Raw genomic sequence first — 255,125 nt, 5'->3', positions numbered from 1 at the left:
GTTTCGGTGTGAGTTTGGAGTGTGTTTGCCCGAGAGGCTTTTGTATTAGGATTAGTTTGGAGTGTGTTTGTCCGAGAGATTTTAAGTTTGTGTTAATATTCCTCTGAAGGTGTATGTTTGCTCCTAGTTGAGCGGTTATTTTGCATCACCTATGAATGAAATGATTTGAAGGATTTCGTTTTTGCCTTGTTCATTTAAATTCCGCTTGCAATTTGAACTTTGCGATGATGAGTTTTGCTATCTCCTCCTCACCTCTCTTCTAGTTTCGGGAATTCCTTTTCTCTTCCTCTTCTAGTTTCGGGAATTCCTTCTCGCTTCTTTTCTAGATCCGGCTTCTCTAATAGCCGCGGTTCTAATAAGGATTTTGAGAAATCCAGCTTGATGAGTATTTTCGGGGGCAAGATTTGAATTGCTATATTCACCCCCCCTCCTCTATAGCTGTTCTTGGTCTTTCACATACATATTGACCAATGCATTGGATAGCGTCACGTCAAGGCGTCCTGTCGATGACATTGCAGCACGCACCTATACAACTGCTCCATAAAACGAATATCCCCTACAGAACAGCACGCTGATTGCGACCCTGACCATGGTCAGATCATCTGGCAGCACGAGTATGCCATACCTTCGCAGATCGAGAAACAAGGCCAACGCCTCCCTTGACTCCCCAACTTGAGAGAGACCATGGCGTTCCACGAACCCAGGCCCCGGTGGGGGTTTTCATCGAACACCCTGCATGCGGGATCCAGGTCGAGAGCCTTCGCTTAGTAGCTGATGAGCGCGCTCTCAGTGAGGGGGTGGCGCGCAGCGCGCTAGCCCACCCTTGACGGCGGCGGCGTGTAGTTGTCGGCAAAGGTTGGCGTCTCGGCCTGAGCCGCGGCCTTGAGCGCCAGCGGGAGCCGGGAAGGTGTAGGCGTGTAGCGGTCGGGGGAAGGCGCCATGGTGGGGCATGAGCGTGGAAACGCGGAGGGACTCAGCTTCGGTTACTTAGCATAGGCAAGTCACAACGTGACATACCATGCATCTCGGGCGTCCAGAATGAATCCAACGGAGATGGCGTTTGAGCCGGCACGCAGGCAAAAAGAATCTCCGTTTCAACCTAACAGGAGGCCCGCACGCGCACAGGACGCACTTAGCCTCGTCCTCGTCCATGTACGCCGGATCAGCCTGAGACAGACTCAACTTCGCCTCGCCCTCAGGTCCGCGTACGCCGGCGCTTCACCTCGCCCTTGTCGGCCGCTCCCGCGAAGCCAGCCGGGAGGCGCGCCACCGCGACTGGAGAGGCGCTAGGCCGCCCTGCCCTACCGCCGTGACCGGGGGTGCATGGAGGCGGCCGGCCGCCGGGCCTGACGGCACGGTGGTGCCGGCGGGCGGCCGCGCAGCCTGATAATTGCTCATTCTCATTTCATGCATAAAATTGCTCTCCTTGGATTTTGTCAACCAAAACACAATCCATCCATGTCGTATCAAGAAATGAAGGAGACATACGGGCTTGTTTGCAACGCATGAATTCGTACTAGGAATTTTGCAGGAATATCGCATAAAAACAGCTCCAGAGATGTCCTACCACCATTGATCAGGGCGACCATGCACATGAACTACTGACCATGAAATTTCACGATAGCACTACAGCAACGACGGCACTCCATTCAGCATCATCAGAGAGAGATTCAGAGCAACATTGCTGCATAGGACAACTGATCATAACAAGACATGAAACCTCCCACCTAGAATGAACTAAGGCTGCGTTCGTTTGTGTGAGATAGGGTGAGAAAACATCTCGTTTTTCACGCGCACGCTTCCCAAACTACTAAACGGTGTGTTTTTTGCAAAAATTTTCTATAGGAAAGTTGCTTTAAAAAATCATATTAATCCATTTTTGAAATTTAAAATAGTTTATACTCAATAAATCATGCGCTAATGGCTCACCTCGTTTTGCGTATCTTCCCAATCTTCTCAATCCCCTATTTCTCAGACTCACCCTAAAAATTTACAGCAGAGATAACGAAAAGGAGGAAATGGCAGCACAACTCATGTCCAGTATAAACCAGACAATACCATAAGTCCATTCCAGACTTCAAACCTGAACAAATCATGGACCTGGGCAACATCTCAAAAAAAATTAGAAAATATCATCAGAAGTTACTGATTCATTCATTCAAATTACAGCATATATGAGTCATACAACCAAATTACTCTCAAGATTACAGAATCAATTTTCCCAATCTCACAAAGCCAAACAATAACAATTCACTTCCAATTAGGACTCTGCATCATCCCAGGTGGCAGGGCATTTCCACAAACACCTCGCGGGCATGGGAAAAGGTGTGGTGTTCTCCACAAACTCAACCGCCAATAACTCCTACCCTGGACGAAGCCGGGCGGCGGTGTCACCTCTCGCCGGCGACGAAGTGGGCAGCCGACCTGTACGGGCTCTGGATGCGGGCTCGGACGCCGAAATCCATCGTGGAGTCGAGGCTGCCGAAATCGGGACGTGTGGCGTGGCAGGAGCAGCGCGGTCTCCTCCACACGCCGGGCTCGGGCTGCGCAGCCACCCACCTGCACCACCGCGTCGTTAGGCCCGGCGGCCGGCCGCCTCCACGCGAACCCGGTCGCGGCGGTAGGGCAGGACGGCCTAGCACCTCTCCGGTTGCGGCGGCGCGCCTCCCAGCTGACTCGCGGCGGCGGCCGGACGAGGGCGAGGTGAAGCGCCGGCGTACGCGGACCTGAGGGCGAGGAGAAGTTGAGTCTATCTCAGGCTGCGCCGGCATACGCAGATGAGGGCGAGGCTAAGCGCGTCTTGTGCGCGTGCGGGCCTTCTGTTAGGCTGAAACGGAGATTTTTTTTGCCTGTGTGCGGGCCCAAGCGCCATCTCCATTGGATTCATTCTGGACGCCCGAGATGCATGGAATGTTATGTTGTGACTTGCCTACACTAAGGGTGAGTTTGAGAGGAGGGGAAAATAGAATATTAAGAAGATACGGAAAACGAGGTGAGCCATTAGTACATGATTAATTAAGTATAAACTATTTTAAATTTTAAAAATGGATTGATATGATTTTTTAAAGCAACTTTCATATAGAAAATTTTTACAAAAAATACACCGTTTAGTAGTTCGGGAAGCGTGCGCGCGGAAAACGAAACAAACTAACTCACAAACTCCTCCTGCCGAACGCTCCCTAAGTCACCGAAGCTGAGTCCGGTATGGAGGCAGGAGGAGATCGGGTATTTGGGCCAGGCGGGATCGCGACGCGAGGACAGAGGCAGCTTGATCCGATCCTCCCCCCTCGGCCTTGACGCCATCACACCATTCTCCAGCCCGCCTAGAACCACAATGTAACCATGGCGACTACAATAAAGTGTAGATATGTAGAGAGATGATGGTGGTATGGCTATAGACTCGTAGCGGCTAGGAGCTATATTGGTTTTTTTAGAAAATGGAATGAAACATCCCGGCCTTTGCTCAAAAGAGCTGCAGCCAATTATTACAATCTATCACTCTAAAATAGTGTAGTCCAAAATAAAGTGAAACACACCAAACCAAAATAAAAGAAAACCAAACATGACAAGGAGAATATTATTCTAGTCTATTGGTGAATCTCCATCCATAATTAGCAAAAAGTTGCATAACATCGTTTCAAGCTTACGACATGCAACAATTAGGAATTCTCCATCTTCATCACATTTTCGTAATTGTGCCCACTACCGGAGCCAATATGTTGCCCTGAAAATTACCTGCATATAGGAAACATATGGTGATTTATCAAGAACCCTATCATTACTGCTCAATCATAGAGCCTAACATAAGGCAGAGGCTCCAACAAGTATAAGTTTACTCTTTTTCTTGTCAACCCCCAGAAGCCAACCATCAAAAATATCATATATGCTACTAGAAAGGTATAGTCGAAAAGAGAACTGAACTGTTCTCCAAATAAACTTTGCATAATGATATTCCATAAAATAAATGTTGAATAGTATCATTTTTCATACAGAAAAACATTTTAGACTACCATTCTAATTTCGTCTTGCCAAATTGTCCTTGGTTAACACCACCCCTTTAAGTAAATACCACATAAATATCTTGATCTTAAGCAGCAACTTAAGCTTCTAATAATCTTATTTCTGTCAATGTAACCATTATTAATTAGAGATAAGTACATTGACCTAACAGAAAAACCAACCACTCTGATGATAACTCCATCTAAAATAATCAGAAGAGTTATTCAACTGGATATGAACAATAGAAACACACAATTCATATCAATATGTTAGATTCTGACCAACTAAAGCTATGTTAAAAGAAACATTAAGCGGAACAGAACCCATAACACTAGCAATAGAAGAACTTCTCCTTCTAACAATAGCATATAAAGATGGATATTTATTTCTAAAGACCAAGTTTCCTAACCATTTATCTTCCCAAAATCTTATTTGTTCTCTATTATTCACAATCCAAGAACGCATACTTAAGAAAGTATTTTTACTTTCATAAGTCCTGACCAAAAATGAGAATCACATTGTTTCCTATCAACTTGAGTTATAAACTTATTATAAAGATATTTTCTCTTCAATAAGTCTTGCCAAACACCATTCTCGTTTATTAACTTATACAACCACTTACTCAAAAGGCATTTATTTTGAATCTCTAGATTAAGTACCCCAAACCATCCTGGTCTTCGGGTTGGCAAATAATATCCCATCTAGTAAGTCCAGGAGCTATATTGGTTGGGGAGGAGCGCCCATAATCAGAGCCCCGGGGATGTAGGTTTCGGCTGAAACTCGTTAACAAATATCATGTGTTCCTATGTCGTCATCTGGCATGTCTTGAGTGATCAATGACTGAAGCGATCGGAAAGGGTAGTCGTCGTTCTCCTATATCGACTATCTTTTATAACATAAAATAATACTTCGGGTGTCCATTAGTTAATACGTTTTATTTTGCTGCCCTTCAGCAAAAGAAGCGTTTCCTGTACACTAGTATAAGTTGTTTTGTAGTGATCAGAATGCCTTAAATGCTTAGCTGCAGATGGGAACGCAGGGGACGATGAAAAATCTGTTGAGGACAGCATACACGTTGGAAATTTGAACGGAGAGGTACCCTCTCTCTTTCTCCCTTCAAAAGTCAAAACTTGCTATTTCAAAAAAAAAAAAACAATAGCCTGTCATACTCTGGTTACCGAACTTATTGATCTATTGGATGAGTGGTGCTATCTGGGCAGAAGTTTGTTGAACCTCAAGAGAAAAGAGGTCAACAAACTGGAACTCCTAACGATTATATAGAGCTTGATCTTCCTGTTATGCCTTCCACATAACCTGTTGGCTTAACTGCTTTGAATGAAGTACAGAACATGATCAAATTTCTGATGCTATTATTCACATTTCTGAGTATGTTCAGTACTGTGTTGAAGAAGGTAAAGAAACTGAATACGAGACATGTTCCACGACCTCTACTACGGAAATAGGTATTTTCTGTACCCTTTATTATAACAGATAAGTTGTGTAGTTATCCGAATACTTAATTTTTTATCTGCGGATGTGAAATATAGTCAAATTAGTTTATAATATTTATAGACAAATAATTGAATATATTTATAAATACCAAATTAGTTTCATTAAATCAATAATTGAATACATTTTCATAATAAATTTGTCTTGGGTTGAAAATGTTATTATTTTTTCTATAAACTTAGTCAAACTTAAAACAGTTTGATTTTGACCAAAGTTAAAACGTCTTATAACCTGAAACGGAGGGAGTACTAGTTTGAAAGCTTGTGGATAAGATTTTTTTTATTTTGAAAGGAGGGCAAAAGCTTTGGCTTATATATTAATAGAGTGGGTAAAAATTATACAAAGTATATACAGGGCCAATCTAAGAAAACCAGCCCGCAAGAAGGAAAGCTCGTTAGGTGATATCTCCTAAAATTCCAAACTCCTATAGCCTAGTCGCTCCCGCTTTGACCCAAGCTCTACCTTCTTCTTTGATCTTTGCAAGAATTGAGGCCGGGGTTGAGGCTGTGCTTCGAAAGATCCTTGCATTCCGATCCCCCAGATCTCTCAAGTGACTAGCATCAGTAGTGTTTGCAGAGGGACTCTTAGGGTGTTAGTGGACTCGACAACGAGATTCCACCGATGTTCGATCGAGGGGCAATCATTTCATTTGCCCATTTGGAGGTCCATGTGCGTCCATATCTGGATTTCCGCCCAAATCCTCTTAGTGAACCTACATTTGGCCAGGAGGTGAAGTGTTAGATTCGTCGTTTGTGCAGCACAGGGGGCATACCTTTTGATTGAACTTGTGGATAAGATTGAACTTCAAGTTGAAGGTCATTTCAGTGGTTATGAATTGCAGCTAGCACTGTACTACTGCCACTGCTGCTCGTGGTCAGATAGTTCGATCATCAAGAATGCATTCTGACTTGAAGAAAATTTCAATGTTCAAGTGTGATTTTCTGTGAGCAACAAAAACTTTTTTTTGCCCGAATGACTGAACGAGATCATCCAAAATGTCACTAAGATTTATCGGTCGAGGCAACTGAGGGATCTTTTTGCGGCGGCAGCGTGTAAGGGGAGGATAGGCCGAGGCGCAGATCGCAGGAGGCTCTCGTCGGAGCAGGACTCGAGCCATGCCGCGGCGAGGTTGGCGTCGCGTACTTGGGCTATGGCTGCTCCCAAGGGCTAAAGCCTCAAGCTTATCCATGGCTGATTCAATACAGCCTGATTGGCAACTCAAACAAGAACGGAGGTCAGAGGCTCACAGGGCACAGGCACAGCAATACAGCATTGCCAAGAAAGACGCGCGCCAAGAAGAAAGCCCCCGACGAACAGCGGCAAGGGATATGCTGCTGCAGTCGTGTTCCGGTCGGCAACTTGGGGCCCCACTGTCCAGCGGCCAGACGGACCGCATCACGTTGGTTTTCAACGGAATCGGATACGTGATTACGTTGCTTGCCGATTCGAACTTTATCACGCTCGCCTCGCTACAAAAGATCTTCATGCACCGCGCGCCTGTACGTAGGCCGTAAATACAAATCATCAGTCAAATCGAAGTACAGCTCAAACCCTGCAGTACGTGTTGTTAATTACGTCGTCTTCACACACTGGTGGACAAACCCTTTTTAATACCAGTTCACAACCCCCTATAGTCCCGGTTATACAACCGGGACTACGAATCCGAGACTAAAGATGCATATTTTTAGTCCCAGTTAAATAACCGGGACTAAAGATGGATTTTTAGTCCCGGTTAGTGTTAAAAACCGGGACTAAAGATTTAGTCCCGGTTAGAATTAACAACTGGGACTAATGTTTTTTTTTCTTTTTTTTCCTGCTTTCATGATTTCGAGCACCACCATTCATATTATCCACGAATCATTTTAACACCACAGATCATTCGAAAAATCCCCAAATACATCAAGCTACATTTTTATCCCCAAATACATCACAGATCAATCACAAAATCCCCAAATACATCAAGCTGCATTTTTATCCCCAAATACATCACAAATCATTCACAAAATCACAAAAACATCTCTACAAATTCATTCACACATCACACATCACACAGATCAGAAAAAAAATCGACATCGCACAAATCGGCTGCACATATCACACAGATCAGGAAAAAAAACCACATCACAGAGATCGGGCGCCGACCGTCCGCCGCCTCACCGGCCTCCCGCCGGCCGCCTCGGGCTCCGCCGCCGCCTGGGGAGCGCCGCCGCATTGGGAGCACCGCCACCCGCCGCCTCACCGCCCGCCCGAGGAGCGCCGCCTCGCGGGCCTCGCCGCCCGCCTGCCCGGCCGCCTACCGCCTCGCGGGCCTCGCCGGACTCGCCCGCCCGGCCGCGCGCCGCCTCGCGGGCCTCGCCCGCCCGGCTGCCCGCCGCCTCGCGGGCCTCGCTAGACTCGCCTCGTCGGCCGCCCGCCGCCTCGCCGGCCTCGCCTGCCGCCTGCTCGGCTGCCCGCCTCCCTGCCGCTGCCGCTCGGCCTCACGTGGTAGGAGGAGGAGGAGGAAGAGAAGGGGGAGGAAGGTGAGAGGAGAATGGATGGAGGAGGTTGAGGCTGAGAGGGATAAGCTAGCTAGCGAAGGGATGGAGAGGACGGTGGGATCGAAGGGATAAGGGATAATTAATGAGAGGGGAGAGGATGGTGGACTGGTGCGCGCGGCTCAGTTGATTTTTGGTCCCGGTTGGTATAAACAACCGGGACTAAAGATCTATTTTTACCAGGACTAAAAATAGATCTTTAGTCCCGGTTGTTTATACCAACCGGGACTAAAAATGAGCTGGGACCTAACTCGACCCGACAACTTTTTTGAACCGGGACTAAAAATGATCTTTAGTCCCGGTTAATGTTACCAACCGGGACTAAAGGTCAAAAAGTTTTTAACTGGGACTAAAAACATCTTTAGTTCCGGTTTCTATTCGAACCGGGACTATTATAAATTTTAGGTGACCGAGTAAAGATGGTTTCTCCACCAGTTACCATGGCGACAACGGCGCCGCCGCCGCTGCTGACAGTCGGGGAGGCGTGGCCGGACGTGTCCTCCGACATGCTGTGGTTGCGCTTCGGTGTTGTGCCATGCATGATAATAATCTGCTGCTTGGGCCTTGTGCTCCCCGACCCTCGTTTCTTCCTCGCCGTCCCGTGGCGGCTGCCGCTGCTGATCTCGTGGGCCGTCTACATGTCGCTGGTCTCCTCCGTCCAGACGTACACGACCCTGTTCCTGCCGCTCACGCCGGCGCCCCTGCATGAGGCCATCGACAACGTCGGATACGCTGGGATCGGCGGCGCTCTCGGGGCCATCTACAGCATCGTCTTGCCCTGGGGGCAACCTGCACTTGTGGAGAAACCATTTTTGATTGATCGACCAAAATCTATAATAGTGCCGGTTTCATTAAAAACCGGGACTAAAAATAATTTTTAGTCACGGTTTATAAGAAAAATAGGACTAGATAATCTTTATTTCCGGTTTGTATTAAAAATCATCTTTAGTATTTTTAGTCCCGGTTGGTTCCATGTCAGACTGTGTCAGGCGCATAGGATCTTTAGTCCCGGTTTGTAACACCAACCGGGACTAAACATCTATTTTAGTCCCGGTTGGTGTTACAAACCGGGAATAAAAATCAACACGTACTATATAATCCCTATTACTTATGCTCTTCTCTCGTCCACGCAACAAACTCTATCTCTTTCTTTCTTTCTTCCTCTCTAACTCCTGCCTTATCTCTTTCTTTCTTCCTCTCTTTTTTCTTTTGGATCGAGCGAGATCGAGGGCCGGCCGGGCGGCGGGCGGCACGGCCGACGTGGCGGCGGCCGGCGCGGTGGCGGCCTGCGCGGCGGTGGCCGGCTGGCGCAGAGAGGAGGCGACAGCGGCCGGCCGAGCGGCGCCTCTGTGGTTTTTTTCTCTTTTTTTTAGAATTTGTGATTTATTGCATGATTCTGTGATGTATTTGATTTGTGTGCGATGTGAATTTGTGATGTATTTGCGATGAATTTTGTAGAACTTGTGATGTAATTTGATTTGTGTAATTTTTTTTTTAGGATTTGCGATGTATTTGATTTATGTGTATAAGTAACTTAAAGATTTGTGATGTGGATTTGAGATGTTAATTTGATTTGGGATTTGGGGATATGCATACCACTTGATTGGGGAGAAAATAAAAAAGAAAAAAAAGAAAAGAGGACTATTTGTACTGCTATTATTCCCTCTTTAGTCCCGGTTGGTAACTCCAACCGGGATCTTTAGTCCCGGTTGGTGTTACCGGGACTAAAGATCGATCTTTAGTCCTGGTAACACCAATCGGGACTAAAGATAGCGATTTTTAGTCCCGGATTCGTAGTCCAGGTTGAACAACCGGAACTAAAGGGGGTTACGAACTGGGACTTAAAAAAGCACTTCTCCAGCACTGCTGGTAGCGATGGCCTTCACTTGCGTCAATGCCGTGTTCATCGTCGTCACACTCGTGCTCTGGGCATTCCTCGTCGGAAGGTACAGCCGGCCGGCGCCGGAACATCGATCACACTCCACGTCCACATCCAGATCCGCCGAAGAAATCACATGGCGTGACATACATTGTGTTATATATATATATATATATATATATATATATATATATATATATATATATATATATATATATATATATATATATATATATATATATATATATATATATATATATATATATATATATATATATATATATATATATATATATATATATATATATATATATATATATATATATATATATATATATATATATATATATATATTATCATTCGATCGAGGAGATATCTCCCGTTTCTTATAAGTCAGTTATCAACTTTTTTTTTAAAAAAATAACAAGATAGATTAATACAAGATATATATGTATACATAAGTACTATTCTCAGATATTTACACACTGCTGGAGAACTGATCTTTGCTGGGTCGACCCAAAACCACAATAGTCCCAGTTTCAAAAACGAACCGGGACTAAAAATGATCTTTAGCCCCGGTTGAAAACCCCACAGCCATTCTATGATCTTTAGTCCCGGTTCATTCCCTGTCACAGGCATGTCAGCGGGCCGAGGATCAACTGGGACTAAACATCACCACTTTAGATCATCTAGATCTTTGCTCTTGGTTGGTATTTACCAACCGGAACTAAAATTCAACACGTAGTATATAATCCCTAGCACTTATCCTCTCCTCCACAATCGCAACCACTTCCTCACACAGATCGATCCTCCCCTTTCCTCCCGGCGGGGCCGCAGGCGGCGGCAGCCGGCAGCCGGCGTTGTTTTCTCTTTTTTTTTGATATTTTGTGATTCACTGAGATGTATAATTTTGTGATTCATTGTATGGATCTGAGATGTATAATCTGTGATGTATTTGATTTGTGTGTAATTTTTTAGGATTTGTGATGTATTTGAGTTGTGTTTATAAGTAACTTTAAGATTTGTGATATGGATTTGGGATGTTACTTTGATTTGGGGATTTGGGGTTTGATTTGGGATATGCATGCCACTCGATTCGGGAGAAAATAAAAAAAGAAAAGAAAAAAAAAGAAAATGGACCATTAGGACTGCTGGGAGAAAATAAAAAAGAAAAAAAAGAGAAAATGAGACCATCTGGACTACCGCTACCCTCTCTTTAGTTCCGGTTAGTAACACCTTATTACCAACCGGGATCTTTAGTCCGGTTATTTCAACCGGGACTAAAGATGGGTATCTTAAGTTCTGGATTCCTACTTCCGGTTGAAAACCCGGGACTAAAGGAGATTACCAACCAGGAGTAAAAAATATTTCTCCACCAATGACATCAGACAGTTTTTTTTTCCATGATGATTCTCGATTCTAAGCCATCTGAAGATAACCTAGAATGTATAGGTTTTGGCCGCGCTCTTCTCGGCTTTTCAACAGATATGAGCAGCATATGAGATGTTATAAGTGACACAAGCCTTTTTACCATTGGGCCAACAGGTACACTATCTTGCATAATTATGTCCATTATATATAAACAGATAAACATGACTATATGAGTCCATTGGCATGTATTCTGATCAACGTATGGCCAATTATCGTTGGCCTGAAATAGGATTCTGATTGGCGTGCGGCCCATTGCAGTTAGGGGTGTAGATTGGTAAAACTTTTAAACAAAAAATTATTTTTGTAAATATTTTAATAAATAAAATTAAAAATTAAAAAAATTCAACTAACTTCTGTGTGTATCCCATTATGGTTTGCCCAGAATAGCAGAAATGCACTAGCGAGCTCGTATCTTTCTTTGTGAGGCTGCGAGTAGTTAAAAGTGGAGGATGCTGGGCTAACATAGTAATTCGGGCCCAATGCGAAACATAAAATGATACTCTATATTTAGAAAATATTAAAAACAAGAGAGCAAATTTTGCAGCTAAATAATAAATTACGTCAATGGTTGTGGCGTCGGTAGGAAAAAATAAGTGCTTTCTGATCTGGTTATTTAATTTTCTTTACCAAGTAAAAAAATAAAATATTTAGTATGTGAGTATGTTTTTTTTAAGTATGTGAGTACGTGTTGTATCGTTGTTATAAACTATATTTATTTATGGTTACCATAATTATTATCTAACATTTATCGAACCCAAAGAAAACAAATATCCAGTAGGTTAAGAAAAGTGGAACTTTTGAAAAATACAATAACTACAATCGAAAATATATTAAAACACGGTGGTTTGTATTGAAATGTGGGAATTTCGGGACCCTTAATTTTGAGGAGCCTATACGGTTGATCAATTGGCACATGGCCATGAACGGCCCTGGGTGGATGTTATGGACGAAACGGAGTTGACTTGCTGTGGACAAAGTTGTTCCGTGGCGAGAGGAAGGCAACACTTTGGAAGGGGAAATGGGAAATGGACGATTCCGTTTTCACGGAGATCAAACCCATCGCACGAGTTTTTTCTTGCTATTTCATGGTGATGGATGTGCGACGTGCATAGAACACAGCGAAAGCAGCAAAGGAGAGCTCGCAATCTTTCAAAGCAAGAGCGTCATCCTGGCATCCGGCTAATTCCGCGACATGATCTCCTCCTCGAGCCTCCTGGCGACGCCGCGCGCGAGCTCGTCGAGGAACCCCACGAACCCTTCCAGCGACCAGCCCCGCACCGGGTCGGCCTCGAACGACCACGCGACGGCGCACCCGGCCGGGTCGGGCTCCACCCGGAGCGTGGCCGCGTACCGGCCGAACCCCTTGTTGGTCTCCACCACCTCGTAGCTGTACCGCCGCGCGACTGGGTCGAACTCGACCAGCCTCTCCTTGGACCACCCGGCCACAGCCTCCGCCGCCTTGTTCACCGGGCCGGCACAGTAGCGGACGCACCCGGGCTGGCCCTCGGCGCCCTCCACCCTTCGGCACGTCTGCACCGAGGGTACCCACCGGTGGAGGGAGCAGAAGTCCCCGAGCAGCGCCCACGCCTGGTCCGGCGTCGGCCCCTCCACCGCGGCGCGAACCGACCCGTGCCACGCCGCCGAGACTGCTTCCTCCTTCCCGTCGTCAGCCATGGACGCCGCCGGGTGACCGGAGCCGTGTGCTTCGGCTGCTGCTGCTGCTTGTTGCATCATGCCGGTGGAAAATGGAGATTGGACATTGGAGACCTCTGACTGTTCTTGCTTTATGCTTGACCTTGACCGAGTGTTTAGCGTGAAGCCATATGTGACACGTGTATCCGTGTGCATTTCGTCGTCGAATGCACTGTTTTGCTTGGCGTGACACTGTGACAGCGCTGGATCGAGAGAGTCGAGACGAGATCTTGGGGAGAAGCTTTGTACTTTTGTGGTGTAGCCGTCACCCAGTCCAAAGAGATGTGATCGTTTTGTATCATTGTGTGTGTGTGTGGAGTGTACAAGGCTAAGGTCATCACCAATGCGGTGCTTCAGCCCGTGCCCCTAGCGATGGCCGTCTCCTTTTCCGTCAGCGTCGTCCCCCTGCGAGAGAGCGTGTCCCTCAGCTAGGAGACCTCCCACTCCCCCAGCTCCTTTTCGCACAGGCGCTGGTGGAAGGAACCCGTTGCGTTGGTACAGGTACTTGAGGCGACGCCCCCTCCCCCCCCCCCCCCGCCCCCCGCGAGGATTTCCTCTTCCACCCCTCTCCCCTCTCCTCCTTGGCGATACCGATGGAGCTCCTCGTCGCGCTCAGTCACGGTCGCCAGCGACGGGAGAGAGGTGTGGCTCCGGCGGTGGCGGCGAGAAGGAGAGGGAGGCGTGGCGGGAGAAGGAGAGGGAGAGGCGAGAGGCGGCGACGACCTGGGACGGTGCTGGGATGCCAAATCCGCGGCGAGGGCGACGGATCTGCAGCAAAGTAGGCGGCTCTCGTCTCCCTTGCCGACGGAGCTTCGTCCGTTCGCCTCGAGCTCGTCGAGTCCGCCGCCTCAAGCTCACCATCCGCCGCCTCGAGCGCGAGGGCTTGCCGTCCGCCGCCTCAAGCTCGCCGCGCGCTCACCGTCCGCCACCTCAATGCGGCACGGCTGACGCCGCTCCATCCGCCGGGGGGCCAGATCCGGCCACAGCGGCGCCGGATCTACCGTCTCCGGGGGTCGCCGCTGCCACCTTCCACGGGGGAGAGAGAGAGAGAGGGAGAGAGTGGTGGGAGAGAGAGCGGCGACGGCGACTCGGTGCGCTCTCGCGTGCGTGCGTGTGAGAAAGACAGTGAGAGGGGGGAGGGGGAAGAGAAGGGTAGAATAGGAAAGAGATGAAGAGGAGAGAAATGGGTTTTTTTGTTGGGACACTCATTAGGCTACCCTGCAATGTAAAGGTGAGTTCTCTTAGAGTACCCTTAGTTAGTGAGGGTATTCTATAAGTGTCTCACATTGTGGATACCCTAACGGCGATTGGGGCACTCAGGCAGGCACATGTAATGTGATGTTATGCTTTCCAGCAGGGAAGAGGAATCAATGGACGCCACGTTGAACTTTCCTGCTCTGATTTTGGCTGCTTCCGGGCGTAGGAAAAAACAAAAAGGCATATTGCCATGTGCATGCCAGAATGCGTAACTTGTTTGGTTCACGTAATTTTTGTCTATCCTAGTTAACAAAAAATAAACTAAAAATCACTTTAAACCTAAAAATAAAAGCTATTTCATCTAATTGAACTAAAATAGACCAATCATTACGCATAAACAAATCATGCCCGTTCTAGTTTGACCAAGTAAGAATAATGTTTATTCCATGGTATTACTGTGATTTGTTCTAGTTTTTATGTCAACGGGTCAACTAATTATGGACAAATTTCTTTTCCACTAACTAGCATGGCGCAGATTGTGCGGCTACTATCTTTATTTTCTCTCTTACATAATATCATATTATTTTTCTATATTTCATTATTAAAATATATTGAAATGGTAACATGATTCTAAATTTTGTGCTTACCTAACCAAACTAACCAAATTGAATTGTATATACGTGATAGTCATTAATTATATTTTAATTCAAGTTATTTTTAAATTATATTTCTATGTGAACCATAGACACCTCTTCCAATATTATGTGTTTCTTAATTCCGAATTTTTGTTATTTATAAATTTTATTCATACTTAGACTCTAAATTCTTCATTCAATATTTATTATTTTAAATTATGAATTCCAGTTAATTATATATTGTACTCGTATATGGACTTTGGACTCTTATTTCAATATTCCTTATCTTCTAATTTCAAATTTCCATTATTTTTAAATTTATTTCTATGAACTTTAGACTCTTCTTTTAATATTCATTATTTTTCAATTCTAATTTTTCATTATTTCTAAGTTGAATTCTTATATGGACTCTAGAATCTTCCTCCAATATTCTTTTTTTTTAAAAAAAAATTAATTTTAGTAATTTCAAAATTGTATTTACTCCTGACTCTACTTTTAAATCCCTTAATTTTATTGTTTTCTATTTTCGAATTTTAGTTAGTTCTAAATTTCCACATTTCCACATGGACTCTAGACTCTTATTCCAGATATCTTTTTTTTTTATTTTAATTTGTCGTTATTTTTTCCTAAATAGCTATGGTGATTGGTAAACAATCAGATGTAAAATTTGTCAGACTAATTTCAGATAAAAAAGAGTGATGCTCTTATTCCAATTATCTTATTTTTTTTAAATTTTTCGTTAATTTTTTTCCTAAATAGCTATGGTGATTGGTAAACAATCTGATGTAAAAATTTGTCAGATTAATTTCAGATAAAAAAAAGAGTGATAAAAAAACAGAATTCGCCCACCGTGGGGCTCGAACCCACGACCACAAGGTTAAGAGCCTTGCGCTCTACCGACTGAGCTAGACGGGCTTGCACATCTCGTAAATTAAGGAATACTATATATACGGCACGAAAACAAAAGACAGTACCCTTGAATTTTTGTTATAAATTTGTCTCCTTATCTTGTCTTTGCACGTTCACTTACATAAACTGATGTAGGAGAGATTAAGCAGGGGACTGGTTGCATTAGCTTCAGCCACGCATTCGTGCAATCAATAAGATAGAATATATACCTGGGTGAAAACTAGCGTTACATCTTACATGTGAACTGCAACACACAGCAATACATGGCAGGATTTTCTATCTCTGCTGGAAATTTAAGGTTCTGATGGAGTAAGCATATGTAAAAGCGAAGAAGACAGTAAAGCCAGCCAGCACTGCAGCCACGACGCCCATGAAGTCCGGGTCATAGCCAAAATAGTCCTTGATGAAAGGTCTGACTTGCTGATCAGATTGTCCAGGGACCGTGATAAAATCCTCCACATCTCCGTACTGTGACACAATAAGGCCGTATACTGTCCATGCCACTGGACAAAGCCAATAGTACCAAACCCACCATTTTGGGATTTTCTGCAGAAACATACAAAACCAGATCAACCTACAGAAATTGTACAGAAAAAGGTTTAGAGCTTAAATATAGACAATTAAGGGACTTACCGGTCTTGGGATGAAGAATCCTGAAAAGAGATTGAAAAGGGTGTAAAAGGCAGCACCCAATATGGAAGCAACCTGAAGGTTTGGTGATACGGAGACGTTCATCATGCCATAGTAAGTGAAATAGAGGAAGGTGAAGAATGAAACATAGAAGAACCAGAAGAATTTTGCTGGTGTCCATTGGAACGACATCATTGGGTAGACAATAAGTGTGTAAATGACAGTCTCAACGAACACATACGGTATCTCCACAACAACCTGACAAAAATTCAACAGATTGATTATAAAAAGTTACTTATATATTGAAATGAATTTATATCTCATTTCTACTACATGATTGTGACCTTCTGTTGCAAAGTTTCCATAATATTCCATTGGTCTGACATTTTTAAGGTGTTCTGGGTTCAGTTGAGATACAAAGTAATATCACTGACCTGAGCTAGAGCATATGGTATAGCCGAGTACATTCCAGCTGCCCGCTCTCTGTAAAATACAGTCCTTTCCACAGCAACAACGGGTTGAACAGTTACAGAATTCTCAAAACCAACAAACAAGACGGCAGCATACATTGATCCAATGATGACCAAGAGATCTTTTGAACTCTCCCTGCATCAAATAAGAAACATTTAAGGAACCAGTGATAGGTATTCATGAAAATATTCAATGACTCTGCGGATAATAACTTAGCCTGATAAAAGTACATACATCTTGTGACCAACCCTCCAAAATATAGTCCCCAACATTAAAGCAGTAAATAATGCAAAGAAAATCCTGACAAGGTTATAATCAGGGCTTCTCCAGTAAGTCCACCATTGTTTCCAGAGGCAGAGCTTGAACTGATTAAAGGTGCTCTGCGAGTATTGACTAGGGAAGTAGAGGTCATCGGAACCAGGAGGTGGATTGCTCAGTTCTTTTACCAATGCTTTGGTTCGCCTGAAAATAATTAGCCATAGAAAAAAGGTCGCAGTTATCTAAATGCCTTAAGAGTTAAAGATGCAAGAGAGTAAGCCCATTTTTTGCTTCAATTGCATGATCTAAACTTCAAGGTTGACAGTGCATGCTAACAATATAATGCTGCCTCCACTCCTGGAAGAAATTGAATTGTGGAAAGAACACTGCACTTACTGGTGCATAGTCGATGACCTGTAATATTCAGCAAAATCAATTTCCAATCGAACTTCTGATGCAGCTGAGCTTACATCCAGCATCCATGTAGCTGGGTTGCGATTCTCTTCGATCTTTGGGACTCCAGGAATTGCCTAGTTTGATAAAGCGGGCAAAAAAATGAACATTTCGAGATGCAGGCTTCACAAAGAAGGAACTTGAAATCATATCATATACATGTAATTGCAGAGTCTCTTACAAGGTACCACCACAAGATTATAGGGGAATTTAAGCTATGGGGATAAGTGAAATAGTTTGGGTGTCAGACCACAAACCTCAAAGTACTCAACAACTTTATGAGAATTTGTACCCAATGGTCCAGAATATATAACCTGGCCTCCTCTTTTTAGTAGCAACAACTGCATGGTGAAAAATCAAGATCTTCAATTAACAAAGAGCAGTAAAGCAGTAATTTTGAAAATAATGTATACAGTAGACTATACCTCATCAAAAGCTTCAAAAATGTCAATGCTTGGTTGATGAATAGTGCATACAACGGTTCTTCCAGTATTGACAGTGTTACGTACAGTTCTCATAACAATAGCAGCCGCTCTTGCATCAAGACCAGAAGTTGGTTCATCCATAAAGATAATTGAGGGGTTTGCCACAAGCTCTACAGCGATTGTCAGCCTCTTTCTTTGTTCTGTTGACAGCCCATTCACACCAGGGAGGCCCACAATAGCATCTTTCAGACCAGTAAGCTCAACCAGTTCCATAACTTCATCCACAAAGATCTACATACAAAGGTCCACCTTAATCAACTTATCCATCCCTCATTAAAAAAAGGAAATGTTCATTCAAGATTTTATCGCAGTAAAGTTAGTAGCATAAAACTCACTGCATATTGACACAAGTTGATAGTTGATATTGTAAGAAGGGCATAACACAAGAACAAACCTTCTTTTCTTGATCATTGACCTCCTTAGGCAGGCGCAGGAAAGCAGAGAAAAGTAGGGACTCCCTTACAGTAATCTGTGGGGAGTGGATGTCATTTTGCTCACAGTAGCCTGATATTCTAGCAAATGTTGCTTGGTTCTTTGGGTAACCCGATATATAGATTTCCCCTTCAATATATCCACCTGTCTTTCTCCCAGATAAGACATCCATGAGGGTAGTCTTTCCAGCCCCACTAACACCCATAAGAGCAGTCAGAACACCAGGTCGAAAAGCTCCAGATATCCCTGACAGCAGTTGAAGCTTATCGGCAGTTACTCCCTGACTCTTCATTTCCTGACATATTCACAGTTTGGAAAATAAGATTACAGGTTATGAAAATTAACGTCACTACACCACATGAAAAGTTTGAGTTCAGGAATATATGTATCCTGCACACTCAAAAAACAGTAGCATAAAAATATGTTAACTCGCAACACCAAACCTCTACAAACTACTACTCCCCCTATTCCATATTGTAAGGTGTTTGAGTTTCGTCATAAGTCAAAATTCCCTAACTTTGACCAAGTTTATAGAAAAATATATTAACATCTACAATACCAAATAAATATGTTATAAATACATATTTCACTGTGGATTTAATGAATTAATTTGATGTTGAAGATGTTAGTACATTTTTCTACAAACTTAGTCAAAGCTAAAGAAGTTTGACTTACGACAACTAAAACGCCTTACAATATGAAACAGAGGTAGTAACTACACTCAAGCATTAGCTGATAAGCTCAAGGATACAATGCGAGGAGGTGTTTCTCCAAGAAGCCAGTATTAAAGAATAAGAAATCCAAATGTAAACAAAGGTTTTAGTTATTGCATGATATGGAATGTCCGTGGTCACAATAACTATATGAAACGGAAATGCAGGTCAGAAAAGGAAGAACAATGAATAGGGATAAACATACACACCAAAGGCATATCAACATAGTAATTTATCTCATTAAAGGACATGTAGAGCGGTTCAAATGGAAGAACCATCCCTCTTCCTGGAGCAGTTCTGCCAGCAGCATTAATGTATGAGTGCGACCTATCAGAAGTGTTTGCGGAATATCCACGCAATTGTTGAATCACCTTATCCACTAGAAACAGTTGAAAACATCATTTCAGAGAGAGTGCTAATGACAAAAAGGTATATTTATGAGAACATGAGGAAGAGAGAATATGATGACAAATCAGAAATATGCTTACGGGTGATAATTGAGTTCGGGGATACAGGTTCTGGTGTTTCAACTGTAATTATCTGTTTTATATGTGCCTTGTTTTTTCCTTCCTGAATGTTCTCCTGACTATCGGTTTCTTCAGGGAGGATGGATTGTGGTTTTCCAACAGCTAATTCAAGGAATAGAATAAATGGCCGTTACAAAATGTCAAAAATATGTCATTGAAATTGAAGGACAATACCTATTTATCACAGACATTGGATATATTATACGTATCAAATGTATTTATTTACAGCTGATAAGAAAGGACAAAATGACCAAAACATTCTTTTTAGGTATATAGCTGGAGAGAAGTATCTAAAAAAAGAAGTGTGCTAATGAAAGAAATACTTCCCAAGAACTGTAAAAGAAATAAAAAATGGAATCAAGAATCCAGAATTTAATTGGGCTTGCAGAATACAATCTTATAATTTGGGCATCTATGATTTTAAATTTATGAAGTTAAAAGTTTTAGATTTTCAATATCTACATGAATCAATATTTGGAATTGCAGAGAACATTCATACAAAGGCACTATATATGTAATACTATACTAATTGCACTACCTGCTCACTTGAAAAGGCCAATCGGCGAAGTTAAGGAAATAATCTGTTGTCAGATGCAACTCATAACAGGTTATTACTAAGTACAGTGTAGCTACTTACGGTTCAGGTACATAAGTGATAGCGAGAATAACACGTTGAACAGAATGGTGAACCCTAGAAGGGCGCCAGTTGCAATCCAGTACCATTCCTTATTGGTGAAGACACCTGAATTTTCTAGAACTGCCACTCCCAATCTCTTTCCATCAGGTACCTTGATACACAATCAGAAAGTCAAGAAGACAAGAACCACTATTACCTGCAGGAACAGAATAATAAGATGATCAAGAGTCAACTTACAAATTTGTCCATCCACCTTGGAGAATGCATTTCATTGGAAGAAAAGGCAATGTATGCATAAGTAAGGGGTGAACACCAGTAAGCCCACACCCACCATTTAGGGATTGCATCTGTAACAATCATAATTTGAATGGTTCAAATTCAAGTAACACGTGAAATGACTAATATTCTAATTTACAGTGATCATTTCAACAGCCACCTCAATATTAAACATTGACAAGTGTCCACTATAAAAAAGTTACTAAAATGTTCTTTGCAGCAAGAGTACTAATATTTGTGTTTCATTTCAAAAGGTATCTCCCTTTTCTGATTTTTAAGAATCACCACATCTCCTTATACCCATGGTACCATTGCAAGGACAACCATATGTGTCTGAAAATATGAGCGGCTACCTTTTGGTAGGATGAATCCTCCAAGCACAAACATGATCAGAACTGCAAGAGACCCTGCAGTGTTCGTTACCACAACAGTCCTGCATAACCCAGCGGTGACTCTGAACAGTCCTGCAGCCATCTGCTGAAGCATGAAGACTACAAGCAGGTGTTTGAAGAACCTAAGGCAAGATGAACATCGGGATGTTAAGGGCAGAGAGAAATCATATAAATTCGAAATGGTATAGAACTTTAGTAGATTTGAATCACTCAGAAGGAGCACCTGCTAGCTTCAGGGGCAAACCCCATGGTGTAGTAGGTTATTGCAACCCAAATTATCGACTCAAACAGGGAGCTAGGGATTCTCACGAGAACATTTGGAAGTGCAAAAGTCCATGGCCTATAAAACAGGAAGTCCCTATGTTTGTAGAATACCGGGAGCCTTGCCAGAGTTAAAGATAAATCAGCAAAACCACTGAACATATTAGTTATCATAACAAAAATAAGGGCTCCTATATAGATTTGGCCATCGTCCTCATCTCTTGTGTTGAGCTGGGTCCGCAAGAAAACTGTTGATGCTATCAATGCAACTAGGATTCCCTTCAAAAGAAAGGAGACAAAATTAGATATGAACTCAAACGCCTTAGTCCTCTACTGTGGACAGTAAAGATTTTTTTTTATTTCACTAAATGATGGCACAACTATATGATTAAATAGTTTAGATCATTCCACTACTATATACAGTAGAAAAGACACAATTCCTTCATTTAAAGCTATCAAGGATGTTGAGTCTAGATACCTGAACTGTTTTGAAAATGTAGACAAATGAATTCCGCTTCATGAGAAGCCATTCCTTGGAGCACGAGGTCTTGAGAAGCTCCAAAGTAGAAACAGACTGCTTGGAGAATACCAGAGCAGACTTGTGGATTTTCCCCTTGTTGAAAGGAACAGAAAGCTGCTTTTTTAGGCTCTTCCCCATGTGAAATTTCTTAAACTTTGCAACAAATTCAGGTACTGATACGTAGCGATAAGGTTTCTCGCTCTGTATCCAGTACTGCTCCTGATCTTTCTTTGATGTAACCTGCATAAATTACCATTTTTTATCAGAATAACTGCATTAGTGCCTAATAGCATCTCTATTGGTCATATCTTGGACATTTCAGTTTGTTAAAAAAAATCATGAACATTTACTTATAAAGGACCATTGCTTTGCAACAGGCTTAATATAGTAGGAGTTGGGAGTTTGTACTGACTTCACAACAAATAATTTTTTGGGAAAAAAAAACGAACCTCCTGCAAGAAGTCAGCAACACCTTTCCTCTCGGGGCAGCGGAACCCACACCTCTCGAAGAACTCAAGCACATGCTCCCGGGGGCCCTGGTACACGATCTGCCCCTCGGAGAGTAGCATGACGTCGTCGAAGAGCTCGAAGATCTCCGGCGCGGGCTGCAGCAGCGACACCAGGACGGTGGCCTCGCCCATGTGGACGATCTGCTGGATGCACCTGATGATCTGGAAGGTGGTGGAGCTGTCCAGGCCGGTGGATATCTCGTCCATGAACAAGACCTTGGTCGGGCCGACCAGCATCTCCGCTGCCATCATCCACAGCCGATTTCAGCCAAAGGATCGGAGGGGCGAACGACATCAAAAGCTGAGGCGGGGTGGAAGGAGGCACCCCGCGCGCGCGAGGGCCTACGTACCTGTGGTGAGGCGCTTCTTCTGGCCGCCGGAGATGCCGCGCCGCAGCTCGTCGCCGACGATGACGTCGGCGCACATGTCCAGCCCGAGGATCTGCACACACCGGCGCCATCAGATTCATCCGATCCAGCTGCGTCGCGATCCGCAAGGGAAGCGAGACGAGACGAGCAGCGAGCTCTCCCCTTCCTCTCTGCGGCAAACAATCGAACGCCTCGCCTGCAACTTCCTCACTCCCTCCTGTAGAATTCGCGCTCTGCTCTAGCTGAAGCGTGGAACGGTGGAATAAACCAAACGCCAACGCTCTAGTTCTTCTGTGTGGCTATCAGCTATGTAAGATGGGCTTTATTAGGCCGTAAGTGGGCTGCTAGCTATCCATTAGGGCCAAATATATGGGCTACGTAGGTGAATGTGGCCTTGTTTCCGTTCACTCTCTTATCTCTTCTGAGTTTATAGGCCAACCAGTTCATCGATTAAGCATATTTAGTATGGAGTAAGAAAAAATTTCACAGAAAAAAAAGAGAGGTTAATTCCTGTAGGAAAAGAGGATGGGAACCTGATACGTACCCTGAGAATGTAATCTGTCTGGAGAGTGCTCCCCTCAACTGAAGTAGCCTACACATCGAGCAAAAGAATTCCAGACCTCGTCACTTCGTCGGTATGAACGAAATACACAATATAATCAGGTAGTCCAGGGTTGAAATATGAAAATGGTGAATTGGTCTGTGAAAAGGATGAAACAAAGAACTGCACACCTTCATGAACAGGTCGACTTCTGGATCTGGGTATATGCCCAGCTGCCTCTCCTTCTTCGCGAGCTCCTTGAGCAACTCTGCACGCGCACTCGTATGTACGGGAGACGGGTTACGTACGTACGAATATTTCCAGTATTTTGCCACGTCGAAAGGGCGATCGCGACTCACCGTATCTCTGGCCAACCCCCTGACACTTGGCGGAGAAGTCGAGCGTCTCCTTGACGGTCATCTCGCCAGCGTGGACGTCGTGCTGGCTGATGTACGCCGCCGTCTTCTGCGGCACGAACTCGTCCAGCCCGTAGCCGTTGTACGTCACCTCACCGCTCGTCTGCATACGCCGACGTCACCAGGTTAGTATTGGAAAGTCGGCTGTGTTCTTCTCTCAACTTTCCCAACATCTACACTTTCATTTTTCACACGCATTTTTTCTAAACTACTAGATGATGTTTTTTTAAAAATATTCTATAGAAAAGTTGGTTTAAAAAATATATTAATCTATTTATAAAAAAATTAGCTAATACTACTCCGTCAAAAAAAAATCCAATTCAAGCAATGAATCTGGTCACACATGTTCAGATTTATTACTAGGATTGGTCTTTTTTTTTTTAAACGGATGGAGTATTTAATTAATTATGTACTAATCTTTTGCTTTATTTTTTATGCCGGGAGGCAAGGTTATCAAGTCAATCGACATAATGGTTGCATGGGTCAAAAGATCGATGACGAGATCATGTATATATTCACCTCAAGAGTTGGGTCGAGCTTGCCGGCCAGGGCCAGCAAGAGCGTCGTCTTGCCGGAAGAAGGTGGGCCCAGCAGAAGCGTCATCCTGTGTGCGAGTATACGATTACAATTTGTAGCTCAGCTCGTCGAACATGTGGCTGTGTCGAGGCTTGTAGTTCAGCTCGTCGATCGTAATTCGTATGCGTGTAGGTATACGTACCTGGACGGCCTGACGATGCCCGAGACGTCCTTGAGGATGTGGAGGGCCTTCCTCTTGGCGAAGTTGAGGCCGACGAGGCCCAGCAGAGACTCGCCCACGTCCCGCGACACGTTCGCCAGCGTCGGCAGCGCGCGCGTCCCGACGTGGCACTCCGCCTGCACGTTCACGTTCCTGAACCTCACCTCCACCGTCGGCATCTGGATCCCCGCCCTGCCAACAACGATCGAGCAGAATCAATCAATCACAAGGCTCGAGCCGTGGCGTCCATGGCCATTTTCACTCGATCGGGTGGTTGTTGGTTCGTTTTTTTTTTCTTTTACCGGTCGATGCGGGCGCGGAGCTTCTTGAGGAAGCGCTCGTTGTCCTCCTCGGCGACGTGGAACACGCGCTCCACGAAGGCCTGACGCTGCGCGAGCTCCAGCGTGCGCACGTCCACCTCCCGGTGCGCGTACCACCTGCGGCCGCGGCCCACGGCGCCGACGCCGACGCCGCTGCTGTCCGCGTCCGCCCGCATGAGGCCCGTGCGGAGGCGGTCGAACGACGGGAGCCGCTCCAGCGCGGCCCACCGCAGCGCCTCCTCGTCGTCGACCTCGTCGGCCGCGCTGGGGCGCCGCGACGACGCGCCGGAGAAGTAGGCGCTCACGTCCGGGCTCGCCGGCATGCTCTGCAGGCTCCGGCTCAGGATCTCCATGACGACGGCGCCGTCGTGTCGGGCTGCGTGTGCGTGCACCGCCTCGGCTCCGGCTGCCTCCTCTTGTACGTGCTGCGGGTCAGCCATGCTTGCACGGACGTGCATGGATTTTGGTCAGTGGCCGCCAGTGTGGTGTCAAACATGCGCGACAAAACCCGCGTTTGGTTACAACATGCCGGCAGGTTAAATAGCCTGGAGCTAGCCATTTGTCTCCTTTGATGTGGATGGATCACAAGGAATTTTGCAAGGGTTAGTTTAGTGTCTGGCTCTCCTAACTGAAATGCAGTGCCGAAACTGAGTGATATGTTCAAGAACATGAAGTTGGCACATAGTTATTTTTGGCATTTTTGCTTGACAGCTCTGATACACCAGTGCACGCACGGACGCACCCAGTGAACTCTGAAGCTTAGAATACTTGTGCTGCGTTCAGTGAGATTCTTCGAAGGGAACAAACGAGTGCAAGAAAGCCAAATGGTAAGGCCTAAGCATCTTGGCATAATCGCGGAGAAATATTCCAGAGTCTCATCTCGGTGTCATCACTGAATTCCTGGCTGATTGGAGCATTCCCTCTGAAGCTTTCAACGCATTGGATGAAACATTTAGCATGTATAAGCGGCCGGCATGCGTATGTAAGCCTGATCGGCGACAAAAGAGAATCAGATGGAGCAGCCTGAAACAATATTCCCTATATCTGTTGGAGAGTGCGGACTACTAGGTAAGAAGTGTGGCACCGTGCTTCCCTCCTCCCTCCTCGTCAATGCTCCGGCGCCGGCTGTGAACGCCGTGCCCGTGACGCCTTTCTCCATGATGCCGGCGACCCGCGCTTCGCGCTGCACCTCCGATCCGCGCCACCCCGGCCGGATCTGGACGGCTGGCGTCATGGTGGCGGCTGGACGGTGGTGGCTGGACGGGGGTGTCCGTGGCGGTGGCGGTGGCGGTGGCGATGGTGGCTGACGGTGGCGGCTGGCGACGGTGGTGGCTGTGATAGTGGCGGTGGTGGCTGTCGACGATGGTACCTATGGCGGCGATGGTTGAAGGCCATCATCCGGCTGACGGTGCGTCGTCGTCAGCGGCGGTATGTGGAGGCTGGGAAGGGGTCTGGCGGCGGGGAAGGAGGAGTCCAGGTGCGGGCACGCCGTCGACGGTGGGAACAACTGTGGGCGGTGGCCTTGGCCGAATCGCTGAAGGGACAATGTTGTTGACCGACGACGATCCTTCTTGTGCGGATTGGTGGTGTAGGTTTGGACAGGGAATTGCGGGCGAAAGCCTTGCCGAGCCATTTGGCTGGCTGACAACGGCGACGCCGTTTGGCGTCGTTCCCCTCCTTGGAGGAGTTGTTTTAGCATACCCCTTTCCTTTCCCTACCATATTCTCCAGGTGAAAACCTTGCTTCGGTTGTGAACGAGCGGTGGCGGCGATCCACGTCGCATCCTCCTTGGGGGCACTGCTTTGGAGAAACCTCTTCGTGCAAGGATATTGTCATTGGTCTATGCATTGGCTTCGAACTTCAGTCCTAGGCCTTGACGAGGCCTTCTAGCTCCACATTTTGTTTTACTTTTCTCAGTTTGGGTCCTCTCTTCTCTTGTTTGGTGTGTTCAACTTGTCTTGAACTACACTCTCTTCTAGAGTGGATTTTTGTAATAATTGGCTGTAGTTCTTTTTGAGCAAAGGCCAGGATATTATATTCCATTATCTTAAAAGAGAAGTGTGGCACAGCTGTGGCATGATAATGATTTTGATCGTGCATTGAACTACCCCACAACAGCACCCCTACCCCACAAACAGCACACACAGTTACAATAATGGATAATTTCGTTTCTACCCCTGTTTTAATGTCAAATATTGATTTTGCTCCTACTTTTTAGGGTTTTCGTTTTTTCCTCACTTTTTTGAACCGAAAGAGGCGTTTACCCCTAGTTTAGATAGAAGTGAGTGAGACCGGGCTTATGGAATTAAATAAATAGAGAAAAAAAGGAAATAAACATTTTTCATATTGTTGATTGACTCTTTTACCCCTAGGAAATATCCAATAGGGGAAACTATTCCAGCCTCTCATGAAAACCCCATCCGACGACATTCGGTAGCGCGGTAGGCAACGGCGAGTAGGCGTCGACGGGTGGCGGTGAGCGGGCATCGGCAGGTGGTGCTTCGGCGCAGACCCCTCCCGCCGGCGAGCAGGAGTGGCCCTACGCGGGATAGGTGACTGGGAGAGGGCGCGACAACGGGGTGAGGAGGCTTGGAGGCGGCGGTGGGGAGGGGGTTAGGTGGTGACCGAGAGGGAGCTTGAAGGCGGCGGCGGGCAGAGAGATTAGAGGCGGCGGCAACGGCTCTGCGTGAGTGAGGAGGCGACGACAGCAGTCAGGCGACAGCGGCTCAGCGCGGAGAGGAGGCGATGGTGGCGACAACGGCGGCGGCAACGGCTCGACGTTGGGAGGAGGCGGTGGTGGCGACGCGGCGTGGGGAGGAGGCGACGGCGACGGCCCAGCTAGGGGGCTACGACGGCGGCTCAACACGGGGAGGAGGTGGCGGTGGCGACTTGGCATGGAGAGCAGGTGACAGCGGCAGCCCGACCAGGGGTGACGGCAGCGGTGGCCAAGATGCAGAGAGGAGGAGGCGGTGGCAGCGACCAAGAGGCGGCGACTTGTAGCAATATGACATTTTGTTTTGCCAAATTTTGTTTTTTTTTCAACATTTGTCCAGATTTATCACATTTGAATGTCAAATTTTGAAACAATATTTTTACATTTGTCCAGATTTATCAAATTTTGGAACAATATTTTTTTTGATATTATGTCAAAATTGTCATATTTGTAAAAAAAAATTGATTTACGAAAATCGCCAGATACGCTATAGGGTAAATACAGAACTAATGAACTAAAATAGGGAAAAATGTGTAACAACACAGTGAGGCTATGGATGTCTTTTTGTCAAAGATTTAATATGTCCATCCAAAGTAGGGGGCAAAACTTAGTTTCGTTTTTTTTTTTAAAAAGGCAAAAACGAAAATATTAAAAAGTAGTGGCAAAACCAATATTAGACATGAAAGTAGGGGTAAGAATGAAATTGCCCTTACAATAAAGTGTTGAGTTCGAGTTCTCAGCTTCGCAATAATGTCCGTACCTGAGAAACAATGAATGAAAACGAAAAATACACCTGAGAATGAAAAATGTAAAATTCATCGATCAATTGCAAACCTGAGAAACAATGAATGAAAACGAAATATACACCTCCTGAGAATGGAAAACGTAAATTTCAGAGATTAATTGCAAACCTGAGAATCTTGTATAAATTCAAATTCAGAGATCAATTGCAAACCTGAGATGGAAAACGTAAATTTCAGAGATTAATAACCTGATAGTCTTATGTAAATTCAAATTCAGAGATCAATTGCAAACCTGACAGTGAAAATTATATAAATTCAGACAGAGATCAATTGCAAACCTGAGATGGAAAACGTAAATTTCAGAGATTAATTGCAAACCTGAGTCTTATGTAAATTCAAATTCAGAGATCAATTGCAAACCTGAGAGTGAAAATTATATAAATTCAGACATCAAATCGCAAAAAGGAAATAAAGTGCGGTGAGCGTGGATCGAACACGCGACCTTCAGATCTTCAGTCTGACGCTCTCCCAACTGAGCTATCCCCGCATTTGTTCAAAAGGTTCAAACACATTTAATCAAAATGGCGTGCAAGCCTACTATTTGGCAAAGTTTTGACATTTTTTTCTTGCTCTTCGAATACCCGTTAAACTAATCTAACAAAAAAATCCATTTTATTCCTTCAAAATATTTATTTGGATCACTTAGGCCCCTTTGGACTCAGAATTTGGACCGAGCTTATCTTCGGCACGCAAAAAAAGACATGTCATTAGCAAGTGATTAATTAAAGCATTAACAACAATAAACTTAAAAACATAATTTATTTGATTTTTAAAGAAAATTATTTTTTTTCATAAAACGTACCATTAGCAATTCAGGAAACACGCTAACGGAAAATGAGGAAGTTGTTGGTTTGAGTTGGTGAAAAGAACTCAGTCTTAACCTGTATTTTTTTTGAGTCATTTTACTCTTTAAACTATTGAAATTGTCCACTTTTTACTCCTTCATACTATCTCCGTCCCAAAATAAGTGTAGCCGTAGATATCCGTGCCCAATGTTTGACCATCCATCTTATTTAAAACATTTGTGAAAAATTTAAAAATATTTAGTCACGCATAAATTACTATTCATGTTTTATCATCTAATAGCAATAAAAATACTAATCATAAAAAATTTTCAAATAAGACGAACGGTCAAATGTTGAACGTGAATAGTGCAAAACTGCACTTATTTTGGGACGGAGGGAGTAGTATTTCATTCCTTTTATTTATACAAGTCACATTTTAAGATGATATTTTTTTAAGCCGTGGATGTTACCATTATCAAAGTTCAAAACGGTTTCTTCCTTTTTCATGAAGGTTTGCTTAAACTTTAAAATCTCGATGTTTAAGTCAATCTTAGATGCTTTCCCAAACCTACAATCAGTGATAAAAAAATTCAAAAAATGTTGAGACATAAGCTATAATTCATCTACCAGCTATAATCCTAGCAAATTCCAATGCAAACTATGACTAATATAGAGGAAAAAAAGAACTGAAATACCATTAGGGAGTTAAGTAAACCTTTTAGGTCTAAAATGAGTAAAAAATAGTTTAGAGGTTAAGGGCTCCAACAAAATAGTTTGATGGAGTAACAAGTGATTTATTTTCTAATCTAAAACAATTAAAATAAGAAATAGAATTTCGCTTGAATTCAATATCCTGCAACGGAAATTTTAGGGGGAAGCGTGAAAAGCGTCATTTCTAAGGGGTCGTCTAGATTAATATCATTTCAAACCATATCATTTTTGATAAAGTTAACAAAGATATACATTTATTTAGTTTTTTATCAAACTTTAATAAATATATAAAAAAATCATGCTAAAACTTGGTAATTTTGATATTGTCAAAATTTGGTAAAGCTTATTTTGGCTAGCAGCCTTTTAAGTCAGCAGGATGCTGAAGGCCTCTGTGCAATTCGACCGCAGAAGCACGGCCTACAAAAAGCCCAAAAGACCGAGAGACCAGAAGACTTCTTCGGTTAATCCACTACATCCGGCCCAACAATTGCCACGGACTCACACTCACCCGTCCGCCGAAAGCCTAATCCTCGCTCCCGCCGTCGCGCGGCGTCCGCTTGACGGCGGTTTTAATTTGCGCACGTACCACGGCAGCCGCCGCGCGGCCGCGGCAGATATCCGGGGACCGTGGCCGTGTCCTTGGCCACCGGGATCACGCGCGGTCTCGCGGAGATCGTCGCGGACTCGCGGTGCGCGGTGACGCCGGGATCGCGACGACACCGGGCCGCCCGTAGTACGCGGCGGCGGCTGAGGCATGCAGCGAGGGGGACGGCGCCGTGGCGTATGATTCATCCTCCCGCAAACCTGCCACGCACTACGCAAAAGGTAAGGAGCTCTAAACCAATCGCTATTAACGCACTGATGGTTCTCGTGCCTTCGTGCGTGCGAACGTGCCAGTTTTATACATTAGTTAAATTTAATGTTTACGCACGAGTTTAATCTGCGCCGATGGGGAGATATCTGGTGTCTTAAGGCTCATGTACCTGTAGTCAACTAGTCACTCTACTGCTTTTCTTTTTAATCTACTTCGAGAAAGGTGGTCTGACCCCAGATAGTAGCTAGGTAGTATATTTGTAAGCAGTTTTACCTTTATTTTGTTTGAATGGGTAGGGATTAGGGAGCATCAGGGGCACTACTCATTCATCCACTTTAGTTCTATGAAAAGTGGGGAAATGATATGATAGTATCAAGGTGGAGTAGGAGTGTTGTCAATTAGCTCCTACCTAGGAATCACATTTTCAGATACTCTACTATACTGCTAGCTAATAACCAGCAAAAATATATAATGAGTGCAAAATGTGCCAACTTTGAGCGTGTTTCACAAAGTATATTAGAAAGGATTAGTGTGCGACTTGCTACCACATACTAGCCTTTTCTGCCTCTTTAGGAATAGGGACATACTGTAGTAGCCACCATATGAAAGATTCAGTCTTACTACTATCTTCTATGGGCCCTTGGTCTTTAAGAAAAACTTCTGCTAGGAAAAGGAAGAAGACATGCCCATACATTTAGTGCGTGTATTGGTATCTAAACTAACTAGCTAGATTTTGCATCTACCTCAGCATTGCATAGAACTGCTATATGGATTACTACGTTTTGGTAGGTGCGCTATCTTAATCTCTTTTTTAAGAGATAATATGAATCTCTGTTTGAGCAGGTACTATCTTTAGTCTTTCTATTAATTCTGAACTATTTGAAAAACGTGATCAGCTGAATCAAGAAAATAAGCACAGAGTAGCTTATGGCCTACTGAAACCGTTATATATCCTATAAATTTGAACTCTCTTTATTCTTTCATGTCTACTTTGTGACTACGTCCTATTCTACTTTTAGTTAGTACGGTTTATCGATATTTTAGGTTTGTTGGTTCAACAACTGAATTGGAAGGAATCACCGGATACGTACGTACACGAGGTCCCAATAACTAAACTCTAGCTTAATTGTGTATTCAGTTTTTCTATATAGTTCAGTTGTAATCCTCATGATAGGATCGAGTTGGAGTGGTCCTGTTTATTCCCATTCTAAATTCAAGTTGCCCGGCCGGAGTGGCATGGCCATGCTACCACACAAAGTGGGCAAATCTAATTGAATCTCTTTAAACGATTAGGCTTTTAAGCTTTTCTATACGTTTCTAAAGCACTGCAATTTGCAACTCATGCATGCATGAAAGGAAAAAAAAAAGCAGTACATGTACAGATTCAGAGCAACTGGATATCAAATAGTATATGTTCTGCCCTTTTAAAGCTGTTATGTCTACGTACAGCTCGTTTTCGTTCCGTCCTGAATTCCGTGCTTTTACACCAGATACGTACTCTTATTCAGAGCATGTTTGCCATGTTGCTTAATTTATGCTCTGTTGCATCATAAAGCACAAATCACTTTGATTATCTTTGTCTATGTTGGCTATCGAAGAAATTTCGTAGTTGTTCGTATACTGGTATCATAAACATATACATAAATATCGTACAGCTACTGACCTCAACAATGACTTGTGATCGCTTTAGTCTAGCTTTTGCTGGCTATTTTCTGCACTGTGGCATGCTGCTCTTTGCCTTGGTTGGAAGGAATGCGCATGGTTCATGCATACAACGTTGTTCAAGAGTCCATCTCACTTTATTTTTTCTTTGGAACGACCGAGACTATTCAGATCAGTTCATTGCTGAATGGGTTTGAGAATTTAATAATTTGTTTGCAACGGAAGAATTTGAAGGAATTATGAAGGATTTGCGTTGTTTTTTTTTTTTGCTACTACAAAAAGTATCAGTATTGCAAATTGGCAACGCCATTCAAATGGTTGAGATGTGTTCAAGAAAGGGTATCTGACATGATGGACACGCATTTGTGTGTGCAAGACTGATGAACATATGAAGTAATTTGGTTTGTTAGGATGACTTCCAAGTCAGGGAAAAAGGAGGCGGCATCTTTTGGCTTTTGGACCATACTTATCACAGTCCTGTGACGATATATACAAAGGAACAAACATACCATACAAGAAAATAATGTTTGTTTCGAAAAAAGACCAATCGTTTTCTGGAAATGGAGAAGAAAAGAAAAAGGAATCATAAAAGCGAAGGACGGGTTATCTCTAAAGCACATATGTACGTGCCACAGCGTCCACCCACGCACAAAGGAAGAAGGCGAGATTCTTCGTCTCAACGAGAAAGCTGATGTCTACACAAGAACTAAGCCAGATCTTTTGATTACTAATCATATTTTGAATAACATTTCGTATTCTTTTTAGAATTTTGATTTTGACAGCTGGAGGCAGCTATACATAGAAAATCAAAGTACTAAACTATAATCCCAGAAAAAAAGAAGTAATAAATTATAATACGACAACAAGCTAAAACACATTTACGCAGCGTTCGAGATGGTGAGAGTGAGTTTGTTTGTTTCGTTTTCCGCGCGCACGTTTCCCAAACTACTAAACGGTGCGTTTTTTTAAAAAAATTTCTATAGGAAAGTTGCTTTAAAAATCATATTAATCCATTTTTGAAATTTAAAATAGTTAATACTCAATTAATCATGAGCTAATAGCTCACCTCGTTTTGCGTATCTTCCCAATCTCCTCAATCCCCTTCTCCTCAAACACACCCTTATTCAACAAAAGCACGTATTTCCGCCTCTAGATAAAAATTATATTAATTTACACCCACCATATAAGTTTATGCATCGTGGATGCAAATTACTCTTTCTTTAATCCAAAGAGCCCCTATGGTTAATCACATAGGGTAAGGATAGAGGTAAAATAAATGATTACTCTCTATTAATTGTTCTGTTTGGTAAGAGGTGGACGGAGGGTTTTGAAGATGGGGAGTATTTTGGAAATTTCCTTGCTATAAACACCCTGTGGGTACTCTAGAAGCAACTATATTTTTTTAACAAAATTTAAATGCTAGAAGTAATTATATTTTGGGACGGAGGGAATAATAAACTATTGCTCCTATTTGTCATCCGTCCATAGTTTAGAACGGCTTTGTAAAGCGTTTTCTCGTGCTGACAGAGTGATTATGTGCAAGCAAAGATGCTTATATTCATATTACCATAATATTATTTATTTTAGATTTACCATTAGTAATGGCCGGCTCTCCCACTGATTCGGTTCAAGTCAAATATCCCTCATTTGCGATTTATTCGCACAAAAATGAAAGGAGTAAATAAGAGCACCTAATTCCAGAGCGTAAGCAAAAGGGGAAAAAAGGAGAGAAAATCTCACCACGCGCATTTCTCTAATTCCCATAATATTTATTTTAAGATAACGGAAGTGACGAACAATTCCCTAACATTGGAGATGAGCTAGATACTCCACATAACACTTCCAAGAACGTAAAAACACGAGGCATCAATCTCAAATACAATAATCGGGGTAATTAAAGATAGGGTGGATCTGCTCTCACCAGAGCGTTTCACGTGACTTCGGCATGGCGTGTTTGCTCCCGCTATTATCCACGTCGTCCGGTTTCTCCTTCGGGTCACTGGGGTGTGGATCAACACAAAACTTTTTACGACGGCAATCGACTGCTCTGTGCCGCTTGACCCCGTGGCTGACGAGTGGGCCTAATTCTTCTCAATCGACCTTTCTTTGATGGGTATAGGCGCGGGCCTGTAAAGAACGGCTGCTATGCCGGCCCCTCGTGCCTATAAAAAGCTGCTTTGGTGCCTTCTTATTTGGTTCGATGGGCCTGGTCCAGGGTGCATAGAGAATAAGTGGGCAAGAAAATAATATGCTCTCTATGGACCGGGAGCACACATAGCGATGTGCCTGTTTACCCGCATACTCCTTGCCCCACCGTCCGAGCTGTTGGAGCCACTGTGTATTTGATAAAGAGAGTTACCACTGACATTTGGGCTCCCCTATTGGTATGGTCCCACCGATCAGCCAGTAATTGTCGTTGCCCATTGGGTGGATTTACCCTATGTGTTTTGCGCGCCCAATGGGAAATCGACATTGGGTATAGGCGCGGGCCTGAAAAGAACGGCTGCTATGCCGGCCACTCGTGCCTGTAAAAAGCTGCTTTGGTGCCTTCTTATTTGGTTCGATGGGCCTGGTCTAGGGTGCATAGAGAATAAGTGGGCAAGAAAATAATATGTTCTCTATGGACCGGGAGCACACATAGCGATGTGCCTGTTTACCCGCATACTCCTTGCCCCACCGTCCGAGCTGTTGGAGCCACTGTGTATTTGATAAAGAGCGTTACCACTGATATTTGGGCTCTCCTATTGGTATGGTCCCACCGATCAGCCAGTAATTGCCGTTGCCCATTGGGTGGATTTACCCTATGTGTTTTGCGCGCCCAATGGGAAATCGACAATAGTTTCTCCGTTTCCCCATAGTGCTCTGGAACCCATCAATGCCACCGAATGCCCTTCTCTCCTTTTCCCCTTTCTTCAGTTCTTTTCTCCTTTTCAGTGTGTGAAGTGTTCAGAGTGCTACAAGCATTATCCATTTCACTCTTTGGTTCCTATGAAGATGGCTAGGTAAATTTCTCCATGCGCGTGATGTTCTCAGCATTCTTGTGCAATGTGTGAGTGTCCTCAGCTTATGCGTGTTTTTCTATCGACGTGTCTTCTGCATTCGTCGTCACCTTCATATAGGAATCAGGCTTGACGTCACCTACAGATCGCCCGTAAAGCAAAAGGTAGGGCCTGGTTGGTTCCTTGCATTCATCCGTGAGCTTTGATGGTAGGCTTACTCCTCTTCATGGCGCCCCGGCGCAGTGATCGAGGCAGCGAAGCCGTGCCTCGATCCCCAAGACATCGTCCGAAGCCGTGCCTCCGACAACAACACCTCAAGCGCTTGAGGTCAATGCCGGTTATCAGCGCTCGGCGCTTTTAGTTATTTTCTCATGTGAGTAACAACCTCTCCTCTATTGTCAGTTACTTGCCATGCATGGTATCCCTGGTTCTGACTGCTTGCCAACCATCTCAGCCACTATCTCAAATTACTACCTCTAACGATAGGATTTTTCATCCATATTACCCCTGGCTCTAATTGCTTGCCACTTTCTCAAGCATAATCTCAAATTGCTAGCTCTAATGATACGATTTTGCATCCAAGTAGTTATTTTATGGCCTACCCAAATATCTACCAGGATTCACCAGTGTTATGAGGGATTCTGCATTTTGGTACAGTAGTCGGATGAGATCAGCAGAAAGTGAATCAACTATATGCTTCCTTGAAAAGAAAATCTCCCAGTTTTTGTACGCTGAAGCTTCATCTGTTATGTGTTAATTACATAAAAGGAAGTGACTGCTAGGAGCCACACAAGCTGTGGCGGGCAAACTAATACTCTTTTGAGCTGTGAGCCAGTGAGGCTAGATTGATTGAATATATGTGGAGAAAACTGCCCACAATATGTATTTTAGAACTAGCTGACATTACCAACTAATTTCTATCATGGTAGCACCGTGGTCAGGACAGAGCTTTGGAGTTTTTAGGTGCCCTCTATGTAGCAACAAGTGCAATGCAAAATTTGAAGGTTCACGTCCACTTTAGATTTCAGGTCGGTTTGAGGTTGTGTCATTTGTGTGCCATGAGGTTGAGCACCCACCACCTTGCCTAGGAGATGCAACTTACTTTTTTCCTGAGTCATGTCTTTGTATCAAGCTAACTCTGTTAGAATTATCATCCTCATTGACTAATGCAAAAGCAGATTACCAGATTTGGATCTACATTACAATTGTGTTTCTGTGTTAAAAGGATAAAAATTGCTAATATTTATCTTTCTTTCTAGTTTGCCTTCTACTCTAATTGGTATGTGAAATGGTTGTTAATAGACAGTGGAATCTTTTTTTTTAGAGAAATAGGTGTAATCTGATTATAAATGTGAATATCAAATCTGATGACTCCTTTTGTTTTGTCCACGTAAAAAGGATTGGCTACTACCATAGAAGGTGCTCAAGTTTGTCAAAATTCCAGGAGTTTCTTGAAGTTGATTTTTGGTTATCTATCAACCTTGTGGCTCTGCTTTCTCATGTTATATTGTGCTAAGCAGCTACATTGCAGTTCAAGATGTATTATTTTATACACAATCTTTGGAAATGTTTGAATTGCCACTTAGATTCAGTTTTCCTTGAATGCCATGACTAAATGCATGTCTTTAAATATAGCGGGGTATCACTGCTTAGTTGCCAGACAAGAACAAATAACTGATAATAGAACTTGCTGCACTGATTATTATCTCATCTTCCTATTTTGTTTGATATTAGTTTTTTCCTTTCTAAATTAATGGACAAGAGGAACAAAACCAAAGTCAGGAGTTCTTTTTTTGTTTACTCTGTTTTTCTATATCAAATTTAAGTGACAATGCTGTGACACTTCTTACCGACAATATGTACTATAAAATGATTAGAAAACCTATCAATTGACCTCCATGACTATCTTTGTACTTAATATTACTCTAAATGGGATATTAAAAGGCAATGATGATTTGCTCTATTTTTTTTTCTCAAGATTTGAATGAAAGTGAAGTTATATACAATTACAGATATGGTAACATACCCTATAATATCTCAATAGAGCTTTGTGAAGCCTATGCCTAATGTTTGTTGAAATAATCTACCATATTCATGTTTTGCCTACTTGCCCGTTGGCTATGTGACTCTTATTATCTAGACTACTACCCTTCACACTGGTTAAATTGGTCAAAATTTTGCTTTGCTTTAGATGCTCTTAGCAACTATTGCATAGTCATGTTATTTGCTTTTCTTTGAATACTATTCAATGCTCTTCTATAATTGTATGTAAGCTACATAGCTTTTGATGAACGGTAGGGCGCTGCGAAGCGCGTCTAAAGTCCTAGTGTGACCCTTAAGACCGAGATAGATCTTTCGATCGATCTGTGGCGCCTCTGCTTTTGTTCTTTGGGATAGTGCTGACTTTGCCGTTGCCAACCGCGCGCTGAACAGTGAAAAGCAGGCAAACACAGACTAATGGAGGACCCGGCCTACAAAGATGAGAAACTCAGAAACAAAAGCATTGATTCTCCCATGAAGACTGGCTGAAAATTGTGATCAAATCGTAGCTCCATCTCCGCCTGAAGAAACACGTACGTCGCCATAGTGGCAAGCAGATTTCACCGAGGCAAATCTCGCTGCTCCTGCTGGATTGGTTGTCGTAATGTAGTTGCTTTGACTGTCAGGAAAAGTGTGTGCCAGGTTGCTGCCCCTACTGTTATTAGGATTGTTCGGTTCTTACTTTCCTGTCTTTAATTTACTACAGTCGTAATGTCTCATCTGCTCCTTTTATCCATTGGAAAAACAAAATAAAGGAAGAGTTGAAGATCGGCCACCTTTTGTTTGTTTTAAGGGTTTAATACTCCGACATAATGTGGTGGTGTTGGTAATGATTTTTTTAAGCTAACGTCTATGCACAGAAAATTTTCGTGCACACCAACTAGCAAATGTCATAGAAAATTTTAGAAAAAATTAAACACATACTTTCAATGGTATTACATCTACGTGTAAAATTTTATCTTCAAATTCATTACATTTTAGTTGTAACAAAAAAGACAAAATTCTTATAGATTTTTACTCTTATAACTGTCAGCTTTTTCATTTTTTTACGGCTAAAATATAATGAATTTTAATATGAGATTTTGCATATATGTGTAATACTATTATAAGTAAATACCTATTCTTTTATAGAACTTTTCGTGACATCTGTTAATTGGTGTGTATGGAGTGTGTATAGGATATATTCTTTAGATTATCATGTCTTTATTTTAATAGAAGTTACAACCACTCATTAAAATGTTCAACTAAGTGCAAATGGGGTTACTAATAAAAGATGACAAGAAAACAATCTTAAACCACACTAACATAAAAAAAAGGAGATATGTTATTTAAGAAGCAATCCTATTCGTAAAAATCGTCATTCGAAATTAGCAAAGATCTGTATGACGTTGTCTCCGATGTTGTATATGATAACTTGAACTTATCCGATGAAGGAATTTGGCACAACCATTGGACACGCCCCGCTTGTGTTGGTAATATTCGGAAAAAAGAAGAAGAAGAAATGAACAGCAGTACAGCACAATCCGCTGTGACGCCAAATCAAGGATAAGAAGGCAATATCTTCTGCTGGATTTCTACCAAAAAACAAATTAAAGGCTTTACCAAAACCCAGTGGCGTATGGCCCTCCATGCAACCAAAAGCTGCCATGTTTTAGCTTTAGTGCACTGTTGCACATCCCCTTTTTTTTATTTTTCCCTTTGAGAGATATTTCATGATCTTACAAATCATTTTCCTTTTCCAATCTCTGTACGAACTCAGAAGTGCTTCTTCTTTGCTTTACAGAACCATGAATTGTCAGTCACACATTATTATTACCAAGCATATTTATTTAGGATTTGCAGACTGTTGTCTTATATTAAGCATATAGTGCGTGCTGTTCATTTCAATCCTCCGCTTTTTTTATATACTAAGCCGTTACTTTTGAACATATATTTCATTCTACTTCTGTCTTATTAAAACAATTGTGTAATTATCATTTATTTTGTTGTGGCTTATTTTAATTAGGGCATCAATAATGTAAGCTACCGAGTTGACCATTAGTGTGGGACTAGATTACACGCAGTAGTAGAAGACACGCTTCATATTGCTTATATACGCGAGGATGGGAATAAGGTGAGATCCACATGTTAAAAAACCGGTCGGCAAGAGCGACGGTTGGGTGGATCAATGGCCACATCCTTTTCTCCTATTTTTTTTATTTCACTATGTCAAGAAATATTGTGTTTGCTCTCGATAGTAATGCTACGACCTGGTATTACTTACATACCACTCTTACAAGGTACGATGACATCCAATGCTTAATTACTACCTAATTTCTTATAGGGCTTGTTCAGATTAGTGTCATTTATAACATATCGGTTTTTTATAAAATTGATAAATATATGGATGGATTTAGTTTGTTACCAAACATTGATAATGCATAGTGAATTTTGGCAGCAATACATTAGTCAAAATTTGGTAATGTTGTCAACTTACCAAAATTTTAGCATTGCCAAAATATGTAAAGGTTCATTTTCGCAGTAATCTGAACATGCCCATAATATTGTGGGTGCCCTTAAATGTAACTTTAAGCATGATATATTTTTTTTCATATTTGAAAAAAATAATAAGACAAATTGTCAAATGCATAACTAAAAGTTTCATATATTAAAGGGAAAATTGCCTATATAGCCCCCCTAAATTTTGACTGAAAGTTTATCTAGCACGCTAACTTTAAAAGCCGATATTTAATTCTCTAAACTTTACAATACTGTATTACGTCCTCAGGTGATTTTGGACGGTGGTTTTACATATTTGGAAACTTAAATGGGCGATTTTGAATTACTCTTATAGCATGTTTATATATCGTCAATCATCAGTCATCAATTTATACTCTATATTAATTTGTCATGCTAGTATTATATCCTCAATTTTTAAAAAGGTAAAAAAATGGAAGGTTTAGGTAGACATTTCAATAAATATATGTCCAAATCATACGCCACCTAGTCAAACTCATCCAATATATATTCAAATTTAATAAAAACCACTTTTCAAAACCATCTTACGGTGTTGGAGGAATGATATTGTATGGTTTGAGGGGTTGAATGTCCGGTTTAAAAGTTTAGGGTGCTAGATCGATGGACTTTCGATTATAGTGTAAGGGCAGCATTTAGACTTTTTCGTAAATTAAAAATGGCGGGAGCAAATCTCGGAGCATGCGTGTAATTGATTAGTAAATCCTTATCAAAAGAATGCGATTAGTAAATAGATGATATGATAAAAACCTAAGCATGTGAACCACGACCTCGTAGCTTCTTTAATTCGAAGGATGCACTGGCAAAATTAATGAAATTTTTAACTGCATCAGATCGATGATCTGGTCATGATTGAGTAATTGATATGACAGCCTTCTTTCCTTCATCCCTTTTGAAGTGCCTTCCAAAGCAGCTAATTGCATATACTAGAAGAGCTTTGCAGTCCTTTTCAAGAATATAGAATATGGAAAAGAAACAATAAAGCTAAAGCAAGTCTTTCTCTTAACATAGCATGTCACTGCACGCTTGCTCTGTCAAATGTTAGTTGCTTTTGAATTTTGAGGCTCGAGAGAAGTCACAGTTGCTAGTGTACAGCCTATCTCGAAATACATTAGATTGCCGCAAAATTCAGACACGCTCACACACACACACCACCAACAACAACATATAACAGCAACGGCAACAACAAAATAATTAGCTCATGGTGGCCAACATACCTAATTAGTTGATCACTAACCTATTTCCAATAGCCAAGAGGTGATATATGGTGCTTATTCTTGCTTTCTTGTACGTGGTTAATTAGGTTATCATGCCAATTGACAGAATGCATGTGTCAAACGGACTTACCACCATGTACTATTACAGTCCATCATTATATAGAATTATAGACTTGCACAGTTGCACTCTGCAGAAATATATAGCTATATATTGACGAGTCGAAATATATAGCTATATATTGACGAGTCTATGATGAACAATTTGATTAAATTTGACGTTTTTAAAAGATTAAGTACATGGTATCTAGTTGTTGACTAGAGTATGCATGTGCATAAATTACAAAGTAAACTACGGTCAGTTTAATTATGGCACATGCTCAATTGAACCCAGGGAAGCAGGGAGCATGGTTCTTTGTGTAGTCTGCATGTGCACGTCGTAATAGGTTTAGCATTAGATTGTACTCATGCTCTTAAATGGGCATTATTTTAGTACCATCCTCAAAAAATCTTTACTACAAAAGTAGCCTCATTTATTTCATTTCGATCTACAGTGAGATAAAAGAAGATTGTACGGCTTGAAAACTTTGTAGCATATATCATCTAGTAGTATATTATTTGTCAGGTTACCCACTCGTACAAAACAATATTCATAACAAAGATGAATAGATAGATGATTGGTAACACGACAAAACAATGTTCTAAAAAAACACGACAAAACAAAGAACAACATGAGAATAATGAAATGGTTAGCTTTTGTGCAATTGGAGGCTCAACAATTCTTTTGATGAAGATATATGCCCTTCGTTTGCGTGCTTCTACATGTTGTCATGAATTATGATGAGCACCTGTCGAATCCAGATGCAATTTGTTTATAAACAATTTGGACCTTGGTCGGACAAAAAAGCCATGAACAGAGGCTCTTCTCAGTGGAAGCAAGTTCAGCAATGCTAGCTACCAGTCTACCACTTGATTAGTTGATTTACATGGAGACCCAGCTGATCCTATCATGGAATAAACAAATCAGCACGTGCAAATCATCGAAGAGTATAGTTTACTTGTTATTATTACTCCTACAGCCTAAGTGATTAGAACATACTAGTAGTTGATAATTTGACCAGTGACATCTGGAGACCATAGTGTTGTACAGTGTACACGGTTTTAATTTCTTAATGCAGCTACATACCCTTCCTTGAAGCTGCATCCTCTAGCAGTATTAGCTAGTGAATGTAGCCAATAATTAATGCATAACTATGTCCTGATTCCTTAAGCAATCCAGAAGACAAACTAACATACTAACACGTTGCTATTTTAATCATGCATGGCTGCGAAAGTTTACTGTACCAGAAATATAAAACTGGACAGATCATCTTCACTAAGATTCCTGGCGATCTAGCAACGTGGTAGCATGGTATTGTTTTTGTGTGTCTGGAGTGAGAAGAAATTGATTCAGATTGACTGACCAGTCTAGTGTGTATTCAGAAATTCAGACATCAGGGACGTATAATATGAATAGACATGTGTAGTACTGACTTAGACCACCGTCATTTCTAATGCCCTAGCAAACAAAGAAGCTATATACCAGTTGCTTTCGATGTACATCATGTACATGTTGAAACTTGCAGCTACAAGCTATCGGAGAATTCATCAGTGGGTTGGGTAAAGAAGCAAATATTGTTTAAAGCTAAGTAAAATTATTTTTGTAAACATAAAGTGCTTTCAATAAGATTTTGTGCTAGCTTTTACGTCCCACCCTTTTGTGATTAGTCTACTCGATGACCGGCATGATTACATTGCTATTTCCAAATGACAAGCTAGCTAGCGCTATCTTTTCTTGATTAGTCTACTCGATTAGCGGCAGCATCACTTGCAAATGATAAGCTATCTGCACGCAACACTTCATTCATGGTAAGTGTGCATGATGCATGTATATGCTTTGAAGGTTAGTATAAGTTGTGCAGATTAAAATTATGTGCAATCAAACACTAATCTCCAAAAATTCCGTGTTAGTGGTCAAACATTTTTAGGTTTTTCCATAAATCTCCTAACATATATATACAAAATTTAATCTGGTATTTAGCATACTTCCCATGAGATATAAACAGCAATATAAAATTTAAGAAGTCAAATGTTTTTACTTTTTAGTAGGCAGAAACAGAATGTAGAAAATGATGTATTAGAATGATTATTTGATCTCAAGTTGTACATCAGTGATAATGAATAGAAAATGAATTTAACATTTAGGAGTAGCAGAAGAAAAATATCCTAACTGGTCAATAATTGAAGTATATATGTTACACTAATTATAAATCACCGAGGAATTAAATAATAGATAGGGTTGAAAACACAGCTCCTTTGTCTTGTCAACTTTACCTCCCAAAAAGCAACGTCACTAATTAACTGATCAGTTACCAACCCTGTACTTTTATCATAGACAAAAACCAGCCAAAAACACTACCACACCACCGGCCGCTAGCTCCAATTGGCATCAAAAGTCTAACATGATTAAAGATAAGGTACACATATATCTACTAACAAAGCATTACGGAGCACATAATGGAAAATTAAAAGTTAAAAAAACCGCTGTTAATATTATACGCATAAACAAAGTCATCAGCCGCCTCACTGGCCAAGCCAATGGCATCTCTAGTTGCCTCTCAACTTTGGTCACATGCTTTGAATTCCAACTCATCATCGACCCTTATGTTGCAATGTGATGCAGTGTGCACCCTCATCATGCATGCAAAGCCAACAAGACAAGGAGAAGAAAAAAAAAAGCATGCGTGTGTTAGTGATATGTTACTACTATATAAACCCCTAGCATAGAGTGCCAAAGGCCATTGCCGCAGCAGCAGCAGCACAAATCAAGTGATCCGTAGTTGCTGCTTCTTCGAATTCTCCTCTCAATTCAACCTGCCTCGATCTCGCTCTCGCTCTCGCTCTCTACCCGAGTGCACCATTAAGGAGGATGAGTGCCGCGGCGACCACCGGCGGCGGCGGCGAGCGGCGGAGCCTCCGTGGCATGTTCAAGTTCGCGGACCGGGTGGACGTGCTGCTCATGGCGCTGGGCACGCTGGGTGCCATCGGCGACGGGTGCTCGACCAACCTGCTCCTCATCTTCGCCAGCGACGTGATGAACTCGCTCGGGTACGCGCGCGCCGGCGCCCACGGCGGCGCCGCCGCCGCCACCGGCGTGGACTTCATGCGCGAGGTCGAGAAGGTTCGTTGTCACACAGTCACACTCGCGGTCTAGTGAATTCGTCGATCACCTTGTCTGCACAGAACACACACGCATGCATGTATATTTGTACACTCGCCCGATCGAGCAACATTTCTGTCTAACTTTTTGCTGCTCTTTCTTTTTTTGACGTCCTGTGCGTGCAGTCTTGCCTGAATTTCGTGTACCTGGCGTTCGCGGTGCTGGCAGTGGCGTTTATGGGTAAAAAAAAAGAAAAGAACATCACTTACTGCCTGCTAATTAATCACACGTACGGATGCATTTACCTAAATCATGTGGCTTAATTTGTTTTTGCAGAGGGGTATTGCTGGAGCAGGACGAGCGAGAGGCAGGTGCTGAGGATCAGGTACCTGTACCTGCAGGCCATACTGCGGCAGGAGGTGGGCTTCTTCGACTCGCAGGAGGCCACCACCTCGGAGATCATCAACAGCATCTCCAAGGACGCCTCGCTCATTCAGGAAGTTCTCAGTGAGAAGGTTAGTTAATCTCTGATCCGGCCTTTCACTTTACTCTATCTGTTCCTTAGTATAAGGATTTTTACGTTGTTTTGCAAATTTTAAGATGTAAGGGGAATTTTTTTTTCTTTCAGTAAGCTCAGTGGTCAAATTTTAAATTTCAAATTGCTTGGATTCCTCGCCTAAATACCTGATTGGTTGAAAATGCTGTGATTTCCATGCATTGAAATTAGTGTCACAGAAATGTTTATATCGTGTAAAAATTTTAATTCTAAATGTGTCTATATTTAAGAACGGAGGAAGTAATTAATCTCCATCACAGTAGTAACTTAAGCCCCATTTGACCCGGACTTACGTTTTGTCTGTCTGACCCCATGCCTTAATTTGTATATGTTTTGTTTGTCAACGACCCTATGCTTCAGTCTATAAGTAAACACAAGTACAGTACTTACTTGGAAGTTTATTCCTTCTGTAGTATAGAACTTCTACCACTATTTTTTTAAGACGAAGGGGATGGCACGTGCAGAGCGATGCAGGTCTCCCTGTGCCGGTGTGAGAGATATGCTAGTCCTAGATTTATAGGTCGTCACTGAATCAGCAGTGAATCAAATAGTTTGACTAATGATACCTGGTCATGAAAACAATTAAACTGTAAGAAGTCTTAATTTGTTGATCTACACCTCACTTGATTTGGAATCCAGCATCATGAGGGATACTATTTTATTTGCAACAACTGTCATGACAATAATGCAATTATAGACTACACAAATTGTAGGATCACATGCATTTGTTTTTTTCTCTCACAAACGTAACGTAAAAGAATATGGACACCTTGAGCCCATGATGAGTTTCTTATATATTTATGCAAAGACAAAATGATTGCATAATAATATACGAATAGTATCCTAGTAATTCTGACGGGAGCAGATAACAAGGCAAAATATTCAGGTTGTGGCGTTATTCACAAGTTCAGTAATCGATATGGGATTGGTAATTAATGAAACACCGAAGCAGCAAAAAACAGTTGAGGAAATTAAGACAATTATAATTAGACATTGCAAAGTTAACGGAAAACACATTGGAAAAGAAAAGGTTAATTACCTACAGCATGATTCAGCGTTGAGGATTTGTTATTCAAGAATAAATAACAGCAGAGAACTGAACTGATTTTTTCTCTTTGCTTCCATTTTTTTCATCTGGAACAGGTTCCACTCTTTCTGATGCACTCTACAGTTTTCATCTCTGGGCTGGCATTCTCCACATATTTCTCCTGGAGGCTGGCTCTGGTTTCTTTTCCTCTGGTCCTGCTCCTGATAATTCCAGGGCTCATCTACGGCAAGTATCTCCTGTACCTCTCCCGACAATCGCGCCACGAGTACACAAACGCAAACTCGTTGGTTGAGCAAGCTCTTGGCTCTATCAAGACTGTCTACTCTTTCACTGCTGAGAAAAGGATAATCCAGAGATACACAGCAGTTCTTGACAAGACGATCAAGCTGGGGATTAGACAAGGTATTGCGAAAGGTTTGGCTGTCGGATTCACGGGCCTTTCCTTCGCCATCTGGGCTTTCCTCGCTTGGTACGGCAGTAGACTGGTGATGTACCATCATGAAAGCGGAGGAAGGATATATGCTGCAGGGATTTCCTTCGTTTTAGGCGGCCTGTATGTTCTTCTGTTCTCTCTTCCCTTTTGAACTCATGAATCCATTTGGTAGACAGAAGATTAAACATGACCATACTACTAAAATTTTGCAGATCCCTTGGAATGGCACTCCCTGAACTGAAGCATTTCACAGAAGCGTCGGTTGCTGCCACAAGAATTCTCGATCGGATAAACCGTGTGCCAGAGATAAATGCTGATGACCCCAAGGGACTTATTTTGGATCAAGTCCGGGGAGAGCTTCAGTTTGAGTCTGTCCGCTTTGTTTACCCATCGAGGCCTAACATGACGGTCCTCAAAGACTTCAACCTCCAGATTCCTGCTGGGCAAACTGTTGCCTTGGTTGGATCCAGTGGCAGCGGCAAGTCAACCGCAATAGCATTGGTTCAACGGTTCTATGATGCCACTGAAGGAACTGTCAAGGTTGACGGTGTCAACATTAAAGAACTCCAGCTCAAGTGGATCAGGAGCAAGATGGGGCTTGTCAGCCAAGATCATGCACTCTTCGGTACATCCATAAAAGAGAACATCTTGTTTGGCAAACCAGATGCAACAATGGATGAACTGTATGCAGCAGCCATGACAGCAAATGCTCACAACTTCATAAGGGGGCTTCCTGAGGAATATGAGACTAAGGTATGTGCATCACAAGGAAACAAGTATTATGGCACCTATCCCTGTGTCTGATGCTCTATGGTTGCATGCCCTGCCCTTGCAGATTGGCGAGCGTGGAGCACTGCTATCTGGTGGCCAGAAGCAACGTATTGCCATTGCACGGGCAGTCATCAAGAACCCGGCTATACTTTTGCTCGATGAAGCCACAAGTGCACTTGATTCAGAATCAGAAAAGCTGGTGCAGCATGCACTTGACCAAGCATCTATGGGAAGAACAACACTGGTAAACATCGTCACCACCTCCACTGCCCTACTTTACAATGCTAAGATTAATTGTACAATTGTTTGGCACCGTGGCGCTGATTATACATTTAAATTGATCAGGTAGTAGCTCATAAGCTTTCCACAGTGAAGAATGCCGATCAGATTGCAGTGGTTGATGGGGGCACTATAGCTGAAATTGGCACACACGATGAACTGATTAATAAGGGTGGCCCATATTCACGACTTGTGAAACTGCAGAAGATGGTGAGCTACATCGATCAAGAAGGTGGTGACCAATTTAGGGCCTCTTCAGTGGCAAGGACCAGTACCAGCCGTCTCAGTATGTCCAGAGCAAGTCCAATGCCACTTACACCAGGTATTTCAAAGGAAACCGATTCCTCTGTTTCTCCCCCGGCACCATCTTTCTCCAGGCTTCTTGCGATGAATGCACCAGAGTGGAGACAAGCAGTCATAGGAAGTCTCTCTGCTTTGGTATATGGTTCCTTGCAGCCCATCTATGCTATAACCATCGGAGGAATGATTGCTGCATTTTTTGTTCAAGATCTCAAAGAGATGAATGCAATTATCAGCCGCTATGCCTTGATTTTCTGCTCATTGTCGGTGATATCCATTGTTGTTAATCTACTTCAACATTACAATTTTGCTTACATGGGAGAGCATCTAGTAAGGCGTATCAGAGTCCAAGTACTTGAAAAGATCTTAACCTTTGAGGCAGCATGGTTTGATGAAGAAACTAATTCAAGTGGTTCACTGTGCTCTCGGCTTAGCAATGAGGCTTCTCTTGTCAAAACCCTTGTTGCAGATAGAATTTCCCTACTGCTTCAGACAGCTTCTGGAATTATAATTGCAGTGACAATGGGCCTTATAGTAGCTTGGAAACTTGCTCTTGTCATGATCGCTGTACAGCCAACTACGATGATATGCTACTATGCCAAAAAGATAGTTCTCTCAAATGTGTCAAGGGACTTAGCAAAGGCTCAGCACCAAAGTACTCAGATTGCTATAGAAGCTGTTTACAACCACAGGATGGTGACCTCTTTTGGATGCTCATCAAAGGTTCTTCAGCTCTTTGAGCATACACAAGAGGAACCACTGAAGAGAGCAAGGAAGAAATCATGGGTGGCCGGGATCACCACTGGACTGTCACCTTGCCTTTCATTCTTGTCATGGGCTCTTGACTTCTGGTATGGTGGGAAATTGGCACAATCTGGGGAGATCTCCGCAGGTGATGTCTTCAAAACATTTTTTGTCTTGGTGAGTACAGGAAAGTTGATTGCTGATGCTGGCAGCATGACATCCGACCTGGCTAAGGGAGCAAATGCAGTTGCTTCAGTGTTTGAGGTGCTAGACAGGAAATCTATCTCTCCACAAAATTCACAGGTATCATATATTCATGACCACTTTCATGAGCATTGTATAAAATATTAGAAAAGAGATCGGCAGCCTAGCTAAATAATGACCTTGTTGTGCTAGATTGTATAAGAATAAAATAACACAGCTAAATTGCAGGTGGAAAAGGACAATCAGAAGAACAAAATACAAGGAAGGATAGAGTTCAAAAGGGTAGATTTTGCATATCCGACAAGACCACAATGCCTTATCCTGCAGGATTTTAGCTTGGATGTGAAAGCAGGAACAAGTATTGGTCTTGTTGGGAGAAGCGGCTGTGGAAAATCTACCATCATTGGTTTGATCCAGAGGTTCTATGATGTTGACAGAGGGGCTGTAAAGGTTGATGGTATGGATGTGAGGGAGATGGATATCCTTTGGTATCGAGGATTTACAGCCCTTGTTAGCCAGGAGCCTGCAATATTTTCTGGTAGTGTCAGGGACAACATTGCTTTTGGTAAACCAGAAGCTGATGAAGACGAGATCGTGGAAGCTGCTAAAGCTGCAAATGCACATGAATTCATATCGTAAGTTCTTCAAGTTTTCCTTTCCAAATATACAGTGCAGCAATGTTCCTGTTAAATGAATTCCAGTTATGAATGTACTAAAGTATATTCTTTTTCAGATCTCTAAAGGACGGATATCATACTGACTGTGGTGAGCATGGATTACAACTATCAGGAGGGCAAAAGCAACGAATTGCAATTGCGAGGGCAATAATCCGGAATCCAGCAATACTTCTACTTGACGAAGCAACAAGTGCTCTCGATGCACAGTCAGAGCAAGTTGTGCAGGAAGCCCTTGATAGAATCATGTCAGGAAGGACTACAATTGTGGTGGCACATCGACTGAACACAATCAAGAATGTAGATTCGATTGCCTTCTTAGGAGAGGGTAAGGTAGTGGAACGTGGTACTTATCCACACCTCATGAGTAAGAAAGGAGCATTCTACAACCTAGCGGCTCTTCAGAAATAAACTGCTTGTATAATGTAAAGTACTGCCATAAGTGACATGACAACTTAATATAGCATAATATCAGTGCCACTTAACAAGTTTTGGGGTAATTTCTTCTTCTTCTGTCATCAGAAGATGTATCTTACCTAGAACTTGTCTTTCAAGAGGTCTAAGATATGAATAAATGCAAACTAGTACATAACTGGACTCACCTATCAGATAGCATAGTTTCTGCAAAACAAACCAATATGTCCATTAATGGCCCTATTGTATTTCTGCTTCTGCTATGTTACTTTACATATTATGGGTTAAAACTTTCAAGATAACAAAAAGGATTACCATAATGTAGAATGCCGTCAATAGAAGAACTACTTGCAACCGAACATGATCATGACATCACCATTCCGGTCATTAATGGAAAGTGATGTTTAGGAGGCTTTCCTTAGACAGTTCAATTTCCTTGGTCATGTTATCCATCTCTACCTTCACCAATGCCTCTATATCAATTGATCCAACTTCAGTGGAAGTTAGCTGAACTTTAACTTCAGCAAGAGTTTGCTCATAACCCTTCATAACTTCCTTAATCCTTAATCTTTCCATTAAAGACTTCTGAAATACACTCTCATGCTCAGCAACTTGATGAGCCAATTTCTGCATTTCATCCTTCTTCATCTCCAACGACTGCTGCAAGCCAGTTATCTCATCCTGAAGATTGTGCAATTTCTTCTTCTTATCATGCAGCATTGAGAAAGCAATATTATCATCACTCGTTGCTTTCTTGTAATCTAACTCCAATGAGGTATATATAGTTTCTACTTCTTTGAGCTGCCACTTCAAATGAACCTTCAGCTTTGCAGAAAACTCTTCCTTCCGCATCTCCGAGTTAAAATTGTGCATCTCCTTGATTTTTCTAGCATGTTCCAGTAACGCATTCACTATCCTTTGAGCATCCCTATCCTTAAGACAACAATTCCATTTAAAAATTTCTTTCTGCACAACAACTGTAATTACATCAGCAGTCAGTAGGTCTGAAGGATGATTTCGGATGATTCCCTGAACATGTGAGATGGTCTTCATGAAATTGTCTCGTTGGATATCAAGTAAAACTTTCTCAAGAGGGTTGACATGTTCAGCGGGCTTCCATGTCAAAGATAACTCGTTTATTCTCAAACATGCTGGCACCTCACAACTGGCTGGCGATGACTTGATGCAACCTCTCCTTGTGAATGACTCAGAGGTCTCCACCGCATTTCTTTCTATTTGCTCTTCATCAGTTTCTTTATTATTGACTTGATCTAAATTCCCTTCATTTTCTCCTTGATTATGTTGAGGCTCTTCACATAAATCCACCTCACCATGTGCTGGTTTAACTTTCTTAGAGTCTTGAAATAATGAACCTGAAATGAAACAAACAGATTTAACTACAAACTACAATATCAATCATTACACCATACTTCTAACAAGAGGAGCCTAAGAATACCACTGTCTGTTTTATCGTGGCATAAACATGCTTGCTCTGATCTGCTCTCTGCCTGATCTATCATGCTGTCTGGTGATGGTTGTCGCTCTTCGGATCTTTCTTTCAATGTATTCTCTGCACTGTCATGAGAATTATTCTGGCGTGCCAGTCTTGGTGATCTTCGTGGAGTTTCAGGACTACAAAATGAACCTCGCTTCCTTCTCTTTTTCTGAGAAAAATTACATAAATCATGCTCATCAACTAGCCTACACTTCTCTGTTGTCAAGTCACATTGCAGTGGTTGGTTAGACAACTTAGGTTCCTCAAGGCTGCACTTCCTACTCTCAAGTATTGGAGAAGAATAATAATCATCTGGAGGGAAGAACTTTCGTAGTTTCCTCTTTACAATATCAACTGAAATACAGAAGGATGTGTTGTCAATGCTAGCAGTGCAAGAATGACAGAAGACGAGGCGATAAAAACTTACATTGAAAATGAAGTTTGTGCTTCAGAAACAGGTTCTGAATTTGCGGTTTGCCCCTACATATGTCAAAGTCTTCTGCCACCGCATCCACATTCCATTTATAGAAAACAAGCATTGCACAGAATAATTCAACTGTCACTTTGTCAACATCCAATATGCTCATTACTTCAGCTATCGCATTAGCTTTATCATCCTCCATTGGCCCGTTCAGTGATAAGTGTTCATCTAACCCATCTTTCGAGCCGCATACTTCATGTTGATCAGGGAAACTTTGTGGTGAAATAAGCTCATGGCCTTGAGTTGTCCTTTGCAATACCTAAAAGTTGTATAAAATTTTCAGTTCAAGGAGACAACATCACTACTAAGGTACAAACCAACAATTTTATAATTCATATCCTGCCTGTTCCCAAGGTGGAACTTATTAAACGGAAAAAATCAAGTTAGGAATAGTTATTTCAAAACGTCAAACCTCCTAAAGTTACTTGAAATAATTGTTCTGCACCTTAAGATTCCCAAGTGAACAGTAGTTTTATTGTGTTTTTAGAGATAGTCAGGTATTCTGGTATTCCATATTGATTCTAACAGACTTGAAAAATCAAATGTAAAGCTATTTTCAAACAAAGTGATTCCATATGAACTGTGTATAGGCAAAAAAAATAGTTTAAAAAAAATACAGGCAAAAAAAACGACCTGTATGAAACTGATTTAATTATTTGAGATTACACTATAATATTACCTCATAACGGATCCATTTGTTATCTCAACCTACCTGTGAATGACTAGGCGTGAGACTGTTGGCTGCCTCTGTTAGTCTATCACCATCCCGACCCCTCTTAGTACAGCAGAATATATCACATGGAAGTTTTCCTTGTGGACTTCCTGAAGACCGAATTACTTTCTCACAAGCATTCAGACCAAATGGCAAAACCATGAAATGCATGTTATCATCATATCTGAAGAGAAGGAACTCATATTCCCTCAAAGAATTGTCCTCCACAAACTTCGCCCATCCAGTGGTCAGAAATACATGGCCATCAAGTTTCTCTAGCTCAACAGGCCAAGTCTTCCCTTCTGAATTCTGAAGCGTGCCTTTGGCAGATGATGGTAATGAAGCATCAAAAGTACTGTGGTCCACCTCTGGAATGTGAATAAGGAAGCCTTGAGGTATCTCCTACATATAGAGGCTTTAGGAGTTAGGGCATATTTTGAGCCGTTTCTGCATGATTCGAGATAGCACCTTGGCCGTCAAAGCCATTGCTGAGAGGAGATGAAATGCAAATGCAAGATGCAACTCTGTGTGCTTTCAGTAAATTGTTCACATATAGTAGGGGTACTTGTATAATACGCACAGTCGCACAAGCATAATATCAATGCTCGTAATCTGAAACTCGAATTGCATTATCAGACCACATGCATCATGCATGCACAAGGAAATGAATGTTAGTATGCCACCAACAATTTATTTTTCTTGCCTAATACTCATCCGTTTCAAGGTATAAGATGTTTTGACTTTGGTCAAAGTCAAACTACTTAAGTTTGACTAATTTGGTAGAAAAAAGTTGTAATTTTTTTAACCCAAGACAAATATATTATGAAAATTTATTCAATTATAAATTTAATGAAACTATGTTGGTGTTGTAAATATTACTATTTTTTTCTACAGAGTTAGTCAAACTTAGAGTAGTTTGACTTTGATCAAAATCAAAACGTCTTATAACCTGAAACGGAACGGAGGGAGTACAACAGTTAGTATACAAATATAATCATGTTATCAGACACTACAAAACTATTTCCCCCTTTATATATTTACCAATATCCATCTCGTCTATTAGAACAAAGACCACAAATATATGACACCAAATGCATCATCCATTATCAATGAGCATAGCATATGGTTGGCTAAAAATAGATGCATGTATATGTTAATTAATGCATCATCCATTATCAATCTCCGCCAGATAAGATGCCACAATTTTTGCAACCATACTAGTACTCCATATGTCAATGTTTGGGGGGCCCCTACGGGTAGGCAGGAGAGAGGGAGAGAGAGCACTCACGAGGCGGCGGGCGAACTCGCCGACCATGACCTTGATGAAGTGATGATGCCTCCTCACCTCCTCCATTGAGACCGCGGGCGAATACAGATCTCTTCCCTCGGTTCGGTTCCTGAGAAGAGGAAAGTAGAGGAGACGAGAGGGGGGGAGGCGGCGACGGCCAGTGGTGGTTGGATGGGGGGTGCGTTGATGGCGGAGTGAATGAGGGGGGAGGCGGAGCGAGCGGCTCTCTCCTCGGCCTCCTCGGCTTGTCGTCGTGTGCGGCCGCCTAAATGCAAGGCGCGCGGAATCGGCGCCCGCCCCGCAGCCGTTTCTCCCTCCGCTTGTCGAGCGAGAGAGCGAGGGAGAGGGGGCGGTCCTTCTTTATCGGCACGTGGCGGCGCGCGGCGCGGCGCCTGCGCCTACTTGGGGGGAAGTGGGGAGCGCTCGATGCTGGGCGTCTGTTGCGTCCAGGGCGGATGCGACTTGTCACGGTTAAAAAGTAGTCCACGGAGGAGGACAACACGCTTCCCTTCACACGTCCGCTTTCCGCTGGCGTTGCGCTCGATCGTTTCGATGGTACAGCGCAAGAGTTGTAGGGGTTTTTGGTTGATGGTGATAAAGAGGATCACCAAAAGTGCACCTCTCTATTCCTAAAACTGATTTAGAGGTATTATATGACCTTATTTTTTTCGTTTATGTTTATCGGTTAAAATTTAATTTTTTCAGCTTTAAATTTGAAGCTGATTTGAGGTTTTTCTTAAAGCTTATTTTTCAGCCTTTGCTTTTAGATTGCTAAAAACGAGTATGTAAAAATTTTATTTACAAATTATTTTTTATTTGAAAATATGTCGTTTCGCTTATTCCGTGAATAGCAACGAAGCAAAGAAGCCCTTACATTGCCGATTGTCCAATCGCATTGGGCATCAAGGGAAAGAGGGTGAGTGAATGACAGCATTTCAACTATCAATGTGTGGTCGACCTGACAGACCACAAGAAACAGTACGTTCAACTAGCCAAGGCACACCGCACATTACCAGCGGTTCAAAAAAACAAGGCGGCACATCACTTGGCGACAGTAGCAGGCACAACTACACAACTACAGTGATAAAATATGGCACAGGCTGAGAAAAAAAATGCAAGAGAAAACTCAGCAGAAAGTTTATTGGACAGTTTTATTTATAGAACATAGCTCGACTCGTTGACTTCTTTTCAGTCAGATTATTAAGCAAACTATCCTATGAATATCCTTGCCGTTTAACCAATTCATGGAATTTTCACCTGAGGTTTCAATAAACATTAAGAACATATCCTTTCTAGAAAGAGAAAAAAATCCAAGAGCCTGAAAATGTGGGGGAAGAATGAACTAAACAATATCCCGGTTGGCCAAGCAAACATAGTGAATTTGCTAAATCTGAAGAGCAGAAGCAATAGGTCCTGCCAGACTGAGAATTTCAAACGGCTGCCTGTCCTTGACCGCATTGACAGTGAGAGGGCATGAATCAGTAATCCAGAAGTGGCTTAGCCCATGACCCGGACCCTCTGAAATTTTACAATACACAATGTAGTTAGTAACTATATCAGTCGAATAAACAACAGATTTTTCAACAACTATAGGTGCTACAATAGCCAAAAACAAACAAAAAAAAAACAGAAATTCATTGGTCTCAAAAAGAAAAGAAGAACAACATTCGACCAGAGCATGATTATGTTCTTGTTTATGTTGTGTTAGAAGTTGAAGCCTCCTACGCAACTAGCAAAGTATCAACAAATACCAAATACTCCATCCTTCCCAGAATATAAGAAGTACTAAAGTTGGACACGGTTATTAAGAAAGTAGGTAAAAGTGAGTGGTGGAGGGTTGTGATTGGATGAGTAGTAGAGGTAGGTGGGAAAAGTGAATGGTGGAGGGTTGTGATTGGTTGGGAAGAGAATGTTGATGGAGAAGTTGTTATATTTTGAGACAAATCCTGAGGACTAAAAGTTGTTATATTTTGGGACGGAGGGAGTAGGATTTTTGCATGATGTTCCCATACAAAACTGTATGATGATTAATGAGGGTTATGACTCAGTGACTGCATTATTAAGGTATTTGATGAAAATCTATTTGGTTTTCACTTAAGAAGTCCTTATGCATCTCTCACTGCAGTATTATTACAATGGTCTATATTTGATGTCCCAAAGTTTTATTCCGTACAAACAGCTAAAAGTTTGGCAAATTTGCAGGTAGAAACTAGAAGCTATCTTAATAAAAACATAAATATGACCTAGGTTTCCAAGATGAAGGGTAGTCTCTCTTGATTGGAAAACGTTACTTGATCAATAAAAAGTACAGTAGCAGGCAGGTGAATTGGTAAAAGAACAAATGGTTAATTATTAAACAAAGAAAAACAATTCAACCTACCAACTCTACCAGGGATCTATGCCATTCATTGGAAAACATATAAGTTCCAATGAATTTACGGAAAGGTGTCAAATGAGAAACAAACAACTTTGTTTGCATTAACGCCTCTAGATTCAAAAAATTCTTAACAAGGAATCATATAAAATATATAAGAAACTTGCTACAATGCTAATATTAAAACTTTGTGTACATACCTCCATTATCAGGCTGAAATTTCTCCCACGACTTGTTGGGGAAAATGCCATGTGTCACGTATGCACTAACCTTTGCTGCTCCATGCTCTGCCAATACTTTCTGGAAAGAAAATTGAATAAGTTAGCAATCGAAGGAAGACAGGAGAACTACATAGTTACAAACAGTTATGAAGTACACTAAAAGGTTAACTGCTGTGAAATAAACTTCCTCAATGACAAGACCAGATGAGCTGATGATTTATCAACAAATTTAATTACCTGGCATTCAATCAATGTACCACCTGACTGTACCAAGTCATCAACTATAACAACATGGCGGCCTCTAGGATCCCCCTCTTTTATCCGTACTATTCTCTGTTCCCCTTCTCTAACTTTGTTGCATACAACCTACCGAGACACGTTTAATGAAATCAGAGGGTCAATATTCAGTACATAGGAACACCATTTCTTGTTGGGATTTGAAAGTGGTCAGACAAAAATAACTACCATTGGGAAATGTTGAAGTTGCTTATAGAACCGTTTCCATGCACCGTCATCAGGAAAAGCTATGGTTATCTGATAAAAGTATAAAGGAGTATATCAGTCTACGTTTCATCAACGCTGTCAAGAAAAATGAAAGCTTTAATTATGTAGTCAGAGAACTCACATTGTCAGAATCAGGTAGTTCCTGAAGCCTACTTTTGAGTAGGGGAATGCCACTCTCAAAACATGGCAAGACTGAGTCTCCAAAGTAGAATCTCTCCTGATATGTTGTTAAGTACAAGTTATTTTCATGTTGCCGTCTAAAAAGGACAAGTGCATTTGATATGGAAGAATTTTACTTACTTGCAAAGCATGAATATCAAAGATCACTAGACTTGAAGGACCGCCTCTTGATATTGGTATATTTGACAAAATTCTAGCAAGTGTGAAGGCTGTGGCAACATCTCCTTCATCTTCCATCCGCTCAGACGTCCCAGTAGGGAAAAATGGGAGTATAAGAGTGAATGACGAAATAAACAGCTTTGGCAGAGCATATATAATTGATAGTTGCTCAAATATGACACTTGGCGAACTAAATGATGCTAAGAAAGCAACATGTTGTCCGCGGATTGTGTGGGCATTCGAGATGAATAAATTTGGAAACCCATCGGCAAATGTCCTGAAAAATGGTACCAAAGTAAATGTAAGAGATAAGTTTGGACTAATTTTGATAAAGTATAATAAGTTTCTCTGAGATAGATTTTAGGAAATAAAAAGATTGTTCCTACCTGCAAAATTACCAGTCAGAACATCCTAATGAGTTATCATTCCAATTCTAGGTCCCTTGATAGAGGTACGACAGAATTAAAGTATTGACCTTTAAGTCAATTTCGATAATGTATACTCGTTTTGCTTATATGCTGATCAATCAGGAATGGAGGTAGTACAATGGAACTAAATTTTGAATGCAAAAATGTAAATATCAGTGCGCTGACTGCAGCAAATTTGTGTTTTCCCACAGGTCCCAAGCCCCCAATAAAACACAACAGGCGGCTACCAGATCATATTAGAGCTGCAGATATATATAGCTTCACTTTTCATATTGACCTTTCCCTGTTCCATTAAGGGCCAAGGTTAAAGGTAGAGCTTTGTAATCCCGACGAACTAATTGTGAAACAAAGCAAAAATTGTTCAGCGCCGATGTATCGATTCGGGAAACATTCAAGAAAACTCCTTCCAGTTCAGATATCCTTTCCCACTGAGCGCTCTTTCATCCATGTAGCGGGAAAGATTCCCATTATGTACCAAACGAATTAAGGAGCGGTTGAGATACTTGGTTGGCCAGATGCAAAATTCGGGCAACAATTAATGGTAAACAATCGCAACATTAAGGACTCCAGGGGAAAAAAAAAACAACGAGATGGTAGTAACAAAGGGCGGGTAAGAATCGGACCTCCATGAGATGGAGCGCAGCTCGATGTCGTCGTTCCGGGCGACCACCTGCTCGGCGAGCTCCCGCATCTCCTCGCAGTGGAAGAGCAGGACGTTCTTGTGCGCCCCGACGGCGCCGGTCATCTTCGGCACGGCCAACGGCGCGAGCACGGGGGCCGCCAGGTGGATGCCGCTGGCGTTGCTGACGATGCTGCTGCCCGTGGCGCTCGCGCCGCCGAGGTGGAGGCTTGCGTGGAGCCTGCCGGCGGCCGAGGCGCGGGGGGAAGGCCTCGCGAATGCGGATGCGGGGCTCGGGCTGGGGCTGGGGCTGGGGCCCGGGCGTCGGGTTTTGGCGCCGAACGCCGCGGCGGGGGAGGCGGAGGCGGAGGCGGAGGCGGCCGTTGCCATCCCTGCCCGCGCCGCTGCCGAGGCCCGGGGGGGGGGGGGGGTCGTTGGGACTGATGTGGTCGAGCCGCGCGAGTCCCCGCGGTGCGTTGCGTTACATACGCGTGTGGCGCGTGCCGGGGAGATGATGCGTTTTTTTTTTTGCGAGATTTCGCGTGATTTATAGCCTGCTTCACGGAGCGGCGTACGCGCACCGGCGGTGTGCGGGTGCCGGGCGGGTGGGCGCGGTGGATGACAAGGCGGGGTGGCGTATGCCCGAACTGGTCAGCCGATAAGGATGCGAATCGCCCGAGTTTTGTTGGGACGCATGACGCTCGCCGGCTCGCCGCTCGCGTCACACGTGTTTAGGTGCGCGTCGCTTTTTAGGGTGTTTGCTTTGTGAATTTTGTCCGAAACTCGGACTAAATTAAAATGGTCTCCACAGGTGTTGGGACTAGATATAGTAAGTATTGCATTATTGCTAGTACTACTACTAAACTTTTAATTTAGGTGGCACAAGGAGCTAAAGTGAGAACCCATAAACGCAGAATGATGTAAGCATTTAGAAAATGAGTATTGCTATATGTTTAACTCAATTTTATAGTCGTAGATCAATTAAATAAGAGAATGTTCATATGCATTGCAGTATTTATAGTCGTTGATTAAATTCGTACATGAGTCGGATGACTGAGTTATATGCATAGCAATTGTCTTAGAAATTTTAGTGGGCTGATGTTGCAGTATTTGACGGATAGGACCCTAATTAAACAACACAAATGATCACAAACCGGCATCTGTCGTCATCCAAGAGAAAAGGAAAAAAGCTTTGGTTTTGTTAAATTGCCCAATGGTTAAGAATCAATTTGGACAAAATAATGCCCTCTAAACAGTAAACAGTCAACATCAACGTGGGGAAATGGCCTCTGAGATGTTCTAAAGCCATCTAATACCACTCTCTAGCTTCCACCAATGCCGTAGTAATATGCCGTCAAGACTGATGGGTGAGAGTGAGACTGCCAGCGTTGGCGCCCGTTCTATACAAGAATGTCTACTACCTGACGAGTTTTCTAAGTTAGAAACGAGAGAAATGAGGTAGAGAAATCAGAAATTACTTTGGCCGCGGACACCCGATCAAACTTTCCGGGAAGCGAAGTTGGCCTCCGGCGGGGGCACGGTGTTTGGGGGTTTGGTGGGATGGACTAAACGGTACTCGAATTGTCCACATGATGACGTACACATCGCTTCCATCAGGCATCATCGTCTAGTAGCAGCAAATTTCCAGTCAGGCTGCGGTCAGTCTGCTGCACGATTTTGCGACGAACGGCGTCGATTTCCACGTGCCGGCAAAGCACCTGTCGCCGTTATCCACGCGAAGATTAAGCTAATTAACTACTACTAGTAAGCTGCACGCTGGTAGTAGCAAATCTGTCGATACGCGAAGTCGCGAGAGCTCCGTTGTTCCAAATCTCCAGTACGGTTGGGGTCTGCGGCCAGGGGTACGTGTTGGACCAACCATCTGCAGTCCTGCACGCTGACAAACACGACCACACGCCCACACCAACCCGAACAAACAGAGCAATACCGAAGACAGCGATCCAGCTTATTTTGCCCTGTTCTGAATCCTGAATTATTAAGTTTCATTCATAGGGCTTGCCAATCCAAATTGCTCTGTTTTTCTTCCCCAACTACGTGGGGCCGCGGCCACAGGTGACGGTGACTCTCCGGAGCCTGACCGCTGGCACGGCCGGCTCGACCACCCGGAAGATGTGGACCCGGAACTCGGCCGCGGCGACGAGCTCGAACACGCAGTAGTCGCCTTCCTCGAGGCAGTTCCCGCGCGCGAACGCGCACCACCCGCGCGACAGCCGGTCCCGCGTGTTCGGGATGTACAGCACCGACCACACCTTCCCCCCCGGGTCTCGCAGCACCACGTCCGTCCTCTCCCGCGGCAGGTGCTGCCTCGAGAACCCCGTCGGAAACCTCTGCATATTAACACACACACACACACACACACACACACACACACACAAAATCTGCTCATCAGGCTGTCACACGATTCAGGTGTTGTGTGTGTACATACGATCGATCGAGTAGAGTTGTTCGCGCACCATCATGAAGGAGTAGTAGACGTGCATGGTGCTCATGCGGATGACGCAGTAGGGGAGCGGGGACCGGAACGCGTGGGCGATCTCCGTGGCGCGCTGCCGCTCGGCGGTGGCGACGGCGCGGCGGCGGGACACGTACCCCTTGTAGCGCCGGATGGACGGCGGGATGCTGGCGAGGGCCAGGTCGTCCTGGAGGCTCCGCGTCTTCGCCGCGCCACGCCTCGCCGCGCCGCCGTCGGCGTCCAGAGCCCCCTCGGGCACGTGCCTCGGCGGAGACGCCGACGATGCGGGGAGCTCGCACACTGGGAGCTCGTCGGCGTCTTCCTCGTTCTTGACCGCCGTTGATCCTGCAGAAGAGTACTTAGGAGCTTTTGAGTAACGTATAGTTGTGTAATACTAACAACAAATTAAAACAGTTGGCAACGAAATCGCACAAGCTATATATATATATATATATATATATATATATATATATATATATATGGGCTGTGTTTAGATCCAAAGTTTCGATCCAAATTTCAGTCCTTTTTCATCATATCAATCTGTCATACACACAAATTTTCAGTCACATCATTTTCAATTTCAAACAAACTTTGCGCTGAACTAAACACAGTCATGGTTCAATATAATTTTGTCATGTCACTGTCAGCGCAAACCCGGGCCTTTCTGCAGCATTAGGCTGCGTGCCTAACATATACTCCCTTCGTCCCAAAAAAAACCCAGGATTGAGTTTTTTTTTTTTGGGACGGAGGGAGTAGTGACGTGATGTGCGACATCGGTAAATTTGTCCAGGGATTTGATGATTTGATATCGTCGAAAGTGGAGTACGTACCAATCACGGGCCGGTGGGAGTGGGAGTGGGCCTGGGATGTTTCTCTTTGTGGGGTTTAGTAGTTGGACCCTCATATAGGCTGTTCCCTTCACCTTCGTTCTTCAAGCCCATCTTTCAAATGGAGTCTTGGCAGGAAATTCAGTGATGTTGCGACTTTGGAAGTGGAACCGTATGAAAAACTTGTCTTGTACATGATGGTCAAGTTACCCACTTGCCCTAAACGTTAAGGGCTTGTTTAGTTCGCGAAAAGAAAATTTTTAGGTGTTACATCGGACGTTTGACCGGATGTCGGAAGGGGTTTTCGGACACAAATGAAAAAACTAATTTCATAACTCGCCTAGAAACTGCGAGACGAATCTTTTGAGCCAAATTAATCCGTCATTAGCACATGTGGGTTACTGTAGCACTTATGGCTAATCATGGACTAATTAGGCTCAAAAGATTCGTCTCGCGATTTCCTCCTAGCTGTGCAATTAGTTTTTTAATTTATCTATATTTAATATTTCATGCATGTATCCAAAGATTTGATGTGATGTTTCTGGAAAAAAGTTTTTGGAACTAAACAGGGCCTAAATATTTATAACTGAAGGGAATATATGAATTCATTGTACCAAATTATCTAATGGTACGATTTATTTAACACAAATTCTTGATACAATTCGTGGTTATGATAATATGGTATTCTTAATCATCTTTGTAGCGCAAGAACTTTCTTAAGTGCCCAATTAGCTCAACTCGCGCCTTGTAATCCCTCCGTCCTAGAATATAAGAAGTTTTAAAGTTTGACACAGTTATTAAGAAAGTAATTAGAAGTGAATGGTGGAAAGTTGTGATTGGATGAGTAGTGGAGGTGAGTGATAAAAGTGAATAGTGAATGGTTGTGATTGGTTGGGAAGAGAATGTTGATAGAGAAGTTGTTATATTTTGGAACAAATCCTGGGGGCTAAAAGTAGTTATATTTTGAAACGGAGAGAGTACATATTATTAATGTTTATTTTTTGTTGTAACCAGAGTATGCACTCCATGACTATGCACATACACTACACGCATGTCCATAAGGGCGCCCTCCTATTAGCAAACTCTTAGACAGACGGGTCTAAGTGGCAAATCACTGGCCTCGTTGAATTTCTATTACTAGCGTATTATCCACGTGTTGCAAAGGGGTTCTAATTAATAAAAAAAATATCATTAACTAGTTATTACCATTATTTTTATATACATTATCTTTTAATTTCTATATAAATTGTTACCGACATGTGAATTTTTGACCTCACACTATCATTTTTCCATTCCCATAAGTAGAGAATTGGTGGTTGTCATGTGGGTCCTCTAGCCCCACATGTCATTTCTTTATTCTAAAATAATAGGGAGGTGGTGGTTGGGGTGGTGGCAGATTCATCACTCACCACCACATACAACTACTACTACTTTTTGAAGAAGTATAGATTTTGAAAGCCAACTCATATGGTTTAAATCGTCTCTTCTTCCTTCTCTCGTAAAACCATACAATCTTAATGATTTTTAGGTCAAAATTCATTAGTATCAATTAAACATAAAATATATTCACCTCGCACTATATATGCAACCATATGCAAACTATATAAAACACAGGAAGCCTTTTTTGTTCTATTAAACATATTACATCTTATTTATACATAGTGTAACTTAATTTTCCGCATTAACACGATAGAGTCTTCATGCAGTTTACAATATTTGTCATCATCAACATCTGATGATGATCAATGACCATATCTTTTTTGTGGTTAACGGGAGAGTTTCTTTTGGAGGCTAGCTAGCTATAGATAGATTAATGGATGTACACTATTATCTATATCTATATATCTTATATAGTTCATCCCCACTAACAACATTAATTACTATTTCTCTGCACTATGAGTTAGCCACGTCATTACATTTAGCTACAGTCGTTGGATTACAATTAAACGCCATTCATTTGCACGAGCAAAGTTGCTATCTATCCCCCACTGTTCATGTATGTAGCTGGCGCCATTACTACGTTGTTCTAAAACGGCAGAATATGTCCATAAATCCAAGAAGCTAAGAGGCCATATGCATGAAACTTAATTATCAGACAATTAGAAGGCTTAATTATCAGACAATTGCTATCATTTTTTTTCTCCCCACTAAAGCCACTATATAGCACTCTGCCATTTAGGCACTCTTTTCTTTGTGTTGTGTATGTCGTCCAAAACTTCCCTAGCAACAAGATAGAATATTTGATCCTTCCTGCCACGCCTGGATTATTGACACCACTGCAGCAATTTGGGATCTCCGAGAAAAGGAAAAAGAAAGTTTCCCTTCACCGATTTGAATTGTTAATATTGGTCATTCTCAAATCTTCTACAAGGTATGATTGTCGTTCTAAAGCCCTTTATGTTTGAAGCTTAGCTATATAGCAGCACTGCCAGCACAAGTACTGAACATTTCTTCTTTGGATAGTAATTATTTGTTAGTTCTGAAATATAAGTTCCTATCCTGAATCCTGCGTTTCTTTTCCTTTAATTAGAGATGGTCTTTACGATCCACATTTCCTCCAAGTTAAACCTTCTTATTTTGATTTGATGTTGTATTCTGCTTGTGGTGCAAAATACATATATTATTTTTGTTCTACGATATGTGATAAATATCATACTTATCTTACTGCTAAAATTTCCGCTACAACGCGCGGGGAATCTTATAGTATAATAAATAGATCACTACTCCTCCCATTTCATATCTTGTCATTTTGGATCTAAATCAAACTTCTTTAAATTTAGTTAACTTTATAAAGTTTACAGGAGGATTCAGCAACACTTTTAAGACGAAACGAATATTTACTAGTAGAATTTATAAATTATTAATTCAGTGTTGCATATATTACTATACTTTTATATTTGTCAACCGAGTTACACAAACCAAAACATTCTGTACCGCGAGACGGATGGAGTAAATTAATACTACCTCCGTCCCATATTACTCGTCGCTTTAACCTTTTGCTTGTAACATTTAACCATTCATTTTATTTAAAAAATTAGTGCAAATATAAAAATAGATAAATCATACTTAAAGTATTTTTGATAATAAAACAAGTCACGAACAAAATAAATAATAATTCCAATTTTTTTGAATAAGACGAATGATCAAACATTATAAAAAAAACTCAAAGCGACAAGTAATATGTGACGGAGACAGTATATACTCCCTCCGTACCCCGTAAAGGAAATCGTTTTGGACAGCGACACGGTCTCCAAAACAGAACTTTAACTTCTTGTTTCTATGAAAATATTTATTAAAAAATGATATATGTATATTTTGATGAAAGTATTTTTCAAGACAAATCTATTCATGTAATTTTTACATTTTCAAACTCAACAACTTGAGAGTTATTTATGATTTATATTTTTAAGGTTTGATTTAAACATTGTTCCAAATGATTTTTTTTACTAGCATGGAGGGAGTATACTGTATAATAGTGGTTCTTTTCTTACCTGGTTCCGGTGTCCAACTGGAGTCCACGATTTGCAACGGCTGGCCACCACTAGGCGACGCGCGGTACGTCACCATCTCCTTCCCAACCGAATCCTTCTTGGGCCGCGCGGCATCACGCGAGGCGGCGGCCGTCCTAGGGCGACCCCGTTTCTTGCGCGGCCGGTCGCCGCCGCCGCCTCCCATCAGGTCCTCCCGCTCGCACGCCGTCCTGTCGAACACCATCGCGGTGAAGCGCGTGTTGCCGTCGTAGCGGAACACGACGAACTCGAGTTCGCGCAGCGCCTGGTCCTGCACGAACTTGGGCCAGCCGGAGGTGAAGAAGGTGCCCTCGGCCGTCCGGCGGATGACGACCAGCCACGTCCGGCCGCTGGGCCCCTCCAGGGTGGCCGCCATGGACGCCTCCTTCAGGCCCTTGGCCTTCCTCGACTCCTCCCAGGGGATGTGCTTGCAGAAGTTTGGCGGGATTTTCTGCATTATTCACACATGCATGCATGATGCATATATATATACACAAATGACATTATTTCGAGACTTGCATGGTGCATATAACAGATTGTTTCGAGACTACGCAACGCATGCAAAGCTCGCTTTGCAGAAAATGCATGCATGCATGCTAGCGTGACGAATTCTCTCTGCGCAAAGTATTGGCTAGCCATCGTCCCGATCCAAAATTGTGATCGCCATATTTCGCACGATGGCAACAAGTGTAAGCTAAGTGCACATATGCCAGACAAAAGCTGGCTAACCGGCACTCGTGCACTCACCAGGCGCTGCTTGAAGTCGCCGACGAGCACCTTGAAGAAGTGCGGCCGCCTCTCCCCCGACGCCCACGGCGACTTCTTCTTCCCTCCCGCCCCCGGCATCGATCCCTCCTAATAAAGCTTCTCCAACTCTCACTGCTCGTGCGCCGATCGATCATGCACGGATGCTCACGCAGCAGCAGCAGCGGTGCGCGCGCCGCCTACGCGCTCACTCTCACGGCGAGGAGAGCGAGAAGCTTGGCGCGCGCCGCGGGGCGCGGGGGGCCGGGAGAAGAGAAAGGAAAAGAGACGCGAGAGCTCGGCTTTTGAGGCGGGGGCCTGCCAGTTTTTTGGCTGTCGCGATCGATCACACATTCGCACACTCATCACTCACTCAGCAGCGTCGCGTCCGCCCGCCGCGGCGCCGCGCCGAGTGGAGGGATGTATCAAGCGTCGGTCTCCTACTCTCCCCTCCCCCTCTCGTGGCTAAATATCGCCTAAACCCCCGGATATCGCGGGGGGCGGTGGACGCTCGGTGCGCCCGTGGAACGGAGGGACAGAGGGGGCAGGTCGCTGCCATGTGGGGCCATCAGCGCGTTAGCGTTAAGCTGGGCCCACATGTCTGTGACAGGTAGCTGGTACCGCCCGTTCCGTGGGGCCGGTGGATATTGCTGCATACACACGCTGTGTTTCTAATCTAATTTGATAGTATCACACGGAGGCGCGGCTGCTCATGAAAACCATGCTACATGGTTGATGCATGGGTTGATAAATGATAAACATGTGCGATGGCTATTTATACGTGCTAATTATATAGTAATAATGTGTGATATTCTTTATGTACAAAATATGCTCTGATATCTAGTGAAATATTGGATACTGTTATCGCGAGAGGACATGTACATGACACCAAAATAATGGATACGATGCGTCCACAATATATAAGCCATAACATATACTGTTGTCACATGAAAGCGTGCCTGAGGCATCATGATATCACTGTGTAAGAGCTCACCTTTTTTTGGATGGAAGTGTATATTTCAATTTGTTGTCACATCAAAAGCATACCACCTATCATTGGTGGTAAAAAAAATTGATCAGAGCAAAAGTGCCCAATAATGGAGGTTATGCGGTGGTTTTCCCAGAGTTGAATAAAGGTTAGGTTAAACAGGTTGTCCACTTATTGTTCATAGTAGATCGTTGATGCTTAATTCTTCATAGACCATTTTTTCTCAACTAAGATTTTCATTTTCAGTGCCCTCTAAGTCTAAATAAAACTTTTACACTATTTTCTACCAAGTAACTTGATCACAACATGACAAAAGACCATCTATTTGAAGAATGACCACATATGTCGTCGTACCAATATGCATGTAGTACTAGTACCTTTCTTTTTCCAATGTTAGAAATAGTGTAGTACATTCGTACGGGTGGCCGAAATTGCAACAGTTCCATTTCTGTCTCCTTTATCTCACTTTATCTAATCTAATTTGATGTAGCTGTAGCTAGGTCCCTGTTCAATCAAAATGGAATTTGCTCTTCAGATCTTCTCGGTGATTGTTCTCAACTTTAGAAGCTACAGTAAAGTGAAGAATCGGGGCCAGCAGCCCAGCACCAGCACAGTGTCAATCGGATGGACGTAATTTTAACACCCTCCAAAGAGAACCTGGTCATGTACTATAAAATCACATTGGATCTTTGCTTTTGGAAACATATGCTGTGGCCAAAGCCATTTCAAGCAATGCCCCCCTACTATGAATGCCAGCTTTTCCCAATGGTTCCTGTCTGGGCATCGCACTCACGACCCCCGGGAGAATCTTTTCTGGTGTCTGCACCAAAGAACCAAACATGCATACGGCCAAGTACGTACAGAAAACAATAGCAAATGTAGCAAGAGCATCGAGGTGAACATAGAAACAGTACCGAGAAAGGAACTGTAGAAACTTTATTCCAGATTTATCATTTATTACCCATCCCTAGGACGGTAACATTCTTGTGATGAAAATACATATGCCCATGCTTAAGGTAACTGGATACAAGGAACTTCACATCACGTCGAAAAGGAAATATTACAATACAGGCATGAACGACACGGGGAAAAAAAGGCTTGAAGTAACTCCGGTAGACTCATCAGAATTACAGCGTGCAGTACTGAACAAGTAGTAAGATTTTGCAGGAAACAGTTCATAGATATACATGACTGGAATAGATCCGGATACCGGATGACCAGATTCACCGGTAGTTGCGGTAAAGTGGGCTGTACATGCAGCTCTCTGCATACTTAACCAGGTCCTTTGGCCGAGGGCGCCTGCTTGCCAAACCTACAGTCAGGAAGAACAAGTGATAAGCAAGCTGTAAAAAGGAACCATGGACTTATCTTTGAGGAAGTGAAGATAAATTAGGATGCTGACCAAGTTCATATGCCTTTGCTGCAACGTTGGCTGCAATGTGGGCAGAGATCTTTCTGATGTTTGAGAAGGGAGGATAAGTAAGGCCCTTGTCGAAATTCTCTTGTGTGACCTGCTGAGCCAGTGCTTCCGCTGTACCAGGATCAGAATGTATCATCAGTGTTAACTTGCCAGTTCAACATATATGCCAAAGAAGATCTAAGGATGAATCAATCCGCGGAATTACGCTAGAAGGAATTCATTCAAATAATTCATTACAGCTTGCTTATCACTTGTTCTTCCTGACTGTAGGATCAGAATGAATTATTTGAATGAATTCCTTCTCTACTCTTACCACCTCATTTTGTGACTGATTTGGACTAATGCAAATAGTACTGCATCGAGAACAATGTAATCTCGGTAAAAAGAAAAGGTACTTGTGGCTTTAGTTATATAGTATGGACTATGGAGCACTTACAAGCTGCAAGAAGCATGTCATCATGAACACGGATTGCACCAGACATCACCACACCAAGGCCAAACCCTGGGAAGATGTAGGCGTTGTTTGCCTGTATGACAGACCATGATCGTATTTTTAGTCCAGAACAGTTGCAACTGATAAAATCTTTGCAATAAAGTCAATGGTGTTTATTGTTAAGACCTGGCCAGGCACGTATATTTTGCCATCATACTCCACCGGATCAAATGGACTTCCACTTGCAAACACCGCGCGGCCCTGTTATTTCAGATTGTTATAACAAAACTATTGCCCATGACAACATTGTAGTAAGCACTAGGGATAACAAATTCCGAGAAAAGAAAAAAAGCAAGGTCATTACTGATAGCGATCATACCTTGCTCCATGTGTACGCTTGTTCAGCGGTGCACTCAGACTGAGATGTTGGGTTGGACAAGGCAAAAATGACAGGCCTCTAGGAATTTGTGCAAAAAAAAAAAAACATCAGCTGCTAACTTCAGTGGTTCAACAGACTCAAAAATATTAAATTGACATGGTGAAATTTACCTCATTAAATGAGGAAATGGCTTCAACAACCTCCTGAGTGAAAGTTTGCCCCTTTCCAGATGTGCCAATCAATACTGTTGGTTTGATAGTCTGGAAGATGCATTTGAGTTAGAATAGAGCCTTTCATAGTTATTCATAGTAAATGCAATGAATTTTTACATGGGTGTATTCATACTTTGACTGCATCTAAGAGATTTCCAACAGGTTCATGCTCATGGGCCCATGGTTTCTTGAAGTGTTGAAGGGTCTCCTTTCGTGAACTGACAATCAAGCCCTGTCAATTTATTAATATCCACAGTTAGCAAGTAGGAACAAATAAAGTTCTGAACCCAAACAGTGAAATTAAGCAAGGAGATCTGGTTCTTTTCAACCTTTGAATCAACAAGCCATATTTTCTTGCGGCACTCCTCAATTGGTGCTTTGGTCTGCATGTGCAAATAATTATTAGGTCATATAGATATGTGTACAAGCCAGCAAATGACCCCCCCCCCCCCCCAAAAAAAAAAAAAAAAGATGCATCACCTGTCTTGATATCTCGAGAGCTATAAGTTCTGCAATGCCTGTCCCAGCCTGCAAGCACAAGAATGAAGATATTGTTTGGGAGAAAATGTAAGTCAAATCTATATCGATGAATACACAGTCAATTAAATGCCATTGAGAAGTACATGCCACAAATATATTGTGTAATATCTATATAGCTCATAATGAGAAAATATATATAGTTAGAAAAATGGAAGAACTTATCCTGATAGAATAAGCATAATACAGTATTTTAAATACAAAATTGCAAATAACTGTCGCACGAAGGATGCACCAGCACCAACTTATAAAATAGATGAAAATGGTCAGTAAAGAAGCAGATAACTACACTAAGATAGACTCTGAATTGTACAATTGATGGCATTTGGAGTTCTTTTCAGTTAATCTAGCAAGTCCACTTCAGATATTGCAGCTCCACAAATAACTTGCAATCTAGCATTACCCAATCAGATGCCTTTTTTTTTTTCTAAAACAAGATGGACAAGGTATTTGAAATTCACTTAAGAAGGAGGTGGCGAAGGGGAAAATGCCACCTCTTTGGTGCCCAAACAGAGAAATAGTAATGCGCTAAGCCTAACATAGTAACACAAACAAATGATGTGTGTGTGTGTGTGTGTGAGAGAGAGAGAGAGAGAGAGGGAGGGAGAGAGAGAGAGAAAGAGACCTCTCCAGCTCCCAGGAACAGGTAACTGTGCTCCGACAATGAACCACCAACTAATTTTAGTGCTGCAACAAGCCCAGAAAGGACCACGGAAGCTGTTCCCTGTAAAATATATAGCAGTAAAAAATAATATTGGTATGTCTGCATACTGGCTAAAAAAGGTTAATGGAAGTTCGTTGCTACAAGCAATTAACTATATTCTCCGGATATTGACGTCAATGTAAAATGAATGCCATCCCCAGCAGGGTAACAGGCATCCAGTAAAGTAGAACAATACCTGAATATCATCATTGAATACAAGGTGAGTTGTTCCATATTTTGCAAGGAGTTCAAATGCATTATGGTTTGCAAAATCCTCAAACTGCATGACAAACAGTCTTTAGATCAACTTCAGTACTATATGGCGATTTTCAAACAGAGGCAAATCAGATGAAAGTCATTTCACATTTGCAAGTTTTTCTGTTTCCATACTTTCTTCTGGTTTCTAAATGAAGCCATTTTAGTAGGCATGTTACCTGAATGAGTACTTTCTCCCCATAGTTTTGTTTCACGGCAGTCATGAATTCATGAAGAAAATCAGCATACTCCTGATGGCACAAAAATGACAATTTAATTCAGGCCATAACTAGAGCGAGTTAGGAAAATAGTCAGAATCAAATATAAATGTCCAACCTGAGCAGTGGCCCTCTTTTGTCTTAAGCCAATGTAGAACTCATCATTCAGCAGCGCCTCGTTATTTGTACCAACATCCAATGTGATTGGCAAACACTTTAGGAATGTTAGTTGATGCTAAAGCCTAAAGGTAGTCTGACAAAAAAAGGGTTGATACTGGATATGGCAACTTACAGCAGATGGACGCACTCCTCCTAGAGCAGTGTAAAGGGCAAGCTTACCAACAGGGATCCCCATTCCCTATATAGAATTCGTTGTAATCAACACAAGATCCTAAGAGGTGGTATCATAATTTGTTATAATAGTTCAAGGCACATATGCTGAGTTACCTGGCAGCCAAGATCTCCAAGCCCCAAAATTCGCTCACCATCAGTAACAACGATAACCTGAATGCTCCTCTCTGGCCAGTTTTTTAGCACCTCAAGGATCTTTCCCCTGCAGCAAAATTACAGATGCACATGAACACGGGAATCTCAAAACAATACAACAACCCAGGTAGAGAAACTTACTTCTCCTTCAAGCTGATATAAAGACCCTGAGGACGGCTAAATATGGATCCATACTTTTGGCAGGCCTCACCAACTGTTGGAGTGTAAACGACAGGAAGTAGCTCCTCAACATTGTCAATGAGGAGCTTGTAGAAAAGCCTCTCATTCCCCTCCTGCAATATGCATTGAAAGAACAGTGTAACCAAACTGCGTAACTCAAATGAGCTGTAATGCTATACTATGAACAATAAGGAAAGTCACCTGGAGGTCCATCATAGCCATGTATTTCTGCAGAGGCAGCTGGTATTGTCGGATGTTATGCATGATTTTCCTTTCCTAATAAGATTAGAGCATAGTGGATCAGATAGCTGAACAAATATGAAAAGGCTCATTAAAGAAAAAAAAATAGGATCACTGAACCTGGAGCTCCTGGGATACGATTGCTGGTGGCAGAAGCCCACGGAGGTAGTGCGTTTCGCGCTCCCTTTCGTTGAAGGCAAGCCCCTTGTTGTAGCGAGGATCCCTCAGCAAATTGTAACCACTGCCCCGCGCACACACACACACACAAAAAAAAAGTCAAAATTTTCGGACACCAAATCAAGCTAAAAAAAATAGCTTTGTTCAAGCATGTATCCAAATTCTCCTTTTCTAAGCGTGATCTCGCACTTCTGTAGATGATCCAAATTCTGCCCTATCCTCTGATGGCAACGACTAGCCAAAATAGCGCACTGTTTTCATCTCAGCTCCCCATAGACCAAATTAATTTGGCAACATTCCGCGATTGAAACGTGAAACATAGCGATGTGTTTGATCTGATCGAAACCTGAAGCATCTTATCGAAACTCTACTTTTTGTGCTGCAATATGCTCAACATGCACAAGCTTTACTTTTGCGCTGCAATATGCTCGACATACACCAGATGCGGAAAACAAAAAAGAAAAAAAAAGAAAGCTAAAATTACGTTCAACACTACACCAGAAGTGACAAAACCCCCCACCGAGAAACAAAAACCCCAGGGCCAGGTGGCCCCAGCGCATGGGCGGATCAAAAAGCTTATCCTCTCCTACCGACACCGAGCCCCTTCTCCCCACACCGGCGCTCACCTGGCGACGGAGACGGTCCACGGCGTGACGAGCTGCTCCTCGGTGGCGCAGTCCTCGCCGTAGGTGTCCCCGACGCCGCCCCCCACCGTCGCCGCGTCGTCCAGGTCCAGCACGCACGGCGCGTTGTCCCCGCGGATCCCCTTCATGGTGCTCTCCATCTTCCCCTCCTCCTCCTCCTCCTCCCGCGCCTCCCCGCACAATCCGCACCGCGCTGCTCTACGTCCCTGGAACTCCCACTGCCACTGCCACTGCCACTGCCACCGCCGTGCTAGTAGCTACCGGAAGCGGGAGTAGTATTTATCGATCGGAAAGCTGGCGTGGTTAGTGCAGCGCGCGAGATATTTTAGTTTACAAGTGGCGGCGATGATTATTGTAAAGCTAATGACGCCCGCCCCCCCCCCCCCCCCAGCCCGGCTCTGTGGCTGTGGCTGATTGGGGAAGGTTGACCGGAGAGAGTGACGACGACGCAGCACAGTGTGGTGTGTGAGGAGAGAGAGAGAGATTTAGCGAAAATACCGGAAGGAAGCGGGAGCGAAGGGCGCGCATGGCGGGCGGGGGGGCGGCGGGCCCCGCCGATGCGGGAAAGCTAACGGGGAGAAGCCGCCCCTGGTCGCCCCGGCGGCGCGAGGGGGAGAGGGTGAGGGTGAGGGTGAGGGGGGCAAGTGGAGACCAAGGGGAGGCCGCGAACGTGGGTGGGGTTGGTGGCCTCGCCGCTCCGTCCACGGCGCGGCTGACGGTTGTCCAGTTGTCTCCCGCCTGATTGGTTCTTAATTTTGTTTTCTTTCTTTCTTTTTCTTTTCCCTTGAGCTGTTATCGTCGTTTGCCGTTTGGTGGTGAGACAAGTCAAACCCTCTTGACTAGACTCACACACCGACACACGTGTACAGCGTACTGATGGGGGGTGGGAGGGGGGGGGGCGGGTTTAAGTGTAAGAGTGCGTTTGGATAATGGAAAGTGTAGGGTGGGATTGAAAGTAGAAAATAAATAAAGGGTTAAGGTTAAATGGAAGAGGGAGAATAAATTGTTAGGATTTAGGACATGTTCACTTTGATGCTAAAAAAAACCTTACCAAAATTTGGCATTGCCAACTTACTAAAATTTTGGCAGAATTTCTTATATAGTTACCAAAATTTGACAGCAAACTAAATGTAGCTACTTTTTTTGCAACTTTACCAAAATTTGGTAAAATTGAAAATGGCATTAAAGTGAACAGTCCCTTCAAGATGTCTTTTGGTGGGTGGGAAATTATTTTTCTATCCCATTTCAGGAAACTTTCTTTCTGAAACGTGTGTAGTAACTTAAAAAATGTTAGTATAAAATAAAGGTAGTACTACTACATACTCATTTAAAATAAATCTTACCCACATATATGGCCCAGTTCGTTTCAACTGCAAACTGGATGAAGTTCTGGATTTTCGTGACACGCTTTTTAAACTGCTAAACGTTGCGTTTTGTGCGAAAACTTTCTATATAAAAGTTGTTCTAAAATATCAGATTAATCCATTTTTCAAGTTTAATTCATTTTTCAAGTTTGTAATAATTAAAACTCAATTGAGCACACGTTATTACCACCTCGTTTTGCGTAAAACACTTAATCTTCATCTTCATCTTCATCGAAGATTCAAACACCACCTATACTATCCCTTACTCCCTCTATTCCAAAATAAATTAATTTAGTACGGGATGTGATATATTTTAGCACTACGAATTTAGACAGGCACGTAACAAAAATAATAAAAGGACATTTGTTAGTTACTATGCAAATTGGGAGTGCCTTTAAAACTTACATATTACTTTCTTTATATCCTCAGGTTTTCTTCTGATCATAGCCTGAATTTCCCTTTGCATACCCATCGTATTAGTTAACCATGAGATTTTCTAAAAAAAATATTCATATTACCCTAGCTTGTAATGTAATGATTTGTAAGAAACAATCTACTAATAGTTAATCATGATAAACCGACAGTATGGATATATAAGGATCAAAATAAAAATTTAAAGGTATGGAACTGATTAAGGGAAAAATTAAGATTATAAAGATTTTCTCGATTAGTTCATCTCTGGCATCGAAGTGACTGTGCGAAAAATCAAGAGTATGACTATTTTCTCTATAAGTTCATCTGTATCCGATATAAAACACTTTTCTATATCCGATATAACGACACCATATATGTTTCTTTCACGCTCGAAAACGAAAGCAAGGCTGTTTCCTAGGGGAAACAATTGCCCCCGGACTGTTTGGATTTGAAATTTGAATCCACTACGGTGCTTGTGAATTATTTTTCAGGATTCCATGACATGATTTGTGAGCTCCAAGTCTTAAGGCAACTGTACTGTATATAGAAGTCCTTTAGAATTGTACTGTATATAACTATTTACAATGGAACCTGTGGACGAGAAATAAATTTGTGCAACCTACCATCTTGTCGTAACCATAAAAAAACAGAGGAATCTGAATGTTAGTAACAGAAATAGGCAACGTGACATCAATCGATGAGTAATGTTCACGGATGAAGAGAAGAGGAAAAGAAAATAAAAGACCAGATCAGATCAGGTAAACGTGGTCTTCAGGCTTTCTTTCTTTCTTTCTTTTTTAATTTTTGAGAACCACGTGGCCTTTAGGCTTGATGCGCCAGCAACTCACCTCTACCATTTAAAATTTTAAACGAACAGTAATTTCACGCTGATTTGCTCAGTTGCTCTATAGTGTGGGCTGCTCAGTTGTTAACGTATTACCAACCTCAGAAGTATATATCCAAATCGATAGACAGTGATCTTTTGCTTTTGTGCGTGTAGTTTCACTGTGATTTTAGGGATCTCTCAACACCCGACTTGACAGTGCTTCTTCTTCTTTTTTTCTCCTGGACTCCCAACACATGATTTGTGATTTATAACCAGTGAGTGAGTCTTAAGGTATTAACAACCAGAGCTGTACGTCTTAAACAAGATTTTATACCGGGTTTTGTGAAGCGAGAATTTGACACTTCAGTCCAATAATTATCTATCTCAGGTTGTAGCAGCACGAAAAACATTAAGGGGTTTTCCGGCTAACTTTATAGGGAGATGTACTAGTTGGTATGGGCTCGATGTATCACATCTTCTATTTATTTGATATTTAGTACTTTCGTAATATTCGCGTTTTTGGTTGCAGCAGCAAACCGTAAAAAAACAAAGAACGACGCGTTAACGTCGAGAGAAACGTTCGAGATCATAATCGAAGGTTGAAGATATTCACGTGGTGTCGTGGTCCTTAGCAAATAGCGATCGAGCTCGATGCCAGCCCCGACATCCCATCTCTCGCCTTCGCTAAAATCAAATCGAACGAGCAGTTTCAGAATCCAGAATGCGCAAGCTCAACCACTACACATGGCACATGGTACAGCTGTGTACGTTAACTTGAAAGTTGATACGGAGTACATTCCTTCCGCGAGGAATAGTTCCAGGGTGCAGAGGAATAATTCCACATCACCTTTTCATTCATGATGCTATGTTATGTTAGAGGAGCTCCAGATTACTACTCCCTCCGTTCTATAATATGGATTTTGAGTTTTTGTTTGAACTGTTTGAAATTATTATTTATTTATTTTGACTTGCTTTATTATCTAAAGTATTTTAAGCATAACTTTTCGTTTTTTATATTTGCACAAATTTTTTAATAAGACGAGTGGTCAAACAGTTCAACCAAAAACTCAAAATCCCTTATATTATGAGACGGAGGGAGTAATAAACAGCTGATTATTAGTTACTTTTGGATAATCTGAAAAGGCTGCAAAACATAGCTAGTTTCTGGCTTTTAGTTTATTTTTTTGACTTTATATAATTATTGTTTCTTTATAAGCTGGATGAAAAAGTTTGTACTGCTTAAGGGAGTTTTTTTTATTCTGAGAGAAACCGTAGCTATCATAACCAGCGTTTGTAGCATGTGTAGAGTATCATTGTTGCAGCAACAACGTCCATTTCTTCCCCACGAGGCCACGACGGAGGACCTAATCCGTTCCAATCCACCACCAAATTTACGGTTTTATGTTCTAATCAGTTGCACAAAAATACTCGGCTCCTTTCAAAACTTACGTGTACCTCTTGCACTGTAGTACTGCATGTTCCCGCACGTACGTACCTTTCAGTATAAATATAGTGTATCAACTGACAAGACTTAAAAAAACGATAATCTTAATTTAATAGTCTTTGGCCCTGTTTAGTTCACACTAAACTTCCTCTAAACTTCTAACTTTCCATCACATCACGTCACATTCAAAACTTTTCTACTTACATAAACTCATAATTTTTTTTTCAAATTACTAACTTTTCCCAAACTACTCTCTAGTTTCAGAAAATAAACACAGCCTTTTCGGATAAATCGGTTAACGGATTGACGCAGCAGCCGTTCCGCGGGAGAGAGAGTCAAGCTAAATTAATCATCTCCTTTGCAGCACGCAACAGCCAACAGGGACGTCTTTGTGTTTGGCCTGTGTTGCTCTCCTCAAACAGGGACGTCTTGCTTGACCGCTTATGCAGCTAATGAATCCTGATCATTAGGGACTCCTGTTCCTCAATCATTAACGCCATCTCCGGTCCTTCGCTGGCTAGATATTTGTTTATTGAGAATATTTAAAAATACCATAAACAAACGTCTAATTTCAAAAATTAATATCGTTAATACGAGTTTTATAAAATATCATCATACAAGCGATTTTGTTCTAGAAATACCATAGACAAATACTAGATACATAAAATGTCATCGTGCAAATGATTTTGTCCTAAAAATACCATCACCGTTACTCCGTTAGGGTTTCGTTAGTAGACTTTCGTTGCATTTAACGGGGTGAGATGGATGGAAATCTAACGACTAAGACATTTTTAGGATAAAGTTGGCTATACAATAATGAAGCTCGCAGTTGTTAATGGTATTTCTTAAAATTGGATGCTCGTTGATGATATTTCTTGGATTTTCTCTCATTTATTTATGTGAAAGGTGATCATAGATTATTGCTACCTATAGCTCAATCCAAAATTACAAGATGTGCATTATGCATGTATTTTTATTAAAAAGTCAATATTGACAACTTCTATTAATAATCAAGTTGAAAAGTATAACACAACAAAGAATCGTATCAGGTCATATATGATAACTTTTATCGTGAGTTCTGCTCTGGGTCCCTCTGCGTTTTAGCTACGATCTATCACAACAAAGAATCGTATCAGGTCATATATGATCAAAAGCTGATTATTTTATTTTGCGATTACAGGATTACACGACAAGGCATGCATGCACCAATACGCATGCAACATTGCACTTACATCTTCATGAATGCATCCGCCAATGTCACTAAAATCTTATTAAAAATCCATCTCTATATGTGTAATATTTTGTTCGTGAACATGTGTGTAGTATTTATGGACACCAGAATTTAAACACTAGTGACCACGATTTTACCACCACACCAAAATTATAAGGCTAAATAAAGTATGCGGACATTTGTGGTGTGCTAAGCTTACCTTTTAAGCTGACGTAAAAATGGCTATGTTCAAATCCTATGCAAAATCCTCTGTTCAAATGACGTTAGGTAAAAACATTTTTTAAATTAGATAAGTACTATCTCCGTCCTAAAATATAATAACTTTTAGCTATGAATCTGAACACATCTAGATTCATAGCTAAAAATGCTTATATTTTGGGACGGATGGAGTAGTTTTTTTCACATTAGGTTTCATACATTACAAATTTAGAACACAAACAATCTATTTATTAGCAATTCAATTAAATAAATTAACTAGTCAAATATTATATCAACCCTCCTTAAAAAAAATTATATGACAACCCAGGTTAGATTTTTCATATTAAAATATTAAAAAGTTGTCCTAATCCCCTGCAATCACAAACAAAGCATACATCAATACGAAACTGCTAACGAGCGATCAGTCGCGCGCCCCCTCCCCCGCGCGGCGAGGCACGTGGCGCGCGCGGAGAGGAGGGTGCGCGCGTCGCGGGATTTCCTTCTTTTTTCTGTTTTTTTTCTTGCGCACGATTTTTTCGCATGTTTCTTTTCTTTTTTTTTCTTTTCTTTTCCGTATCATTTTTGTGCGGTTTCCTTTTTTTTGGCGCAATATTTTTTTCTGTTTTTTTCTTTCCGTATCTTTTTCAGTTTTTCGGTTGTTTAATATGCACGTAAACAAAGATTGTATACACGTATATAAAGTATGTATACGCATATATAAAGTATGCGTATATAAACTTTGTATATGTATCTTTTTATATTACACATACAAACTTCGTATATATATGTATATAAAGTTGGTATATTTACATATACAAACTTTGTATACGTCGTATATAAACTTTATATACGTCATATACAAACTTTGTATATGTGTATATATTTTTTATAATAAAAAAATACATATTAAAAACATGCGTATACAATATGTATACGTACATATATACTTTATATACATACATATAAACTTTGTATACACATATATAAATTTTGTATATAAACTTTGTATACACATATATAAATTTTGTATATGTATATACAAAATTTATACGTATGTATATAAAATATATATATACGTATATAAAATATATACTATACCTGTAGTAGAGGAGAGAGACCAGAGGGCATAAACTGACCGCGCGTCCAGCGTGAGGCGCGACTGATCGCCCATTAGGGGCACCCACATCAATACCTACAGCCTTATAGCAGTCAAGAAAAGAAAAAGAAAAGGTACTCCAGGCATCATTTGGGCCGAGAGAAATAATGTCTCGTAACGTAAACCTCATAGTGGGCCCGAAGCCCATCAAGGCAAAGAATCAAAGTATGGGCCTCCGGATACAAATCTCAAATCTCAAAGCTCCTCCGCCTCCAGCTACAAGCCCACCGTATATAAGCGATCGCAGCACCCTCGCCTAGGGTTTTCGTGCCGCCAGCCAAACCTCTGCCGCGCTCCTCCTCCTCTCCTCTCCTCTCCTCTCCTCTCCCGGTGGCGGCGCGGCCAACTCCAGCCATGTCGGACTCCAAGGCCGCGGCGGCGGTCACCCTCCGCACCCGCAAGTTCATGACCAACCGCCTCCTCTCCCGCAAGCAATTCGTGAGCGCCCTGTCCATTCTCAAAGCTCTTCCTCCTCCTTGCCGCCATGGCTCTGTGATTGATCTCTCTCTCTCGCTGGATGAATCCTTACCTTGCAGGTGCTCGAGGTGATCCACCCCGGCCGGCCCAACGTCTCCAAGGTGAGACCTCGGTGTAAATCTTACATGTGGTGGTGGTGATGATTTGCGGGGGGTTTGGATCTCAGCGGCTGGGGTTTTGCTGTGCAGGCTGAGCTGAAGGAGAAGCTGGCCAAGCTGTACGAGGTGAAGGACGCGAACTGCATCTTCGTGTTCAAGTTCCGCACCCACTTCGGTGGAGGCAAGTCCACCGGATTCGGCCTCATCTACGATAACCTCGACGCCGCGAAGAAGTACGAGCCCAAGTACCGCCTCATCAGGGTATGTATCATTCTAGCCCTTGCTCGCCATTTCCCTGCTTTGCCAGTGCCCTGTGTAATTTGTAGTAGTTGTCAAACCATTTCTAGCAACGCACGCTAATATTGATGGTCTGAGTGTGGGACTAGTATCATGAAGAAATGTTCAAGGGCAATGCATAACCACTGACATTTCGTGATCTCTGCTGCTCTTGCATTGGTCATTCAGTTGCATTTGCAACATATTGTGGGTATTAAGCTTTAAAAAACATGTTGTGGCCTTGTGGCTATGGACTATGGTGGATTTGATTTGAGGACCTAATAGTACAAATTTGAGTATCCAGGCTACATCTCTAACATTTTTGTATTGTGCTTCTTTTGCTTCAATTGCATCAGCGTGATATTTGAAGCTCATCAAAATATACTTTTAATATAGGCAAAATAAGCTCGTATCACAAATCTTCATTCAGATAGTGCTCCAATGAAATGCCATGCATCTCTTTTGATGAGATGCAACAACACCAACCAATCGTCGCCTTCTCCATTGTTGATCTCTTATGTTAGGAGTAATACATGATTAGAAAGGAACGGTGAGATTTGATTTTGTGACTTTTGATTAAGCCACTAAAGGTGGACTTGTCATGTCTAGTTAGTTGTCTATGAGTTGCACATTTCTTCGTTGTGGAGAGCAATTAACTAGTTGTATCTGTGTCCAGCGCCATATTCTCCTGTATGTTGTTCCTGTAAATTTACTTCATTTTGTTCCTTTTTGTCAGAATGGTCTTGCTACCAAGGTTGAGAAATCTCGCAAGCAAATGAAAGAACGCAAGAACAGAGCTAAGAAGATCCGTGGTGTCAAGAAGGTGAGCTATTGGTTACTGGAGTCCTGCCATTTCTTGATGCAGGTTATATTGGTTGCTTTGTAATACTAATGGGCATGTTGGGTTTTATTGCAGACCAAGGCTGGTGATGCCGGGAAAAAGAAGTGAAAACTCATTTACATTTGTACTACTGGCTCTGGGAACACTGTTGGGTCTAGTGGCAATGGCGTAATCATGTTTCTGTTAGTTTTTTGTTGTTTTCCCTCGTCACTGAAGTCAAGTTTTGTGATTGTGGATGGAACTTAGCTAGTTTGGCTATAGCATGTTATGATGTTAAATTTATGCTAGCGTTAGAGGTACTCATTGGAAGGCTGTAACTTGTAAGCCGACCTGTTTTATCTTGCAAATTATTATGTGGTTTGATTATCCCTTTTTCTCCTCAGCAAGTTTCGATGTTCATTGGCCCATGCTAAAGGTGGATTCCTTTTTTATGTTAGGATGACACTTCCTGCCTTTGATTTGGTAACCCAATCTAGTGCGCAAGTTACTGGGCTTAAACTAGGCTTTCATAGTGAATTTATTTACATATAAAAACTTAGTGGTTCTGATCATTTACATATCAAAACTTAGTAGCCTTTCTTCAGTATTATGCATTAAATCTTATCATGTCAGCATTTCAGCATGCTTGTCCAATGACTCCAGTCTATCCTAGCAAGTTTCTCTGGCCGTTCTCTGTTAAGTCCAGACTGCAGATCGTGGAGTGGTAGCAAGCACTCACAAATGGGAATATCTTTAGCAGCTCAACACAGGTTACTGAGACATTTTGTATAGTACTTAAGGTGTAATGTTGGTATGCCCTGATTACTTCATCAGGTAGTGAACAACTGAACATGCAAGAGGCAGGAGAGTTTAACTTGGCAGTACATGATCAGCCTACGCGACACACTCGAGGTGGCTTGTAGCACACGCCGCTGTTCTCTGCAGTTGCAAGACGGGCGGGCCGTCATTTTCTGTTCCTGACGGCGCTCTTCACCATGTTCCCTGGGAGGGAGGACGACGGCGTGACGGCCTTCCGTATCTTGAAGAGGTTCCAGGCCGTCCCCACGGCGTGGCCGGCCGTCGCGAACGCATCCTCCGTCGCCTCCCCTGCGCTCTCTCCATACCTGCGAAACACAGCACAAGCTACTAATTGACAACCGATGTTCCCAATGCTGAATTGATGCTAAATTTGCTGATGCAGAATCTGCTATATATACACGGAAGAATATAGCCAAGAAATTTGAAGCGTGCGGATCAACCTCTGCACCTGATTTTCAGTCTTTCAGATATGGATTTCCTTACCTTCTTGACACTGCACCAGAGACAACATTGGATGTGGCAGCGAGTGACCTCCTCTCAGCAGCCTCCACCGCGTCCATAACTTTATCTGCCAGATAAAAGCAAGCAATTCAAATGGTCGAGCATCAGCTTCGTTATTCCGAGCATCAACGAGAATTCGTTTATTCTGATTAACGTTGGAAAGCCTCGATCTGTTGAGCACTTGCTGGTGAAGCATTGACAGCAGGATACTCACTGATAGCATCAAGCGAGGCCAGGATGACCTCCCCTGGGACGGTGGCGAGGAAGGCCTTCCCTTGCTTCGAACGAAGCAGCGGCGCGGCCATGGACCCCGTCACCGCGATGACCGTGTCGAGCAACGACTGGCTCATCTTCTCCGTCATCTCCGACAGCTTCCTGACCCTGAAGAACAAACCAACACGAGTAGCATCATGCAGTACAAGTAGTAAAAATTCACGCAAAATTAAGCTAGCTTAACTGATCACTTGCCTCTTGAGGCTCTTGTTGACTCCTCCGCGCTTCGCGTCCGGTTGGCCGGTAGTACGGCTTGCTCCGCCACCACCTGCGCCGCCGGATCGTTTGGTCACGCTGCCGGTAGCTTGAGGACGAATCAGGTCGGCTCCGCGTTGAACCTGCACGCGAGGCTGAATCAAAATCTACGGATTGAACAGAGAAGAGGTTAAAGGTTAGTGATCGATCAGAAGCACGTACCTGGGTGGCGTACGCCTCGCTGCACATGAAGATGCCCCGCACGAGCTGGCCGGTGCCGGCGGCGATCGCCTTGGCGAGCACGTTGTTGTAGCTGTCCATCCTCGGCGCGAAGTCGTTCCAGTACCCGTCCGCCGTCGCCGTCGTCGTCGGCGCCGGCCTGGTGGTGGTGGTGGCGGAGCTCCTCGACGGCGCGGGCGAAGAAGGCGTGGAGAAGCAGGCGTTGGCCTTGAGGAACGCGTCGAGCGAAGCCAGCAGCGCGTCGTCGGGCGCGGCGAAGGAGACGCCGTAGTTGAGGAACAACGCGCCGCCGCCGCCGCCGCCGCCGCCGCCCGTGCTGTCCGGGAGCGTGAACAGGTAGTGCAGCCGGTCGAGCCTCACCACGGGCTCGTCCCTCGTGATCGGCCACCCGAGGCCGCGGCCGACGCGCGCCACGGTGGCCACGGCCACCCCGTCCTTGGCGATCCGCACGACGGCGAGGTCCCCCCGGGCGAGCTCGACGGGGCCCTCGGCGCCGTCGAGCAGGTGCACCGACGCGCCCGGGACGCGGAGCAGCGTCTCCTCCCGGATCCCCCTCGGCGCCCTCGACGTCGACGACATGCCGCCGCAGCAGCCCATGCCGAAGCTGCTAGGTGACTAGTGACAAGTGACAAACAAAACGCGAGTCGGCGAGCGATTCAGAGGCGAGGCTGCGATGAAATGAACTATTAATAGAGTATAAAGGCATTGTTGAGGACGTAGCTTTCTCCCAAAAACATTTTTAAGACAGACGAGAACTCGAACAAATTAAACAGGGCGAACGGAATAATTCCATTGCAGCAGGACCGTGCTTTCTCATCCCTTTCCGGCTAGAGACGGGTCTTTATTCCATTCTTCGTGGCTAATACATTCTCTCGCGCTCGAGTGGATGACATTGGAATAACCAGGTTCCAAACATTCGTTTTGTTGTAAATATTTACAAATGTTGTACTAATATATACTACTAGAAGCCAATAGTGGTTATATTCAGACTACTAGACTTAGGATTCTAATCTTAGTCCCGAAGTCCTAATCTGTTAGGCATATGGTTTAGCTTTTGGTTCATGGATTGCTCATTGGGCCGAGTCGGCCGACCAGAATAATGCTGTTGCTCGGCAGTCGGCACCGTGCTGGGTAATTAACCTTCTCTTGAAAGGCGCCGCCCTGTATGGGTAAACAATTCGATGGTTCACAAAGTTATTTTGGGAGACGGCTTTGATACCTCGAGGGAATCTCGTTTGCTTAATAACCATACACATATACACATAGTTATACAAAAACCTTTAAAAACTTGAAAACATTCATACAAAGTATATACCACTTCTGTGAATATAACAGAAGATCTTAGGTTCAAAATCAACTAACACATTGAGATATATATAAAAAAAGATAAAGAGTAAATCTATTATATTATTAAAACAACTTTGAAAGGAGACACCACGTTCGTTGTGAGGGCTAGAAATTCCCACATTAATCGGAGAAAAAGAAAAAAAAGAAAAGAAGAGTCCAAGTATAAATACAATCTAAAAATAGCTGAAATTCGGAATTAAAAATAAGCAATATTGAAAGAAGTTTCCATATAACAACCCAATACGAGATTAATACCAATTCGAAATAAAAATAAAATAAAATCCGAAATTATAAAATAAAAGGAGAGTCCAAGTAGGAATACAATTTAAAAATAGCTGAAATTCGGAATTAAAAATAAAAAATATTGAGAGAAGAGTCCATATAATAACCCAATACGAGATTAGTTAATATTCGGAATAAAAATAAAAAAAATTCGAAATTAGCAAAAAGAAAAAAAAGTTAAATTAGGAATACAACTTAAAATCAACTGAAATACGAAATTAAAAATAAGTAATAGTGAAAGAAGAATCCATATAAGAAACCAATATGAGATTAATTAAAATTCAGAATAAAAAATATCCAAAATTAGTAAAAAAATAAAAGAGAGTTCAACTGAAATTCAAAAAATAAAAAAAATAAAAGTATTAAAAAACACTATACGGTATTAATTAAAAAAATAAATTAGAAAAAGAAAAAAAAGATTTCAATTAGGAATAGTGGTGGCAGTTGATACGTTATATAAAAATTATTAGTAAAACACCAAATAGAATCCTAATGATGATTAAAAGGAGGGACGAGCAAGACGGTTGCCGGGGCTTCTAGAAAGTAAAAAAAAAACCAATTGATAAACATATTCGATTTTTAAAATCTCAATGAGAATAAAAAGGAGAAGCAGCGTGCGGGGTGTATAGGAGTATAGTTGCAGAGCCGCCGACGGTTAGCGGACTTTTAGAAAATAAAAAATAAATTTCAACGATAGTTATGTTCGATTTTAGAATCCCAATGAAAATAAAGAATAGGCGGCGGATGGGCCGTAGAGGTGTATAGTGGCATCGTTTGACGGGACTTCTGAAACAATAAAAAATGAAACCCAACAGGACAATAAACTCTAAAAACTACAAGGTCCAATTTTTAAAGGTTCGGAACTTCTTAAAAAGTAAAAATAAAACAATGATAATCATGATGCATTTTAAAATCTCAAGGGAGGCAGCGGGCGAGCCATAAAGGAGTACAATGGCAAAGCCGCTGACGGTTTGGCGGGACTTATAGAAAGTAAAAAAAATGAACCCGAACGATAATTATGTTCGATTTGTAAAATCCCAATGACAATAAAGAGAAAAGAGAGTGGACGGGCCTTAGAGGAGTATAATGGCAGCGTTTGATGGGACTTCTAGAAATTATAAAAACGAAACCCAATGATATAATAAACTCAAAAAGCTATAAGATCCAATTTTAAGAGGTTTCAAGGAGAATGAATAGAAATAGTGGTAGACCGAGGAAACAAAAGAAGGATATGACAGAAGTAAGGGGTAGCAGCTGGTGTGACTTTTCAAAACTATATAATTAGACATATGAGGATAGCTATTTAATAAATCTTAAGTAAAATCATACTGAAAAATATATGATTTCGTTTGGGTGCTAGCCGCGCAATTGCGCGGGCCAAAAGGAGGCACCACGTTCATTGTGGGGGTTAGAAATTCCCACATTAGAGCATAATACAATTTAAAAATAGCTGAAATTCAGAATTAAAAATAAGCAATATTGAAAGAAGTTTCCATATAAGAACCCAATACGAGATTAATCAAAAATCGAAATAAAAATAAAATAAAATCCAATATTAGAAAAGGAAAGGAGAGTCCAAGTAAGAATACAATTTAAAAATAGCTTTAATTCGGAATTAAAAATAAGGAATATTAAAAGAAGAGTCCATATAAGAACCCAATACGAGATTAATTAAAATTCAGAATAAAAATAAAAATAAATCCGAAATTAGCAAAAGAAAATAAAAGAAGAGCTCAAGTAGGAATACAATTTAAAATTGCCTGAAATTCGGAATTAAAAATAAGCAATATTGAAAGAAGAATCCATATAAGAACCCAATACGAGATAAAAATATAAAATAATATAAAAAATTAGAAAAATCAAAAAAATAAAATAATATCGAAAATTAGAAAAATAAAAAGAGAGTTCAAAGTAGAAATACAATTTTGAAACAATTGAAATTGAAAATAAAAAATTAAAACATTAAAAGAACACAATACGGTATTAACTATTTTTTTTAAAAAATAAATTCTGAAATTAGAAAAAGAAAAATAAGATTTCAATTAGGAATACAATTTATAAATAACTAAAATTTGTAATAAAAATAAAGACTATTGAAAGAAAAGACCATCTAAAACGCATAACGAGTTAAATTAAGTAACATGCCTATAAAGGAGTAGAGTGGTGGCGGTTGATACGACATATAAAAGTTGTTAATAAAACACCAAATAGAATCCTAATGACGATTAAAAGGGGGGACTTCAGGCAGACCGTGAAGCAAACAAGTAAGGCGGTTGCTGGGACTTCTACAAAGTAAAAAAAACCCATTGATAATCATATTCGATTTTTAAAATCTCAATGACAATACAAAGGAGAAGCAGCGGGCGGGGTGTATAAGAGTATAGTTGTAGAGCCGTCGGCGGTTGACGGGACTTCTAGAAAATAAAAAATGAATTCCAATGATAGTTATGTTTGATTTTTAGAATCACAATGGCAATAAAGAGTAGGTGACGGATGGGCTGTAGAGGGGCATAGTGGCATCGTTTGATGGCACTTCTAAAAATTATAAAAAATGAAACTATAAGTCCAATTTTTAAAGGTTCAGAACTTCTAAAAAGTAAAAAAAACAATGATAATCATGTTTGATTTTAAAAATCTCAATGACAATAAAGAAGGGAGGCAGCGGGCGAGCCGTAGAGGAGTACAATGGCAAAGCTGCTGATGGTTTGGCAGGACTTCTAGAAAGTAAAAATGAACCAAAACGACAATTATGTTCGATTTTTTAAATCTCAATGATAATAAAGAGAAGAGACAGTGGACGGGTCGTAGAGGAGTATAATGGCAACGTTTGATGGGGGGCATCTAGAAATTATAAAAAGAAACCCAACATGACAATAAACTCTAAAAACTATAAAATCCAATTTTTAAAGGTTCCAAGAAGAATAAATAAAAATAGTGATAGATCGAGCAAGCAAATAAAGAACGAGATGACATAAGGGGTAGCAACTGGTGTGATTTTAAAACTATATAATTAGAAACAAGAGGATGATAAGGCTTGATTTTTTAAAATCTTAAGACAATGAGATAGCTATTTAATAAATTTTAAGTAAAATCGTACTAAAAGATATGATTTTGTTTGGGTGCTAGCCGCGCAATTGCGCGGGCCACCCAACTAGTTTCATAAAACTACAGATACTTTGCACAATCTATCACAAAACTACAGATTTTAGAACTAGTTTCACAAAACTACAGATTCAATATCTTCGTGTATCACAAAACTACAGGTACTTTGAACAATATATCACAAAACTACAGATTTAAGAACTTGTTTTATAAAACTTCAGGTTTAATATCTTCATTTATCACAAAACTACAGATTTAGTGTCTCCATTCTCATAAAACTACACGTTTTAACAATGCTAAAACATGTAGTTTTCTGAGAATGGAGACACTAAATCTGTAGTTTTGTGATAAATGAAGACACTAAATGTGTAGCACTGTGATAAACGAATACACTAAATCTATATTTTTGTGAAACAATTTCTTAAATCTGTAGTTTTGTGATAGATTGTACAAAGTACCTCTAGTTTTGTGATAACTGAACACACTAAATCTTTAGTTTTGTGAAACAAGCTCTTAAATCTGTAGTTTTGTGATAAATTGTGCAAAATACATATAGTTTTGTGAAATTTACTCAAAGATAAATTTAACGTTTGAATAGTAATGGTACTATTTATACTTGAATTTGTCTTTTTTTAATGTATAGGTCAAATTTAAACTTGATTTTTGATGGAGCGATAGATGCCTCTATACTCTTACATTGTTAATTTCTTTCGCACCTATTTGCATTGAATTTGAAATAAAAGATACACGGCGGGACATCCTCAAGGGATTAGAATCCATTTCCAGTTATTTAGGCTAATCTATGTGGACTATCTATTATTATTCTCTCCGTTCCTAGATAATTTATAAGTTGTTAAACTATGATGAACGAAAGATTAATGTTTATGTTTAGAATGTACTTTGACGGAGCGTGGGGCTCCTCACCGGGAGACCGCGCAGGCCCCCCTTTGCCGGTTCGGCCGGGGGCCCTGGGTGAGATTCTAAGCTTCTAGTCTGTGTGTGGAAGGTTCGCGAGAGTGGAAACACACAAGACACGGGCGATGTATACAGGTTCGGGCCGCTGAGAAGCGTAATACCCTACTCCTGTGTTTTTGTGGATCTATGTATGAAGAAGCTACAAAAGAGCTGGAGAACCAGAGAGCTCTTACTCTCTCCCTCTCTGATCGTTCTGGATCCGGAAAAATCCCAAAAATCTCCTTTCTAAGTGGGCAAGGTCCTCATTTTATACCTCAAGGGGATACCACATGCACCATCTCTCTCTTTTTTGTGGGGACTTATCCTATCTTTTCATAAACAGACGGAGACTTGTATGGTTGCCGTTCGAATGACCTTCTGATGGGACAGCCCATACCTACCTCCACTTCCGCCGGAAGCAGGCGCGACGTGGGAACATGGCTGTCTGCTGACGACATGACCAGTGTCAGACCGGTCACAAATCGGTCATTCTTGTCCACCACGCGTCAGTTTATCAATCTGCATGTTCGCCCCTCTTCATACAATGTCTTGTTTGTAATGGTTAGGATGAAGCCTGGTATATATCTGACCGGGACCAACGTGCCATCTCCAGGAGCTAACACGCCGGCTCCGGCTAGGGACGAGTGCTTGGAGGCTCTCATCCTGACGGGATGGGGCGAGGCGTGCGTCAGACCGCCTGTCGCCACCTAACCCACGATCTGATCGGTCTGTGACTGGTCACTGACCGGATAAACGAGCGCGCTGCACTGCGTTACATGCGGCGTGACGCGCTTGTCCAAACCGCAATAAATGCGGTTAGGTGAGCGCCGCTGCGCTCACCTAACCCATACACGCGGCGCAAAATCCACAAGGGGTCGGGGCGCCCCAGCCCTCGGGGCCGAAACGGGAGCGGTCCGACCCCCTCGGGGAGACAAAGAGGAGGGCGAACACATCACCCTCGGGCCCGACGCCCCCCGAGGGTGCCAGGCCACGTGGGCGATTGTGTCTGCCTCAAGCCTCTAGTCATGATACTCCCGGTCCCATGTCACCGACATACTTCATCCGTTATTTATTATAGTCGTTTAAGTTTGTATCAAGCCATTTTTTGTAAAGTTTAACACCGTTTTTTAGAAAAATAAATTTAGTGTTATAGATTTTTTTTACGTCTTTCTACATAAGTTTTGTCAAACTTAGAAAAAACTAACTTAAAACAAATCGAAAACGACATATAATATGAAATAGAGAGATATATACTTTGATAACATTATATCCTTTTAATGATCTAATAATATTTTGTAAGAAATATGAGTGGCCAAAGTTGAAATGTGCATACTAACTAGGGACAAGTATATTTGGAAATAGAGAAAGTAAAAAAAAACTCGATATCACATATCTATTTCTTCTATCTGGGCCTCATTCCTTCTCTGGCCCACCCGATCCCTTCCTTCCCATTCTAGGAATAAGTTCACTTCGTGGCCCTCAAAAGTGATCGAAATCTAATCCGTGACCCTAAACCATAAAATCAGATATCTTGACTCCCTAACTTTTAAAACCGGTGCAATTTGACTCCCTCGGCTGTTTTGAAGGGCGGTTTCGCTGACGTGACGTCTACGTGGCATCCCAATCATCGAATAAATTAAAACAATAAAGTGGGGGCGCACCTGTCAGCGACTCCCTCCTATACTGTATCCTCCTTCGTTGGCAGCGGCGGTCGGCGGCATGGGGGCGCAGCGGAACCGGGGGCGGTGGCTCGGCTGCGGAGGCTCGCGATAATGGGAGGACGAAGGGAACGACGGCGGCAACTCACGGCAGTGGGACGACGAGTGGAACGGCGGCGACGGCAACGGCGGCGGCGGCTCACAGCAGTGGGAGGACAAGTGGAGCGGCGACGACGGCTGGTGGCGAGCTCCCATCCGGCAGCCCCGCCTCGTCCACCGCATCAAACGCCGCGGCGTAGTACCGTAGCGCGCGCGAACCGCGCCTTCCACCGCCCGGAGTTGAGGCCGCCGCCCTCGTGCTCGTCGAGGAGGAGGATGGCGGCGCCTGCGCTGCGCGCTAGCTGTGCTTGCCAAGGAGGAGGATGGACGTGATGGCATTGAGTATCCGCAGCGCCATGGCGTCGTCGTCGCCGCTGAAGGCGTCGTCGGTGAGCGGGACTATCTAAGCAGAGTCGTGGCTGAGCGGGGACGAGGAGCCTTGCCCTCCTCGCCTCGGCCTCCTCGCTGCCCTTCTCGTCGGTGCTGAACAGCGCGAGTGGACGGAGCGGCCACTGGAGGTCCGCCGCCGTTCCTCTCATCCTCCCACCACCGCGAGCCTCCGCGGCCGAGCCGCCGCCGTCCTAGCCGCCGACCGCCGCCCCAGTTCCGCTGCGCTTCGATGCCGCTAGCTGCCGCCGCTCCCCTCGTCCTCCCGCTGCACGCTGCTCTACTTCGAGCAGAAGAACGTCACCCACGGCGCCGCTGGCGACACCCTTAGCGTCGGCGCGGCGGGCTCGACTTCTTCCTCACATCGCGCTCCCACGCCACCCGCCTCGTCGACCTCGCTGACGCTAGCATCGGGAGGAGATGAGCTGAGCTGGCTTGCTTGCCTTAGCTTAGCTATGGCGCCTTCTTGCCCAGGGTGTGCTTGTTGTTGTGCTCCTAGATGATGTCGGCGTGGATGGTGCCGTTGCCCTTGCGCAGCCCGTCGGGGAAGGAGAAGAGCCAGGGCCGCGCCGCTGCACGTACCCGGCGCTGCCACGCGGCAAAAGCGGCGGCGGTCTCCGGGTGGAAGTAGGTCGTGTAAGGGACGGCGAGGTTGTTCCGATTCCATGGGCTCGCCTCGACGAGGATCGCCGTTATGTTCTCAACGGCGGGGTAGGTGAGCAGCTTGCTGAGTTGCTGCCCCACTCCCAGCCTTCGTCGCGGTGTCGCCGGAAGTCCCAGGTGGTGCGATCGGCGACGAAGAAATGGTCGCGGCCTCCCATGGCGTGCCATTCCAGCGGTCCGGCCGCCGCGTCAGCCACCCACTGAGGTCATCGAAGAGCGCGTCCTTCACCGATGCGTTCCGGTGGAAGAGGTACCTCCCGAGGCCCACATTATATTTGTGTGTATGATAAATGGGTCCCGCTTGTATTTTTTTTATTTTTATACACGAAAGCGCCACGTCAGCTCTACATGGAACGAAGACCAAGTCAATGCCGTCACGTATGCGCCACGTCAGCAAAACCACCCTACAAAACCGCCAAGGGAGTGATATTGCACCAGTTTTAATAGTTTGGGGTCGAAATATCCAGTATTGTAGTTTAGGGATATGATTTAGATTCGACCACTAATTAAGGGAGTCAATGTGAACTTATTCGTCCATTCTACTATCAGGCTTAAGCCCAAACCACCTACAACCTGGCTGCCGTTTGTGCTGTGGGCTGTGTCTATGCATTCAACCCACCTCGGTCTATCTCCTGCATCGGCCCACCAGACCAGACCGCTGCACCACTTGACCCACTCCCACATTCCCCCAAACGGCTTGAATTTAGAAGTAAAATCTTTGGATAGTTTCTTGTTCAAAATTTTGTTTGGAAGTTGTTCAAATCTCTAGGACGATTCTAACTTTTCCTTGTTTTCCACGTCTTTGGGAAGGGAGATTCAGCATTCTTGTGGGCCCGAGGTGGGACCGGACGAGATCACTGGGATTTTGAAAAGCGCAAATTCTCTTATCTGAGACCGGTCATGGACGGCAAGGATTTCTCCACGTATCCCCAGTTGCCGACGTGGACGGTCAGATCGAATTTTCGTAGCCGTCAAGAAGCCTCGAGCTATAAATTGGCAGCACGCCTGACGCATTCCTGCCCCTCCCTGACATCTCCTTCCTCTCCCCCTTCGCCTGCGCCTCTGCTCCTCGTCAGGTTTTACTTTTTCCCCTTTCCCCATCTCGATTTCTGATTTGCGTTTGATTCAACTCAAGTTTCATCGCTGAAACGCCCGTGTGTTTGCTTGCGAATCCCCTCCAGGTTGCCAAGATGGTGAGGTTTACGGCGGAGGAGCTCCGCGCGAGCATGGATAAGAAGGACAACATCCGGAACATGTCTGTGATCGCGCACGTTGATCATGGTGAGTGTTTTTCATCAAGCAAAATTTGGATTCGATCGATCTGTCGCTTTGGATCTCTGTGTGTGTGAGTGGGGGATGGATAGTAATGTGGATCGATGTGCGTTTTGGGGTGGGGGTTGGAATTCTGCAGGGAAGTCGACGCTCACTGACTCGCTGGTGGCGGCGGCCGGCATCATCGCGCAGGACGTGGCCGGCGACGTGCGGATGACGGACACGCGCGCGGACGAGGCCGAGCGCGGCATCACCATCAAGTCGACGGGGATATCCCTCTACTACGAGATGACGGACGCGGCGCTCAGGAGCTTCGAGGGCAAGCGCGACGGCAACTCGTACCTCATCAACCTCATCGACTCGCCCGGGCACATCGACTTCTCGTCCGAGGTGACGGCCGCGCTCCGCATCACCGACGGCGCCCTCGTCGTCGTCGACTGCATCGAGGGCGTCTGCGTCCAGACCGAGACCGTGCTCCGCCAGTCGCTCGCCGAGCGGATCAAGCCCGTCCTCACCGTCAACAAGATGGACCGCTGCTTCCTTGAGCTGCAGGTACGCACGCACTCCTCCTCTCCTGCCATGATGGTTCGCCTGTTCTGTTGTGTTCAACAACCTCGTGCGCGTGCGTGTGCAGCAATCCGGTGAGGAGGCGTACCAGGCGTTCTCCCGCGTGATCGAGAGCGTGAACGTCACCATGGCGCCCTACGAGGACAAGAATCTCGGCGACTGCATGGTGGCTCCGGAGAAGGGCACGGTGGCGTTTTCGGCCGGCCTGCACGGCTGGGCCTTCACCCTGTCCAACTTCGCCAAGATGTACAAGGCCAAGTTCAAGGTGGACGAGGCCAAGATGATGGAGCGGCTTTGGGGCGAGAACTACTTCGACCATACCACCAAGAAGTGGACGACGACCGCACCATCGACGTCGTCCAAGACGTGCCAGCGCGGGTTCGTGCAGTTCTGCTACGAGCCGATCCGCCGGATCATCTCGGCGTGCATGAACGACGACAAGGAGAATCTGTGGGACATGCTGACGAAGCTCAAGATCACGCTCAAGGCTGAGGAGAAGGAGCTGACCGGCAAAAAGCTGATGAAGCGCGTCATGCAGGCGTGGCTCCCGGCCAGCGACGCGCTCCTCGAGATGATCGTCTTCCACCTGCCTTCCCCAGCCAAGGCGCAGCAGTACCGCGTCGACACCCTCTACGACGGGCCCCTCGACGACCCCTACGCCACCGCCATTCGCAACTGCGACCCCAAGGGACCCCTCATGGTGTACGTGTCCAAGATGATCCCGGCGAGCGACAAGGGGAGGTTCTTCGCCTTCGGCCGCGTCTTCTCCGGCACAGTGGCCACCGGCAACAAGGTGCGGATCATGGGCCCCAACTTCGTGCCCGGCGAGAAGAAGGACCTGTACGTCAAGACGGTGCAGCGCACGGTGATCTGGATGGGCAAGAAGCAGGAGTCCGTGGACGACGTGCCTTGCGGCAACACCGTCGCCATGGTCGGCCTCGACCAGTTCATCACCAAGAACGCCACGCTCACCGACGAGAAGGCGGTGGACGCGCACCCCATCAAGGCCATGAAGTTCTCCGTGTCGCCGGTCGTGCGCAAGTCGGTGGCCTGCAAGAACGCCTCCGAGCTGCCCAAGCTGGTGGAAGGGTTGAAGCGCCTCGCCAAGTCGGACCCCCTGGTGGTGTGCACCATTGAGGAGTCCGGCGAGCACGTCATCGCCGGCGTGGGGCAGCTCCACCTGGAGATTTGCATCAAGGATCTCCAAGAGGACTTCATGGGCGGCGCCGAGATCATCGTTGGCCCGCCGATCATCACCTACCGTGAGACCGTCACCAAAAACTCGTGTCGCACCGTCATGAGCAAATCGCCGAACAAGCACAACAGGCTGTACATGGAGGCCCGGCCGCTGGACAAGGAGGACCTGCAGCAGGATGAACCGTCGCTGTGCAAGGCGATTGACGACGAGCGCATCGGCCCCAAGGACGACATCAAGGAGCGCGGCAAGATCCTCTCGGAGGAGTTCGGGTGGGACAAGGATCTGGCCAAGAAGATCTGGGCCTTCGGCCCGGAGACCAAGGGCCCCAACCTGCTCGTCGACATGTGCAAGGGCGTCCAGTACCTGAGCGAGATCAAGGACTCGGTGGTCGCCGGCTTCCAGTGGGCGTCCAAGGAAGGCGCGCTCGCGGAGGAGAACATGCGCGGCGTCTGCTTCGAGCTCTGCGACGTCACGCTGCACTCGGACTCCATCCACCGCGGCGGCGGCCAGCTCATCCCTACCGCGCGCCGCGCCATGTACGCCGCGCAGCTCACGGCTTCGCCGCGCCTGATGGAGCCCATGTACCAGGTGGACATCCAGGTTCCCAAGACGGCGGTGGGCAACGTCTACGGCGTGCTCAACAGCAGGAACGGCGAGCTGGTGGAAGAGAGCGAGAGGACTGGCACGCCCTTGTCCAACCTCAGGTTCTACCTCCCCGTCGCCAAGTCGTTCGACTTCACCGAGAAGCTGCGCGCCGAGACGTCCGGCCAGGCCTTCCCGCAGTGCATCTTCCACCACTGGCAGACCATGCGGTCTGATCCGTTCCAGGAGGGCTCCGAAGCTGCCAAGGTGATCACCGACATCAGGAAGAGGAAGGGTCTCAAGGACATCATCACCCCGCTCTCAGACTACGAGGACAAGCTTTGAGCTGCCTCTCTACATACGTATCCTAGTTTTGAGTTTTTGAGTTTTGAGTTTGGTCTAATTTTGAGTTTTTGAGTATGGTCTTGGTCTTTCAAATTAAGTGTGTCTCCTGTCTCTTCCTCTGCTAACTGTTTCGAGTCTGATATTGGTTAGCCAGCCTTTGTGCCAGTCAGTTTAGGATGAAATGGTGAGTTAAGTAGTTGCAAGTTATGTTTACCTTTCAGCAAATTTTGTTCTGAACTTGGTGTCATTGCGGTTCTGCTAATGCATCAATGGAAGTGTTAATCCTTTAACAAATGTTGGCTGCTTATGCTTATGTCTCAGTTACTATGATTGTTCATGATAAGAAATCAAAGAAGCTCGCAATCGATATAGTAGTACTGTATAACCACGCTGCTGCTGAGCGGCTGAAACACTGAGCAGATATTGCACATAGAGTTATCAATTTAGCCCTTAGGCAATTGTATCTGCAAATCGCTTCACAGCTTACTTTCAGAATAGAATCCATACACAGCTTATTTTCAGAATAAGTGCACCACGTGTATTTCGATGCGAAAACCAAATAAGATCATTCAGTTGTGGGAATTGAACAAATGACAGTATTAGTGAAGGCCCAAAGATGAACATACCCCCAAGATCTCTTTCAGCTTGTTGGCAACTGTTCTGAGATAAGGTGATGTATCATGATGCATCATCGGTAGGATTGCAAGTGGGATGGGTTGTGGGCCGTCCCGCCCCGCCCCACACCAGCCGCAAACTGCATGTGCGGGCAAACAGCAGCCCGCCCCGCACGGCTTGGCGGGATTGCTCAGCCCGACGGGCACCGCTGGACAGCCCACAATGTGCACATCTCTGTTTAATTAGGTTCATCAATCACACAAGCACATAACTACTCCATATCCCAAATTTAGCACATGAAAACTGTATTATTTTCATGTGAAAGTATTCTTTTTCAATGACATAACAAGTATAGTACTGAATAAGAACACCATTCTTTTCCTTCAACATCATGACTAAAGTTACATTGGTGCTTCATCCCTAATTATGAGAGATTTCTTTTTTATTAACTCGGCCAGCAAGAAAACGGATGTGCGTGCTAACGCTGTACCCGGGCCCTGTACACACTGCCCGTCACACCCTGGGAATTGGTCACACCCTGGGAATTGGTTTCGCCCGAAGCATCGGACCAAAGAGTGATGATGATGCATTTTCTCTTCATGATAAACCAACTGTCCCAATTGACAAAGTGACAAACAACTGCTTCCAACTCCATGAGCTCTTCCGGTCTTTTTCTATATTACCTTCAACACATTAAATTTAATAAAGTTAGAGCGGAGAAACTACTAATCAAAAATTAGAAATGAATTCATCAACCGACTGATCACAACGTTATTCCATATTGTAGAATGGAGTAAATATGTACTAAGTTTCATCAATTAAGAATGCATCCAAAATATGAATTAAAGGACATAATCAATTAAGAATGCATCCAAAATATGAATTAAAGGACATAATTGACAATAACAAGCAATTATCGAGGATAGTGAGATATATAACCTGCTGCTGGTTGTTGTGCTGGTACTACATGTTACTAGAGGTGTATAGGCATTTTCACCTGTATAGGAAAAAACAATGGAGTTAATAAAAAAGAGTACATGCTGGACTGTTGGATGTTAATAAAAAAGAAACAATGATGTTAGTGGTGTAGTATACAACTATACAAAAATATAGAATAGCCAAGTTAATTCAAACGAATCTCAATTTAAATACCTGAATGTTGCACATTTTGGTCATCACTCTCAGCAAGATCACGTGCAAAGAAATCACCCAAACCTTCTGCCCTCATCCAATCTTGAAGGCAAATCAATGCCTCTACAGTACTGCTCGAAAGTCTACTTCTATAGTCACTAATGATCCTTTCTCCAGTTGAAAATGCTGCCTCTGATGCCACTGATGTTGCTGGAATAGCCAAAACATCATGTGCCATTCGTGAAATCACAGGGTACTTTGTTTTGTTTACCATCCACCAGTTCAAGATATCAAAATCATGCCCATCTTGGAAATCACCTTCCTGAGGCACATCAGCAAGATATCGACTAAGCTCACTCTTTACTTTGCTCCTGCTTTTGTCATGTAGAAACTGTCTCCAATCAACGAATTGATTACTTGCATCAACATTCTGCTCAACACTTGTTTCGGGCTGAGAATTGATGTTGTTTGAGCCCCCATACTTGGCAGAATATTCATCAAACAATTTCTGCATATTACTCTTGATTTCCTTAAGGTAATGAGTTGCAGCAGCTCCAAATGCAGACTTCAAACGAAACTCAATGAATTTGTACTTATACCTTGGATCAAAAATAACTGGGAAACATATTTGCAAGTATTGAGCGTCCCAGTACTTCTTAAATTTTTCTTTCATTTCCTTGACAATAGATGCAATGGTGACATCTTCATTTGTAGCCTCCTTGTCCAAAACCATCTTTATCTTCCAAAGTTCATGAAAATAGCATGTTGAAGTTGGGTACAACGTACCAGATACTGCAACAGTAGCTTCATAGAAAACTTTCAACAAAGCACAAAGCTTCTCAGCCATTGTCCATTGATAATCGAAGGGTTGATGCAAATAATTTATGTCATGCCGATCCAAGGCTTCAAAGGCCATTCTGACCAATAAAGATGACTCGAGCATTAAGTATGTCGAATTCCATCTCGTTGATACATCAAGCGATGGTCGTCTGTTAGTTTTTATTCCCACTTGAGCAATCATCTCTTCAAACCTTTGACCACGTGATTGCGAACTCCGAACATATTTAACACTTTCTCTTATACTGTTAATGGCGTTGCTCATGGTTTTTAGCCCATCTTGGACAATTAGATTGAATATATGGGCAGCACAGCGGAAATGCAACAACACTCCATCACAAGGCAACATTGTCTTACCAACAAGATTGGTTTTCAGATGAGTCATCATTGTATCATTCACACTTGCATTGTCTAAGGTAACACTGAATAACTTATTTTCGATATGCCACTCCTGAATGGCCTTTAGCATTTCACTAAACATAGTGATGCCATCATGTGGGGTCGGCACTAGAGCAAACTTTATAATTCTCTTTTGCAACTTCCATTCATTATCAATGTAATGACAGGTAACACACAAATAGCCTAAGTTCTGGATGGAAGTCCACATGTCGGCAGTAAGAGATACTCGAGAATTTGAGCTCTTCAAGACATCAAATAAAGCTAACTTACGATCCTCATAAGCAGCCATACAATCATTTCTCAGTGTGGTTCTTGATATCACCTTAAAATATGGATTTAAACTTGCAACAAATCTCCTAAATCCAACATGCTCAACAATGCTAAAGGGTAACTCTTGGAACACAATCATCCTAAGAAGTTCTTTCCGTAACACTTCTTGGTCAAATTTCCAATTCTTCATAACATCAGCGGTAGGGGACAAGTTGGCATGCATATGCTCAATCAAATGGTGCATTCTAAGCCTGACCTTACAAACTTTCAAATGTCTAAGGCACTAACTAGTCCCAGAAGATCGGCTAGCCACGAAAACCTTATTGCAGTGGATACATTTAGCATGTGATAGTTTATCATTAGTACGTATTGGATCAAATTCTTTCCACATTGTAGATTTCAGTTTTCTTGCTCTCCCTGTGGCTAAGCACAAAAATATTGCTATAAATACACTAGTGACAAGTAAAGTAAAAATACTGCACTGACAAGTATTATACGAATATTATAAGTATACCAGCGACATTTCGACAAGTACTCTATGTTCAGTTTATACATATTGTGCAATTGCAGTACATGCACACAATCAATTAATATAAATTAATTCATAGACATGAATAGATTACTGTAACAATCAATTAATGGCTATTGCATACATATTATATAACTGCAGTACATGCATGCAATCAATTAATGTAAAAATAATAATTCATAGACATGGATAGATAACGACAAAAATCAGAACAAATAATTTCAAAGAAAAGTCAGCAATTTCTTACCGTGACTCCCACAAGGAGTCGCTCTTGTCTGATTTGTCATATCGATATCATTAGAAGTTGGGGCTGGTGATGGAGTTCTTTGCCTTGAAGAATTGATAATTGCCATTGGAGATCTAACAGATGGAGAGCTCACTTGGGACATCATGTGTCTCACCCTTGGGGACCTTACTAATGGCAAAATAGGTGACCGTGGTCGCTTGGCTGAAGGAGGATCTAAAGAAGACTTCCGCTTTGCCCCTAAAAGGGTTGCCTCTTCAGTAGCTTCAAACGATGATGGGGTCGACATGGAAGAAAATTTGTGCTGAAAAGAGCAAAATTGTGAGCATAGTTAAATTGTGAGCACTTATGAAAAGAGTAAAATTGCGAGCACTTGTGAACTATATAGCACTTCAAAAATCAAAACAAATAGACTATATATCATGAAGGGCAAATAATAAAAAGAATGCGTAGCACTCTACTATCAGCACATGTGCCTGATTGGTCCTCTATTAGAACAGTACTCTGATAGTCTGATTGGGCCAACAGTTGTGTAAGTGTTCTGTTTATTTCACCAAGATGAAATTCTGAATAACTAATGCAGATGCAGGGAAAACATGAAAAAATAATTATCCAGTGTAACATCTGGGGTGAATATTACTACTACATGTAACTGTACTTTATATACTATAGAACAAGAAAAAAAAAATCTGAAGCTAATAATTAAGAAATTAGTCTGAAGGAAACTTCTCTGAATGAGCACCTATCAATCTTGTTATGTCAAACCAGTGGTAGCTGATCATGCACCACATTAATTAGATTAAAAAAAAGATGCAATAGATCATTTGCAGACGCTGATGTCCAGTATAACAATGGCTAGATCACCAATCACACTCAAAGTTTAACATATACAAAAACAAATAGAGTGAGTGAGACAACCTGCTGCCATTCTTGGAGAAGCAATTCGTTGATTCACATAAATACAAAAGAAACACATGAAAGGTTAGTTTGATCTTGTACCTTAATTAGTGTGTAGAGATCTGGAGGCGGCAGCGCAGCGTCGCAAGCTGCAGGATTTGGATTGGATGGATCTATCAAGAACTATCAAGAACTGAAGTATGAAATGCACTGGATTCGCTATTTCGCTGGATCAGGAGACTGGAGGGCGTCTCCCAGTCTGTGCCCTAATGCCGTGGCGCCCAACGGGCTGTGCGGGATGGGCCAAACAATTTTGCAAGGTCCACGCAGGATGGCCAGCCCACAAATTTGCGGGCTTTTTTGTGGGGCGGGACTGCGGGCCGAAAAAAAAGCCCGCCCCACTTGCATCCCTAATCATCGGCATGTCAAGTGTTCTTGAGTGCAACAAAAAAAAACTGACTATTGTCGGAAAGGTAAATGGTTCGGTTTAATTTGAAGAGCTGCCAAGCCATGCAAAAAATTTAAAACTTTATTTATATCTATCAACTTGCACAATCTTTTTTTTATTTCTTTACGCAGCAAAGTTTCTGCTGTAAGCTGTGTAAAATCTGAAATTTCAACAGATAAAATTGCTTCTGTTAATTGGTAGTTTAGCCATATCACTACAGGAAATATCAACCTGCAAGATGTTAAGACATTCCTCTATGATAGAATTCAAATATTCAATAGCTAACTTGAAGTTTGTAATAGGGCCTAGGAACTAGGAACGCAACTACAGATTCCTTAGCAATTCTGCTGGATATTTTTTTCATGCTGGATTAGTGAATGATAACTATAAGTGTCTACGTCCTTTTCATGAGCTTCTGGACAAATATCAATCCAAAAGGAGAAGGAATAGAAAATAAACAAAAAAGACTGAACAACATACCTTCGGGGTATTCGGATATGGTCTCTCAAGTTTTGGAGGTATATTATCACCAAATATGGCAGCTTCTCGAGCCATCTCTAGCAAGATTCTTCAGACAGTTTCTTCCATATACATACCAGAAATCAACTTCTCGTAAATTTGGGAGGGCAATATCCTTATCCTGAGTCATTACCCACAAAAGGGCGAGAAACTACAGAGAAGTATTGTCAACCAGGAAGGATTTACAGTTAGATATAAATTCATAATGGTATACCCACAGAGAAGTATTGTCAACCAGGATCCCCACTCTAACAACAAAATAGAGGCATCAATTATTCCAGGTGTTCATTTAATTTAATAGTACATTATTACAGTTGTAGATATTACACACAAGAGAGCGAAAGCAGAACTCCTTTTTATGCTCTGAATTGTCATACACAGACACACAGAGAGGTTTACACAGTCAATTCAGTCCTCGAGATGAGAATGCCATCGGTATCTGCATAGAGCCACTCACCGTCGCAAATCCTGGTCCCTGCGATGGTCACAGGCACATGCTTCTCACCTATTCCCTTCTTGTTTGCCTTCATAGGATGTGAGTTCAGAGCCCGGACACCAATGTCACAGCCATTGATTTCATCCACGTCCCTGATGCAACCATTGACGACGATGCCAGCCCACCCATTGTTCTGTGCCTGCTGCACAGGGTTGCCACCCAAAATGGCACAGCGCAAGCTCCCACCACCATCAACCACGAGAACCCTTCCATGACCCTTCTCCTCAAGGAACTCACGGATAAGAACATTGTCCTCATAGACCTTCAGTGTCACAATAGGGCCAGCAAAAACCTGCCGCCTTCCATAGATTTGGAAGATGGGCTGGAGAGCACGAAGCTCACCATTCATGATTAAATCTGCATTTGCATCACATACTTCAGCGGTGGCTAATGGCAAGGCAGCCATATTGGCTTCGGTTCTGTTGTCATTAGAGGAAGAAAAACATTATTGAGCAAGAAGTGGCTTAGAAGTAAAGCTATTCAATAAAAATTTAACAATACAAGCTATTTTCATGATTAACTAAAATTTTTTAAGAAAATGCGCATTGAACTTGTATACAGCAAATGAGGAAGGCGAATATGATATGCTATAACACTATTTCTCATGCCTGATCTCAATGATGTACTTAGAACAATAGGAAAAGTGTTAGAGATTCCATTCAACAAGAAATGGGAGATTTTCCATGACTAAACTTATAAGCAGCATAACTAGAGAACTTTTTTATTATTATCACAGCAAGGAACAAAATAAAAATAAATATGGTGTTCCATCTTCCACATAACAACTAAACCGCCAAATCTATCTTGTTGAGAAGCGTTAACATGCTTTAACTAGAGGAGAAGTAACTAAAAAGGGAAAAGCACGTTTAAGAATGTGATCTAACATGATATTTCGTTATCCATCATCATATATCAGTTTTCATACATACATACAAATACAGTATAATACGTGATACAATGAGCAACCAAGGTGTGTCAAGTTACAAATGCTCTAAGCAGTAAGCACAAAAAAGACAGCAGCTAATCCAGCAACTAGATATGGAACTAAAGATTACTCAGTATCGTAGTTGCCATTTCAAGGAGAAATAAAGGTTTTGCTGTCGACAGGTCCAAGTCCAACCATACCAACACGAGACAATACCGTATGGCTTTAAAGGTACATCAGACGATCGATATTAGATACGATTTGGTCAATAGTATAACAACAGATCAAGAACTATCCTACGATTTCCTTTCATCCAGGACGTACAAAATGCAACGCAACAATTAGAACAACATGCCTAAACAAGGAGCAAACGGCTGAGAGTTTGTCAGTACAACACGCGGACTCCTAGAACTCCACCCGATCAGGCAGAGAGATTAAGCGCGCGGGCGCCGCTAGAAACCGCATGAACAGGAAACAAAAAAAAAAAAGGGCGAGGAAGAGGAAGATGAGGGGCGCCTCCCTACCTCGCTCGCGGGGTCGGATCGGCCGCGGCGGCGGCGATGTGGTCGGGGCAATCGGGTGAGGGATTCGATTAGTGGGGGTGGTTGGTTTGATCTGTCGCGTGGATGCGAGAGAGGAGGGAAGGAAGAGGGGAGGTAGCCGCGGCAGCCGGCGGCGGAGGGTACCCACCCAGTCCCAGCGTCTCCTCCTGCCTGCGGAAAGGGAGAATCCTGTGTGACAGTGTGAGACTGTGAGCTTTTTACGCACAACACCCTGTCTTTCACTAGTATTTCGCGGCTTCCACCTCCACTGTCCACGCCCACGGGAATGGTAATTATGGTTACGGGTTTGATTTGTCTCTAAACTGGAGTACAGTAGTTAGTTTGTGTCTTGGTCTCAATTTTGTGATATTTTTTTTTGACAATAAGTCACTAAATACGCGCGCATTTGCAAAGTTTGCAAAGCCGCGCGTATTTAGTGGCTTGTGCAGCTTGCTGTTAAGTCACTGATATTTAAGTCCCACTTTACTACGATCCACGTATAAGTATATCAGTGACATAATTTTAGCCTTTGGGTCTATCAGTTATACTTACCATTCAGCAGATTTCGCTCTGAACTTTGTGTCATAGCAGTTGTGCAGCAGCATCAATGGAAGTGTTAGTCCTCTCTATTTGTTTGCTGCGTGTGTCTGATCAGTTTATTTTATGATTGTTAAAACAGGTAGTATAGAACAAGAACTCCCTGAAAATGAACAGATTTCCAGTGCAGAGTTGAACTAACATTGCAGTACTTCATCAAGTACCATAAAAAAAACTCGTAATTGATATATAACCACAGTGTCTATGACCCACTGAAACACTGAACAGATATTGCAGATAGAGTTCATGTACAATTGACATTTGCAAAATACAAGATATTTAGCCCTTAGGCAAACTGTATAGCTGCTATTGCTCTAGAATCTCGTTTGGATGTAGAGGCCGGTTTAATCCATTATCTTAAAAAAAAAATTGCTCCAAAACCTATTGTTTATCACCTTAATACACAGTTTTTTTTCAGAATATTATTTTTTGACAGTTTTTTCAGAATATTAAGAGCTATCTGCAGATTCAGCTTCTTTTTTTTAGAATATTATGAACTATCTGCAGATTCAGCCTGGTGGTATTGAGAATAAGAGGCTGCCAGGAGAGCTGCCCCAACGCCTGAGCCATCATTGACATGCTTGATCATAACAGAGGGGGCCAGCTCCTGCCCAAGCATGTCACTCAGAGTGCTCTCCATGCACTGGCTGAAGAAAGTGTAGTATTTATAGACCCCTCCATCCACAGCAATCACGGACCTTCTCGTACTGGGGCTGTCAGAATGCTGACCAAGCTTTTGGATAATGCCATATATCCCAGCAGCAGCAAGCCGTGCACCGCGTGTCGCAATGGCCTCACAAACATCCAAAACCAGTTTCCTCGTCGTGAAAGAGGTATATTCGATCTGAAAACCAACTATGATCATTGTAGGGATTGAACAAATGACAGTATTAGTGAAGATAGAAAGATGAAAAATACCCCCAAGACTTCTTTCAACTTGTTGGCAACTGTTCTGAGATCAGATGATGTATCATGATGCATGATCAGCATGTCAAGTGTCCTGTAATGCAATGTAAAACAACAATTGTCGGAAAAAGTAAATGGTTCAGTTTAATTTGAAGAGCTACCAGAACATGCTTTAATTAAGGACAAATGACAAATTAGTCACATAAAGCCTAGAAAAAAAATTCAAAACTCTATTTATATCTATATCTACTACCAACTTGCAGAATCTTTTTTCTTGCTTTACTCAGATAAACTGCTTCTGTTTATTGGTAGTCTAGCCATATCTACTACAGGAAATATCAACCTGCAGGATGTTCTCACTTAGGAAGACATTCGTCTATTTCTATTATTGTTGGTACCATTTAGTTCTGTACCCAAATAGCGACAGACTTTATAGAATTCTAATGACTTGAAGTTTGTAATAGAGCCTAGGAAGGCAACTACAGATTCATTAGCAATTCATCCTTTTCATGAGCTTCTGGACAAATATCGAAAATGATTAATAAAAGAAAATAAAACAGAAATACTGAACAGCATACCTTAAGATGTATGGTCTCTCAAGTTTTGGAGGTATATTATCACCAAAAATGCGAGTTTCTTGAGCCATCTTTAGTAAGATTCTTCGAACAAGTTCCCCCATATACATACCAGAAATCGATTTCTCGTAAACCTGGTAGGGCAATATCCTTATCATGAGTCATTACCCACAAAAGGGAGCAACAACATAAGGGTAATACCTGTTTGCCAGGGTTCAAACTTTCTGCATCCAACTCTTGATCAAATTCAGTAAGTGGAAGATGTGAGGACTTAAAGTTACCCCATTCCATGTTTATTACCTTTTACCAAAGCAAAGAAACTAACAAATAAACACGTCAAAATTATCAACAATGCAAAAGTCCCTCTTATATTTTATTGTTGCCTTTTCTTATTCGCGCAAGACTACAAACAATATAAACTGCTAAGCATGATCTTTTGCATGCCTTGTACCTTGGGATAATGGGAGACGGACTAACTAGCAAACAGAACTACAGAAGTATGGACTGAAAAAACACACCATATTTCCAGACTTGGGCAGGGATCCATGCCATTTTGGAATTGCATCTGCATGATCTATGTACGCTGCATTACTACCTGTTCCCAGTATAACAGCAGCAATAGTATCATGATTCACATATCTCCCAGCAGCTAATGTCCCTACTGTATCATTAACCTGAAAGGGTAGTGTTTTACACTTCAATTTGTATGGCCAGTGCAATAAAACATGACAATAGCCACAACATTATCTTCTAGCAGTGTTTCTCCTATTGAGCATAAGATGGATATCAAAAGAAGCTAACCAATGCTGTGACTTTCATATCAAGTCCTTGACTTCTGATAGCCATGTTTAATTCAGCCACAACATCCTTGCCGACCTGCCTTCAAAGCAACAAGTAAGTATGTTATACACAACTAATTGGATATATAAGATATAACAGAACTAAAAGAGAATTCACAATTGGTGAATTTCCATCCAGGACGACATGTTTTTTTTTTAAATTCACAATGAAGCTGGATATCCTTCCTTAGGATTTTCATTTGGTTTACATATGTGAGGTAACAAAACTGACCATTTCATCAATTGCAAAACTCTTCGTCCACTTGATAAGAGTGCCAGATGCCAATGATTTTTGTTTCACTGGAAAGGAGAATGTAAAACCTAGTTCTCTTTGGGTACCCTCAGGAAGATGGCAGTCTTCACCTTCAGAGGCAACAAATTTTGCTAAAGCCACAGCAACAAAATCAAACAACTCCTAGAGCAAAATCACACCAAATGTGCCAGACTTAGTATAGAATCATAAAAATGATTGGAACGAACAAATTGCAGAAAGTGAGACATGATTTACATGTGAACTGCTGGACATTAAATGTTGTGGAATGGATATCCCTTCTGAGTCTTGCTTGATAATTCGACGTTCTTTGCCTCCTAATTGAACTCGTAAAACACGGAAATTTGTTCCTCCAAGGTCAAGTGCATAAAACATCCCTTTCTCACCCCTTCAATAATTTTCTAACAGATATCAGATTACTGTGTGCTGAAAATGCAAAATCCATGCAACGATTGAAATGTAAGATAGCCATGGATACACAGTTCAATAAGTCATGTCCATTTTGTGAAATTCAGACACAGACAGATGTAACCTCTACTGTTAGACAAGAGCAATAATACAGCCGTGCGCTTGCAATTGTACAAAATCTTTGTGTTTTTTCGCGTACACGCAAAAGGATTGCACGACAATATATTAGATACAATATCTTTGTGTAATAGCTCTGCCACACGATTGTGTCAGCATGCTTCATATAGCTTATGTTAGTTTTAAAGTCAGGACTCCCAAGTCAATTCGATCAGCACATCATATGCGCGTTTCCAGGATACCTCAAATCACATTAACCTCCTAGTAATGCAGGACAAACCATTCACTCCCTTCAATTTCATACGAAAGACAAGGAAGCCAGCCATAATATACCTCTGATTGACTTAATTATAAACATCAACTTCTAGACCAAATTAGCATGTGAAACATCCTTAACAAAATAATCCATTCACGCAAACCAGAAATTTTCGCCTACTGTCCACAACACTATCATCAACGCCATCCGACGTAGAAAGCGACATAGCACAAGCATTAAGTACAGAAAGAAGTCCCTCTCTTCGATCAGGAGGACCAATCGCTCTCCAATTGAATCGAAGAGGTGGGGTTTAGCACTGGGGGTGGGAAGGGGACTGGGACTTTTACCCGGAGGGGAGGGAGTCAACGTAGGTGACGAGCATCTGGAGGTCGCTCCCGCCCTCGGCGGCGAGCCCCGCGCGCATCTCCGCGGCCATCGCGTCCGCCACCTGCCGCAGCAGCTCCACCGGCGCGGCGCACCGCTCCTGCAGGTCCCGCAGCAGCACGGCCTCCGCGCGCTCTGACCGCTTCGCCGCCCGACGTTGCCTCTGGTGCAACACCGTGGAGACTACCGCTACTGCTGCTGCGGCCATCGCCGCGGACGCCAGCGCCGCCGCCTTCCTCATCGCCGACGACGTCGGGTTCGCTCGGCGAGACGGCGACACGAGTCAATAGGTCAACGCGAGTTCGGACTCATCACGGCGTTTGTACTGACGAGGTGGTGGGGTCAAAGCAGCAGTAATTGAGAATAAAAATTAATTTATTGGTAAAATTTTTATATATTTGTTTGCAACTTAAAAGCTAATATAAAAAATACGTTAAAAATATTTTAAAATTTAATTTAAAATTAAATTTAAAAATTTAAATTTTAACTTTTGTTTTGGTTTATTAGTCCAGAGGATGGGGCTCTTGGTATTGTGCATCATCCAGCCGTTGAGTACGCACAACGGACGAGAAAAAAAAAAAGAAGGTGATTTCGTTGGGCTGGTTGCTCCTGAACATACTTTTCTGAAACGCTGCTAAAGATGAACTCAATGCCATATAAACAAACTCAAGCCAATTAAATTATTAATTACATTGTCCTTATACAAATTACTACGGTAGCTAGGCGATTTTGGAACACTGACACGATGTGAACTAGACAATTACTACACAAAAGGGATCTTCGTGTCAATTCTAAACCACCACCACAAGCTTCGATGCCGGATCGACCGGCTTATTATCACCGTACTTGCGAACGAGCCACGCCCAGTACGCGAGCAGCCCGGCGACGAGGACGGCGAGGACGCCGGCACACGCCATCACCACACGCTCGTCTTCGACGGGAATCCCCAGGACGAAAGACGTCGTCACGATAGCAGCGCCACCGACAGCGCAGAGACCGAACATGAAGAGGTACTCGTCGGCGACCAGCGGCGCGCGGGGCAGGTACATGAGCGTGTAGAAGCGGATCACCATGGTCAGCGACAGGTAGGTGTCGCACAGGACGCGCACCGGCAGCCGCCACGGGACGCGGGCGAGGTAGAGAGGGTCCTTGGCTATGAGGGGCGTCAGGGTGTAGAGGCCACCGGCGAACATGCACGACACGAGGAGCAGCGCCGCTATCCACTTCGGCGTCTCCAGGTGCCGTGCGTCCGGGAACGCTTCCCCGATTGTCAGTGGTGGCGGCGGCGGCGGCGAGGACGGCAGCCACAACATGGATGGTACGGTGGCCTAGCGTTTCCACACCCCTCTCTTTCCTTTTTTGTAAATTGATGGTGGCTAACCTGAAGAATTTAGAGTATTTATCATTAAATTCGTGTGTCTTAACTTTTTTTAAGTCTAATTTCTCGCTAACCTGAGACGAGCTACTACTGTACACACAAATCCGTATCTATAAATACTACTAGTAGTATTTTCCTATCTGGTTTAGGAGACGTGAGAACACCAAAGTCCAATCGTATTCATATTCAAGTTGTATTCGTGGGAGATGTGTGTCCAAGAGCAAAAGAATCACTTAGTATTAGGAGGAGGAGCCGGATCTGTAGCTTGAGGCCTCCAATAATGCAGCCGATGAGGACCTGCGCGGCCTGGGGTCCTCGCCAATGTGCCGCCGCTGCTCCCGTCGACGCTGACGAGGGCTTCATGTACAGCTCCGACCATGATGTGTACAACAGTACAAGGTGTTCGTTGGGTAAAATTGGTGCATCATGATGCTGCTAAGTATTTATGTGAAGAAAATGGCAGGCAGGCAGGCAGGCCATCGATCCTCCATGCTTGATTGTCTGTACAAAGGGATCGATGCTAGCAATTTCACCACAGCAGGGCAAGTGGAGGATGGACGGCAACAATGGGGGGTATATTCCCTTGTCATGACACGCAATTCTTCACCAAGCTCGACCTCCGATTCGGCTATCATCGGGTCCGCATGCAGCTAGAGAACATCGCAAAAATGACATATTCTGCACACCCGACGGCCTCTACGAGTTCCTTGTGATGCCCTTGGGCCTCACGAACACGCCGACAACATTCCAAGCTCTGATGAACGAGGTGCTCGGTGAATAACGGGGCAGCATCGAAAAGCTGCATCCGCGCATTGGACAAATCTAAGAAATAATCAGAAAGGTTTCTACGAAAGCTCAACTCAAGCCAATTTCGTTGTCCATGCACGAGTACGAGAAGGGAGAATTTCGAAACACGGTGTAGCAAGATCAGATAATTGAATAGATGATTTTGAAACAAGAAAAAAAAAAGTTGAACGAGGAGCAGGTCGTGTCAGTTCCGATCACCCTCCACGAGCTTTGGTGCCGGATCGACCGGCTTGTCACCGTACTTGCGAACGATCCACCGCCAGTACGCGAGCAGCCCGGCGACGAGGACGACGAGGACGCCGGCACATGCCATCACCACACGTTCGTCTTCAACGGGGAGGCCCAGGATGGTAGACGTCGTCAAAGTTTTAAATCTCCGGCTAAGCCTCTTAGCTGCTGACCTTCTCAACAGCTAAGCACAGCTATAGCTGGAGATAGCTGCAGCTAAGCCATTTAGCTGTTTTTGCAAATAAATAAATAAATAAAAGACATGATCTTGGCATAACTTCATAACCATTACCAATTGATACATAACCAGTTCAAATGAGTACATTACAGGTTCACAGGAGTACATTACATCACAGGCTAAGTGGTTAATAGAATACTAAAACATCAGTTTCACAAAAGTACAACATTCTGGAATAAAGACAACAGTACAACACAAAGGTCATCAAGAATTCTGGATAGTGGATACTAAATTACTAATATGAGGCAATATTGCAATCTTCATTTCTTCTAGTCATCAATCATCGGTCTCAGAGACATAGGGAGAGGGAGAGGGTGACTTATCAGAATCAGAAGTCTGCATTGGAATACCATCATCACAATCTTCTGAGTCGGATGATGGAGCTTCAGGATGCACTGGGGCATTGCGCATCAAAGACTGTAGGCTTCTGACTTTCCTCTTCTTAGCGTGCACAGGCCTTTTCCTTTTAGCTGGTGCTGGTGCTTGTGGTGTTGTGTGCTGCTGTGACTCTTTTGCACATTGTTGATCCATTTCACTTGATGAAGGCACAACCCCAGTAATGAATTCATTGTCACCATCTGCCACAACATCATCCACTTCCTTCTCTATAGGATCTCTACCCTTGTTCTCTCTCTTATTTCTTAACTTGGAGTTAAATTTAATAAACACCAGATCTCGCATCCTTTCATGAAGTAGCCTGTTGCGCTTCTTTGTATGAACCTATAAGCCAAGTAGTGAACACAAAGCTGCAGGTCAGATCTAAATTCCATAAATAAGCATTATAATTCAAAATAGACAGCATGCACATAAAGCTACAGGTCACAAATTTCTTTTTACCTGTTCAAAAACTGACCAGTTCCTCTCACAAGCTGAGGAGCTGCAGGTCAAACTCAAAATCCTTGCAGCCAACTTCCTAAGATTTAGTGTGCTTGTGCCATGGTTCAGCCACCATTTTGCTGCATAAACATTACACAAATTACAACAAAAATGATATTCAGCAATAAAATTAAGTTCACATGTTGAGATCTGAACCTGGATTGAAATTTTTGTTCTTTCGCTGCCTTACGGCAATTTCGTGTCCAAAACTCCCATGCTGATCTTGATACAAGTTGAGTTCTTCAATTATTTTGTCTTGGATATCTTCATCATCAACCAACTTGTCAATACAGGAAATCACACCTGCTCTAAATGATCCATCACTCTCGATCTCTTGCTTATTTGGGTAGTAGTAGTAGTAGGGGTTCAAATAGTACCCAGCCAGGTGTAGTGGAGTCTTGAGCTTGTTGTCCCATCTTTTATCAATGATATCCCAAACTTCTATGAAGCGGCTCTTATCATTATCGAATCTCTGAGAAATTTCTTTCTTCGCCTCAAGCATTAAACCATGGAAGAATCCCATTGATGGTACATCGCTGTCCATTCTTCTCAACACGTTAGCCAATGGCTCAAAGTAATTAACTGCAATGTCAACATTTTTCCAAAAGGTTTCAGATCTGATCACTTTGCTGGCTTTCTTCCCCTTGGTCTGCTTCAAGTAACCCAATTGCTCCATCTCATCTGATTTAAATAGTCTTACTAACTCTTTTTTGTTGTCTAACAAGCTTTTTAGATTCAAATAAGCTGTGGCAAATCGTGTAACCCCAGAGCGAACCAAGTCTCTGTTAAGAAACTTTCTCATCAAATCCAACACCCTAGTATGAGCATACAAGAAAACAGTCACTTGTCTTGCATTAGCAATGGTTTCCTCAACTGGTCCAAGCTTCCCAATATCCTCGAGCATGAGATCCAAGCAATGAGCAGCACATCCATTCCAAAATATTGATGGTCTTTTTGCTGTCAATAGACTTGCTGCAATTGTGTTGACGCTAGCATTATCAGTCACCACTTGGACAACATGTTGTTCCCCTATCTCTTCTATGTACCTGTCCACAAGTTTAAAGATATATTTGCCATCTTTCCTGTCACCTGAGCATTCCACTGAATCTAAGAAGAGTACCCCATGAGCACTATGCACAACTAAATTCATCACTCCCCTACCCTTCCTATCTGTCCATGCATCTGTCATGATAGAACAACCTGTGAGCTCCCATGATTCCTTGTGCTCCTTGAATCCATCCATCACCTTTTCCTTCCTTTTCTGTAAGAACGATCCACTCATCTCATAGGGACTAGGCCCTTTCAGACTTCTACCAAATTGTCCAATGGCCTCTAACATATGAGCAAAGCTAGGAAGGGTTACTGTGTTGTGTGGAATACTAGCTTCATAGAACCACTGACATATGTACTCACAAGTTCTATTCCTCCTCTCTTCTCTTTTCTGAGTTGTCAATGCTGTTTGAACCTTATTGCTTAGCTTAATTACTCTTTGTGTCATACTGGCAGATTCTTCTATAGAAGGAGGCTTGTAGTACTTGTCAATAGTATGACCACCTGCTACAGATCTAGAGCTACTAGATCCTGTTGTCTCCTTTGGCTTCACCACAAGAACATTATTGCCATGATCTGAACCTTCACTGCCACTTTCACAATCTGAATTTTCTATGTCAACTTGAGCTCTGGCCACTTCCTTTTCTTTGTTTTTCTGTTCCTTTTCACTAGTCTTCTTGGTAAGCAAATCAAACATCTCTTGATGCACTGGACTTGGAACTTTCTGACACTTAGTAGTATTGAAACCTTTAATTCCAGCAAGATGGTACTTAATTCTTGTAATTCCAGCAGTGCAGACCTTGTCACAATACTTGCACCGTAGGTGATGTTTCTTGGTTATGTCTGGGCAGAAACAGTGAGCCCATGCAGGATCATCTGAGTTGATACCAGCTTGTTTTGGTCCAGCTTCTACTGAGACAGAGGCAGCACTGGACGGATTACCTATATAAAAAGCAAACTTAGCCCACATTAATGCTAGCGTCAAAGCTGCCTAAGCATCAAAATAATGCAAACTGATATAGCACGTATTATCATTACCACCTAAACAGGCGAAACAAGCAAACGAGAGATCTCAGGGAGTAAGAAAATAATTCACATATAGTAAGATCTACATCATAAGGCAAGTATCTGAAATTAGAGGTAACAAATATGGACAACTTGTTCACATATTGTAAGATCTGCAACATACAAGCAAAAAAGAGAGGAGGATGTGAGAACTGACCGGATTGTTGTGCCATGCCGTCACCTTTGGTGCTGCTGCTTCAGTGCTTCGGAGACGTTGCACTGACGGACCTCCTCGTCGGACTTGCGCCGCTGCTCAGCTGCCTTCAAAGCCGCCGCCGCTGGTTGGACGCCCGCTCGAAGCAGCAGCCGGCGCCGGTCGCCTCCACGAGCCACCTGCGTTGGTCGATCCGCTTGAAGCCACCGCCGCCGCCGGACGCCTCTGCGCCGCCGCCGCCGGCCGCTTCCACTTTTCTTGCAGCTGGAGAGTGAGCGCTTTGAAGTTGGAATGGATAGTGTGCTGCTGGGAGCTTACGAGCTAGGGTTTGCAGCACTTTACCCACCTCTCGACTCTGGTCTAGTTGGGCCGGTTTCCTCTTGGGCCAGACCGGCCGCGTTTTACAATTTAGCTACGCTAAATTACGGCCAGTTTAGCGGCTATTGCCGGCTAAATGGCGCTATTAGCGTCCCGCTATTCTTAGCGCTAAAAACTGCATCTCTTAGCTCCGTCCGTTCCCAGCAGCTATCTCTATAGCGGCAGCTATAGCCGGAGATTTAAAACTTTGGACGTCGTTACGACAGTGACGCCACCGATAACGCCGAGACCGAGGAGCATAAGATAGTCGTCGACGACCAGCGGCGCGCGCGGCAGGTGCATGAACGTGTACGCGCGGATCACCATGATCAGCGACAGGTAGGAGTCACACAAGACGCGCACCGGCAGACGCCACGGGACGCGGGCGAGGTAGAGAGGGTCCTTGGATACGAGGGGCGTCAGGGCGTAGAGGCCACCGGCGAACATGCACGACACGAGGAGCAGTATCACTATCCACTTCAGCGTCGCGAAGCCCCGCGCGTCCGGGTACGCTTCCCCGATCGTCGTCGGTGGCGACCGCCTCGGCGGCGGCCGCAGCGGCGGCAACGGCATCGTCCACATGGATGGGCTAGCTAGCGTTGCCGATAGATGGTGGCCGACCTGAGACGAGCTGCTGCACTCGTGGGTAAAATATGTGTTTTATGGACAGGTACCAAAGCACGAGTTCGTATCGTGTACAATGTACATTTTTTCGTAGCTAGGTAGGAGACGTAGAAACTAGGAACACCAGAGTCCAAATATATATTCATATTGCATATGCGAGATCAATCAAATTTCGGATTCGCAATAGATGCGTTTGCACGAGGGCATTATATGCGAGATCAATTTGCAGCTTAACTATGCAATACATATATAGTAGTACTACTAGATTAATTTGCAGCTTAAATTTGCGTACGGTAACCATTCAAAACAGGGACATATCAAATCGTAGCACCGCAGTCCTGATGCATGCAGCTAGCGCGTAGTGAGCCGGTGGTGCGTCGCGCCGCGCGGGCAGGAGGCTGCCGGATGGGGCCGTGTAGAGGTGTGGCGGCCTAGTTGGGCATCGATGACTTTTGCGGTCTGCAGCGACGGTTCGACCTTGCGTATTCCCACGTACTGTATGTTAGTAGTTCGGCCGGTGCTTTCCCGCAGCTCGCTACAACTGTGGGCCTTGTATTTTTCCCGTTGTTGTAAAGAATAAGTTCACATGAGGTCCTTCCATTTGTCGCCGAGTTTGAATCATATATCTGAACCACAATACCATATATATAGCGCATTTCCCAACTCCCAAAAACCAGTGTAAAAGAGATCACAAGATGTTTTGAACAGTAGTTTCGACTGACATGGTGCCTACGTAGCTGGTTTGACTTGGTCATCGTCCTACACGACAGTGAGGTGACATTAGAACCAAAACGTCTATATACTACTTAAAAAATAAGAGGTGCTTTCATCATCCGTCAAAAAAACCGGACAAAAAAACCAAATCTGTCCTAAAAAACCGGGCGGAAAAAAAGGAAAAAAAACCAAACCTATCCGATAAAAAAGGCGAAAAAACGAAAAACCGGGCGAAAAAACCAAATCTATCCGATCCAGAAAAAACCGGGTGAGAAAAAACCTAAACCTGTCCGATCAAAAAAACGGCCGAAAAAAGGTGGGAAAACCGGATCTGTCCATTAAAGAAAAACGAATCCGTCTCTGGGTAAGAAGAAGGACGACAAAAATTAAAAAAAAATCTGTCCGATTCTCTATCTCTAAACGAAAAAAATCCAACTCTAGATCTGATTCCTCTTTAAAAACGAAAAATAAAAGGCACCTCTCCTCTAGGCTTGAGTCCGAGATCCCACGCACCACTCCGCTCGGTTTTAATCTCCCGTGATATCCCATACATCTTGGTGAAAAAAATTGTTGCGTCGGATTGGAGATCTGTTTGCAAAAACGGAACCTACATGTCGAGAGCATTCTATTTTTATATGATTTTAATTTTTGGGTATGTACTTTTGTATTTGAGTCCCTGTAATTTTTATATTTACATTAGTCCCTATAATCTTGCAATAAGGTATTTTGAGGTCGTTTTTTAAAAAAATAATAAAAGGGAGATAACAAAAACAGAAAGGTGCATAAAAAGAAAAAGAAAAGCCGCAAAAAAAGGAAAAAAGAAAAACAACAACAACAAAAGTCTGTTTCCCCTAGATGGCCAAAAAAACCATAGATCCGAAACAAAAAAAATCATATTCCTATAAAAGGCAAACAAAAAGTGGTGAAAAAAGCTAAATCCAATTCCTTTAAAAACGGAAAAAAGTCAAATTCCTATAAAGGCGAAAAAAAATCTGAAAAAAAAATATCTAAAAAAATTCGTCCGATTCCCTAAGAAAGTGGCAAAAAAATGGTTCGTAAAAAATAAAAACTTGGTTCGTATGAATTAAAAAATGCTCGCGAGAAAAAAAAATAGAATGGGTGAAACAAAGTCTGATTTCTAATCAGTATATATCTCTTCTCTATCTCTAATCTAATCTAACTATTTAAAAAGAGAAAATGCATGAGAAAATAAAAACGGTTCAAAAAAACGCGTGAGAAAAAAGTCAGAAAAAAGCGCAAAAAAGAACACTCTAAAAATGTTTTCCATCTTCCATAAAAAAAATAAAAAAACGTGCGAGAAAAGCTATTTCCATCGTCGGTAAAAAATTTTTTAAAAAAAACATGCAAGGAAAAAACCGCCAGAAAAATGTGCCATTTCTAAAAAATGGTTTGAGAAAACATCGCAAGAAAAAAAACGCCATCTATTAAAAAAACAAATCGCTCTGAAAAAACTATTAGAAAAAGCTAAATTGATGGACACTTGAGTCAGATAGAATCCATCAATTTTTTGCCACATACTACACGGCTTTTATTTCGTCATATATTCTCCTGTATTGGAAAAAAGCAAAAAGGAACATTCGAAAATACAAGCAAAAAAAACATGCTAAGAAAAAATATTAGAAAGAAATACGGCATTTCTAAAAAATGGTTTGAGAAAATCGCGAACACCGTTTATAAAAAAAACAAGCCGCTCATTAAAATACAAACACTGTCATTGAAATCATTATGCATGAAAAACGTATATTATGATTAGAATTTTTTCGCCCGTTGCAACGCACGGGCATTTTTGCTAGTAAAAATTAAAATTAAAAGAAAATGTGGACCCCTTCTCGAGCTCCCTCACGCCATTGTCGGTGCCAGGGACGGCAAGGCAACGGTGCTAGCCGTCGTGGTTAGCCCGCTCACCGTGGCGGCGCTGCTCCCGGCGTTGACCGGCCGATATGTCTGCGGGTCGATGCCTCAACTCAGGAGCTTGCGCTTGATGTGCATGTTCCAGTAGTTCTTAATCTCGTTGTCCGTCTGACCGACGGTGAGCGAGAAGGAGGCGGCGGCGAGGCGGACAGTGATGGGCACTTGGACAGAAAGGGAGAGGAGGCGGGTGCAGGTGGGGAGGAGTGGGGTCAGGGCCGAGAGCTAGAGGACCGGGTGTTAACAACGGAATTTGGCATCAGATTTGGAGAAGAAGAAAGATCGAAGCGGATTAGGTGTAAAATCTAGTTGATCTCTAAGTCAAACTGCACATCGGTTGAATATCGGTTGAATATCGTATCGGCTAAACACTAGACAAAGGCTTGACTTGGCCGATATGGCAAGCTGCCGATATGGTATAATCTAGGCTCGGCATAGGCCTAGATCAAGATAACTGTCATTGTCAATCAGAGATAGAGCTCGTGTATGGCAATTGTACCTATTAACTAGGTTAGTTATGTCGGTTTGAGTTAGATTTGGCAAGAGACCGCTGTATATGGTCTTGTTTGTATTTTATCTTTAAAAATGTTTGAGTCATGTCCATAATGGACTATTTTGTACTCGGGATATAAATATGAACCTTATAGCATTGTAATACGAGGGACAATCCAATACAACTTCGGCGCATCACCACCCTTTTACTTTTCGACGAGTTCGCTTCGCAAGAGGTAACTCGTCTCGATGGCTTGTACTATCGGAGCTACTATGTCGTTTTAGATATTCTAGTCCTTGTATCATAACCATTGTTATCATATGTCTTTGTTATTCTAGTCTTAGCATATCAATTTAGCTCTATCGGCTGCTTCTTGCTTTAGGATTTCTGCCAGTATTGGCTAATTCGTCTTACTAGATTAGATTAGCTTAGACATCTACCATCCTAAAAATTCAGTCAACGACTTGATTGTCTAGATATCATATTTCTTTTCATACTTAGTGCTGCATTAGTACATTCGACCTACTATGTCGTGTTCAGAACCATGATCTCTAGCTTGCTTCTTGATTGTTAATAAGGGTAGTATCGAGGTTTTAGCCGATCTTACCTAATATACATGCTTCTTTACTAAAGTTTTATGTATATTTGCCACTTATATAGATAGATCTCCCTATACAGTTATATCAAGCTAGATTGGTATCGGCTGGGCTATCTAAACTACTAACCAACCACAATTTGATATATTTATATAGATTGATCTGCCTATATAAGCCTGTACTAGAGTATTAGCTAGTATATTATCTCTCTTACCCTAAATATTGTTCCATCGGCTACTTTTATAATACTATCTTAAACTTCTTTATTAAACCTGATAGACAATATTACAGCCGATGAGGCATGTTTAGGGTTTAATATTCACCGATCTACCCAGTCTATAGCCGATTTGGTCTAACTACATCGGCTGAGACCACCAACGATATGCTATCGGCCTATTGGCCGATCGACTGTCGGCTGACTAACTCTACTTTTTGTCTTTCTTGCTAATTGCAGGACCAAATCAGTTGGCACGCCTTGACACACTTAGGCTAGCTTTGGACATGCACTGAAGTTAAGCAGATCTCCCAGGCCACCGTGTTTTTACATCAACACCGGGGCAAGGAGGGTGGTGAAAGTTTCATTGCCGACGGAGGAGTCACGGGCGGCACACCATCACCAAGAAGGACTCGAGGCCGATGAATGCAGCCACCGTGGCGGCGAGCGTGAGCAAGAACGAGACGAGGAGTAAGGGGAGGAGGAAGGGCTCGAGCCATGGTTGGTGGTCAGTGAGCGAATTGGAGCGGACGCCACTCGTATTCCTGTCAGACATCGACTTTAGTCTTCACCACGCTGATTTCTTCCTCCAATGGCTCTTCTACCTTTGCCCGTCGACTTTGATATCCACCGCGCTGATTTTTTCCTCCACTAGCTCCTCCGTGCTATTGATTTGCACCGCCACCGCCGGCCTCTCTAGCGGTGGCCAGCTCTAGGATTCATCATCGCCGGTGGTGAGCGCGAAGTGGCGCGGGGAGCCCTTGTGCTCGCAGAAGACACTGCAGGAGGTGAGCAGGCGGAGGAGGCGCTCGAGGACAAAGGGGTTAGGGTGTCCCGTGGGGAACGGGGCATTGGCACCTCTAGCCCAGAGCTTGGCTGGGACGTCAAGGCGGATGGCAGCGGTGAGCGCCATAAGGACGGAGATCATGTTCACCAGCTCCATCACCGTGAGGCAGGCGTCCGTCGGGGAGAGATCACCATCTCCGCCAGGCGTTGCGCCATTTTTGAAATTATCACTGTGAATAATTTGGTCGGAGCTCGCCTCTATCCTCTTCTCCGTCGCCTCGGAACGTCATGGCTCCCTCCTCAATAGACACCTCCCGCCAACCGCCGTCGCTGCCTTCTTGCTGGCCGCCGTTGCCACTGATTCCTCATTGCGAACAATGGGAAGGAGGAAGTAGAGAGGAGAGAGGGGTGAGGTGGAGGAAGTGGGACCACCGACATGTGGGTCCCACTTCCTTATTATGTTTGTATTGACTAATATATGGGCCCATATATTTTACTCTTATTTTAATTTTTTTTTAATCTTGATTATAACGCCACGTGAGACGATAACCTAGTCAAACCATTCACGTAGATACCATGTCAACTGAAACCGCCATCCAAATCATCTTAGGGTCTTATTTCAAGTGGTTTTGAAAGTTGAGGGACGTGTTATATCTGGTATTTCGGTTTAGGGATGAATTTCATATTGGCTGACAAATTGAGGGGCCTAAAGTGAACTAGCTTATCCCGTTTCTGTAATGCTGGTGCTGCTCGTTGGCCCAAATGAGCGGAAACGTGTCGTGACTCGTGAGCCGCAACTTGGTCCAGCCAAATTTCACTTTTGGCCCAGCAGCAGAGCAGACTCGCTCCCACACCACAAACAGCCGCTCTTCTGATGTACACTCACTCTATCAGATGGCGGCATGGTGCATTGCTGGCATGGAAGGACACACGCTTCAGGATTTGTGCTGCGTCTTATGGCAATAACAATGCTGCGACGACGGCGTCGTTAGGCGATGGCATGCATTATTTGCTACTCTCTCCGTTTCACAAATATAAGTCATTCTATCATTTCTCACATTTATATTAATGTTAATTAATCTAAATAAATATATATGTCTAGATTCATTAACATAAATATAAATATAAAAAATATTAGAATAACTTATATTGTGAAACGGAGTAACTACTTTAGCTAGCGCGCGCGAACAAGATGAAAAGGCAATGAGACAGTGCAAGGTGTTGTGATGAGGATGATTCAATCTAAAACTTGACGACGACAAACTAATTGACCTGCCAATAAGATAAAATTTTTAGTGCCAAGTCAATAGATTCACCTTAGTACACGGCTATATGTTGGGGCGACCCAGCACGCGCGATGTCATCTTCCAGTACCGCATGACTATTTCTTACACTTCTGAGACCATATATATACAATCGTGTCACACACACACGTACGTTTACGCGCACTCACACAGTCATAGTTGATTTGCACGCTTGCACGGTACATATCATGACGTCTCGTTCCGTCACTAGCTAGCCAATGCAGCATACTTATAACTTAATTGAGATAATTCAATTACCACTTTGCTAGCTAGACTAATGAGATAAGCAAACATTAATTTCTTCTTATTAATCCTAGCTAGTAGTACAGCATCTCTTGCGACAGCATGACATCGTCGAAGGAAGCTGCAGAGCCGAGCAGGTCTTGGAACGAGCCACTACCGAACGCGTGAGAGCCGAAGAACAAGCCGCTGCTGCTGCCGCTGGACTCCGACAACGGCGGCATCATCGTACTGTCGTGCACGTCCACGGCCGGCCACGGCAGGTTGCTGCTGCTGCTGCTGCCGTCAGTACTGCTGCTAGCGGTCGGACTTGTCGTTCCCGTCGACGGCGACGACCACGACGTCGTCGTCGTCGCCGCGTCGACGGCGGCGGCGGTGATCGTGGAGTACTGCTGCTGCTCGATGAGGCCCATCAGCTCGGCGTACAGCTGCTCCGACTTGTGCAGCAGGAGCTCGTCGTTGTCGCCCACGGCGCCGTCGAGGCCGGCCGCGTCGAGGTTGACGAGGGGCGCCGGAGGAGTAGGAGGAGCGGGTTGGCTGGAGGCTTGTGTCGTTGGGTTGTTGTCATCGTCGCCGGCGGCAGGAGGAGGAGGAGTGGTTGCTTCTGTTGCGGCCGCGGCCAAGTACCTCTTCTTGAGCTTGGTGTTCCAGTAGTTCTTGACGTCGTTGTCCGTCCGGCCGGGGAGCTTGGACGCGATCACCGACCACCTGTGCACATCCACGGCGACGCACGCAGAAGTATAATCAATATACTCGCACAGAGGTAGAGGTCATGTGAATGCAGGTAGACTAGAGCGCACGCATGCATGCACGTACTTGCTTCCCATTTCGCCGTAGAGCGACAGGATGAGGTTGTCCTCCTCGTCGGTGAAGCCGCCGTGCCGGATCGCCGGGCGGAGGTAGTTGAGCCACCGGAGGCGGCAGCTCTTGCCGCACCGTTTAAGCCCTGACGATGACAATCAAATGGCAACACATTAACGACGTCATCCTTACGTGTGCATACGTACGAGCGAGTTATCAGTAAACTCACCCGTCCCTACGCTGACAGACCGAGCTAGATAAAGTCACAGAGAGAGATACAAGTATACAACTAGCAATATTTCAGAGAAGCTAAGTACTCCATATACTACCAAGCTGCCGTTAAAAAGTTGCAAGTGACAGAAGCCTTTGACCACTGTTCATCGAACCACGCACGAACTCGTCTAGGACTCTAGCGTAGCACACGGTTTTCAAAAAGAAAGAAGCAGCGGACGCATGCAGACGCGCACCTGCTTTGTGGGGCAGCGCGATCCAGTTGCCGGCATTGCCGAACCTCTCGACGAAGCTCCTGAGTATGGCGTCCTCCTCCTCCGACCACGGCCCCCGCTTCACGCTCGCCTTGTCGCAGCACGGCGACCTCCCCATCGTTAAGTTCTCTCTCTCTCTCTCCCCACCACCACCACCGCTCCCGATCGAGCACTTCGCCTCACCCCACTCTGATCAGAGGAAGAAGCGAAGCGCGGCCGTGGTTGGTGAGGCCCCGGCGAGGCCGGGGGTTTATAACGAGCACAGCGTCAGCGTGTGGCATCGGGAGCGAGAGCTGAGAGCAAAGTTGACCTAGCTAGCGCTCGCTCGCACACACACACATCGCCTCTCACATCGCGAGACGTCAAGAAAAGCCATAGAAAACTTCAACCACCACCACCGGTCAGCTTCGTCTCTCTGTGTATTTTACGAGAGACACCGATGGTGAGACAACCGTGTCTTTCGTTGTTGTCTTTAGGATGGAATAAATTAAAAATGAGATGTCTAGTTTTTTTAAGAATGATTATAATTGTACTTAGTCCGTCCCTGTCGCCGACTAGTTATTTATTTGAGTTTGCAGGATTTAATTTCAAGATCGACTCGACGGTTTTTTCTTGTAGGGAAGGTGTATGTGCGGCATAGAAAAATGCTTTGGTCAAGCGACAGAAATAATGTCCATGGGCGGGCGCTTGCTTGTGCCCTCTGATCAGCGATCATATATTCTACAGGCCTAGGAGGACCTAACTTGATTATAACTTGGCAACTACCGCAGTTCGTCGTACGTATATGCTCCTATCTAGATGAGCATATAATCCATTGGACGTTGCAACCAATTTTTATAACCAGTTTTATATTTTTTTTCTTGAATGGTAATTTTGACTTCCAACACAAGAACGCTAGTTCCAGTGATCCAGTCTGATGTTCTTCTCGGCCACATGATCTTTTCTTCTGGGGATAACTAAACAGATGCTGAATTAGCTGCATGCGTATTAGACTTCCAAACTGTTGTCGAATTATTCAGGAAACAAAAAAGAAAAGCTGAAAAATAGTATTTGTTTTTCTTTTCCGTTTTCCGCTTGTATTAAGATTTTAAGACTATTACTACTTTTTTTTTCTGAAATGAAATGCAGAAATGTGGTAGAAATGGTCAGGTTCAGGTTCAGTAAAACTACTGAATCTGAACTGGTCTTTCCACTCTCCGCTACAAGTAAAGCCAGCAAGATAGCAAGATAAGTGACGCTTGCTTGCAGTCAGTGCCTTTTCGGTAGTGTCCATCGTCGTAACTTCGGTCTACGATGAGCAGAAATAATGCATATGTGCACTTGATACGGACATTAAGCACGTATATTGGTAATGTCGCAAGCCAAATGACTACTGTAAACAATTGGAAGGATTAATTAATCTCTGTTGATCTGGTCTCTGTGAAACGAAAACAGTAGCATCTGATGACCTACGTGATTATCGTCATCTATATGCTAGCTCTACGTATATCTAACGTAGTTGGAGAAGTTCGTCAGGTAAAATGGGGACTGACTCCGGTCTGGTCCCGTTAATTTCATCAATCGATATTGATCTACTAGTAAAACATGTGGTGCATGTTAAAACATTTTCTGCTGCTGTGTTCTTCCTTGAAGTGATCCGTAGCTGCAAGAGTAGAATGTTCTGATTAAGATTCTTACGGTTCCTTCTCCAATTGGTTGATGCAATGTGTTTCATCCACACACATAAACATAGAGTTAATCAATAACCATGCATGTTGCTTGTGTAGTTTGTATATGCTCATGCACACTAACCATATCTGAATTTTTAGTTTAGTAGATAGATACGAGAATATAGTACATACATATGTGAATGCTGTATGCACGCACGCAAGCGATTGTAGTGCATGTATATATGGATCCAATTATATGCCCTGCGATTCCTGACCTTTCTCACGCGCACATTATTGTATACACTGTCTGAGATTTCTGATGCATTTGCTGTATATCTAAAACATTTTGGTTGATCATTAATTAGCTGTCTTCTTGTAGTCTCTTGCCTAACATCGAACTTCCAAGCTGCTTCATCGTACAGGAATACAGGATGCTGCTAGCTGTTGCGGCGCATGACCAATATGCAATTAAAAAAATGGTAGAATCTCTCTAATCTCTAATCATGGTTATTGTTTTGATTCAGAAACCGTACAGGAAACCTATGACAGTTCAACTGCTGAAGATGTAAAAAGAAAAAAGAAAATTCCCATTTGACAATGCTATCCGAAAATAAATCAAAATCTTACCGGATAATGCTTCCAGCTGCTGGGTATATAATGTGGACCGTCCAAGTGATAAGAACATGAAACAAATCCTTAACAGGATACAAGCAAGTGGCCAATTTGAACCGAAAAGTTACTTTCCAGTTAGATAGATAAACAGAGCATGTTGAAAGCATATAATCTGTTTCCACTATCTTGCCAAAAATCTGCCAGTTTTTTACCTTTTTTTAACAAACTGGTCCCTTTCAAAAACTTATTTCGAAACTAGTCCCTGCAAAAAACTTCAACCAAAAATAGGCCGTGAACTCAGCGCCATGGACCTTGGCGCTGAGCTATAACGTCTCAGCGTCATCAACGTTGGCGCCAAGCTCGAATCTGAGGTGGCATAAATTTGTTGAGTTGGCGCTGGGGTCCTAATGATTTAAATTGCTGAGGAGGCATTCAGCTTCAACAACCCACCGATAGCATAGTGGTAGCATGATTCTACTCTAATCCTATGAAGCAGGGTTCGACCTCCCATCTCCCCCAATTTTTTTTTCTTTTCTTCTTTCCTTCTTTTCTTCTTTTCTTCGTTTTTTCTTTTTTTGGATCCCCCATCTCTCCCCATTCTTTTTTTTCTTTTCTTCTTTTTTTCGTTTTTTCTCTCCCATTTTTTTTATTTTTCTTCTTTTTTTTCTTCTCTCTCTCACTCTTTATTTTTTTCTTTTCTGTTTGTCTCGTGATACTATCTTCAAAAGATATGTTTAAATTGCATTTTTTTTGAATTTGGAAAAAAATATTAAAGTGGTATATTATATGGCAATTGATAACTTAAACTGAATTTTCAAATCAAATTCAAAATAAAAAAAATTACAAACGAAACTGTCATTTTGTAAAAAATAAGAGTGAGTAGTCGAGAGAAAAAAAAACCCATTTTTTTCATTTTCTTTTTTTTCTTCTCTCTCTCACTCTTTATTTTTTCTTTTCTGTTTATCTCATGATACTATCTTCAAAAGATATGTTTAAATTGCAATTTTTTTGAATTTGGGAAAAAATATTAAAGTGGTATATTATATGGCAATTGAGAACTTAAACTGAAATTTCAAATCAAATTCAAAATAAAACAAATTTACAAACGAAACTGTCATTTTGTAAAGAATAAGAGTGAGTAGTCGAGAGAACAAAAAAGAGAAAAGGAAAAAACCCAAAATACAAAAAATTACAAAATAAGAGAGTAGTCGAGAGAACAAAAAAGAGAAAAGGAAAAAATCCAAAATAAAAAAAAAGGGTGAGGCGGGGGATACCAGGATTCGAACCTGGAACCTTATGCCTCACTTGAGACATTAACCACTAGGCTATCACTATTTTGCTACACTAAGATGCTTGCGCGTCTATTTGAATCGTCAGGACCTTAGTGCCAAACAACTTTGCACTGAGCTATAATGACTCAGCAAATTCATGCCACCTCGGATTAGATGTTAGCGCCAACAACGTTGGCGCTGAGACGTTATAACTCAGCGCCAAGGTCTATGGCGCTGAGTCCACGGCCTATTTTTGGTTGAAGTTTTTTGCAGTGACTAGTTTCGAAATAAGTTTTTGAAAAGGACCAATTTGTTAAAAAACCGGATTTTTTAAAACCACCCCCCCCCCTCACCCACCCACACAAATGAACGTTTCTGTCGTTCTTAACTAATTCCCACCTTTTAAAACAACATGTGTTTTGCTGTTCTTTCACAAACAGCAGCCGCCTCGGTTTCTCGACCAAAGACCGTGTTCCTTTTTCGTCGTGAGTTACTACTGCGAGAACAAGCCAATTAGCCAATGGAAGTAAGGTTGTTGTACTAACTGTCCGTGGAAATTGCTGTTGTCTGATTGTCTCATGTTTCATGTTTTGGCTATATACGATCAACCATCAATTATATAATTAAGGTGCCAAGCACCAATTTGAATTGTTATAATTTACTAGAGTATTTATTAGTTAATTTCATCTCACACCAACCACCAGCTAATCAGCATGCACGGCCGCCGCTCAGCTTAGCACCGAGTTGACCATGTATACGACCATGCTGCTTGTGATGTTACAAGATAGATAATGTTCGTCAAAACTCGTACACCAATAATGTTCATCAAAATGCATACACGAGCTGTGTGATTGTGATGCATGCGAATTCTTGCACATCGTTTCTTTCCTATATGTTGCTGTAGCTGATGCTATGGTTAATTGGCTAGCATGTCACAGCAATGTTAATTGCATATTTTTTTTGGGGAGACTAGCATAGAATGGTTAGTTGTGTACTGCATAAATATTAGGCAGCATGTTCCTTGCCTAATCCATCAAGTCCATCTAACTTCTTTAGGTCTCAAAATCTTGTGATCTTATCTCCAAATCACACATTTTGAACAGGTGTACTGCTACCGTTTTAATTTATGTGTCCACTAGAAACCATATACGAAGTTTCAGCAAATCTTATTCAATTGCCGTGCAAAGTTGCAACTGCAGATGGATAAATAATAAATAAGGATGGAGTAGATAGATAGGATTAGCCCTTCGAAGAAAGAATAGTGATATATGATATTTGAGGAGTTTTACCTTTATCTTGAGATACCTAAATTTATATTAAAATCTTTTATACCTTAAAATACTTAGTACCTAGAGATGTGTACCTCCAGGTATACTTCTCAAATATGGTAAAATTACCCTATAAGATTATGTCATGGTACATACCATACCTTATTAATTGATGCTTTGCCTCATCTTTTTTGAATGGCACTTATGTTTTGGACATGTATATATTTACATGTTATTGACAATTTAGCGCATGCTGACAAATTAAGGAACCTAATATTAGTGGGTCGCGGCTATATGTTTAGTTTGGCCACTTTAGCTTTAATTGCAGACATAATATTAATTTCCAAAAAAAGAGAAAAATTTCAATTTATTGTGCATCTTATTCACATGTTCATAGTTCCTCCTCCTTTTTTTTTTGTTATTTCACATTAGTTAGGCACTGTTTGTTTCTGCTTAAGATTATTGTAATCTAGATTATTAAATCAGATTACTCTAAGCTGGATTATAATAAGCTGATATAAAATAAGCCACGAGTTATTTGTTTCTCTGGATTATTAGAGGCATCTAAGAGTAGTGGGTCTTTAGCCACTCAATAATTTGGAAAAAGCTCCTCTAGAGAAGATTATTGGATTATAGTAATCTAGCTTATAGATTATAATAATCTAGCATAATAATCTACTTGTTTGTTTCAGTTTACAACTAATAATCTAGATTATAATAATCCTAAGCTGAATCAAACAGGGCTTAGTTCCATTTTGAATTACCAATGTCAAATGAAAAATAGAAGGGCTGGGTATGTAGTCCTTGATATACGATGCAGCGACATTAGGTTTCTTGCGATCGAACTTATATACTCGGGTTGACTTGATGTAGGTGCTCGGCTAATAACTCTTAATTACAGTTTTGATACCAGTGCTCTCGTTTATAGATAAAATGTGCTCGTAGAGCGCGATAGTGTGTGCATGTACATGTTCATAGTAATAAGTGTGTGTAGGGTGAGTATATTCACGTGTATATGAGCGTATATGTTAATTTGTGGTTTGTTCCGAAAAAGAAAAGGAAAAATTATGGCTAGAGGCACACAATAACAGGTTTGTTGGACCAGGCTATCACATGGCCATCTAGGGATGAAAACGTCCGCTCCGGATAAAAAACAAATACGGATACTTTTCAGAGTAGATAATTTTCGGATAGTTCAGATACGGATATCCGGTGAACAATGCTATTCGGATATTCGCTGAAGCCATAAGACATACTCCATTTCTTTATAACTCTGTGACCCTCAATATACCTTTTTAGATTTTAATAGTAGCACATCTCTTAACACCAATCCATATTATTAATATTATTTAAACTTTTAAATATTTTATAAAGTATACTATATTTTTTATAAACAAGTTAATTATATATGATGATATTTGTTTCTATTAGAAGCTGAGGTGGCTTTTGTATTCTGAGAAAAAAATGTTTTTATCCGTGTCCGATCATATTTGATCCTTATTCGTATTTGAGATATTTCGTATTTGTTTTCATATCCAACCTATTGGTATTCGTTTTCGTATCTAACAACAAATATAAAAACGAATATGGTATAAGTATTACCAGCTCCGTTTTCATCTCTAGGGACATCCAGTCCATACTCATTCCGGATGATGAGGCGATCTGCCAATTTTTCGTGGACAATGCGATCGCTAAAGGCTTATATGGTTTACTATTGCTAATATTTTAGCAACATACATGTAGTATATATAGATAAGTATTGATAGCAAATTAAACATTGCTAAAATTACTGTCCAAAATGGCAACATTTTGGCAGGGCAAGTTAATCTGTCTTCACACTAAACCGACTATAAGAAGAGCTGTGGGTTTGGCTATGGAAGAGACTTGACAACGGATGATAACAAGCCATAGCACAAATCGAACATCATGTTAGGAGTTACTTCTTCTATCCCAAAACATAAAAAATTTTAGCTTTTAAAATTTGTGTAAAATATAATAATTTCTTCACCTATATTTTTTCTCAAATATTCACAACATTTCATCATTTAAATTCTCCATATACTTCATCTTCTCAATCAATCACAATCATTTTTTATTTAATTTCACCTACTCTTTAATACCCATGTCTAATTTTAAAACTTCTTATGACTACTGAGGTAGTAGATGGTTTTGGATCAATCGATCCATCAATCTTAACAAGCCTTAGAATAGATTAATTGTCAAGGGAGTCTTCATCCGCTTTATGAGATGTGCTAAAGCGTATACTAGCTTAATTAATTTCATTATTCAGTATCTCATATGGGTTTTGTCTGTTCTGAATTTTGCTTTGTCAAAACGTATAGTAATGTGATGTGCATCCTATATGATAAATGCAAAGGTCAAAGATGTAATGTCCTCCTCTTATGTAAAAAATGAATTAGTGTGGTGGTTACTATATATATTAGTATGACAAAATTCATATGTTCTAGGGCTGAGGCAATCCGTAAGTGTCAGAATGTGTGGACCGAAAACTCCAGATAAAAGGCACAAATCGGCCTGTTTGTTTAAAACTCAAGATCATATCATGCATACGTTTAGGGCGGCTAATAAATAGCTGATCATATTTATTTGCTGGTATATCCTCCCAAAACTTACTTTAAGAAAATCGATGCCTTTTCCGGTGAAAACAGTTAACTAAAATGGTACCGGATGGCTGCATACTTGCATGTCTGATCATGGCGTAAAAGCTTGAGCCATGAGCCAAAAAGTTTCTTATATTCATTGAAAACAATAAACCACGGCTTAAGATCAGTTCTCTTCTATTTAATTGGTGTTTCTTTAAAAAATTTACATAAAAAATTAATACAGTCCTTTATAAAAACTTTTCCACCGAACTAATGTTTATGTAAATATTTTCTAATAATTACATAAACAAATTTCAAAAAAGTTGGTTTACATATCCTTATTTGCCATAAAACACACCACCAATGAGTTTTAACAGAAAAAACATAAGTTATTGGAACAAACCCTCAACTTTCTCTAAATTATGACTTAAAAAAAACATTCTTTCCATGATACTCCCTCCGTCCCAAAATATAATAACCTTATAATGGATGAGATGTATTCTAGTACAACGAATGTGGATATACTCCCTCCGTCCCTTAAAGAATCAACCTAGGAGGGATCACATCCCCTCCTAGGACAATGTATGTGGACATGGGGGTGTCCACATACATCAACCTAGGAGGGGGGTCACATCCTCTCCTAGGTTGATTCTTTTTGTGACGGAGGGAGTACCTCTCTCCACATTCATTGTACTAGGATGTGTCCTATCCTATATAAGGTTGCTATATTTTGGGACAGAGGGAGTATTCTATAAATACTACACCATCTAAAGTGAAATAAAAGACATATTATTATCAATTTTAATAGTATAGCACCATTGCACACAATATTCTGACCCACCTATGATATCAAAGTGAAGTCAGCTAAAAGACATGAAGATAACTTGCATAGTTATCTTGAGTTCTGTTAAAATTTACCCCCTTACCAATATATGAAAGCCATAAAAATAATTTTCAATTCAACGTTGTTTTCTTTTTCTTTTTTAAAAAAGAATAAAATACATATCTTATGCTTGCACCGCCGCTAGATGGCAGCTTAAAGAAGCAATGTTAGTCCCTGGACTGTTGGTCAGGTGAATTTGTGCGAATATATACCCTGCTTGGCTCCAAGATTAAGCAACTCGGATCATATATTGACCTAGCTATAAGTGACACCGATGCTGACCTAGCAATATGAAAATGACTATCTATTTGTCACCTCTTTCTTAATTAATTACCAATAAAAACAGTCCATGCTAGAATAAACAAAATAGAATGTTTACTACTACTACTATTACTTATTCTTGAGCTCTCTCTTCTCAACCAAAATATTGTACATACAATTTGCATTAGTCTAGTCTTGATATACTGAAAAGTACCGGATACATATTACACAAAATGTTGGTACTCGAACTTCAATGTTCATCGAAAGGGAATATAAGTTTTTTCGATTATGAATTTGTCTTCTTTTTTCTTTATATTGGTTCAATTTTCCATCATTAATTTACAATAGCCATAGAAGCATAAACAAATATGTTAATTTATAGCCTTCATGAAGGAGAGCTAGTAACGGGCAAGAAACTATTCAACATATCTTTTTGCACATTTTGTTTGATGATGTTTATATTTTTCTTTTTAATACCCCCTTCCTTGCAATGCTCAAAATATCATTGTAGTTGGCTACTGAGACTGCCTAGGTCAATAAGAAAATTGAGTTTGGTTGGGGAGCTAGTGTAATGTGTTGTTAATTTGGAGTTGCTGTAATAGTACATTTTAATAATAAAAAATATCTAAGATGAAGTCGAGATTTTTTTTATCATAATTTATGAAGTCGAGATTCAAGACAAGGTTACGGTAAGTAAGCATGAGATATGTTTTTTTTTTAAAAAAAAAGGTAAAGATAGAATAGATGATGTTGGATTGAAAGATTATGCGTTCATATATTGGTTAAGGGGGATCTATGACAACAAAAAAAACATTATTGGAAAAAGTAACAAAAAAATTGTTGCTGCCCAGGATCGAACTGGAGACCTTCAGTGTGTAAGACTGACGTGATAACCACTACACCACAGCAACTTTCATGTCATGTGATGGCAGTTTTATGTTATTGGCCTTGTTTGGATCCGCTAGATCACTGACAAAACCCATTCCATAACCCAAAACCCATTCCATAACCCCTAGACTATTTTGCGAGACGAATCTAACGAGGTATATTAATCCATAATTTGCTACAGTGATACTACAGTAATCAGCCGCTAATCATGGATTAATATACATCATTAGATTCGTCTCGCAAAAAAGCCTAGGGGTTATAGAATCAGTTTTATCGGTAATCTATGTTTAATACTCCTAAATAGCAAGATTCCAGAGGACTATTTAATAGCTCGGAGGATCCAAACAAGGCCATTATCTTTATTGTTGTCGCTGATTATATCAAATGACAAATGTGTACGGTCGAGAGCTATCATTCATTTGAACCCGCAAGACCTGGAATGACAATATATACGGTCCATAGGCCCTGGAAGGTTTAGAACTGATATTTGGGTCCGGCACATCTGATGATCTGAAGGTTTCTGAAGCAAGCAGATTCAACATTAATAGTCAAACTGTATGTCGTCCGAAGAACACCAATGCAAATTTTGGACCATCTCAGCACTAGCAGTAACATCGTTCAGACAATACAAATTCGAGCCTGAGATCCAGGAGGCGACATACATACACTGTACAGGATGAACAAAACCGAGGCAACGCCAAATATATGTACAACGACTAAGGAGCATTTGTGCATCCACGAACACCACTACTCATCTCATCTCAAGAGAAAATAAAAAAGAAAAAGAAACGACACGCAACTTCCAAGTGTCCTATATCCAGATGCGACAGTATTTGGTCAAATCTGGAGTGAAGGGGCATTCAACATCTGTATGATGTATTCCTGTGTTCAGGTATTAGAATATCAACGAGAAACTCTTGCTTTAACAGTCAAAGAATGGGCGACTTCTTTCAAGAACACGATGTGAAACATGCCCAGTCCAAAGAATGAGCGATGCTTCCTGCAACCAGAAACATACAATAAACATGAGGACCAAAACAACCCAACCAGAATCAATCCAAAACTTATTCTAGAAATTATGAAACACCAGGAAGCAACTTTTTGGGAAAAGAAGTGTATCTCCACATGTTTATGTGAGCTCATGCACTTCCCTAAGCAGTAAGAGAAGAAGTTGGTTTGGTTGGTTTCAACTTTCACGATTGAAAGTCCAGGTCAATCTTCAGGCACATTTGTGTGCAGTTTTCAATTTGTTGGTTGTGTTCAATCTTTCTGGAACGATATTTCCTCGTTCTGGAGTTGGATTGTCTCTTCCATGATTATATTTTGTATAAGTTAGTTCTTATGACATCGCATTTGCCCAAAAATATTATCATCCACCTCATATAACACAAAAAGTTTGATAATTGAATGCATTACCTAAGTGATGTCTCGGAAATTGCCAGTAAAACTTGAAAGTTTATAGAAATTTCAGCGGTTCCAACTTCTAAATTTGCAAATTCCACGACGTCCTTGGCCAAAGGACATGCGAATAGATTCCACCATATAGGATACATGAGTTTCTGATAACTCAATTTCCCGTTCCTGTTACACAGATTCCCAAATAAATAAATACATGGAGTGGAAGTAACAACTAGAAAGATGGCCAATGTGTGTTTACCAGTTCAGCAAGTCTCTCATCAAAGCTACTCTGACTATTAATAGATGGCATAAATACTTGTTGATAAGCTTTCCTCAACATCCGTACCTTCATTTATGAAGTGAGATAAAATTATATAAGACAGAAAAAATTATAATTGGCTGCAGATATCTAGTCACTAAGTTAAACTTCAAGCCTAATCTCCCAAAATATGGGGAATCCTTAAACGGTGCATAGAGTACTTAACAACACATCATTCTGTTGGTAACATAAAAAAAATCATCATGGTTCTTCATGACTGTTGGCATACTTGAGCCTTGTATTAACAGATCAAATTATCAGCTGATGTATCAAAGTGTGTGTGTGTGGGGGGGGGGGGGTTATATAGTTAACTAAGAAGGTGCAGTACAATTGAGGTTGGCTCCAGATCATCCTCGCTATGCTTTACCAGTAAATGTGATAAGATGACAATATGTTTAAACATTACCATATTGGTAAAGGAACATCACAACAGAACTTTAAGTACCCTCGCACAACTACTAGAGGAACATAAAGAAGTGCACTCATGTTATGAATAAAGGCTACATATTTCAGAAGTATATGGAAACCTCTTGGTCTGAGAAACCATTGCGCTTAAGACCTTCAAGATTCAGCCCACGAAGCTCTGCTCTATCACCTGCAACCATCATGTATCTTGGCACATCTTGTGCGATCTGATTCAAATTGAACTGAATGAATTTCATACTCTCGGACATCATATTCAGAGTTCAAAGACAAGAATTCATTCCCCCCAAAAAAAGACTAAAGAATTGCAGTGCCAGTACAAATGGACAGCCTAGGTGAGAACTGCAACGCCATCAGCATCAAATAAGAATGTTGTTGGAAAGAAAATATATGCAAAAGTACTGACACTTGACATGATTGACCGCATACAAGTCTAGGCCTCTGATTGGTTGAGCTACAGCTCATAAGCCATAGAAATATGAACGATGCAACAAAAAAAATATGGGTGGAACTTCTGTATATGTATTATTCGTGGTTTAAAAGCCAATGCTGCAAAGTAGGCTATGATAAAAAAAAACAATATTGACTCTAAAATTAAGTTTCAAAATTCAAATGTTGGCTGCAACTAATAAGCTAACAAACATAAGTACCTAGTAGTAGTGATCATGCACCTATTCCTAGAAAAGTATCACCAGATGAAGTGCATGCTAATTCTATGACTTCAGTTCACGAGGCCTGCTTCTTATGTCTTATTTGCATCATTATCATTCCTTGAGAAGATCGATCAAGATTACATGCAATGTAATTTGTTGGCATAAGAACTTTGTAATTTTACAGAATTCAGATGAAAGCTTATCGACACAACATACCACAGAGCCTCCACCTAGAAATGAAAATGACCCAATATGACAAAATTGATGGACAACAACAGCCCCTGCAGTATGGGTGCAATCCTGAAACAATGAATTCCATCAATACACAGATGGGTTCTTGACCAAGAAAATGGATGAAGATTATCATGGTAAATAATCACCCACTTCAACAACAACATGGCCAGCAAATAGAGTATTGTTAGCAAATATGTTATTGTTGCCAATCCTGCAATCATGTGCTATATGGCATGAACCCATTATAAGATTATTGTCACCAATAACCTACAAAAATACAATGATTGTTAGTAAGAAGGCAGAAGTGAGTTCAGTGGAAATCTTATCACAAGGGATCTGAATACCGTGCAGTCACAAGATTTAGAAGAGCGATGAATAGAACAGTACTCTCTGATCTCATTATTGTTACCAATCTGTAGAAAGCATTCATCTCCTGACTAAGATGGGGGGAAGGGCAATAATGTTCAGCAGAAAGTATAACAATTCAAGTAGCCAAATGGCATATTAATCATCTAAATTAACTCATGGACAGATTTTACATTAAAGATAAGCAAATCACTGTACCGTGTGGCATCATCACACTAAAAATCCAGTGATAAACAAAAAAAAAATTCTAACCTTATACTTGAGATCTTGGCACTTAACACCAACTACAGCGTGGTGTCCAATGACATTGTTTTCACCGATAATGGTTTGCCCAGGAATGTCTGAACCAAGGATAGCGCCACTGCCAGAAAGCTAAATTCCACATTAAAGTTGTTCACATGTCATATAGTCAGATTTCTTGACAAACATGCAATATGATGCATTGTTCTCCAATATTGCATATTTGAAGCTTAGAATGCTGCTGGCTATGGTTCAGCTGTTGATAGAAAAGTTATTGCAACAAATTAGCTTGATGCGGCGAGGAAAGAAATTAGAACTATTGTCCTGGTAGATAGCCTAACAGGGGATGTGTAGTATTCAAAAGTACCTACAAGAACAACATCTTAGCTCCACATAGCACCAGTGATAATCCAAGCTTAGTAGCTTACTTTCACTAGAATTTCTATTGGTGGAGAATTGTTTTTTTTTTCCCATCATTTTTCAATTTCGATATCACCCGAATGTTCTATTATCATATCAGAAGAATGCAAACATTTCTAGATCCATCGATGGAGCCGAAAACAGAAAGTGGGGAAAAAAATTATATCTTACGTGAGAACAACACATCTCTCCCCTAGCTCGGTATCTCCCATGACATGGCTCCCAGCGTGTAACTGACAAGCGTCACCAATCCTCGCTGAAGCTCCCACGGTGCAAAATGGGCCTATCGAGACACCCTACAAATAGTGGTTCAAGTTCAAGGCACATATGCACAATGATTTACTACCAGAAATCAATGCATTTTTATTTCCTATGAAGCAGAAAGTAATCATCTCAGATTATGAGCATCTGCACCAAGCAGGCGAAGGCTAGCACGCATTCGACATTTCCGCATGGACCAAATCCAACAGCCAAGCGCAGAGACTCCACGACAAGTTCGTTGGCCGATACAGCAACTCAACTCAGCCAGAGCCGCGGCTGGTGAGTGGGAGCAATCGGAATGGGGGAGATCTTTACCTGTCCGACGACGGCGTCGGGGTGGACGACGGCGGCGGGGTGGACGAAGCTCGTGGCCGCCTCCCTCGCCGCTCCCTCGGAAGAGACTGGGCGCGCGGGGGGAGGAAGCAAAAAAAAAAAAAAAACCAAAGGTGTGAGAGCGAGCGGTGGCCGGTGGAGGTCAGAGTTAGTGCGCGAGAGGTGGCGTACTTGCGTGGAGACTCCGCGAGGCGATGAGGAGGCGGCGGACGGCGCGGGTGGCGGCGGCGGCCATGGGGAGCGGTAGGAGGAGGGGAGAGAGGGGGGACCACCCGGCGATGAGGTCAGCTGGGGTTTTTGCGAGTGTGTCCCCCCATCCGTCACGTCACGCAGCAGCAGAGCTGCAGCATCCAGCGACGACGCGGTTGCACGAGTGCACCGCACATCGGTCGGCACATGGGACTCTGGCTATTTCGTTCATCTTCTCCAGTTCACGCACTCGTGACAGGGAAGACGCACATGACGCATATACATACCGGAGGACGGTTCTATGCAGAATAGTACTACGTCCGGCTCCATTAATATGGCTACCTTCAACATGTTATTAACGTGTTATTGATTGAAGAGCATCTCCAACAGTCTCTCTAATTGACTCTTCAAGTTAAATTTTGGCTATTCTATCAAATAAAACATGCTCCATCAATATCACCAACTCACTGGCCAAGCTATTTGGCTAGTCAAACCCTCCTCCTTATTGGTTAAATTTGACTAGTCTATTTGGCTGGCCATTGGTGGGCCCTACACTACCAATCTCCTCTATCCCCCCTCTCTCGTATCCGTCGTCTCTCCCCCATCGACACTGGCGCACTGCTACGGAGGCGGTGAGCTCGAGCACGGCTGCCCCGCCGCTCGCCCCAGCCCGCTGCAGCCGTCGGCCTCCGTCTGCCCCGCCGCTCGCTGCAGCCGCGCCTTTCGCTCGCCGCAGCCGCAGCCCCGCCTCTCCCCGCCTCCTCCGCTCGTCGCAATCGTGGCCCTCGCTTGCCAGAGCCGTCGTCCCGCCTCCGCCCGCCCCGCCGCGGCCTTCGCTCGCCGCAGCCCGCCGCCTCCGCTCGTTGAAGGCCGCGCCGGCCTTCGCTCGCCACCGTCGTCGCCCCGCCTCCGCCTGCCCCGCGGCCTCGCTTCCGCCCGTCGGCCCGCTTCCACCTGTCACCCCGCCTCCGCCGGTCGGCACGCAAGTCGTCGTCGCCGTCGCCGCACCGAGGTAGGGGCGCCGTCCGCTGGCGCCGTACCGAGGTAGGGGCGTGAGGAAGGGGCAGTAGCACGGGAGAGAAAAGGGAGATGTAGTATGGGTGGGAAAAAAACAAGATTGAAGAAGGTTTGTTGAGTGACATATGGATCCTATTTGTCATAGACTTGTAATAGGGATGATAGATGGAGAGGCTGTTGGAGTAAATAAGAGTTTGACTTGCCAAATTAAATGAAGAGTTGGCCAAATAGATATTTGGAGAGCTAGATTTGGAGAGATTTGGAGAGACTGCTGGAGATGCTCCATGAGTACCCAGAGAATCTAAGAGATAGATCAGATAACTAACCTTATTTTTTTGATAGAAATAAGCTTTTTAACACAAAACCGTCCTCTTTTACTAAACGGAAATTTAACTATTCGTCACTATTTAAATGCCCCTCTTACACTTGCACTTAATTTTTTTTTGCCCTTTTTAAGAGGTGATATCTTAACTATTTATCATTTTTGTCTACGTGGCATACCAACATGGTAATTCTAGGTGAAAATCGGTGTGGGACACACTCGTCAGTCTCTCCTTCCACATATGGATGATTTAACATCTTGTCCATTAATCATTTAATCGGAAGGCTTGCAACCGCATGTGATATTAACTGTTGTAACAAACTACGCTAAAATCCAGGCTTCCACAGCCAGGATCAGTTCGCACCTAAATGAACACTAGAGCCTGGGGCGCGCCGCCTATATGCAGTTGGATTGGAAATAGAGTCAGAAAGCAAGAAAAGCAGATAAATGTAAAAGAAATTAATATTATATTATGTCTACTAATAGTTAATGGTCTTTACCGAAAGTTACACGCATAGATGGTATTTTATACGTACAAGAGAGTTCAGTACATAGCATAAGCACCAAAGATGTAAAGGTAATCCTATCTTACTATAAAGTTATCCCTCACTAACTACTTAAGCTTAACATGTAAAAATATTACATCATCATCCAATAATTAACAAGATGCCACATTATTATTCACTAACAATCATCACATTTAAACATCATGTAAACATGCTATATCTTTATAGTTTTTATAATTTAAGAGCTTTTCAAATACAAGCATGCTAAATTATCATCCAACATAGTTCACATAATGTTTCAATGTATATTTTTATTATGTTTTATGATATCCTATATATTTATATAGTTCATCCTCATTTAGTTAGTGCTTAAATGATTAATCTATGGTCCAAATTATTTTTCTCCTTTTTTCCTCTAATTAAGTCATATCACATCAATTGTTTTTAGCCTTTAGATGATTAATCTACGGTCCAAACTATCTCCCTACTTTTCTTCTTCCATAAAGTCATACCATCTTACTTTTTACGTTTAAATCACCATTCTACATACTATTTAAATTTAAATTATCATAAACCATATTAATTTACTTAATTAATCTGATGTTATCTAGCTATCTTACATGTTATTTTTTTTATTGTTATCATACTAAATTCCCGCAGCAATGCGCGGGGTTTCACTAGTTATCATAGGAGTTGTAACAGAGAGCATAAGCGGTTCATTTCTATAGAAGTATATATTACAGTTCAATGCTAACAAAAGGGCGATCACAGCATAGGTTTAGGTATTGATATGCTCATCACAGAACATCAATTGTTACTTGCACGTGATTCATCTTGTAGAAGTGGAAGATGCAAACTGGGTCGATATATATATCATTATCTGATGCAAAATTTGTCCATCCTTTTTTCAAATTGCAGCGACCATCAATTGAGACGTGAATGATCATGGTAGTTGGAGGACCTCATGCTATTTGCACTTGTGAGCTGATGGTTTTGTTGCTTTTCATGAGTGGTGGGTCACATCATTTAGGTTGAGTTATTTTGGAACGGAGGGAGTAGGCATCCGAGAATTGTCTAGCAAAGTAGTGTAACTAATAATGAGAAGACTTGACTGAAGGAAATTCCCATGAGTGGCGCTATATAGGAATTTCTTCAAGATTTGACTGAAGTAGCAGCCATTGTGACTATGATTTAGAGCAGGTACAATAGCAGGCTATAAGCCGGCTGTAACTATATATCGAGAAGAAAAGAGAAGAGAGAGAAGAAAGCGGGCTACAAATTTGTAGCCGGCTGCAACACGAACTCCAAGATGTTATGTGTGTATGAGAGATGGGACCGTGTATTAATGGTGTAGTATATTTTTATAGTTAACTATTGTATGAATAGGCTATTAGATTGGCTATAGATGTTTTGGAGTCAGTAGTTGGCTATACTATTGACCTTGCTCTTAGTGTCTAATAATGAGAAGAGTAAGGACTCATTTGAATCGCATGAATGGAAAAAAATAGAGGAATAAGAAAAATATATGATTCTGACAAGTAAATATAAAACAGAGAATTACAAAACACATGAATGGCCATTAGATTGTATTACAGGAAAAACACATAAATTGAACGAGAGAATATACTCAAAGGAAATTTTTGTAAGAGGTTGGATCTATATCATTCCATATGAATTTCAAAAGATAAGATATGATTTAATCATTGCTCCAAAGGTTTTTATAGGATTTTTTTTATAGAACTGAAATCCTTCAAAATTCTTATATTTTCATACAAATAAAAGAGGTTCTAAATACTACTCCATCCGTAAAAAAGAAAGGTAACCTAGGTTGTTTTTTTTTGACAGAGAGAGAATGTCGTATAAACCGTGATTTAAATTTACTAACAACGAGAAGAATGTTAGAGAAGTGACAGTGTAACACGATGGATGCAAAGGTGTAAAGGGTTGAAGGTTCGATCGAGATATCGAAAGCAGTGGTTCGACCGATCTGGGTCTTTTTTGGAGAGGTGGCGTACCATGCATTAGTGGCAGCCATTTTTGAAGGGATCGAATAATCGGACGGCTGAGATTGGAAATGATCGAATTGTTCCGGCAGCGTGGCAGCAGGGGAGCCCATTTTGCTCCTACCAGCGAATCTCAGCCGTCCGATCCGCATTCCCCAACCCCATCGGTCCAGATTGCCAGATTCCTAAATCCACGAGCGCCTTCACACCTCTCGAGACCACCCCACCCAAGGAAATCCCCAAACTACCCCTTCAACCTCCCGCGTGGCTAACGTCACCCAAAACCCAGCTCAGCAAATAGTCGCTGGGCTCAAGGCTAATACGGTAATTTCATCACCTCCGAGAAAAAAAAAGTAAAAAAATAAATCCACTAATCCGACACGAAGGATATGAGCTCGCGGCTAGGGTTTCTCCTCCTCACACACTCCCCCCTCCCCCCACTACTCCTTTCGTCTCCAACCCCTCGCCGCCGCCGCCACCCAAAACCCTACCCTTCCCCTCCCCGTATTCTAATGGCGCTGCAACCAATCCGGCACAGCTGCTAGCAATCGACTCCCATCATCCGCGCGCGTCGAGTAGCTCCGTGAACCTACCGCAGCCTCTCCTCTCTCTCTCTCTCCGGCGCCGCCCCCCCCCCCCCCCCCCCCCCCGCGTCTCGCCATGGCGACCCTCAACATGTTCGACATCCTCGGTGCGGACGACAACGACGACCCCTCGCAGCTGCTGGCCGCGGCCGCGGCCGCGGCGCAGAAGGCCGAGGCGAAGAAGGCCGCCGCCGCCGCGGCGGCGCCCGCTGGGAAGGCGGCCCAGGCCGCGTCGGCCGCCGCCAAGTTCCCCACCAAGCCCGCTCCCCCCACCCAGGCTGGTGAGTTGTGGTTGCCGCGGAGTGTTTAGATCTGATATTCGTCGTGAGATGTTTATACTGAATGATACTTAGTTTTGTATGATGAGTTTTTTTTTACTATGGTTTAGTGGTTGTGATTGGATTGTATGTTGCTACTTGCTAGGAGATTATTCTTGTAGTTCTTTTTGCTCAATCTTGGAGTTAGGAACATGTCGGCTGTAAACTTTGTTGCTATGATCTGTAAAGGCGTGAGCTTTGCATTGCTGGAAAGTAGAATTTATTCCCCTCTTAAAACCTGCTGTTCGAATCTTCGATCAGTTTTTAGAATTTATTCCTGCAAACACCACTGGTTCTGATTTCAGCGCCTGAATTGTATTTGTTTCAGCGCGGGAGGCACGGGGTGGTGGTGCACCATCACGTGGAGGATTTGGCCGTGGTGAGCGTGGCCGTGGCAGAGGTGGACGGGGATATGGCCAGAACCGTGATTTTGGTGGAGACAATGCCAATGGCTACCAGGGTGGTTACGGTGGAGGCTATGGAGATGGGGCTGTTGCTGCTGGTGGAGAAGGTGACAGGGAGAGAGGCCCTCGAGCTCCATTCCATGGAGGTAGGCGTGGTGGCTACCGAAATGGTGAATATGGGGATGATTCTGAGAGGCCGCCCCGGAGAAATTATGAGCGCCACAGTGGTACTGGCCGTGGTTATGAGATGAAGCGTGATGGTGCAGGGCGTGGGAACTGGGGAACTGCTACTGATGAGGCTCTTGCACAGTAGGGGAATTTTATCTGTTTATGATGCCTCTTGTCTTGGATAGTGAAGGCACAGATAACTCATAGTGTTATTCTTGGTATGTAGGGAGACTGAGGAAGCCTTGAAGGTTGAGGAGAGTGCTCCTATTGCTGAGAAACAGGGTGAGCAGGATGATGCTCCAACTGGAGAGAAGGATAACAAGGAGGGTGCTGCAAATGAGGAAGAAGAGAAGGAAGAGGATAAGGTAATGATTTTCATCTGTTCTCTACTCTGTCTAAATTGAGGAAACTGCACTGCTATTTTAGAGGTTTGCTGAAATAAAAAATTTATTCTTGTGTGTCTAATAGTACATTTTGGAACTATTTTTGCTACGTCACTTTTACGAGTCTATTGTTGTTCTGTGTTGCTGGTATTATTTGGCATGTCGCCATCATATTGCTTACTATATGATACTTTTCTACTGTCAAAATGATGCAATTCCATCACCCTGGATGTGACAAGTAGTTGCAAATTCAGTTGGTGGTTGGGTTTACACATGAGTTATCAACCCAAGTTAACTACTATCTGCACATGCATGTTCACATATCATGTTAACAGGATTGTGCTGGGCTGATGGACTGTATATTTTTCAACTCAAGCGATACTTAATTTCAACCACAGCATTCTTAATCAATTTGCGTGTAATACAATGGGATAAAAGTGTTTGTGTACACTTTTGATGTGCGGTATTATGGGTTCCAGAATATAGACGTTTTATCTTACTACACTGTTTTGTCTATACATCTTGCTTGAAGCCAATTTGCTGGTAATGTTTTGTATTAACACACCCAGTAGATGTATGGTAGATTGGTAGTTGTGTATTATGATGTGGTGATTTCATCTTACTGTCATTTTTTCCTGTGCATTTTTCTAGAACTAATTTACTTTGCTAGTAATGTTGCTACCTTATTGTTACCGCTTATTTCTTGAACTTGGTTGCTATGCTCTATCTGTTCAGCCCATGGAACAAGCTATATATAGTTACATTGAAAGCTTTGAACAGCTATTACACTTTTCTGGTTTTCCCAGTGAATTTAATTGTGATTATTGCTTCTGCTAATGCATTTGCTGTATAATAAGATCAGCACTGACCTCCCAATGTTATTATATTCTACTATCTAGGAGATGACTCTTGAGGAGTTTGAGAAATTAAGGGAGGAAAAGCGGAAAGCTCTTCTTGCTTTCAAGGCTGAAGAGAGGAAGGTTGAGGTCGATAAGGACCTGCAGTCTATGCAGCCACTTTCTACCAAGAAAGGAAATGATGAAATTTTCATTAAGCTGGTATATTTCTCAGTGTGCTCTATTTCAATCCCTACAGTTGTCTGATTCTAGAATTTTTTTTTGATTAAATGTACCATTTTCTTAGGGTTCTGACAAGGATAAGAAGAAGGAAAATGCTGAGCGCGATGAGCGTGCCAAGAAGGTATTTTAACTTACATACGTAGTAATTGGCAGACCTTTACACATTCTTCGTAGGTCAGTCTGGATGCCAAAATCTTGTAAATTTGAGGTTCTTGTACACATTCGTTTTGGTTGTGAGTGTTGGGTAGATGGATATGATAATAAGACATCTGTTTGGAAGAACATGGGGATGCCTTGGTAAAATGACTACTAATAAATTTTCAAACAAGCCTATGGTGTAATTATTGGATATTCCTAGATTTTGCGATTGATAGCAACTCAATTTATCTTGGAAAAAAAAACTCAGGTTTCTAATCTGTTAAATTTTGTTCCAGTCTGTGAGCATCAATGAGTTCCTGAAGCCTGCGGAAGGAGAAAGGTACTATGGCGGCCGTGGTCGTGGAAGGGGGCGTGGAGATCGTGGCGGTCGTGGATATGGTGGTGGTTACCAACGTGGCCCATATTCTACATCTGCACCATCCATTGAAGATCAGGCTCAGTTCCCAACCCTTGGTGGGAAGCCGCGTGCGTGAACGGTCTAAGAGCATCGCAGCATTGTTTTTACTGGTGTCACCTTTAAATTTTGCCCGCAGTTGAATCATATTGTCACGGTTAATCGGAACAAATAATGGTGTTGCCTGTGCCTTTTTTCCATCGTGTGTTGGTCTACTTTGTATACCGGAGTTGCTTGTCAGAATTAGCCTCTAATTTTGTAGGCTAGCTTTTACCATTTTGTTAAAAATCTGCATTCCTTGCATGTTTATTAGCTGCTGTTGCCGCTGGCTTGTGTTTGCGTGTGATGATGTCCTACGCTGTGTGAGACCTCAGCGTACAACCATGGTGCGCTCCAGGAGCCCAGAGCTATGGACACAGCCTGAGCTCAAGGACAAACTGCAGAATGGTCCGTTCTCTTCCGCAATTGCACGAGCTAGTCAGAATTGGGTGTCTGGGGTGTCTGGTGGTACGGCGTGTTTAGTTTCAAAATAATTCTTCAAACTTATAACCTTTTCATCAAATCAAAATGTTCTTACACAAACTTTCAACTTTTTTATCACATCGTTTTAATTTCAACTAAATTTTCAATTTTGGTGTGAACTAAACACAGCCGTACGAACTGCTGGTTTATGACCCAAACAGGAAATCTTGAACTAAACAGGAAGAAGCATGCTCTGCTCAAGTTACAAAAGCCAACATAAAAACATGGTCCGTAACAGAGACCTTCTAGCTTGCTATATATTTTTAGATCACACCTACGGTCGTGTTTAGTTAACACAAAATTGAAAATTCGGTAGAAATTGGAACGATGTGACAGAAAATTTGGTTGAAATTGGAACGATGTGATGGAAAAGTTGGAAGTTTATGTATCTAGAAAAGTTTGGATGTGATGGAAAAGTTGGAAGTTTGAAAAAAAACTTTGGAACTAAACACGGCCAACTTGTACTCCGTCCTAGATGCAGGCTGTGTTTAGTTCCCGCCAAAATTAGAAGTTTGATTAAAATTGGAACGATGTGACGGAAAAGTTAAAAGTTTGTGTGTAGGAAAGTTTTGATGTGATGGAAAAGTTGGAAGTTTGAAGAAAAACTTTAGATCTAAACACGGCCGCAATGTACAATAGTAGCGCAAATTCGAAAAGTGGGAGACTCCATGCTAATAGCTAAAACATTAGCTATAAGAAGTAAGAAGTGAATCAATCAAATTACTTGACCCTTGTCTGTTGCCATTACGGTATCGTATTGTTTTGTTGTGCCATATGATGGACCTACTCTGGATCTTGACAATACCAACACTGAGACCCTGTTCACATTCCACCCCAAAATTTTACACCCTGTCACATCGAACGTTTTAACACTTGCATGAAGTATTAAATAATAAATTTGCGAAACGAATCTTTTAAGCCTAATTGCTCCATGATTTGACAACATGGTGCTACAATAAACATTTGCTAATAATGGATTAATTAGGCTTAATAAATTCGTCTCACAGTTTACTGACGAATTCTGTAATTATTTTTTTATTAGTGTCCAAACACCCTATGCGACACCCTATATAATATCCGATGTGACACGCCAAAACTTTACACTCCTGGATCTAAACACCCCCTGATTTCAAATCAAACTAACCCTTCTGAGAGCGCCTGGGTATAATTGTTTTGTTGGTGAACTATAGATTTTGTGAATGATTCTAACTCTCTCTCTAACTCTCTCTCTCTCTCTCTCTCTCTCTTTTTGAAAAAAATGTGTTCAGTCTGGTGAACTTTGTTCTAACATGTGAGCATCAATTAGCTCTTGAAGCCTACTGAAGGACAAAGGCAATATAATCCTTGGTGGGAAGTCAAGGATGTTTTCTTTCACAAAAAAAAAAAGAAAAGAAAAGTCAAGGATGTGAACGGTATAAGAGCATTATAAGCATTGTTTTTACTGGCGTCACCTTTAAATTTTGCCCGGATTTGAATCATGTCATAGTTAATCAGAGCAAGTAACGGTGTGTTGCATGTGGTTTTCTTTCATCCTGTTTCTCTACTTTGTATACCGAAGTTGCTTGTACTCAGAATTAGCCTCTAAATTTGTAGGCTAGCTTTTACCATTTTGTTGAAGATTGCTATTCCCTGCATGTTTAACTGTTTGTTATCACTGCTTTGTGTTTGTTCGAGATGCATGTGAGACGGCTAAGCTCAGGCACAACCATGGTGCGCTCCAGGAGCCCAGTGCTGTGGGCTCAGCCTGAGGCCCTCCCCTGAGCTCAAATGCTCACCAAACAGGAGGCATTCTTGTTGCTCCTGTTCAAATATAACCATGCAAGTTCCATTCATCAAAATCTAATTGTTCAAATATAATTTGCAGTGAGTGAGATGTCAATAGTTGACAATGTTATTCAGACAGAGGGGGTAATATAGAGATATGCAGATTCAACTTTTATAAATTTTTAGAAATGTATAAAGCGAAAAAGGTACATCCAACCTTCAGAAAAGAAAACAAAACCATATGATTAAAAGATCGGATAACGGAAGATGACACAGCATTCCTGCAGAGGGATGTACATAACTGTTGTAAGTTTACATCATCAAAAGGGGGGAAAACATGGGGCAAACAACAAGTTAAAATAACTGGATAAGAATGGACTAACATATTTGCTAAACTGTTGATGTTATAGCATCCAAATTGTTTGCTTTGCCATATGGATGGACCTACAATACAGTTTGACAACACCAATTCCATTCCAGATCAAACTAACTCTTCTGAGAGCGCCCCGGATCGCTTCCTTTTAGGAGGTAGCATGAGTTTCGGTTGTGCAAGTATCTCGTATTGCGCGATGTAGCTATAGTATGGAGGTATGCTGGATTGCCATTCCAAGACTTCATATTTCGCTCGAGGCTTAACATTTCGAGAAACCATATCAATTGATCGTATCGTTGGTAGATTATTTTGACTTATAGAACTTGCTTGATAAAGTTTGTATGTCGCTAGGCCACTGCAGCCATGTTTGTTTTTATGCATCCAAACGTAAGTAAGTCCACCGTTATTTTTATTTGTGTCTCTTGGGTGTTCACCAAACAGACGGACATGCTTGTCTGTGTAATATTTCAGACGTTTGAGATAACTGTACCAGAATTGAGCACATATATTAGATCTTAGTATGCTCCCATGGACGTTTAATCCAATGAATGATCTATTCACCAAAGCCGCGATGTCCATACATATGGATGCTAGCTTAGGCTCCTCTACAGGACTTGTGCTCCCAAATGCAATCGTCTTGAAGAAATACCAAAAAACTTCTTTTGGGAGAAAATCTAATTGGAGTGCCTTTGTTGTTCCAAACAATTCTATCTTGTTTGATCGGCTCATTATTATGATCTTACTCACAGGTGCTATGTGGTCTCCTCTAAGGCTGTGCAATATCTTCTTCCATGTTTCATCATCCATCTCATCAACAAGTTCAATGATAGCTAATGACTGTTTGCCTGAGACAGGATTTCGATATTTGACTGCGCCGGTATCTGGAAGAAACGCCATGTCTCCATTATTCTCAATGCTACCAAGGCCATAGAAAACAATTGTAGAGAAGTATTTACGCACCCTTTCATCATGGCAGACATGCTCAACAAGAGTGCTCTTCCCAACCCTGCCTGGGCCAATTATCGGAAGCACATCAATAACTTCTTCACCGCCGGGAGGATGTCGTGCTAGCAGGAAGTTGATGACCCTTTCCTGTTCTTCTTGGCGACCAAACATGCAGTTCTCTAGCAACAAGTAGCTGCAATAAGGTTGTCGACTCATACGAGGGTAGCTGCTCACAAACACAACAAACTCCTGCATGTCTGAAACAATGCTTTCCAGGTGACCAAGCATCTTATGCAGCTCTTTTCTCTCCGAAACTTCAGATACCATTTTCCTTGTTGTAGTGGAGAAGCAAAACTGCTTTAATGGATTGAAAGAGGACAGGGCAAGAGAGTGATCACGCACCTCATCTTGAGCATGCGCTTGAACGATTCGGCACCTGAAATTATCAAGGAAGTAGTAGCCCCTGTACATCATATTGCTCAGCATTCTAAGTTGCAGCAGCATAGCTTGATTTGTGATGTGCCTACTGTCAGCCTCCTCAACGATGGCTTGGATCCGGAGCAGCAAGCGATGTAAGCATTGTAGATTCTCCTCAACACCCTGATGCTTCTGGTAGTAACTGTCAACCATGAAGGATATGGACCTGCTGAGAAGATCACCAAGAACTGCAGAAAAGAAGGTATCCATAGTGATATATCTTGTGCTTAGAAAAGGCAAAGCAATCAGGAATGCAACTCAACAGCAAAATGCCAACTCTGAAAACACAAAGCTAGCGAGGAGTAAAGAGTTGTCATGTAGCTGAATTGCATCGTAAGGCCGCTGTCTAGGTGCAATGCACGGAACGCTTTGCACAGTGGGTCATTTATTGATGGCTCAGTTGATTTCTGCACAATTAGCCATAGGTGGCCAGTGAAAAGGCTTGTAAGAGGCAACGATTTTAAGAGCATGCGTCAAACCTTAGAATTAGCCAACATCTGGAACCAGCACAGCTTGAAAGCTTCCATTGACAGCAGTGCCGCAATGTAACCATGTCAAATTCTCCTTCCACAACGCTGCTTGATTCCAGTAGTACATATCAATGAGGAATATGTAGGATATGGATCTGCTGATAAGATCACCAAGAAGTGCAGGGGGAAAAAAACAAAGTCACTATGGTGAACTGTTGTGAAGGGAGTTGTAAAAGTGGTATTTCAGGCCGTATTGCAAGAGCTAGTGGGACCTGTGACAATCAGGCAGGTTAGTCAAATATCAATTCAGATCCTCTGCGTGTGCACATGCACATGCAAGTACTGCAGACTGACATGTGGACCCGAGGGTCTGTGGGACTCACATATCAGTGGGCAGCACTATATGTGCAGTACTGCAGAGGACCATCACTCGTCAAATACTACTATGATGTTGATCCATGAAAATAGTTGGATGGCAGGCTGCTATCTAAATGCAACGATTCTTCAAAGGCACGTGGGTCACTTAGGACTAACTAAGTGCTTGTTGATTTCAGCTGTTGACTAGGAACATTTTGAAGAACACACGAAAAAATCCACACCCTCCACACGGAAAACTCTGCATGGATTAATTGGATTTGGGAACAATTCCGAGACGAAGCCCTCCAACCCAGCAGACTCCTCGGCACTCATTGGAAATCTATCGCAGACAAGCTCCCCGAGTACAGGCGAATCACCAGAGTAATAATTAGAAACGGGAGAAGATCATCCTTCTGGCTCGATGTCTGGCATGGCAACGCCCCTCTTTCCCAATCCTTTCCGGCTCTGTTGTCGCACTCAACTAGACAACACTGCTCAGTCCGCCAAGTGAAGCAAGCGGGGCTCCCTCTGGGACTCACCCCTCGTCTCTCTTCAGCCGCCCGAGAAGACTTAGCAGAAGTGCAGGATATCATCCAACAACTGGAGCTCTCAAGTGGTATGGATCAGCGGATCTACTCCCCAAATGGCCACTCAGAGACCTTCTCCTCCAGCTCCCTATATCAATTCCTTTCCTCTTCCAATCTACCTAATTGTGCCAACTGGGATTTCGTCTGGAACAATGCAGCTCTGCCAAGAGTGCAATTCTTCGCCTAGCTCATGAAAAAAAACAGGCTGCCCACTTGCGCAAACCTCTACAAGAAAACAATATTGTCAACTGCTGCATGCGAGCTGTGCCTCTGCCAAGATGAAGACGAAGATCACCTCCTTTTACACTGTCCCTTTCTTTAGCTTTCTGGTCTGTGATCCGAGTTCACCCGAATATCCCCTTAGCACAACTCCTATTTCAGCTCAAGCCGCCTCCGATAATCTCGACGGTAGAATTCAAGTGCTTCTACCTCCTTTGCTTTTGGTGTCTTTGGAATCACCGACACAATGTGGTCTTCAGAAAAGAATCCCCCTCCCTCCAGCGGATCCTTCGCCGATGTGTTGAAGATGCATCCCTTTGGTCAGAACGATTGAAATGTAATGTACGTCCCATAGTTTCGCAGTGGAAGCGTTGCTTCGCTTCTGCCCTTTCATCCCTGTAAATTCAGGCGGGGAAGCTCCCCCCCCCCGGCGTTGAAAATTCAAAAAAAAAAAAAGAACACAAGGTCGATTTGCCATGATCATACATAATTTTAATGAGGCTTTGTCGAAGAGAACAATTCATAGCATCAAGAATGGGACAGTTTCATATATGCGTGCTAGCACTCAGGTACAGTTAGAGAACAAGGCATTCGATGATAGCACTGAAATCACAAAAAATCCAGCTATTGTATCGGACTATTCGATGATATTATTAAAGTGATAGAAAAAGGAGCCTCTATGTTCGCTCTCACGGCTTAAAAATTCTCATATTAATCGAAGAAAAAGGAAAAATAGAGTTTAAATAGGAATATAATTTAAAAATAACTGAAATTCGAATTTTTTTAAAAAAAATTGAATATTGAAATAGAAGGCTAGAGCCCATATACGTATACAATTATAAATAATTGAAATTCGAAATTAAAAAAAAGAACAAAAGTAGAGGTTAGAGTCCATATAGAAATATAATTTATAAATATCTAAAATTAAAAATTTTAAAAAATAAGGAATATTAAAATAAAAGTATAAGAGTCTATATAGAATGTAATTTAGACATAATTAAAATTTCGGATTAAAAGAATAAGGAATATTGAAAGTAGAACTAAAATGCTCCCCTTCACATTCTACCCCTTACCCCAGACCAGCACCCCCCCCCCCCCCCCCAGCCACGGCTCGGAGACGAGGAGGTTCGGGCGGTGAATCCGGTGATGACGAGGCGCGTGGGCGGCGTGCGGCTATTGGCTCGGGCTTCCTCCGGTAGCCAGCGATGGCGACGCCTTGCGGCAGCGGCGGGCGCGGCCGGCGACGACGACGGCCTGCGACGGCGACGGCTACAGCGGCGGGCGGCCGTCCTCCTCCCGGATCCGGCGGCGGCGGCCCGGTGGCGGCGGGAGGAGAGCCCAGCGGAGGAGTCGGCAATGGTGTGGCCGGCGACGGCGACGGCTTGCGGCGGTGGAGGATGGGGGAGGCGAGGGGGAAGAGGCTTCGTGCTCCTCCAGTCGGGCGCATTCGCCGCCATTCCGCCCGCGCTCGCCGAGGCCATCGGCGCCGCTGGGTAGGGCGCGAGCGTCTTGGAGGTGATGGGCGGGGCGCGCAGACTGCTCGTGCCGGACCCGACCGGGACCTGCTCCCAACTCCCGTGGCATGCGAGTTGAGTGGTGCCAGATCCGGCGGCTACGACTGGGCAACGGCTGATCCGGGGAAGGCTTCGTGCTCACTGGTGCTGCCTTCTCCCATGACTCCGACCTCCCTCTCTAGCCGCCGCCGGCGTCCCCCGCTGGATGCAGTCAATGTAGGCTCGGGACTCGCCTGATCTGGGGTGGATCGACGACCATTGGGCTGTCGAAGCATAGCAGAGACCCAGGCAGAGGTGTAGGTTGCTGCTTGCAGGTCCGCCACTGCCCGTGGACAGACAGTGCTCGTCGATCGCATTGCTGTAGGCGCCAGCGACTAGTCCTGCCAGGCCTGACTGGAGAACGGTGGGATTTGGTGCTGCTGCACCCTCAGCGGCGCTGGTTAGTTCCTTTTTTTTATTGGATCGATGGAAGTTCTGAGCTGAGCTTGTTACTATTGTGCTTTTGGCTTTTTGTGGTCTCGATCTAGTTGAACAGAGCTGTTCTAAGAGCATCTTAATATTATTCCCTTGCTTAGCAGTAACCAAGTATTACAAATCAATAGCGATAAAGGTATTAAATGAAAAATTTGCCCCTTTATATCTTTGTAGTTTGTAATAAGCCTGCTAAATTCTCAATGTTCATGTGTTCTGTTCAAAATTTATATGATTCAGAAATTATCCAAGCCACTTGTGCTAGCGTTATTCATAAATTAAGATGTCATGGCTGATATGATCTGTGTATGTTTGAATTTCGACAGTAATCTCAAATTTATACAACTCAAAACTTGTATAAACCACCGGTGCTATCTGTTAGAGCTTGCATTTTCAGAAATAGCTGTAATTGGACATATTTTCATAAATGATCATGTATTCTTAGTGAATTTGGTTCTATGTATTGTTGTGATGATTGCTGCTTTTGCTGGATCAAGCATCATGAGTGAATAGCCCTGATACCAGAGGTTTTTTTTGCAACGCATGAAGAACCATGCTCTCATCTTAATTTTCATTTGTTCAGTCATGAGTTGTTTGTGCAATATATTCAGAAAAGTGTTCCCATGTGAATTTCATTTGTTTAGTGATATATTTGTGCGTGCAATATTTGGAAAACTGCCAATAGCATCATCATCAGGTTCTCTGATATGTTTGATAAATGAAAACTCTAGAAGCTCAATTCGGTAGCAGTTCTATGAAGTTTTGTGGTTCAACAGAGCATATCAATTGATTTTCTCTGAACTGCTCTCTGAAATTTTGTGGTTCAACAGAGCATAGGTGTTTGAATAAAATAATCTACAACCTATTAACGTGATGATGGTAACGTTTTTTATCAGTGAAGGATTAAAACTCCTTGATTCCCATTTATTTATGCGAAGGAAAAAATGAGCCATTTTTTATCCCAGTTTTGCATCACGGAGGAAAAAAATCTATTTTTCAAATGTTATTTACTGATGTGTCATGATTCATGATCTGAGAATTTATCATTGTTTTAGACGGATCTATTTGGTTTTACTTAAATGCTCACCCTCTAGTTTTAACCCTTCTAGAACTGTGCCATTTGCCCATCTGTAATATAGTGCAGCGGAATGATTCATTCGGCTCAGTTGAACTAGAAAATCTAGAAAATGAACCTTGCAGCTGAATGATTTATTCCGATCATCTTGACCAAATAGATTTATTTCTGGATTTGGTATTTGTTTTCTCATTCCGCTGAGTAGCACAATGTTTAATTGTAGGCTGGGAGTAAGGCGAGCCCAAGAACACTATAGTCCGGATTTAATTTTTGCTTTCTCATTTTCAGGTATAGCAGAGTACATTATGCTCATGTGAATACAACCAAGTACATTTTCAGATCCGGTTGCTAGCCAGTGCCATGGAGGAGCAGCAACGACCACCTCCATGCCGCGACGCCGTCAATGTCCAGCCAGCGCCAGTCATCTCCGCCACCAACCACCGGCCGGTCTCTAGATCTATGTTATATTGTCATAGAGTAAAATGTTTACTCACACCGTATGATTGTTTCATGCCGTGTAGGCTTATTGTAAAAAAGTTACTATTCTCATATTTCTCATTGTATTCATATCGTGTAGGCTTATTGTAAAACATTTACCATGTGCTAATAAGTGTCCGTGAAAAATACTTGAGTCTATTTAACTATATTTAACTAGATAGTAAAATTATTACTCAACAATAACGAATTAATCTAACAATATGTTCACGAGTAATTGATTTACTTAGTGAGGCTCCAGTGTGAACAAAAACCAATAACTTATTGACGAAAAAAATATTGGGCGCGGACGTAATCTCCTAGTAATTCTTTTACTTATGGTTCCACGTTGGAAGGAAAATAACATAAATCAATTGGGTGTGCGGTAGTGTTAGTAACTCATTTACTTATAGGTCTTTTACTACCGTAAGTAATTTACTTACTAAGAAAAAAGAACGTGGCAACAGAAAGGTGCGGGTGTGGAGCGGTTGGGGGTGGGGGAGGAGAGAGAAAGGTGGTTTTTCTGGGTGGGAATGGGGGTGGGTAGGGAGGCATGTGAGGGGAGCATTTTAGTTAGTTTAGCGCTGCCCTATATATATATACATATACATATATATATGTATGTATGTATGTGTGTGTGTATATATATATATATATGTATGTATGTGTGTGTGTGTATATATACATATACATATATATGCTATTATATGAGAGTATAAGTATGCTAGCCGCACAATCTGCGTGGGCCATCATGCTAGTTACATCGTAAACTTCCAACCATAGATGGACACAGCTAATAATATCAGTCAAAAAGGGAAAATACATAGTTGAAACTCCATGCTAATTGCTAGAATAACTTGCTAAGAAGTGAATTAACAAAATTGCTAAACTCAGTCTATTACTCTATTGCTGTTATAACATCATGGTTGTTTCCTGTGCCATACTGATGGAGATACTCCGGAGTATGTCTCAAAACTAGTTCTAGATCAAACTAACCCTTGTTAGATCGGCCGGGATCGCTTCCTCTTAGGAAAAATAATTGGCGGTCGTGCAAGTACCTCGTGATGCACCATGTAGCTGTAGTAAGGAGGTACACTAGATCGCCATTCTAGGGCATCAAATTTCCCTTCAAGCTTAATATCTCTAGTAAGAAGTTCGCTTGTTCGTATCACGGGCAGATCATTCAGATTCGCAGAACTTATTTGATAAAGATGGAATGTCGCCGTCACAGCAGACCAATTTTTATACGACCAAATGTAAGTAAGTCCACTTCTTTTCTTAAACATGTCGCTCTGATGTTCACCTTGGAGGTGGATATACCAGCCTGTGAAATATCTATAGTATTCAAGAAAGGTGTACCAGAATTGAGCACTAAGATTTGACCTGAGTATTCCACCAATGACGTGTGCTCCAATGAACGATCCATTCATCAGGACGGCGATCTCCATACATACGGCTGCTAGTTTCGGCTCCTCTTCAGGATTTGAGCTCCCGAATGCAATTGTCTTGAAGAAGTACCAAAATGCTTCTTTTGGGAGAAAATCTAGTTGAAGTGCTCCTGTTGTTCCAAAAGTTGCTATGTTCTTTGATCGACTTGTTATTATGATCTTACTCACAGGTGTTATGTGGTTTCTCAATCTGTGCAGTATCCTTCTCCATGTTTCATCATCCATATCATTGGAAAGTTCAATGACAAGCAATGATTGTTCAGTCGATGAAGGATTTTGATGTTTGATTACAACGGTGTCTGTAAGAAGCGCATGGTATTCACCCCCAATACCATCTGGGCTGTAGAAAACAATTGTAGAGAAGTATTTACGTACCCTTTCATCGCGACAGACATGCTCTACAAGAGTGCTCTTCCCAACCCTGCCTGGGCCAATTATCGGAAGCACATCACAGCCTTCTGCACCAGGGCGGCATGGTTTTAGCAAGAAGTTGATTACCCTCTCTTGTTCTGCTTGGCGGCCAAACATGCAATTTTCTAGCAACAAGTAGCTGCAGTAAGGCTGGCGACCCATACGAGGGTAGCTGCTTAGAAACACAACAAACTCCTGCATGTCAGAAACAATGGTTTCCAGGTGACCAAGCATCTTCTGCAGCTCTTTTCTCTCCAAAACTTCAGATACAATTTTCCGTGTTCTAGTGGAGAAGCACAACCGCTTAAATGGACTGAAAGGGGACATGCCAAGAGAGCGATCACCCAGCTCATCTTGAGCATGCGGTCGAACGATTCGGTACCTGAAATTATCAAGGAAGTAGTAGCCTCTGTACATCATATTGCTCAGCATCGTAAGTTGCAGCAGCATAGCTTGATTTGTGATGTGCCTACTTGACGCCTCCTCAACGATGGCTTGGATCCGCAGCAGCACATGGTGTAACTTCTGTAGATTCTCCTCCACACCCTGATGCTGCTGGTAGTAACTGTCAACTATGAAGGATATGGACCTGCCGAGAAGATCACCAAGAACTGCAGAAAAGAAGGTATCCATAGTGATATATCTTGTGCTTAGAAAAGGTAAATCAATCAGGAAGGCAACTCAACAGTAAAATGCAACTCTATAAACACAAAGCTAGCGAGAAGGAGTAAAGAGTTGTCATGTTGCTGCTGAATTGCATGGGAAGGCCGCTGTCAAGGTGCAATGCACAGAACGCTTTGCACAGTGGGTCATTTATTGATGGCTCAGTTGATTTCTGCACAATTAGCCATAGGTGGCCAATGAAAAGGCTTGTAAGAGGCCACGATTTGCAGAGGACGTGTCAAACCTTAGAATTAGCCAACATCTGGAACCAGCACAGCTTGAAAGCTTCCATTGACAGCAGTGCCGCAATGTAACCATGTCAGATTCTCCCTCCACACCGCTGCTTGATTCCAGTAGTATATATCAATGAGGAATATGTAGGATATGGATCTGCTTATAAGATCACCAAGAAGTGCAGGCAAAAAAAATGTCACTATGGTTAACTGTTGTGAAGGGAATTGTAAAAGTGGTATTTCAGGCCCTATTGCAAGAACTAGTGGGACCTGTGACAATTAGGCAGGTTAGTCAAATGCTATGATGTTGATCCATGGAAATAGTTGGATGGCAGGCTGCTATCTAAATGCAACAATTCTTCAAAGGCACGTGGGTCACTGAGGACTAACTGAGTGCTTGTTGATTTCAGCTGTTGAATAGGAACATTTGGAAGAGCACAAGGCGGATTTGCCATGATCATACATAATTTTAATGAGGCTTTGTCGAAGAGAACAATTCATGGCATCAAGAATGGGAAAGGTTCATAGATGCGTGCTATAGCACTCAGTACAGTTAGAGAGCAACGCATTTAGGGCCGCGCCAAAGCCCAAAGCCAACCCTAGCTATTGTATCGGCCTAGTCGATGAAAGCATTGAAATCACAAGAAATCCAGCACCCAATATGCATCTATCTACCCAAGATATTTACCCTACCAATCGCGCCGTCGTGGAAGTCAGGCAGCGAGGATTAATCCGGCGCAGCAAACCAGGGGCAGCACGGGCGGCGGTGGCGTGGATACGCGGACGAGCTCGAGCGGCGCGGCCGGCGAGTTTGTGCGGCAGGAAACTCTACCTGCCAGAGGATGGTGGAGGCGCGCCGGCGGAAGATCTCCCCGGCGGCCATCGCCGGACCTGACGCCGTCACCATGAGCCTGTGACGCGGCCAGAGAACCCAACCGAGCCTTGCAACGGGAGGCAGGAAGGGAAGAGCCCAAGATATATGGGCCAGTTTTAAGGTTGGGCTTTTAATCTTAAGCGGGCTGAATAGTCATACCGTCCTTCTGCTAGTGCTTCCCCCTCAAGGCCTCAAATTTCCTTTTTTTTTTCTCAAAATAAGATAAAGAAGCTGCACATGTTCTGAAAACACTTCAAAACAAACCCATGCAAGTATCAAGATAGTTCCAAAAGGTGGGGAACCGGGCTATACACAACTTTCAATATTTTTTTTTAGAAAAACTTTCAAATGTAACTATAGCATAAATTCATGAACTGTGGGATGGATGTATGTCACCGGAAACAGAAACTAAAGAAAATGTTAAATTTCAAGCTGGTGTCAAGAATTATAAATTGACTTACTACACCCGAGACGAGAGTACGAAACCAATGACACCGATCGACAGCATTCCGAGTAACTCCTCAGACGGGGGGTTCCGCCCAAAGGAGAGGCTACAATAGCTACCAAATCTTCTACTGGTACATGGACAATTGTTTGGATTAATGGACTTACTAGTCTTGATTGCTACAAAGGCTTATGCTATCACATCAAGCCCATTGTTGGAAAGGAAAATCAATATATCGCTTATATAGCTTATCTATTAGACCTATTTTGAAGAGGGACTCTTCCATTTGGGTAATATACTCCCTTCATTTTTTAATAGATGACGCCGCTGACTTTTAAATATATGTTTGATCATTCGTCTTATTAAAAAAACTTATGCAAATGTATAAGATATAAATCACGCTTAAAATACTTTGAGTGATAAAACAACTCACAACGAAATAAATTATAATTACGTAAATTTTTTGAATAAGATGAATGGTCAAACGTGTGACAGGAAGTCAACGGCGTCATCTATTAAAAAACGGAGATTGTATTTGGTTTCAAAGCCCCACGCGCTCTAGTGCTCTACGTCCAGAGGATTACGAATTCCCTCTACTTATTCAAAAACTTTTCAAGGACCACCTCATGGTATCTAAGTTGCAAGGGATAAGTTCAACAAGTACGATTGTCCTTTATTAGAATGTATTAGTAAACTAAAATTGAGATTATCTGCAAAAAAAATATGGTAGAGCATGATATGAGTTTCTATGTGGTGGACTTGATTTTACTAAAGACGATGAAAACGTGAAGTCACAACTATTTATACGTTGGAGGGACTGTTTTGTCTTTTCTGCCAAAGCTATTTATAAAGCACAGGCCGAAACCGGTTAAATTAAGGTTCATTACTTGAATGCGACTGAAAAAACCATCTGGAACGAAGATTAGATAAGGGAAGATGGCATTACATCCATGCAAAGAGATGTACATAGCTAATAGTTTAGTTTACAATGTCAAAACGGGGGAAACATGTGAGCAAACTCTCTGTTGAACTAAACTATCAGTTGTTGTTACGGCATCCATACTGTTTCCTGTGCCATATGGATCAACCAACTCTAGACTCTAGTGACCCCAACGATTTCAGATCAAACTAACTGTCCAGACAGTGACCGGGATCGCTTCCTTTTAGGCGGCATATGCAGCGGCCGTGCAAGTACCTCGAAATGTGCCATGTAGCAGTAGTAAGGTGGTATCTTCGATCGCCATTGCAGGACATCAACTTTCCCTTGAAGCTGAACATTTCCAACAAGAACATCGCTTGCTAGCACCATGGGCTGATCATTCAGATCTTCAGAACTTGCTTGATAAAGAGTGTATGTCAATGCATATGTCGCTTCAGTAACACACCGATTTTCAGGCGTCCAAACGCAAGTGTGTCCACTTATCCTTTTATATGTTTCAGTTGGATGTTCGCCTAGCTCACGGATATGAATGTCTGTATAATATTTAAAGCATTCGAGAAACTTGTACCAAAATTGAGGATTGAGATTAGACCTGAGTATGTCACCAATGATGTATGTTCCCATGAATGATCTATTCATCAAGGCAGCGATCTCCATACATATGGCTGCTAGCTCCGGCTCTTCTTCAGGATTTGCGCTCCCAAATACCATCGTCTTGAAGAAATACCAAAACTCTTCTTCTGGGAGAAAATCTAGTTGAAGTGCTTCCGTTGTTCCAAAGGTTGCTACCTTGTTTGATCGACTTGTTATGATGATCTTACCCACAGGTGTTGAGTGGTCTCCTCTCAGTCTGTGCAATATTCTTGTCCATGTTTCATTATCCATATCATTGACAAGTTCAATGATAAGAAGTGATTGTCCAGTTGATGCAGGATTTCGATGTTTGATTACACCGATTTCAGTAAGAGGCACCAATTCTCCACACTCAATACTATCTGCGCCATACATAAGTATTTTAGAGAAGCATTTACGAACCATTTCATCATGGCAGACATGCTCAACAAGAGTGGTCTTCCCAACTCTGCAAGGCCCAATTATTGGGAGCACATCAATGCCTTTTGAACCGGCAGGACGATGTGGTTCTAGCAAGAAGTTGATGATCCTCTCCTTCTCTATTTGGCGGCCAAACATGCAGTTTTCCAGCAACAAGTAGCTGCCATAAGGCTGGCGACTCATACGAGGGTAGCTGCTCATAAGCACAACAAACTCCTGCATGTCTGAAACTATGCCTTGCAGGTGATCAAGCATCTCTTGCAGCTCTTTCTTCTCCAGAACTTGTGACAGAATTTTCCATGTTCTAGTGGAGATGCAGAAACGCTTTAATGGACAGAAATGGGACAGGCCAAGAGAGTGATCACCAACCTCATCTTGAGCATGTGCTTGGATGTTTCGGTACCTGAAGCTATCGAGGAAGTAATAGCCTCTGTACATCACGTCTCTCAGCATCCTGAGCTGCAGCAGCATCGCCTGGTTTGTGATGCACCTCCGGTCGGCCTCCTCGACTGTGGCTTCGATCCGCAGAAGCACACGGTGTAACCGCTGTTGATTCTCCTCGGCATCCTTCTGTTGCTGGTGGTATCTGTTGATCAGGAAGGATACAGACCTGCTGAGAAGATCACCAAGAACAGCAGAAAAGAAGGTGTCCATGGTGGGGTGTTGTGATTGGAAGAAGGTGTGCAGTGAGGCAGGGAAGCTAGCCACATGCTATCTTGTCGATGTTGAACTGCATTTGCAAGAGTCTTTGATGGAAGAGTCGGAAAGAAGAAAAAGAAAAAAAAGAAGAAGAAGTGGATTGCAAGACCCGCGGTCTAGAACTCTGGAGTATATGCAATACAGTTGTTCATTCATCATTGACGGCGCCTGCAATGTCGGTTTCAGACTTTCCATTGTGACTGCACAATTTGTCCTGTTAGACTGGCCACTGATTTTCATAGCATGTGTCAGACCTTAGAATTACTGCCCCCTCCGTTCGTTTGACTTTTTTTTAAGTTAAATTTCTTTAACTTTAACTTTGATCAAACTTATAGAAAAAACATGAAGATCTACGACAACAAATTAGTCCCATTAAATTTGATATTGAATATAACTTAATATAATATTTACTTTGTATTAAAAATATTATTATATTTTGTTACAAACTTAATTAAACTTTAATAAGTTTGACTAATAAAAAAATTAAATGATATATAATATGAAACGGAGGGAGTAGCAAATACCAGCTCACTTCGGAAGTAAGCAGTTATCTAGTTTAGGTGATAAATAATCATCTACTTCCTACCATTTACTTCTATCCCTTTTTAAGTGCAGGTGTGTGTTTCCGTGTACTATATTTGACCGTCTGTCTTATCTGAATTTTTTTATGATTAGTATTTTTATTGTTATTAGATGATAAAATATAAATAGTACTTTATACGTGACTTTTTTTATTTTCTCATAAATTTTTTAAATAAGACGGATGGTCAAACCTTAGATACGGAAACCTACAATTACACTTGAAATGAGAGGGAGGAGTATGTTTCGGGCCTGTTCACTTTGATGCCATTTTCAACCATGCTATTTTTTAGTAAAGTTGCCAAAAAAATATCTATGTTTAGTTTGTTGCCAAATTTGGTAAATATATAAGAAATCGTGCCAAAATTTTGATAATATTACCATCTTACCAGGTAAGATTTATTTTAGCTACAATTTGACCAGTCCCTCCATGTTTCCTTGACTGCCAGAAAAGCCACTTGCGTTTCATGTTTTTCTTGACCACATTTCATTACACATACAAATGCCAGCAAGGCTCAATATATAACCAAAGGCAAAAAAACACTAAATTTCTTTTTCACCACCAACGACCACTGAACAAACTTGGTTGACTAACATGATTTATGCGCCGCTAACTTGTTGAGCATTTGACAAAATCTTTATATTTAGTCCTAGTTTCTTATATAAATTGAAGTACCAATATAACTTTCAATAGAAAAACTTTCAAATGTAACTATAATTATAAACTAGTATAATTACATTATAACTTGATTATAGTTATATTGTAACCGATATATAACTTGTACGTAGTTATATTGTAACCGGTATATAACTTGTACAGAAGAAATCAAAACGAGGTGCTGGTTCACTTGTGAAGGCGCACGCACGCAAATCTTAGGTTGCGTGTTCTATTCTTCCTGGCTGCCCCATTGCATTTTTTCCGACGCCCCCATTTGCATGAATCTTGGAGCAAATTCAATGGCCCATAATTCGAAAGGTTTAGAGTTAGGGTTTAGGTGTTGATTCCCAAAAAAAATTGCCGACAAAAAAATAGTTATACTATAGTTCTTCCAATTATATACTCCACATTTGGCAAGGACACTTGTTACATATTATTTTATTCATTTTGAGTTTTAATAATTTTTAACTTGGAATTTGTACTGTAATCAAATTGATGATTTTATTATATTTTTATTCCGAATTTCAATTAATTTCATATTATGTTCTACATGGACTCTTCTTATTTTTATTTGTTATTCAAATTTCAGATACTTTAAATCGTATTTCTACTTGTATTATATGTTGGGTTCAATATGGTTCTTTTTATTTTCTTTATTTTAATCCAAATTTCAGTTATTTTAAGTTGTATTTCTACTTAAAATAATTGATGAGTATATCTGGTGGCATCCTCGTGCGGAGCGAGCGGCAACGGGGACCTTGAGTAGGAGCGACCGACGGCGGGCTCGAGTGGGACCGGGCAGCAAGGGATCAGTGGTGAATGTGGCGCCATGATGGGCAGATCCAGTGAATCCATCGGGGTGCGGAGGGATAGTGGTAGAGGCGCAAGGAGGAGTGACGACGACAACAACGATGAGCTGGCGGGACTCGACGACGGAGACGACGAGCAGTGGCAGACTACGACGACGACAAGCACCCGCTTGCCAAAAAACAATTTTTCCATGTGGGTGCGCCATTCGCATGAAAAAATAGCGATTGCAATCATCTCCTGGCAGACGGACGGTTCAACCGCATGCAAAAATAGCTTTTGGATGCATGCAAAAATACCATTTTAGTAGTGGCCAATATAAGACATGAAAAAAAAGGGGTTGTGCTTCAGTCCTGTATTTTGAGATGGTGAGATGGAGGGAGTACTACACATCAACTTCAAAAGTCATAGAAGTTTAGTTTAGTTTACATTGTCAGAAAGGGAAATTACATTGGACAAACTCCATGCTAATTGCTAAAACAACTGGCTAAGTGAATCAACAAAGTTGCCAACTCCGTCTGTTGCTTAAACCTCATATGATTCTAGATTAAACCAAACCTTCTGAGAGCGACCGGGACCGCTTCCTTTTAGGCAGCATATCCGGTGGTTGTGCAAGTATCTCGTAATGCGAAATATAGTTGTAGTAAGGAGGTATGCTAGATCGCCACTCCAGGGCATCAAATTTCTCCGGAGGCTCAACGTCTCCGGTAAGAACATCATTTGATAGAATTGGGGATAGATCAGCCAGCTGAGCAGAACTTGCTTGATGGAGGCTATATGTCGCTGCGACAACACTCATATTTCTAGATGTCCAAATGTAAGTAAGTCCACTTGTTTTTGTATACGCGTCGCTTGGGTGTTCTCCTAGCACGGAGATATGCATGTCTGTGTAATGCCTGAAGCATTTGAGAAACCTGCACCAGAATTGAGCACTAAGATTAGACCTGAGTATGCCACCAATGACGTGTGTTGCCATGAAAGATCCCTTCACCAAGGTCGCGATCTCCATACAAATGGATGCTAGCTTTGGCTCTTCTTCGGGATTCCTGCTCCCAAAAGCAATCGTCTTGAAGAAATACCAAAATGCTTCTTTTGGAAGAAAATCTAAATGAAGTGCTTCTGTTGTTCCAAAAGCCCTTATCTTGTCTGATCGGCTCGTTAATATGATCTTACTCACAGGTGTTATGTGCTCTCCTCTTAGGTTGTGCAATATTCTTGCCCATGTTCTGTCGTCCATATCATCATCAGCAAGTTCAATGATAACCAATGATTGTCCAGTTGAGGTAGGATTTCGATGTTTGATTAGACCGGTGTCTGTAAGAAAACCACCCCCAATACTATCTGCGCTACATAAAACAATCATGGAGAAGTATTTACGCACCCGTTCATCATGACAGACATGCTCAACAAGAGTGCTCTTTCCTACCCTGCCCGGTCCAATTATCGGAAGCACATTAATGCCTTTTGCACTAGGATGATTTGGTTCTAGCAAGAAGTTGATGATCCTCTCCTGTTCTATCTGGCGACCAAACATGCAGTTTTCTAGCAACAAGTAGCTGCAATAAGGTTGACGACTCATATGAGGGTAGCAACTCACAAACGCAACAAACTCCTGCATGTCTGAAACAATGTTTTCTAGGTGACCAAGCATCTTCTGCAACTCCTTCTGGTCCAAAACTTCGGATGCAATTTTCCTTGTTCTAGTGGAGAAACAAAACCGCTTAAATTGGCTGAAAGGGGACAGGCCAAGAGAGCGATCACCCACCTCATCTTGAGCATGCGCTTGAACAGTTCGGTACCTGAAATTATCAAGGAAGTAGTAGCCTCTGTACATCACGGCTCTCACCATCCTAAGCTGAAGCAGCATAGCTTGGTTCGTGATCTGCCTCCCATGTGCCTCCTCAACGATGGCTTGGATCCGCAGCAACATGCGGTGTAACTTCCGTAGATTCTCCTCCACACCCTGATGCTGCCGGTAGTATCTGTCAATCGTGAAGGATATGGACCTGCTGAGAAGATCACCAAGAACAGCAGAGAAGAAGGCGTCCATGGTGAGATTTTGTGATTAGAAGAAACCAATTAGGTGCACCTGTTGTCTTATACAAAAGGCTAGCCACAAGGAGTTGCCACTTGCCGTGTTGCTGTTGAATTGCATAGTATTGCAAGGCCGCTGTCTAGGTCGTTCATTGACTGCACAATTAGTACTCCCTTTGTTCCTAAATACTTGACGTCGTTGATTTTTTTAAACATATTTAAGTGTTCATATTATTCAAAAACTTTTATGAATATTATTGAAAAACTTGAGTAGTAGTAGTAGTATATTTAACAATGAATCAAATGATAGGAAAATAATTAATAATTACTTATTTTTTAAAATAAGATGAATGGTTAAATATATTTTAAAAAGTCAACGGTAACAAATATTTAGGGACGGATGGAGTATTAGTCATCGGTAGGTGGTCAACGAAAGGCTCGTTATGGGTAGGTGATTTTCAGTGCATGTGCTAGACCTTAGAATTACTACTTTCAATTTAATTAACGTTTTAAACAATTAATACGGTCTACCTTATTTTTCTATTATAATACATATATTAAATAAATGTATGTTTACTTTTATTGTAGTGTTTTGAAAGACAAATCTATATATGTTGTTCTAGTTTTTTTAAACTAAATATTTTTAAAATTATTAATGGTCAAAGTTATAAAAGTTTGATCTTAACTTTGTTTAAAACATAATTATTATAGAATCGAAGGGAGTAGTAAATGTACAAAGGCCGAGAGACATGCAGTTTTCCAGCAACAAGTAGCTGCCATAAGGCTGGCGACTCATACGAGGGTAGCTGCTCATAAGCACAGCAAACTCCTGCATGTCTGAAACTATGCTTTGCAGGTGATCAAGCATCTTTTGCAGCTCTTTCTTCTCCAGGACTTGTGACAGAATTTTCCATGTTCTAGTGGAGATGCAGAGACGCTTCAATGGGCAGAAATGGGACAGGCCAAGAGAGTGATCACCAACAAGGCAACAACGTACGCCCCTCCAACCACAAGCAACGGTTGCCCATTAACAACTAAGAAACCATATTTTCGAGCACATGTTACATACGTAAACCATTATAAAATCACAAACATTAAAAAATAGCATTTTATCAACATCTCGACCAATTGTTAATCGTAACTTAATCACCATGATTTTACAAATAAACATATTTTAATAGATGATTTGAAAGCTAAAGTTTATATTTAGATGTAACTTGACGATAATACATGATTAATAAATTCATTCTTGAGAATAATATATAATATACACATAAAAACTTGAATGATATTATATATAAGAATTTTGTGTCCTCTTCTCATATACTTAACACTCCTTTTCTGATACACTATTTTTCATGCATTCTATATTTTAAATTGTATGTCAACTTGGATTATACATTGTGATCAATATGGATTCTTTTTAATCTTATTTTAAATTATATTCCTACTTGAACTCAGTTTTAATCTAGTCCGTCATACTCTTGACACACACTTTAATCAATGACTTAGATCTGATTAATGCATAAATTTCTAAGCTATAAGAGCAAACATTGGTGACTTTATTTTCTATTACTTTATCAAGATAATAAATTCGTGGTCTATTTTACATCGGTTATTTTTAAATTTGGAGTATAGATGCCACTGACATATAGAAATCATCACATGTCGAGAAGGCTGTGGAAAGGGGAAGTATTTGTAGAAGAGATGCATGTCCAGTGGCAGAGGTCCTGAGGACTACAAAGATTTAAAACAAAAATCTGGACCAAAACAGCAGTAGTACAACCACATGGATGTGCGGAAATGGAAGGTGGAACTTGCCGGAGGTTGACGATATTTTTTTTAGGCAAGAGTTTTACAATATCAATAGATATTGCAGATAAAACTAACCCTCTATGGCAGTTACCGTTCAAAACTATTGAAGGGTGTGTTTAGTTCACACCAAAATTAAAAGTTTGGTTGAAATTGGAACGATGTAACGGAAAAGTTGGAAGTTTATGTGTGTAGGAAAGTTTTGATATGATGGAAAAGTTGAAAGTTTGAAAAAAAAAGTTTGGAGCTAAACTCAACCTGAGCTAACAAGCCACTGAACTCCGAAGATCAAGGAGGAGACACCCGAGGCAGTTAGTTTGTGGAGATCTTGGAGGGCGGCAAGCACGCTTGAGGTTGCAACTGCAATAGAGATATTTAACTATTTACCATTTTTACAAGTGGCAATTAAGAATTTACTACTGAATCCACATGTCATAGATTGTGGGTGGTAAATAGTCAAATGCCCCAGGATCTAGACTGCTAGAAGGAGAAGAAAGATTGATGCATGGGTCCTATCATTTATTTAAAATTTTGTTGCCTGATTGGACCACCATATAAGCACCACGTAGATGAAAACCGACCATTTCTTTAAAATATTATTGGCTGACTGGATCATCATGTAAGCATCACATAGACGAAAAATTATAGGGTTGGTTTGAACCAAGGGGATGGGTAAAGTAAGGGGCTGTTCAGATTGATGCTATTTTCAACTATATTATTTTATTTTAAAGTTGTAAAAAAAATGTATGCGTTTAGTTTGTTGCCAAATTTGGTAAATACATAAGAAATCTTGCTAAAATTTTGGTAATATTGCCAACTTACTAAATTTTGGCATAGATTTATTTTGTCTACAATCTGAACAAGCCCTAGATAGTTTCAAGACAAAAGTGGCAAAATATGATATATTAGATGGTAACTCGGACTTATCCCTTTATTTAAAATTATTTCTTATACATATGTAGCGATCAATCAATCCACTATAATTTAGTCCCATCAGCATAGATTACACATATATTTATTTTTAATTTATTTAACATGGTAATTTTTTTAAGCCTCAAGAATGAACATAGTGGCTCCTTTTAGCCATATTTATAACTAGCATGGTGGCCCGCGCAGATTGCGCGGCTAGCATCATTACATTTTATCTCATATAATAGCATATATGTTTTCTCAATATATTATTCAAATATATTAAGAAGACAACATAATTTTAAATTTTATACTAACTTTACGAAACTACTAATGTGTAATATTCATATTGTATTTTATATATGTGCTAGTTATTAATTATTTTTAATATCAAATTTTAGTTATTCGTAAATTATATTCATATAGACACTAGACTCGTCTTTATATATATATTTTAAATTCTGGATTTTCATTACCTGTAAATTGTATTTCTATATAGACTCTAGGCTTTTCTCCCAATATTATTTATTTTTAATTCTGAATTTTTATTATTTCTAATTGTATTTCTATGTGGACTCTAAAGTCATCTTTCAATATTCTTTAATTTTTAATTTCGAATTTCAGTTACTTTTAAATTGTATTCCTATAATGACTTTAGACTCTTCTTTCCATGTTTTTTTTAATTTCGAATTTTAGTTATTTGTAAATTGTATTTTTATGCGAACTCTAAACTAAATTTTTAATTTTATTTTATTTATTCTAAATTTTAGTTAGTTTTAAATTCCTATATGGACTCTATACTCTAATTCTAATATTCCTTATTTTTAATTCCGAATTTCTATTATTTCTTAATTGTATTTCTATATGGACTCAATACTCACTTCTAATATTCCTTATTTTTAATTCCAAATTTCTATTATATCTTAATTGTATTTCTATATGGACTCTATACTCTTCTTCTAATATTCTTTATTTTTTAATTCCGAATTTCAGTTATTTATAAATTGGATTTCTATATGGACTCTAGTCTCCTCTTCCAATATTACTTATTTTTTAATTCCGAATTTTAACTATTTCTAAATTGTATTTCTATATGGACTCTAGTCTCCTCTTCTAATATTCCTTACTGTTTTTCTTTTTCTCCGATTAATATGAGAATTTCTAAGCCGTGAGAGAACGTGGAGGCTCCTTTTTCTAGGGAGTGGATTCTAATCCATCGAGAGGATATCCCCTCGTATACCTTTTTCTTTTAAATTCGATGCAAATAGTTGTGAAAAATTCTGAAAACAATTGACAATATAGAGTATAATGGTACCTACTAGTCCACCAAAATTCATGTTCAAATTCGATCTACACATCAAGAAACATAAAAGATAAATTTAGATATAAACAGTACGATACTATTCATACGCTAAATTTGCCTTTTTTTATATCTTGACTTGTGAGTTAAGTTTGGACTTAATATTTTGTGGAGTTGTATATATGTGTTGTATGAATGTTGTCAAATTTTTCCAGAATTTTTCATAACCGTTTAGATGGTTTTTAAGCAAACGAGGGAACATCCCCTCGAGGGATTAGAATAGTTTTCCCTTTTTCTGTTACTTTAATAAGTTAATAGATATCTCTGTTCTTGAAATAATTTAGTTTTGAACTCTTTTTAGCAAAAATAAATAAATACTTGAAAAATATGTTACATTATTGAAGTATGTAGCTTCACAAATATAAATATGCAACTTTCATTCATAAAAAATCTAATAGTTAAAATATATAGATCAAAGTTTCACGAACTCTTTAGAAAATAAATCAAGACAAAAGATATGTGCAACAAAAAAAAACCATATGACTTGTTGGGGGAATGGCTCCGGGTAAAGGAGCAAGCCTCCGAAAGACGAACCGAGCTTCAACGGAGCCATCCACCCTAGGAAAATGACTAAAGATGGCTACTACCCTAGGCTCCGGAGCAATTTAGAGGCTCTGGGGCCAACCAAGGCTTCCGGAGCCCGCTTGAGGCTCCGGAGGCAGCCAAGGCATCCGGAGCCTCCCGTAGGCTCCGGAGCTGTTTGAGGCTTCCGGAGCTACCCAGGGGCTCCGGAATTGACCAAGGCCTCCGGAGCGCTCCGTGGCCTCCGAAGCCGTATAAGGACTTCGGAGGCCTATCAAGGCCTCCAGGGCTAACTGCTGCCCCGGAGGAAACCAGGGCTTCAAGAGCCCTAGGCTTGAGATGGAGGACTGGACGCTCAGTGGGATGGCATAAATACGTACTACACGCCGCCAACCACCTCTGACACCACTGACGATGGCGAGATGGCGCACGCTATTACCCGGAGCATGGCTTTATCCGGGTAATAGCGGGCACCCTCGGGAACATGCGCCGCTTCCTTAATGGGCGCAGCCCTCCTGTCACCAGGGAATTTACCCGATGGCCGTCAGGCTGGCCCACCGGCCAACCACTTAGATTAGCCAGCAATGTGGGTAGCAATGTAATTTCCTCTTTGTACACTCCATATAAATGTGTAAACGTTGCCCGCGGTTGAGGCATCCAATACAGAGAGAAATACACGCATACTTGTTGGATTTTGTCCCAACATGACTAAAAGATTTGATACCGAAGATGCACACAATTGATTAATACTAGTTAGTTTACATCATCAAAGAGGGTGGGAAAGAGAAGGGGGCACACATGAGTAACACCATTTGAAAAATAATTGGATTGGAACGAAATGGAACATGTTTACCAAACAGTCCGTTGATGGACCTAATCTAAAGTTTGACAACACTAATTCCATATCAAACTAACTCTTCTGAGAGCGCCCCGGATCGCTTCCTTTTAGGAGGTAGCATAAGTTTCTGTTGTGCAAGTATCTCGTATTGCGTGATGTAGCTAATGTATGGAGGTATGCTGGATTGCCATTCCAAGACTTCATATTTTGCTGCCTGAGGCTTAACAGTTCCGGTTAGAATATCTCTGCTTGTTAGTACCGTTTGTAGACCATTTAACCTTGCAGAATTTACTTGGTAATAATTGTATGTCACTAAGTCACTGTCACCACAATAGTTTTCATGCATCCAAATGTAAGTACGTCCACTGTTAGCATTATACAAGTCTCTTGGGTGTTCACCTAGCAGATGTATATGCCTGTATGTGAAAAATTTCAGGCGTTTGAGCAAACTGTACCAGAATTGAGCGCTGAGATTAGAATTGAGTATGCTCGCAACGATGTTTAATCCCATGAAAGATCCATTCAGAACAGCTGCAATCTCCATACATATAGATGCTAGCTTCGGCTCCTCTTCTGGATTTGTGCTCCCAAATGCGACCGTCTTGAAGAAATACCAAAAATCTTCTTTTGGCAAAAAACCTAAATGGAGTGCTTTTGTTGTTCCAAAAGTTGCGATCTTGTTTGATCGACTTGTTATTATGATCTTGCTCACAGGTGCTACATGGTCTCCTGATCTTAGGCTTTGCAATATTCTTCTCCATGTTTCATCATCCATCTCATCCACAAGTTCAATGATCGCTAGTGACAGCTTGCTTGAGGCAGGATTTCGATGTTTGATTGCACCGGTGTCTGTAAGAGGCGCCAGGTCTCCATCGCCAATGCTATCTGGGCCATAGAAAACAGTCGTAGAAAAGTATTCACGAACCCTTTCATCACGGCAGACGTGCTCGACGAGTGTGCTCTTCCCAACTCTGCCCGGTCCAATTATCGGAAGCACATCGATATCTTCTTCATCACCGAGAGGATGTGGTGCTAGCAAGAAGTTGATGATCCTCTCCTTCTCTATTTGGCGGCCAAACATGCAGTTCTCCAGCAACAAGTAGCTGCAATATGGTTGGCGTTTCATACGAGGGTAGCCGCTGACGAGCACAACAAACTCCTGCATGTCTGAAACTACGGTTTTCAGGCGACCAAGCATCTCTTGCAGCTCTTTTTTCTCCAAAATTTCGGATATTGTAGTTTTCCTATCTCTAGTGGAGATACAGAACCGCTTTAATGGACTGAAAGGGGACAGATCACCCACCTCATCTTGAGCATGTGGTTGAGCGATTCGATACCTGAAACCATCGAGGAAGTAGTAGCCTCTGTACATCATCTCTCTCAACATGCCAAGCTGTTGCAGCATCGCTCGGTTTGTGATGAGCCTCCCGTCGGCCTCCTCGACGATGGCTTCGATCCGTAGAAGCACGCGGTGTAACTGCTGCAGACGGCTCTCCTCCTCCACGCTCTGCTGTTGCTGTTTGTATCTGTCAATCATGAAGGATATGGACCTGCTGAGAAGATCACCAAGAACAGCAGAAAAGAAAGTGTCCATCATGGTTAAGATTTTTGTTATGATTGGAACAAGGGTATAATCAGGGCAGGCATGCAACTTATACTGAAGCCTAGCCACAGGGAGCTGTACATGTTGTTGTTGAATTGCTCCAGGTCAGCCCTTAACAGCGATTTCTTGCTGAGTTGTTGGTTTCAAACGTTTTAGTTGTTGAGTGTTGACTGCACATTCAGTCGCCGATAGTGACAACGAAGGGCTCATAAGAGGCGATGATTTTCAGTACACGTGCTAGACCTTAGAATTAGCAAACGTCAGCTCCCTTACGTTTTCAGAATTAGGTAATTAAGCCAGGCGTTTGATAAGGAGTAATATACATGGAGGGTCATCCAATTTGCTTAGGTGTATCATATAGGTCACTCTACTTTTAAAATGCACATCTGGATCATTAATGTAAGTTAAGTGAGTCATTTAGCCATTTAACTATTCACATGAGCACACCTCATACATATAGCATGTCACCTAGGGTTGAAAAAAATGTTTGAGCATCCGCCGCCATTGCCTAATAGGATTTTGCCTCCGTTGTTGTTTAAGATTGTACAATAACTCATAAAAAAGCAAAGTGAAAATGATTTGGTTCTCCTAATTTCGTATATTTTCAAGTGGTCGTGCTGTGAGAATGGGAAAAAAATACATATGTGATTTTCTACATATGTCAAAGCATTTTTTTCAATCATAGGTAGCATGTCATGCGTACAAGGTATGCTCATATGGATAGTTAGATGAACAAGTGACTCACTTGACTCATTAGTGATCTAGATGTGTATTTTAAAAGTAGAGTGACCTACTTGACACAACTAAACAAGTTAAGTGATCCTCCATGCATTTTACTCTTTGATAAATTACCCTCCACTTCATATTATTGTTTGCTTTATTCGTAGAAAAGACTGTCCTGTTCCATGTTTCCTTGACTCTTGGAATGCTGGAGAAAGCAATATGTGTTTTTGTTTATTTTAGAAAAAAAATCCATGCAGGTGTCATACGAGAGAATGTGATGCAATATGTTTCTTACTTATATTTGGAGAAAACAGAAGAAATGGTATGATCATCAGATTAAGCCATAGAAGCATGAGGAACCTTCTTGTGTTCTCTCAGTGTCAGAACTCATGAGAGAAAACAAGCATGGAAGTCTGACGAAAAACGTACAAACAGATGATGTGAGATTCTGAGTGGTAAAGGCATTGTATTGCTTGATACTTGAGTCGCCACTGGAATTATGGTTCAACACGCTTTCATATGGTCATGCTCTTCTAACTTAGTACTCCCTCCGTTTCACAATGTAAGTCATTCTATTTAGATTCATTAACATCAATATGAATGTGGAAAATGCTAGAATGACTTACGTTGTGAAACGGAGGAAGTAACATTTTGTTACAAATATATTTAATGTCAAAGTTCAACATAAAAGACCATGACAAATCAAATTGGGTCTTACAAAAAAAATGCACGAGGGAGAAATTTAAAAGCCAACTTGTCTCTGTTTTAAGAAATGAACAAAGACCCACATTTTACTGCAGCCAAAAAAAAAAAAGAAAAAGAGAGGGATTTCTTGTTCATCCTGAGGCAACTGAAAATTTGCTACATTTCAGTCACTGTCACTCCACACTTTTTCTTTATAAAACAATCCCTCCTTTGACAAAAGGTTGAATGAAGAATTATCTAAGCTAAACATAAAACGAACCAGTTGGGCAGTGTTATTTGAAGTAAATTTGCATGTTCTACACCACTCTTCCTCTCCTTTTTTAAAATAAAACTGTTTCTTATACATCTGTGGCTATCGATCTATACTATATAATGTTCCACTTTGATGGATAGCATAGATATTTCTTTTTTATTTCATTTAACATAATAATTTCTAAGCCTTGAGAATGAATATGATGGCTCCTTTTAGTCATGTTTGTACTGTTCAATTTCAAACTTAGACCACTTCTTTTTTTAAAAAATATATAAATACCTAAATATGTTAGTTAATGTTACATTATTAAAGTGCTATGCTTCACAAATATAACCATACAAGTTTCATTCATCAAAATCTAATCGTTCAAATATAATTTGTGGTGAGTCAGATGTCAATGTTATTCGAGAACAAAGGGAGTGATATAGAGATACAGATTCAAATTTCATAAAATTTTATAAATATATAAACATAAAAAGATATGTCCAACCTTACAAAAAAAAAACAAAACCATATGACTAAAAGATTATATGACGGAAGATGGCACGACATTCCTGCATAAAGATGTACACAAGTAATAGTAAGTTTACATCAAAATAACTGGATAAGAATGGAGTCAAACATATTTTATAAACTGTTGCTGTTATAGAATCCATATTTGTTTGATGTGCCATATGGATGGAGCTAAACTAGTTTGACAACCAACATTATTTTGGATCAAACTAACTCCTCTAAGAGCGCCCGGGATCGCTTCCTTTTAGGTAGCATAAGCGGCTGCCGTGCAAGTATCCCGTATTGCACGATATAGCTATAGTATGGAGGTATGCTGGATTGCCATTCCAGGGCTTCACATTTCTTCTGAGGCTTAACATTTCCGATAAGCATATCGCTCATTCGTATCATTGGTAGATTATTTAGTCCTGCAGAATTTGCATGGTAAAGATTGTATGTCGCTGCGTCACCGTCACCATAGTAGTTTTTATGCATCCATATGTAAGTACGCCCACGGTTAGACTTGTATGAGTCTCTTGGGTGTTCACCTAGCAGACGGAAATGTCTGTCAGTGAAATATTTCAAGCGTTTGAGAAAATTGTACCAGAATTGAGCAGTAATATTAGATCTGAGTATGCTCCCAACAACATTTGATTCCATGAATGATCCATTCACCAAGTCTGCGATCTCCATACAAATGGATGCTAGCTTCGGCTCCTCCTCAGGATTTGTGCTCCCAAATGCAACCGTCTTGAACAGATACCAAAAGGCTTCTTTTGGGAGAAAATCTAATTGGAGTGCTTTTGTTGTTCCAAAAGTTGCTATCTTTCTTGATCGACTCGTTATTATGATCTTACTCACAGATGTTATGTGGTCTCCTCTCAAGCTGTGTAATATTCTTCTCCATGTTTCATCATCCATCTCATCGACAAGTTCAATGATAGCTAATGACTGTTCGCCTGAGGCAGGATTTCGATATTTGATTGCCCTGGTGTCTGGAAGAAGCACCATGTCTCCATTATCAATGCTATCCGGGCCATAGAAAACAATTGTAGAGAAGCATTTACGTACTCTTTCATCACGGCAGACATGCTCAACAAGAGTGCTCTTCCCAACTTTGCCTGGTCCAATTATCGGAAGCACATCAATACCTTTTGCACCACAAAGAGGATGTTGTTCTAGCAAGAACTTGATGACCCTTTCCAGTTCTGCATGACGACCAAACATGCAGTTTTCCAGCAACACATAGCTGCAATAGGGTTGGCGAGTTATACGAGGGTAGCTGCTCGCAAGCACAACAAACTCTTGCGTGTCTGAAACAATGGTTTCCAGGTGACCAAGCATCTTTTTGCAGCTCTTTTTTCTCCAAGATTTCAGATGCGATTTTACTTGCTCTAGTGAAGATAAAAAATCGTTCTAATGGATTGAAAGGGGGCAGGTCGAGAGAGTGATCACCCACCTCGTCTTTAGCTTGAGCTTGAAAGATTCTGTACCTGAAATTATCAACGAAATAGTAGCCTCTGAACATGACATCTCTCAACATCCTGAGTTGCAGCAGCATCGCTTGGTTTGTGATGCACCTACTGTCTGCCTCCTCAACGACGGCTTTGATTCGCAACAGCATGCGGTGTAACTGCTGTAGATTCTCCTCCACACCGCCCTGGTGATGGTGATGGTATATATCAATCACGAAGGATATGGACCTGCTAAAAAGATCACCAAGAACAGCAGAAAAGATGGTGTCCATGGTGAGATTTTTGTGATAGGAAGAGGGAGAGCAATCAGGCTGGCAATTTAAACAAGTTGTCCTGTTGCTGTTGAACTCATTGCAAGTGTCTTCAAAAACAAAATTGCATTGCAAGACCGCTGCTAGGAGCAATGCTTTGGCTTGTTTTACACAGTGGATCACTCATTGACATATGATTGTCCGTTTCAGACATTCAGCTGTTGACTGCACAATTAGTCATGTCGACAGGTGGCCCGTCGCCAACAGAAGGTTCGTGAGGACTGAGAAGGTTCAGAGAACGAGTCACACCTTCAAAACATTTCAATGCTTTGGCTTCTTTTTTTTCTTTTCCTTACACAGTGGGCCATTCAGAAGGCTGAGAAGGTGATTTTCAGAACACGACTCATACCTTACAATTAGCAAACATCAACTCGATTCAGACTCAACCAATTAACATAGGTTATCAATAATCCTCTACTTCATACTACCTATGCTCATTTGTAGTAGAAAAGACTGCTCTATTCTATGTTTTTTCAAGATACCAACCATCTTTTGCATCTCTTTTATCTCTTCCCCTTACAGAGTATTTCCGTTGTTCCAGTGGATAAATAAAACCACTTTGCTGAACTAAATGGGAGAAAGCGATCAAGAGGTCAACCAACTCACCTTGGGATTTACCTGTGATGATTTGGTAACTGAAAGATTCAGACATGTAGTAGCCTTTGTACATCGCTTTTCTCATCATTTGAAGTTGAAGGATCATTGCTTAGCTTGTGATGTGTCTCCTATCGGCCTCCTCAACAACGGTTTGGATCAACAGACGCGCGCACTGCAGCCAATGCAGATTCTCGTCCACACCCTGTTGCTTCCAGTAGTATCAAGTATCAATGAGGAAGGATATGGATCTGCTGATAAGATCACCAAGAACTGCAGAAAGGAAGGTCTCCATGGTGAACTGTTATAAATCATAGAGGGAAAAGAGGTGTTTCAGGCCGTACTGCAGGAGCAAGACTTACGGCAATCAGGCATGTTTCTTAAATAGATTAGCGACAAGGAATTGTGATGTGGACACATTGAAATCATTGGAGGCTGCTATCTAGATACAATGATTCTACAAAGGCACTGCTAGGCCGGGGCATTGAGGGCAAGTGATTGTGGATTTCAGAACGTGTATTAGCAGTTTACCACTTAGCACTGCAAGAGAGCTTGGTGGCCTAATCTCACTGGACCGACACTAGTGCACCAATCGAACTTTTTATTAAGTCATACTCCCTCCGTCCTAAAAAAAAAAAGACGACCTCCTAGTACAACAAATCACTAGGTTGCCTTTTTTTGGGATGGGGGAGTAGAGGGTAAACATGTACAAAGTCAGCAACAATGTTACTAATTACAGCCCCCAAACCCAGCCCACACTCGGCAGTCGGCACTGAGACCTGGACTACTCAACAGTTACATCGAATCATATTGTAATTTACTGAGGAAAGTACCCCAAGCAGCCATTCATCCCCAATATCGATAGCCAACTCGTCAGGAGATCTCCCTACATGCTAAGCGTTTAGAGAGCACGACATTTAGGACAACAAAATCAATCTATCCAATCAACCTATCCGATGAGAACATGGAAATCACAACAAATCCACCAACCAACGGCTACCTACCTAGCTATGCTATTTACCCATCACGGCGGCGTGGAAGTCAGGCGGCGGGGAGGAGGACGGGGCCGGCGGCGCAAACCGGCTCGGCATGCAGGTCCGCGGCGGGGATCGCGCGGGCGGAGAGTATGGGCGGCAGGGACTCCACGCGCAGAAGCAACCACTGCCGGCGCCGGGACCACAGCGCCGCCGCGGACGCCCGCGCCGCGCGCCCGCCGGCGGAGATAGCGCCCGCAGCCATCGCCGGATTTCCCAGCAGGACGCGGCGAGGGAGAGAGAGACCAACCGGGCCTTTGAGTGACGGGTGGGCTTGGGAATAGATGCAGCTTGTGGACCAAATTGTGGGCTTGGATTTTTAATGGTTCGTGGGCTGAATACCACGCCAAGAAGGGGTTTTGGATTGAAGGGTTTTTTTAGTAACTGAACAAATTCCTGAAAAAATCGTGCTTTTTGAGAAGTACTCCCTCCATCCCATATTATAAGGGATTTTTCGTGGACGTGACATATTCTAATACGATGAATTTGGATAGAGATATCATATCCACCAAAAATCCCTTATAATATGGGACGGAGGGCATGTTCATAATTGGATGGGCAAGCGAGATGTAATGCCAACTACTCATACGGTCAGATATGATAAAACCCAGCCAAATCCTCGAGTACTGAAAACTGGCGACCTCCACCTCAAGGTGAGGTGAGACTGAACATTGATGGTGCTTTCTATGAAGCTAGCAAAACTGGTGGCTGGGGATTTGTGATTCGGGATCATGACGGAAATGGCGTGCCAGCAGGTGCAGGGAAAATTGAATTTGTGCATGATGCTCAGAGTGTCGAAGCTGAAGCTTGCTTGTATGCTCTGCTTACTGCAACAAGTCATGGAATCTCACACATCGCCAATTCGCCATAGGAACGTATTGTTCTATCTTTTTTTTAAAACGCGCAAAACAATTGTACGTCAATATATTAAAAGATTTATAGTTACACAACACAATTAGCCAAACCAGCTTATGCCAAGGGAAGGGAGAAAAAGCAAAATAAAAGGCTGAAGCTTAGAAAACTACGGCGGCTAAAACAAAACTCCAAACAGCGGGAAGGGGCCGAGCCACGCTACACTCCAAACAAGTCCCCAAAAACGGCAACGCCTGCTAAAGACTACAGATGGTCCTCCGAGTGGATAGACTCCAGAACCACTGAGATTGAAGAGAGTGCAGAGTCGAAAACCCTAGAGTTTCGTTCCTTCCACAATTGCCAAGAGATTAGGAGCACTAAGGGGTTGAAGCCGGCACGGAGATGCTTAGGTAAGCAGGCCCTGGAGGGCAGCCACCAATCCTGGAACCGATTGCCACAGGGGTGAGAGAGGGTAGCCTAGCCAGGAGGCGACAGAACACAGAGCCAAACCTGCCAAGCAAACACGTAGTCGAGGAGCATGTGGTTCGCCGTCTCAAGATCCTGAGCGCAAAAGGGGCAGACCGAGTGATTATCGATGCCACGCTTCTGGAGGAGATCAGTTGTCTAGCAGCGCTGCTGGAATGCAAACCAAAGGAAGAACCTGCATTTAGCAATACCCTTTTTCGTGCCAGAGAAGATCGGCATAGGCAAAGGAATGCTGGCCATAGAAGAATGCTTGGTACACCGAACGCGCTGAGTAGCGCTGGTTAGAGGTCCAACGCCAAACGAGACGATCCTCGACACCCGGCGAGAGTTGTACGTGAAGCACCGCATCCCAAATAAGAAGAAACTGGGACATGACCAGGACAGTGAGGGCACGGATGTCAGAGATCCAGGAGTTGTTCGCCAGGTCAGAAGCAACCAGATTGTTCTATCCTGATGGCTGCTTTGAAGTCAGATTGTTCTTCAACGCCAGATTGTTCTATCCTGGTGGGTGCTTTGAAGTCAACTGACTATGATCATGCTCCTGCGGGCGTCATCTTCAGGCAAATTAAAATGATGATCTATGTGGATTTTGACAAGGTCGATGTGTGTACCCGGGTCAGATGTCCATTGGGCTGATCCCCTTCCGGAGTTTGTAAAGTCCCTTGTTAATAAAGAGCACGGTACGATTAAAAAAAAAAACTCCTCATACGGTCATAAGCATGGCAGGATGCTATTTGGCGCAACTTCGTTGTTGGCGCCACAGTTTCAATCCACAGGTTGCATTGGGAGGCGGAGGAGTTTGATTCAACTACACATTACGTGGGACCACAACTTAATGCAATGTACAATTTCGCGCACAGCCGCTGCAGAGGATCGGATCTACATACACCATGACAAGATGAAACGAGATGATCAGCTTCATTTCATGTAACCAGCTGCCTAAGACGCTTCTTCCTATCAAGGACACGGTGCGGACCAGGCGGCGTGTCCAGCGAGCAGCTCATCAGGTAGCTCCGGCAAGGGGGTATCTGCGACGTCCACGCCAGGACCTCGAACCTCCCGCGGGGCGTCACCCTACCGGACAGCACCTCCTGGAACGTCACCCTGGGGATCTCCTGCTTGGCGGGGCACGCGGTGTAGAAGCCGTGGCACAGGAAGATCTTGGAGCTCTCGGCCAGCCTCCACAGGTACACCGGGTGGTTGTTCCGCAGCAGGTCGTGCGGGTGCTTGCCGAACATGGCGCGGTGCTTCCGCGTGTACTCCCTCATGTTCTTGAGGATGAGGGTCCAGTAGTGCGCGTCCGGGTTGGCCCTCATCAGGCTGCTGGCGATGGTGGCGCCTATGAAGCCGCCCTTCTGCTCCGCGGAGATGTCCATGGCGATGGACGCCAGCCTCGGGTGGTCGTCCGGGTTCGCGCTGCCGAACGCGAGCACCTTGAAGAAGTACCAGTAGACGTCGTCGCGGAGGAACTTGAGCTCGATGGCGCGCGCCGCCGGGATGCCACGGACCGTCTCCGGCGACCTGCTCGTCACGATGATCCTGCTCCCCCGCGCCCTGCACATCGCCGACGACCGCAGCCGCCTCCATGCCCCGTCGCCCACGGGCTCCTCGTCCTCGGCTAGGTCGACGACGACGAGCGAGCTCCCGTGGGAGGCATGGCTGCCGTGCTTGACGGTCAGAGCACGATGGTCTCCCATGTCCTCAAGGTCTTCTCGGCTCAAGCACACGATGGAGGAGAATCGGCCGCGGACCCTCTCGTCGTGGCAGACGTGTTCGACGAGGGTGCTCTTCCCGACCCTCGCGACGCCAACTATGTGCAGCACGCCGGCGCCGGCGCCGGCGCCAGCGCCGCAGACGTCCGGCTGCAGCAGGAATCCAACGACCTGCTCCACCTCCTTCTGCCGGCCGAACATCAGCTTGTCGAGGAGCAGGTGCATGCTGTAAGGCTGAGTACTGATGCGAGGGTAGCCCTTGAGGAAGACGACGAACTCCCTCATGTCGGCGATCGTCCGCCCGAGGCTGTCGACCGTGCGGCGCAGCTCCGCGGCGCCCTCGTCGGCGGCGAGGAGGCGGAGGCGCTTGGCGGCGTTGAGCCTGGACGGCGCGAACGAGAACGACGCCCCGTCCGCGTGGGCTCGGTACGTGAGGGCGTCGAGCATGTGGTAGCCGCTGTACATGGCCTCCCTGAGCACGTCGAGCTGCCGGAGCATGGCCTTGTTGGTGATGTGCCGCGCCTCGGCCTCCTCGACGGTGACGTGCACCCTGACCAGCGCGAGGCGCAGCTTCTCGAGGTCGTCCTGCACCGTGCTCTGCTGCCGGTATCGCTGCACCAGGTAAGAGATGGACCTGCCGAGGAGGTCGCTCAAGATCGCTGGCAGGAATGTCTCCATGTCGGTCACCCAACCTTCAGGAGAGAAGAAAAACTGCATGATAAATCCCCTTTTTTGCGATAAGTCCACAGGATTTGGCTACAAAAGCAGGTCTATTATATATAAGTAAACAGAGGATGGAAAAGAGCTGCAACTGAAACTGAACTTACAGTGCTCGGTACTTTTAGGGTAAAATCCTCACTGGATTCTCCAGGTATCTCAAGCTTTTTGGCTGCAGGTGTGAGTGTGATGAACAGTGTGGCAGTGGCAGATTGCTGAATACACACTATGGGATACACATGTTTTTGGCTATTCGATGCTTCACAAAAACCAGGAAAGGAACAGCGAGATGCGGAGCTCGCCACGCAGCAATCCAGGCGGCGCATTTATTCGTTGCGCATCCACATCGGCCGGCGGAGAGAGGGACGCTTCCCCAGCTCCCAGGGTGCTGCTCAGTTGCTTCCCGAGCTCGCTGACAAAGCAAGACAAGGACCGGTGCAGATGAACCTGATGGGTGATGGCAGATTTCACTTTCCAGGTACTAGGCCAATTTATAGAAATTTGTCTCTGCTTTCTTGTCTTTTCTTGTGTTCTCGATTGAAATCATGTGGGATACTTGTAATCTTGCACAATATAAGTATATAACGCCAGTTTTTTTTTTCTTACCACTATTTTTTTCACGACTATCATTCAAAGAGGTTGGACTTTCAAGCACTACAGATGGTACAGATTGCAGAATTTCCACAAATGACGTACGGGTACAAGCTCAGGAAAGAGAGGACAGATTTCAGAAATCGCGGTCACAGGCACAGAGAGGACAAATGAGCATTACCTTCCTTACACACTTCGATTTGTTTTGAAGCAGTATCCTTCACTTCATTCTGTACCGGTGCTTGATTGAAACAAAGGTATAAGAAGAGTCTTTGGTGCCTTGATCTCATGTTCAACTTGAAATCAGAATGACAGATTGGCAAGGAAAAGGAGCAGCTTGACCTGCATCTTCAATACAAAGATGTCAGTTTAATGGAGAAGGGTCATCTCGCCCTGTTAGGATAAAAATTCTTATATCAAAATAAGGAAAAGCAACAGTACATAACCTGTGGAGTCAATTGTGCACAGAGGACCCTTGGATTAAACAGTTCACAGTGGATTTGGTGCATGATATGTTTGGCTAGTTTTTGCTGCTTCTTTTGGCTTTTGCCAGATTCTTACTAGCATTTCCATATGATGTGACCCTTACAGAAATGTTTAGACCAAATAAAAAAGGAGCAACTCTCTTGGTTGGCATTGGTACCAATATTGGCCCAGCTGAACTATGATAATGTGAGTAATTAAGGTCTTATGCAGAAGTTATTCATACATACCATCATGTGCCTTTCGTAATATCCTGCAGTCCCACAGACGTACACACCATCAATATGGAGTATGAACCTTTAGATGCTTGAATCTAGAAGTTGCCCGCCAACAGATTGTGCTACTTTTTACAATTTTACTGATATGTATTAGAGCTATGATCATTGCATTAAGATGAAGAAAAAATATACAGTTCAGATAAATATGCTACACAACATGAGGACCACCTTAAGAAAAAACCTATCACATCAACTAAACCGTCCTGATCACATTTGGCGACAGAGAGAAATAGAGGCCATGCATGGGCATGCTTTTCAGGAAGATAGTGCCACTGAGAATGTAAAAGAGAAACATAAATATGGACATGTATCTCTTGATAACAAAAATTTTGAAGGTTGATCAGGCTTAAGATGATGAGAAATTCTCGAATTATTGTTTACATAATCACATCTGATATAAAAATATTGAACAGACAATTGAAGAAACATACATTATATTCCGAAAATGGACAAGATTATATATTTCATTGAAGAAATGAGAGATGCCATCTTACATATTATTCATACACATTATAGTTGTTCCTTCATAACTGTCTATGAGTTGAATATACATGTGAGGAGACTAGATTAAATGATTGATTCTTTCATATTGTTTGCTTAACAAAAATAGATACAACCCATCCTTATGTGGATCAGATGGCTTGACCTCCAAAACGCTTATCACTGGCAATTCAGCCTAATTAGTTTCTAACATAACAACTGTTGCTAGAGTACCAGAACGTATCCATTCACGCGCATGAACAGTGTGCACAGGTAGTGTATCATGCATGTGGCAGATGGCCTACTTAACATTATCAACTGGTCTTAATAATTATAATCCATGGACGACCTGATACCAAGTCAAACTCCCCTATGCCAAAAACCGCTTCCTCTTGAATATTATATGCTGCTGTGCTTGTGCTTCACAACTCATTACGAACTCATGGTAGGGAGGTATGCGTGATCTCCATACTAGGACCTCAAATTTTCCATGAGCTTTAGAAGTTCCAGTATGGACTTCATGTAGCATTACCTTAGGATCATCATCCCTGAGACATGTTTTATAGCCATTGACTAGAATGAATTTTGGATCCCTAAAATTTTCAACAAGATATATACCGTGATTTTTTTGAACAAGAGTGTATGGATGTTCACCAAATAGAATGACATGTTTCTCAACGATGTTTCTGTGACATCTAAGGAACAAATGCCAAAACTGGGTGCAAAAATTAGCTCTGAATAATGAAGCAACGAAATTAGCAGCTACAAAACATCTGTACTCTGCTGCCATTTCCATAGCTGCTGATTCTAGAAATGGGTGCTCCACAGGGTTTGTGCTTCCAAAGGCAAGCACCTTGAAGAAGTACCAATGGGCCTCCTGAGGCAACAAACTTAGCTCAAGAGGTTGAGTTGTTCCAACATTCCTGAACCTTTCAGATCTACTTGTAATAATAATTTTACTCCCATGTGGTATGCAGCTTCTTGAAGAGTACAATCTTCTCCAGTTTTCCTCATCTACATCGCCATCATCAATAAATTCGATGATGATAAGTGACCGTTCATGTGCAACACAACTTTGATGCTTGACTATGCCACTATCTCTGAGATCAGCAAAGCTTTTGCTTCCGATATCACTTCCACTACAGAAAACAATAGAAGAGAAAAAACTGCGTACCCTCTCATCATAGCAAATATGCTCAACAAGAGTACTTTTCCCAACTCTTGCTGGACCTATTATTGGAAGAACTCCCAAACTTTCTGCCCCAAGAGATTCTCGCAACAAGAAATTGGTAATCCTCTCTATTTCTGCTTGGCGACCAAACATGCATTTTTCCAAAATTAAATGTTGGCTATAAGGTTGGCGGTGTATGTGAGGATATCCCTTCAAGAAAACAAGAAACTCTTTCATATCGTCAGTGATACTCAGTAGGCTACAAAGCATCTCTCCCACCTCCTTCCTATCCTCACCTTGAAAAGCCATGGTGAACGTCCTAGTGGAGAAACACAACCGCTTGGTAGGTCTGAGTTTGGGAAAGGAAAATGAGTGATCACCAACCTCATCATTGACCATCTCATGCTGAAGCACTCCATTCTTGATAGTATCAACCAAGTAGTATCCCTTGTACATGCCTTCTCTTAGCATCTGAAGCTGCTGGAGCATCGCTCGATTTGTGATGTGCCGCCCCTCGACCTCCAGGACAGTTGCCTCGATCCGCAGCAGCAAGTGGCGCAGGCATTGCAGATCCACCCCCATGCCCATCTTCTGCTGGTAGTATTTGTCAACTAAGAAGGATATGGATCTACTCACAAGATCACCAAGAACTGCAGACAGGAGCACCTCCATTCTGAAGCTCCCACAGTGGAAGAGGGACGGTTTCTTGCTGGGGGTACTAAATTAATTCAGGGATCAGGACACAGCTGATCTCTGGCTGGATGAGTTTAAACACTCGCGTGCAACATTTCAACGGACAATGTGGTTTTTTTTTTTTGAACTAATCAATGTGGTTTATTCAACCCCGTGTGTTTGACTATAGAAATTTTGGGTGCAGCCTAAAGAGAATTCTAAACCATCGTGACCGTGGATAGGCTATTTAATTTACGATACGAGTTGTCAACTAAGATGTGCATAGTCTACAATTACCGCAAGCTTACGACATCGTTCGACCACATTTGCGTTCCCCGACCTCATTGTGTCCATCTTGACTTGTTAAGGAAACTGGAGGATTCGCAAAACTCAAATCGAATCAGGAGGAGTTCGTTGCTTACCCGCAGGCTAGAGAGTACGGACGCGGCCGCGCGGCGCCGCGGAGCAGTGTGCCGCACCCAAGGCCCGCGCGCACGCCACCGCGGTGGGAGCGGCGGCCGTACGGCGGGGTGTGATGTCCAGGGCGCCGCACGAGAAGCCCACGCGAGAGGTCCGCGTCCGCCCGCCCGCCCGCGGCAGCATCCGCGACCGCCACGCGGCCGAGCATCGCCGCCGCGTCGGCTCCGCGCGGAAGCCTTTGGTCGCGAAGTGGGGATACGGGGAAGAGAAAGACCTGAGAAAGCGAGCAAACGTTGCACGGGACGGGGGTTATTAGCGAAAGAAAACCGTTCGTTGGTGGGGGATTGGGAGGGAATGCACTGCCTTTTTTCACGCACACATTTCCCAAACTATTAAATGGTATATTTGTTAAAAAAATCTATAAAAAAGTTGATCTAAAAAACATATTAATTTATTTTTAAAATTTAAAATAGTTAATACTCAATTAATTATGTGCTAATAGCTCATCTATCTCGTTTTGTGTATCTTCTCAATCTTCTTTTTTTCTCTCCTCTCAAACACTTAGGCTGCGTTCGGCAGCTGAAGAAAGTGAGTGAGTTTGTTTCGATTTTCGCGCGCACGCTTCTTAAACTACTAAACGGTGTATTTTTTGTAAAAATTTTCTATAGGAAAGTTGCTTTGAAAATTCATATTAATCTATTTTTCAAATTTAAAATAGTTAATACTCAATTAATCATACGCTAATGGCTCACCTCGTTACGTATCTTCCCAATTTTCTCAATTTCCTCCTCCTCAAACTCACCTTAGGGTAGATGAGTTACTGAACTTAATTAGATCATGATTACAGAACTAGATATGCTCCAAGAGGATGATGATCCTGATCCATCAAGGTAGCAGCTTTGTCAGGGAGAAACACGAATACACAATAACTAGTGATACTGAACTGCTGTAGTTTAACTATTGTAGCTCAGATCTATCTATTATATTAGTAAAACAGCTTTGAAAGGAGACACCACGTTCGCTGTGGGGGCTAGAAATTCCCACATTAATCGGAGAAAAGGAAAAGAAGAGTCCAGGTAGAAATACAATTTTAAAATAGCTGAAATTCGGAATTAAAAATAAGGAATATTGAAAGATGGGTCTATATAAGAACCCAATACGAGATTAATCAAATTCGGAATAAAACCAAAATAAAATCCGAAATTAGAAAAGAAAAGGAGAGTCCAAGTAGGAATACAATTTAAAAATAACTGAAATTCGGAATTAAAAATAAGGAATATGAGAGAATACCTTATATGCCACTGAAAATTGGTCTGATCCCTTATATGCCATGAAATTTGGTTCTTCCCTTATATGCCATTGATACAAATTTGCACACCCTCTTATGCCACTCCCGTCAGTTGACCGTGTGTTGACCATTAATTCTCAAGGAAAAAAACGTATTTATCCTTCTGAGTATAAGGTATACCTAACAACTCAGATAGGGTAAATATGTCTTTTTTACTCGAGAGTTAACGGTCAACACACGGTCAACTGACGGTAGTGGCATGAGAGGGTGCGCAAATTTGGACCAATCGCATATAAGGGAAGAGCCAATTTTTAGTGGCATATAAGGGAACAGACCAATTTTCAGTGGCATATAACGGATTATCTCAAGGAATATTGAGAGAAGAGTCCATATAAGAACCCAATACGAGATTAATTAACATTCAGAATAAAAATAAAAATAAAATCCGAAATTAGCAAAACGAAAAGAGTAGTTCAAGTAGGAATAATATATGAAATTCGGCATTAAAAATAAGCAAATATTGAAAGAACAATCCATATAAGAACCTAATACGAGATTAATTAAAATTCAGAATAAAAATAAAATAATATCCAAAATTAGAAAAACTAAAAGAGAGTTCAAGCAGAAATACAATTTTGAAACGACTAAAATTCAAAAATAAAAAATAAAAATATTAAAAAGAACACTATACGGTATTAATTAAAATTTGAAAAAAAAATGCAATTAGAAAAAGAAAAAAATCAACTAGGACTACAATTTATAAATAACTAAAATTAATGATAAAAAATAAAGACTATTGGAAGAAAAGACCATCTAAAACACATGACGAGATTAATTAAGTAATAAGTTTATAAAAGGAGTAGAGTAGTGGCGGTTGATACGACATCTAAAAACTATTTATAAAACACCAAATAGAATGATGACGGGTAGGTCGTGAAGCAACCAGTCAAGGCGGTTGGCAGGACTTCTAGAAAGTAAAAAAAAAACTCCAATGATAATCATATTTGATTTTTAAAATCTCAATGACAATAAGGAGAGGCAGCGGGCGGGTCGTACAGGAGTATAGTTGCAGAGCCGCCAACGGTTGGTGAGACTTCTAGAAAATAAAAAATGAATTACAACGATAGTTATGTTCGATTTTTATAATCCCAATGACAATAAAGAGTAGGCGGCGGACGAGTCGTAGAGAAGTACAGTGGCATTGTTTGACGTGACTTCTAAAAATTATAAAAAAATGAAACCCAACAAGACAATAAATTCTAAAAACTACAAGGTCCAATTTTTAAAGGTTCGGAACTTCTAAAAATTAAAGAAAAAAACCCAATGATGATCATGTTTGATTTTAAAATCTCAATGATAATAAAGAAAGGAGACAGTGAGCGAGCTATAAAGGAGTACAATGGCAAAGCCTCTGATAGTTTGGCGGGACTTATAGAAAGTAAAAAATGAACTCGAACAATAATTATGTTCGATTTGTAAAATCCCAATGACAATAAAGAGAAAAGACAGTGGACGAGCCGTAGAGGAGTATAATGACAGCGTTTGACAGGACTTCCAGAAATTATAAAAACGTAACCCAACGAAATAATAAACTCAAAAAACTATAATATCCAATTTTTAAAGGTTTCAAGGAGAATGAATAGAAATAGTGGTAAACCGAGCAAGCAAATAAAGAAGAATATGACAGAAGTAAGGGGTAGCAGCTGGTGTGACTTTTAACAACTACATAATTAGAAATACGGGGATGATACGGGGATAGCTATTTAATAAATTTTAAGTAAAATCATACTAAAAAGTATATGATTTTGTTTGGGTGCTAACCGCAATTGCGCGGGCCACCCAGCTAGTTATATTATTAAAATAGCTTTGAAAGGAGGCACCACGTTCGCTGTGAGGGCTAGAAATTCCCACATTAATCGGAGAAAAAAGAAAAAAAGAAAAGGAGAGTTCAAGTAGGAATACAATCTAAAAATAGCTGAAATTCATAAAGAAGTTTCCATATAAGAACCCAATACGAGATTAATCAAAATTCGAAATAAAAATAAAATAAAATCCAAAATTAGAAAAAGAGAGAGAGAGAGAGAGTTCAAGTAGAAATACAATTTAAGAATAGCTAAAATTCGGAATTAAAAACAAACAATATTGAAAGAAGTTTCCATATAAAAATCCAATACGATATTAATCAAAATTCGAAATAAAAATAAAATAAAATCCAAAATTACAAAAGAAAATGATAGTCCAAGTAGGAATACAGTGTAAAAATAGCTAAAATTCAGAATTAAAAATAAGAAATATTGAGAGAAGAGTCCATATAAGATCCCAATAAGAGATTAATTAAAATTGGAAATAAAAATAAAAATCTGAAATTAAAAAAAATAAAGAAGAGTTCAAGTAGAAATACAATTTAAAATTAGCTAAAATATAATTAAAAATAAGCAATATTGAAAGAAGAATCCATATAAGAACCCAATACGAGATTAATTAAAATTCAGAATAAAAAATAAAATAATATCCAAATTTAGAAAAATTAAAAGAGAGTTCAAGTATGAATACAATTTTGAAAGAACTGAAATTCAAAAATAAAAAATAAAAATATTAAAAGAACACAATATGATATTAATTAAAATTTAAAAAATAAATTATGAAATTAGAAAAATAAAAATAAAATTTCAATTAGGAATACAATTTATAAATAACTAAAATTTATGATAAAAATAAAGACTATTGAAAGAAAAGACCATCTAAAACACATGACGAGATAAATTAAGTAACAGACCTATAAAGGAGTAGAGTGGTGGCGGTTGATACGACATATAAAAACTGTTAATAAAACACCAAATAAAATCCTAATGACGATTAAAAGGAGAGACGACAGGCAGGCCGTGAAGCAAACGAGCAAGGCGCTTCCCGGGACTTCTAAAAAGTAAAAAAAAAACCCATTGATAATCATATTCGATTTTTGAAATCTCAATGACAATAAAAAGGAGAAGCGGCGGGCGGGGTGTATAGGAGAGCCGCCAATGGTTGGCGGGACTTCTAGAAAATAAAAAATGAATTCCAACAATAGTTATGTTCGATTTTTAGAATCCCAATTACAATAAAGAGTAGGCGGCGGATGGGCCGTAGAGGAGTATAGTGACATCGTTTAACGGGACTTCTAAAAATTATAAAATAATAAAACCAACAAGACAATAAACTCTAAAAACTACAAGGTCTAATTTTTAAATCACAATGACAATAAAGAGTAGGCGGCGGACTGGCTGTAGAGGGGCATAGTGGCATCGTTTGATGAGACTTCTAAAAATTATAAAAAATGAAACTACAAGTCCAATTTTTAAAGGTTCGAAACTTCTAAAAACTAAAAAAATAATGATAATTATGTTCGATTTTAAAATCTCAATGACAATAAAGAAGAGAGGCAGCGGGTGAGCCGTAGAGGAGTACAATGGCAAAGCCAATGACGGTTTGGCGGGACTTCTAGAAATTAAAAATGAACACAAACGATAATTATGTTCAACTTTTTAAATCTCAATGACAATAAAGCGAAGAGACAGTGGACGGGCCGTAGAGGAGTATAATGGCAACGTTTGACGGAACATCTAGAAATTATAAAAATAAAACCCAATGTGACAATAAACTCTAAAAATTATAAAATCCAATTTTTAAAGGTTCCAAGAAGAATGAAAAGAAATAGTGGTAGATCGAGTAAGCAAATAAAGAAGGAGATGGCATAAGGGGTAACAACTGGTGTGACTTTTAAAAACTATATAATTAGAAACACGAGGATGATAAGGTTTGGTCTTTAAAAGTCTTAAGACAATCAGATAACTATTTAATAAATTTTAAGTAAAATCATATAAAAAAATATATGATTTTGTATAGGTGCTAGCCGCGCAATTGCGCGGGCCACTCAACTAGTTATAGATGATTACAGAACTGAGATGTTGCAAGAGGATTATGATACTCCATCCTGATCCATCAAGGCAACAGCTTCTCAGGGTGATACACAATACACAATAGTAGTGTCAACAAATGCTTGTTCAGCACAAACAAAAAAAGGAGAAAGAAATGCTTTGCTTCACTTAGTACATACAGCAACTCTGTTGCTAGCCTCGTTCAGCCATGCAACTGACCATTATCACAGAACTAACCTACACCAAAAACCGGTCGTAGCTGCGCTTCTTCCTGCCCACCGCATGCCCTGGCGCCTCCGTGCTGCAGCATATCATGTAGCTGTAGTAAGGCGCCATCCTGGACTTCCATCCTAGAGCCTCGAATCTCCCGCGAGGTGTGGCGCTTCCCAGCATGATGTCCGAGATATTGGGAGCCTGGTCCGGACAGGAGTCCGTCTCATAGTAATCAGACATCCACAGAGGATTGCTGGCCTCTGCAAATCTCAAGCAATGCACCCATTGGCCCTTCAGTAAGAGATTGTTAGGGTGATCACCATGCAAACGGAGCTGGTTGCGTATGTATGCCCTCAGGTACTTCAGAGTAGAGCACCAGAACTGGGCATTGAAATTATCCCTCAGTAATCCACCAATGGTGTATGCAGCCAGAAAGGACCCGCTGTACTCCGTTGCAATCTCCATGGCTACCGAAGCAAGCTTCGGGTGCTCATCCGGGTCTCTGCTTCCAAATGCAAGCTTCTTGAAGAAATACCAGTAGGCTTCTGGATGCAAGAGGTCCAGCCGAATAGCTGCTGCTGTTCCCAGATTCTCGATCTTATCTGACCTGCTGGTGATGATTATTTTGCTCCCACGGGCCCAGCAACTCATCGAAGATTTTAAGCTTTGCCATGTTTGTTCACTGATATCGCAAGCTAGCTCAATAATTATCAGCAACCTTTTGCATGAAGAATAGTTTTGGTGCTTCACTACACCATTCTCTCTCAGATTTGCCACTCTTGCATCCTTCAGGTTATTTCCTCTAAGGAACAAAATCAAAGAGTAGTGATTGCGCACCCTATAATCACGACAAGCATGCTCGACTAGAGTGCTTTTCCCACATTTTCTTGGACCAATTATTGGAAGCACAGGAAAATCTTCATCACCAAGACCATCTGTTTGCAGCAAGAAACTGAGCACCTGCTCATGTTCCATTTGACGGCCAAACATGCAATTTTCCAAAACTGAATATGTGTCACGAGGCTGGTGGTGCACTACTCGATAATTCCTCAAAAATACAACAAGATTCATCATGTCAGAAATGCCTTTTTCTATGGTAGCAATCATTCCTTGTAGCTGTTTTATGCTGTTACTACCAAAACACAGTGTTCTTCTATGACTGGAGAAACGAAGACGCTTGGCTGGATTGAACTTAGAAAATGAATAGACATGACTCACCTCCTCATCCTTTCTGTCCTCTTGAAGGGCTGGATATTTATACCTATCAAGCAAGTAGTGGCCTCTGTACATCCCCTCTATTAACATCTGCAACTGATGGAGCATCCCTTCATTGGCAATACACTTTCCCTCTGCCTCCTCAATGATGGTCTGGGCTCTTAGTAGCAGTCGGTTTAGTGTCTCCAGAGCCACCTCAGCATCTGGCAGTTGCTGATATTTCTTGATGGCAAAGGTTGTGAGTCTATAGGCAATATCACTTACGGCTGCAGGAACCAGCATATTCATGGTGATTGGTGAACCTCCCCAAAAGATGGTGCAGTGAAACAAAAATATAAGGGAGAGATCAAGCAGAGCAGTGGTGCTCTATGATGCTAATGTGCTGTTTTTCTACAGTACTTCACGCATCGCACTTTCCTCAGTAACTTTCTTATCACATCACTCTCATGGCCGTCCAAAATACATTTAACTCGCTTACAAGGGAGCACTGTGGATAAACTAACAAGTATTTCTTTAAAGAGAACTTCTCGGCTGAGAAATTAACAACTTCTCATCGAGGAATGATCCTGATTTTCCTGCATTGAGATTTGACTCGAGGGTCCATATCTGTTTAGTAAATGAGGCGCAAGATAAACTTGTTTTCTAAATAGAGAATACATTTCCTACAAGATTTCTCTTTAAAGTTAATTTAAATATAATCTCCTACAACAAATATGGATTGATATGCAGATAGATGCCATGTCAGTATGTCACATCATTCCATGGTCAACTATAATACTATACCCAATAATTGAGCATTTTTTGTTTCTAGCGTTTTAACCGCAAGAATCAAAACGTGCTATGATGTGAACATCCCCAATCGCCATCCAGGTTAAATCCAATACAATCCAATCAAATAACGCCGTAGGAGAGCAAATCGATGAAAGAGACAAACTTACGGGCCCTATACGCTCGTTGATCGTCTCTGCCAGTAATTGATTAGTTACCAGTCACATCGGCGCCGCCATCAGGTGGGGTGACGCCGCATATGGGAGACAGGTGAAGGAAGCTTCCGGGCACGGGGAAGGAGAGGAGGCGGGGATTCCACCTGCGGCGGCGCCGGCGTACGCGACCACCGCGCGGCCGCGGGTACCCGCGCGCCCGCGCCCGGCGACGCCGGACGCTGTCACCGGTCGCGAGCATTTGCGGTGCGGAAGGGAGCGGAGGCCGGAGGGGAGGTGAGAGTCTGAGAGACGAGAGAATGAGCGGTCGTAACAGAGGGGATGACGAGAGAGAGGGATGGACCTTCTTGGGCCGGAGAACTTGTTAGGTGAGCTCTTTTCGCTAGTTGGGCCGGGATTCCTCTCTTGAAGGAATAAGTTCACCAGACATCCCTCAATTTTACGTCCAGTTTGTATGACATCCTTAATCCTCAATACTAGAAATCTTCACCCTTATACTATACAAAACCGTACAATTTAGTTCCCATAACAGTATGGTTCTCTGGTTTCACTGATGTGGCATCCTAGTCAGCAAACTAAAAAATAAAAAAATTATGAGCCCACATGTAAGTGAGAAAAAAAAGAGTAGTTAACTAGTTGGACCGGATCCTAGGGCCTGGAATCTCCTGCCCAATAGCTCTCCCTTAAAATGATGTGCTCATGGGCTGCTTTGGTCGACGGCCGCCGTCCTCCTCACCACCCCACATGGAAAGAAGAGAGATATTGGTGAAGGCAGAGATAGGTGAAGATGTTCTGACATGTAGGACCCATGTTGACTCAACGCTGATGACTTGGGTCAAATTGCGATGCGGGACAAAATCGCCTCGCTGTACTGCCATGGGACCTATATTGCACCGGTTTTTGATAATTGAGAGACCCGTTGTATTTGGTATTTTGGTTGAAGGATGAAAATCGATCTCGTTGTCGAGTTAAAGGGACCTAAAATGAACTTATTCCAATTTTTTTATCCCATCAACTATTTGAAAATTTCAATTTGTTAGGGTTGTGTTCGACAGTGATAGCTGAGAACTAATCCCTCGTGCACGCAAAACGGATAGACTTATTAGCATATGATTAATTAAGTATTAGGTATTTTTTTAAAAAAAAAAGGATTAATTTGATTTTTTAAAGCAAATTTCCTATAGAAAACTTAAAAAAACACTGTTTAACAGTTTGAAAAGCATGTGCGTGGAAAAAAAGGAATATGAGTTGGGAAAGAAGGGGGAAGAACACAACCTATATTGATAACCCACTCCACATAGGGCACTCCCCTAATAATAAGGTAAATGCTCCGATACTACTTGAACAAAACAAAATATTTCTGCCGTAGTTAGCAGTCAAACCAACTCTACCTTTGATTCCTCAATATTTTTTTATTAATTACTCCATAATCCTTTCCATATAAATATTATTTCCTTCGTGGGTCTGTTCCCCTACTCCACGATACGCCATCATGAGCTTTAGAAATATTGTTGATTAATTCCATATTTACCAAATCAACCCTCTATAGTCTATCCTACCAGAAAATTGGTGAATCTTTCACAATACCAACAATTTGGTAGGGTAGAGAACCAAACTTGCTCGATAATGCGCATCATATTTATCAATTCCTTTTTCAAAGAAATTAATTAGGAGCATGGAAAAAATCAGCATGCATTTGGCAAACCTTGTCCATATGGAACTAAACTCTCAAGGATTTTAGTTAGTCCTCCACAACTTAGTAAAATTTTGAGAGCCTCCTCTGATAGGTTGAGCTAGAGATAATAAGCTGTAGAAAATTGAACAAAGCAACTAAAATAGTGTGTATGTAAAATTTTTAATATGTATTATTAGCATTTTAAAAACCAATGCCGAATAATAGTCTATCATGAGGAAAAACCCCTAAGAATCAACTATAAGTTCTAAAATTTAAATTTTTGCTGCATATGCCAACAAACAGACGACGAGTATGCAGGTCGGTTTGAACATTTGGAAGGAAATGGAAGAAACAGGCGAGGTTTGCAAAACGAGGTAGGTAGGGATGCACAGCAACGGCCAAAACAGAAGGATGATCATGCCGACTGTCACCAAGAGCCTACAACAATCGAGCATCAAGATGGGGATAGCCTTTAAGTTCGTCGGTGAAGCTCTAGACCCCTTGGGAAAATATTCTTTAAAAATGCAAGTTGCGACGCTATTAGAGTATGTTGAGAGAAAGGATCCATCGAACAAAGGTTCCATTTGACTTAGTATATATTCAGCCATTCAGGCCTTCAGGGTTGCAAGCAAAGCAGTGACGAAAGCAGCACTGCTTTCAGTTGTGTATGGATTCAAGCGAAGCACTGACGAAAGCAGCGGCGTCTTCAGTGCGACGGGGTCGAGACGGGATCACTCAAAAATCGGCTAAGATGGATAATAAACTATGGTGGAAACTGGAAAGCATCAGTCGTTTTCGAGAAATCTATCATGTATATGAGCAATTCTACGGTATTTAAGGAGGTACCATGAGGTACCAAAATTTTAGTGTAAATTTTGATACCTCATGGTACCTCACAGTATCTAGTTATCACGAGATACCAAATTTATAATAGAAAAAATGGTACTTTATGGTACACCCTCAAGAACCGTAAAATTGCTCAATGTATATAGTCTTCGAGACAGCAGCGACGAACAGCAGCACGCCTAAACGGAAGCGATTAATTTCAATTGCCCTGAAAAAAATAAATTAGTACAGCTAGTGCATGCAAAGACATCTGTCACTGTTTAGTTGCGAAAGAGGCATATCTAGTAATGGCAGTGTCAACCCCAACAATGATTTGCATTATTGCTGTTTTTAGAATAATAAAATGTTATTCTCAACACATATAAATCACGTCAGCAGTTCAGCACTGTCCCATAAGGTAAAACTCTCAAACTGGCCGAGAGGCAAAGTCTGACGATCGCTTGAACAACTCTAGCTAGGCAGCAGAAGATGCCCAATGTTGTCAATATGCCATCCAGCAACTGCTCCGGCCGTCACAGAGAAGCAAAAGCTGTGTTTCCTTCTCCTAGGAGAGAGCCAAGCGGACAAGCCTGGAGGTTGGCTGCTAATGCTATGGAGCGTCCAGTTGCCAATATTTCTGCTAGGCACTGTAAGCGGCCATAGGCCGGTTGGTGTGAAAACGCAAAGATCCCCTTCAGGGTCGCCCACAGGAAAAACATAAAAACCATGTGCTCAAAAACTACACAGCCATGAGCAGATGCGCTACTCATTCGAGGAAAGTAAATTCAGTGCAACAAAAGGATTCATTTCGTTAATTCATTCCTGAAAAATTTGTTGCTGTGCTGAATTAGTAATTGGACAGCAGACAGCACGCTTGAGGCTTGACAATCTTTACTCATGGCCGCCGAATTGCCAATGTACGTTTTCCCTGAAAAAAGTGACCACTGACCATGCTAACATGCAGCTGTAGATCCTTTCTTGAGGTTCTGGACAGGACAGATCCAAAGATGTTTCACTGAAGAACATGGAAGAGATCGACTAGCAAGTCTCAGAAATGTTCACTGAAGAATATGACGAGTCCCGTGAGTTCAGAATTCGGAAATGTGTTCACCGAAGAAAAACGAAAGTTCAGAATTCAGAAAAGCTGACTATTTTATTTTTTGAACGACTCGCCCGAGACGATACGGAGTTCTATTCATAGAGCGAAGCTGACTATTTTATCACCTCCTACGTTGTTATTATGACTAGATAAGCAAACATAGGAAGTACTAATGCCATAGGAGCTTTCAAATGGGGCTATTTTAAGGTAGTGGATAGTATTACATTCCACGAGACCTTCGCAAAATTACAAAGTGAACATCCAGTACAAGTGTCCGGAGACGAGCACGACAATGTGCAGTACGGTTCACCTTCAGCTCGCCGGAGCAAAGCTTACAGCCATTACAAGCAAAAAAGAAACACATTGTGCTATTACTTGTAGTGTTATTAAGTAATAACACCACTAGTACCAGTTCAAGCACAGCTCGAAACAAGGAGAAAATTTAGTAGCGCATACACCATGTCCTGCTCAGATGCTGTAGTCCGACCATTGCTGGATGAAGGAGGTGTGGTCCATGGATTCACCCGGCATGTCGTCGCCCTTCTTCCCGCCGAGCAGCCTCGCCGGATTCCCCACCGCCGTGGTCCTCGGCGGCACGTCGATGAGCACCAGCGACCCGGCCCCGATCTTGGCCCCGGCGCCGATCCTGACATTGCCGAGGATCGTCGCGCCGGCGCCAATGAGGACGCCGTCGCCGATCTTGGGGTGCCGGTCGCCCACGGCCTTGCCTGTCCCGCCCAGCGTGACGTGGTGGAGGATGGAGACGTTGTCGCCGATGACGGCGGTCTCTCCGATGACGACGCCCGTGGCGTGGTCGAGGAGGACGCCCTTGCCGATCGCGGCGGCGGGGTGGATGTCGACGGCGAACACCTCGGCGACGCGGGACTGGAGCGCGAGCGCGAGGGCGCGGCGGTCCTGCGCCCAGAGCACGTGCGCGACGCGCTGGGCCTGGATGGCGAGGAAGCCCTTGTAGTTGAGGAGGCAGTGGGAGAAGCCGACGCAGGCGGGGTCCCTGGAGCGCGCGGCGAGGAGGTCGGCGACGACGGCGGCGCGGAGGGTGGGGTGCGCGGCGAGGGAGGCGACGAAGAGGTCGTAGAGGAGCGTGGAGAGCAGCGTGGAGGAGCAGAGCTTGTTGGCGAGGTGGAAGGCGAGCGAGCGGTCGAGGGAGGGGTGGGAGAGCACGGTGGCGTAGAGGAACGACGCGAGCGCCGGCTCGGCGTCGGCGTCGCGGCGCGCCTCGGCCTTGATCTGGGACCAGACCCACGACTCGTCGGCGTCCGACTCCGGGGGCGGGTACGCCGGCACGACGGCCGGGTGGAGCGCCGGCGGGCTGTGCCGGCGTGGCTGGGGATCGTCCCGGAGAGGCTGGCCCGCAGTCATCGTCGCCGTCGCCGTCGCCGTCGTGTCGAGGTGTGTGGATATGTGGCGGTCGGCGGCGAGGAAGGCGTGTGGCCCGTGCCGAGGCGAGAGCGAATAAATAGGCGTGTGCCGAGTGGGGACACGTCAGCCAACCAATCGAAAACAGGTAAACTTTATCTCTGCGTGGGCCCGGAGTTAAGCTGGTACACACGATGAGCACGAGCCCGAGTTGGCGCGCCGTGGACGCGTGGGCAAGCGCCAAGGCGGATCGAGCGGCGACGGGCCTGGCCCACGTTTCGTGGCCTAGCTCGGCCCTGCACAAACACCGGATCGAGCGAACTGGATCCACGCGGATAACCGCGGGTGGCGGCAGGCGGTGTCGAGTTTGTGCACGTCCACGTCGTGATCCACCTGACCACCTCTAGCCAGAAGGCGCCGGTTGATCGAGCCGGAGATACCTGCGCTGACGCGAGTACGCGACGCTAAGCTGGTCGTACTTGGTTGGTTGAATACGATCTGATCGCAATATTGTTGCCATCGATGGACGAAAATCACACGATTACACGAGCAATTATTTGGTTGTGAAACCGTGAAAGCATCCAAATGTTCCATATAACCGTTGGATTAACGTGCACGGGACGGCCCGACGGGGAGAGTGCATCGATAAGAGTCATAGTATAGCCAACTACTCATTCCAAATTATCTATAACCAATCTAACAGCATATTTATACAATAGTTATATACTACACTATTAATATATGGTCCAACCTGTCATACACACATTGTGTCTTGAAGTCTGTGCTACAGCTGACTATAAATCTATAACCCGCTGCTATTCTCTCTTCTCATTTATCTTCTTAAAATATATTTACAGCCTGCTATTGTAATCCCTCCGTTTTTTAATAGATGACGCCGTTAACTTTTTCTCACATGTTTGGCCATTCGTCTTATTAAAAACTTTACGTAATTATAATTTATTTTATTATGAGTTGTTTTATCACTCATAGTACTTTAATTGTGATTTATATCTTATACATTTGCATAAAATTTTTAAATAAGACGAATGGTTAAACATGTGAGAAAAAGTCAACGGCTATTAAAAAACGGAGCTAATATTTGCTCTAACTGGGTATGGATGATAGGTCACGCCGTCACGTGCCAAAGTCAGAGTGGGCCGGTCCCGATACTGTTGTCTTGCGCCGCTGAGTTTCTGACCCCGCCGCGGCCTCCGCCGTTTCGTACGCCTTCTCCTCTCCCGCGCGCACCCGCCTCCGCCTCCGCCTTCCCCGGCCGCCGCCGCCGCCGCAGGAGAGGAGACGCAGGCCGCGGCGGCGTCAACCGCCGCTCTCCCTTTGCCACCATCTCCGCTCCCGACACACACTCCACTCCACTCCAGTCCACAGCACTAACCCATCGGTCCCGGCGATCCCCACTAGTGCCCCTCCTCGCCCGCTTGCCATGGCGGCTTGCGGCGCCGCGGCGGCGGAGTATTCAGCTCTCCTGTCCCTCTCATGTGGGCCTATCACTCGCCGCCGTTTCGCCGTCTCCTGCCGCGCTCGACCGCCCGGCAACCTCAGGTGAGTGCCTGACCAATCTGCTGCTTCCTGCTTGCTGGGAGTAGCTGGGGGACACGCGATGTGTTCGAGAAAGTGTCCATGAGCGAACGCATTTGGGATTGCGCGGTCGTTGCGTGCAAACGAGGCCGTTTGTGCCAAACGTTCTCTCACTGTTCCACCCGCTCGTGCAAAATGGATGTCGCCGAGCATCGATCGTGGCATGTTGTCGTGTCTCAACCCATTAGTCGAGTAGGAATATCTGTTAATACTCTGTCCAGTGGTGAACGAATCTAAGCTGACTTAGAGGCTGCTCTGCACGGTTAATCTGCAGTGCTCGAGCTAATGAAATTTCACATTAATCTTCTGAAAAAGCAGTGTGTTTCAGTGTGCTAAGTCATTTTGCAAAACATGGTAAAGTCGCTCTATTCCATATTGGTCTAGAAATCCCTGGGTTTGCGCATTCTAGTTGGTAGAGTTCACATGAAGGTTTTTGCGCTTGACTCATGACTGACAGCTTCTGTGTGGTAGTGCACAGCAGAAGAAGAAGCGAGGGAAAAACATTGCTCCAAAACAGCGCTCTTCAAATGCAAAACTCTTGCTTACTACTGAGGAAAATGGACAGCTTCCAAGTACCAGTTTGAGGACTTCTATGGAACGTCCTCAGAAGAGTACATCCAGTGAGGACGATACCAATGGGGCTATTAGCCAGATAGATGAAAAAATTGCAGCCATTGGTAATGAACAGCAAGAGGTACTGCCTTACTGGGGTGGTCATATACTTATATCAGCCTATCAGGGTATCCTGGTGCACTTCCACACCTCCTTCAAACAAGCTAGCTAATTTAAAGAGATATGCTTCTACATTCATAGATCAAGGATTATTGAACTTTTGTTTATGTGACTTCTGTGCAGTATGTCAGAAAAAAACATTAAAAAGAAAAGGCACAGTCATATTGCAGAACCATGATAACATAGGATTAAAACATTTAAATTGCTATTCATTTCCTTTGGACTGATTATGCATTGTCGCTTCCTAGGAGGGCAACCTTGTTATAAATGTTTTTCCCTATTTGGAATAGAGTTCATCCTTATGTAGTATTATGCAGAAATTCGTCTGATAAAGGATTGTAATGTTTATTTTCACTCCTCAGTTTGCCATGTTCATCCTTATTTAGTACCAATACCAATATGCTAAATTGCCTCTCAATATCTTAGCAGTTATCACCAGGCCATCCACAATAACCTTAGAGCTCGCATCGTCTCCACCAGAACTAGAATGATACTGCTTTGAGCGAGACACTGCTACCTAGTTGTACTATGCAAGCGTGTAGTCTTTCTTATGTCCTTCAGAAATTGTTTCATTTTTCATAAGAATTTCTCCTCTTATATATTAACACAGAGGTCAAAGGATAAACATTTCGAATCAGACTTTCAACTTGAAGATTTTGGGGAAATGATACAAAACATGGAAAAGAGTATGGAATGCTTTCTTCTCAAGTGTATTCATACATTCATGCATGATATCTGATGAAAATACATGAAAAATAATTTTTAAAAATCTGACATGGCTAGATATTCTGCTCCTAAATCAAGCTCGTCTTCAAGCAATTGAAGATGTTGACAAAATTCTTACTGAAAAGGAAGCTTTGCAGAAAAAGGTTGACACTCTAGAGATGAATTTGTCAAAAGCACTTGCAACCAAAGGGAACATAAATACAGATATCCCTGGTGATCATTTAGAGAAATTTACAAAAGAAATTTTGATAGAAAGTGCTCTAAGTGGAGGCAATCCAGCACATTTGTGTGAGTCTCCACTTTTCATGGAGCTGACTGTTCTAAAAGAAGAGAATATGCTACTTAAGGCTGACGCACAATTTCTTAAAGCAAAGATTGTTGAGTTTGCTGAAACAGAGGAATTCCTATTCAAATTGGAGAAAGAAAGGTCACTGTTAGACGCTACAGTTAGGGAGCTGGAAGCTAGGTTTCTAGTTGCTCAAACTGATATCTGGAAAGTTGTCCCTCTGCAATATGATGTTTGGATGGAGAAAGTAGAAAATCTGCAACACATGCTTGGATGTTTGAAAAATCATGTAGAGAAGTATGCTGCATTGTTGGATCAGCATGATGATCTGCATGACAAGATTGATGAGCTAGAAGCATCACTAAAAGAAGGGAAAACATCTGAGTTTTCTCCTTATGTTGTTGAACTTCTGCAACAGAAGTTGAAAGCAGCAAAAAGCCATCACCAAGCAGGCCATCAAGAAACAAACACTCACATTCAAGTATATCAGCAGTTAACTGAGGAATTTCAAGATAACCTAGGTAAACTAATAGAAGAAAGTGGCAGACTGGAGCATTCTGCAAATAGTATGCCATCAGAATTCTGGAGTCACATCCTGCTCATGATTGATGGTTGGTTCCTTGAGCGGAAAATACCAAATACTGATGCACGTATGCTGAGAGAAATGGCATGGAAGAGAGATGACCGTATCTGTGAAGCCTACTTTGCTTGCAAGGGTGCAAAAGAAAGTGATGTTATGGAAACTTTCCTAAAGCTATCGTTATCAGGAAACAGGTATTAAATTTATCTTGTGAATCACTTTATTTTTGATGGGTTCAAATATGAATTAGAAAACTTATCTGCAATTTTTTCATAAGATCTATACTACTTTAGTGGTGGTGTCCAAATCTGCCTCCAACGTCACGAGCAAACGTGTGGGGCCATAAGGTCTCAGCACATGAATGCTTTTGCTTTGATGTTATATGCCTAATTAAATAACTATGTTATAAACTTGTAATTTTTGCTTGTGCTTTTATCTCTTGTAATATCCATTACAACACACGGACCTTTAGCTAGTATTTTCTAATATATTATCAGTCAATGCAGTTCTGGCTTGCACATTGTCCATATAGCAGCAGAGATGGCTCCAGTGGCAAAGGTGATCCTGTACATCAATTCACACTTCCATCAAGTATTTGGTTCTGTCGGTGCCTTATCCACTCTCACTGCACAATATATCCTTTCTGTAGGCTATGTACCAAGAAAATGTAATTTCGTGAATTGCAGCCTTGCCTGATATAATCCACACAAGCTTAGCTCTATCTTGTTCACATCTGCAGTTATTTTTGCCTAGTAGTTGTCAACAATAATGCCAACAGCCAAGTACTGGCATTCCATTTTGAGTTGAAAAGATTGTATCGAGACTTTGCAACCAACAAGAACATGCAAAATAATGGAGAAATGCACTGAAAATTGTATTTAGCACTAAGTTCATGCATCTCAAAATTCAATTGGAATTATGTAGAAATTTCTTGGTTGAACTTCACATTGGCTGAAAATTGACTTAGAATGATAACATTATTTGGCTTACCTTTACTTATTAAATGCATACAATTTATTCAAAACCAGTTATACCAACAACTGATTAGTCAGAAAAGTAATGGAAGTCACCCACCACAAACCATGCCGTGTTTTGCACTAGAAATTCCATCCGATATTTGCTAGTAGGTGCCACATTGCCTGCTTAGTCAGAAAATCAACATGCCTGCTTGCTTGCTAGTAGGTGCCACAATGCTGGGCACATTAAAGTTGGTGATGATCAACATGGCCCTGATCAAGCACATGAGTAGGGAAATGAGTGATTTGATTCTTAATAGTTTTCTCCTATGTAAAGCGTTAAATATTTGTACATGAGGTTGAATTCATCTTCACATCAAAAACCAAGTACTTAGTCATATAATACAGGAATAATGGGTAGGATTAGTGTGCTGTATTGTTTGACAAGAAATTTCATAGCATTAATGAAAGTTCCCCATTTGTTAGGAACTTGCATTGTATAATTGATGGAAAATTTACAAGAACACCCTAAAAATATTTTATGTATTGGTTATACTCCTGAATTTTTAGTGTAGATTCGTGTCAGGTAAGTTCATCTCTACATGAGGTCTTCCCCTTCTGAATGAATTTTCCTATTTGCTACTAGCGTTCTAGAAGGTGCTAGGTTTGTTGCCTGCCTTCTAGAACAGGGGCCACTACCAGCAGTTTTCTTCTATATTAAGAAATAGACCATAAAGTCATAAACATTATATCTGTGTATGCAACTGCTCATAGCCTTAAATCCTAGTTATGAGAAAGATTAATTGGCTGTGGAAAGTAGTCTGCTGGCAATTTCATGTTTCAAAATCAAATAGATTATCTCAACCAGACCACATTCTGACTGGAAGTTGAAATGAGATAACTGTTACATGGGCAGTTATATTGAGAAATATTTGCAGAAATTCTTATGTAATTGTTTATACTTATCTTTCCATGCTGCTTGGATTTGAAGTATTGCTTATACTAATCAGCATTTTAATTGTGTAATCTCATTTAAGTTTGCTTAACAAAATGGTTCTTCAGGTTGGCGGTCTGGCAGATGTAGTTGCTGGTCTTGGCAAGGCACTTCAGACTAAGGGACATTTAGTAGAGATTGTTCTTCCCAAATACGACTGTATGCAACTTGACCAGATTACTAATCTTAAGGTTTGTGCTTGTTGGTTAGCCATGATTTTTTTTTACATGGTTTTGCATCTTTAATCTGAGCCTCTGAGGTAAGATTGTATTCTTGGTGATCCTGCAGGTTTTAGATGTTGTCATACAATCCTATTTTGATGGAAATCTATTCAGCAACAACGTGTGGACAGGAACTGTTGAAGGTTCTAAGCAACTCTATTGGACCTTATAAGAACTCAAAAAAAGTTAATAATTGTTTGCTAACTGCAATTCCAATATACAGGTCTTCCAGTCTATTTTATTGAGCCACAGCATCCTTCAAAATTCTTCTGGAGGGCCCAATACTATGGAGAGCATGACGATTTTAAACGTTATTCATACTTTAGCCGTGCAGCACTGGAATTACTTTACCAATCTGGGAAGAAAATTGATATAATCCACTGCCATGACTGGCAAACTGCATTTGTTGTAAGAACTGAAATTCATTTCGCTTGCTTTTTCATCAATAGCTGAAAACATATAAATTTTGCTGTTATTCATTTGCTAAGTTCTGGGTGTCAACTATTCTCTACCGTGTTCAAGAATATTGTATCTTACACTTAGATTTCAGGCACCTCTATATTGGGATATATATGCAACTCGAGGCTTCAGCTCAGCTAGAATTTGTTTCACTTGCCACAACTTCGAATACCAAGGTACAGCACCTGCTCCTGATTTATCATATTGCGGCCTTGATGTTGAGCAGTTGGATAGACCAGACAGGATGCAAGACAATGCACATGGAAGAATAAATGTTGCCAAGGTATAGAATAGAGAAATAGCAGTTGTTTTGAATTCTGTACCTTAAAAGTCATGATTTTTATATTTTTGCTTCTTATTGGTTTCAGGGTGGAATTGTTTATTCCAATATTGTGACAACTGTATCACCAACATATGCTTTAGAAGTGCGCTCAGAGGTAACACCAGCAACTCTGTTTTCTAAACAACTATTACAAATTCAATATCAGCTTCACACACTTTAGATGTTTTCTTTCAACTGTAGATACATGATCAACCTCTCAAATAGTACATATTTTTTTTTGTAACATTAGTATTTATACTTAGAGTAATTGACTACACAAAGGTCGATGTATTTATCTGATAGACCAAATCTTTTTTCGAGGCAACATTTATGTAAGCTGTTAATGTACAAGTAATGTGAAAAATTAATATGTTTATTTGACAGGCACTTCTTCATCTAAAACAAGTGGCATTTCTTAGTCCATGTAGGATTAACTGTCTGCATTTGCTGTCCTTGCTTTTCTTTTGGCCTTTGCCCCAGAGTAAAAATTGCTAGCTCAAAACATATGGCATAAGTAAACAAGGTTTGAAGAGACTTCAGTGAAGGCCTTTTATGTCTGACATTGTTATGCAATTTTTTTTAATTGTTTTAAGAATTTTCAAGGCATTTTACTTGATATGTTACTAATGAATTAGGGGTCTGATATAAGTTGCCCATCATGACCTTTTTTATTGGTCAGGGTGGTCGTGGTCTCCAAGATACACTTAAAATGCATTCCAGGAAATTTGTGGGGATACTTAATGGAATCGACACAGGAACATGGAACCCTTCCACAGACAGATTTCTTGCTGTGCAATATAGTGCTACTGATCTTCAGGGGAAAGCAGCAAACAAAGCATTTCTCAGGAAGCAGCTAGGGCTGTATTCTGAGGATGCCTCTCAACCACTGGTATGAATTTCAGTTCTACGCCCATCTTAACTAATTATATGGCTATCTATTCATCTATTGTAGCCTTTTTAATGTAATCAAGTCATTTCATTGTTTTTTCTTGAAAACGCCAGAGAATTGCATTTCATTTCATTTAGGGGAAGAGAATAAAGGAAAAATACAAAGTAGGAGAGACCAAAGCCTCCTACACACCCAAGCCCCGGCCAACTAGCTGCCTAGGTTTGCCGAACCACTAAGAAACTTTTGGAGGGCAGACGCTCCCACTATACACCAAAGATTACCCTCATTCTCTACCACCTGCAAGACCGTTGCAACATTAGGACTGGCGCCATTGAAAACACAGTCATTGCGATGCTTCCAAGTCTCCCAAGCCACTAAGATAACCAAGGAATTGAGCCCTTTTCGCACGTCCTTTGGCCAGTATTTTGTATATTGGCTCCACCACAGCAGCTTTTTATAACAAGCCCCTTGATTTGTTTAACCACTTTTTATAACAAGAAAGTACTTCTGTTAGGGGAGAATACCATTTAAAAATCACATATCTGAACTCTGTTTTCTCCAGTTCAAGAAAACCCCTTTTGAGTTTTGAACTTTATATCATTTTCATTTTTTGTTGGTATTATTCGTTTAGATTAGCTGTCTCCTTTTGTTTTGTTTCTTGGAGTACAGTCTCTATTGAAATGAATTAGTCTCGTAGTTTATGTTCAGCTTTGATCCTCATTTTGTGCCTTTTAATGACCATGGTTTTCTGAGGCAGGTAGCCTGCATTACGAGGCTAGTTCCTCAAAAGGGTCTACATCTTATCAGGCATGCAATATACAAAACAGCTGAGTTAGGAGGACAGTTTGTACTCCTGGGTTCAAGTCCAGTTCCACATATTCAGGTCTGTATACTCATCGAGTGCCTCATTTTATTTTCTCAACTGCAGCTCACATTTGGCCCTATGAGTTCTTGATTTGCCATGGATATGTCTGGTTCCATAGTTTTATGTATATAATTTATTTTCTTCTACATCTTGGCTGATCTTGTTACTGTGAACTGATCGTTGTGCATTTGTATCACAGAGGGAATTTGAGGGTGTTGCAGACCAATTCCAGAAGAATAACAATATTAGGTTAATTCTGAAATATGATGAAGCTTTGTCTCATTGTATTTATGCGGCATCTGACATGTTTATCATTCCATCAATGTTTGAGCCTTGTGGCCTTACTCAGGTGATCTATCCGTACATATTAAATTATAGATCTTCCATTTACCAACCAAATAGGCCTACAATTGCTAAATGTGCGCCAGTGTGCCCACATAGCTTGCTTGGGTTCAAATTGGCATTTGTGAGCTATTATCACAAGGCATGGATTTAGACTAGGTTTTACTTTGATCTAAATATCCCATACAAGTCTTACATGGTTGTGTCATCCAAATAATTTTCTTTTATGAAATTAGCCACATTTTACTAACCATTTTACATGGTTGTTGACATTTTATTCTTTTTCATGCCCAAGTCTGACAAGTTTTTATCAACCAGATGATAGCTATGAGATATGGTTCTGTGCCAATTGTTCGACAAACTGGTGGATTGTGTGATAGGTGATTTCTCCCTCAAACATTTCCTTTGCATAGTATATTCTGATATATCTGTTGTGTTCTACTTTTCCAGTGTTTTTGATTTTGATGATGAAACTATACCTGTGGAGCTGCGGAATGGCTTTACATTTGCTAGGACTGATGAGCAGGTGAGTTTTACAATGGAATGCACTTTCAAATTTGGATTTCTAATGTTTTATGGGTAGAGCTCACGTGGGATGCCTATTTTGGTAGGATCTAAGCAGTTGCTTGGAAAGGGCATTCAGCTACTACAGCAGAAAACCTATGGTTTGGAAACAGTTAGTGCAGAAGGATATGCAGATTGATTTCAGCTGGGATTCTCCAGCTTCACAGTACGAAAACCTTTATCAGAGTGCTGTTGCTCAGGCAAGGGGAGCGGCTCAAACATAAACCTTTTCATGATGACATTGTGAGCTTAGATTCTCCCAAGCGCAGAGACAATCGTCAGTTTTATCATATCTGAACCAGGCATATGCTGAAGAAATATTGTTCTTCTCACATTCACAGAATTCACACATCGTGATCCTTGCTGTTGCCATTCCCGAAAGAACTGAGAAAGAGTAGTCTTACAGTTGATCAAGATATTGCATTTTGCAGTCAGTGCACGGAACTAGTTCTGGGTTTAATGGGGATGAGTAATCATAATCTATACTGGATTGCCCCCCTCTAAATTCCCCCCAACCGTTAGTTTTTGTGGGAATGCAAGAAGTAAATATGTGCACTGTAGGGTGACATTCGCATACATGATACTGTACGGTTTATTCAGATCAACGTTTGGGTAATGTGACTACTTTTGAGTTTGAGAGATTTGCGTGCTCCGTTCTAACCTTCTAGGGTGTGTTTAGAAAATGGGTTAGGAGAGGTGGGATTGGGAAATGGAAATGAATAAAGGGATAGGATGAAATGGGGTGAGAAGAATGGGTGGCTAAGATTGAAGCTTACCCTTTAAGGGGTGGGAAATCATATCCCAAACCCATTTTCCAAACACAGCCCCAAGGTTATAAATTTTTTTTTTGAGGGACCAAGGTTATAAATTCGTCGTCTGAAATTGACATTTTGTTTTGCGTTTTTGCATGTGATTATTTGAGTCCGCGTACATTTCCATGTACCATGGGGTATTCCGTTCCATACCGCCAGGCAAACTGATTTCCCAGGAACAAATCAGATAAAAATTATTTTACACAATCAGGTCCATTGTACTTCTTTCATCAACCAACCAGATAACATTGTTTTACACAATCTGAACGAACGAAGCAAATATTCGGGTACGCGGAAAGAGGAGAACGTCGCGCGTCTCACCGCAGCCTGCATGAAAGCAATGGACCTCACCGCCGTTGCTCGCCGGAGATCCACACTCACTTGCCGGGGACGAAGTTGGTGGCGTAGGCCCATGCGTTGTTGTTGACGGGGTCGGCGAGGTGGTCGGCCAGGTTCTCCAGTGGCCCCTTGCCGGTGACGATGGCCTGGACGAAGAACCCGAACATGGAGAACATGGCGAGGCGGCCGTTCTTGATCTCCTTCACCTTGAGCTCGGCGAACGCCTCGGGGTCGTCGGCGAGGCCGAGCGGGTCGAAGCTGCCGCCGGGGTAGAGCGGGTCGACGACCTCGCCGAGCGGGCCGCCGGCGACGCGGTACCCCTCGACGGCGCCCATGAGCACGACCTGGCAACCCCAGATCGCCAGGATGCTCTGCGCGTGGATCAGGCTGGGGTTGCCGAGGTAGTCGAGCCCCCCCTCGCTGAAGATCTGGGACCCCGCCTTGAACCACACGGCCTCGCCGAACTTCACGCCGTTGCGGGCGAGGAGCTCCGGGAAGACGCAGCCGAGCGCGCCCAGCATGGCCCACCGGCAGTGGATCACCTCCAGCTCCCGGTTCTTGGCGAACGTCTCCGGGTCGGCCGACAGCCCGGCGGTGTCCCAGCCGTAGTCGCCGGGGAACTCGCCGGTGAGGTAGGACGGCGGCTCGCCGGAGAGCGGGCCGAGGTAGAGCACGCGGTCGGCGCCGTACCACGGGCTCCCCGACGCCGCGGCGGGCTTGGGCTTGGCCGCCGACTTGCGCATCGTGACGCGGCCCTCGCCGAACACCTTGGCATTGGCGACCGCCTTGCCGGCGAGGGCGGCAGGGGAGGAGAGTGCCATGGTGGACGCCGCCATTGACGCGAGCCTAGGACTAGGAGGAGATGGCCACAGATGCTTTTGGAATGTGTGTCTTTTGAGCTCGTGAGCTGCTGTGGTGAGGAAAGTAGTGAGCTCGAGTGGGGTTTAAATAGTGGCGGGAAACGGGGACGCTGCAAGGATGGGCCTATCTCTTGCGATCGTCTGGTTGGATACTTTGGATAGCTCGCTTCGTCTATCTCGCCACCTGTGCACGCTTTCTGCTGACGTGGAGATCAGCCAATCAGCAGACGACGGGGTGGACATCTCGATATGAGTCGATAGAGTAGCAATTATTAGATCCTAGGCCCTGTTTGGATCCGGAGGAATAGCCCTCCGGAATCTCGTTATTTAAGAGTATTAAACGTAAATTACTGACAAAACCCATTCCATAATCCCTAAGCTATTTTGCGAGACGAATCTAACGAGGTATATTAATCCATGATTTGCTACAGTAATCAACTGTTAATCATGGATTAATATACATCATTAGATTCGTCTCGCAAAATAGCCTAGGGGTTATGGAATCGGTTTTGTCGGTAATCTACGTTTAATAATCCTAAATAGCAAGATTCCAGAGGGTTATTTAATAGCCCGGAGGATCCAAACAAGGCCTTAGCTAGGCTAATGGGCTAATATCTTGTTCGGACAAATAACCCAGCTTGGCCCATGGGCTATAATAATCCATAACATCTCTCTTCGTTTAGCTTTGGAATTCCTTTAGGCTGCGTTTGGCTAATGGGTTATGTCTAATGGGAAATAGAAATGATATCTTGTTGGAATGAGGTGGTAGATTATATGAAGAGAAATTGTATCCTATGTTTGGTTAGATGGATGGAAAAGGAAGTTTCTAGACTAATGACCAAAATACCCCTCCTTGCAATAAGTGGCAGAACATAGACAGATAGAAAGGGGTCAAAATGGCAAGGGGCAATATGGTAATTTCGCCTAGCACTCTATCCACCCCTCAATCCAGCAGGATTGTGCATCCCATTTCCAATGTATCCAAACAGCATAAATCTGGAAAAGGGAAATGATATCCATTTCCCATCCTCCTAATCCCATTAGCCATACGTAGCCTTAGCTTTTATCACTCGTGTCAGATTATCACACGCAGCTTGAAGAGGCTATTAAATACTCTGTAGCTAATATAGTACTCTCTTCATCTTATGAGACTTCTTAGTCAAACGTTTTCAAGTTAAATCGAATTTATAGAGAAAATAGAGTAACACTTTTAACAAAAACAAACATAGTATCAAAATCTATTCAATGTTATATTTAATAAAACTAATTTGATATTTTACATGTTGCTAATTTTTCTATAAATTTGATTAAACTTTAAAAAGTTTGATTAAAAAAAAAGAGAGTCAAAGTGTCTTACAAGATGAAGTGGAAGGAGCAGTAACTTTGATATATTGAAAAGAAAATACCATGGTTCAAGCCTATTCATTATTGTCAGTGTTACGGATAAGTCATATTTCCTATACTTAGGTTCGTATTGTGTGGAAGTACCATATACCTAATGTTATACGAGAGCGGAAAGGTATATCCAAACAAGTTAATAAAGTGAGCCTGAAAGGAAATTATCTTTGCCGGAATAGAAAGTGTTAAGAGTCTAACCTAGAGAAGACAAGCTTCTTCATGTTCTACTTGGAGAAGAAGGCGCTTACTAGTATAAATACAAGCCTCCCGTGAAGGGATGGACATCTAATCACGTCTCACAAGTCATAGCTAGAGCCTCATATAGAGACAATTCGGAGGAAGTCGAAGCCCTAGTCCAAGTCATAGCTAGAGCCTCATACAGAGACAATTCGGAGAAAGTTGAAGCCCTAGTCATTGATAAGATCTTGCTGAGCCGTAAGATTATATTCAACGGGTCAGATTAGCTAGTCTACTCCATCCATATAATCCGTGTGGTACTTTTCTCAGTTCATTACTTATAATAAGGGTTATTACTTAGCTTGAGAGCTCAAATCAGTATAAATCCTTATCTCTTGTCTTCTTGATATGATCTTGCATATACCTTGTTCTAACGTTTTTCATACTCTACAAATATTATTGACAACTATCATGAAAAAAAAAACCATGCAAAATGTGCATGTTAAAAGAGAAGGGAAATAGCTAGAGGAGCACTAAATTCCGCATAGCAAAGTTTATTTCTGCAGGTCTTCTTTGGCGATTTGTCCTGAATAATTGCTGGGAAGTGCACCTGAATGAATCCCTGATACAAGCAAGCAAAGACATCGATTCACGTGAGAGCAAATAACATCCATAATTAAGCTGTGTGTTCGGACGTCCATTTTCTCAACCCATATTGCTCGTTTTCCGCACGCACGATTTTCAAACTGCTAAACGGTGAGTTTTTTGTAAAAAGTTTCTATACGAAAGTTGCTTAAAAAATCAAATTAATCTATTTTTTAAAAAAATTAGCTAATACTTAATTAATCACGCGCTAATAGATCGCTCTATTTTCCGTGCTACTGTTCCAAGTTGGGAACAACCCATAGGGAACACAGCCTAGTTTAGCTAAACACAATGCAACATGTGTTTGCCATAATGCAATCAATCTTTGGACTGAACGTCTGAACCCTTTCGAAACAGCGCACTTTTCTTGAGTGTTCTGTGCTAATATTCCACTCCAGAAGCGCCCAGGTTCTTATCGATGCCACAACGAAAATGCAGCAGAATTTCTGGCTTACTACCTCTCTGCACTAGAGCATTATCACAACAAATCTGCTACTTTGATAGTTGATGCCTGGTAGTGACAAGAAGCACGAATCTTACCACGTACAGTGCGCGCATCAACCACATGAAAAGCATCTACTCACGGGGATGTGTCGGCTGTCAACTGAACACAAATTGCAGGGGTTGGTTCCTTCCATCTGCTTTCTCCACAAGTGAACATTCACATATGGTGTTCCATACTTTGATCCGCATCTGATTTATAGCCATGTGTTGCGAATTTGTGAATACCTCGCCATATTCGCAAGTTGGTGAACATATCACCAATTGTATTCGAGAATATAGTTGATTACAAGCCGTAACGTTTATTAGTGACTAAAAACAATTTATAGATAAAAAATTTATATATGTACGTATTATTAGCGACTTAAAGGTTAATGCTAAAAATAATTCACTATAAAGACCATCAAATTCAACTCTAAAATTAAGTTTAAATTTTAGCTACAACGAGTAAACATTGGAGCTAATCAATGTGAAGCCTTCTAGCCTTTGTTATTTTTGGCGTGGTTTTGCAAGTGTCTGATCTCATAATTTCCAAGTGATGGATAATTTTAAAATTTTCCCGAATCTTCATCCATTTATTTATGTATTTATTTTGTTATGGATCTTTTTACGTGTCAACACATGAGCTTGGGACTTGGGAGCCTGGCCAAGTGGTGCTAGATACTAGGAATAGTGTACAATGTATACAGAATTATAAGAGGTGAGCCACGCAAGCTGCCACTAACTACGCGGGTTAAACGGAATATTCCTTGCTAGTAAGATACAGGAGAACTTGTTCTTTTTCTTAACCTGATAATGTAGAATAAGGTAGCAGCAACTAGGAGCCTTCCCAAGTGACTAGGAGTAGGCTTCTCTCACATGACCGATGTCTCGATACACACATGGCACATGGAAATGAAACACTGCTTCTTGACCAAAAATCTGGGATTGGACCTCTGTTTATATTTCAGCCTGCTGGATTAGAAGGGAAGGAAAAAAAATTGGATGGAAATTGACAGATAGACCAGCCAAACGATCCAGAAACCAACTCCCTCACGTTGTACCAGTGGTTCAAAATCAAAAGAGGCAGGCAGAAAGGACCAACGAGGCAACGATCGAATCGTGTCCATGGTCTCCACCTCACGGGAGATTCTCCGCATCCACCGAATATCCACTAGGCGACGCCCCCGGCAAATGCTCCCAATTTTTTTCTCACATGCACTTTGTCACCTGTCAGAAACGTGACCCCTGTTATCCTGTACCATAAACTACAGTATTTGTACTTAGCTCCTGGCATCCAAAAATTATCATTTTCTCTGCACTATACCCTTATATACCTCGTGCGTAAGAATATCTCAATTCCTTTTTTTTCCCAATAAGTACTCCAATTCAGCCGCGTATAAACTCAGAAACACGTAGAGATTGTTTCTCACCGCAGCAGATTGTGGCAACCCAACTGCGGATCAAAAACCAATTGTTCCACACATATACCACTCGCCTGGGAAACCGGCAGAGCCACCCAAAAGATAGATGCGCCGAAAGCGACCGCCACCACCGGTCCACCGCGGCACACGCGACGCGAGAAGCAGAGAAGGATATTCCCCTCGCGGCTCCCCTCCGGATCCTTCCCCCACACACCGCAAGTCCGCAACGCGAGCCGCAAGCGCGCAGGCGCGCAACCGCGCAACGGCCGCACGAAAAGCGAAACCGAAAGACACAACCCCGCATCCCATTCCCGCGGGCCTCTCGGCTGCTTCCGGAAACTCGTGTTTTCTCTCACAATCCCTACTCCCACCCGCGCATCTTCGTAATATTCGCTCGGCATCTCCCCCCTCGCCCTCCCGCGCTCCCGGTATATAAGCCGACCCCCCCGCGGCCTCCCATTCTCCTCATCAGATCAAAGCAAGCAAACAACAACAAAAACCACTTCTCGTGGGTAGAAGAGAGAGAGAGCGAGGCGATTTCGACCAAGAAGATGGCCGGGATCGTGGTGGTGTTCGACTTCGACAAGACGATCATCGACGTCGACAGCGACAACTGGGTCGTGGACGGGCTCGGCGCGACGGAGGAGTTCGAGCGGCTGCTGCCCACCATGCCGTGGAACACCCTCATGGACACCATGATGGGCGAGCTCCACGCGAGCGGCAAGTCGCTCGCCGACGTCGCGGGCGTGCTCAGGTCGGCGCCGCTCGACCCGCGCGTCGTCGCCGCCATCAAGGCCTGCTACGGCCTGGGCTGCGACCTCCGGATCCTCAGCGACGCCAACCGCTTCTTCATCGACACCATCCTCGACCACCACGGCCTCACGGGTTACTTCTCCGAGATCAACACCAACCCGAGCGCCGTCGACGCCGCCACCGGCCGCCTCCGCATCGCGCCGTACCACGACTTCCACGCCGGCCCGCACGGGTGCGGCCTCGGGATCTGCCCGCCCAACATGTGCAAGGGCCAGGTGCTCGACCGCATCCGCGCCTCCGCCGGCGCCGCCGGCAAGAGGGTCATCTACCTCGGTGACGGCCGCGGCGACTACTGCCCGTCGCTCCGCCTCGGCCGCGACGACTTCATGATGCCACGCAGGGGCTTCCCCGTGTGGGAGCTCATCTGCGAGGACCCGTCGCTGCTCCACGCGGAGGTGCACTCGTGGGCCGACGGCGCCGAGATGGAGGAGACGCTGCTGCGGCTGGTCGGCAGGGTGCTCCTCGAGGAGAGGAACCTGCCGCCGCTCGACTGCAAGCTCGAGTCGTTGCCGGCCGTCGCCGTGCAGGACGGCATGCCCATGACGCTCCGGATCAAGAACTGATCAATGGCGGCGACGAACGTACGCATGATTTCGAGCGCGAAACGGCTAGCTCGAACAATGTGTGTGTGAGGATTGCGATACGGGTATAATTTTAACTATTGACTGATTTTTGCGCTACGCGTGATTGAGCCTGCGATTAGTAGAGGCTCATTGTATCTTGTCCGATCAATTGAAGTAAAACATTTGGCTTGGCTCTCTCTCTATGAGATGTAATCCATTTCTATTATCTTAAAAGAAAAAAAGTAAAACATTCAGAAAAAAAGTAAAACATTCCTGACAGTGAATTGACTAGTCTGAATTTTGGTGATAATTAATTGTCTGTCGCCTAAAATGTTTTACCCATTTCGTCAAAAGAACGTGCTCACCCAAAGTCGGTTTGGTTAATTTGTGATTATTGTATACTATTAGTAGAATCTTCGTCTCATATACTTATATGCAAGGAAAGAGATGGTTCCGATAACAGTGGAATAAAGTAGAAGCCTACGAAGAGCTATAAATAAAAACATGCGCATAATACAATTCTCGGTCACTCAGCTTTTGTCTTTTGTGTGGAAAAAAAGCTTGTGGCTCGGATCAACTCGAACTTGCAGTCTTAAAAAAGTTAAGCAAGCTAGGCTTTCAGTTTGTGAATCAAACAAGCTAGCTTGCGAGCCGCTAGTTTAACTTGTTAGTACAATAGATCACCATAGTTTTTAGTGCTTATCAACTAATGTTTAGTCACTTAATTACATTCAAAATAACTGTATTTAATAAATTATTTATTAGGTAGTAGTATTTATTATTTATTTATGATAAAATAGTAAATTTGAAATTATGAAGGTGAAATAATATGTTAAAAAAGCTTAATAGGTCAGCTTATGAGCCAAGCCGAGATAGATTTTTAGCTCGTTGAGGATAAAGAGCCGAGCCGAGCCGAGATAAGATGGCTTGTTAAGATGACAAGCTCAAACGTACCGAGCAGGCTTATTATTTGCAAGCTGGATACCGTACTCCAACCCATAAGTTCATCTCATATTTTTAGCTTAATAGACTAGATCAGTTTAGCTGCCTGCGGATGCCCAACCGCACAGTTACCGTCCTAACATGTAGGTCCAATATTTCCATATTCTTACCGAAATTTTGAGATGTTCCACAGCTCGATATTCGTATTTCGAATGTTTAGCAAAGATGTGGCGCGAGAAAATTCATCTAGCAATTCGGAAAGCGCCACACGGGCGGCGGAACCGCCATCTCCTGCGCTTTCACCGAGCGAGAAGATACGATGATATCTTCGCGTATCCGGTACTCGTGAACCTGAAAGTTTGGACACTGATTGAAAGAGATATTCCCCGGCAGGTTCGCCACCGGATTCAGCTTCTCACCAAATTTTAGGCACATATTCTAGGCATATGCTGGGCATCGTTTCTGCTCCCCTCTCTGTTGCGCTCCTCGTCGATCCACGAGAAAGGTGCAGTGGACGCCATTGAACTGCAGCCACTGGCTCCCACAGCTCGCCGTTCACACACGTGCCACCCTCCCATTACTCGATTCCGACCCTCGACGACGGCGACCTCCCGGTGAGTGGGCCGCGACGGCCAGCTTCAGCCCACGTCGTCTTCGTCTTTGCAACGGCCCATCAAACGATGGGCCTCGTCGAGAGATAAGCCCACAATGGAACGGGCTATTGTTGGGTTTGGGCCCATCACGCAGCCCGGCCTCTCTCTCGCGTCGTGACGCACACCACCCATCGCCTCTCCTCTCCTACGCTTCCTCTCTCTCTCCGACCTCCTCGGATCCGCCTCGATCTCCTCCTCCTCCTCCACGCGCGGGCGGCGAGGAAACCCTACCGCGAACGACGGCGATGGCGCTGCTCCCGCGGACGGCGCGGCTGGCGCTGCTCTCGGCGCCGCGGGCGTACTCGGCGGCCGCTACGGGGGCGGGCGCAGCCCCGGCGAGGTACGCGGGGGCGCCGCCGCCGGCGCCCCAGTCGAAGGCGGCCGAGTTCGTGATCTCCAAGGTGGACGACCTCATGAACTGGGCGCGGAGGGGGTCGATCTGGCCGATGACGTTCGGGCTGGCCTGCTGCGCCGTCGAGATGATGCACGCCGGCGCGTCCCGCTACGACTTCGACCGCTTCGGCGTCATCTTCCGCCCATCCCCGCGACAGTCCGACTGCATGATCGTCGCCGGGACGCTCACCAACAAGATGGCGCCCGCGCTCCGCAAGTCAGTACCACCTTCCTCCCCTCGGCTGCTCAGATTTCGCGTTCCTGTGTTCCGATCTGGGAATTTGGTGTTGCCCAGCTTTTAGATCTTGGAAATTATCTTGCCAGGGTGAAAAAGACTCAATAGCTAATGTGATGTCATTCTGTAGTGTAGAAAAGCCATAATCCGAAAAGCCTTAATCCCCACCTTTAATGTCATTTGGAAACTTGCCACAAATTCGACACAAGCACCAATGTTCTGAATGCCCGGACAGGACAAATGGGATAGTGCGGTGAATAATTGAAACCTCCTTCCAGCATCAATAGTGCATTAGTCTAAATATTTTGGCATGATTCAAAGTATGCCAATGAAGATTGTGGATCATTCAACCCACCATAACTTAGGATAACTTAGCATACGCCCTATATGGCCTTGCAGATATTTGAGAGGATAAATCGACTTGATAAATATATAGGGTCAATTCAATGGCTTGGTGTTAAACACTGGCTGGATTTGATTTTAGAACCATAAACCACTGCCTGTGGATCCCGATTTGATGGCTTGGTGTTAAAGTCTTGCTGGATTTGATTTGAGGACCTATGCATTCATGGAGGATCAGACTTGGAATGCTTATGCGTTCAAGCTTCAGTAGTGCTAAATGTTAACTTAATTAAAGCATTGCGTTTGACTTCCAGGATATATGTGTAACATAAATTGATTTGATGTTTACGTTGTCGATTACTCATTAGTGAAAAAACATATTTGCTGGTGAATTAGATATTGTGGGTACATAGCATGGTTGTTAAGGCATTGTTATGGCATCGCCATAGTGGTAAAGGCGGTTGCAGGATATATGTTGTTGCAGATCCCATGCCACTACCATCAGATCTAGCTCAAGATCGCAGTTGTTGCAGCTTGCTGGAGCCTTTGAATCTCTCTGGTGGCGGCGACGGACAATGAGGTGAGCAGAGGCATTGAGCTCTAATGGGCCAATGGCGCCATGGCAGTGGTAGCAGCCTGAGATGTTGAGCTCATGCAAAGGTGGTCGGCAGCCAGATGGCGGCTAGTGCCTCCTCTGCTGATGGCTGGTGGCTGGTGGCTGGTGGCTGGTGGCTGGTGGAGTATGATGCCTCTTAGGGCATACGTAGAACATGTGGGTATGAAGCTAATGTTAGCTTTGGTGGGTTGGCTGCTTGGCTTATTGGGCCTTTTATCAATTTCCCCTTTGCTCTTGCTGATTTTTCTACAATATTCTCCACTAATCACACCTTAGTCACCTCATATGACATCACAATTCACAACACCTCATGCCCTATGATGCTGAGGCGGTGGTGTGCAACTGTGTTGCCTCAAAACACCTTATGCCTTAACAACACTTGTACCTAGGTTATTTAAGATTTGCTTGTCTCGATACCAATTTTTTCAAAAAATAATATAGTGCTCCACGGTAGAAAAAAAAACAAATATATGCCCTGATTATTTGCATAAGCATGGATTTGCTTCTCCAAGAATCTATAACTCTAGAAAGCAAAGAAAAATCTAATTCTGATCAGCAAGGTGTAGTTTGTATTGATGTGCTTCTCTGAAATGTCCAGAAACCAGCAAAAGGAGTGGCGTGTTGTTCTGAGTGTTTGAAATCAAATAAAATTATTTTGTTGTATGAATGCCATGGCCTTTGTGGAAATCAGTGCTTTTCTTGTGTATCCTCTGGTTATCTGCTATTAATTTTAGGGTGCTACTTCCTTCTTCTTTTTTTTCAAACATGCTTTTTAAGATTTCGTGAAGAACTTCTGTTGTGCCTTTTGCTATTTAGGAATGGTTTTGTCAAAAGACCATTCAACCTTTCTTACCTGCTCACAATTTTATAATGCTAATGGCATTGGTAACTTCTTCCACAGGGTTTATGATCAGATGCCTGAGCCTCGGTGGGTTATTTCCATGGGCAGCTGTGCCAATGGTGGTGGATACTACCATTACTCCTACTCTGTTGTGCGTGGATGCGACCGTATTGTTCCTGTGGACATTTACGTCCCTGGATGCCCTCCAACTGCTGAAGCTTTACTGTATGGTGTCCTCCAGCTCCAAAAGAAGATCAACAGGCGCAAGGATTTCCTTCACTGGTGGACAAAGTGAGGCAATGCTTGCTACTGATCTTGGTTGTTTTATTTCTTTCGACCCTAATTTTCATCCGAAATAAGAATGGCGTTGTGCTCGGATCTGCAAACTTATTGTTGTGCCTGGAAGGATGTATACCCAGGTCGTGTTGATGTCAGTTCCACATCAATGGACGAGACCAGTGTTGGAACGAGTTTTTCTTTACATTGTAACTCAACATGTTAACTTCGTTTATGCAAAGATTCGCCTTAAGCGCGATTTGTGCGCTGTATCTTTACCCTTCACTAAACATTTTATTGTGTCCATTATTGGAGCTTCCTGGCGCGCCGTGTTCCCTGTGCTGTCATAATGTTCATAGTCCCATTGCATATTTCAATTCAACAGAACTAGAAATGGCAGTAATACAACTGTCCAAAAAGTCACCTGATTTAGATATTGTTTAGGCCCCTTGCACATGCGTTTATGTTTAGATTTTCTGAAGACAAAGTGGACTGATCATCACCTTTTAGAGAGAGTGTGGAAATTTCATCTGCGGATGTTTTAACACGGAAAAGGTGATGGCTTACTCGAACAACGACGTTTGTGTCATTTCAGCAGGCATCCTACTCAACTTCTGTGTCGTAGAATTATCACTTCTGCTGAAGACAACCCTGAGTTGAAGACCCATGCATCGTCAGGCCAGTCATAAAGCATTTGCATCCTATGGAGTAACCTTGTGCTCGAGCTTCCACCGCCGCAGCCTCGCTCATCGATCGGTGGAGACCGGAGAGGGATCGGCAGAGAATGCACGTGACACCAAGGGACTCTTCAGGTGGTCACCGAAGTTCTTCGTGTTAGAACTTGGAAGTGGGAATCGTGCTATGGCAGGGGTACTGTAAAAGAGATTATTATTGACAACTCTCAAAAAGAGATACATCCCGTTTTGTTATCGTAGGCTTAATGGAGTTCCCTTGGCAAAGCGGGCCCTAACCTCTCCTCCAAGCCAAGAGCGCCGCTACAAGAACACACACCCCCTCTGCCATAGCCGCCACATTGCCGCAAAGACGCAAATTAAACCGTCCTCTTCTGCCATCTCGTACGTCGCCTCCTTCCTCCAATCCCGGATTCCCGGTGATCAAAGCGAAAGAAGGTAATAATAACCAGTGATAGCTTCGAATCTCTGTACCGCCGGTGTTTTTGTTATTTATAATCTCTAATTATAATTGCGATCTAATAATGATCCGGCTTCGTGCATGGTGGTAGTAGCAGGATTGTTCGAGCGAGATGAATCCGGCGGCCATGGCGGCGCTGGGGTCGAAGCTGGCGACGCTGGGGTCGGCGGCGCGGGAGGCGGCGAGGGTGGCGGCGAGGCAGGGGTGCGCGTACAACAAGGCGGTGGTGGAGGGGAGCAGGCAGCTGCAGTCGAGGGCGTGCGAGGCGACGAGGAGCGCGGCCAAGCACGGGCGCGCGTTCCACGAGGAGCTCATGGAGCGGAACAAGCGCTACGTCATCGACCCGCCCACCATCCAGACGTGCCAGGAGCTCTCCAAGCAGCTCTTCTACACCCGCCTCGCCAGGTCCCCTCCCTAATCCCTATAGAGTGATAGATCGATCAGCATTGATTTTGATTGATTTTGGTTAGCTCGATCGATCTTTTTTTTCTTTTGCGCTCCATTGACGTACGTTGATTAGCTTCTTTGATGCCAACTGAACTTTTTTTTGGTAGATGAACATATTAATTAATTAATTGGTGCGATTACAGATTGTATAGTTACAACCGAAACCTACTACTAAGGATTTATAATTGAAAAGTAGATTGGTTTTACGGTTCTTGACACTAAAAATTTGATAACAAATATTAGAGTAGTTTTAATCTTAAGTCTGAAGACATTTGATTAAACTTTAATATTGAGTGGTTTTACAGAAAGATACAAAAGGTTTGTACTGTTTTATGATACCGGCCCTATGCTTTTTGAAGGATTGTGAAAAGAGAATCTCAATTCATTATTATGAGAATTATTGTCGCGCCAAGACCACCACCATGTTTTTCTCCCTCCGTCCTAACACTGAAGTATTTGCTCATGAAGAGCTTATTATTTTTAGATGTGGGGTTCTTCAGTCCTTTTTTTATATATATTTTTAGTTGTAGATTGCCAATGCATCTCCAATCTTCAGGTGCAAACGTTATTAATTAGGGTATGTTTAGTTCACGCTAAAATTGAAAGTTTGGTTGAAATTGAAACGATGTGACGGAAAAGTTGGAAGTTTATGTATGTAGAAAAATTTTGATGTGATGGAAAAGTTGGAAGTTTGAAAAAAAAAGTTTGGAACTAAACTCGGCGTTAGAGAGGTTGGACATGCCAAAAGTATAGTCGAATGTACAAGCTAGCCTAGGGAGAAGATGGATGTCATATTCGTCTTTTCACATCTACTAAATATTTGACTGCTAATACTCCCTCCGTATTTTAATGTATAATGCCGTTGACTTTTTAACAAACGTTTGACATTTCGTCTTATTCAAAAAAATTATGTAATTATAATTTATTTTATTATGATTTGATTTATCATCAAATGTTATTTAAGCATGGCATAAGTATTTTTATATTTGCATAAAAATTTTGAATAAGACGAATGGTCAAACGTTGATTAAAAAGTCAACGGCGTCATACATTAAAATACGGAGGGAGTAATAAACTTTCTGAGGGTCGGAGAGAGTAAATCATAGATGTTGAATGCTATTTTCTTAATTTACATACGAGTTTGTATTCATGCCTTACTTGTTGAGAAGGAACTCTGTATTCGATCATGTTTAGGAAAGGTAGCTGATGGTTTCAATCTCTCTGCGCAATCTTTTCTAGTTCGGTATGGGGCTTGTGCAAGGACTTCGTTTATTTCTTCTTTGAAAACATCGGTTTTATGTGAGCTTACTTTTTTTGTACAATAATAAACTTCTTTAGATGATGGAAGTGTTACGCTGTCGGCCGAAGATGAACTCAACCACAACAAAAAAAAAGTTGAACATAATGTATTTCTTTGGAAAAGTTAAATATCACCACTTACTAAATTTGTTTGTTGGCTTATTAGCCGCAACTAAAATTTAAATTTTGAAACGTAATTTAATCGATTTTTGAGGTATTTTTCATCGTATTTTATTTTCACTATTGATTTTTAAATCGTTAAGAACACAAATATAAAAAAAATTCTACTTACAAATTATTTTTGTTTACTTTGTTTATGTTTTTTCATGGTTTATCAGCCATCGTACACCGATGAGATACTAACAAGTTGATGTTTCGATCTTGCAGCATCCCTGGCCGTTACGAGTCGTTCTGGAAAGAGGTTGATGGCGCAAAGCTCTTGTGGAAAAACAGGAAGAATCTAAATCTAAAGGCCGAGGATATTGGCGTTGCAACATTGTTTGGTATTGAGTTGATAGCATGGTTTGCTGGTGGTGAAGTCGTTGGTAGAGGATTTACTTTCACAGGCTACCATGTCTAACCTCTTACTTCTAGCAAGAACGACCACACACTAGTCATACATCATCAGTAAGATATTGTGTTAATTTGCTACTTAGTAGAATATGTCTAGTCTGATCTTAGATTCCTATAATTCAAGGAGATAGTAGTAGTTTTTCTCTTCGGCACGATACAAGTTTTGTTATTCTTGTTATGCCACCAAACAGCATACATGTGAAACAGCCATGACAAACTAATTGGTTTATTTATTATATCTATATAACATATGGTTTATTTATTATACTCTGTTTGGAGTTTAGACATGTTAGTGTCCTGGTGTGTGTGATCACTTGCAATTGATTTGCACATTAATACTGCTAATTTAATTCATGAAACTGCTGCTGGCCAGAATCCGGACCTCAACGGGCAATCTATTCAATTGATTGAGTATTTCAATGGCCTTCACTCTCAAAAACTCCATATTTCATTAACACTGCCATCGCATTGCTCCATCCGTTTACCACCTTGATCACCACCTCGCCCTCCTCAATGGCGCCGCTCAAAACGTTGCTCCTCTTCCTCGTCGTCCTTCTCCCCGTCGCCAACGCATGCCAGCCTCCAAGAACACTCCACGTCCCGGTCTTCCACCGCGACGCGCTCTTCCCGCCACCGCCCGGCGCCAAGCGTGGCAGCCTCCTCCGCCAACGCCTCGCCGCCGACGCCGCGCGCTACGCGTCCCTTGTCGACGCGACCGGCCGCCTCCACTCACCCGTCTTCTCCGGGATCCCCTTCGAGAGCGGCGAGTACTTCGCGCTCGTCGGCGTCGGCACACCGTCCACCAAGGCGATGCTCGTCATCGACACCGGCAGCGACCTCGTCTGGCTCCAGTGCAGCCCCTGCCGCCGCTGCTACGCCCAGAGGGGCCAGGTGTTCGACCCGCGCCGCTCGAGCACGTACCGCCGGGTCCCCTGCTCGTCACCGCAGTGCCGCGCGCTCCGGTTCCCCGGCTGCGACAGCGGCGGCGCCGCCGGAGGAGGCTGCAGGTACATGGTAGCCTACGGCGACGGCTCCTCCAGCACCGGCGACCTCGCCACCGACAAGCTCGCGTTCGCCAACGACACGTACGTTAACAACGTCACGCTCGGGTGCGGCCGCGACAACGAGGGGCTGTTCGACTCGGCGGCCGGGCTGCTCGGCGTCGGCCGCGGCAAGATATCCATCTCGACGCAGGTGGCGCCGGCGTACGGCAGCGTCTTCGAGTACTGCCTCGGCGACCGGACGTCGCGCTCAACGCGCAGCTCGTACCTCGTGTTCGGCCGCACGCCGGAGCCGCCGTCCACGGCGTTCACCGCCCTGCTGTCGAACCCGCGGCGCCCGAGCCTGTACTACGTGGACATGGCCGGGTTCAGCGTCGGCGGCGAGAGGGTCACCGGGTTCTCGAACGCCAGCCTCGCGCTGGACACGGCGACGGGGCGGGGCGGCGTCGTCGTGGACTCCGGCACGGCCATATCCCGGTTCGCCAGGGACGCGTACGCGGCGCTGCGCGACGCCTTCGACGCGCGTGCGCGCGCGGCCGGGATGCGGAGGCTGGCGGGCGAGCACTCGGTGTTCGACGCGTGCTACGACCTCCGCGGGAGGCCGGCGGCGAGCGCGCCGCTGATCGTGCTGCACTTCGCCGGCGGCGCGGACATGGCGCTGCCACCGGAGAACTACTTCCTCCCCGTGGACGGCGGGAGGCGGCGGGCGGCGTCGTACCGCCGCTGCCTGGGGTTCGAGGCGGCGGACGACGGGCTCAGCGTGATCGGTAACGTGCAGCAGCAAGGATTCCGGGTCGTGTTTGACGTGGAGAAGGAACGGATCGGTTTCGCGCCAAAAGGTTGCACGTCTTGATTCAACTTAATACACTTCTTGAGTTAGCCTGAAGCACGTGTAATTCTACTACAGTTATCAAATGTTGTTTCAGCTCGTACTTAAATGTGTGATTCCGATGTATTTTGGTACATTTGTAATGGTCTAAAAATATTTTGGGATCTTTTCCCTTCCGTCGTGTTAAATGTTAGACTACTAGGCATTACAACACTACGTGGTTATGGTGCTATTATCACGGTTATCACGTACAATAATCTTTTCAGTTTTTGAAGCCACGCTATACTGCACGTTTTTGAAGCCACGCTATACTTCACGGTAACCGCACGGTTTTTACGGTAACCGTCAAACCATGGACTAACGGTAACCTCATCCTAAATGGTTTGGTAAACACTAAAGGCCACACGCTATAGACAAGGGGGCATCCTCTCCAGGTTTAGAATCCTCCCCCATAAGAGTTCATGTTATTTTTTACCCAAAAAAACTTGCACAATTTTTTTCTTTTAGCAAATTCCCTTGCTGATTTGGCACTTTGACAATTGACACGATCTATCATCTATGGAGTTGGAGAAGCTGCGGCCACGAGGAGTCGAGGAGGCCCCCATGCCATGCGCCTCCCTAGCGGCTATGGCCACGCCTCGAGCACCTGATCGAGCTTCATTTAGTTGATCGATCTGAAAATTAACGAAACAAGAGCACATTGTCTCTACAACTTCTTTTTTTTTTAAACACGGATTGATGAGTTATCGAAATGACGAATGAATCCCTGATCGAAGCATCTTTTCCCCGCATTGTGCAGATCGAATTTCAAGCTTTATTAGTAGTAATGGGCGGCGCATTCCAGCGCCAGGTCCGGCCTCCACCACTGGTGGATCCCGTGCGCCGCCTTGAAGTCCGGCGACGCGCCGCGGTTCACCGTCAGGACGGCGGACGGGAACAGGTGCAGCGGCTCGCATCCACCCGCCGTGCCGATGCCCAGCAGCAGGTCCTTCACCGAGTTCCTCGTCGCCACCCTCCCCACGGCGCCCGCGCCGATGTCCTCCATCTTCTTCCGGTGGTCGAAGTACCCCACGTACTCGGCGCTGATCGGGTCCCCCGGGTTGACGAACACGTTGGGCACCCACCGCGCCAGCGCCGCGAAGGCGTCGTAGCCTCCGCCGCCGCTGCCATGGTGCAGGAGGGTGGCCGCGGCGGCGGTGACGAAGCTGTTGGCGATGCGGACGCCCTGCCTCACCCGCCTGTCGCCGATCCTCTCCACCGGCGCCGACGGGAACGGCGCGTTGAAGAGGAACGTGGGGAGGGCGACGCCCGCCCTGGCCATGGACTTGGCGGCGAGCGTCGAGATGGCGGAGCCCAGGGAGTGGCCGGCCAGCCAGACGCGGTGGTGATGCTGATGCCCCGCCGCGGCCACGACGGCGTGGACGGTCCGCATGGCGGCGTGGAAGCGGGAGGTGCGGTCGAGGCCGTTGCGGACGAGCTGGAGGTCGAGCGCCAGGTCCCGGGACGCCGAGGCCTTCTTGGTGATGGTGCCGCGGAACGCGACGACGTAGTGCGGCGCGCTGGCAGCGGCGGCGGCGGCGGGGTCGAGGAGGTGCCACGGCGGCTGGAACGCGTAGACGGCGCCGAAGATGGAGGAGTCGGCGGCGTCCACGAGCACCTCTCGTACCTCGAAGTGGAAGAACCTCCACCACGCCGGCGCGCGGGCGTCGTGGCCGTGCCGGTTCCACTGCCGGTCGCGCTCCATGACGTACACGCCCTGGACGAGGCTCGCCATGACGGATCGCTGGTGGTGCGGGCAATTCCTGGCCGGAGGAAAACCATCAGAACTCAAAGGTGATCAGATCAATGGTTCCCAATGCAGGTTCCTGCTTGTTTTCTTTCACAAAATATACGATCTTTTTTATGCTTAGTTGCTTTCAGCACTGCAAGTTAGAAATCTCGGGGTTTCAAAAAAAAAGTTAGAAATCTAAGCACGGTACTAGACAATGCAAATTCTTCAAGGAAACAGAGCAATCTGCAACCAAAAACTGGAAAGTTTTTTTTAAAAAGTAAAAAAAAAAGGAACAATGGAAAAGAGGGAATCAGCAAACTACCAATTCACATATGTCAAGTACGTAGGTCCTGACACCTCAAAGATGTCCTTCTGTGACGGCATTTTGCCCATCTTTTTCTTGCTCGGTTGCTCTGCACAACAAAGGGAAGAAATTTGCATGTTAGTCTCAGTGTCATAGGACAGAAATTTACAGATTAAACCGCTCTACTTGATTATATGACCAAGATTCCCACTTTCCTCTTAACTTAACAGCTCCACTCTGCAGTATCCTGCTGCATGGATGTATCCACATTCTGTACAGAACCTTTGTGTGCAGCAGGAAGAGAACTTTTGTCTAATCATATTCTCTAGAGCTCAGGATCGACAGTGAACCAAATAGTTGACAATGTGATCCATAAATCCGTGATACATCAATCGCGTATTCACAATTTCACATTACAAGAATCAGAGGAGAAACTAAAGAAAAGCAGCAAGAACATTACCCGGAGATAAAAACTACTCTTTGCATATCATCTCCTGCTGAGGATCATCCTCATCTTCATTGCACTTCTGACTCTGAAATGAATTCCTCATAGCAAGAGCGTTTATTAGCCAACCAGACGACTTAAGTTTCAAGATCAAGTCAAGAAAGGAATCTAACTTTTTTTAAAAAGCGATGAAAACAATAGTTTAAAAGATTGTGCGGGCAACGAACTGCATCAGATCAAATGGAAGCTCCAGTTGCATGATTTGGGCAATTTTTTGTTGGCGCTGACTCAGGCTGCAGAAGTTAAGAAAGGGTTGTATCGGAAGAGCAGGAAACCAGAAGACTTTATCACTTATTTTTTTCAAGAAAAAACTTATGAGCATGAAGTCTCCGGTTTTGTACAGTTGGTCGGAGCACAAGTGGCTTAAATTTATAAAGAACATATCATGTGCCGTGCAGATTTGCATAGCATTACTTCCTCTTCACATCCTTTCTGGAGGAGCAATTAGAGCAAGTTTAATAATGTAGCCAACTACTAACTCTAAAAAATGAAACATTATCTATAGCCAACCTAATAATACACTCATGCAATAATTATTTGTACATATAAACCGCATCATTAATACCTAATCCATCCATCTCTTACATAGTTATTAGAGCTTGTGTTGCAGCCAACTATAAATCTATAACTTTTCTTGTCTCTTGTCTCTTCTCTTTTCTCTCCTTCACATAAGCACAACTTGTACAACTCATTTATATAAATCCCATTTTACTCACTCTTAGAAGATTGCAATTAATGAAGACATCTTTTTTTTTGGATTCCTAATTGGATACAAACTTTGGACTGGTTCTTTATGATATTTTTGCTGACAAAAACATAGCTGAGAGGTGAGGTGATATTGCTTAAGGCTAGTGATGACATCTGAAAAGTCTAAACGTGTCGATTGGTTCTCTGAGTTATGCAACTTCAAAATTTTTGTATGACGGGCCCGGTTGACAAAACCAGAACTGGTAAGCAAAAGTGCTTCCAAGTTTTTTTTTTTTCTAACTCGTCGTGGAAGAATCTAATGTGGTCGATAACTAGAATGAAGTGTGGATCTTCCAGAATTTTGTGTAGCTACCTGGCAAATGATAGAACAACCCTGTTGTTTCGCTTATGCTTATTAGCCAAACTTTGAATTTTAAAACTTAATTTTAAATTCGATTTTATGGTTTTCTTTTTCATGGTTTATTTTATATTATTTGTCTTTGAATCGCTAAAGACATGTATATTAAAGTTTTACCTACAAGTTATTTGTTTCCTAATAAACTGTCTGGATAAGAGCAAAATGATATAGCTTGAAATGACTTCGGAAATTACTAATAGAGATAATTCAATAAAGTTCATTAGCAAATTGTAACTCAGAAGACTCTTACATGTCCTTTTGGTCGATATGTGGAATATGGATGGTGGAAACACATCTTGAATCCCCCTTTTCAGACTTCAGAGCATTTCAAATGGACCAAAAGTAAGAAAAAACAATGCCTTCTATTCCAATAAATATTGCTCATTGTACACTGTTACAGTAATCACACTTCTTTTCCCTGTAATCCTAGAAACTCTGAAAGTCGATTGTATCAAAAGTTTGTTTTCTTGCCCCTTCTGACTGAACATTATCTCTACTCTATCATGAAGAGACTGCTGCTGTTGTTGCACGAGGAACATCCACAAGCCTCTCAAGCATTTCCAATTGATCATAAGGTGCTATCTGCAGAGAATCAGATTCATGTTCATTTCATCTCCATTTAATCCATCTACATGAATTTCGGAAGTCTACTGTACATGAAATAATCTTTATTTTGTATTACATTACCTGAGAAAAACCATCAGGCCAAGTTATAGAAACTGCGTAGTTTCCCATAGGACGGATCTCTTCAGGTTCAATGTCTTCTGGTATATCACCATATTGTACTTTCTGCTCACCTGTCCATTCGTCCTGCAGACAAGAACTACTTAGTTTGTGCAAAACAAGGGCAACTGTGAAAATATTGGTTTCTGAAAATACAGACTACATGATTTAGTTTCTGAAAATTATAAGCACTGTACACGCCATTTGAAGTCGATGCCAGTGTTAGAATAATACACATTAAACGGCGAAAAGGTATACCCACCACACTTTGAGCAGATCGGTCATTCCTTCTGACTGTTGCTGGATGCAACAAGAACTCTTCATCTGAATCTGGTACTTTCACTCGGATTGCTCTAATTGATCTATCATAGGAAACTGCTGTTGAAACTGGCAAAATGAAAAAGATTAACACATCATTACAGGAGAAAAACTTGGTAAAAAAAGAAACATATCTGTTTTGCTGTAATACATTTTTTGAACAAAAGCTGGCAGTATTTATTTTTTTTGGGAATAAGAAAGCTGGCAGTATTTATTGGTATACTTCTTTCTTCGTTTTGTTTAAATTTTGGTTAGTTCGAATTCACCAAGAAAATAAATTGTATGAACTACTTTTACATATTCTAGGTTGTAATTTGTGAACTGCTAACTTACCCTGTTGTCTGATTTTAGCACACTGCTGAACAACACAAACTCCAAGATTCTGAAACGTCTTAGCAACATCCCCTTGTGGATCAGCCACTACTTCAGGAATTCCAGTATCTCCAGACGCTGAAAGCTGTAAATTATACCAAACTGTGATCATTGCACTCACTTTTATCCTTGTACAAGATAGGTGGGATTGAGCTTACAGTTGGCCGTATCGGCAAATCGAAGAGGTGAGGTATTCCAAACTGCTGCACAACCTGAAATAATTGCAATGCTGACGCAATTCAAAAAATATTCAAGAGAATGTGCTAAATGTGCATCAAAACTTTTCTTGCCTGAGCTCCAGAACCTTGCCCAAATGGGTAAAATCGTTTTCCATCAGCATCGAAGTAGCACATGTTCTCAACAACTGCAACGCACGGAACCTTCACAAAGAAGATGAAGATGAAGCAGAAACAAATTGATGCACGAATAGTAAGCACGGTAGATTACAATTAAAATGAACAGTGATATGAAGATTACACACCTTCAGCTTGGAAAACATTCTAACTCCCTTTGCAACATCGATGAAAGCAAGCTTCTGAGGGGTGGTAACAATGACAGCTGCAGTCAATGGGGCTACCTGATGTTTCAGACATGTTAAATTTCACAGTGCCTACAAGCATGGTTGATGTTACCACGTGTGATTTGTACAATACTCAGGCTAGAGGTACCACCTGACAGAGTGTTAAGTGTATATCTCCTGTTCCTGGAGGCATGTCAATGACAAGGTAGTCGAGTTCGCCCCTTTATGAAAAGAAGAAAAAAAGTCAAGTTTTTTCAACGGAACCCAATAATATTATTGGGAATCTACGAAAGGCTAAGCTGGTAAAAATGGGCTGCTTTATTATGTTCATCAGATGCCTTCATAAAGATGTCAAGTATCTCTTTTGCATACCAATCAGTAGTGGTCAGCAACTGATTAATCACTCCCGAAACCATTGGACCACGCATTATAGCTCTTCCTTGTCCAGCAAAGCCAAAAGACACCATCTTGACGCCCAAATACTCGGTTGGAAGAATACTTCTGCTTTCTGGGTTCTAAAGGTAAATCTGTTTACCATTATTAGTGCAACCACTAATTTTTTGTTAACACAATTATTCAATCAGCTTACCATCACTAGCAGCCGGTTTTCAGGAGAAACCATAGTTGGTAAGCTCGGACCGAAGACATCAGCATCAAATATTCCAACCCTGGCCCCCATACCAGCTAATGTATATGCAAGATTTACAGCAACTGTAGACTTTCCAACTCCTCCCTGGGAAAAAATGTTTTTTAGTTACTTACTACTAAAAAGGACTGATTTATTATTATCCTGAGGTCTTGCCTTGCAGCTTGAAACTGCTATGATATTCGAAATCTTCTGCAATCCTTCTGGAAGCTCCCCTGCGTATGCTGGTCGTGCAGGTTGCGCAGACATTGTAACATTGACCTTCTTGACCCAAGGAAGTGCTGCAACAACCTCATTTGCCTTCTCTTCAAACTACAAAGCAAAACAAGTCTTCATGCAATTTTGCCGCAAATTGTTTTTCCAACCCAGGATAGGACAGCATTTTTACAAACAGATAGGAGTATAAACCAATCAGTTCACATTTATACATCTATCTCATCAGATGCCAATGATAAGCTTAACCGATACTATTATCTCAAAACCAATATAGTTACTGCTATTTTGTTTGAGACAACTGAAGATAAAGAGTGAATAGTTCCACGGAGATAACTGAACACGTCAACACAGGAACTGTACTCACCATGTCCTTGATCGGGCAGGCAGGAGTCGTCAGCTCCAGACGAAACGAGACCTGAAAAAGCAGAGCCAAATGGAGACCAAAGTAAGCCAAATGTTCGAGCAGTGCATCCAGGCTTCATCAGCAAGTGTCCTTCAACTTAACCTCTTCCAAGGCCTCGCTAATCTCCAGGTCCTTGACGAACCCGCACGAGACGATGTCCGTCCCGAAGTCGGGATCGATGATTTGGGAGAGCGCCACGAGCACGTCCTTCTTGGCGTCCTCCACCGACGCCACTGCCACACACACCAGTTCGAAAATCAAATGGAAAGCACACACAAACGTAAAACAAATTTCGCAGTTTGCTGAGAGGAGTTCCGACTGACGAAGGTTACCGCTCGACGAAGCGGCTCCCGCGCGCCGCCGGAGCCGGCCCACGCGCCGCGGCGAGGGGCACCAGCCATGCGCCTGGGCGGCCGCCGCGGCAGGAGAAGCCTTCGCCGAGAAGGCGCCTGCAAGAACCATGAAATCCGTGGAGTTAGCTCGCCGGTGAGAGCCCCTGCTCGGGCGCGTCAGAGCATGAGCACGGAGTAGAAGCTGAACGCGAGACAAGGCAACCATCCAACCGCCGTGTGCGCTCACCTCGCGGGGTTGGAGTCGACGGGGGGAGGAGGAGAGGGGGCGCGGGCGGCGCGAGGAAGGAGGCAGGCGCGGCGGCGCGGAGGTTCCGCATTGCGGGCCTTCGACGGCGAGGCGAGGAGATGGCGGGCGCGCGCGCGGCGAGGAAGCGTGGCGCGGAGGAGCGGTGGGAGGGAGTGGCCGTCTCTGGGCCGCTGGTTGTGTGGATTTGGTTTGCCTTTGCTCGCTTGAAGATTAGTGGTACAGGCAGATGGCGAGAGCGTGGCGGACACGGGACACCGACGAGTGGGCCCTGTTGGATTACATTTTTTAAGATAATGGAATAAAAATCCCAGCCTCTGCAAATTTTTGGATTACATATGCCACAAGTAGTTCGCTCGAGTGTCGGTACATCCATAGAACGGGAGAAGGCACAGCAGCTAGGTAAATTTTGTCGCTAAGTTTGTCAAGAAAAGTACGTATTTTGCACATTATTTTTTTCCCGAGTTTATACGTGGATAGTAAAATGTAGTGGTCAAGGTTAGTAGTATCGGGAAAGTGAAATCATCTCTTTCGTGCACGTCACCTAAATAGTCATAAAAATATGAAAAAAATTGGCAACATAGATTAATATGAAATATATCACTCCACAAACATGCAAGTTTAAATTCAACTTCTACAAGTTGTAACAAAAATAACAAATATAGTTGCGAATGTGAGATAACTATTTTCAGTTTAATTTGTTATTTTTGTTGTAACTTATAGAAGTTGAATTTGGTCTTGCATGTTTGTGGAGTGATATATTTCGTATTAATCTATGTTGTTAATTTTTTTAAATTTTTTGATAACTATTTAGATGACATGCAAACAACGAGAGGATATCCTCTCGAGAGATAAAAATAGTGTTGTTTCATTTTATAGATGGAGATGGGCCGAAAGTTCTAAACGCACACGAAGCCACCAACAGCTCGGACAAGGCACAAGGTAAGCACATATGTGCATGGGAACAAGTCCGCCTTTGTCCCTCGTCTTCCCGTGGAGTTTAAATTCTAAACCATAATACCAGAAATTTTACCACCCCTTCTCCCCAACTTACAAAATTGGATTAAATTAGATCCTATGATAGGATGGATGACCAGTTTCGCTGACGTGGCATCCTAATGAGAACAAATAAAAAATTTGGGGCCCATATGTAAGTACACATCCACCTCTCCCATCTCTTCCTAGGAGCTCATTGGTGAGGAGATGAGCGGGGTGGTCGGCGAGATGATCACGAAGGCAACAATGGCAGTAGGAGGTCGGCAAAGAGGGGCTCCAGTGGTTTGTGGCAACACGGGAAAGAGGAGGGAGGCAAGGGAGACAGTGCATTGTGAGTTTGCCTGTGGGAAGAGAAGCAGTGGTGGCGGTGCCGACGAGCCCCTGGGAGCTTGAGCTCGTCCGCCCTTCAGTACGCGAAGGGATCCAGTGGCGGCGGCAGCCAGCAAGCCCTACGTGAGCTCAAGCTCGGTCAATTGCTTGTGCGAAGGGAGGCTTGCCCAAGTCCTATCACAATCAGTGAAGGACACCCGTGAATTCGACAGAGGATAGACAAATATGCAATGACAAACATGACGGCATCGCAGGTGGTGTGGGTGGGAGGGCTCGCTGCATCGAAAGCAATAATTGTACCTGCGCCCACCCAAGATCCGTCTCCCGTCCTCGATCTCCAACTCAATAGCGTTGTTTGGGCCCTTCCCGACGATGCGTTACAACTTCAATAAGAAGGAGATGGCGCCTGGCGACAGCCTACAGGCGAGCACCTTGAGGAGCACATGCTGCTCCACTTTGTGAACCCATCACCCGCCACCAGAGACAACATCGACACTGACCGCAATCTTCATCAAGGGTATTTGGCGTATAGCTTGTCGTCGACACCGATAGTATTGAGCAAGTTGGCATGGAGGAGACGAGAAGAAGCATAGGAAGAAGGTGAGGTGGTCACTTTACTTGCGAGCCCCACAAACTAAGATACCACATCAGCGAAACCTGGCTTTGCGAATTGGTGGTGGTGGTGGGGGGAGTGGGGGTTCAGGATTTCCAATATTGAGGTTTAGTGGTACTATTTAAAACTCGACAGAAAGATGAGGAACGAATAGTACACTTATTGCTATGTCCATGCTATGTGTTGCAGACGGTCCATATACGTAGCCCGTGAGCGTCTCGGCCCTGGCCCCTCCAGCACTCGCCGGCCCATTGCCAGACACCACAACCGCGTGACGCACCTTTGCTACACGCGACACAACAACTTGTCCTCACTCGCGCCCGCGAACGAGTGGGCATTGGCCCAAGCGCGGGACGGAGCGCCGCGCCGGTTACGCAACGCGAAGCGGGAGCCATCGGTTGGCTTCCGCTTCCGCCCCCGCCCCCGTCCCCGCGCGCGCGCGCGCGGCCAACGCCAACGCAGCCTGTTTATCCGGGTAAAGCCACCACGAATCGAGGCCACTGCCGGTCCTGGCGTCGAACGACTCGGCAAGTGTACATGATCCAACCGGAGATGGTCGATCGTCCAATGCAGCAGCGACGGGCAAGATTGTGATGGATGAGTAGTTGAGGACCAATTTAACCGACCGATGCAGGGAAAACACATGCACTGAAAATGGCGCTTCTTCCCTAGTTACATTTCCTGATCAATCCTGACGGTGCTTCTGTATATGTGCACGCGATGCGTTCAAGACCGAGACGGACGAGAAGGCACGACCCCATGGCGTACCATACACTTGAATACTTGACGCGACGAGATCTCACATATATGTATTATCCCCGCCGATCTATCATTCTACTACTAGCTTAGCTAGCAACCTTGGGAGTTGGGGGCCACCCACAGCTCTGCAAACTTCATCACCTTGGAGACGCTCGCCAGCACCTCATACGGCGTGATATCCCCTATCACCACCACCTTCTTACTCTCTAGATCTACCTCAAACGACGTAACACCTGCACACCACACACAGAAAGATACATGTTCAGATGCATGTAATGCAGAGTTCATTCAGACTAACTTGAAAGTTGAAACTGACAAATCCCTTCCATTTTTCGCTTGATCCGGCAATGAGCCGACAGACGGTGGCAACAAACCATCTTTTTTGTAGAGTGAAGTAAAGTTTTACTACCAAAATCTTGGGTACCGACTGGGGTGGCGACACCTAAACTTCTTTCCAGAAAGGGTAGGCAAGCACAGGCAGGAAGGCAGCCATGCACATGTGTACAGTGCAAACATGTGCTGAAACCTGCATATAATGCATGGATGCATTTGGCCTGCGTGCCTGCACAAGCCGCAACCAAAACGACACGAAAGCCAACTCATGAGCAGCGGATGATCGCACATTTTCGAGCTCCGTGACCTGTAACAATACTACTTTTCTTCAGAAACATTTTCGTTTTCTGAAATGATAGTGGCTTTATGGAGCAGAGCACATTGCTGCTTGGTTGTGTTCACTGTTCGCCATTAGCGAAACAACGAGGGAACCAGAGTAGATCGCTGGGGTTGGGTTCTTCGCTTTGCTTATACTGAAATCATTGGAGGTGTACAAGGGTCAACCACCGGGGCGAGTTTTTCTTCCTTGCACTGACAGGCCCGTCTTCTTGCAGCAGCTACGAATTCTTCTGAAACTCTGAACAACTCACTGCCCTCTCTGACTCTCCCAGACTCTGCTCACATCCCAAAGATGCCCATGTGGTAGCACCAGGCTACGTTATAAAATTCTCAGATGTACGCCATTTCATAACCCGGTGATTTTTAAAAGATAACACCGACTCAGTGATTGATTCGAGGTCCTAGATAGTACTAAAATTCGACAAATATGAATGCTTCGCTTGACTAATACTCCTAAGAAATGTACACACTTGCATATATGCATGAAGTACGTTGAAGAGATGTTGAGTAAAAAAGATCGAGGCAGGATTCAACTCCAGGATTTCAGGTATTATCACCTTTTAGACTAGCGGACTGTCAAATTAGTTGTCACAAATTCGAGTCCCCTGCCCCTAAGTTATTGCTGTGCCATTGCTATTGTTGTGTGAGTCACAGAGTCCTCAAGTAATTGCAACGAAGAAAAACAGAGAGAAAGAGAACGAACAAGTGGGTTACTTGTTCAGTTGTTCTTGGGGGTGAAGAATCATGAGTTCATGGCACTACAAATAAAGTTCAGAATGATATATCGGTTCAAGTAGTTTTGTTCGTTTGGTAAATGAAAAGTGCAACTTTATGATAACGAGTACTTCAAAATGCATCCTTTTTAGCACTAGGGCCTATCAAAAGAATCTGAACACCGTCCCAAAAAAAAAAAAAAAAGAACAGAGGATCAGCTGTCTCATACCGTCCATCTTGGATATATGCTTCTGAACTTTCTTGGCGCATCCGTAGCAGTGCATGGACACCCTGAGCTCCACGGTCTGCACCAACCAAAAAACGCAACAGATGGAACAGAGAGAAAAGCATCAGCAGACAGAATGTTTTGCAGACATGTCCTTAATAGAACAGGGGAGAGGAGTTCATGTTCATCACCTTTGGCTCTAGATGGAAAGCGAGAGTCTTGGCTCCGCCGACGAGATCCTTGAGCTTCACAAGCTCTTCCAGCTGAGAGCTCACCAGCGCCTCCCTCTCGATGGCCTCCTCCTCGTCGTCTTCCACCGAATGTATGCAGACGCAGGCGTTCGTGCAGAGAGCGAGGGAGAAGCAGTCGAGGACCTTCTCAAAACCTAGCTTCCTCCCCATCTCTCACAAAGTGCAATCCTTTTGAAAAAAAAGCAGCCAATGTCTACTGCCTCTCGCCAAGATTGGCTGGGCTCTGCTGCGCAGGGGATAATGTGAAGAATGGCACAGCTTTGCGCGAGAAGAGACAAGTAGATATGCGAGCTGAGCCAGTAGACCTACCAAAGCGCTTGGAATGAGGTCAGGGAAGAGGCATATATACAAGCTGTAGCAGTATTGAAGTGGGCTATTGCCCAAAAGTTTGAAGCAACTTCCTAGAAATATTATTAACTTTTGTTCAGTGCAAGACATGGTCAGGCGCCGGTTTTACAACGAGACAAGCTGGTAAGCTCTGCATGTGACAATGTGCTTGCCGATTGGCAGGTACTAGAACTGGTGCAATTATGCATTGCAGAACACATTGCAATGTTTCTTTTAGATAATGAGAACTCACTGCAATGTGATAATCATTCCTGGTCTGGTAGGATGTATAGAAGAGAGAGTCAGAGAACCAAACTGAGGGACAACACATTTAGGTAAATCATAAGATACAATTATAGAAGTAATCATGCTAACCATTTGGCTAGTAATTAATATACATAAATACTCCATATGCAAGTAACTGAAAACATAGAAAATCTGCAGCAAGACGTCGTTGATTCACAAATTGCCACATAAGTGCCTTTCACTTGTCCACATCGGAATAATGTATGTATTTGATCGTTTCATTCGGTGGGGAACACATGCCAACGTAAGCTGATCAGCATAGAGAATACAGGCAAGAAGGCATCAGCTACCATTTTACCATATAAAACCATATCCACTTGTCTTGCGCCGAAGAGAGGACCAAAGTTATAAATTTGGTCGGAGAATATGAAATGCGAGCAGGTCACCTTCATAGACGCATGCCACAGCGGTTCTAATCTTTGTAGGCCACGACTTTGTAAGCCACGACGACCTTTAGCCTCTAATATCAAATATAGCTACGCAATTAGGAATTGATTTGTTGCCAGTCATACTCTAATTTGCTCATCTAGACGCGTCTGATCAATGCAAAATTAATCGCTAAATCTTACGTAATCCTCCCATTGTCTTCTACTAATAAAAAAAGAAGTTATAAACTAGTCGCGCATCGTGTGTTGTCACCTTTTTACTTTCCGAAAGGCATGATGGATGCATCGGTGCGCATCGCCATTTGACAAGATCCCAAAGGGCTACACGTCCAATTAGGGGAGAGAGACGAGACATGATTGATTAGCCTGTAATGCTTTGTGCTTATGTGCGACACCGACATCTTAATCGGTTGTACTCGCAAAAGGGGAAAAAAAGGACGTCTTAATCGCGTCCAGCTCTGAAGAACAGTGGCGGAATATGGTGGCGGGCCTCGTGCGATTCAACTGTTTTTTCAAGGAAGCGCGCAGCGACTGGATCTTTCACTATTTAACTCTTTTTGAAAACTTATTTTATGAATATACCCTAATAGAATTTATCCCAAAAACGACTTAAATCTCGGCAGCAGGGTTGTTGGTGGTGCTGATTTCCAACGTGTATGTGCCAAAGATCTTGGCGCCAAAACCCTGGTACATTCTAAGGGCCTGTTCACTTTGATGCTATTTTCAGTCTTACTAAATTTTGGTAAAGTTGCAAAAAAAAAGTGGCTACATTTAGTTTGCTTCCAAATTTTGGTAACTATATAAGAAATCCCGGCAACTATGCTAAAATTTTATCAATGCCAAAATTTGATAAGGTTGAAAATGACATCAAAGTGAACATGCCCTAATTCTTAAGAAATCAACACCACCAAACAAGCATAGGTGCATGGTGTAGAAGTGAGATATCCAGACTGCTATCCTAGTTAATTGGGTTTGATTAATACTTGTTAACTTCTTAAGAGAACTGATGAGCTCTGTGCCAAAGGACTAGGATCTTTGGTGCCGAGAAGTTAGACATCGGCTCTAAATTTTTTGGTGCCAAGATTTGAGATTAATTATAAAATAATTTCGTCAGAATCTATCTATAAAACAAGTTTTCTAAAAGGGATAAATTGTGAAAAATCCAGCGCGCAACGATGTGCATCCACTACTGAATACCGATGCATCTGATCTATCTGAAAGGCTCGTGGTGGGTGGCCATTGGGCAATGGGCAAGGAGGGGGGGGGGGGGGGGTGGTGCTGAGGCAGACATGGCAGGTGGGCCCGAGCGCCGAATTACTGGCTCTCAGTGGGGAGGACGGATCATGTCGTACCTCTTACCCAGCATGGATTGGGTTGTGCCATTTGCTTTGCCTCGTTGTGAATTGTCCTGGATTCCAAGCAAGCAATGCGTGCCAAGTTCTTAGGATTCTGCAATTCGCCGACTCCGTTCGGAGCCACCAACCAAATAGAGCAGTAGGATTCTGTAGATGCTTCGGACCCCATGCATTATGGTGATTGTGAAATGCGATTGCAGCGCATCGATATCAGAGTCCATGTCCAAGGTAAAACACAGTGTGAGCACCCGTCTCGCGCTAGCGAAGACGACACCATGGAAACGGTGGCACTAGGTGACTGCACTGGTGGAGTGGCTCTTTCTTCTGAACTGTGAGGAGAATACATCAAGTGCAGGGGAAAGCCGGAAAGGCCATTGTCCAGTCTCCATCAGGTGGGCAATCAGCTAAAACGAGTTGCTAACTCGGCTAGCTTAGTGGTCTGTAGAAGTGTAGATTGCCCTGTGCCCCGATTTTTTGAGCGTTCGCCATGGTGATGACTGATGAGCACGACTCACATCAGATGTCTACGTAGCTACCAGCATTAGCATTGGTGCTGCCTGTGACCACCTCACAACTCACAAGCTCAGGTGGGCTCTCTTTGCCTTGTCTTGAACCAGACGACGACGTGAACATGTTCGGAGGGTGGGGCAACAGTGGACGGATCACGGATGTAGGAGCAAGAGGGCCTGAAAAGGGTGAAGCAGGGGCCAGGGGCTTCCTCTCTCCATTGCCCGTTTCGTCCAATCCAGATAGTAATCTCAGCATGGTCCAGCCGGATGAACACCTGGGACCTTGCTCGAGAGTAGTTGAGCGACTAGGGTAGAAAATCAGCTAAAGGAATAAAGGACGGCTTGAGAGTTTGGGGGCACAAAACTTGGTTGAACGTCTCCCAGTAGCCCAAATGAGCAGAGAAACCATACCCGGACGTTAAACGTATGAATAAGATGTGAGATGCGTCCCCAGTGCCAGCCCCTACCCGGACGTTAACGTGCCAGTAAGTTTCCTGAAAACATGGCATATCATTTCTATTTTTCTTGCGTTGCCACCACGCACGAAGTGCTAACGAAAGTAGTACTAATCTAGCAAAGGCCGAGAAAACAAGAGCTTCAACAGAAAACTGTGAAAAGGACAGGGGAAGAAGTAAAGCCTTTTGTCGAGCAAGAGTGACTGTAGTCTTGTAACTGTTGTCTTTGGGTTCGTCGAGCAAGAGTACATACTATGCCATGGAATCTGGAATGAAACATTACAATAATTGCCAGGCAACACACAAGCAGAAAACTCAAATCTGGATCAAACTGGCCAGCATCAGGACAGAAAACTCTCTGATATTCTGATGCAAAAGGTATAAATACACAAATTCTTGTCCTTGGTCTTAAAAGAACAAGGTAGGAGTGGCAGACAAAGGGAAAAAAAACTGTCTCCGTCTCTAATGTCCAGGAAACTATACGCTAACTTCCTAAGCATGAAACGTTTTCGCAATGATATGCGATTGATCTATAGAAATTTCCCAAGGGAGACATAAAGCAGAAATATCTGAGAGCAAGGTTTATTAAAAAATCTGCATTGAATACTATCTAAATATTTAAAACATAATCAGAAATACAGTACCCTTGGCAGACACTGACGCAATTACTATTCTGGTTCACCAAATACAAGCTAGCTTTCTGATATGAATACATGATCGTACCCTAACAATCTAACATATATACGTATCAGGGTTGAATTATAAAATCTGCAATCCAATTATGTAATGTACAAAAAACTTTATATTTACCTTGGAGATACCAATGAGGGCACAAGTTCAGAAGGTTGGGGGTAATAGCTGCCAAAATGTGGTGGATTATGTGTTGCTCCCGGAGCCCCAGTAGAACTAGACGATACTAGCAGCCTAATTCATTGAAACAATGTTAAAAAAGAAGAAAAATAAACAAATACAAGTTCAGGCCCAGAAAGCTACATTTAGATGCCACATTTAGATGGAATTGTGTTAGTTATAAAACTGAACCTATTAAGATACCTATGAAAACATGTTAAAGAGATGAAATCCAATAAGTGTAATGATTGTTTGAATGGTTTGGCACATGAGATAAATCTAAACTTTGGACAAAAAGGGCATCTTATGGTACAGAGCCTGGTTCACTCATGACTGAAGTTGTGCTATGTTCATGCAATGCCATGTAACCAAAATTTAAAGACATGCTACAATTATATGCCCTAGAGTAAACTATGTAAAAGTCCAGATAACACTCCCCAATGTAGGCATGTAGCTGTGCAGCAATTGGTACTAGCAGATCATAGGTTAGACAAGCACAGTCGCAAATACTCTATGCTTGTCATTTGAAGAGACATTGCAAAGGAATGTTCAGGTTAGGCTGTCAGAGAAAGTTGCCACCAAACACATTCTACCAATTATAAATCAAAGCACAAGAATTCGAGAAACCAGAATCAGACTGGAACTCAGCTTATCTGCTCCACTAGCTAGCAGACAACTTCCTGGGAACCCATAACCAGGCCATATTCAGCTGGAACTAAAACTCACTGATAACTTGGCACAATTCAAATTTTAGCAGTCCTCTGTGTCTGCAGCTCATTTAACTAACCAGCCATTTATCACCATTTTTCTTAAACCCTGCTGGGCACACCACTTAGCAATCCAATCAGAACTATTTGTTGTCCTCGTTAAGAAATTGCCAATACCCCAGGTGGTTATGAGCAATGCAAATTTCAAAATGGAGTGCTTGGCTACAGCAAGCCACAATATTTAAAGAAAGTGGAATAGTTCTTCCAAAAGTTATGCAAGAAAATTAAGTCCTGCATACCATGTCATTTGATTCATTTCAGAACTGCCACCGACTAGTTGTCGAACCACAAATCTAGGCAGAGTCCTGCCAATGAAAGGGGTATCAGGTCCCCTAGGATGTTGTCCACTGAACTGCAAAGCTGTGGAGGAAAGAGAAATGAGACTGGGAAGTCCATATAATAGAGTGCCTGCAACGAAAAATATAGAAAGAACGAACTATATGCCATATGAGAGTACAGAGAATCTCCAATTATAGCACATGACCAGCCAAGAACTCTATAGGAACCTGCGAGTACCATGATACCTAGCTCCAATCCTTATTATTGAAATAATGTCAAAGAGTAACCCCTAAAGATTTCCATAATTGTTGTACACAAATGTAGTTTGTCTGTTGATAGATAAAGTCAAACAATGAAATCAAATCAACCATTTTTTCATCCTCGGTGAAGTGCATGGCTACATAAAGAATATCTGCAGTGAATAACAAGGATACTTTGCATGGTTGATTTCTTTACAGCTTTTTCTTCTTTTCATATCCCACTATATGTTGCATTTTGTATTACTAAACTGACTTACCCTGTGAAACAATACGAATCTAAAATAATGATGGAGGTCGAGTTGATGCACCCTAGCTAACAACATAAACTTGGAAGTAATGCTGGGGATCGAGTGAAAACCTTTGTCACTGAGTGTAAGGCCCCTTGCTCCTGTAACACCATGAACATGACCTTCATCATAAGTAAAAGAGGGCCCCTCCACCTCCTCTTTTAGCTCAGTCTTCACTGCAGATGACACTAAAGAATTGACTAAACCAGGGGACATACTTGTCTCAATATCTTCATTTGAACTTGTCACATGAGATTGAATTTGGGTGGTACTGAGAGGTTTCGGACAAAACACCAGAGTAGACACCCTTGATGTGGATTGAAATGGTCGATGAATTGACCTTTCCTGATAAACTGCATTATAGGACTGTGCATAAGAGCCAATTGCTTGACCATTTGTTGAACAAGAAATGCTCTTTGTGCACTAAAAGAAAGGTCAAACCTGTTCCTTTATCACTGGATTTTGAATATTGGATGTAGTTGTCTGATGCTGATCCAGATAAATTTGAGCCAGGATTATCAATTTCCTCCATAGCATTTGTGCTAAGAGAATCAAGAGTGTTCCCTCTACCAGATGGAACAACAGCCTTCACTCTATAAACAGGACGCGATTGTGGCTTCAGAGAATTATGAGCCATACGGACAGAGGATGTGAAGAGTTTACTAAACATCACAGCTCGCGCTTTCCCTCTCTGAATAAAAGGTTGTTCCTGATGAGATGATCTAGAATGGTAAAAGGATGGTGAAGCTGAATTCAAGTTTGATGGAGAAGTTTGCTTCATGGGAAAGTTTTTTTCAGTTTGGAAACCCAGAGTTTGAGAGGGATACTTTTCCCCCTTCTGCATTGGAAGAAGCCTCTTCATTCTGAGATCTGCAACAGTGAAGCATAGACAACAACATTGCTTAATGTTAGATTCAGCTAGGTAGTCAGAGTAAAAGGAGCAAAAATGGAACTTTCGCTGACCTAATATATTGTCCTGAACATATCTCTGGATCACTCCTCCAATGAGATACATACGGGTTAGAAACTCCCCCCCTGTAACCATCGTGTGCACTGGTGAAATCTTTAGCATTGCCATAATAGGTATGTGATTCTCTTTGAACATAGGCAAAATTCTTGGTATCACCATGATCATAGTAAGTGTGAAATTTACTTGGAACTCTTTTGTAGTTATTGGCACTGCCATACATATTGTTGGATTCTTTCAGAAAGCTAATGTGGTCCCTGGTGGTAGCAAAGAAAGTACGTGGTTCCTTTGGGACATACTTGTACTCTTCTCTATCATCATGATAGTAAGATTGGGATAAAGTTCTTTCAAGATAGCCATGATCATAACGATGTGTTCTATCCCCACCCCATGCTCTAAAAGAGCCTCTTGGTCCCCTTCCCTAAAAACAACAATACAAACATAGCAGCACTGTCAATAAGAATAGACACAAAAAAGACATAGTGACAATGGCATAGTACCTCGTTTCTCAAAAAAAAAGAGGCATAGTACTCACACTGTCATTTGGAGAGTTATGGGAGTTCGTCTCATAAAGCCTATCATGATGGGAATTCATCTCATAAAACCTATCATGCGCCCATACGTTATCATCTTTAGGATACCATAACTTTTGGCCACCGAAATTTTTCCTGAATTATGATCATTGGATGCATTAGGCAGCAAATAAACGTGTCCAGATCAAACTGAATATTGTTGAAACTAATTTATAGAAAAAGAAACACATGTCAAGCGCTGCCATTGCCATTGCCCAGGAAATGCACTTACCAACCAGTTGGTGAATGATGACAATAACTAACAAATGAAACTAAACACCAATTTATCTGTTCAAACTCTTTAGACAAAATACATTGGAATATGCATGCTACAGGCTTCCAGCTAGACAGTTTGAAACAATATACCCTTTTGGCATTTTCTATGCTTATTAGCCGCACCAAATTATACGATCTTCACTCTCATAGTGAATAATTCAGTCATTCCAGTGCACATAATACATATGAAACTGTCGGAATTTTGCACACAATGGGGTTAATTGATTGATAAAACAATCCTGGGTGAATAGATGAGGAATCTAAAGCACAGGTTGTGGCTATAACCTCTATTTTCAGTTTGTCACTCAGAACTATACTAATGTCCGGATAAACAACGGAAAAATAGAACATTGAGTCATTGAATCAAGGATGAAGAAGCTAGAACCTTTGGCTCCCGTGCCTGCCATTCTCCGGGTCACGGAAACGGTCATCGTGCATGTAGAAGGCGCCTATCGTTGGTACGGCCTGGGCCTCGCCCTCCTTGTTCACCACCTCCGCTCCTTCCACCGCGGCTTCCACCTCCGCCTCCTCACCGTCGCACTTACCCTCGTCCCCAAGTGCCGCGACCACGCCATCCGCTTCCTCGTCGCCGTACCTCCCCTCGTCCTCAAGCGCTTCTTCGTCGGCGCACTTCCCCTCGTCCTCAAGTGCCTCTCCTCCCCCAACACCACCACCACCACCACCACCACCACCACCACCTCCCGCCTCCAACTCATCGCGTTCCTCGGACCCCTCCTCCTCGTCGTCGTACATCTCCGCGGCGCCCTGCCCGTCGGAGTCGGAGTAGGAGTCGAGGTCCGACCCCGCCACGCTCCACGGCGCCGATGAACCCGACGCGCCGCCGCCCTCCTCGTCGTCGCTCGCCGCGGCGCGTCGCCTCACCGCCGGTAGGGGCGCGTCGTCGAGGTCGCTCTCGTACTCCTCCTCATCCTCCACCTCCTCCTCCGCCTCCTCCTTCTCGGCCATGGGCGCCGTCGATCGAGATGCCGCGGGGGCGAACAATCGGGAGAGGACGCTAGGGTTTAAGCTTAGGGTTTGGGGGAATCTAGAAGGTTCGAGAGGCTTCTCGGGCTCGCGTTGCTGTTCCGCCTCCGCGCATTGGCTCGATTAACCACCTTTTTGCTTTCCAGCTGATTGATCAGCTCCTTTGGGGGGAAAAGAGAAGGGGTTGGAAACTTGGAATCATTAGCTACGCCAATGACGCCAAAAACCATTGGATCGTTCAAATGCTGGGAAGTCGAGACGCCGACAAGTGGGGCCACCGGTCCAATTTCAGGTGGATTTTCATGGTCCCACATGTCATCGAATTATCCAGTATATGCTCTTATAGTAGCGTGTTTTTCTTTTTTGTTCTTTTTTTTCTGCTGCTTCTCATGTTTTGGCAGTCTTAGAGCAAGCTTAACGGAGTGGTATAGCTAACTACTAGCTCCAATTTATTTATAGCCAATCTAATAGTTCATTGATACAACAGTTATCTATAAGTATATACTACACTATTAATATATGGTCCCATCTCTTATACACATATAATGTATTGAATCCGTGCTACGAATATGTAGCCCGTTTTATTCTCTCTTTTCTCTTCTCTCCTTCACACGTGCATAATTATTGAAATCCGTGCTATAAATATGTAGCCTGTTTTCATTCTCTCTTTTCTCTTCTCTCCTTCACACGTGCTTACCGTTATTGTATTACAGATGGTTTCAATCACCTGCAGACTACAGTACTATCTTGACATATGACTCGGCGTCTCAGCCAAGCAACGGAATGGTCACTAGTGTCCATCTAAAAAAAATTGATCACGGCCATGAAGGCGAATTTCTTGACTCTTGAGCGGTACTGGAAGCGAGGATCTCTCGGAATGCAAGGGTTCAATCATTTTATCCTGGAGTAATCATACCATGAACAATTCAGACTTGATCGTACAGAGCGTCTTAAGCCGCTGATCAGTTGTGTGACATTTCATCTAGTAATACTTGGATCTAGGATCATTTGAAATGCCAGAGCTTGTAAATTTCAGCCGCTACAAGTATTGGACAAAAAATAATAATAATAATTCAGTACTACTAACACAGAACGCCTTCCACGAACAGCGGCAGAGACAACAGAATTGTTCCTGTCAGTATGTGTGTTTCTCTTTTTTAAAAATGAAATAATTCGGTGCAGTGTCATGTCTATTTCCTTTCGATAGTTCTCATTTATGTTTGTTGAGGGAGGAGGATGCTCATACAGTAATCAAGAAAATTGATCTAAATAATTTATTATTCTAGCAGTTCAAGTAGTGAACAAGCCTTTCACCCTGAATTGAGCAATGCAACCCTGAAGGCCTGATACATGCAAATCTATGAACTTCTCTGTAAACCCAGAATATAAACTAGTCTATACACGAACACTGGTTCCATCCTCCTCACTATATTCCCCATTGCCCCTAATCAACAAATACCTGAAATTACCATGATACTCCACAATTCAGAACATGCAGAGATCGACCAACAATCCAAAGCATCTAGCAAGTACTACTTAATCCATGCGACTGAATAAACTGTTACTAGCTCGTGGTACTTTCTGAATCTTCCTCATACCCTTTGATAGTGGAGCATTTCGTCCTGCTTGCCTTGCCTGCCCATTGCCCAAGTGTCTACACCTATAATTTCTAAACAGCTCTACGCAAGAAAGAGCTCCCTATACTTCGTCTTCTCCCTTATTTCTGGATATCTGCAGCGCGTATCGACACGCCGTGATGGCGTCCTTGACCGTCAGGAAGACCCACTCATCCCCTAAGATGTCCCTGACGTATCCAGACAGCACCAGCTTCTCTGTTACCTCTAGCCTCGGATTCGTCAGAGCTATCTGCAATGACCAAATTAAGCATGTGAAAAACAGATCAAATTCTGCGGTTAAGTTTCAGACTTCAGAGTGAGTGATGAGCTGTGATATCCCCTCGAGGATATCCCCTCGTATACCTTTTTCTTCTAAATTCGATGCAAATAGTTATGAAAATTTCTAAAAAAAATTGACAATATAGAGTACAATGATACCTACTAGTCCACCAAAATTCAAGTTCAAATTCGATTTACACATCGAGAAACAAAAAAGACAAATTTAGATATAAACAGTACGCTACTATTCATACGCTGACTTTGTCTTTTTTATATCTTGGCGTGTGAGTTGAGTTTGGACTTAAGATTTTATGGAGTTGTATATATGTGTTATATGAATGTTGTCAAATTTTTCTAGAATTTTTCATAACCGTTTAGATGGTTTTTAAGCAAACGAGAGAACATCTCCTCAAGGGATTAGAATAGTTTCCCGTGATAGATAGCTAACCGTGATCCCTCTTCGTTCGAGGCTCTTGTGTACTTCTAGTAGCATCCCAACTCCAGAGTTGTCGACAGAAGTGACACCTGCAATGTTCAGACATATGCCAAGTTAGTTATCACTTATCAGTGGCCTGAATTCTAGGATGAGAGTCGCTACGCTGAAATGGAAGAGGGCGAAGATTCAGACAGTCATACCACCAAGATCAAGAACCAAGTATTGCAGATCGTGCCCGACGCTCTTGCACAGGTTATCCTCATCTTCCACCCATCTCAAAATCCTGCAAGGCAGGGTAAGTTAAATTAGCATCCAATCGAGAGAGAAAAAAAATGATCAGCGATGATCTTCAGCGTCCTGCATTGCTGTCACCTTTCTCGCAGGTAACCCGCATTGACGAAGTAGATGGGAGAGCCGAGCTGCAAGACGAGGATGCCAGGGATGCTCTTCGCTTGGGGGTATTGCTTCACGTCGCGGAAGGTCTCGCTCCCTGCTATGTTCCCGAGCTTGCAGGTGGCAGGCCTGGCCACGTACAGCAACGCCCTGACAACTGACAAGCCTACCTGCAAAAATGCACAGCCAAGGGGAGCACATCAGCATCGTGCAGAGAAATGTGCTACGGAGTAGTATCTAATCAAGGTTTAAGTTGGCGATGCTCACGGATGCGCTGAGGCCTGCGACCATGGTGAAGAAGACGACGCCGAGGAAGGCGACCATGCAGATGCAGAAGTCGAACTTGTCGACCTTGTAGAGGTGGCAGAACTCCTTGACCTTGACGAGCCCGATCATGGCGACGACGATGATGGAGGAGAGCGCCACCAGCGGGGTGTACTTGAAGAGGGGTGCCAGGAACAGCAGCACCAGCATGATGCACACCGACATCACCACGTTCGACATCGGCGTCTTGCACCCGGCGTGGAAGTTCACCGCCGACTTTGAGAACGGCCCTGAAACAAGCAGCACATCGTCAGACAAAATGTTGCAAAATGTATCATGGTTCTGGTTTTCTGAACAAAGGTCGCAGAGGCCAAGATTTATACCTGTCGTGAGGTAGCAGGAGGTGAAAGAACCGGCGATGTTCATGATACCAAACGCGATCATCTCCTTGTTGCCGTCGATCTGCTCGTTCTTGACCATCGCCAAGCTTCGGCCGACGGCTATTCCTTCCTGGAGAAGCATCGATGGCCGCCGATCAGAAACTCCGGTGAATTAGAGTGTAAAGTTTAAGTGATTGATGAGGGAGTTTGAGTCAAGATCATGTTCGTACTGCCAGTGCTAGGATCCCAGACAAGAGACCAGCTTTCACTGCCGTCTTCATGTGCCTGGACTGGAACGTTAGCTGCGCAATGGACAGGGGATTGATCCCTTTATTCAGGTTACCGACCTGTCCCAAGTTAAGCAGCGTTTTAGCGCATGTTGTCAGGAAAACAGAAAAAAAAATATTGATGTTTCTCTGAAGCTTGAATCGTCTTGGCATGGACGACTGACTTACTATCGGAATTCCATGCTCGTCACCCTTGACAAGGAAAGCGAAGATGCCTCCGATGACGACAACCATGAATGGCGCAATGGCCGACACCCAGAACAACTTTGGCAGTTTCTTTCTCTGAAGTTTTGGAGAAACAAAACTTATATGAATATAAAACGGTCATTCTATAAAGAAGCAGTAGCTTAGCGTATGGGTACAGTTGTTTGGCTAGATTCATCAGTCTCCTGATTCCCCCACTTACCAGGTGCTTACTCGACATCAAGAACAAGAGGAAGCATATGCCGAGAACTGCACTCTGCCATTTCCACTGCAGAGTTAAAAAAAAACATAAACAAAAGGTTCAGTTCAGAATCTTATTCCTGCAATTTTTCCACTCTGAAATCATTTACCCGCGATTACAAAGAAAAAAAAAGGAACATATGCTAGTGTGCTACACGTCTGGTGTTTCTGAAAAATCGCAATGGCATGTACCATTCCTCACATGACATTGACCAAGGTCAACATGGCATGTACCAGTATTACCAATGTACTGGCCATATAATGCTGGTAAAAAAAATCTTCAGAAAGCTACGGGCTGTACAACAGAAAGAGAGTGGATTAACATGCGATATATCACTTAATAAATATATAATTTAAAATTCAACTTCTACAAGTTAAAAAAATAAATTAAACTACAGCTAGTTAACATATACTAACAAAACATGTAGAAATTAAAGTTTAATTGTGGATTGATCTATCATATATTAATGTATCTTATTAAATTTATAAAAAAATATAATTATTTAAGTGACATGTAAGGCACTATTTAGTTCTCCAACAAAAACTTTTTACACTATCAGATCGAATGTTTCGACATATGCATGGAGTATTAAATCTCTACTATTATAAAAATTAAAGATGTTTTTGCTGGTATTTTGATACGTCATCCGTGTATGAGTCGGTTTTTAAGTTCGTTTGCTTTTGTTAATACATATCCTTATTTGAGTCGGTTTTTAAAATCGTTCACTTTTGATAATACATAAGAAATTATATAAAAATTCTGTTTTTTTTAAAAAAACTTGCATGCTAACTTGAGATGATCGGACTCCTAACTGCAACTCATGATTTTATAAAAATATATATATCCAAGTGAACTCTCACAGTGAATTTCATCTTAACTAAACCATATAATAATAATAAGATTAAAATAGAATTCACCCGTTGCAACGCACGGGTATTTTTTCTAGTATAAAAAAAATAATTATACAGATTGCGTGCAAAATGTGATATGAATATTTTAAGTCTAATTGCTCCATGATTTGACAATATGGTGCTACAGTAAACATTTACTAACGATGGATTAATTAGGCTTAATAACTTCATCTCGCAGTTTTCAGGCGAAATATGTAATTTGTTTTGTTATTAATCTATATTTAATATTTTAAATGTGTGTCCGTATATCCAATATGACACGCCAAAAAAAGATACTTTAAATATATGTCCGTATATCCGATATGACACGCCAAAACTTTTTATCTCGCAAACTAAACAATGCCTAAATAGATGAAAAGGACGACCCTTGAGATAGATTTTAAATAGTTTCCCGTCAAAAACAATCCCGAGCATTTCCTCGGTGCACGCAACCGGTCCAGCGCACAAACTGTAGGCCCAACAATGATTGGTCTTTTCTTAAAAAGACAAGATCCAGCGACACCCAAATAGTATTATTGTTTGTTTGCACGTACGCATCATCGATGCAAACCTTGTTTTGATCTGAAGTTGTTAACGACTCGACACGAATCCAGCCGATATACTAATCGAGAAAGTCCTAGCTGCAATCCAGTCGAGATTCCTTACGCTAGTCGCGGTTATTTCTCGGAGAAGTTTACAGGAGAGGTTACAACAACACCCTCGGAATTCGGAAATACTCAACTACTTCGCAGTTTATCCCTCTCGAAACGTGCGGCTGCATGCTATTTATAGCGGTTACACATCCAGGACAGCGAGGAACAATCGCCGTTAAAATTCTTAAGAAAAAACTCCAAAAATACGTCCAGAAAACACGGGAGAAGTAGAAGTATGGAGAAGCAAAAGAACGACCCAACTTTTCTTTATTTCCTCCTACTAGTGAAGTGAATTGTTTTTTGTTTATTTTTTTTAAAAAAATAGGTCTTAGTGAAGTCATTACTAGTACTAATCACGGAGAGATTTAAATTACGTGATGAAATTGAACTGGTAATTCGCATTGCACCTCGTGCCGGTAATGGTAGGTGGAGTGCAGGACGGAGATGATGTCTGTCTTGGTGGTGAAGTGCTTCATCCCCAGGAGGCCCTTGAACTGCTGCAGTATGATGATCATCGCCGTGCCGCCCATGAACCCGGTGATCGTCGACCGCGAGAGGAAATCCACTATTAGCCCTAACCTTCACAGGCCAAGTGTAACGTAATAGTAATAACAGGTTAATTAAAAACGTCAGGCCGGGTTAACGAGTGATGAATTAGTGAAGAGAGATGATGGAAGTGCGATTAGTTTGGGGTTTGATTTTAATTTTTTTTATTTTTACCTAAAGACGCCTAGCGCGGTCTGGAAGAGGCCGGTGAAGAAGGCGGCGGTGTAGAAGAGCTGCAGGTACAGCTGCGGGTTCTCGTCCGCCGCCACCTCCGTCTCGATGATGGACGCCAGCAGCAGCGACGCCGCCGCCACCGTCCCCACCGCCAGGTTGTTGGAGCTCCCGAACACCGCGTACATCAACGGCGGCACGAAGCTCGAATCTGGCAACCCCAAAAAAAAAAACCAATTAATTCATCGGGTGTGCGTGCGCATACAGAAACGCATTAGTAATAAATCCGAGCGCGCAGTACACGTACAGAGGCCGATGATTGGAGGGAGGTTGGCGAGGCGGGCGTAGCTGATGCCCTGCGGGATGGCGAGGCTGGCGATGGTGATGCCGGCGAGGAGGTCGAACTTGAACTTGTCGAGGCCGTAGCGCGGGACCCAGTCCAGCGCCGGGACGAAGTACTTGACCGCGCACCACGCGCGCCTGGCCGGGGGCAGCGCGCCGAACCCGCGGAACGGGTCGTCGGGGAAGAACGTCTCCGCGAGGTCCGACCACAGCTTCTCCGCGAACGGGCGGCGCCCGGACAGGTTCACCTCCGCCGCCGAGGCGCCTCCCACGCCGTGCAGGTGGCGCGACGACGCGGACGACCCGCGGCCGGGCCGGTGGTTGCGGCCGTCGACGTCGCCGGCCTCCGTCCCCATGTGGATGGGTGGGGTACGCGATCGGTCTCTCGATCCGCCGGGGCCGGGGCCGAGATCTGGCTGCTACTGCCACACACACACACACACACAGACACACACAGAGACGACGATGATGGAGAGGAGCGGAGCGGAGGAAGGGAACCGCCAACCGCGCGCGCGCGATCGAGTCGAGAGCGTTTTGCTCTGATCGACTCGGTGACTGCTATTTCATTGGCTCCTAATTATGGCTTTGCATGCAGACAGAGAGAGAGTGCAGAGCGAGCAGTGGCTACAGTAGTGTGAGGGTTAATTAAGTATTACGCGCGAGCACCGAATGGCGGTGGCTGTGCGTACATGTCGCGCGTTCGCGATTACGTGCAGCGTGTGCTCAGAAGCGGGGCGCATGGCGCGGTTTATATAGGCGATCAACAAGGAGAGGCTACGGGCCATTCTAAATTACGTTTTGGATTGGCTCATTTCTTGATTTTTGTTAGCATATTTTAAACTGCTAAACATTATATTATATTTTGTACGAAAACTTTTCTATATATAATTTATTTTAGAAAAACTAAAGAAATCTATTTTCATATTTTTTTTAATTATAAATATTCAATTACTCATATCCTAAGGCACCGTTCGATCTCCTTGGTGAGAGAAAAATTTTCAACGCACTTAAAACGAGAAGGCTCATTAGCATATAATTAATTAAATATTAATTATTATAAAAATTAAAATAGATTTATTTAAATATTTTTAAATAACTTTTATATAGAATTTTTTTTAAAAGTACCATTTTACTGTTTGGAAAACATACTAATAGAAAACGAGAAAGTTGTAGTTTGGGCCTAAGCATTCGTTTGTTTGCATAGGAATTGAACTTTCAAGAGGCACGGAAACTGGAGCAAGCAATTAACACATAATTAATTAATTATTAATTATTATAAACTTGAAAATTAGGTTCATTTGAATTTTTAAAGGAGCTTTTACATAATATTTTTTTAAAAAAACATGGTTTAACAGTTTGGAAACGTGCTAATGAAAAACACGTAGGAAGTAGGAGTTTAGATCTGAGCCTAATTACGTTTATAGTTCGTTTCACGTACGGCTAATCATCCAAAGTAACCCATAAAAGGGATGTAGGCTTATGGACGCGTGGTAGGAAGGAATTAAATTAATCGATCATCGGGAAGATGACGATGACTTAATTATATCGACATGTAAAAGCTTTTACGCGTTAGGCGAAAGAAAATGACGACGGTGGCGACGTGGGGACGTACGGGCCCGGGCCGGCCCGGCAGGGGCGCGCGCGGCTGCGAGTAGTTCGGTGGTTCTCTCGATCGATCCATATACAATGCACGTAAGATGAACGGTGGCATGTGACACAATTCCGTGCGGTTGTACAAGTTTCCGCGCCGCTTCGATCAGGATCAAATGCATATCGTTTTTATCATGCATGCTTGCTGCTTACTCCCACCTTTTCAAAATATTTGACACCGTTAACTTTTTAGTATGTGTTTGATCATTCGTCTTATTTAAAAATTTTAAGTAATTATTTATTCTTTTCATATCATTTGATTCATTGTTAAATATACTTTTATGTGCACATATAGTTTTACATATTTCACAAATTTTTTTAATAAGACGAACGGTCAAACATGTATTTAAAAAGTCAACGGTGTTAAACATTTTGAAACGGAGGGAGTATTTAGTTAGACAGAGCCCAGGAGGCCAGAAATACGGAAGACCAAATCATTCTGTCGCTAGCGAGATAGAGTTGAACTCTCCGATCGAGCTCTGAAGATAAATCCGCCCCGTTTCTTTCCATTTCTTCTTCTTCTTTTCTCCCTTTGCATGCATGCATGGTTGCATGTAGTGAGCTAGATGCAGATGTGGATATGCCCGGCCGGTTGCAATTATCCGTCGAGGGTTAATTAATTGTCCATGTATATATAGGTGCCGTTGTATATGTAGTGTATTCGAAGATAAGCTATGGGAATGATTTTTGTCACATGCATCAAATTTATACGCATAGACTTCTCACCAAAAAAAGAAAAAGTACTTCCAAAATATACCGTCTATCTATCTACTCTCTCGTTCCCTAAATGTTTGACGCCGTTGATTTTTTTAAACATGTTTGACCATTTATCTTATTAAAAAAACTTTTGTGAAATAAGTAAAACTATATGTATACATAAAAGTATATTTAACAATGAATCAAATGATAGAAAAAAAAATTAATAATTACTTAAATTTTTTGAATAAGATGAACGGTCAAATATATTTAAAAAAGTCAACGGTGTCAAATATTTTGGGATGGAGGGAGTATAAGGTAAGAGATTCTCTACAATAATATCGTTGCACGCGGTGATATATGGTTGTTAATAATTATTGCATGGGCGGTATTGCGGATGATATATGGCTGTTAATAATTATCGTTGATTATGTGGATATAGGATCATATATCATGCTGAGAGTTTGTGATAAAAATGGGTGAATTTCGTTTTGCCCTTCAATACGGTCTTTGAAGTTTTGCTCTAGGTCAGTTTAGTTTCTAAGATTTCAAATCAACCAAGCAAGTTCTCAAAATTAATCATATGACTTAATATAATCCTTAACCCATCAAAAGTGCCACATAAGCGTGCCACGTCATCCTCGCATGAATGGCATGGTTTTGGAATGATCATTCTAATCTACCCTACATATGTACTCCCTCTATTCTAAAATATAAACATTTTCAGCATAATGACAAGTCAAATATTTTTAACTTTGACAATTAATAGTAAAAAGAAAATAAAAAAGATTAATTATGCAAAATTGATGGTACTAGATTTATTATTAAACAAACTATCATATTATGTAATATTTTTATTTAAAACATCTTATTTTTATAGATATTGTTGATTAAAGTAGTATATCGGAGACCGTGTCAGAGTCTAAAAATACTTATATTTTGGGACGGATAGAGCACTACGTTAGAAAGAAAATGAAAAAATAAAAAGGAAAAAGAAACAACATAAATAAGGCTGGCCTATTATTACCCTATCGGGTTATTTTCTCTGTTTAAACCTCGATAGGGTTTGGGCGCCGACGAACAGCGCGCGGCTGCGTCGTTGCAGCGTTGCACGGTGATTGCTCCAGTTCAGCTGCACTGCCGCGACATGGGGCAACACCAACGTACCATTCCAATAAACGTTGCCAATTTCTCCTGTGGTTTGTTTTCTTTTCTTTCTTTTTTATATGGTAGATAAGGTCAGAATGGTCATTTCATCCTTACTGATGCATACGAGGATGACGTGACACACTTACGTAGTATTATTGGTGGGTCCAAGGACCATGTTAAGCCAAACAATTAATTTCGAGGATTTATTTGAACATTTGAAACCTTATGGACTAAAATATTGCAATTGGTTATTCACCCATAAAAAATCCACTTGGTAATAACATGTATTCTTTAATTTTATTTTATCCAAACAACACTATCAAAATTTCAGAATTAATAAATATGACGTTGTATCTACTCTCAAATTAGTATTTTATTAATTTAATTTCGAATTTCAAAATTAATAATTAATCATATGTAAGTCTGTAACTGACATGTCTGAAATATTATTAGAATGTTAATGTTTATAACTTATAATAATAATAATAATAATAATAATAATAATAATAATAATAATAATAATAATAATAATAATAATAATAATAATAATAGATTATTGACTAGTCATTTTAACAGGTTTTATAAATACTTAAAAAATAATTGCTGGTCTGAATCACAATATTGTCCAATGGATATTTTACAGTAGAGCAGGTACAATAGTAGTCTATAAGCCAACTATAAATATATTTTAAAGAGATAAAAGAAAAGAGAGAAGAGCAGCGGGCTATAGATTTATAGCCAGTTGCAGTACGAATTCCAAGACATAATGTGTGTATGACAAGTGGAACTAGATATTAATAGTATAGTAAGCAACTATTGTATGAATTAACTGTTATATTGGCTATAGATGATTTGGAGTTCATAGTTGCCTATAATATTAAACTTGCTCGTAGTGCAACTGTCCAATAAATTGGCAGGCGCTAAATCGAAGAGGAGGAAGTTTTCAACGGAGAAACTCAGAAATTAGTACTTGCCCGCGCATCTGCAAAAGGTGGCATCAAATGTGATCACATCGATCGTCCTTTTGACTCCTTTTGGAAATGCGAGCAAATAGGGACACAACAATTTTGAAACATGCTTGGTTGAGTTAGCTAGCTAAGCT

At 42.8% G+C, this 255,125-nt stretch overlaps 37 protein-coding genes, 1 long non-coding RNA gene, 4 other non-coding genes and 2 pseudogenes across 70 annotated transcripts; 12 read left to right on the top strand and 32 right to left on the bottom strand.

Moving 5' to 3' along the window:
* Positions 1-12,129: 12,129 nt before the first annotated feature.
* Positions 12,130-13,533, bottom strand: LOC9270317 (lachrymatory-factor synthase). The gene has a single exon (XM_015787383.3). It carries the CDS (start codon positions 13,198-13,200, stop codon positions 12,532-12,534), a length of 669 nt encoding a protein of 222 aa, XP_015642869.1. The 5' UTR covers positions 13,201-13,533; the 3' UTR covers positions 12,130-12,531.
* A 2,185-nt stretch (positions 13,534-15,718) lies between these two features.
* TRNAK-CUU (transfer RNA lysine (anticodon CUU)) lies at positions 15,719-15,791 on the bottom strand. The gene has a single exon. It is a non-coding gene; the product is annotated as a tRNA-Lys (tRNA).
* A 177-nt stretch (positions 15,792-15,968) lies between these two features.
* On the bottom strand, positions 15,969-25,170 carry LOC4324722 (ABC transporter G family member 38-like). Its single transcript, XM_015775545.3, has 23 exons — positions 24,713-25,170; positions 24,393-24,602; positions 24,194-24,278; positions 23,618-23,777; positions 23,450-23,526; positions 23,262-23,309; positions 22,700-22,790; positions 22,290-22,591; positions 21,799-22,080; positions 21,283-21,599; positions 21,021-21,181; positions 20,629-20,738; positions 20,392-20,542; positions 19,716-19,856; positions 19,437-19,606; positions 18,477-18,809; positions 18,023-18,313; positions 17,855-17,938; positions 17,541-17,674; positions 17,121-17,348; positions 16,850-17,021; positions 16,419-16,673; positions 15,969-16,331 (listed from the first exon to the last, which is right to left on the bottom strand). Exons 1-23 carry the CDS (start codon positions 25,168-25,170, stop codon positions 16,062-16,064), a joined length of 4,530 nt encoding a protein of 1,509 aa, XP_015631031.3. The 3' UTR covers positions 15,969-16,061.
* A 3,490-nt stretch (positions 25,171-28,660) lies between these two features.
* Positions 28,661-28,733, bottom strand: TRNAF-GAA (transfer RNA phenylalanine (anticodon GAA)). Its single transcript has one exon. It is a non-coding gene; the product is annotated as a tRNA-Phe (tRNA).
* Positions 28,734-34,570: 5,837 nt separating this feature from the next.
* LOC107281787 (uncharacterized) lies at positions 34,571-38,032 on the top strand. Its single transcript, XR_010740490.1, has 2 exons — positions 34,571-35,590; positions 36,616-38,032. It is a non-coding gene; the product is annotated as an uncharacterized lncRNA (long non-coding RNA).
* A 5,792-nt stretch (positions 38,033-43,824) lies between these two features.
* Positions 43,825-49,779, top strand: LOC4324720 (putative ABC transporter B family member 8). Its single transcript, NM_001428154.1, has 9 exons — positions 43,825-44,205; positions 44,370-44,424; positions 44,521-44,699; positions 45,884-46,341; positions 46,434-46,974; positions 47,057-47,236; positions 47,338-48,618; positions 48,748-49,154; positions 49,253-49,779. Exons 1-9 carry the CDS (start codon positions 43,954-43,956, stop codon positions 49,602-49,604), a joined length of 3,705 nt encoding a protein of 1,234 aa, NP_001415083.1. The 5' UTR covers positions 43,825-43,953; the 3' UTR covers positions 49,605-49,779.
* Positions 47,173-54,031, bottom strand: LOC4324719 (B3 domain-containing protein Os03g0120900-like). Of its 2 annotated transcripts, XM_066303507.1 has the most exons (7): positions 53,584-54,031; positions 52,296-52,697; positions 51,530-51,842; positions 51,064-51,456; positions 49,923-50,980; positions 49,796-49,814; positions 48,432-48,540 (listed from the first exon to the last, which is right to left on the bottom strand). In XM_066303507.1, the coding sequence occupies exons 1-5, from the start codon at positions 53,647-53,649 to the stop codon at positions 49,995-49,997; spliced, it is 2,160 nt and encodes a 719-aa protein (XP_066159604.1). In that variant the 5' UTR covers positions 53,650-54,031; the 3' UTR covers positions 48,432-48,540; positions 49,796-49,814; positions 49,923-49,994. The 2 variants fall into 2 exon arrangements, with proteins under 2 accessions (XP_015614209.1, XP_066159604.1); XM_015758723.3 differs by lacking the exon at positions 49,796-49,814 and having other exon boundaries at positions 47,173-48,540.
* Positions 54,032-54,697: 666 nt separating this feature from the next.
* Positions 54,698-58,584, bottom strand: LOC4324718 (ribose-phosphate pyrophosphokinase 3, chloroplastic-like). Its single transcript, NM_001428238.1, has 7 exons — positions 58,073-58,584; positions 56,983-57,298; positions 56,804-56,899; positions 56,644-56,712; positions 56,416-56,544; positions 56,158-56,257; positions 54,698-55,101 (listed from the first exon to the last, which is right to left on the bottom strand). The coding sequence occupies exons 1-7, from the start codon at positions 58,456-58,458 to the stop codon at positions 54,968-54,970; spliced, it is 1,230 nt and encodes a 409-aa protein (NP_001415167.1). The 5' UTR covers positions 58,459-58,584; the 3' UTR covers positions 54,698-54,967.
* Positions 58,585-60,013: 1,429 nt separating this feature from the next.
* LOC9268171 (B3 domain-containing protein Os01g0723500) lies at positions 60,014-65,879 on the bottom strand. Its single transcript, XM_015758750.3, has 4 exons — positions 65,625-65,879; positions 64,860-65,328; positions 60,543-60,886; positions 60,014-60,416 (listed from the first exon to the last, which is right to left on the bottom strand). The coding sequence occupies exons 1-4, from the start codon at positions 65,721-65,723 to the stop codon at positions 60,120-60,122; spliced, it is 1,209 nt and encodes a 402-aa protein (XP_015614236.1). The 5' UTR covers positions 65,724-65,879; the 3' UTR covers positions 60,014-60,119.
* Positions 65,880-67,505: 1,626 nt separating this feature from the next.
* LOC4324717 (NADP-dependent malic enzyme) lies at positions 67,506-73,146 on the bottom strand. 4 transcript variants are annotated; one of them, XM_066309024.1, is made up of 20 exons: positions 72,992-73,146; positions 72,476-72,787; positions 71,793-71,913; positions 71,634-71,708; positions 71,394-71,545; positions 71,214-71,319; positions 71,059-71,124; positions 70,885-70,980; positions 70,728-70,799; positions 70,490-70,573; positions 70,216-70,314; positions 69,534-69,581; positions 69,383-69,436; positions 69,187-69,285; positions 69,012-69,101; positions 68,842-68,919; positions 68,649-68,723; positions 68,466-68,556; positions 68,012-68,140; positions 67,506-67,921 (listed from the first exon to the last, which is right to left on the bottom strand). In XM_066309024.1, exons 2-20 carry the CDS (start codon positions 72,631-72,633, stop codon positions 67,833-67,835), a joined length of 1,782 nt encoding a protein of 593 aa, XP_066165121.1. In that variant the 5' UTR covers positions 72,634-72,787; positions 72,992-73,146; the 3' UTR covers positions 67,506-67,832. The 4 variants fall into 4 exon arrangements, with proteins under 4 accessions (XP_066165121.1, XP_015620425.1, NP_001411177.1 ...); XM_015764939.2 differs by having other exon boundaries at positions 72,476-72,750; NM_001424248.1 differs by lacking the exon at positions 72,992-73,146 and having other exon boundaries at positions 72,476-72,713.
* A 6,247-nt stretch (positions 73,147-79,393) lies between these two features.
* LOC4324671 (small ribosomal subunit protein eS24z) lies at positions 79,394-81,184 on the top strand. The gene is made up of 5 exons (XM_015759333.3): positions 79,394-79,564; positions 79,663-79,704; positions 79,792-79,962; positions 80,714-80,800; positions 80,894-81,184. Exons 1-5 carry the CDS (start codon positions 79,481-79,483, stop codon positions 80,924-80,926), a joined length of 417 nt encoding a protein of 138 aa, XP_015614819.1. The 5' UTR covers positions 79,394-79,480; the 3' UTR covers positions 80,927-81,184.
* Positions 81,185-81,549: 365 nt separating this feature from the next.
* LOC4324670 (senescence/dehydration-associated protein At4g35985, chloroplastic) lies at positions 81,550-83,565 on the bottom strand. Its single transcript, XM_015759310.3, has 5 exons — positions 82,808-83,565; positions 82,586-82,728; positions 82,332-82,498; positions 82,100-82,184; positions 81,550-81,921 (listed from the first exon to the last, which is right to left on the bottom strand). The coding sequence occupies exons 1-5, from the start codon at positions 83,420-83,422 to the stop codon at positions 81,762-81,764; spliced, it is 1,170 nt and encodes a 389-aa protein (XP_015614796.1). The 5' UTR covers positions 83,423-83,565; the 3' UTR covers positions 81,550-81,761.
* An 8,770-nt stretch (positions 83,566-92,335) lies between these two features.
* On the top strand, positions 92,336-95,551 carry LOC4324669 (elongation factor 2). Its single transcript, XM_015759254.3, has 4 exons — positions 92,336-92,393; positions 92,499-92,598; positions 92,729-93,141; positions 93,224-95,551. The coding sequence occupies exons 2-4, from the start codon at positions 92,508-92,510 to the stop codon at positions 95,279-95,281; spliced, it is 2,562 nt and encodes an 853-aa protein (XP_015614740.1). The 5' UTR covers positions 92,336-92,393; positions 92,499-92,507; the 3' UTR covers positions 95,282-95,551.
* A 633-nt stretch (positions 95,552-96,184) lies between these two features.
* LOC107279229 (zinc finger BED domain-containing protein RICESLEEPER 2-like) lies at positions 96,185-100,433 on the bottom strand. Of its 2 annotated transcripts, XM_066303553.1 has the most exons (5): positions 100,306-100,433; positions 99,310-99,610; positions 97,049-98,956; positions 96,836-96,893; positions 96,185-96,579 (listed from the first exon to the last, which is right to left on the bottom strand). In XM_066303553.1, exons 3-5 carry the CDS (start codon positions 98,775-98,777, stop codon positions 96,576-96,578), a joined length of 1,791 nt encoding a protein of 596 aa, XP_066159650.1. In that variant the 5' UTR covers positions 98,778-98,956; positions 99,310-99,610; positions 100,306-100,433; the 3' UTR covers positions 96,185-96,575. The 2 variants fall into 2 exon arrangements, with proteins under 2 accessions (XP_066159650.1, XP_066159652.1); XM_066303555.1 differs by lacking the exons at positions 99,310-99,610; positions 100,306-100,433 and having other exon boundaries at positions 97,049-99,018.
* Positions 100,434-101,419: 986 nt separating this feature from the next.
* Positions 101,420-103,324, bottom strand: LOC4324667 (putative 4-hydroxy-4-methyl-2-oxoglutarate aldolase 2). Its single transcript, XM_015759322.2, has 2 exons — positions 103,116-103,324; positions 101,420-102,085 (listed from the first exon to the last, which is right to left on the bottom strand). Exon 2 carries the CDS (start codon positions 102,070-102,072, stop codon positions 101,566-101,568), a length of 507 nt encoding a protein of 168 aa, XP_015614808.1. The 5' UTR covers positions 102,073-102,085; positions 103,116-103,324; the 3' UTR covers positions 101,420-101,565.
* Positions 103,325-103,891: 567 nt separating this feature from the next.
* On the bottom strand, positions 103,892-107,813 carry LOC4324666 (hexokinase-9-like). Of its 2 annotated transcripts, none has more exons than XM_015759299.3 (9): positions 107,450-107,779; positions 106,559-106,747; positions 106,283-106,465; positions 106,013-106,087; positions 105,730-105,885; positions 105,413-105,511; positions 105,215-105,345; positions 104,649-104,730; positions 103,892-104,574 (listed from the first exon to the last, which is right to left on the bottom strand). In XM_015759299.3, exons 2-9 carry the CDS (start codon positions 106,694-106,696, stop codon positions 104,221-104,223), a joined length of 1,218 nt encoding a protein of 405 aa, XP_015614785.1. In that variant the 5' UTR covers positions 106,697-106,747; positions 107,450-107,779; the 3' UTR covers positions 103,892-104,220. The 2 variants fall into 2 exon arrangements, with proteins under 2 accessions (XP_015614785.1, NP_001392361.1); NM_001405432.1 differs by having other exon boundaries at positions 103,930-104,574; positions 106,559-106,709; positions 107,450-107,813.
* A 2,396-nt stretch (positions 107,814-110,209) lies between these two features.
* LOC112938332 (uncharacterized) lies at positions 110,210-112,964 on the bottom strand. Its single transcript, XM_026024397.2, has 3 exons — positions 111,170-112,964; positions 110,975-111,093; positions 110,210-110,857 (listed from the first exon to the last, which is right to left on the bottom strand). The coding sequence occupies exons 1-3, from the start codon at positions 112,758-112,760 to the stop codon at positions 110,414-110,416; spliced, it is 2,154 nt and encodes a 717-aa protein (XP_025880182.2). The 5' UTR covers positions 112,761-112,964; the 3' UTR covers positions 110,210-110,413.
* Positions 112,965-120,328: 7,364 nt separating this feature from the next.
* On the bottom strand, positions 120,329-122,174 carry LOC4324664 (transcription repressor MYB5). Its single transcript, XM_015778465.3, has 3 exons — positions 121,808-122,174; positions 121,356-121,485; positions 120,329-121,247 (listed from the first exon to the last, which is right to left on the bottom strand). Exons 1-3 carry the CDS (start codon positions 121,941-121,943, stop codon positions 120,617-120,619), a joined length of 897 nt encoding a protein of 298 aa, XP_015633951.1. The 5' UTR covers positions 121,944-122,174; the 3' UTR covers positions 120,329-120,616.
* A 9,036-nt stretch (positions 122,175-131,210) lies between these two features.
* Positions 131,211-131,283, bottom strand: TRNAV-UAC (transfer RNA valine (anticodon UAC)). The gene has a single exon. It is a non-coding gene; the product is annotated as a tRNA-Val (tRNA).
* Positions 131,284-131,818: 535 nt separating this feature from the next.
* Positions 131,819-136,291, bottom strand: LOC4324662 (probable acyl-[acyl-carrier-protein]--UDP-N-acetylglucosamine O-acyltransferase, mitochondrial). 3 transcript variants are annotated; one of them, XM_026020611.2, is made up of 11 exons: positions 136,079-136,291; positions 135,890-135,975; positions 135,485-135,609; positions 134,906-135,025; positions 134,632-134,724; positions 134,438-134,554; positions 134,270-134,353; positions 133,505-133,609; positions 132,918-133,004; positions 132,677-132,841; positions 131,819-132,260 (listed from the first exon to the last, which is right to left on the bottom strand). In XM_026020611.2, the coding sequence occupies exons 3-10, from the start codon at positions 135,497-135,499 to the stop codon at positions 132,728-132,730; spliced, it is 735 nt and encodes a 244-aa protein (XP_025876396.1). In that variant the 5' UTR covers positions 135,500-135,609; positions 135,890-135,975; positions 136,079-136,291; the 3' UTR covers positions 131,819-132,260; positions 132,677-132,727. The 3 variants fall into 3 exon arrangements, with proteins under 3 accessions (XP_025876396.1, XP_015622394.1, XP_015622398.1); XM_015766908.3 differs by having other exon boundaries at positions 134,906-135,014; XM_015766912.3 differs by having other exon boundaries at positions 134,632-134,700; positions 134,906-135,014.
* A 4,127-nt stretch (positions 136,292-140,418) lies between these two features.
* On the top strand, positions 140,419-143,630 carry LOC4324661 (RGG repeats nuclear RNA binding protein A). Its single transcript, XM_015766580.3, has 6 exons — positions 140,419-140,809; positions 141,174-141,558; positions 141,644-141,782; positions 142,700-142,858; positions 142,944-143,000; positions 143,314-143,630. The coding sequence occupies exons 1-6, from the start codon at positions 140,605-140,607 to the stop codon at positions 143,509-143,511; spliced, it is 1,143 nt and encodes a 380-aa protein (XP_015622066.1). The 5' UTR covers positions 140,419-140,604; the 3' UTR covers positions 143,512-143,630.
* Positions 143,631-145,996: 2,366 nt separating this feature from the next.
* Positions 145,997-148,659, bottom strand: LOC4324660 (putative disease resistance protein RGA3). Of its 2 annotated transcripts, XM_015789064.3 has the most exons (2): positions 147,993-148,659; positions 145,997-147,701 (listed from the first exon to the last, which is right to left on the bottom strand). In XM_015789064.3, the coding sequence occupies exon 2, from the start codon at positions 147,664-147,666 to the stop codon at positions 146,200-146,202; it is 1,467 nt and encodes a 488-aa protein (XP_015644550.1). In that variant the 5' UTR covers positions 147,667-147,701; positions 147,993-148,659; the 3' UTR covers positions 145,997-146,199. The 2 variants fall into 2 exon arrangements, with proteins under 2 accessions (XP_015644550.1, XP_066166186.1); XM_066310089.1 differs by having other exon boundaries at positions 145,997-148,659.
* Positions 148,660-150,248: 1,589 nt separating this feature from the next.
* On the top strand, positions 150,249-151,048 carry LOC4324659 (uncharacterized; annotated as a pseudogene).
* A 2,352-nt stretch (positions 151,049-153,400) lies between these two features.
* LOC9269167 (putative disease resistance protein RGA3) lies at positions 153,401-156,381 on the bottom strand. Of its 3 annotated transcripts, none has more exons than XM_015765595.3 (2): positions 155,447-156,381; positions 153,401-155,150 (listed from the first exon to the last, which is right to left on the bottom strand). In XM_015765595.3, the coding sequence occupies exon 2, from the start codon at positions 154,987-154,989 to the stop codon at positions 153,682-153,684; it is 1,308 nt and encodes a 435-aa protein (XP_015621081.1). In that variant the 5' UTR covers positions 154,990-155,150; positions 155,447-156,381; the 3' UTR covers positions 153,401-153,681. The 3 variants fall into 3 exon arrangements, with proteins under 3 accessions (XP_015621081.1, XP_015621078.1, XP_015621080.1); XM_015765592.3 differs by having other exon boundaries at positions 156,129-156,381; XM_015765594.3 differs by having other exon boundaries at positions 156,268-156,381.
* A 194-nt stretch (positions 156,382-156,575) lies between these two features.
* On the top strand, positions 156,576-157,680 carry LOC112936563 (ribulose bisphosphate carboxylase large chain-like; annotated as a pseudogene).
* LOC4324658 (putative disease resistance RPP13-like protein 1) lies at positions 157,677-159,487 on the bottom strand. The gene has a single exon (XM_015765590.3). It carries the CDS (start codon positions 159,399-159,401, stop codon positions 157,878-157,880), a length of 1,524 nt encoding a protein of 507 aa, XP_015621076.1. The 5' UTR covers positions 159,402-159,487; the 3' UTR covers positions 157,677-157,877.
* Positions 159,488-161,864: 2,377 nt separating this feature from the next.
* Positions 161,865-163,613, bottom strand: LOC107277145 (putative disease resistance protein RGA3). The gene has a single exon (XM_026020586.2). The coding sequence runs from the start codon at positions 163,538-163,540 to the stop codon at positions 162,038-162,040; it is 1,503 nt and encodes a 500-aa protein (XP_025876371.1). The 5' UTR covers positions 163,541-163,613; the 3' UTR covers positions 161,865-162,037.
* Positions 163,614-168,898: 5,285 nt separating this feature from the next.
* LOC107275946 (putative disease resistance protein RGA3) lies at positions 168,899-171,579 on the bottom strand. The gene has a single exon (XM_015777126.3). The coding sequence runs from the start codon at positions 170,560-170,562 to the stop codon at positions 169,033-169,035; it is 1,530 nt and encodes a 509-aa protein (XP_015632612.1). The 5' UTR covers positions 170,563-171,579; the 3' UTR covers positions 168,899-169,032.
* A 1,101-nt stretch (positions 171,580-172,680) lies between these two features.
* On the bottom strand, positions 172,681-176,406 carry LOC4324657 (putative disease resistance protein RGA3). Of its 5 annotated transcripts, none has more exons than XR_010734484.1 (5): positions 176,126-176,406; positions 175,134-175,394; positions 174,201-174,444; positions 173,813-173,990; positions 172,681-173,736 (listed from the first exon to the last, which is right to left on the bottom strand). XR_010734484.1 is itself a non-coding variant. In XM_066303493.1 (3 exons), the coding sequence occupies exons 2-3, from the start codon at positions 174,363-174,365 to the stop codon at positions 172,967-172,969; spliced, it is 1,155 nt and encodes a 384-aa protein (XP_066159590.1). In that variant the 5' UTR covers positions 174,366-174,444; positions 175,134-175,265; the 3' UTR covers positions 172,847-172,966. The 5 variants fall into 5 exon arrangements, 3 of the variants coding, with proteins under 3 accessions (XP_066159590.1, XP_066159593.1, XP_015646064.1); XR_010734485.1 differs by having other exon boundaries at positions 174,235-174,444; XM_066303493.1 differs by lacking the exon at positions 176,126-176,406 and having other exon boundaries at positions 172,847-173,990; positions 174,235-174,444; positions 175,134-175,265.
* Positions 176,407-178,199: 1,793 nt separating this feature from the next.
* LOC4324656 (putative disease resistance RPP13-like protein 1) lies at positions 178,200-184,301 on the bottom strand. 9 transcript variants are annotated; one of them, XM_066303482.1, is made up of 5 exons: positions 184,020-184,301; positions 180,960-181,249; positions 180,695-180,855; positions 180,033-180,369; positions 178,200-179,897 (listed from the first exon to the last, which is right to left on the bottom strand). In XM_066303482.1, exon 5 carries the CDS (start codon positions 179,881-179,883, stop codon positions 178,417-178,419), a length of 1,467 nt encoding a protein of 488 aa, XP_066159579.1. In that variant the 5' UTR covers positions 179,884-179,897; positions 180,033-180,369; positions 180,695-180,855; positions 180,960-181,249; positions 184,020-184,301; the 3' UTR covers positions 178,200-178,416. The 9 variants fall into 9 exon arrangements, with proteins under 9 accessions (XP_066159579.1, XP_066159578.1, XP_066159582.1 ...); XM_066303481.1 differs by having other exon boundaries at positions 180,695-181,336; XM_066303485.1 differs by lacking the exon at positions 180,960-181,249 and having other exon boundaries at positions 180,695-180,861.
* Positions 181,710-184,301, bottom strand: LOC9266457 (disease resistance protein RGA2). The gene has a single exon (XM_015764112.3). The coding sequence runs from the start codon at positions 183,595-183,597 to the stop codon at positions 182,125-182,127; it is 1,473 nt and encodes a 490-aa protein (XP_015619598.1). The 5' UTR covers positions 183,598-184,301; the 3' UTR covers positions 181,710-182,124.
* A 4,798-nt stretch (positions 184,302-189,099) lies between these two features.
* On the bottom strand, positions 189,100-191,881 carry LOC9270472 (uncharacterized). The gene is made up of 2 exons (XR_010738933.1): positions 191,586-191,881; positions 189,100-191,253 (listed from the first exon to the last, which is right to left on the bottom strand). It is a non-coding gene; the product is annotated as an uncharacterized protein (transcript).
* A 3,344-nt stretch (positions 191,882-195,225) lies between these two features.
* On the bottom strand, positions 195,226-196,637 carry LOC4324655 (probable serine acetyltransferase 1). Its single transcript, NM_001420757.1, has one exon. The coding sequence runs from the start codon at positions 196,565-196,567 to the stop codon at positions 195,656-195,658; it is 912 nt and encodes a 303-aa protein (NP_001407686.1). The 5' UTR covers positions 196,568-196,637; the 3' UTR covers positions 195,226-195,655.
* Positions 196,638-197,738: 1,101 nt separating this feature from the next.
* Positions 197,739-206,737, top strand: LOC4324654 (probable starch synthase 4, chloroplastic/amyloplastic). Of its 4 annotated transcripts, none has more exons than XM_066303466.1 (16): positions 197,739-198,124; positions 198,639-198,854; positions 199,503-199,578; positions 199,676-200,678; positions 200,982-201,042; positions 202,503-202,625; positions 202,723-202,798; positions 202,879-203,063; positions 203,206-203,397; positions 203,483-203,551; positions 204,116-204,325; positions 205,083-205,208; positions 205,390-205,539; positions 205,851-205,912; positions 205,983-206,058; positions 206,144-206,737. In XM_066303466.1, exons 1-16 carry the CDS (start codon positions 198,059-198,061, stop codon positions 206,318-206,320), a joined length of 2,868 nt encoding a protein of 955 aa, XP_066159563.1. In that variant the 5' UTR covers positions 197,739-198,058; the 3' UTR covers positions 206,321-206,737. The 4 variants fall into 4 exon arrangements, with proteins under 4 accessions (XP_066159563.1, XP_015648277.1, XP_015648269.1 ...); XM_015792791.3 differs by having other exon boundaries at positions 198,632-198,854; positions 200,991-201,042; XM_015792783.3 differs by having other exon boundaries at positions 198,632-198,854.
* Positions 206,738-207,105: 368 nt separating this feature from the next.
* On the bottom strand, positions 207,106-208,190 carry LOC4324705 (chlorophyll a-b binding protein 2, chloroplastic-like). The gene has a single exon (XM_015792803.3). It carries the CDS (start codon positions 208,081-208,083, stop codon positions 207,286-207,288), a length of 798 nt encoding a protein of 265 aa, XP_015648289.1. The 5' UTR covers positions 208,084-208,190; the 3' UTR covers positions 207,106-207,285.
* A 4,432-nt stretch (positions 208,191-212,622) lies between these two features.
* Positions 212,623-213,810, top strand: LOC4324704 (inorganic pyrophosphatase 1). Its single transcript, XM_015792773.3, has one exon. The coding sequence runs from the start codon at positions 212,783-212,785 to the stop codon at positions 213,605-213,607; it is 825 nt and encodes a 274-aa protein (XP_015648259.1). The 5' UTR covers positions 212,623-212,782; the 3' UTR covers positions 213,608-213,810.
* A 1,567-nt stretch (positions 213,811-215,377) lies between these two features.
* Positions 215,378-218,177, top strand: LOC107276869 (uncharacterized). The gene is made up of 2 exons (XM_015792761.2): positions 215,378-215,812; positions 217,690-218,177. Exons 1-2 carry the CDS (start codon positions 215,448-215,450, stop codon positions 217,922-217,924), a joined length of 600 nt encoding a protein of 199 aa, XP_015648247.1. The 5' UTR covers positions 215,378-215,447; the 3' UTR covers positions 217,925-218,177.
* Positions 218,178-219,154: 977 nt separating this feature from the next.
* LOC107276756 (uncharacterized) lies at positions 219,155-221,641 on the top strand. The gene is made up of 2 exons (XM_026020558.2): positions 219,155-219,462; positions 221,191-221,641. Exons 1-2 carry the CDS (start codon positions 219,170-219,172, stop codon positions 221,381-221,383), a joined length of 486 nt encoding a protein of 161 aa, XP_025876343.1. The 5' UTR covers positions 219,155-219,169; the 3' UTR covers positions 221,384-221,641.
* Positions 221,642-221,832: 191 nt separating this feature from the next.
* On the top strand, positions 221,833-223,310 carry LOC107275337 (aspartyl protease family protein 2). Its single transcript, XM_015783639.3, has one exon. The coding sequence runs from the start codon at positions 221,890-221,892 to the stop codon at positions 223,228-223,230; it is 1,341 nt and encodes a 446-aa protein (XP_015639125.1). The 5' UTR covers positions 221,833-221,889; the 3' UTR covers positions 223,231-223,310.
* Positions 223,311-223,866: 556 nt separating this feature from the next.
* Positions 223,867-225,882, bottom strand: LOC107276726 (GDSL esterase/lipase At4g10955). Its single transcript, XM_015792725.3, has 3 exons — positions 225,742-225,882; positions 225,300-225,390; positions 223,867-225,008 (listed from the first exon to the last, which is right to left on the bottom strand). Exons 2-3 carry the CDS (start codon positions 225,368-225,370, stop codon positions 224,024-224,026), a joined length of 1,056 nt encoding a protein of 351 aa, XP_015648211.1. The 5' UTR covers positions 225,371-225,390; positions 225,742-225,882; the 3' UTR covers positions 223,867-224,023.
* A 1,177-nt stretch (positions 225,883-227,059) lies between these two features.
* LOC4324700 (fe-S cluster assembly factor HCF101, chloroplastic) lies at positions 227,060-230,883 on the bottom strand. Of its 2 annotated transcripts, none has more exons than XM_015792714.3 (15): positions 230,669-230,875; positions 230,413-230,538; positions 230,192-230,322; positions 230,051-230,101; positions 229,627-229,782; positions 229,414-229,557; positions 229,197-229,339; positions 228,976-229,045; positions 228,786-228,881; positions 228,595-228,684; positions 228,463-228,516; positions 228,266-228,389; positions 227,877-228,001; positions 227,579-227,701; positions 227,060-227,473 (listed from the first exon to the last, which is right to left on the bottom strand). In XM_015792714.3, exons 1-15 carry the CDS (start codon positions 230,757-230,759, stop codon positions 227,393-227,395), a joined length of 1,605 nt encoding a protein of 534 aa, XP_015648200.1. In that variant the 5' UTR covers positions 230,760-230,875; the 3' UTR covers positions 227,060-227,392. The 2 variants fall into 2 exon arrangements, with proteins under 2 accessions (XP_015648200.1, NP_001415082.1); NM_001428153.1 differs by having other exon boundaries at positions 227,070-227,473; positions 230,422-230,538; positions 230,669-230,883.
* A 2,371-nt stretch (positions 230,884-233,254) lies between these two features.
* Positions 233,255-235,562, bottom strand: LOC4324699 (protein SODIUM POTASSIUM ROOT DEFECTIVE 2). The gene is made up of 3 exons (XM_015766846.3): positions 235,188-235,562; positions 235,000-235,075; positions 233,255-233,617 (listed from the first exon to the last, which is right to left on the bottom strand). The coding sequence occupies exons 1-3, from the start codon at positions 235,395-235,397 to the stop codon at positions 233,475-233,477; spliced, it is 429 nt and encodes a 142-aa protein (XP_015622332.1). The 5' UTR covers positions 235,398-235,562; the 3' UTR covers positions 233,255-233,474.
* A 3,604-nt stretch (positions 235,563-239,166) lies between these two features.
* LOC4324698 (uncharacterized) lies at positions 239,167-243,838 on the bottom strand. Of its 2 annotated transcripts, XM_066303453.1 has the most exons (8): positions 243,228-243,838; positions 242,530-242,662; positions 241,991-242,415; positions 241,469-241,897; positions 241,099-241,380; positions 240,441-240,561; positions 239,396-239,509; positions 239,167-239,317 (listed from the first exon to the last, which is right to left on the bottom strand). In XM_066303453.1, exons 1-4 carry the CDS (start codon positions 243,806-243,808, stop codon positions 241,822-241,824), a joined length of 1,215 nt encoding a protein of 404 aa, XP_066159550.1. In that variant the 5' UTR covers positions 243,809-243,838; the 3' UTR covers positions 239,167-239,317; positions 239,396-239,509; positions 240,441-240,561; positions 241,099-241,380; positions 241,469-241,821. The 2 variants fall into 2 exon arrangements, with proteins under 2 accessions (XP_066159550.1, XP_066159549.1); XM_066303452.1 differs by having other exon boundaries at positions 239,167-239,509.
* A 1,236-nt stretch (positions 243,839-245,074) lies between these two features.
* Positions 245,075-251,248, bottom strand: LOC4324697 (probable sulfate transporter 3.5). The gene is made up of 12 exons (XM_015769837.2): positions 250,494-251,248; positions 250,190-250,397; positions 249,877-250,048; positions 247,888-247,953; positions 247,650-247,763; positions 247,425-247,541; positions 247,198-247,324; positions 246,818-247,104; positions 246,530-246,720; positions 246,358-246,440; positions 246,170-246,246; positions 245,075-245,692 (listed from the first exon to the last, which is right to left on the bottom strand). Exons 1-12 carry the CDS (start codon positions 250,882-250,884, stop codon positions 245,525-245,527), a joined length of 2,001 nt encoding a protein of 666 aa, XP_015625323.1. The 5' UTR covers positions 250,885-251,248; the 3' UTR covers positions 245,075-245,524.
* Positions 251,249-255,125: the final 3,877 nt, after the last annotated feature.

This window comes from Oryza sativa, chromosome 1 (genome assembly GCF_034140825.1).
Source record: "Oryza sativa Japonica Group chromosome 1, ASM3414082v1".
In the NCBI taxonomy this organism is placed as follows: Eukaryota; Viridiplantae; Streptophyta; class Magnoliopsida; order Poales; family Poaceae; genus Oryza; species Oryza sativa.
This window is presented reverse-complemented; position numbering and strand designations above follow the sequence as displayed.

Coding starts and splice junctions, on each gene's coding strand:
- LOC9270317 (XM_015787383.3), bottom strand. CDS start 13,200: ATGCACACGGATACACGTGTCACATATGGCTTCACGCTAAACACTCGG.
- LOC4324722 (XM_015775545.3), bottom strand. CDS start 25,170: ATGGCTGACCCGCAGCACGTACAAGAGGAGGCAGCCGGAGCCGAGGCG. Junction 23,778..24,193: donor AGCTCGACCCAACTCTTGAG/GTGAATATATAC, acceptor CGGCGTATGCAG/ACGAGCGGTGAGGTGACGTA. Junction 16,332..16,418: donor GATTCTTCATCCCAAGACCG/GTAAGTCCCTTA, acceptor ATGTTTCTGCAG/AAAATCCCAAAATGGTGGGT.
- LOC4324720 (NM_001428154.1), top strand. CDS start 43,954: ATGAGTGCCGCGGCGACCACCGGCGGCGGCGGCGAGCGGCGGAGCCTC. Junction 48,619..48,747: donor TCTCTCCACAAAATTCACAG/GTATCATATATT, acceptor GCTAAATTGCAG/GTGGAAAAGGACAATCAGAA. Junction 49,155..49,252: donor AATGCACATGAATTCATATC/GTAAGTTCTTCA, acceptor ATTCTTTTTCAG/ATCTCTAAAGGACGGATATC.
- LOC4324719 (XM_015758723.3), bottom strand. CDS start 53,649: ATGGAGGAGGTGAGGAGGCATCATCACTTCATCAAGGTCATGGTCGGC. Junction 52,698..53,583: donor GCGAGTTCGCCCGCCGCCTC/GTGAGTGCTCTC, acceptor CTCTATATGTAG/GAGATACCTCAAGGCTTCCT. Junction 50,981..51,063: donor CCACGATAAAACAGACAGTG/GTATTCTTAGGC, acceptor GTTTCATTTCAG/GTTCATTATTTCAAGACTCT.
- LOC4324718 (NM_001428238.1), bottom strand. CDS start 58,458: ATGGCAACGGCCGCCTCCGCCTCCGCCTCCGCCTCCCCCGCCGCGGCG. Junction 57,299..58,072: donor CTGCGCTCCATCTCATGGAG/GTCCGATTCTTA, acceptor ACCATTTTTCAG/GACATTTGCCGATGGGTTTC. Junction 56,258..56,415: donor GTACATTGATTGAATGCCAG/GTAATTAAATTT, acceptor TTTTCTTTCCAG/AAAGTATTGGCAGAGCATGG.
- LOC9268171 (XM_015758750.3), bottom strand. CDS start 65,723: ATGCCGGGGGCGGGAGGGAAGAAGAAGTCGCCGTGGGCGTCGGGGGAG. Junction 60,887..64,859: donor CAGTTGGACACCGGAACCAG/GTAAGAAAAGAA, acceptor ACTCTTCTGCAG/GATCAACGGCGGTCAAGAAC. Junction 60,417..60,542: donor TCTACTACTCCTTCATGATG/GTGCGCGAACAA, acceptor GTTAATATGCAG/AGGTTTCCGACGGGGTTCTC.
- LOC4324717 (XM_015764939.2), bottom strand. CDS start 73,021: ATGCGCGCCCTTCGCTCCCGCTTCCTTCCG. Junction 71,125..71,213: donor TTGGAGATCTTGGCTGCCAG/GTAACTCAGCAT, acceptor AATTCTATATAG/GGAATGGGGATCCCTGTTGG. Junction 69,286..69,382: donor TATGGCTTGTTGATTCAAAG/GTTGAAAAGAAC, acceptor ATAAATTGACAG/GGCTTGATTGTCAGTTCACG.
- LOC4324671 (XM_015759333.3), top strand. CDS start 79,481: ATGTCGGACTCCAAGGCCGCGGCGGCGGTCACCCTCCGCACCCGCAAG. Junction 79,705..79,791: donor GCCGGCCCAACGTCTCCAAG/GTGAGACCTCGG, acceptor TTTGCTGTGCAG/GCTGAGCTGAAGGAGAAGCT. Junction 79,963..80,713: donor CCAAGTACCGCCTCATCAGG/GTATGTATCATT, acceptor CCTTTTTGTCAG/AATGGTCTTGCTACCAAGGT.
- LOC4324670 (XM_015759310.3), bottom strand. CDS start 83,422: ATGGGCTGCTGCGGCGGCATGTCGTCGACGTCGAGGGCGCCGAGGGGG. Junction 82,729..82,807: donor GCGAGGCGTACGCCACCCAG/GTACGTGCTTCT, acceptor CCTCGCGTGCAG/GTTCAACGCGGAGCCGACCT. Junction 82,499..82,585: donor GTCAACAAGAGCCTCAAGAG/GCAAGTGATCAG, acceptor TTTGTTCTTCAG/GGTCAGGAAGCTGTCGGAGA.
- LOC4324669 (XM_015759254.3), top strand. CDS start 92,508: ATGGTGAGGTTTACGGCGGAGGAGCTCCGCGCGAGCATGGATAAGAAG. Junction 92,599..92,728: donor GATCGCGCACGTTGATCATG/GTGAGTGTTTTT, acceptor GGAATTCTGCAG/GGAAGTCGACGCTCACTGAC. Junction 93,142..93,223: donor GCTGCTTCCTTGAGCTGCAG/GTACGCACGCAC, acceptor GTGCGTGTGCAG/CAATCCGGTGAGGAGGCGTA.
- LOC107279229 (XM_066303553.1), bottom strand. CDS start 98,777: ATGCACCATTTGATTGAGCATATGCATGCCAACTTGTCCCCTACCGCT. Junction 96,894..97,048: donor CCAAAATGTGCAACATTCAG/GTATTTAAATTG, acceptor TTTCCTATACAG/GTGAAAATGCCTATACACCT.
- LOC4324667 (XM_015759322.2), bottom strand. CDS start 102,072: ATGGCTGCCTTGCCATTAGCCACCGCTGAAGTATGTGATGCAAATGCA.
- LOC4324666 (NM_001405432.1), bottom strand. CDS start 107,727: ATGAGGAAGGCGGCGGCGCTGGCGTCCGCGGCGATGGCCGCAGCAGCA. Junction 106,466..106,558: donor TAATGTCCAGCAGTTCACAT/GTAAATCATGTC, acceptor ATTTTGCTCTAG/GAGTTGTTTGATTTTGTTGC. Junction 104,731..105,214: donor GAGAGACCATACATCTTAAG/GTATGCTGTTCA, acceptor ATTGCATTACAG/GACACTTGACATGCTGATCA.
- LOC112938332 (XM_026024397.2), bottom strand. CDS start 112,760: ATGTTTGATTTGCTTACCAAGAAGACTAGTGAAAAGGAACAGAAAAAC. Junction 111,094..111,169: donor GAACAAAAATTTCAATCCAG/GTTCAGATCTCA, acceptor ATGTTTATGCAG/CAAAATGGTGGCTGAACCAT. Junction 110,858..110,974: donor ACTGGTCAGTTTTTGAACAG/GTAAAAAGAAAT, acceptor CTTGGCTTATAG/GTTCATACAAAGAAGCGCAA.
- LOC4324664 (XM_015778465.3), bottom strand. CDS start 121,943: ATGGGGAGGTCGCCGTGCTGCGACAAGGCGAGCGTGAAGCGGGGGCCG. Junction 121,486..121,807: donor CGCGCTGCCCCACAAAGCAG/GTGCGCGTCTGC, acceptor TGTCATCGTCAG/GGCTTAAACGGTGCGGCAAG. Junction 121,248..121,355: donor TACGGCGAAATGGGAAGCAA/GTACGTGCATGC, acceptor GGATGTGCACAG/GTGGTCGGTGATCGCGTCCA.
- LOC4324662 (XM_015766908.3), bottom strand. CDS start 136,142: ATGGCCGCCGCCGCCACCCGCGCCGTCCGCCGCCTCCTCATCGCCTCG. Junction 134,725..134,905: donor GCCAAGATCTCAAGTATAAG/GTTAGAATTTTT, acceptor CCCCCATCTTAG/TCAGGAGATGAATGCTTTCT. Junction 134,354..134,437: donor CTGGCCATGTTGTTGTTGAA/GTGGGTGATTAT, acceptor TCATTGTTTCAG/GATTGCACCCATACTGCAGG.
- LOC4324661 (XM_015766580.3), top strand. CDS start 140,605: ATGGCGACCCTCAACATGTTCGACATCCTCGGTGCGGACGACAACGAC. Junction 142,859..142,943: donor ATGAAATTTTCATTAAGCTG/GTATATTTCTCA, acceptor CCATTTTCTTAG/GGTTCTGACAAGGATAAGAA. Junction 143,001..143,313: donor GCGATGAGCGTGCCAAGAAG/GTATTTTAACTT, acceptor ATTTTGTTCCAG/TCTGTGAGCATCAATGAGTT.
- LOC4324660 (XM_066310089.1), bottom strand. CDS start 147,723: ATGGATACCTTCTTTTCTGCAGTTCTTGGTGATCTTCTCAGCAGGTCC.
- LOC9269167 (XM_015765595.3), bottom strand. CDS start 154,989: ATGCTGCTGCAACTTACGATGCTGAGCAATATGATGTACAGAGGCTAC.
- LOC4324658 (XM_015765590.3), bottom strand. CDS start 159,401: ATGGACACCTTCTTTTCTGCTGTTCTTGGTGATCTTCTCAGCAGGTCT.
- LOC107277145 (XM_026020586.2), bottom strand. CDS start 163,540: ATGGACGCCTTCTTCTCTGCTGTTCTTGGTGATCTTCTCAGCAGGTCC.
- LOC107275946 (XM_015777126.3), bottom strand. CDS start 170,562: ATGATGGACACTTTCTTTTCTGCTGTTCTTGGTGATCTTCTCAGCAGG.
- LOC4324657 (XM_015790578.3), bottom strand. CDS start 174,488: ATGGACACCATCTTTTCTGCTGTTCTTGGTGATCTTTTTAGCAGGTCC. Junction 173,991..174,234: donor TATTTCGTTGATAATTTCAG/GTACAGAATCTT, acceptor ACCCTATTGCAG/CTATGTGTTGCTGGAAAACT.
- LOC9266457 (XM_015764112.3), bottom strand. CDS start 183,597: ATGGAGGTGCTCCTGTCTGCAGTTCTTGGTGATCTTGTGAGTAGATCC.
- LOC4324656 (XM_015764047.3), bottom strand. CDS start 184,225: ATGCTCGGCCGCGTGGCGGTCGCGGATGCTGCCGCGGGCGGGCGGGCG. Junction 180,862..184,019: donor CCGTACTCTCTAGCCTGCGG/GTAAGCAACGAA, acceptor TTTGTATTGAAG/ATGCAGGTCAAGCTGCTCCT. Junction 179,898..180,694: donor AATCGAAGTGTGTAAGGAAG/GTAATGCTCATT, acceptor TCTCTCCTGAAG/GTTGGGTGACCGACATGGAG.
- LOC4324655 (NM_001420757.1), bottom strand. CDS start 196,567: ATGACTGCGGGCCAGCCTCTCCGGGACGATCCCCAGCCACGCCGGCAC.
- LOC4324654 (XM_015792783.3), top strand. CDS start 198,006: ATGGCGGCTTGCGGCGCCGCGGCGGCGGAGTATTCAGCTCTCCTGTCC. Junction 202,626..202,722: donor ACCAGATTACTAATCTTAAG/GTTTGTGCTTGT, acceptor GTGATCCTGCAG/GTTTTAGATGTTGTCATACA. Junction 203,064..203,205: donor ACTGGCAAACTGCATTTGTT/GTAAGAACTGAA, acceptor CTTAGATTTCAG/GCACCTCTATATTGGGATAT.
- LOC4324705 (XM_015792803.3), bottom strand. CDS start 208,083: ATGGCGGCGTCCACCATGGCACTCTCCTCCCCTGCCGCCCTCGCCGGC.
- LOC4324704 (XM_015792773.3), top strand. CDS start 212,783: ATGGCCGGGATCGTGGTGGTGTTCGACTTCGACAAGACGATCATCGAC.
- LOC107276869 (XM_015792761.2), top strand. CDS start 215,448: ATGGCGCTGCTCCCGCGGACGGCGCGGCTGGCGCTGCTCTCGGCGCCG. Junction 215,813..217,689: donor ATGGCGCCCGCGCTCCGCAA/GTCAGTACCACC, acceptor CTTCTTCCACAG/GGTTTATGATCAGATGCCTG.
- LOC107276756 (XM_026020558.2), top strand. CDS start 219,170: ATGAATCCGGCGGCCATGGCGGCGCTGGGGTCGAAGCTGGCGACGCTG. Junction 219,463..221,190: donor TTCTACACCCGCCTCGCCAG/GTCCCCTCCCTA, acceptor TCGATCTTGCAG/CATCCCTGGCCGTTACGAGT.
- LOC107275337 (XM_015783639.3), top strand. CDS start 221,890: ATGGCGCCGCTCAAAACGTTGCTCCTCTTCCTCGTCGTCCTTCTCCCC.
- LOC107276726 (XM_015792725.3), bottom strand. CDS start 225,370: ATGGGCAAAATGCCGTCACAGAAGGACATCTTTGAGGTGTCAGGACCT. Junction 225,009..225,299: donor TACTTGACATATGTGAATTG/GTAGTTTGCTGA, acceptor TCCTCCGGCCAG/GAATTGCCCGCACCACCAGC.
- LOC4324700 (XM_015792714.3), bottom strand. CDS start 230,759: ATGCGGAACCTCCGCGCCGCCGCGCCTGCCTCCTTCCTCGCGCCGCCC. Junction 229,340..229,413: donor AAAACCGGCTGCTAGTGATG/GTAAGCTGATTG, acceptor ATTTACCTTTAG/AACCCAGAAAGCAGAAGTAT. Junction 228,002..228,265: donor TGCTAAAATCAGACAACAGG/GTAAGTTAGCAG, acceptor TCATTTTGCCAG/TTTCAACAGCAGTTTCCTAT.
- LOC4324699 (XM_015766846.3), bottom strand. CDS start 235,397: ATGGGGAGGAAGCTAGGTTTTGAGAAGGTCCTCGACTGCTTCTCCCTC. Junction 235,076..235,187: donor CTTTCCATCTAGAGCCAAAG/GTGATGAACATG, acceptor TGGTTGGTGCAG/ACCGTGGAGCTCAGGGTGTC. Junction 233,618..234,999: donor GCATATATCCAAGATGGACG/GTATGAGACAGC, acceptor TGTGGTGTGCAG/GTGTTACGTCGTTTGAGGTA.
- LOC4324698 (XM_066303452.1), bottom strand. CDS start 243,808: ATGGCCGAGAAGGAGGAGGCGGAGGAGGAGGTGGAGGATGAGGAGGAG. Junction 242,663..243,227: donor GGCAGGCACGGGAGCCAAAG/GTTCTAGCTTCT, acceptor ATCATAATTCAG/GAAAAATTTCGGTGGCCAAA. Junction 242,416..242,529: donor ATAACTCTCCAAATGACAGT/GTGAGTACTATG, acceptor TGTTGTTTTTAG/GGAAGGGGACCAAGAGGCTC.
- LOC4324697 (XM_015769837.2), bottom strand. CDS start 250,884: ATGGGGACGGAGGCCGGCGACGTCGACGGCCGCAACCACCGGCCCGGC. Junction 247,325..247,424: donor CTGGGATCCTAGCACTGGCA/GTACGAACATGA, acceptor ATGCTTCTCCAG/GAAGGAATAGCCGTCGGCCG. Junction 247,105..247,197: donor CTCCTGCTACCTCACGACAG/GTATAAATCTTG, acceptor TGCTTGTTTCAG/GGCCGTTCTCAAAGTCGGCG.